Consider the following 288,358-nt stretch of genomic DNA (forward strand, 5'->3'; position numbering starts at 1 on the left):
CCAAAGTAATTTACAGATACAACGCTATCCCCATCAAGCTACCAATGACCTTCCTCACAGAACTGGAAAAAACCACCTTAAACTTCATATGGAACCAAAAGAGACCCCGCATAGCCAAGTCAATTTTAAGCAAAAAGAACAAAGCGGGAGGCATCACACTACCGGACATCAAACTATACTACAAGGCTACAGTAGTCAAAACAGCATGGTACTGGTACCAAAACAGAGATATAGACCAGTGGAACAGAACAGAGGCCTCGGAGACAACACAACATATCTACAACCATCTGATCTTTGACAAACCTGACAAAAACAAGCAATGGGGAAAGGATTCCCTGTTTAATAAATGGTGTTGGGAAAACTGGCTAGCCATATGCAGAAAGCAGAAACTGGACCCCTTCCTGACACCTTACACTAAAATTAACTCCAGATAGATTAAAGACTTAAATATAAGACCTAACAGCATAAAAACCATAGAAGAAAATCTAGGCAAAACCATTCAGGACATAGGCATAGGCAAGGACTTTATGACCAAAACACCAAAAGTTTTGGCAACAAAAGCCAAAATAGACAAATGGGACCTAATCAAACTCCACAGCTTCTTCATGGCAAAAGAAACAGTCATTAGAGTGAATCGGCAACCAACAGAATGGGAAAAAATTTTTGCAGCTTACCCATCTGACAAAGGGCCGATATCCAGAATCTACAAAGAACTAAAACAGATTTACAAGAAAAAAACAAGCCCATTCAAAAGTGGGCGAAGGATATGAACAGATGCTTTACAAAAGAAGACATACATGAGGCCAACAAACATATGAAAAAATGCTCATCATCACTGGTCATTAGAGAAATGCAAATCAAAACTACATTGAGATACCATCTCACGCCAGTTAGAATGGCGATCATTAAAAAATCTGGAAACAACAGATGCTGGAGAGGATGTGGAGAAATAGGAACACTTTTACACTGTTGGTGGGAGTGTAAATTAGTTCAACCATTGTGGAAGACAGTGTGGCGATTCCTCAAGGACCTAGAAATAGAAATTCCATTTGACCCAGCAATCCCATTACTGGGTATATATCCAAAGGATTATAAATTATTCTACTATAAGGACACATGCACATGAATGTTCATTGCAGCCCTGTTTACAATAGCAAAGACCTGGAACCAACCCAAATGCCCATCAATGATAGACTGGACAGGGAAAATGTGGCACATATACACCATGGAATATTATGCAGCCATAAAAAACGATGAGTTCATGTCCTTTGTAGGGATATGGATGAACCTGGAAACCATCATTCTCAGCAAACTGACACAAGAACACAAAATCAAACACTGCATGTTCTCACTCATAGGCGGGTGTTGAACAATGAGAACACATGGACACAGGGAGGGGAGCACTATATACTGGGTTCTGTTGGGGGGAAATAGGGGAGGGACAGCAGGGGGTGGGGAGTTGGGGAGAGATAGCATGGGGAGAAATGCCAGATATAGGTGAAGGGGAGGAAGGCAGCAAATCACACTGCCACGTATGCACCTATGCAACAACAATCTTGCATGTTCCTCACATGTACCCCAAAATCTAAAATGCAATTAAAAAAAAAAAAAAGAAAATCCCATTACCTTCTGGTTCTCTGTCTATGCAATTTGCACCTGCCCGTATATACACATTTTAAAACTTTGTGAGACTGGTGTTAATTATTGTTCTGCCTCCTTTTTTACACTTAACAAATACAAGTATTTCTGTAAAAAGTCTGACAGATTGTACTCCCCAGAAATGTCCACAACAATATCTCCTACTTCACATGCTCTTTGGAACTAGTAACTGCTTCAAATAATGGACTATGGGAGACGTCATGCTAGGTCATAAAATGTCATGCAACTTCCATCTGGTCTTCACAGAACACCTGCTCTCTGGCAGCTCCCTCTTGGAGGGCTACCTTTTGGAATCCAGTCCTCAGCTATGAGAAACCTGTCACATAGAAAGACTACATGTAAGTAGCCTTTGGACAGCCCTGGTCTTCAAGTCATCCCAAGCCAGGGCTAATGACTGCAAGCCTCTGTCATGTGAGTTACTTCCCTTCCCAAGTGTTTGGATTTTCTCAGATTAGGGCCCAGGCATGTGGGACAGAGGCAATCAATCTCCACTGTGCTCTACCTGAATTACTGAACCACAGAATCTGTGAGCATACTAACATGGTTTTTTTTTATGCCGCTGAACTTTAGCATATAGCAACCTATAACTGAAATAAGTTTTTGGAATTGCTGAATTAAAAAATATGTTCATTTTAGACAGGTGCGGTGGCTCATGCCTATAATCCTAGCACTTTGAGGCCAAGGCAGGCAGAATGCCTGAGCTCGGGCGTTCAAGACCAGACTGGGCAACACAGTGAAACTCTATTAGCTGGGCATGGTGGCGGGTGCCTGTAGTTCCAGCTACTTAGGAGGCTGAGGCACAAGAATCACTTGAACCCGGAGGTGGAGGCTGCAGTGAGCCAAGATCGTGCCACTGGACTCCAGCCTGGGCAACAGAGCTAGACTCTGTCTCCAAAAAAAAAAAAAATTTTTCATTTACAATTCTGACTCAATGCCAATTGCTTCTCATCAGTCATTGATTAAAAAATAAATACGAAATCTGGGTGGGCATGGTGGCTTATATCTATAATCCCAGCACTTTGAGAGGCTGAGGCAGGCTGATCATCTAAGGTCAGGAATTTGAGACCAGCCTGGCCAACATGGCAAAACCACATCTGTAAAATACAAACAATTACTCAGGCATGGTGGCACACACCTGTAATCCCAGCTACTCAGGAGGCTGAAGCAGGGAAAATTGCTTGAACTGGGAGGCAGAGGTTGCAGTGGGCCGAGATCGTGCCATTGCACTCTAGCCTGGGCAACAGAGTGAGACTCCACCTCAAAAAAAAATAATAAATAAAAATAAAAAATAGTCTGAACTGACCTAAAACAAGAAATTGATTTTTTTTTTTTTTTTCTTTTTTTTGAGACGGAGTTTCGCTCTTGTTACCCAGGCTGGAGTGCGATGGCGCGATCTCGGCTCACCGCAACCTCCGCCTCCTGGGTTCAGGCAATTCTCCTGCCTCAGCCTTCTGAGTAGCTGGGATTACAGGCGCTTGCCACCATGCCCAGCTAATTTTTTTGTATTTTTAGTAGAGACGGGGTTTCACCGTGTTGACCAATATGGTCTCGATCTCTTGACCTCGTGATCCACCAGCCTCGGCCTCCCAAAGTGCTGGGATTATAGGCGTGAGCCACCGCGCCGGGCCAAGAAATTGAATTTGTAATACAAAAAGTTTGCACAAAGAAAAGCTCAGGCCTAGATGCCTTCTCTGGTGAATTCTCTGGTCAAAGCCCTCATCTCCGCAGGCTAGAGCGACATGCTACAGTGCACACAGCTCTGCCTCGTGCTGACACCAGACCAACACAGCGGGAGCTCGGGCAGGCAGCAACCAGCCCCTAAGCATAGACCATGGCATCTGAGACTGTCTCTGCATGAGGAATTAAGGAAGCAAATATAGTATCAAAATATCAAAAGTGCACAGGTTGATCAGAAAAAAATGAACATTGTAACAAAGAGCCCTACGGTGGGCATTTCTAGTTGGCGCTCGGCAGGCCTGGCAGCCAGGGAAGGATCTTTGGCCTGACCAGAGGCCTTTCCACGCAGCAGCTCACAACATGCTCAACATTAAAGCTTTTTTTTTTTTTAACTCTATCACCCAGGCTGAGTGCAGTGGCGTGATGATGGCTCACTGCAGTCTTGATTTGCAGGGCACAAGTGATCCTCCCACCTCAGCCTCCCAAGAAGCTGGGACCACAGGTGCATGCCATTATGGCCAGCTAATTTTTTTCTAGAGACACAGTCTCGGTCTTGCTATGTTGCCCAGGCTGTTCCCAACTCCTGAGCTCAAGCCATCCTCCTCCTCGGCCTCACAAAGTGTTGGGATTACAGGCATGAGTCATCATTCTGGCCAACATTAAAGCTTTTTTTTCCCCTCCCATTAAAAACTCAGAGAATAGGCCAGGCACAGTGGCTTATGCCTGTAATGTGGAACACTTGATGGCTACCCCAGTGCCCTTGGCCCTGTCACTGGCACAGATATGACTTAAGCTTGGGGTGGCCGACTTGGCCTTAGGGGCAGCTTTGGTGGGGTCATACCAGGTCTGTATGGTCCGGCTTGAGCAGCTCCAGCCACTGGGTCCGTGCCGGCTTCCGCGGGATGGCCATGCGCAGCAGCGAGTTCAGTGCCTTCTCACCCTCTGCGGCTGACAGCTGCTGCTGTATCTCATCTGGCTGTGATGTACTCGTTTCACCTGGTGGCAAACATGGCCATCCTCCTCAGGGGCGAACACCTGGAGCTCATTGCGCAGCTTCATCCTGGTCTGGGTAACCCTGGTCTTCTCATACTTGCCCTTTAGCTTGGCGAGGGCCACCTTAGCAGCCTGCTCGCTGACCTGCAGCACAGTGCGCGGCGTGGGGAGCTGCTCCCACTTGGTGCTCAGCGCGACTTCAACTTGAGGCTCTTCCATGAGAGCCTCCTTGAACTTGTCTGTGGTTGGGCCCAGCTCTTGCGAGGTGGTGCGCCTCCACGACCGCTCCGTTGTGTGGTTCACAGCTGCCTGTAGGTGCTTGATCTGGTGGCAGATGATGCGAATCAGGCGGCAGATATTCATGAGCTCCCAGGATGGGTCACCCAGGGGTTATGGCAGCAAGGAGCTACATGAGGGGCTGGTGTCCCTGGTCCCACTGTGTGCTTGGCCTGCCTCTGCAGCCAGCAGTCCTTTGGGTAGGAGGAGGGAGGAGTACCCCTCTGGGGCTGGTGCAGCTGGCCCAGCCCCAGCCCTCCGGTAGTTAGTCCCCCATGACAGAGCTGGGCCTCCAGTTGTTGCACAGGCGCACGTGATAGTAGAGGCTGGCCTTTGCTGTGCAGAAGTCTTTTAACTTGGCGTAATCCCATATTATCCATGTTTGCATCAGTTGCCTGTGCTTGTAGGGTATTGCTTGAGAAATTTTTGCCCAACCAATGTCCTGGAGAGTTTCCCCAGTGTTTTCTTGTAGTAGTTTCATAGTTTGAGTTCTTAGAGTTAAGTCTTTATTTTTTATTTTTTTTAGAGATGGGTTTCACCATGTTGGCCAGGCTGGTCTCGAACTCCTGACCTCAAGTGATCCTCTCACCTCGGCCTCCCAAAGTGCTGGGATTACAGGTGTGAGCCACCGCACCCGGCTTTTTTTTTTTTTGAGACAGAGTTTTGCTCTAGTGCCCAGGCTAGAATGCAATGGCTTGATCTCGGCTCACTGCAACCTTCGCCTCCCGGGTTCAAGTGATTCTCCTGCCCCAGCCTGCTAAGTAGCTGAGATTACAGGCATTCGTCACCACGCCCGACAAATTTTGTATTTTTAGTAGAGATGGGGTTTCACCATGTTGGTCAGGCTGGTCTCGAACTCCAGACCTAGGGGATCCTCCCACCTTGGCCTCCTAAAGCGCTGGGATTACAGGAGTGAGTCACCATGCCTGGCCCTAGATTTAGTTTTTAATCCATTTTGATTTGATTTTTGTATATGGCAAGAGACGGGGTCTAGTTTTATTCTTCTGCATACGAATATCCAGTTTTCCTCATTTACTGAAGAGACTGTACTTTCTCCATTGTATGTTCTTGGCACCTTTGTCAAAAATGAGTGTACTCTGGATGATATGGATTTATTTCTGGGTTCTTTATTCTGTTTTGTTGGTCTGTGTGCCTGTTTCTTTTCTTTCTTTTTTCTTTTTGTGAGACGGAGTTCTGCTCTTGTTGCCCAGGCTGGAGAGCAATGGCGAAATCTTGGCTCACCGCAACCTCCACCTCCCAGGTTCAAGTGATTCTCCTGGCTCAGCCTCCGAGTAGCTAGGACTACAGGTGCCTAATACCATGCTCAACTAATTTTTGTATTTTTAGTAGAGACAGGGTTTCTCCATGTTGGTCAGGTTGGTCTCAAACTCTCTACCTCAGGTGATCCGCCCACCTTGGCCTCCCAACATGCTGAGATTATAGGTGTGAACCACCATGCCTGGCATCTGTGCCTGTTTCTAAACCAGTACCATGCTGTTTCAGTTACCCGAGCTCTGTAGTATAATTCGTAGTATAATTTGAAGATTCCTCCTGTTTTTTCTTTCTCAGGATATCTTTGTCTATTCTGGGTCTATTATGGTTCCATATAAAGTTTAGGAGTATTTTATTTTAGGACTATTTTTAAATTTTTTTAATTTTAATTTTTTAACCACAACCTTGCTTTGAAGGACGATTTTTTTTCTATTTCTGTGAAGAATGTCTTTGGTATTTTGATAGGGATTACACTGAATTTGTAGATTGCTTTGGGTAATATGGACATTTTAACAATATTGATTCTTTCAATCCATGAACATGGAATATATTTCCATTTTTTGGTATCCTCTTTAATTTCTTTCATCAATATTTTATAGTTTTTATTGTAGCATTTTTTTGTTTGTTTGTTTTGAGATAGAGTTTTGCTGCAAGCTCTGCCTCCCTAGGTCAAGCCCATCCTCCGACCTCAGCTGAGACTACAGGTCAGGTCACCATGCCTGGCTAATTTTCGTACTTTTTGTAGAGATGGGGTACCATCTTTCCCAGGCTGGTCTCAAACTCTCGAGTTCAAACATCTGCCCACCTCAGCTCCCAAAGTGCTGGGATTACAAGCATGAGCCACTGTGCCTGATCTGTTGTAGATATCTTTGACTTCTTTGTTCATTCCTAGGTATTTGATTTTATTTGTAGATATTACAAATAGGATTCCACGACCAGCAGGATGCAGAAAATGCTTCCTAAGAATTTGTCAAATCCAAAGCATGGCTTTTTACACTACAGAAATAAACAAACATTTCTCATTGGCAAAATGTGTTGATTGCCATGGTTCCTATTTTGATTAGTAAAGCTGTGTTTGAGGCTGGGCATGGTGGCTCATGCATGTAATCCCAGCACTTTGGGAGGCTGAGGCAGTCAATCACCTGAGGTCAGGAGTTTGAGACCAGCCTGACCAACATGGAGAAACCCCGTGAAGATGTTGGGTCACATCTGAAGTCAGCATGTCTCAGCATCTCACCCAAGGCTCACGGCAGGTATTACCTGATTACCACTGCTGACTGTTCAGGGCCTAAGGGTTCTTTAGTCAGCAGGTGATAGATAATTCCTGCTACAACTGGGTTCTTCCTTTCAAGGCAATAGGTTTTTCAGGCCCAGGGGTCTAGTAATGTCATCCAGGGGCTAGGGTCTGGTATGAGGTCTTCATGGCTCTACCTGTGCCCTTACTGGCTGAGCTGGTCTCCAAGCTGCAAAACAAAGTCCTCTTTACTCTTCCCTCTCCTCTCCTCAAGTGGAAGGAAGGAGTCTTTTCTAAAGCTGTGAGCTGCACTACCTGGTATTAGGGGAGGGATGAAGCAAGCACTCTTTTGGCTTCCCTGGCTGTTATCCCACTGGGTTGCATGCCCTCCAAGTCTACTGGCCCTGAGGCCAGCATAGCACTAGACCTTGCCTAGGAGTTGCAGTCCTTGTAGCCAAATAGGCTTTCAAGTTTATTCCAGACCCCGGAGTACTTTAGCCACAAGTGGTGAGCCTTGTTGAAACTCAAGTTCTGACTGTTGGGATGGGCAATTCCCCTCTGGCTAGGGCTGTTCTATTTTTTGTTTTGTTTTGTTTTTTGAGACTGAGTTTTGCTCTTGTCACCCAGGCTGGAGTGCAATGGCACAATCTTGGCTCACTGCAACCTCCGCCTCCTGGGTTCAAGTGATTCTCCTGCCTCAGCCTCCGGAGCAGCTGGGACTAAGGGTGCCCGCCACCACACCCAGCTAATTTTTGTATTTTTAGTAGAGATGGGGTTTCACCATGTTAGCCAGGCTGGTCTCAAACTCCTGACCTCAGATGATCCACCTGCCTCAGCCTCCTAAAGTGATGGGATTATAGGTGTAGCCACCACACCCAGCTGGCTAAGGGTGTTCTAAATGCTCCCTCTATGGGTATTGGCTGAGTTTTGCCCAGTGTTGGCATCACTGAGTTCCAATGTAAAGTCCTACAAACTCTGCACCCTCTCTCCCCCAAGCTCACAGATTCTCTCTCCATACCCCGGGCCAGTGGCATGTGACCACTGCTGGGAGATGGGGGTGGGGTAGTGTCAGCAATTCAAGACTGTCCTTCCTCTCTCTTCAGTGCCTCTTCCAGCAATAATTTGAAGTTAAAACCAGATACTATAATCACTCACCTGATTTTTGGTTCTTAGGAAGGTGCTTTTTTGTGTAGATAGTTGTCAAATTTGGTGTTCCTGCAGGGAGGATGATCAGTGGAGCCTTCTACGTGGCCATATTGCTGTCTCCTTCCTCTGTTTAACACATTTTTGCAATTTGTTTTTTATACATTGTTCCTGTTCCATTATTGTCTTCTTTTATGTTAGATATTTTTAGGGTACCATTTTAGTTCTGTACTTTTTTGAATGATTTTCTTAGTGGTTCTGATAGTATTACCTTTAGCACCTTAATTTATGACAATCTAGTATATATGAAATAATGCTAGCCTAATCTCAATAGTATGCAAAAACTACTTCTCATATAGCTCTGCTCCGCCCCCCCACTTCTTTGTGCCATTGTTGTCACACAAATTACATCTTTACACATTATAAGCCCATCAAAACTGTTTTATAATTTAATTGGCTTATGAATTATCTTTTTTTGTTTTGTTTTTTTTTTTTGAGACGGAGTTTCGCTCTTGTTACCCAGGCTGGAGTGCAATGGCGCGATCTCGGCTCACCGCAACCTCCGCCTTCTGTGTTCAGGCAATTCTCCTGCCTCAGCCTCCTGAGTAGCTGGGATTACAGGCACGCGCCACCATGCCCAGCTAATTTTTTTTTTTTTTTTTTTTTTGGTATTTTTTTAGTAGAGACGGGGTTTCATCATTTTGACCAGGATGGTCTCGATCTCTTGACCTCGTGATCCACCCGCCTCGGCCTCCCAAAGTGCTGGGATTACAGGCGTGAGCCACCGCGCCTGGCCATGTATTATCTTTTTAATCAGATAAAAGAAATACAAACAAAGAATAATTCCTCATGTAAATTTGAGTTACTGTCTTTTGGATTTGAGTTGTGTCCTTTTGTTTCAATCTGAAAGACTCCCTTTTGTATTTGCTATAGTCTGAATGTGTTCACCCCAAGTTCATATGTTATAATCTTGACTCCTGGGGTGATGGTATTAAGAATTGGGACCTTTTGTGAATTGACTAAGTCGTGAAGGTTCCACCTTCATATGAGGGATTAGTGTCTTTATAAAAGAGGCCGAAAGGAGTGTGTTTGCTTGTTCTGCCATTTGAGGATACATAGAAGGTGACTTCCACGAGGAATAGGCCCTCACCAAACATCAAATCTGTTGGTGCTTTGATATTGGACTTTCCAGCCTCCAGAACTGTGAACAATAAATTTCTGTTGCTTATATATTTCTTGGTCTAAGGTATTTTGTTATAGCATCATGAATGCCTGAAGACAAAAGTTGGTACCAGAAGTGGGGTGTTTCTATAACAAATATCTTAAAATGTGGGCCAGGCATAGTGGCTCATGCCTGTAATCTCAGCACTTTGGGAGGCTGAGGCAAGTGGATTGCTTGAGGTCGGGAGTTCAAGACTAGCCTGACCAACATGGGGAAACCCCATCTCTATTAAAAACACAAAAATTAGCCAGGCTTGGTGGCGCGTGCCTGTGATCCCAGCTATTCAGAAGGCTGAGGCAGGAGAATCGCTTGAACCCGGGAGGTGGAGGTTGAAGTGAGTCACGATTGCCCCACTGCATTCCAGCCTGGGCAACAAAGTGAGACTCTATTTCAAAAACAAAACACAAATGCAAACAAACAAAAATGTGGAAATGGCTTTAGGACTGGGGTAATAGGTAGAGGTTCTAAGAGTTTGAAAGTGGATGCTACAAAAAGCCTACCTTGCTGTGAATGGAGTGCTAAGGACAATTCTAGTGAGGGCTCAGAAGAAAAGAAGTGCCATGAAAAAATCCTCAATCTTCCTAGAGATTACCTAAGTGGTACAAACATGGACAATAGAGGCTATTCTGATGAGGTATCATACAGAAATGAGGAACATGCTTTTGGAAACTGGAGGAAAGGCCATCCTTTTTATAAAGTGGCAAAGGGCTTGGCTGAATTGTGTTTATGTCCTAGTGTTTTGTGAAAGATAGAATTTTTTTTTCTTTTTTTTTGAGACAGAGTCTCACTCTGTCACCCAGACTGAAGTACATGGCATGCCCAGCTAATTTTTATTTTTTGTAGAGATGAGGTTTTACCATGTTGCTCAGGCTGGTCTAAAACTCCTGGGCTGAAGAGATCGTTAGCCTGTCTCAGCCTCTCAAAGTGCTGGGATTACAGGTGTATGCCATTGCCCCTGGCCCAGAAGACTGAACTTATAAGTAATTTTTTTTTTTAAGACGAAGTCTTGCTCTGTCACCCAGGCTGGAGTGCAGTGGCGCAATCTTGGCTCACTGTAACCTCCGCCTCCTGGGTTGCAGCGATTCTCCTGCCTCAGCCTCCCGAGTAGCTGGGACTACAGGCGTGCGCAACCACGCCTGGCTAATTTTTGTACTTTTTTAGTAGAGATGGAGTTTCACCATATTGGCCAGGTTGGTCTTGAACTCCTGACCTCATGATCTGCCCGCCTCAGCCTCCCAGTGTTGGGATTACAGGCATGAGCTACTGTGTCCAGCCTTATAACTAATTGAATAGGATATTTGGCAGACAAAATATGTAAGCAAAGTGTTGAGGGTACAGTATGGCTTCTCTTCACTGCTTACAGTAAAATGTGAGAAGAGAGAAATAAATTAAAGATAAATTTTTGGCTACTCTGTCCATAGGGTAGCCCTGCTCTGCAGAAGCAGTCACCAAAAAAAAAAAAAAAAAAAAAACACCAAAAAAAAAAAACAAACCCAAAAACATAGATTTTTTTAAAAAGTTATATAAATTCCCTTAAGAGACAGAATCTTGCTGTTACCCAGGCTAGAGTGCAGTGGCACAACCATAATTGACTGTAGCCTCAAACTCCTGGGATCAGACAATCTTCCAGCCTCATCCTCCTCCTGAGTAGCCAGGACTACAGGTGCATACCACCATGCCTGGCTATTTTTTAAAGAAATGTGGTCTTGCTATGTTGTCCAGGCTGGTCTTGAACTCCTGAACTCAAGCAATCTTCTTGCCTTAGCTTCTCAAGTACCCGGGATTACAGGAGTGCACCATGTGTCCTAAAGATGGAATTTGTAATCAAAAAGGAAGCCAGAAGTTAAAAGATTTGGGAAATTCTCAGCCTGGCCAAGTTGTAAAAATGAAAAAGTATGTTTAGGAGAGAACATCAAGGATACGGTCAAAGGTTTGAGTAGGAATGTCTTAATTATTTTCATGTTTGAAATACAGGTTTGCAGGATGTAGAATTCTTCTTTGGCATTCCATTTCTTTCAGCATTTTGAATACATCATCCTATTCATTGCTTTCTGGCCTCCATGGTTTCCTATGAGAAACCAGCTTTAAATAGTATTGAGGATCCCTTGTACATGAGTCACTTCTCTATAGCTGCTCTCATGATTTTCTCTTTGTATCTGCTCTTTGACTTTTTGATTATAATGATATAGGTGTGGACCTGTTTGAGTTTATCCTGCTTGAGTTTGCTTATCTTCTTAGGTGTCTAACATTAATGTTTTCTATCAAATTTGGGAAGTTTTAACTATTATTTATTTTAGTATTCTTTCTGCCCATTTCTCTCTCCTTCAAATGTGCATGTTTGTATGCTTAATGGTGTTCCACAGGTCTCTGAAACTCTTATCTTTCTTCATTCTTTTTATCTTTCCATTCATCAGACTGGATAATCTCAATTGATAAAGCTTCATATTCACTAATTCTTTCTTCTGCCAGCTTAAAATCTGATGTTGAGCCCCTCTAGTGAATTATTTATTACAGTTTTCAACCTGGAAATTTCTTATGGAGTCTCACTCTTGTCACCTAGGTGGGAGTGCAGTGGTGTCATCTCGGCTCACTGCAACCTCTGCCTCCTGGGTTTGATTCTCTTGCCTCAGTCTCCTGAGTAGCTGGGATTACAGGTGACTGCCACCACAACCGGCTATTTTTTGTATTTTTAGTAGAGATGAGGTTTCACCATGTTGTCCAGGCTGGTCTCAAACTCCTGATCTCAGGTGATCTGCCCGCCTCGGCCTCCCAAAGTGCTAGGATTACAGGCGTGAGCCACCACGCCTGGCCTCAACCTGGAAATTTCTATTTGGTTCTTTTCTGCAATTTCTATCTTTTCAATACTTATTCTATATTTAGTGAAACATTATTATCTTATTTTCTTTCAGTTCTTTTGACTGTTTTAGTTATTGGAACATATTTGGGATAGCTGATTAAAAATTTTGTCTGGCTGAGCATGGTGAAATTTTTTATCTATCAATTGGTCCTAAGGCTAAACAAAATAAGATTCTTTAAGGGCAATCAGAGAAGCTCTCTGGTCTAATGAGCATGTCTTGAGTTGAGAGTTTAGGTAGAGACCTGAGCTTACTTTCTTTCTGTAGGTGCTCTTGTGTACTAGGATGCAACCATTCCAAGTCTTTGTAGTCATCATTACTGCAATAATTGCCAAATGCAGCAGACACTTGATCCCCCAAAACACTTACTTCATTCATTAAGTGCTTCATTGATAATTTTTGATTAATTATGTGGTATTCCACACCATGAATTCCTAACATACTACTTCCAACTGGCAAAAAACTCAGCAGTGCATTCAAGTTCAAATCAAACCCTAAATGCCCTCTTTGAGAGTCTTTTTATAGGACCAGTCCTGGTACCAATTCTTCCCAATCAGAAGACAGGAGAAACCTAATTATAACAAAGAGATCTAATCAAAAGTATTTAAAACCACATACTGGATAACTGAAAAAGCAAAGAGGGGATACTAACATATTACAAAGGTAGTAACTGCAAGATGCAGCAACTATCTCTATGGCTGGTGGTAAAAAAGGGAAGGTGTTAGGATTATTCAAATTTTAAGCCCGGAAGAGAGTCCAAAGATGTGGAATTTAACTTAGGGAGGGGCCCTTTCTTGGCTGGTACGAGAGCCTTGAACTCAAAATGAACCTCACAGAGCTGGGAATAGACGTCTTTTTTGAGGCGGAGTCTCACTCTTGTTGCCCAGACACTGCAACCTCCGCCTCCCGGGTTCAAGCGATTCTCCTGCCTCAGCCTCCTGAGTAGCTGGGGTTACAGGTACCCACCACCAAGCCCACCTAACTTTTGTATTTTTAGTAGAGACGAGGTTTAGCCATCTTGGCCAGGATGGTCTCACATTCTAGTCTTCTTCTAGAATCCCCTGTAGGAAGTCTAACTGGAAACAAGATGGCATAAGAAATGCAGTCTGCAGAGTTCCAGCCTCAGCATCGCAGAGGACAAAAAGGTATGTTTGAAGCTGAGAGATCATAGCTTAATAAAAAATGGCTTGGCGGAGCATGGTGGCTCACATCTGTAATCCCAGCACTTTGGGAGACCAAGGCAGGCAGATCACCTGAGGTCAGGAGTTTGAGACCAGCCTGACCAACATGGAGAAACCCCATCTCTACTAAAAATACAAAATTAGCCAGGCGTGGTAGCACATGCCTGTAATCCCAATTACTCGGGAGGCTGAGGCAGGAGAATCACTTGAACCTGGGAGGCGGAGGTTGTGGTAAGCCAAGATCATGCTGTTGCACTCCAGCCTGGGCAACAAGAGCAAAACTCTGTCTTAAAAAAAAAAAATCGATGGTTTAATAATACTTGCTTTTATTCTCCCTATGATAATTGATATATTCAGGTTTTTTCCCTTCTTAAGTCTATTGTGGCTGTTTCTTTTGCTGTTTCCATATTTCTAAATGACCATTCAGGATTAAACCTGGCAATCAATAAAATAAACAAGATTTTTTTTTTTTATTACCTGAAAAAAGTCTTGGGATGTAGGTTGTCCAGGGATGGAATGTTGAACTTGAATGTCAGGAACGTAGGCTCTATTTTGTTGCACTGCAATTCTCGGCAAATGATTCTTCATCTTCATGAGTCAAGACTTCAGTTTGAACTCCAGCCATCATGTCTACTTCCCAGCTAGCAGGAAGAGGGAAGGGAAAAGACATCACCTCTCCCTTTAAGGGCACTAGAAGTAGCCTGTCCCAGTCTAGTGCTTAATCATATGGCCATGGAGGCTAGGAAATGTGTGCTTTTTTGGGGGAGTGGGGATGGAGTCTCGCTCTGTCACCCAGGCTCAAGTGCAATGGCACGATCTTGGCTCACTGCAACCTCCACCTCCTGGGTTCAAGGGATTCTCCTGTCTCAGCCTCTTGAGTAGCTGGGATTACAGGTGCCCGCCACCATGCCCGGCTAACTTTTGTAGTTTTAGTATAAGAGACAGGGTTTCGCTATATTGGCCAGGCTGGTCTAGAACTCCTGACCTTAAGTGATCTGCCCACCTGGGCCTCCCAAAGTGCTGAGATAACAGGCATGGGCCACCATGCCTGGCGTTTTTTAAAGAGACAAGGTCTTGCTCTGTCACTCAGGCTAGAGTTCAGTAGTGCGATCATAGCTCACTGCAGTCTCAAACTCCTGGGCTAAGCAATCCTCCCACCTCAGCCTCCCAAATAGCTCATTTGGCTTTGTTTTTTTGGGTTTTTTAGAGATAGTGGGTCTCTGTTGCCCAAGTTGGTCCTGAACTCCTGGTTTCAGGCAATTCTCGCCTTGGCCTCCCAGAGCGCTGGGGTTATACGTGTGAGACACTGTACCTGCCTTTATTTTTATTCTTAATATGGTGCTTTTTAACTTTTATCTGTTTGGTATCCCCTCACTTTTTTCCAATTTTTGCAGATCATGAAACTTGTTTTCTGCTGAATTTGTGCAGGGGCACTCACCTGACAGCATAAAGGGAAGGAATGACCTAAGACATTCAATAAACTTGTTTTCAGCTTCACTCTACTCACACCCACTCTTAGAAGAGACTAGTATCCCTGACTCTCAAGACCTTGCTGAGTTCTGCAGTCTCAATCAACTTTCTGGGTTGTTGTTAGCAACCTGCTGCATCACAGGGGCTTGGCAGAACAGAGAAAGCTAAAACCAAGCTGGTTGTTGGTTATATCTGCTTTCCTTCTTCCAATAGTTGGGTATTTTCATCTACCATTAACTCTTCTCTTGTTCTTAGAAGTTCATAACATTTATACTGTTATTACAAAGGATTTTGTGAGATTGAATACTTGACCAGTCACACAAAGCATGATTATCACTCACTACTGGGCCATGAGGATTTCAGCTCCCATCTTGCTTCTCCGTTTTCATAGTTGCTAAAGCAGGCATCATAATGATGGCAGCTGGGACTTAAATTACCTTCCACTGATTTCTACCAAACAAACAAAAAAGAAACCTGTATTTAGGAGTTGGCACAGTGCCCAGAGCTCTTTGCTCTTCCATGAACCCATCCTTGGTGAACAAAAAAATAGTCATCATTCACTAAGTGAGCATGTGCCAGGTGCTGTGTTAAGCACCTTTAAGTAGGACTTCTCAACTGCCCCAGGAGGTAGTTGAGGCTGTCATTTTTATTTTATCACTGAGTAAAATGACACCATTTTTTTTCCCCAGAGATGGAGCCTTGCTGTGTTGCTCAGGCTGGAGAACAGTGGCTATTCTCAAACATAATCATAGCTCACTATATCCTCAAACTCCTGGACTCAAGCAATCCTTCTACCTCAGCCTCCCCAGTAGCTAAGATTACAGGTGTATGCCACTCTCCCCAGCAATGATATCATTTAATTAAAATTGGATTGCAGTTCTCATTTTACAAGTACAGGAAACAAGATTCAGAGGCTAAATTATTTGCCCAAATAGATGGAGACAGATCTTTCTCCATTAGACTGTACTTTCCAGGTAGGCATTTACTGTTTTGTTCAGTTATTAGGGGCTTGCAAACCATATTTTATCCGCAAGTACAATTTATCTTTCATGGTATACCAATAATTTACAGATTATATCCTTGAGACTGGACTCTCCAATTTGCCAGTCTCTATCACATCCATTTGTTTTGCCTTCAGCCCACTCTTCATTTCCTATCTCCTCCTGTGGGCTTGAATCTTGGGGCCCAGTGTTGTTCATTACCAAAGTCTTAAAGCTCAGCAGAGGGTCTGATAGTATGTATTACATTCACATTTGCTGAATGCCTGCTTCTCATCCTGTCTTGGTCACATCCGTCATAGCAATACTAATCACGGGACAGAAATAGCTTGGATCTAATCTTGTCTAAGAAAAGTTGCTTCCTAATAAAAACACTTAACACATAACAGCTTTAATTCTACAAATGTTCTTCCTACCTGCCTTTTTAATATAGTATTAAGCATGACACCTGCAGTCCTAGCTACTGAGGTGCGAGGATTGCTTGAGCCCAGGAATTTGAGGCTGCACTGAGATGTGATCATGCCAGCCTGGGTGACAGGGCAAGACCATCTCAGAAAACAAAACACAAATGGTATGAAATTGATGGGTTTTATAATCTCGTTATTCCCTGGATATGAATCCAGTTAGTAATCAGCTTGTTCATTTCAATTACCTGGGAGTTTGCATGTGACAAGCTCTGCCAACTACAGAGCACATAGTGATGAAGAGGAAAAGGCAGATGAGGCTGAATAGTTCATGAAAGACCTAAGCAAAGACAAAGCTTTTAAACTGGTAAACTACATCCAAAGACCACTTTTGCTGTTAAAAGATGAGATGCACAAAAATGGATGCAAAGATCACTTAGTAACTAGGTGAAATGCTGGTGGCCTGAATTGTGGTGGCATTCTAGATTATTTTGGAGTTAAAGTGGACAGGATTTGAAGCATTCTGTAGATAGCACTCATGTCTTTTGAATTCAACACTGGCATTTTTGGGAACACGTACAAACAATTTTAAGTACATGTGAGCCATACAAATGCAAAAATGAGTCTGAGAAAAAATTGGAAGCACAGGTCTTTCTTTACATCATATTTAAAACACTGAGGCAAAATGGGAAAGGTCAAGGACTGAGGCCTTAGTGTACAACCAACTGAATAGTCATTGCTTTTCTCTACATTAACAAGGAGTCTCATGAAATTTTATTCAATTTCAAGGGTACAGACATGAAGCAAGTTTCACAGTTAAACACAGAAATAATGCAGCAATAGAATTACTGGCCTGGATGGCTGTACTTGAGGTTGTTCAGAGTGCCAAGAGCTATCTGGGTTACCTGCTATCCAGTTTTCTCCATTCTTCAACTGTGTGCTGTGCTGGGTGCCATTACTCCTAACTAGAATGGAAATGAGGTGTATTTACAGAGAAAATACTTTGTTCTTCAAATGCCAGAGACTGTAGATTATCTTTTTGAGTCATAGAGGCTTCAGTCTATAAACGAAATCACTTATTTCCAACAGGTTTACCTCTAAGTTAACTCTTAAGCACAGCCTTCAGGATTTCAGCTTAAAAAACTTTATTTTTATCCTTTTAAGTATATTAGTATGATCTTAGCTTGTTTTGCTTAGGTATTTTTAAATGGTTATACTGACTGAAAATTCTCTACAACAGAACAGCTCAATTATATCTGATTAACGTTGCAGCACCCCAAATGCACTACACAACCACTAAAATTCTAATCATATCCCAGTTTAACAAGTTAACAGTCCTTCTGGATAAAGACTACAAAACAAGGGATTCTGCAGATTTTAACCACTGTCCCCTCCAGGGCACAATAACCACAAGCAGTTACGCCTTTAATTGAGGCTCTGATTCAGGGTTACTAAAATGACAGTGATTAAGCACATATAAAATACCTTCACCCCATCCACTCATTTAGAACTAAAACTATACTCCTAGCATAAAGATAAAAGGGCAATAAATATACTGGAAAATAAAAATAATTAGATTCGATATGACTCTTAATTGCCTATAGTTAAGTTGGGAGAAAAAAGTGAAGAGAAAGGAGTCAGGAAGCTTTCTGATCCTCAGTTTCATATAATTATGCCTAAGATTGTTCAGGTACTAATCCACTTAAAGTTCTTGGACAAAAGCCACTTATAAACTCATTACTTAAAGACAGAAGTACTTTACCACATCATCCAGATTCCACTTAAATTAAGCCCACTGAAAACCTTTTTACTCTTAATATTTTAACCTTGAGGCCTTAGTAGGCTAGGGAATAGAAAAACTTCATATTGATACTAGAGCACTAATACTGAACATGAAAAATCATAGCAAGGCAATTTACCAGAATTTGCAAATACCTATTAACCTACTTTATATGGCACCCATAGACAGAATCTGAAGAATATTTTTACAAAAGTAGTTTGGTAGTTTAACAGTGGACACTAAAACTTTGGCATCTATGTTACATTTAAAGCCAACCAGTAGTTAGTTCCTGCAAGCAGCCTGCTTGAGTATGAGAGCAGAGGTTTATCAGTAAAATTTCAGTACCGTTGATCAGTGTTATGCCTACAACTTGCATTCAGTCATCTGGAGGATTTTCATTGATTTCTATAGAAGAAACCCAAATGATTCTACTTAGTGATACATTTACGATCAAGAATCCGTTAAGACCTCGAAAGACAGCGGGAAATGCTTTGCCTGTTGTGTGTGGTGGGGTAAGATACAAAGCTCAACTGGTGAAAGACTGGCTGAAAATGAATTTTATCTATTTTCTATTGACCCTGACAGAAAAAAATACTGCTTCACAGTATAAACATAAAGACAATGCAAACATCTATCACTAGGTCTTCTTCCCTTTAAAAAAAGATTAGAAGGCCGGGTGCGGTGGCTCACGCCTATAATCCCAGCACTTTGGGAGGCCCAGGCGGGTGGATCACGAGGTCAAGAGATCGAGACCATCCTGGTCAACAAGGTGAAACCCCGTCTCTACTAAAAAATACAAAAAATTAGCTGGGCATGGTGGCGCAGGCCTGTAGTCCCAGCTACTCGGGAGGCTGAGGCAGGAGAACTGCTTGAACCCAGGAGGCGGAGGTTGTGGTGAGCCGAGATCGCACCATTGCACTCCAGCCTGGGTAACAAGAGCGAAACTCCGTCTCAAAAAAAAAAAAAAAAAAAAAAGATTAGAGTGTGCATTCTCAATGGGGGTGAATCACTAAGAAGGATCCTCCTCAAAAAAAAAGTAGCTGGACGTGGCGGCTCACACAGCCTGACCAACATGGTGAAATCCCGTCTCTACTAAAAATACAAAAGTTAGATGGGCGTGGTGGCGCATACCTGTAATCCCAGCTACTCAGGAGGCTGAGGCAAGAGAATCGCTTGAACTTGGGTTGGGGAGGTGGAGGTTGCAGTGAGCCTAGATAGGGCCACTGCATTCCAGCCTGTGTGACAGAGCAAGACTCAGTCTCAAAAAAAAAAAAAAATTTACTCTTTTCATGTATAAAGCAGATACAGTATATATACAGCATATCTATGATATTAAAATTTATGGGGGACTATATTAAAAAAAGTCTAAAAAGGCTGGGGGTATAATGGGAAAAAAACTTTTGAAAAACTGAATTAGAAGTCCAACCTCTTGCATTACAAGTCCAACTTCACATGCATTTCCCCTAAATCATTATGCTATTTCAAAATATCCTGTAGTATTTTTGGTATATGGAGTTCTCTTTTTTAAAATAATAAACATTGATGTGCAGAATGAAGTAATAAACATCTATAACTCCCAGAGTAAGAATAGTTTCCAAGAGGAGACATCATTCGAAACTGACACTATTATGCTTCTCTGGCAGTAATAAAAAAATAAAAAATGAAAAGAAACTGACACTGTTAGAAAAATCAATATTTATCCAATCATAATTAAATTAAAAGTACAATTTAACATCTATATTAAGAATCACACATTTGAGGCCATAGGCTGGCAGTGGCACCTGAATTCTAAAATTACCACTTAAGATTCAGAATGGAATCTTTTTATATGGAATGAAATCTGCAGTCTTTTTACAAAGCATTCCCTTTCTTTATACCGTCACAAGTAATATCCATTTACTATAGTGTTGTACTAAGTAAACACTACTGTGTTATTATGAAGAAACAAACTACGATCAAAGATCATAATGTAGTTCTGGAAGATGACACACTTTTTCACTACACACAGTATAAAACGGCACACTTTGTATGGCAGAAACATGCAATGAATTGGTTGTAGAAATATTAATTTAGTTTTGGCTACAACAGAATTCTGTGTAGGTGGTTTACAGTTTGGGAGTATAACTACTACTTACTGTTTTAAAGACATCTGAACATACAACATACAATACTACTAGGTATTAACATGGAATTTACAAAAAAAAAAAAAAAGACTGATGTATAAAGCCTAAGTGTTAAGTATGGACTTTTATTTTTTTAAAAAAAAGTCTTTTGAGAACTACAAATTACAAAGTAAAAGCAGATCACTATGTAGAAATCTAGTGAATACATTTTGCCTGTGCATGAAAACTTTATCAAAGTTATTCATTTAACAAATTCACCCCATTCACAATATTCAGTTACAATGTTCTTTTTAAGGTTACTATACCTTTATTTCAAATTATATTACACATTATTCCCTCAAAATGAACTTTTAAACAACAAACTTTTGGCTCATAAGAATGGCACCTTCAAAAGGGGAGATTTCCACTCAGTCTCTGGTGGTATTATTCCAGACTAATTTCTTTCACCAGTTAAAAACTTTCAAAATGTTCACTTTTAACACAAAATCTTTCCATAAAAAAGGTAGCTACATCCCACCCCCCCACCCCCCGCCGCCAATGACTACATACATAGATGGGTAGCAGCAAGAAAAGATGAAAATAAAAAGGCAGCCATTAAAATAAATGATCAATTGTATACAAGAAATATTTGGCTCATGGCAATTAAAAAATTGGCAACTAGGGTATGTTAATAGCCAGAGGCTTGAGTCATTACTGAATATTAAGAGAATGAAGCCAGTCCAGTATGACCAAGTAGCAATATATAATTGTCATTGCACTTCATTTGTTATAGAAAATACTCTAAGCCAATAGGCAATCTAAGCTGTATCTAGATTCCCAATTAGAACATGCTGACCTTTTAACATTTTAAACAATTTTTACTGGGTTAAGTAAGTACATCAGTCATTTTCTTTACTCAAACTCCTTTACGACTTCTTTCCTATCAATCTAAGTGTATTCTGTGCATAAAATACCTTAAATAAGACTTTTCTAAGGTTTATTTGAAAATGGCTGTATGAAAAGAATACCCATTTGTTTTGCCTGGAAAAATACAAATAAATGCAGAAGTTTCTCAAGGGGAAAAAGCTCAACTTTCTTCTTCCCACCACCTCTGCCACATTATGATTTCCTAAACTTTTCAAGTCTGTTCTCCATGGCTTCTCTAAGGATGAAAACCAGAGAGCAAACAATTGAGCTTTAGGACATCCGGAGTTAAAAATGCAAACAAACAAACAAAACAAAACAAAACAAAACAAAAACCATGCAAGCAATGGTCCTCATATTCAAGATTCATGTTAAATGAATTCAATTATTACATATGGATTTTTAACTGATGAGTAGGGCTCCGGGCATGCCATATTATCACACAAATCATCGCCTTTTGAGACTCTGGATACTTTTACAGTTTAATTCGCAAACAGAATTTTTATAACAAATTATTTTTTTAACCAAATCATATTTTGAAAACTGTTTATAGAAAACCCAGGAATAAAGTGAACTGTTCATTGTGGAAGGCCTTAAATTACATTACAGTAGAAAATACAGGAGGTAGAAGATAACTGAAAAGACTAATGCAACATTAGATTCAAATCTATAGCTCCTGTAGCTACTTAAAACATGGTTTTAGAAACTAAACCCAACATTTCCAGCAACCATAGAAACAGTTAAAATAAAATTTGCCATGAAAGCCCTTATATCATGCTTGATACAGGGAGGTAGGAAGATGTAAGAACCAGGACACATGAGACATGACATTTTATCTACAACTCCTGTTTGCTTTACTGAGGGTGTAGTTTCAAAATTCAGTCACCTTCTTCAGCTTCAGACTCAGATTCTAGAAAAGGGGAAACATGCAGTTAAGCATTATATATCAGAAGGCGAAAGTTCCCATTTATTACTTTGAAGCTTTTTGTTTTTGTTTTTGTTTTTGAGACAGAGTCTCCCTCTGTCACACAGGCTGGAGTGCAGTGGCACCACCTCGGCTCACTGCAACCTCTGCCTCCTGAGTTCAAGTGATCTTCCCACCTCAGCTTCCTAAGTAGCTGGGACTACAGGTGCCCACCACCAAGCCTAGCTACTTTTTGTATTTTTAGTAGACAGGGTTTCCCATGTTGGCCAGGCCGGTCTCAAACTCTTGGCCTCAAGTGACCCACCTGCCTCAGCCTCTCAAGGTGCTGGGATTACAGGCGTGAGCCACCATACCTGGCCTCCATATAACTTTGAAGCTGTTTATCATGAGGAATTTTATTAATAACCTACTTAGATGAGGGGGATAGTCAAAAGTATTCACTTGGAAATCCCAACATTTGGCTAGGTGCAGTCATGCCTGCAATCCCTGCACTTTGAGAGGCTGAGGCAGGAGGGTTGCTTGAGCCCAGAAGTTCAAGACTAGCTTCAGCAACATAGTGAGACCCTGTCTCTATATTTTTTAAATTAAAATAAAAAGTTAAAAAAAAGAAATCCACAAATTTATAAACATTAAATAGTCTCAAAAATTTCCACTTCATCAAGAACATTTACTATATGGCTGAGCCATAAATATACTATAATAATTAAACTCTAGCTTTCTCTACCTGCTGCCTTGTAAGATAATAAATATCTCTACCCTAGGTACAAAGTGGCATCAGAAAGAAGGAAGCATGTGTGAACATTTATTATGGCCACATTAAAATTAGTTTTCAAGCTTTACCAAACAAACCACACAAAAGAAAATTCTTACCTTCTTCAGCATTTTTGAGCCACTCCACAAACTTTTTCATTTGCTCGAGGAAAACACTCTTCCCCTTCGCAACATGTGCATCTTTATACCACTTCAAAATGGGCTCTTCGCTCAGGACTTCAGCTGGAAAGAAAATTCATCACATTAGGGGAGTTTAATACACTCTACTTGGACAGAGTTAGAACCACCACCTAATGCGCAAATGCCTTCTTAGCAAACAAACTGCTCAAAAGTTAATCATGAAAACTGGAATAATGCATGTGCACACCAGCTATACTCCGGAGGATCAAGACTGGTCTGATGAGTGCAGAATTTCAAAGTGTGACGACCAACCACAGCAAATTAACCGCAATGGATTTTCTCCCAACAGAGGGTCTTGTCTTTACTAATCACTTTATACCAGGTTTCTACGATTGGGATCAAGAGAAAGGGAACAGTAACTGAAATTAGGGTTTCTATAGAAGCACTCTGAAATGGTGTTGAAGGACAACAAAGTCAACACTGGGTGAGGGAGTAAGATGAAAAGAAGCAGGATTCACACAGGCTTAATTAAGACTCCAAAGCTACGACTACATAGCTAAGATTGCAGTGTGTCTGGAAAAGGGACCTGGGTGTTTTTTTTTTTTTTTTTGAGACAAGGTCTCACTTGTTGCCCAGACTGCTGGAGTGCAGTGGCACAATCATGGGTTACTGAAGTCTTGACCACCTGGGCTTAAGTCCCAACTCAGCCTTCTGAGTTGCTGGGACCACAGGCCTGTGCCACTGTTCCCTAGCTAATTTTTAATTTTTTTGTAAAGGAGAAGTCTCCTTATGTAGCCCAGGCTGGTTTTGAAATCTTGGGCTCAAGCAATCCTCCTGCCTCAGTCTCCTCCCAAAGTGCTGGAATGACAAGTGTGAGCCACCATGCCTAGCTGGACTTTGGGAATGTATATACCTTGTTAGAGTATAGGAGGCAAAGTTTGAGGATGCATAATGATGGCTTTAGATTTCATACTTTAACTTGTAAATATGGTTTAGAGATGTTTTTTAAAAATACCAATGCACTAAAAAGCACCCAATGGAATCAGAAGTGACTCATAACTAGAAGTAAAATATTTCAGGAAGCTGATGTCCAGATAGCTACTTATTTGGATCATTTTGTGTTGAAGAATTTTTACTAAACATATTTACAAAATTTAAAATGTACATTACCTTTATAAAAAAGCACCACTATTTTCTGGAAGGCTTTCATGAAATGAATGTTGTCATAGCAATACTCCTGAATCTTCAGTAACAGAGTCAGCTCAGACTGACCTTGAGTAGTAAAGGCAGCAAGTAGAGGGCTGTATTGCTTTTAAAGGGAATGGAGAAAAAATTTAGTCATTCATTACAGTTAGCATCCACTACAAAACTCCTACAGTATAGAACTTAACTCATCTTTTATAATCACTGTGAACTATAACTGATTTACCAGAAATAAATTTAAAAAATAGGCTGGGAGCAGTGGCTCACGTCGTAAGCCCAGCACTTTGGGAAGTCAGAGCGGGCAGATCACATGATGTCAGGAGTCCGAGACCACCCTGGCCAACATGCTAAAACCCCATCTCTACTAAAAACACAAAAATTAGCCAGGCATGGCAGTGTGCACCTATAGTCCCAGCTACCTGGGAGGCCAAGGAGGCAGGAGAATTGTGCTTGAACCCAGGAGATGGAGGCTGCAGTGAGCTGAGATCACATCACTGTATTCCACCCTGGCTGACAGAGTAGACTGTCTCAAAAAAAAAAAAAAAAAAGAAATTAAAAAAATAGCAAAGCAGAAAAATCTTCTAAGCAGCTAAGTAAATTAAATAATACTGTACCATGTAGTCCAGGTAAATGTCAAACAATATTAGTATTTTAGAGGGGGAAAAGAGATCACTCCTATATTCCAATAACCCCTTCAAAAACAAACATTTAATTACAAGCTTCAGTTCCTTTCCATTGTTTTTGTTTTTTTTTTTTGAGACAGGATCTCATCCTTTCACCAAGGCTCTGTCTGACAAAACCATCAGCCATCATAAGCTCACTGCAGTCTCGATCTCCAGGGCTCAAGTGATCCTCTGCCTCAGCATGACTCGCTAATTCTTGTGATTTTTAGTAGAGATGAGGTCTCACTGTGTTGCCCAGGCTGGTATCAAACTGAGCTCAAACAATCCTCCCGCCTTGGCCTCCCGAAGTGCTGGGTTTACAGGCGTGGGCCATTGTGCTTGGCCATGTTCTTGTTTTTAACCTGTGAACTATGGCCCAATGCAGAGCATTATCATCAATAGTTAATGTTACTATTTGTCTATTTACTGGTGAGCCATCCCCAGGAACCACAGGATGTGGTAATTCCTCTTAGAAAAGTATAGTTGGTCACAGTTCACTTATCCCCACATAAAAGTAAAATAGTTTGTTTTGTCAAGGCATAGTTCTAATACCTTCAAATGCTTGATGGCTTGCTCTGCTACAAGCTCCTCTTTTTTGTTCCATTCCACAGTGCTCATTACACTTGACCAGACTATTCCGATGACAACTGGTTCTGGGATGTTGTTTTTTTTCATCTCCTCCTTGACATATAAAATTATCTGCAAAAGAATCCAAATTTAGTAACAGAAGTCAGTTTTGATATGCACATACTTCACACATCAAGTTTAGACCTTTAACAAAAACGTAATGACTCCCATGCACCTGGCAACAACCACATCTGTACCACATATGAAAAGAGACCTTTACAACTGAAAGGTGCATTGAGCTCCAGTCTCTTACATTTCTGGGCCCCGGTCAGGCACAGAAAAAGCATATGCAAGACCGAGGCAAAGTTCAAGTAAAACACTGTTACTATTAACTCAATCTCATCCTGGTGAAATAAGTTTCTCAGATTAGCGAAAATATGCCAGAAGCTTAGCCGTAAAAAGACGGTTTAAACAAAAAACTTACATCCTTAAATGGATCACCACGGGACATCTGTTCTTGAAGTTCTTTCTGGAGCTCCTTACGAGCTCCGATGGTTTGCTGATTCCGAACATATTCTGAAAGCTCTTTCAAGCCTGCCTCAGTAAAATACTTTGTGAAGTGTTCAACGCTTTGCTTATTGGCAGGAAAAAGTTCCTAAAAGGAGAATTTAATCTAGTTAAAGTTTCTTTAAATCAGATTAAGAAAAACACTTTCATTTCAGTCTTAAAAATGGAGAAATTTCTCTCATTTACATCTTTTGGTAAGAATGGGAAGAAAGAAAAAAGTTACAAACCATCAGTCTGTTATCCATGCTGACTTTCCGAAGACTTGCAGCTACTGCATTGATATCTTTTTCATTTATCCATGATTTAAAGAGCTTTACAGCAAAAGCTGCTGAAACCCCTGCAAAAGAAAATAGCTTACTTAACAAAAGTACCTTCCTGGTTTCAATCGCTGTATCCCCTATATCCTTCCCTTCATAGTTCAATCACATGGAATTACCGACTTTCCCCACAAACTTAACCCTGAACTTTCCTGGGCCACGGTTTATCACTTCTCCAACTTCCGTAGTCTACCACTTGCAAGTTGTATATTCTTGGCCAAATTACTTAGAAGTGTTTTCTAAAATGTAAATTGAGGGCAACAGTCTCTACACTTGACAAAGCTGTTGTGAGAATTACAGTAAGGCAACTTAGATACTCAGTATTCTAAGCAGTTTTTAAAAAAAAGTTAGCTTCAAAAAAATTACTGTACAGAACAATCTGACAATTGAAGCCAAATAGGGAACTGATTTTCCTTTCTAGCTTGACATTTTCCCCAATATCATTTTCTTCATTAAAGATCGTCTCAAGTCTCCCAATTGGTATTAATCTCTTTTGGGGTTCCCACAGCATTTCTCATTTTATTTTTATTGCATATAACATTTTGTCTAAACCTGGGGATTTGTTGCATGCCTAAAGAAAGCCATTAAACCTGGATGCCGAAGGTACTCATTAAATGTCTAGTGAGTTAGAATGAACTTACTAAATTTAAAGCTGGTTAGTAAACGAAGACTACCACACAAGTCACATCTATGAACAGTAAACCATGCTCTTATCCACCCCACTGAGTCAACTAAAGACCATCCTTTAAGGTCGATTACCTTCTTTAACCAAATTCTCATTATAAAGGCTATTAAGAATGGATGCATTAAGTGTTCCATTAGCCAGAAGAACACCAGTCAACATAGCCAGCTTGTTCCTCTCCGACTCTGAAAAACCCTTTAAGAACAGCAGCAGCTGTAAAAAGTAAAACAGTTGAGGGTTAAAACAGCAATTGCACTACATTAACAGAGCAGTAAAGCATGTTATACTGGTTACTGATTCAATACGTGGGTTCTGAAATCTAACCATCCAAGTTTACATCTCAGTTATAATACTTATTAGCTGAATGATCTTGGGCAAGTTACTCAACCTCTGCACCTCACATGTAAAATGTGGATAATAAAACTTGCCTCACAGGGTTTTTATAAATATTAAGTGAATTAATATTATTAGAACAGTGCCTGGTGCTTGATAAAAATATCAGGTTTTCCATCTATCTATAGGCAATATTGGGCCAGGCGTGTTGGCTCACACCTGTAATCCCAACACTTTGGGAGGCCAAGGGCAGATCACTTGAGGCCAGGAGTTCAAGAACAGCCTGGCCAACGTGGTCAAACCCTGTATCTACTAAAAATACAAAATTCAGTCAGGCATGGTGGCACATGCCTGTAATCCCAACTACTCAGTAGGCTGAGGCACAAGAATCTCTTGAATCCAGGAGGCGAAGGCTGCAGCGAGTTGAGACTGAGCCACTGCACTCCAGCCTGGGACACAGACCGAGGCTCCATCTCAAAAAACCAACCAAACAGGCCGGGCGCGGTGGCTCAAGCCTGTAATCCCAGCACTTTGGGAGGCCGAGGCGGGTGGATCACGAGGTCAAGAGATCGAGACCATCCTGGTCAACATGGTGAAACCCCGTCTCTACTAATACAAAAAAAAAAAAATTAGCTGGGCACGGTGGTGCGTGCCTGTAATCCCAGCTACTCAGGAGGCTGAGGCAGGAGAATTGCCTGAACCCAGGAGGCGGAGATTGCGGTGAGCCGAGATCGCGCCATTGCGCTCAGCCGAGATCGCACCATTGCGCTCCAGCCTGGGTATCAAGAGCGAAACTCCGTCTCAAAAAAAAAAAAAAAAAAAAACCAACCAACCAAACAAAATCACCCCAAATCCGTGACAGAATTAGGATTTAACATTCCTCTTTCTAATCCTAATTTTTTCTTTTCCACAAAGTACATTATTCCTCATACCTTTTTTACTTCATCTTCAAAACCTTTCTCCAGGTATTTGTAGCGCCTGATTAACTTGTTAAAAACCTATCAAAAACATTAAATGAATTCAGTAACTTCATATATTTCTAGAACAGCAAAGTAGTAAACCTTTCACTGGATATAAGTTTATGAGCTGTTTAAACCAGCTTGAGAAGAGTTTGTCAATTTTTAAATTTCACCAATACTATTGGCAACCACCTCCCAACAGATCTTTATTGCTGTGTATGAAGCAAGGACTAATTATTGCTCAAATATAAGCCATTTACCCATTTGTAGGACATGAACAGAACACATTATAAATACAATTCTACATTTCCTAGTGATACATAAAAATGTCCAGGTTAGATGTACTTTCTTTGCTTACGGTAATACAAACATAACTACATATGAAACTTTCCTATGAGATCTTTTTTTTCTTTCTTTCATTCTTTTTTGTCTTCACTCTTACACAGAAGAGATCTTAATTAACAAGCTAATAAGCCCACAACTCAAATCTTTAAAAATAAATATACACAGATAAACTAGGGAAATCACAATACAAAACTTTCATTTTCAGCTTCACATTTTTTTAAAAAATTGAGCAATTTCCAGGACAAGTAGGAAAAGGAGAGTTAATTTAACTTTTCCCTATTTTGTTTGCCTTAATACACTTTAAGTTTCTAATTTATCCTGCTGCACCAAGAACAGTATTTCTAAAATTTAAAATCAAATTTCTTCAACTTTCTACCTGCAACTCTTAAAAGTAGAATATTCTTCAAACATATCATATGGATAGAAGCTAACTGAAAACAGTTATGTAAAGTTTCATTTACCTGAGCAAATGCTTGCATGGTCTCTAGGTCTTCTTGGGCTGCAAACACACAGACATCTGTGCGCATCATGTCATCTGCCAGTGTACCACCGGGGGCTAAAGTTGGATAAAACCAAAATACAACACAACCAAATAAATCATCCCATTTTAACAAGTTTGCCAAATAGTTCATATTCCAGAGTCTCCATAGTCTCCATACATCATATTTCTCTAAATTATTAAGCCCACAAACCCCAGACACTTACCCAGCATTCCACCAGCCACCAGAATGTCAAAGAGTGTTTCTGCATATCGACGGTAATCAAGTTTTGCTCCAGAAGCATCAAGAAACTTAGCTACTGCTTCCAAATCAGTACCGGTTTCAGTTAAGCCTTGAATAATACAGTCTTGAAACTGAGTAGGATCAAACCTCTCTTTTTCATCTGGAGGGACAAGAGACCCAAAACAATAGTTTTAAAAGATTTACCAAAATGCCACAAAACTATCACCTTATGAAGCTGTAACTGCTAAATAAGTTAAGATTAAATTCACATCCTTTGAATGTTTCCCCTCTGAAAGTACAAGATAGGATGGATGGCCCACTCACAAGAATTGTGCAACTTTCAAACAATTTCACAAGTGAGCTAAATGTGCTAGTGTCTTGTGCTCCTACAGCTATGAGGCAATTTCTACTGGGAACACCCTTCGCCTCTTGGCTTTTCCAAAATTTAGGCCATCCTCTAACAGGTAAATTTTATTCCTTTGAGTTTTGCCCACACACTGGAGCTCTTGATCCTTTTCTTTAAATGTCCATAATACTCAAAAGAAAAAAAAAATTTGAACCATTAATTTGGCATTTATGAAGGCGAGCTTTAGAAAGAATATTTAATGAGCACCCAATATGACAGAAACTGTATTAATCCTGTAAACCTTATGAGGCAGACTTTTCCCCCTAAGGAAAAAAACTGAGAGAGAAATTACGGAGACTATATTGTATAGTAATTCAGAGCATGGGGTCTGGAGTTAAACTGTCTAATTCAAATCCTGATCTCCATTTAACCATCTGAATTTGAGCAAACAGCCTCATTCTCCATGCCAGAATTCCCATACTATAAAATGTGGGTAAGAATAGTACCTATCCAAGGCCGGGTGTGGTGGCTCACGCCTGTAATCCCAGCACTTTGGAAGGCCGAAGTGGGCAGATAATGAGGTCAGGAGTTCGAGACCAGCCTGATCAACATGGTGAAACTCTGTCTCTACTAAAAATACAAAAGTTAGCTGGTGGTGGTGGCTCACACCTGTAATCCCAGCTACTCAGGAGGCTGAGGCAGGAGAATTACTTGAACCAGGGAGGCAGAGGTTGCAGTGAGCCGAGATCGCACCACTGCACTCCAGCCTGGGCAACAGATCTCGGGGGGGGAAAAAAAAAAAGAATAGTACTTATCCCATAAAGTTGTTGCAAACATTAAATGACATTAATAATATAAAAAGCACCCAGGCCACAGGCTTGTGCACATCGCCAACCTGTACTGAGTTGCTTTCACAAACTCCATAATAGGGTTTTGCTTTCCCAATCTAGAGTAGATGGTATCTTAATTTTCACACAGTACTAGGGTAACAAATACCTCTGTTTGCCCAGCGCTTTTCCGGTTTTAGCACTCAAAGTCTTGTGTCTGGAAACTCCCTCAGTCCCAGACAAACAGGGATTGTTGTATGCCCTACCCAGAACCCTAATCATCAACAGCCAGGCCACGATTGATCTTTATACGGAACTGGGGAAGTGATATCTCTCCCTGATGCTAATAATAATGATAAAGCTACTTGCTATTATTTATATCAGGATAACATCAGTAAACCACATATTCAAGAGATATAGACTTTCCCCTTTTACTGACAAATTGCTCTAGTTTACAACTCCAGCTCCTTAAGAAAATTTACCAGCTAAATCTAAATGAATCTGCAAAGATTAGAATCAAATCACACTTTGGTCTCCCCACCATCACTACAAGGGGACAGACAGCCTATGATTAGTGATTATAAAATTCTACTATATCTCAAAACATCTGCCACTTAAGGTAGAAAAAGAAAAACACGACTTCTAACCAACAGCTGACCCAGTTCATTTCCTCAAAACCTCCTGTAAAATAAGGTTAAAGTGCATTTGAGCAAAAACGTTAAAAATATGTGAGACCGGCCGGGCGCGGTGGCTCAAGCCTGTAATCCCAGCACTTTGGGAGGCCGAGGCGGGTGGATCACGAGGTCAAGAGATCGAGACCATCCTGGTCAACATGGTGAAACCCCGTCTCTACTAATACAAAAAATTAGCTGGGCATGGTGGCGCGTGCCTGTAATCCCAGCTACTCAGGAGGCTGAGGCAGGAGAATTGCCTGAACCCAGGAGGCGGAGATTGCGGTGAGCCGAGATCGCGCCATTGCGCTCCAGCCTGGGTATCAAGAGCGAAACTCCGTCTCAAAAAAAAAAAAAAAAAAAAAAAAAATATGTGAGACCACATCTTATTTAGCTTTATATCATTAGCACAGCACTTTGCTACAGAATTCAATATTCACCTAAGTACACACTAATGCAAAAAAGTAGTAATATAATTCTAATATTTTCCCTACTAAGTCTGTATTTCAAAAGACATTACAATGTGAATCCTGTTCCATAATTAACGTCCATGGGTGAAGTCCGGAGTTTTCTCACAAATTTTCACAAAATCTGGGTGACTACATTAGGAGCTTTCCTTTTAAAATTAACATTTTTGCTCATTTAAGTTTGCTGAAATGAGACTGCTTGCTAGTGAAAACAGAGCCCTTATTTTTGTTTTAAAAAAGTACTTTACCTTCACACTAAAAAGATTCACTAACCGGCTTAGAGATATATTCATACTAAAAATTAAGGCTTAAGAAAGCAGTAGAAATATTAAAGGTGTACCTGAAATGGCAGTCAACGAGAAATTTAAGTTACTTTCTGCTATCTTCTATTGAGGCTTTAGTACTATGCAAGTGCCTATAACAGGAGGCAAGAAACAAGACATTCTGGAGGTTTGGAGAGAGACATTAAAACATAAATGTTTACCTCTTTTTCTTGTTTTAAAACGCTGGCCTGATAGCGTTGGCTTTTGCTGCTTTTGATTATTCATAAAAGACACCCTAGGAAAGAAGAAATAAAGCCTTAATATCAGTGCCATAATACTCATTTTTAAAACAAAGCATCAAACCTTAGTCTAGTCACACATGAATCGAAAGGAACACGCACTCTCAGCTTCCAATTATACCCGGTGCAGGCACAAAGAATTACCTTCATTTTAAAACGGAACGTCAAAATCTGCATTTCTCTATACAAGAAACTCTTTAAATTAGTGCTGTGAACTACACTTTTAAGCGACATTACAGTGCTACACTGATCACCCATCATAAACCTAATTGCTCAGTTTCCTCCACATTCCTCTTTACATTCACTTACATCTTCCACGACCACTAAGCAGCGCAGAACGCAGATTACCACCATAGTCAAGAAGCTTCCAAAACATGTATGCCAATCCTAAAACACTGTCAAAAGGTGAACCTCTTCTTCTGACAGGCCTGGTTATGAGCAGCACCATCCTACCCTAGGTCATGCCTGTGACAGCAGCTGCTGCCGCCTTGCACCATTCAAGCCTGCAAAACTAACAGAGAGCAGCCAGTCTAGCCTCCTTCGCCCATATCCCACAGTACCAGCCTCCTCCCTGGGCACGTGTCTCCCACTCCACACCCTTCCTAGCCTCCCGCCCAGGAACCCCTTGGCCACAGCGGGGCGCCGTAGGGTGTCGCGGCTCCTTCTCTACTAACCCTGTCGCCTGCGGTGGCAGCCGCCGCAACGAACGGACCACAGCCGCTGAGGCGCTTCGCGCCGGGGCCCCAGCCGCCCCGTATATCCGCCGGCCCTCCGGCGAAAGCAGCGGCCGCAGTGGTGATGGTGGCCCCTCCGCCCCGCGCGGCGGAAGCCTCCACGCGTATACCACCCAACAGAGGCCGCGGTGGCTTTGTTACCCAGGCCAGGAAGGGCCCGGAGGGGGCCGCCTCGGCCACTGCCTTCGCCGCCGGCGCCGCGGCGCGCATCCTGACCCCACTTCCCGACCCGAGCCACTGCCGCCCCTCGGCCTCCCTGCCGAAGCGGCAGCCTTTCAGGCCCAGGATCCGACTGGGCCTCGAGAGGCGTCCTCCGCTCGGGCCCATCCAGCTCGTTGCCTCCCTCGCCCTCTGCCCAGTGCCGATAACCAGCAACGTCGGCTCGGAGTGAGCCGGGCGCCCCGCCTCACCGAATTTTAGGCGAAGAGGAAAGAGCCAGAAATCCCAGGTGTAGCGGCAACTGCGGCGGTGTCTCCTCTACGACCGGAACTAACGCCAGGAGGAGGAGGAGGGAGAGGTGCCACCCCCGCCCGGACAGCTCTCCTATCGCGAGATTTCTTCCCCCGGCCCCACCCCGGCGGCTCGCCTACCTCTTGGCCGAGCGCCTCCGCCTTTTCCAATCCGCGCGGGTTAAGGTGAAGGACCGAAATAGGGGAGGAGAGAGAAGTTTCAAGGCTTCTTTCTTCCCTTACTGGGTTCCACGTCGCCTGGATACCTGTCCTAGACTAGCTTATTTTTCTTCCGCCGCTGCGTCTTCCGCCCTGTTAACACACGGAGGGGTTGGAAGAGCAGAGCCGCCCCCCGCCGGTCTCAAAGTTGGACGCGTCCGCCTGGAGTCCCTCCCTGCCGGCCCCCTCCTCCAGCGCCGGAAGTAGAAACCGGAGGGCGGGGGCGGAGGCTGGGGGCGGGTCCGGAGGCGTGGCTTGGGGAAAGAAACCACACCTCGCCTCCGCCCCGGCCGGGGTGGGCGGAGCTCGCTCCGGCTGAGTCCCTAGCGGGACGACTTTGCTCTGAGGGGCTGTCTCGTTGTTCATTGCCTCCCTTAGGAGCGAGGAGGACACAAGCCGAGGGTTCAGAGGGGATAATTCTGTCCTCCAACCGCGGCCCCCGCGCTCTGCAGCGGTCGTCTTCCGAGTGTGATGGCAGTGGGGACTTGGAGAGCATCAAATCCCTTAGAGGACTTGTTAGAACAGATTGCTGGGCCCCACCCGCAGTTTCTGATTCTGTAGGCCTGGTGTGGAGCCCATGAATGTTCCTTTCCAACAAGTTCTCTGTGATGCTGCAGCTGGTCTACGGACCACACCTTGGGAACCCCTCAGTTAGAGGGTGTATCATCAGGGAGCTGGGGTACGATCAGATAAGATAGTGCGTGTGAAAAGCACTGGGGACCTGTCAAAACTCTGCTGATAGAGATGCACAGCGCCTTTAGGATGTAGCCCCATGTTTTGATTCACTGTGCCACAGTTTGCTTCTCTCTGGTTGTTTCCCTATTCTCTGGTAGAAGGAGAATGGCTTCTCTTCCCTAAACCTTTTGATAAAATAGTTTGTATTAGTTGACTTCTTTTGCTTAATTATCTGACCTCTATCACCCCACCCCTGCGCAACCTCATGGAAAATTACTTCCTCAACGTTCTTTTCCTGAAATTATTGCCAAACCCAGTGATTCTTTCATTCTCCACCCTGTTTACCTGCCTCCTTGAATCGTGTCTGCAATTATCCTGGTTACGCTCTGAATGTGCCCTTGCACAGTTATTTGCTGACTCTTCTGTACTGACACCTTTTCTTTCTGCATACTTTCTTTTGTGGCAGTCTCATACATTCTCAAGGATTTAACGTTTACTCCGCTTAAAAGAGTTCCAAGATCATCTACTGAATCATTAAGCAAATATTTGTTAAATCCAGGCTCTATGCCCTTCCAAGTTGAGGCAACAGCAGTGGGAAGGAGGCAGGAAAGAAACGGATCTGTTGGAGGAACTGCAGGAAGCTATTGTGACTGGGAAGGCTGTGGGGAGCAGAAGGAAGTGGCCGGACTCAGATCTCTGTCTCTCACCCGGTCCTTTCTCCCAAGCCCCTACTCCACACTATCCGGTATCTTCACTGCCCGGTCAATTTAACACTGTCAGTGCTGTCGATTGCTCTTCCCCCAGAACTATACTTTTCACATCTGAAGTTCTGTTAAAGGTACAACGTTTCACAAATAAAAATAACTAATACACACCTATATGTATCAGGCACTTTTCTAAGCACTTTGTATAGTGACCCCATTTGATCCTCAAAACTACCCTATAATGTAGACTCTATTATTAGCCCCATTTAACAGATGGAAAAACTGAGGCATCGAGATCAAGTAACTTGTCTAAGATCATAGAGCTAGTAAGTGCAAGAACCCAAGCAGTCTGGCTTCATCATTATAATATACCACCTCACCACCAAGATCTTATTTATTCATTCAACAAATATGTGTTAAGCTAGAGACCAGTAGAGATAGTGACATGTCATGCCTATGGCCTCACAAAGCTTATCTTCTATTTTTGCCATATTTTAAATTCTATCATCTTTCCCCAGTACCATCTTGATTTAGGCATCTATTACCCCTAACTAAATGGGACTTTTGCAATAACTTCCTAACTGTACTATCCCCTTTCTCAACACTTCCAGAGCAGTCTTCTCAACTGCAGCCTGTATCATTTCTCTTTACTGTTTAAATGCCTCTGTTTGTACTCAGGGATGGTTCTGACCAATGTTTTTCACCTTTACTTCCCATCACGTTTGTGGTTCTCTTTTTTTAAAATTTATTTCTATATGATTTTAATAATGTTCCCTAAGTAATTACTAATCAAGCTTTTCTTCAAATTCAAATTAACAAATACATATTATGGGAGTCTTGCTCTGTTACCCAGGCTGGAGTGCAGTGGTGCGATTTCGGCTCACTGCAACCTCCGCCTCTCGGGTTCAAGCAATTCTCTGCCTGGCTAATTTTTTTTTTTATATTTTTAGTAGAGATGGGGTTTTACCATGTTGGCCAGGCTGCTCTTGAACTCCTGACCTTGTGATCCACCCACCTTGTCTTCCCAAAGTGCTGGAATTACAGGCATGAACCACTGTGCCTGGCCTACATTTGTGGTTCTTAATCTGTTATTACCATTCATTGTGGGGTATGTAGCAAACAATTTTTAACTAAAAATGATATTAAAGTAAGTAGATTATTAAAGTGGATTAAAGGTTTCCCTGAACTCCTGGCCTTAAATGATCCTCCTGCTTTGGCTTCCCAAAGTGTTGTAATTACAGACAAGAGCCGCCACGTCAAGCTACTTAGCTTTTCTCTGCTTTTGGGTGGTCCCACAGGACTAGGCACTGTAGGCTGGCATGGGAAATGTTTGTAAATTGTATTATGGCAGAAAAAGTTTCCAAACAATTGAATTCTATGCTTTTGTCAGACAGGACACACCTCATCTTGACCTTTCTTGAGATGTCCTTCCTTCATTTTCCACTGTCAAAATCCCACTTACTGTCTCAAGCGTTGTTTCAACTACTGCTTTTTTCTCTTAAGCCTTTCTTAGTCACAGATGTGAACACGTTCCTTCTTTGTAATTGGGACTACAGGCATGAGCCATTGTGCCTACTAGTTTTGTTTGTTTGTTTGTTTTTTGATGGTGATGGGTCTTGCTTTGTTGCCCAGGCTGGTCTCAAACTCCTCACCTTACTAGGTAGCCTCCCACCTCAGCCTCCCAAAGTGCAGAGACTGTAGTTGTGAATCATCATGCCTAGCCTTGCCCAATTTTATGGTTGTTTTGGGAAAAGGATATGCTGACTTCTTCACTCTGCCATTGCTGTGAATCCCCCTCAGTACTTTTGGATTTTAAAATTTTGAACTACTTAAAAAGAAAGGTGCTAAGTGCAACATGTGAATGTGATACTGCTTTTAACTTCATTCATGGAAATGGGTGTTTCTTTTTCAAAAGTAAGTAACAATAGGTTTTTATTTCTAACAATTAGAAGAATGTCAAGGGCCTGTTTTGAAAAGCACATTGTTAACCTTGAAAAATGACCTGGGGAAAGTATTTATTCCTATGCTTTGAGTCTTCTAGAAGCTTATACAACATTCTATGAACCTGGCTTAAATACTGTAGCATATGTATATGAAATACTTCTAGATACGCACACGTATATATGTATGCATATATTTATGTATGTATGTGTGGCTAGAAGTATTTTCATAGGCGCCACAACATTTTTACAATGAAAAAGCTTTGAGGTACAATGAGCTGTTAAATAATTTCATTTTAGATAAAAAAATGTGTTAAGTATCATTCACTTGCTACATATCTCACATATACCATTTCTTTTACTTGCTGCATAGAATGATTTTAATAGTTATTATTATCAATATTATTTGACATAAGATAAAAATAAAAATAAGCACTGCTTAATTACATTAACATTTTAGTAATATTTGATAAATAAGTACCCTCTTTTAGCAAACACGCTCTATTATTTAGATTTTAATTTTTTTTTTTTAATAGAAACAAGATCTGGTTATGTTGCCCAGACTGACCTCAAACTCATGGGTTTAAGCAATCCTCCCACCTTTGCCTCCCAAAATGTTGGGATTATAGGTGTGAGCCACCACACCTTGCCTTGATTTTTGAATAAGGCAAAATAATTGGGAGGTTTACGGATTCAAGAAATTTGGCATACACACATTTTCTGTTTCTCTCTTTCTGCTCTTAACATCAGAATAATGACAGGTTAAAGTGAAAACTCTTTGCTCCTGTAAAGTGCTTATTCTGAATATAGTTTGAGGTGAGTTGCCATTAGTAGTATTTGGAGTGATTTTAATATGTGCATTCTAAGTTACATAGCATTCAAGGCATTCATTAAAACAAAATAAAGACCAACAAAGGAACAGTATGATGGCATGTGGTATGTTAGCTATAGGATTGTTTAGAAAAAAACTTTATTGCTTATTATTAATAGTTCATATCTCATAGAATATTACTGCGGAACTGAAGATTAAGAAATGTTACTGAGGATGCCAGATCCAAACATCTCAGTGTTGAAAAATTATCTCCAATGCATAACTGTTTCCCTGGCATATTTAGATGGCCATCCTTCTTTGATGTCTCTTTTTAAATCTACATTTCATTTTTTGGGAGCCTCTGTGTGATGGAAAGGTTTTTTTTTTTGTTTGTTTGTTTGTTTTTTTGAGATAGAGTCTTGCTCTGTTGCCCAGGCTGGAGTGCAGTGGTGTGATCTCAGCGCACTGCAACCTCTGCCTCCCTGGTTCAAACGATTCTCCTGCCTCAGCCTCCCAAGTAGCTGGGATTACAGGCGTGTGCCACCACGCCCGGCTATTTTTTTGTATTTTTAGTAGAGACGGGGTTTCACCATGTTGGCCAGGCTGGTTTCAAACTCCTAACCTCGAGTGATCCACCCGCCTCGGCCTCCCAAAGTGCTGGGGATCACAGGTGTGAACCACCGTGCCCAGACAATGGAAAGTTTTTATCCAAGATGAAAAAGCAGCTAAACTAAATAGGACTTAGTAACTGCCTTATTGCCATTATTAGTAGTACTACTGCTATTACTTGGTATGTACTACTATTAGTAGTAATAGAGTGGTTACGGTAGACCTTAAATTTATAGAGGATGTTACTGTATACAAAAGATTTTCACATACATTTTATAATTCTTCACAAAAACTTTGTGAGAAAGTAAGGCTACCTTGCTTTCAAAGTAAGCTAAGTATAATATAATTGATGATTATTAGTCTTCCAGAAGAAGGGCATGAACTACCATTAAGTAAACTTAATGTCAATTTATCTGATAAGAAAAAGTGGAACTTTTTTCTAATGATGGATTTCAGGCCCTACTCTTAAAAGGGAGTCTTGGAGGATTTCCCAGATCTTTCTGGGATAAAATTAGTTTTCTTTAAAAAAATAGTTTCATTTTCCAGAACTTAACCAGTACAGAAGGCTGTAGCAACAGAAAATATTATACAATAAGGCTTGCCCAGCACAGAGATTTTTTACAGTAGGTGACTAGTTATATTAAGTGCTAAAGTGAAATTCTCTGTTAGTTCTCTATACCTGTTCTTTGAATTCAACTCACGTTTTTTCAATGCCTAAATTCCATGAAGAACTTTTAGAACCTAAGCATGTTCATAGGCCATTCTTGTGTTTCTATAAACAAATACCTGAGGCTGGGTAATTTATAAAGAAAAGAGGTTTAATTAGCTCGTGGTTCTGCAGGCTGTACCAGTGTGGCACCAGCATTTGCTTCTGGGTGAGTACTTTAGGAAATTTATATTCAGGGCAGAAAGTGAAGTAGGAACAGGGACATCACATGGCGAGAGTGGGAGCAAGTGAGAGCGAGGCAGGAGGTGCCACACACAGACTTAAACAACCAGATCTCACGTGAACTCAGAGTGAGAACTTATTTATCACCAAGGAGATGGTGCTAAACCACTCATGAGGGATCTGCCCCCATGATCCAATCACCTCCCACCAGGCCTTACCTCCAACATTGGGAAACACATTCAACATGAGATCTAGGAGTGGACAAACATCCGAACCACATCACCAGGTAAAAAGGGCTATACAATAACACTAAGAACATTGGGGTTTCATGACTTCAGAAATTTTAAGAATTTCTTGCCTAGGAAGAACAATGTATAAGCAACAGATTTAATTGCCTTTGAGACATGCTTTTGGTGAGAACTCTTAGGAAGGTCTCTGCCTTTCCTTATGTGCCTGATGTGCTGTAATGGAGGTCCAAAGACAGCAAGTCATGGTGCTTGTGACATGCACTGTCCAGTGAGGGACATGGCACAATGCCATCACGAGTGTATTACACAAGATGCCGTTACAATGTGGAAAAGGGAGTGACCAACTCCACAGGGTTGAGAAGGAAGGGGTTCCCTAAGGATCCTGAATAGGAAACATTTCAGGTAGGTCTTGGCAGAAGAGGTTGGTCAGATGGGGAAGAGGGAGGTAAGAGCAGCATGTGGAGCAGCCTGAAACATAGCCGTCACATTTGAGAGCAGGGAGCGGCTTGCTGTGTTTGGTGTAGGGTATATGTGAATCTGTATATGTGAATATTGGGGAAGGGATGGCAAAGATGAAGCAGGGGATACCTGAAGAGAGCTAAGAGCCCATCCTAAGGAGTTTGGTCTTCATCTATGTTCTGCTTTGTATGTGGTAATTTACCTGAAAACGCTTGAGAAATTTAGTGTAAACCATATGATGTATTTAAATGTAAGTTAACTTTTTTCTATACTCTAGGTAGCATCAACTTGCACTCTAGGTGTGGTTCATTAGCATTTGAAGAATCCAAATCATGAATCCACACTTCAAATTTGGTTACCTACACATTTCAAATAATTTTGCAAGAGTCTATTTTAAGGTTTGTTCATTGGCATAGTGGATGTTAGAAATAAGGTATGTGGTTGACTAGAAAGGTTACACTTGCTCTATGAACCTCATCCAAGGAAGGTGGAGGAATCCAGCAAGCGATGCTGGCAGTAGCCTCCCAGGTGTGGAGCGCTATTGGTTCTGAGTACTCTCCTCCGTGAGGTTGCTATCACTGGCCCAACTATTATAGAAGGGTAGATGGTTCTGCCATCAGGTTGTTGGGTCCACTCAGAGTGAATCTGTCATGTGAGATGTTTGACTTACCTCTAACTTTTAGTGGGGGCTATGGCTATTTATGAAGAGAACCTGCCAATTGCTGTGTTCATCAATTGCCTAATTGCCTTAAATCACTGTGTAACTGGTCAGTAGTGGAGACCACTAGAGATTATCTATATGATACCAGCAGACTGTCAATATTATATAAAGTTACTCTGGGGAAGGGGAGCATTGGTGAGCTGGAGAATAAGATCCTGTTGAATTATATTTCAACTAAGTCAATGTAACCCTTCAACAACCTGCTTTTTGTCTACTTGCTTTTCTTCCTCTTCCCTCTATGGATTCTTAAGCTACCCAGGTTAGGCCAGGTGCAGTGACTCACACCTGTAATCCCAGAGCTTTGGGAGACCAAGGCAGGAGGATCACTTGAGGTCAAGAGTTTGAGACCAGAATGAGCAATATGTTGAGACTCCATCTCTACTAAAAATAAATAAATCAACTGGGTATGGTGGTGTGCACTTGTAATCCTAGTTACACAGGAGGCTGAGGCAGAAGGATTGCTTGAGCCCAGGAGTTTGAGGCTGCAGTAAGCTATGATGGTGCCAGTGCACTCCAGCCTGGGTGACAGAGTGAGACCCTGTTCCAAAAAACTCCCGCAAACAAAAAGTACCCAGATTCTGGCATTGCCAGAATATTTGGGTAGTATATCAAGATAGGGTAGGGGTGGGCAGCAGTATATGGGAATTTTGGAAAAGCTCCTTAAATATTTCTCATAGGTCTACTCTTGCTTCTTCCAGGGTTAGATAATTTAGGAGTGGGAAGAAGATTAGGGCTAGGGAGAAGAGGATTGGATTTGTGCGTGTGTGTGTGTGTGTGTGTGTGTGTGTGTGTGTATGTGTGTCTGTGTGTGTATCTCCTCAATTTTTATGGACTATAAGCAACTTGTGGAGATTGAAAAATCAGCTCCCAAACTTTGTTTTATTTACTTTTTGGATAAAAACATGAATAAACTATTGGTAACAATGGTGTTTGAGAGGCCTTGGGAAGAGTATATTTTCATGATACTGATCTGGATAAGCTTGGAGGACATTTTCATTCCAACAATTTCTTGAGCACAAGGAACAAATAAACCAAAGAAATGGAAAAAGGTCTTAGCTAAATTGGTACAGGCTCTGTTCTTGTTATATTTACTAAAAGGAAAGAAAAAGGAAAAGAAAGAAGTTTATTCTTTATTTTTTTCAATTTTTTTATCATGGTAAAACATACATAACCTAAATTTTACCATCTTAACCATTTTTAAATATACAGTTGTGTGTTATTAAATAATGTGCACCTATCACCACCATTCATCTCTGTAGCTCTTTTCATCTTGCAAAACAGACCTTATACCTATTAAACAATAACTCTCCTTCTACTTTCCCCACGTGCTTAGCAACCACTATTTCATTTTCTGTCTCTCTGATTTTACTACTTTAAAGTTTTCATATAAATGGAATCATACAGTATTTGTCTTTTTGTGACTGGCTTATTTTATTTAGCAAGGTTCATCAAGGTTCCTCTATGTTGTAGCTTGTGTCAGAATTTCATTCCTTTAGAAGGCTATTATTTGTATAATATATACCACATTTTCCAATAACAGTTTCTCCATTGATGGACACTTGGGCTGCTTCCACGTTTTAGCTGTTGTGAATAATGCTGCTGTGAACATGGGTGTATAAATATCTTATTGAGACCTTGCTTTCCATTCTTTTGCTGTAAACATAAAAGAAATGGAATTGCTGGCTGGGCGTGGTGGCTCACGCCTATAATCCCAGCACTTCGGCAGGTGGGGCTGAGGTGCAGGGATCATGAGGTTAGGAGTTGGAGACCAGCCTAGCCAAAATGGGGAAACCCAGTTTTTACTAAAAATACAATAATTAGCTGAGTGTGGTGGTGTGTGCCTGTAATTCCAGCTACTCGGGAGGCTGAGGCAGGAGAGCTACTTGAACCTGGGAGGCGGAGGTTGCAGTGAGCTGAGATCATGCCACTGCACTCTAGCCTGGGCCACAGAACAAGGCTTCATCTCGGAAAAAAAAAAAAAGGAATGGAATTGTCGCATCCTGTGGCAATCCAATTTTTAATTTTTTGAGGAACTACCATACTGTTTTCCACTGCAGCTGTACCAGTTTACATTCCTACCAGCAGTGCACAAGGGTTCCAACTTCTCCATGTCCTGGCCAACACTTTTTATTTTGCGGTCGAATTTGTGTGTTTTTAAACTTTTATTTTAGGTTGAGGAGTCCATGTGCAGGTTTGTTATATAGGTAAACTCATATCATAGAGCTTTGTTGTATAGATTATCTTGTCATCTAGGTGCTAAGGCTAGTACCCAATAGTTATTTTTTCTGATCCTCTCCCTCTTCTCACCCTCCACCCTCAAGTAGGCCCCGGTGTCTATTGTTCCCCTCTTTGTGTCCAAGAGTTCTCATCACTTAGTTCCCACTTATAAGAACATGCAGTATTTGGTTTTCTCTTCCTGCATTAGTTTGCTAAGGATAATGTCCTCCAGCTTCCTTCATGTTCCCGCAAAAGACATGATCTTGTTCTTTTTTTTTTTTTTTTTTTTGAGATGGAGTCTCACTCTGTGGCCCAGGTTGGAGTGCAGTGGCATGGTCTTGGCTCACTGCAACCTCCACTTCCCAGGTTCAAGCGATTCTCCTGCCTCAGCCTCCTGCATAGTTGGGACTATAGGTGCCCACCACCATACCCAGCTAATTTTTGTATTTTTAGTAGAGACAGGGTTTCACTGTGTTAGCCAGGATGGTCTTGATCTCCTGACCTCGTGATCTGCCCTCCTTGGTCTCCCAAAGTACTGGGATTACAGGTGTGAGCCACTGCTCCCAGCTGATGTGGTTCTTTTTTTTAATGGCTGCATAGTATTCCATGGTGTGTACGTACCACAGTTTCTTTATTCAATCTCTCATTGACTGGCATTGTATTAGTCTGTTCTCACACTACTCTAAAGAACTACCCGAGACTGGGTAATTTATGAAGAAAAGAGGTTTAATTGACTCACAGTTCTGCAGTCTGTTCGGGAAGCATGGCTAAGAGGCCTCAGGAAACTTACAATCCTGGCAGAAGGCAAGGGGGAAGCAAAGCACAACTTACATGGTAGCAAGAGAGAGACAGCGCAAAGAGGGAGGTGCTACACACTTTCAAACAACCAGATCTCATGAAAATTCACTATTATGAGAACAGGAAGGGGGAAATCTGCCCTCATGATCCAGTCACCTCCCACCAGTCCCCTCTTCCAACACTTGGGGATTACAATTTGAGATGAGATCTGGGTGGGGACACAGCGCCAGACCATATCAAGTATTAGGTTGATTCCATGTCTTTGCTATTGTGAATAGTGCTGCAATGAACATTTGTGTGCATGTCTTTAGGGTACAATGATTTATATTCCCTTGGGTATATACCCAGTAATGGGATTGCTGGGTATAATGGTAGTTCTGTTTTTAGCTCTTTGAGGAATCGCCACACTGCTTTCCACCATGGTTGAACTAATTTACACTCCCAACAGTGTGTAAGCATTCTCTTTTTTTCTGCAACCTCACCAGCATCTGTTATTTTCTGAGTTTTTAATAATAGCCATTCTGACTGGCGTGAGATGGTATCTAATTGTGGTTTTGATTTGCATTTCTCTAATCAGTGATATTGAGCTGTTTTTCATATGCTTGTTGGCCACTTGTATGTCTTTTTAAAAGTGTCTGTTTATGTCCTTTGCCCACTTTTTAATGGGGTTATATGTATGGCGGTTCATCATTAGTTACATTTAGTCAATAGATTATATTTGTTGTAGAATATGAAATGTATTCATTTAAATTATAAACTATGTTCATCAGATTAATTGCTGTAAAAATTATGTAGGCTCTTCTTACATATGGAAGAACCTCAGAGTCCTGCGTTTATTTTTTTTTTCCTTTGCTGACTGCATGTCAGCATCTAACTTTAAGTGTATAAACCAAGGAGGGAGAGTGGGAGAGGTATGAGGGATGAAAAACTCCCTATTAGGTACAATGTACACTGTTTGGGTGATGGGTACACTAAAGTCCCAGACTTCACCACTATACAATTCATCCATGGAACCAAAAACCACTTGTGATCTTAAAGCTGTGCAATATATAGTGACTTCTATACAATATATAGTGAATAGATGTCAAATATATAGCCAATGGGTTTATTAGACAATGTTGGAGGATAACATTAAAAAGTTACCCGCAGGGGGAGGTTTACTTGAGGCCAGGGCTTTGAGACCAGCCTGGGCAATATTGGGAGATCCCATCTCTACAAAAAACATGTAGTTAAAAAATTAGCCAGGCCTGGTGGCACACTCCCGTAGTCCTAGCTACGCTGGAGGTCAAGGTGGGAGGATTGCCTGAGCCCAGACATTTGAGGCTGCAGTGAGTCATGATTGTACTAGTGCACTCCAGCCTGGGTGACGGAGTGACACCCTGTTTCTAAAATAAACGAAAATAAACGTCTCATAGTATTTTTTTTTTCTTTTAGCCTTATTTCCAAGTTTTGGAAAACTTTGCTTAATATGTGCAAGTAAAATAAACAGTGACTCCAGCAGACTTATATCCAATAAAAATGTGAAGCCTAGTTTCTTTGTCAAATAACTGTAGGTTTTTTCTTTTTACCTTCCTTAGATCTCCTGGCTCATGGATATCTGAGTTGCACAGTGTAGGTTCATCTGTACTTTTGTTGTCATAGAGCACATTCATTGGCTCTTCCTTAAACAAACATATGTAAGTATCAGCTTGAGATAGACCCTATGGTAAGAGATGAGTCCCTGTCATCAGTCAGTGGTTTGTCTAGAAAGAAAGGATACCCATGCAGACAAATAGTGTATGTGACAGAAGAACCAGGTACAATAGGGGCATAAAGGAGAGAGGGTCACTTCTACTCCAAAACTATCCATTAGTCTCAGCAAGGTTTATTGGTAGAGTGGGTTGAATAGCGTCCTCCCAAATTAATGTCTACCTGGAACCTCAGAAGTGGCCTTATTTGGAAATAAAGTCTTTGCAGATTAATTAAGATAAGGTCTTACTAGATTAAGGTGGGCCCTAAATCCAATGACTGGTGTTTTTATGAGAAAGGAGAGGATTTGGATACAGACATACTGGGAAGAAGGCCACGAGATGACTGAAGCAGAGGTTGGGGTGATACAGCCACAAGGAACGCCAGGAGCCACCCAAAGAGGCAAGGAAGGATTCTACCTGAGAACCCACGGCCCTGCCAGCACCTTGACTTTGGACTTCTAGCCTCCAGAACTGTGAGAGAATACACACCGAAGCCACCCAGCTTGTGAAAATTTGTTGCGGCAACCCTAGGAAACTGACCACTGGAAAGGTGCTGGGTAGGTCACAGAATTGAGGGCAGAGCTGAAGAACCAGGCACAGGAAGGAGGGCATTTCTGAGGAGCTCAGCAGCGAGAGCTTGTGGACTGTCTGCGGCCATCCAGGCGACCTGCTACAGTGGCCTTTTCACCTTGTGTACCTTGCGCAAGAGCCTATCTCTCAGGAAAGACTCTAACCCAGCTTATCCCATTCATTTCCCAGCAGCTCATTTGGAACATGGAGTGGAGGATGGATGATTTCCCAAAGGAAGAGACAGCAGTCAGATAAAAACAACAGGTGACCACTTCATAGATGACAGTAAAGTCCCTTTTGGAAGAAGAAACTGTCCTGTTGAATGCTACTCTTTTACTCAGTGACAGTGGGTGGTTACAGATGTTGAGAAATACTGTCTTGGCGGTTATGTGCAGAATGGTTTGGAGCAAGAATGGTTGGAGCAGAATGGTTTGGAGCAAGAGTAAATGTGAAGTTTACTAAAGTTTACTAAATTTCACATTTAGTAAAATTATCTAAATGTGAAGTTACAGGAGCACAGGGGAGCCTGTCCTACTGTCCCTCGGCAAAGGAAGGAACGCTATTGCTTTGTACTCAGTGGTATCTTAACATTAACTTTCAGGGGTGTGTGGGGGGACTGAGAAAATTCCTTTATTTTCTGTCTCCAACTATTTCTGCCTAATTTTTTAACTTTCTTTTGACATCTTAAACATTAGAAAGCATATCTTTTTGCTATTTGTCTGCTCAATTATATGAAACAGATACAATGTTAATTTTCACTGTTCTAGGGTGGAACTGGGAGCAGGCTTTTTCTTTACAAAAAAGAAAACTGACTCAGAGAACCCAGGCCCAGAAGGCAAAAGTACAAATGTCTCCTGTGCTCCAAGTCCCAGAGAGTAAGAAATAGGAGGCTCCAGGAAGCCCACGATGAGCATACAGTTCCTCACCCTTATAGGTACCACCAGGCTGCCATGGATGCTGGGAAGTGGGTAGGGTGGAATTGTCTAGACAGAGAGAAGGCGCACAGCAGGTGTGAAAACAGGGGCAGGAGCCAGGTACTTGTCCTGTTGCCCTAGCCTTCTTCAAACATTCTGACATTTGGCTATTGTGTCCTGTCCGTTTGTAGGGCCAGCTGAGTAGCTCTGATTTTGCCAAGCGTGGCTGGGCATTCTGGGACAGGCTACATACTGGGGCTTCTGGGAAAGCAGAAGTTACACTCTGTATATGTGTGAGAATTGGATGGATGGGGGTGGTTTGTGTCTTAGTTGGTTTGGGCTGCTATAACAAAAATACCATAAATTAAGTGGCTTATAAACAAAAATGTTTTACTCACAGTTCTGGAGGCTGGGAAGTCCAAGTTTCAGGTGCTAACAGATTCAGTATTTGATGAGGGGCCCCTCTCTGGTTCATAGACGGTGTCTTCTTGCAGTGTTCTCACATGGTGAAGGAGGTTGCCTCGCTCTTGGAGGTCTCTTTCATAAGGGCACTAATCTCATTCATGAAGGTGGAGCCCTCATGACCTAATCACTTCCCAGTGGCCCCACCTCTTAATACCACAACCTTTTCTAGGACCTAGTATCTTATAACAACAACAACAAAAGAGCAAACAAACAAACAAAAAATACCAGCACTTTGGGGTTTAGGTTTGAATGTATGAATTCTGGGGGGACATAAACATTCAGGCCATAGCAGTATGAGAGTAAGCCTTTGCTTTATCTTTTTTTAAACATCCAAGCCATGTTAATGTATTACTTATTTAAAAATTTTAGTCAGTTTCATATTTTAATGATGTTTATTGAGCCCAAAGAACTGGTTACAAATATATGGCTTCAACTGTATCTTTTTTAAAAAGCATTTTATTAACATCCATGCCGTCCAGATTTTACTGCATCAATTCACAGAAATAATTTTTATTCAGGCCCCTCTATTTTTAGTGCTTTATAGTTTTCAAGTATGACAAATGGAAAATAAATACCCAGTAATCATCCTTATCTCCAACTGACCAAATTCTAAGAAAAAAAAAAATACAATTGTATTTACCGTCATTTAAAATAATGCATATGGTAAGGCAAACTTTTTATATTGCTTTACCCCCTTCTCCCAATCCAAAAGAATGTTAATCAATTGAATAGTAGATCTACATGAGGGAAATACCACTCCTTTGCTGTCAAATGCACGTACATAGACCTATGGCTGATCCATGGCAAAACAAAACTTGCAGAACTCTCTTGTGGTTACTGCATCAAATACACTGGGAAAATCATCATATATTTATCTACCAAGAAGTGTCATTCATTCGATGATCACAACCTGTATTACCAGTCCAGTTAGATTGGATGGACACAAAAAGGAAAAATTTGCATTTACATCAATGTTTATATGATCTTTTCAGAAACAAATCAGCATTAAACTTGCTTGCTGTGGATATAGCAGTGCTTTGCTGGTGGCTTCTAGGCTGGAAAGTCTAAGTAAAATACTTTGTAAATAATGATTCATTGGGTTAATATAATCAGAGTTGGATAATGTTTCTAAATTTTGTGTCTATTTTTTTTCTACAACAGTGTAAGAGTATCAGTTTGGAACCCATTTAGGATTAACAAGCCATCTTTTTACTTGTGAAAAACTGAAACATCTGGAAAGAAGAAGAAAAGACAATAATTATGAAACAAAGTGTACAAATCTCTCAACTTCATATTTAGGGAGAAGAACAATAAATAATTGACAATTGGGTTGGTAAGATTTACAGTTATGAATAAGTGCATTTGGGTAGTTACTTACTCTCCTATGGCTTCCATGCCTTCATTTATAAAATAAGAAACTGGATGACATCAGAGGTTTTTGAATATTTTTAGCAAGAGGTTTAAAATGTTATGGGGAACACACTCACATGTATATGTTTTTAGTGTGGTATAAATTTAATTTATAAGATCAATGTTGTACACTTCCTTATAAAGCAAATATGTAAGAGCAATTATGTTACTTTGAAGAATGTAAGAATTTGGAATTGCAGGTAAAGGATGACAGTTACAGACTCAGAATGCAATTTATATGTGCATCTTGTTTTGACTACAAGGCATGGATAACATTCTGACACACAGAAATAATTATAAGTGGTAAAGTGACAAGAGGTTTTTTGTTTTTTAAATTTGTCTTGCAATTTGAGGATGGTCTTTTAAAAAATTCTTAAATTTAAAATTTTAATTAAAAAAGAGAGACGGGGTCTTGCTTTGTCACCCAGGTTGGTCTTGAACTCCTGGGCTCAAGTGATCCTCCCATTTTGGCCTCCCAAAGTACTGCGATTACAGGCATGAGCAATCATGCATAGCAGAGGATGGTCTTTATTTTAAAGTCTGTCAGGCTGGGCACAGTGACTCATGCCTGTAATCTCAGCACTTTGGGAGGCCAGAATGGGAGGATCACTTGAGCCCAGGAGTTCAAGACCAACCTGGGTGACATAGCAAGACCCCGATTACATTGAAAAATTAGATTTTAATGAAAAAATTTTATTTTTTTTCTGAGTGTATGCCATAGAGTTCTTTCTCTTCCACAGTGTTTTCAGTTGTTGCCCTGTTAGTGTGCAGAACATAGAAGTTTAATTTTCTAACAAAAAAACAATGTTTCTTCTTATCAGCATGTATTTCCCAAGGAGTTTCTGTGGCCACTCTCCAAAGCGTTCGGTGCTCTGTGTGTTGTGTTAAGCAGCAGCACAAAATTGCAGCAGTTGAATTCAATGAATACAGATAGGTAACTCTTCCAAACAGTGCTAGTTAATTATAAATGGAGTAATCAGTAGATTCCAATTTGGTGTTTTGCATTCTGGTTGTGATTCTTAGAAGAATCAGGGAGTAGGATCTTTAAATATTTTAATCCAGTGTATTCTCATATTTTATTTTAAAATAAAAAGAAAAACTACCATGTTGGTTAAAACACCCTGGCCTTCCTTTGTCAGTTCCCCAAATCATGCATATTTAGTGTTAAAGGTCTTAAATATTGGATAAGATATATTGACTTTAAAATGAAGCATGATTTAAGCACTTGTGCAATCCTTGATTTCTGTAGAACACAGTGTGAAAGCTACTGGATTGTCTGATTCTCCCCCACTCTTTGAATAATACTCTTTTAGTTTATTGATCTTACCTTTTAGGAAATACCAGTGTTATGCTATAGGGATAGACCAAGGTTTAAATGTCTTAGGGTCATCTCTTGGGATCTAAGAAAGAAAGAAAATTAAATACTTAATATACTATAACACCACTGCAATATTTCAACAGGGCATTACATCAGATCTTGGGTTTTAAAAATTTTTTGGATGAGAGGAGACTGGATGTTCCTGGCTCCTGGGGCATGGGACTGTGTTATTCCTTTCAAATGACAACTGTGAAAAGAAGGTGAGTTTGTGTTGTCGTCTCTGCTATACCTAATGTTGCTACTAAGTAAGAGGGCACTACAGACTTTTTTTTTTTTTTGAGGCAGAGTCTTGCTCTGTCACCCAGGCTTGCTCTGTCACCCAGGCTGGAGTGCAGTGGTACGATCTCAACTCACAGCAACCTCCTCTTCCCAGGTTCAAGTGATTCCATGCTTCAGTCTCCTGAGTAGCTGGGATTACAGGTGTTCACCACCACGCCTGGCTCATTTTTGTATTTAGTAGATATGGGGTTTCACCATGTTGGCCAGGTTGGTCTGGAACTCCTGGCCTCAAGTGATCCACGTGCCTCGGCCTTCCATACTGCTGGGATTACAGGCGTGAGCCACCGTGCTCAGTTTAGTAAGAGGGCACTTCAATTAGTTACCTATCTTCTTTGCTTTCCAGATAAGAATCCAAAAAGAATTATACCTCCTATGAATTCATCTGGGAGTGGGGATGTGACTAGGCTGGGCAGTGTACACACTGAACCCACACACCTAGACTCCTCCACAGTGATAAGATAACAGCCCTGTTGGCACCTTTAGCCAAAGGGGTTGTGTGACATTGTGTTCTTGCTGGTTAAACCCCAGCCTCATTTCACTCTACTGGACTACAAGTCCCAAGAATTGTTCATCCTTTCTCATGGTCCTCAATGCTTGTCTCCTCTTCAGGGAATTCTCCCCTTTAGGTTCAACCCCAAAGCAGAACACACATCCCTCCTCTCCCCTGTTATGTTTTGGTTTGAAGCGTTGACTTTTAGTTACAAATATGTTACAAAGCAAAGCAAACTTTTCCCTGATCATGGAAAGCTATGAGGGTTCCAAAGAGCTTTCTCCCCTTTCCTAATAGATATTTATTTCACAGAAATACAAAAAGCCAAGTAATCCATCCAACTTCTACCACTCAGGACATTTTCCTAAATTCGTTCTTACTTTTTGCCCTCTATATTGAAATGTAAATGAAGGGCTAGGTTTGCCTTCCCAAAGGGCCTTCCCTATTCTCTTCTTAGCTGCTCCTGTGAGAGCTGCTTGGCTCTCTTCTTTAGAATGAGGCTGTTCTGCAAAGTCTGGGCTGGACACAGGGCAAAACTCCTCAGTTTAGCCTATGGGAGATTTAAGTCTACTCTTCTGCTAAAGTTATGGAATTTTTAGTCTCTCTCTCTCTCTCTTTTTTTTTTAAGACAGAGTCCTGCCCTGTCACCCAGGCTTGAGTGCAGTGGCAAAATCATAGCTCACTGCAGCCTCAAAGTCCTGGGCTCAAGCAATCCTCTCACCTTAGCCTCCTGAGTAGCTGAGACTATAGGCATGGCCCACCATGCCTAGCTAATTTTTTTGTTTGTTAGTGAAGACACCATCTTGCTTTGTTGCCCAGGCTGGTCTCGAACTCCTGATCTCAAGTGATCCTCCTGCCTCAGCCTTCCAAGTGCTGGAATTACAGGCGAGAGCCACTGTGCCTGGGCACTTCTAGCGAATCGTTAAATCTAAGGGTGGTTTTAGGGATCCCTGACTCAATTGTCTTCACTATCATCATCAGTATGTATTGACCATTTACTATGTGCAACAACTGCTAACTGCTTTATATATTATCTTATTCAATTCTTACAACAACCCTGTAAAGTAACTAGAGTTATTCTCTCCATACCCCACCTGTCTCTCATTTTATAGATAAGAAAACTGAGTGATCAGAGAAGTTAAATAAAGCATCAAAGGTAGAGCTGGGGCCGGGTGCAGTGCCTCATGCCTGTAATCCCAGCACTTTGGGAGGCTGAGGTGGGCAGATCGCTTGAGCTCAGGAGTTTGAGACCAGCCTGGGCAACATGGTGAAACCTTGTCTCTACCAAAAATACAAAAACTAGCTGGGTATGGTGGTGTGCACCTGTAGTCCCAGCTACTCGGGAGGCTGAGGTGGGAGGATCACTTGAACCTGGGAGGCGGGGGTTGCAGTGAGCTGAGATTGTGCCACCGAACTTCAGCCTGGGTGACAGAGCAAGACTCCATCTTAAAAAAAAAAAAAAAGAAAAGAAAAAGATCGAGCTGGAATTGAAACCCAGATACACTCTGACTTGGGGCCTGTCTCATGCACTAAGCTAAAACAGTTCATTGTAACTCTTCTCCCTGGCAGGATGAGATGGGCTGTCTTTTCTCCTGTTTTATATTCTGCATCTCTTATTTCCTCTCTTAAACTGAGGAATGCCTCCAGCTTTTGCCTCTTCCCTTTTAGGTGTTCTCCCTATCTCTCCCTTTCCTCTGCCCCTACAAACCTAAGGAGGAAGAGATCACATAGGAGAGTTTTTAGATACAAAAATATACATTCAATAACAGTATCAGAGAATCTCCCTTCAGAAGTGAGAATAGCTACTCTGTGAAATGTCACCAAACACTGCAGGGAAAAGATTCAGTTCCTGCATCCTGGGACAAACGTATTCAATGTGGAACCAGTTTCACAGCCAATAAAACCTCTTTCAAGACAGCATGAGAGGCTAGAAGAATGTGGTTAAGAATGAGTACATACCTGAGTATGTGCGTGCATGTGTCTGTGTGCGTGTTTATGGGAACAGGACAATAGGTTGAGCATTCTGAGGAAGACACCATGGGAGACTCTCAGTCTGTCTGAGCTGTGCAGTCCACTCTGTGTTCCATCTCAAGGAATCCAGGTGACCGAAGCATGTCTGTGCTGGTCTAAGGCCCTGCCAATTATCTGTAGCTTAGATTTTAGCTGAACAGGCTGGAGATTTCATGTTTTCACATGTTGTGGTCTATGAGCCCTAAGAAATAGAAAGGCAGTCTTGTAGGGCTGGTAGTACATCTCCCCCAGCTCAGAGAAATCCAGGGCTGTGTATGGAGTATGGGGTTGAACAGGCTTCATCTTGAATGACTAGTGTTCGGGAGTGAACCGCCTGAGAGGAGTGGGTAAACCAGGCTGCCGGCAGTATGTGAAATGTTCACGTGCCTCTCCTCCATCAGGGAGGAAGGGCTCCAGTTACTGAACTAAACAGGTGGCGCTTTTAATGCTGCCAACTCTCACTGAGTCTGGGCATCTAGAAATGCAAAAGAAGCAGGGAGGGAAAATGAGAGGTGGGGATGTGAGAGACGCTGTGCTGTAAAGGGAGGGGAGTCCATAGATGGAGATGGCATTAGGGTTTGCGGCGTGGGAAGAAGGTGAAGGACTTTGGAAACCAGCCATTGGTCAATCTCAGAATAGCAGATTCTGTGAAGGACAGGCATGGCCATTTGGAATTGAGGACTGAGCTAAGAATGAAGGACTTTTCCCCACTAGGTTATGATAAAATCATGCGTCAGTGTAATGCAGGACATTAGCCATTTGTTATGGTTGCAAGGAGTTCTTGTGAGTCAGCATGTTCCAGGCTGCCCCTTCAGAAGTGGGGTAAGCTGAAACCTGTTTATAAACTTGTTTCCAAGCTGAGTTGTCTGATTTTAACTTCCGGGAGATGGAAACTGAAGCTGCTAATTGACTTTACATGGCCTCCCACTGTGGCAGCCCACATACACCACATTTTGTGATTACTCAATAAATACGTTTTGCTGCTGGTGATATTAAGATAACATGATTTTTTTTTTTTTAAAAAAGTCTGACCTATTCCACATTCTCCAGGGCAGTATTTTTCTAATTTTTGAGAGTGTGGAACCCTTCATGTCTCTGAATCCTAAAGATTTTTTTAAAAAAATGAAATCACTGTTTCTAAGGAGAAGACCTAATTTGAAAGTGTTAAATATGTATTTATGTATATCTTTAAGGGAAGTTTCCTTTTTTTTCCCCTTGTGGAATTTAAGATGACTGTACAAAACACATTTTCCAAGAAATATATATTTTTCTTTCTCCCATCACCGAAAAGGAAATTACATAAAGACTATGTTTCTGGCCATGCCTAGCTGAGCCAGGCTGCCCTGCTGGGCTCAGAGTAGAAACCATCACCAGCAACACTGTCCTCACCAGAAATTAACCACCTGAGAAAGAGCCCATGTAAAAATGCAGCCAGCAATGCTGTGATTAAGGTTAAACAAACCCAAACATGTTAAAAAAAAAAAAAGAAAAAAAAAAAAAAACCTTTTGACATAGTAAATTGCTCATACATACACTATAATTATTATTATTTTTTTGGTAACGAACATGCCTTAGGCTTCTTACCAATGCCTGCCTTTCTTGAAGCTAATTTACCCATGAACATGAGGCTGCTAGTTAGAAGAGTTGTTGTTTATTCTGGCCTTAGCAGGTCAACTTGATTTAATGTGGAAACACTTTTCAAGCTCTTTGGGAGAGGCATATTTTGAAGAAGGTCATTAACAGTTTATGGGTTTTTGGTGATGACCTTAATGCTAATATTTAGAGTGACTCATATTTACACAGTATTTTTACATGCATTATTTTATTTAATTCCAAGGGAAAAGTACTGAGCATTTTTCCATCATTTCTGTTTAAGAAACAGATCTAGTTAGGCTGTTATTTACCTTATGGGTCTAAGACGGTTATTAAAATAGGAGGTCTTGAACTTCTCAATACTTACGCTCTAGTACACAGATATTCCGACTCCCCGACCTTCTTATTCATTAGAACAAACTGTGTTTTGACAACAGCATTCAAAGGCCCAATACAAAGACTGTTAATATCTGTTTCTCATTCTTTCTCTGTATTTGCATAGTACAGCATTGTGTACCAGTGTGAATCATTATATATTTCAATTAAAAGCCATGTTGTAGTTTTGATCAAGTGTATTAAAAATGTAAATTCTGATTTTTTTTTGTTCCAAGATGCTTTAGAGATTAGTCTGTGTGAGCAACCAGGCTATAAGAACTTCAGGAGGCCTGCTGTGCCTCCTACGGGGATGAATGAATTACAGTCACTAAAAGTCTAAAGAAGTAGACCTGAAGTGTGATAAAGACTAGTAGGAAAGCTGCTGATTGGAAGGACTATCCAGGTTTCACTCTGCTGTTGTGAAAATGAATGGTGTGACCACAAATTCTATTTTCTCTCTCTGCCAGGAAGAACAACAATTCTAAGATTTTTCTACCAGAGAGGCAAATCATACACTTAAGAAGAGGGCCACTTTTGAGGGCTACTTAGTCCCAAGCGAATTTGATTCTTTTGAAGCTGCCGCAGGGCCTTTGCACGAGCTGGTCTCAGCCTGGACTGTACCATTGCCAGCTTTATACTTGCTCTCTTGCTTCATTCAGACTTTGGCTCAAATGTGAAAACTCCCAGAGGGAACTTCCCTAACAAACTACAATCAAATAATCTCTGCTTCACATTCTAGCTCCCTTCTCTTCAATTTTGCTTCACAGTATTCATCACCACCTGCAATTATATTGTGCATTTGTTTACTTGTTTACTGTCTGGCTTTCCTCACAGAATGTAAGGTTCATGTCATATGGAGAATGATCTTGCTCGCCACTAGTTTTTTAGTTTCCTAGCAGTGCCTGGCACATGGAAGGTGCTCAATAAATATGTTAGATGAATGAATAATTGCATGATGAGTAACCAAAGTGGGATCCCATCTATGACCCCCCAACTTCAAGAAAAGCATAAGGCTAAGTTGGAAAGGCTTTGTTCTATGGGATGTATTAGGATACCCCAGGGTCAGTCAAACACTTATAATTCACAGTCATTGTTTGTCGTCCTTCCTTGCTAGGCTATAAATGCCTTGAGAGCAGGGACCTGTGAGTCTGGTTCACCATGTATCACATGGTGGTACACGCCTGTAATCCTAGCTACTCAGGAGGGCTATATTCCTGGGACCTCAAACTATGCAGGAAGGAAGGGATCAAATGAAATTGTTGAATTTGATTAAGGCCAAGTAGGAGTTAACAAGTTGAACAGAAGAAGATGGTTCCAAGGAGAAGGAAGAGCACAGCAGAGGCCCTAAAGCAGGAGTGAGTGTCTCTGTCCTTGACATGAGGAATGACAGAAGAAGGCAGGTGTGGCTGGGTGGGGTCACGTGTGGCTGGAGAGGTGGGTGGGGTTGGCCATACTGGACTCTGAAGGTTTGTAGGCTTGGGAGGGCAAGTTAAGAAGTTTTCTATCTCCTACAAGCAAAGGGAAGCTTTTGCCAATGTGTGTGCTGGTGCGGCATGGTCTGCTTTGCCACACCACAAGCTCTGGCTGCAGCGGATGTAGGGAGACCAGCCAGGAGGCAGCTTTGATCCAGGATGGAGAGATGGTAGGTAGCTTTAGGGTCACCAGAAAGTAAACTCCACCAAGATGGGGGTCTCTATTTCATTCACTACTGTAGCCCCAGAATTGTTCTGTAGAACAATGCCTGGCACACTTTTGATGCTCAACACCTGTCTGCAGGATGAATGAATAATATAGTGGTTAAGGGTGGAGGAAATGGACTGGGTCAAGAAATTGTTGGGGGGTAAAAACGAACAGGACATGGTGAAGGACTAGCGACTGAGTATGAGGGAGAGAAATGGCAGGATGGCTTCTTGGTTTCTTGTTTATATTTCTATATGGATGGAGAAATATTGCCATTTCTTGCAACAGGTAATAGTAGAATAATCTAAATTTTGTGTGTTTCTTGGCCTCTTTGTTAAACTAAAACTTAGGACATCCTCCTTTCTGTGCTCCTTGGGAGGTTCCAATCAAGGCTGGCTTCTAACCAGCCCCCTCCCTTTGTTCGTGAACAGCTGAGGAGAAGGGGTCTGGAGGCTTGAACAAAGTAACTTAAGTCTTCTCAAGTATTTGGAGAGGGCTTTCTTCTCACTGTTTCAAATATATGTGAATTCAGTGCAATGGCTAGAAATATTGTAGGTTGTGAGAAATATGAAGGATAAATAATCATGGCTGGGTGCGGTGGCTCACACCTGTAATCCCAGCACTGTGGAAGGCTGAGGCAGGCATATCACCTGAGGCCAGGAGTTCGAGACCAGGCTGACCAACATGGTGAAACCCCATCTCTACTAAAAATGCAAAAATTAGCCGGGCATGATGGTACATGCCTGTAATCCCAGCTACTCAGGAGGCTGAGGCAGGAGAATTGCTTGAACCTGAGAGGTGGAGGTTGCAGTGAGCTGAGATTGCACCACTGCACTCTAGCCTGGGCAACAGAGCAAGACCCTGTCTCAAAAAAAAAAAAAAAGAAAAGAAAAAAAAAAGAAAAAAGGATAAATGATCATTCTCCATTTAGTCTAAGTAGCCTTAATAACAAGGTGTTTGTTACTGAAAAGTTAAAAACATTCTGTCCTGCCCTCACCCCTCAAATTTATTCCAATGGCTACAGATAAAGATTCAGAGTTTGTAGGATAAACGAGTTTGGCCAGGTATTTTCTTTTTGTGTTTAAGCAACTATTTTTTGAGTGATGTTTCATGGGATACTTTTCCCATGAAATTCCCAATCCAGATTTTCTGTGACTGAGGCTCAGCAGAGTCATTCCCAATGATACTGTTCAAATCTTTTTAAAGACTTATTTTAGGGACATTTTGATTTTAATTAAATGAGTTTACAAATAAGATACATTGTAAATGTAAACATATATAAATTGAAAGATGGTTAAAAGTGTACACACGTGCACACTCATACTCCAGAACATGGTTATAGTTAGTTCTAGTTGGTGGGAATATGGCTGATTTTAACTTCACCTTATTCTTTTCAGCATTTTAAAATTTTTCCATAAGGGATATGTTACTTTTACAAAGACAAAAGGCAATGTATGTTATTAAAAGGAGGTCTAAAATACCAAACATAGATTATAACCTGAAGGGATATTTAGAAACTATGTCTCTATGAGTATTTTAGAAAATGCTAGGTTATTCTAACATTGAGCATTTGATTTATGTGCACAAATTAGTAGATGATTTATATCTGTAAAGATATATCAGTCTTATCAAGGAACCATCAGACTTGAGAGAAAATATGGTGTCATCACATGGACCAGGTAGCTAAGAGGCTAAGTCCCAAATGGTAAATGAAATCGAAGTGTTTCATTTCTTACCATTGAATATGACAGAGCTACTTTGCCAGACAACTGGACTATTCAAAACAGCCTGAAATCTTAGAAATGAAGGAATTCATTTTCTAGGAGCCAGGCCAATGGAAGACTGAAAACATTAACCTCAGGCAAGAAAGGAAGATTAGAAGTATCTTTTTGTTGTGTTTCTTAGTTTTCTTAATCTGCCTCATTCCAGAAAAGGGTATTTATTATTGCAAAATGTGAATGAGAATATTTTTTAAAGGTCAGAAGTGCTTATGCTTTTGGGGTATGAGATGACACCATTCCACAGTGACCGCAGAGTGAGGAATGGGCAGATGACTAACCTCTAGGCCACAATGGGCACGGAGGAGTTCCTAGAGTGGGTAGAAGGTGCTAGTTCCCTAGCTCTGCCCATCTGAAGAGGGACTGGCCAGAGGCAGGTGATTGTAATCATTGCTGTAGACAATGGAATCAGATGGGGGTCAGAACCATAGACTTGGAGGGAAATTACAGGGTGACCGTGTTGAGTTAGATTTGAAGATGGAAAGATAAATAGGCCATGTAGGGGAAGGAAATTAATAATTATGACACTTCCTTTTAAGCAATATTTCTGTAAAATCTTTTTACTCTATGGTTTGCTATTTTGGAGAAGTCAGTTAAGTATTTTGGCTTCTTTTAATATAGATTTGAAAACACAAATTTCTTTTTACAAAGTAGAGAATCAACTGTTTTCTCTCTGAGAGGCCATATATTATGGTGAAGCCAGACAGCCTGGGTTTGAATCTTAACCCTTAAATGCTAGGTGTGTGATCTTGGGCAAGTTATTGCACCTATTTCACCAATAGTAAAATGAAGAAAATACCAGTAGTTACTTATAGAATTGCAGTAATGACTAATATGCCTAAAATGTTTAGTGTGGTGTTCAGTCAATGCTAGCTATTACTTAAATTAGGATGCTTAGGAAATTGGCAACGGCTAGGCTCAATGACCTCTGGAAAGTTACTTGTCTGTAACCTTCAGCAGGTGGGATTTGCCATGGGTGTATCCACGCTGATAACTGCCTAGCCCTCTCCCTCCTGGGCTGGGAGGCGTTGGTATGAAACAGAATGAAGTAGAAAGGTAGTAGCTGGCAATGGGATCACCCTACTTCTAAATGACAGGCAGTCTGTGTATACTCTGTATAGGGAGCACAGAAAGTGACATTATCAAATATGGCTATATGACACATGGATTTCTGCATGTGTGTGTTTGTTTTTCTTAAGGGGCAGGATGGAGTTGGTAGGCTAGAGGGAGGGAGGGAATACTTAACCACTGTTTGGAGAAATCAGTCAGTTGCTTTCCATTTAGCTATTAGTTTTTGCAGCATGACAGTAATAAATTATCCTACTTCAGGGTTGGTAAGATTATCAAATTAAAATGTAGGAAATGCTTTTTTAAAAGTTAAAATTACTACCTGTACACAAGGTGTATTTGTGTGATTTGCTTTTTTCATTTCATAATTTGATTAGCTAGACACAGATTAGGTTATAAATTTACCCAAGAGGTCTAAGAAGCAGGAAATAGACAAATCATCCTTTAGGAAAATAAACAATTCCATACCATTTCTGTGAATCGATCTGCACAGGCCATTCGGACCCATTCTGGCGTTGCTGGGCTCTGCACCGTGAAGTCCTCAGCTATGCCTCTTTCTCTTCGTACTGTGGCCACGGCGTCAGCAATGGCAAAGAACACAGATGACCCCAGGAACATCCCAGACTCCCCAAGGCCCTGTAAGAAGGTACATTGGTTTAAGAACATCTATACTACACTACAAGTTTCTAGAGGGTAGGGGCCAGGTCTTGTTCACCATTGTATCCCCAACCCCTGCGTAGTGTTTCGTACACAAAATCTTCTCAATAAATGTTTGTTGGCTGACTTACTGACTGAATGAAGCTTGAGTAGTCTTAAAAATCCCAGTATAATCTGAGTTTCCCAGATCTTGAATCCTGTCTGGGTTAAATTTTGTTCTATAGGAAAAGTATGTATGTGTGTACGTGTGTGTGTGTGTGTGTGTGTGTGTCTGTCTGTCTGTCTGTATATGAGTGTCTTTGTGTGGTAAGGGGAAAGTATCCTATTTAGTAAAACACATTCAATGGATTGAACTAGCCAGCTATATCAGCAGAGAGAAAAATGCCTTTTTTAACTCCAGGGTCAGAAGAGGCAGGGTACTCTAGAAAAAAGAGTACAGACTTTGATACCAGATGAAAGGTTATAAACCCATCATCTGCAAGGAACAGGCAGGTACTGTAAATGAGTGACGCAGGCAGATAAGGAGTAGTGGAAGCTAAGGTGAGGAAGAGCACCTCCATGTCCTATCTACAAGGGGCAGCTGTTCTTTGGTTGTAGCTAGTTGTTGCCTTTCCAAGAATGCAGCCAAAATTACCAGATCACCCATTTTCTCAAGAGAATTTAGGTATCTGTATTTTAATATAAAATTCCCTGACTTGTAAAAATACTGTGTTGGCCAAAGAAAAGTACATCTTCAGGCTAGCTTTAGCCAGTAGACCACCAATTTGCAACTTGTGAGTTAGTGAGACTGAGTCTGAATCCTGGCCCTTACTCTAGCTAAGTGACATAATCTCCTCTGTTCCTTTGTCAGTGAAGTGTGGGCAGTGATGCCTACTTTATAGGGTGTTGCAAGGATCAGGAAGTGTGAAAGCACCTAACACAGCTCCGGGTACCTGGTAGCCCTCTGTTGTTTATACATAGTATCCTCCGTGCAAACCCATGATTTTCTTGAGTGTCTGCTTGTGAATGGCTGTCTGTAACCACAAGGATTCAAGGGTCCTGTCTGCCCTGTTACTCTTGATGACTTAAAAGCTGCTCTCTGTGGGCTCTTAGCTGCCTTTTGCCTTTGCCCCTTAGAGTGATTTCCAGTCCAAAGAGAATCCAAAGGCCTCACTGATTGTCCTTCCTTTCAAGTTTGCCCTGACCTCATCATTTTAGGTCTCAAGGAAATCCCTGGCGTTCCTGGGCTGACAGTGGGATCCAGCTTGGAAATGATGAAATTTCTACAGATGTAGTTGGAATCTTTTGTTTTGGAGGGAGGGGTACTAGCAAAAAGTCTCCCAAGAATCTTATTTATTTATTACCCAGGTTGGTCTTGAATTCCTGGGCTCAAGTGATCCCCTGCTTCAGCCTCCTGAGTGGCTGGGGCCACAGGTGTGCACCACCATGACTGGGAAAGATTTTAAAATCTTAAGAGGAGTCAAAAAACTTTAACAATACATCTCAAACCTAGATGAAGTTTTTTGTTGTTGTTGTTGTTTTGTTTTTGCTTTTGTTTTCTACCTCTAATAAAATTCCTCTTGGAACTAGATGAAGTTTTTACTCTGAGGGTGGTTTTCACATAATCTGCATACAGCAAGGCAAACAAATAATGATCTTTATTTTAATTTGCAGTTTCATTACTTTAGCAATTACTAAGGGTTGCTATCTCTGCTTTCTGATGCTATTAAAATTTTGTGCCAGATAATTCTTTGTACAGAACCACCTCTTCTACTCCCCACAACCCCAGTTGAGACCCACTGTTCTAGATGCATTTCTGGGTATGGTCAGGACCCTGAGCCCCTCAGAGGTAAGTGATTTCCCTAAGATCATGGGGAGAGGGGGACAGGGCTGTGGCAGGAACCCAGGTCTTCTGCGGCCTCAGTCTGCAGTTCTGTCCATGGTGCCGCTGCTAGGATTTCAGTCGCATTGTGCCTCCGATCTCATTTAATATCGTAGTCTTCAGGATCTTAAGTAAAAGTGTTATTCTATTAAGATGTCAGAGCTTTTTGTCACGTTTTAGAGTTTTCAGTGAAAGAGGAAATTATTAAAATCCTTGGCCCATGATTGCCATTCTCCAAATTCTAACAGTCTGTAGTGATTTGTTCCTGATAACAGTTAACATTGACTTACTATTTCGTCTGCCTACTTTCATTTACCATGTGCTACCTGATAGGTTTGGGTGCTTACCTTAGATGAATAGATGGTTAGTGGGGTGCGTGACGATGGCAACAAGGAGACATTGAACTCCTCTGGGACATCAGTGATGGTTGGAATTTTGTACTCATCTGGGCTCCGAGAGTACAGGACACCTTCTGGGGAATATTTCAGTTCTTCAGTGGTATAAAGCCCCATTCCTTGAATAAACGAACCTTCAATCTGGAGGTGGACAATTTCAAGCTTTGTGACATTATGTCATTTTTAGAAGAACTTTACCTACCCTGAAATGACTCCCAGGAAGAAGTGTCCGCCCAGGTGGGCCAGCACCTACCTGCCCAATATCAATGGCTGGATTGAGGCTGCAACATGCATCCATGACGATGTCCGTTCTGATTTTCTGCCCAAAATAAAACCTCACCATAAAAACTTGAATTAAAAATATCATTTTCAGGTGTACTCAAATGGCCTCCAGTTATTCCAGAACTCCTGCTGGTTAGTTAACACTGCATTGAACCCTGTCAACATTAGCACTGTTAAGATGTCTGCTGAATTCTTCAAGTTGAGGACTAGGACTGTCCATGACCCTGGAAGTTCTTGTGCATTCATGGTTTTGACTCCCCTTAAGTGACTCCAAAGTCCATGACATGTTAGTATGTCTGAGTGAGTCACTTGGTAAATAATTGTTGTGTCTGGTTGTTCATCTGATTCTCAACCTGGATTTGTTGTTGGAATATAATTTATGAGCTCATGTAGTCCTCATGATAATTTGTGGGAGGTGGTACTGTTCCCATTTTACTGAGAAAATCCTAGAGCCATACTGACATATGTGAGTTTGTGGATTTGCAAGATCTTGGAAGGTATTAATGGCAAATGTCAAGACCACCTTTGACTTGCTAATCTACTTCCTTCTCTGAGAAGCATCACATGAATCTGGCCCTTGTTTTGGCACCGGGCATGGGCATGCAGGTTGTTAAGGAGCTACTAAAAGCCCCTAAGTGCCTGTGGTCTATCTCCGGAGTATCTCAGGGCTTCCTTTGTGTCCCTATTTCTCAGTGCTTGTTTTGACAAGATTGTCATTCTCTGTTTGGGCTCAATGCCTGGGCTCCTACTTTCTATCTAGCCCTTTGGACTTGGCAATTCTCTTTTGACTCAAACCTTGGCCTCTCAGACAACCCACTCTGGGCATTGGGACCGGCCTTCATCTATTCTCAACCTGGATAGGGAGGGAGATTGGACACACCTCAGAGTGAGCCATCAGTTTACTTCTACTTTGAAACCTGGTGTGTTTTGCACTGCAAGTACTGGACAGTGGAAAGAGATGGCTGTGCATTAACACTGAGCTGACGGATGACTTAGTTCACCAACCACAAATGGCCAGCTGCAATAGGCCTGTTATTGACCTGTTATTGAATTTCTCTAATTTCTCTTTAGTCAAAAGAAGTTTTGCCTCTTTAAGAAATAAACTACTTTAAGGGACCAAAGTAATATTGAAATTATTGAACCTTAAACTGTAAATGTAAACTGAAAGGCACAGAAAAGACCAAATGTTAACTTTTCTAGCATCATAAATTCTGGAAGATCCCCATAAGTTTCATTTCTTTAGGGATTTATATCAAGGCCCTTGAGTAAAATTGCATCCTTTATAATGCAAGTTGTTAATTTTGGGTTAAGTATGATTCCCTGTCTCCAATGGATGGTTTCTTGGATGTCCAATTAAATAGAAAATATAAAAATTATTTTCACACCTCTCTTCCCCCAAAATCTGTTTCAGTAATACTTTTTGGATAATTCACTTTGGAGAAACATATACATTACTATATGCTTTCAAAATGTTTGCTCAAGATTATTTACTAAGTTAGTTATTCCTTCAGATGAAGAAATATGTCCTTTCTTTACAAACAGAAGTTTTTTTTGGGAGAAACCTTGGAAAGTGATTTTGTTGTCTAAATGAAATAAAAAATTTAATACACTTTAGGCTGTCATCAGCAATTCCTTTTTGACTACTATATTGTCTTTTTAAGTGGAAATTCAGAATAAGGCTAGATCTCTGGACCCTCCCATGGAACTGAAAGAATCTTGTTTTTGTTGTAAGAGAATTACATAATGGAATTGGGCTATTTACTATACAATACACTTTTGTTGTTTTGACTTACCAGGAGGAAAGTTAGACTTGACTTACCTTGTAAGCACCTGTCAGGCAGTCAATTTCAACCTCAGAACAGGCAGCTCCATAGACATAGTAAGGAAATGGATCCCCCACCCCTTTCTCCCAGTCCATGAAGGCCTTATAGCCCCTGAGGGAAAAAATAAAGCATTTTAGCTTGAGTTGATTTATTTTAAAAGTTACTAAAGTTTTACGGTAGCATTTCATTTTTTTTCCTCAGGGAGGGCACAAATGCAGTCTTTCACTACCACAAATTATGCAGTTGTTTCCTACATTTGAAGAAATCACAGGGGCAGCATTTCTAGAGTAAAATAGATAAGCCTCATCCTGGAAAAACCACCTTCGGTCCAGAGGGACCCCATGGATAGTGCTAACCAAACTCACAGGGAGCTGATGGTAATTCAGGGTTGGTAAAAAAGGACTGGTAATTCAATGCATTAATTTATAATAAAAGATGTATTCAGATAGAGGGCTGATTTGCTCTCTTCTTGGGTAACTGAACTTAGGAACTGATTGATTGACTGATTGATTGATTGATGGAGTTTTGCCCTTGTCACCCAGGCTGGAGTGCAGTGGTGTGATCTGGGCTCACTGAAACCTCCACCTCACCTCCCGGGTTCAAGTGATTCTCCTGCCTCAGGCACCCAAGTAGCTGGGATGACAGGAATGCCACCACGCCCAGCTAATTTTGTATTTTTAGTAGAGATGGGGTTTCTCCATGTTGGTCAGACTGGTCTCGAACTCCTGACCTCAGGTGATCCACCTGCCTCGGCCTCCCGAAGTGCTGGGATTATAGACATGAGCCACTGAGCCAGGCCAGGAATTTAGAACTCATTATGTACAAGGCTCTGGGCTGGGCTGTTATCTCCTTCTTTCCTCATTCTTCATGAGGATTTGCTTTACTATTCTCTCTCTCTCTCTCTCTCTCTCTCTCTCTCTCTCTCTCTGTGTGTGTGTGTGTGTGTGTGTGTGTGTTGTTTGGTAGTTTGTTTCATCAGATTATAAAACTAACGTCATATGCTTCTTGAATTTGAGAGTGACTGGTGATTATCATTCCACTCATTCTCTCCTTGCTAGTAAGGAGCTTCAAAATAGACAGGTTTTATGGTAAGGGGAGGGAGATTTGTAAAACTGAGATGCAAGTCATTTCTAATGATACCGTATTTTTACTACTCACAATAAAGAATAGAAAATAATGATTAGATGTTGTAAATAATGATTAAATAAATAGTAAATAATGATTAGATGTTTTAAGTCAAGCATCTAATTTTTTTTAATCCAATAAGGGTGTTTTATTATTTAATAATCTTTTGGACATAACTGAAAGGCTTATGTGAAATCATAGAATTTTGGGCCTAGAAGGGACCTCAGCAATCACATAATAAAAATGTATTTTACAAATGAGGGATCTGTGGCTCAGAGTTGAGACAGGATAGGTAGTCAAGAAAGTGACCATGTTCTCTGGATGTAGCACCAGCACTGTGGTGATGGTACATTCAAAATGAAGCCTCAGCATTTCCATTGTAATCACACTCATTCAAGGAAAGCTATCTTCAGTAGGCAATTTGCCCTTTAGAGTGCATGCACCCTTTGATTTTACCTGTTCTCAAACTGACACTTTGCTAATTTTAATAGTAAAAACACACCCCTGGGTACAGATTTAAGATGCTAATGAGACATGTGATTTATAAACAAGCATGTACAGCTGCACATGTGCACCCAGAGGACCACCCAGAATGTGCTTACTAGTAACAACTCTTCCTACCTCCTTATGAATAATCATATAAGACCTCCATAAAGGAAGCCTCCTCAGTGCCAGTCTTTGCTGTTTCATCCTTATGAATAGCCCACCCTGAATTCTCTCTCAGGGTGTGTGTCTTTGCTGTGTGTCTCTTGTTTAAATTCTTTTAAACTAAAAAGACAAGAACTGAGGTATCACAATAGCTATCAACAGAGTGACTGAGTTACCTCATATTTTCTTGGCTACATCAAGATATTATTGTGATGTTTACCTGAAGTATCCAGTGGCTGAGAGACTGATTCTTTGTTCAAATGCAGCTTCTATCTGCAGAATGGGCATATTTAATTAAAGTGAAATAAATATACCGTCTGCTAGGTGAAAACAAAAATATCCAATCTAAAATTGACATCTCATAATTGTTGCTGGTGCTTTGCTACCAATAATAGAACTCATCATCATATTATTTTTCCTTAACTGGCACATTGACAATTTCCTTCTGATTGAGTTTAGAAGTCTGGGTTGAGCAAACATAAAATAGAATCCTGCTGCACATCCATGAGATAGGGGCTCAGTGCACAAGGTATTTGGACTTCATTTCTGAATGTTAGGACTTTATAGTAAGTGTGTGGGTAAATGTGAAATAATTGTTCTAATGAAAAAAGTAATAGGATATTGTAATGTTGGATTAAGTAAGTCATCTCCTTTGAGGCATATTCAACAGCAACTAGGCTTTTAATTTTCCTCCTAACCTACCCAAAACATTGTGTGTGTGTGTGTGTGTGTGTGTGTGTGTGTGTGTGTGTGTGTGTGGCTTAGGAAGGCTTATTCTTTTTCTTTTCTTTCTTACTTAAGCAAAGTGTATTCTTCATGTACTTCTATTTCTCCTTCCAGTGATTGCTGTTTCCTGTGTGCTTTCTCCATACACACCTGGCATACATCCTGGAGTAGCCTTCTCAACCTTTAGAGATCCTGCCTGTTTGCAGAAATCCACTCAGCTGGGGAAGAAGCAGGGAGCATGCTCCATCACTGTGACACTTAGAGGAACTGTCTCTCTGTGTGGTGGCTGTGCACTGCTGTGGTGCTCTCTCAGCACTGGTTTAGATTGTTTCCTCATTTGTAGTAACAAAGGGAGTGGAATACTCACCCAGTTTTCCCATGTACCTTCTGGATGTTTCTTAATGATGGGCTCAAGGCGTTTCAGAAGGATCTGACAAGCATTCTTGAAGTAGTAAAGAATGGAATCCACATTAGAGAAGAGCCCAGTGGTTCTAGTGGTTACAATTTGTGTGAACAAATATTCATTGATTAGGTCAGCAAGTGCTATGGAGTGCATGATCCTGATGCATTGGGAACACAACTCCTGCCCTTGAGAACAGTATTGGTTACTGGAGGTTGTTTTGGTTTTTTTCCCCACTTCTGGCTCACTTCTTGTGAAAATACGGGTTCGGCTGAATTTCTACTCTCAGATCCTCTTTCTTAGAATATTCAGGTTCTTAACTTCTCTCTCTCTCTCGCTTTTTTTTTTTGAGACAGGGTCTCACTCTGTCAACCAGGCTAGAGTGCAGGGGCATCATCTTAGCTCACTGCAACTTTGACATCCCAGGCTCAAGTGAACCTCCCACCTCAGCCTCCTGAGTAACTGGGACTCCAGGAACTCATCACCAAGCCTGGCTGATTTTTGTCTTTTTTGTAGAGATGGGGTTCTACCATGTTGCCCAGGCTGGTCTTGAACTCCTGAGCTCAAGCTATCTGTCCGCTTCAGTCTCCCAAAGTGCTGGGATTACAGGCATGAGCCACTGTGCCTGGCACTTAGTTTTTTCTTTTACTACATGTTTTGTATTTTTGTATACTTCTTTTGTATTTTCTGGCTATTAAATGGAATACACCTCCTATTTTCATTCAAATTTGTGCTTTCCAGTCTGTAACAATGACATGCCAGGATCCCCCAGCATCTGAACTCTCCCTTCATCTGTTCATTCACCCACCATCTAACTACAATAAAGGCCCTGGCTTTGGGTATGAAATGAGAAAACAATTAAATGTACTTTATAATGCCCTCGAGGCACAAAGTTTCTGATCTTTAGCAGAAACCTAAAACTTAATACTCTAGAAGATGGATTGACTGTTACCCTGGGCTGACAACTCCCATATACTCTGAGCTGTTCCTCTCTTGTGTTTGACCCTACTCCAAATTAGATCTCATGCATTTGAGGTTTCTTACACATTTGTTTCAAGCAAAAGAGAGTCTCTGCTTTGTGGTTCCCTAAGACGTATCGCCACAAAATTAGGTCTGATTTGAAAGGTGTTCCAGTTGGTGGTATCATTGCAGTGTTCTGGAAAAATATGACTTACCACAGTATCCAGTGGAAAAGTGAACAGTTTGCAACAGAAACATGACAAATAGACATATTCCAAAAGTACATGCAATCAGATATTTGAATTAAGGAATATGAAGTCATGATTCTATTCTGAGACAGTGAAAATTTAGCACTTTTAAAAAACATCAATTAAAAAAATAATTACAAAGAAAGCTTTAAGTACTCAGTAGAATACCACTGAAGACAATGATTCAATTGCACCCTGTCTCCTTGGCTGGGGTCTGCCTGCCTATCTGCCTGTAAGAACTTGTTTATGCTGGAGGAAACTTGCATAGCTCTGCATTACTTGGTACCCAAATTTCTTCTTGCTGTGTCTCCCAGGAACAGAGACTGCCTATTCACCAAAATCCATTCTTCCCTTCTTCCATAGCAGCTGGACACATGGTTTCCCACTACTCTACATTTCCCATCCTCCCTTGCAGTTAGACATAGCCTGAAACTGGTTCTGTTGCTAATAGACTATGAGTGGAAGTGAGTTGCATCACTTCCAGATCTGGCTCAGAGTCTTCCACACCAGTTCCTCCACGTTCATGGGAATGATGACACCCAGGGCAACTTGGAAAGCTACATGTTGAAGATGGTGGAGACTTCATCAATTTGGGTGTTTGAATGACCAAATAATGCTCAGGACTGATATGTGTACAAGAAAGGACTTTTACTGTGTTTGAGCCTTTACATTTTGTGTCTGTCATCTCAGTTTAGCCTACTCCAAATACATTCTCCCAACATTTTAGTTATCCCAGACTATGTTTAGTAATACAGATGACTTCTCTGAAGTTAAGTATCGTACCTGTACCTAGCCATAAAAACCAGAGATGTGGGAGAGGCAAACACCAAGGAGAGACATGAGGACTCACCTGCACAGCTCTGCCGTTGACATCTGCTCCAATGGATGCTGCTGTAGCAATTGTATTGGGCACTGTTGCTGTGCTCGTTTCACAGATGTGTATATATGACATAGGTATTTTTAACTCCCGGCTAGCCACCTATGAGAAACATCAATATTTTCAAGTTCAGCAAGGACTTCTATGAAGATGAATCATTATTTTTCTTAATAAAAAATTATTTGTTATTACATCCATGCTATCCTTTTAAGACTAAAATAATGTACTTTATAAGCATCAAAACTACTTTTTCTTTGGAAGGCCTCATGATGATTTTTACAGTGTTTTCTTGGTAATATTCCACAGTGGTTCTTTTCAGATTTAGTCCATTTAGAATGTTAAGAATTTCCTTTTTTCTAAGTTTTAGATGTGTAGGAAGTAGGCCAAACTGAGATTTTCAGGCACTTATTTGGTTCAGTGACAGGAAGAAAAAGAGAGACGGAGGGAGAGAGAGAAAGAAAAACAGAGAGAGAAAGAGGGGGAGACTGAGATAAGATTGATTGACTGACTCAGAATTTAGTCTGAAATCTGTCAATGTCAGTATCAGATGAACTTGGAATGACCCTGAGGATCCTTTTCTTGCTCTTATCCTCCCCTCTTTTTTCTATTTGTTCTACCTTGCTTATGCTACTCCAGTATTTGCTATTCATTTTTTCTGTTTTTTAAATTTCTTAACAAAGTTATTATTATTACTACTTTAGAGATGGGATCTCACTGTTGTTGCCCAGGCTGACCTTGAACTCCTGTGCTCAGGTGATCCTCCTGCTTCAGCCTCCTGAATAGCTGGGGCTACAGGCACATGCCACTGAACCTAACTTCTTTTCCTTCCAGTTCCTCTAGCAAACGCATGTGGAGATTAAGATATTTAATCAAGAAATGAAAAGGAAAGAAATGAAAGAGAAGAAAGGAAAAAGCAAAAGCATTATTTTGGCTTATCTTGTCTTTTTGTTTTTACAAAAAACACCTTCTCAAGAGATCCTCTTCCCAAATGCCAATCTTCTGACTAATGTCATTCAATATGAAGTTTCTCCAGAAAGATGCAAAATGAAAAAAAAGGGATGTCTTTGTTGTTTCTTGGTGGTGAAAATTGAAAGGGAATGTATTGGTTCATATAACTGGGCAGGACGGATGGAGCTAGTGTGAAGTACATATGTATCTAGGGGCTTTGTGGTCTCATCAGGGTCTTCTATCAGCCTCTCACATTTGCTTTTCTTTCTACGATGGCCACATCATTGATGCCAGTAGACAGGTTCCAACCATGGCACAGAAGTGCCTGTGATAGCCCCTGGCTTACAGCATAGTACCTAAACAGCCACAGGGGAAAGATGGCTCCTTTCTCCCAGCATCTACATGTCAATATCCCAGGAAAGGCTCTGATTGGCCTTGCTTGAATCATGTGCCCTTTCCCAGAGTCAGTGGGATTCTGGAACCATGGTTGACCAGAAGTGGGTCTTGTGCATATATCTGTAGCAGGTGTGGGAGCAAGGATGGGGATGGAGCTGAAAGGTACAAGAATTGAGGAGTCTTTCAGAAATACATGGCATGTGAGAGGTACAGTACTCCAAATGAGCTAAGGGGCTGGATGGTCAAAAGCTACAGATGTGCACTGTAACAATCTAATACATTTGTCATTGGGTTAAATTTATTTAATTTAAAGAGTTCTTTTTTTCTCCTGAGATTATATTCTTACTAATTGGCATGTATGTATGTGTGTTAAATATCTTATAAAAATTATAGGATGATGGCAGTTGGTGAAATACTTGTCCTTGTCAAAATAAAACATTAGCAACCTGATATTGTTGTCTAAAATGCGAACATTAAAACTATAAAAGCTGAGAAACTTCTGCTCCTGGTTGCCTGCTTGGAGTTCCCACGAAAGGGCTCCATGGGTTTCTTAGTGGCGTTTTCACTAATGATCACCCCCATCCATGAACCCTGGCCAAGCTCTGGGACTGTTTGCATACACGTTGGATTTCTGCCACCACAGCCATTCTATTTGATATGTAAGAAGCCTTCCAACTAAATAGTCAAAATCTCAGCATTTGAATACAGGGAGTCAACATTTACCCTAAAAGATGAATCCCAACTTTCAACAATGTATAGAGAGAGTAATGGCTTATTTATTTTACCTGTAGCATTTTGGTGTGAATACCTTGTCCCAGTTCACTGCCTCCATGTGTGACCAACACAGACCCATCTGTATAGATATGAACCAGTGCAGCTGCCTAGTAAAAGAATCCGGAAGGCACAGCTCAGTGCAAGTTAGCATTTGGTGAGGTTCAATATAAAACACGAGGTAGTGAAACACCAGTCTCAGGGAGTAGGGGGGTCAGAGAAGCAAGCTTTCTTGGTAGGATTCTGAAGCTTAGTTCTGTTTTGTGCAAAAAGTCGCCTATAAAGAACATCCCTCTTGGTTTTCATTGGAGCCCCTTTGGGTAAGTCAGGAGTTGGGAGTATTGGTTCCAGTTGTTTGAAAGTCACTCTCATGCTTAAAATCACTGGCTGACCGTTAAGCTAATTATTTAAATGTTTTAGGCACTTGCACATACTATGCTCAGCTCTAGATACACAAAGATGAACAAGGTATGGCTCTTCAAGCTGCTCACAATGTGGTGGAAAGACAGGCTGGAGATCAAGTCATTGTAGTATAGGATGATCAGTGAGATAATGAGGGTGGCATGGGGGTCTTGGGAGACCTGGGAGGACAGGTCCAGCTCCTGTGCTGCCCAGGGATGACAGTGACAACGGAACAGAATCACAGACTGAAGAAGGGTTTGCCATGGCAAGGTGGGCAAAACCCCCACGGCCTGTGAGGGAAAGCCCAGCTCCTTTTTCTGCTGGGAGGCCCTGTGGGATTTGGTCTCTTGTGCTGTCCCTGTTGCCTCCTGCCTTGCCTCCGAGTCTGGCCCCACTGCAGCTCCTTGCTGACCTGTGCTCCTTGCTTCTGTCCTATCTCTCGTCCTGGCCACTTCTGTTCCTTACCTGCCTGCCCAGCCTGCAGGCCCATGCCCCATAGTCCCACAGTCTTTGTTCTGTTAAAATTTCCTCACATGCATGTCATCCCCATCTGGGAAGGATCAGCCACCTCCTTCTTTGTGCTTCTCCTTACAGGGAAACTGGGTTGAAAAGTGTCTCTCCCCTGCCCCTTAAAATTCATGTCTGTCTGGAACCTCAACATGGACCTTTATGTAGTTCTTTGCTGATGCAACTAAAGATAAAATCATATTGGATTGAGGGGGCCCTAAACTCAATGATGGGTGTCCTTGTAAGTGGGCCACAGAAGATTAAGGCAGCAGCTATGTTGCCACAAGCCAGGGAATATCAGGAGCCACCAGAAGCTGGAAGAGCAAGGGAAGATTCTTCCCTGGAGCCTTCAGAGGCAGCATGACCCTGCTGATGCCTTGAGTTTGAACTTTGGGCCTCCAGAATTGTGAGGGAATAAATTCATTGTTTTTGAGTCACCCAGTATGTGGTACTTTGTTAGAGCAGCCATAGGTAAGCAATCCTGGAGGTAAGAGGCTCTTCTCTGAGAGTCTTACCATGGAGGGCACCTGGTCTTAACTCATCTTTGTGTCCCATACATACCTCTGAGCAGGTCCTGGCCTGGTGTGGCGGCTCATGCCTTTAATTCCAGCACTTTAAAAGGCTGAGGCAGGTGGATCATCTGAGGTCAGGAGTTCAAGATCAGCCTGACCAACATGAAACCCTGTCTCTACTAAAAATCTAAAAATTAGTTGGTTGTGGTGGCGCATGCCTGTAATCCCAGCTACTTGGGAGGCTGAGGCAGGAGAATCGCTTGAACCTGGGAGGCAGATGTTACAGTGAGCTGAAATCGTGCTATTACACTCCAGCCTGGGTGACAAGAGCAAAACTCCACCTCAAAAAGAAAAAAATCTCTGAGCATGTCTGAATCACAGGGATACTACATCAATGTTTGATAAATTGGACAAAGAGAAGGTGGTATTTTTCCTTCTAGGAGGAGGAGGAATGAAGGCTTCAGCCCATTTGTGTCTTGAGATGTCTGGAGGCCCAGGGTTGGCTCAGAGGGGCTCAAGAGCATTGAGGCTTATAGCTGCTAATAATAGGATTTACTCACTGTGGGCCTTTTGACTCCCTCTGAGGACAGAGCTCTCACTGCCAGTTTAGAGGGTAGGTGTTCCAGCTTTGTGAATCATCACTGACCTGGAATAACACCTTTCTACTCCTAGCCAGGTGATTCTAGGGCGCCTCAATTTAGAACTCTGTGGGGAAGCTGGAGGGTATTCAAATGGAGACTTAAAGTCATTGCTTGATTTGAAGGTTTTTTTTGTGATGAGATGAGATGTTGGTTCCCGTGGATGATGGCAGAGTATAGACTGTGGTTTAGATGTGATGTGGCCATACAGGTGAAGGGAGGTGTGTTATAATAAAAAGTAAATATTTGATCTTTGATCTTTGCCCTTGGTTCTTGGTTCAGAGTGCTTAAAGCCTTGGAATTTACTGTTTTTTTTTTTTCTGCTAATGAGATGACTCATGAGAAGGGCTTAGGTAGCTTCAGGATGGAGGCTCGGAGGTGGTGCACATTGACCTTTCCGTCCTCCTCCCCCATCTTCTGGGGACGGGGGCTAGAGATTGAGTTCAATCATTAATGGCCAATGCTGTACTCAATCATGCTTTTGTAGTGGAACCTCCATAAAACCCCCAAATGATGCAGTCTGGGAGCTTCTGGGCTGGTGAGCACATGGAGGTGCTGGGAGGGTGTGTGCCTGGAGAGGTCAGGCAAGCTCTGCGCCCCTCCCTATCCCTTACCCTATGCAGCTTTTCCATCTGGCTGTTCCTGAGTTGTATCCTTCATAGTAAACTGGTAATGATCATAAGTAAGGTGCTTTCCTGAGTTCCATGAGTCATTCTAGCAAATTATCCAACCTAAATGGGGGTAGTGAAAACCTCCAAATTAGTAGTTGGCCAGGCAGGAGTGGGAGTAGTCAAGGCCCTCCATTTGAAGCTGGTGTCTGAAACAGGGGCGGTCTTGTGGGACTCAGCCCTTGATCTGCAGAGTCTGCAGTAATTCTGGTAGTTGGCATGAGAACAGAATGGTTGGACACCCACTTGGTGTTGGAGTTGGTTTGGAAAAGACAATATTTGGCGTCAGAGAGGAAACCACACAGGAAGCTTTCACGTTTCTCCGATGCTGCAGCCTTTGATTCCACCTAGCTTGCAGACACCACAGTTAACTTTCTTGTGACAGAAATGTGACCCAACGGTCCAGGGGTCTCATCCTACCCACCAGAGGAGGAAGAGCACTGAGAGGTGTGTCTGAGCTCTCCTGGGAGGGGAGACATCCACAGCGTTCCAGGAAGCCAGCCAAGTGCTGCTCTACATTCACTATCTCACTGGGTCCTCATCAATCTTAAGACAGAGTTCTTGTTATTATTATTATTATAGGTATTATAACTGGAAAAGCTGAGGCTCAGAGAGGCTGAATAACTTAATATCGCACAGCTAGTCGATATGGAGCCAAGGATTTCTCAGGTCTTCCTGACTTCAGTTGATTAGGGATGTGGGGCCATTGATTTATTTTCTAAGGAGGATTTCCTTTGGCAAGACAGCTTTTGTGGTGTGTGTCGGGGGTGGGGGGCGGGGAGGGACAGAGACAGAGAATCTATTGGCTGCCGTAGTTGGGTCCAAGTGGAAGGATGCTTTCAGTGGTTGCACACAAAGGACATCTAATGCATGTAAGATTTTCCCAGTTGCTGGTTTTTCTGCTTTTGGCAGACAATACTGGGGAGGCAATAACAATTTTCAGTTTCCCAAACAATATTCCTGTACACGATCCACTGGGACTGCAGAGTCTGTCCCAGGGCTTGCCCCATTTAGTGGACTCATGTGTATGCTGCCCTTCTTCCTCCCTTCTGGACATGGCCTGTGAATGACTTGCCTCTTTGCAAATTTACCTGGGAGGTTTCTGGATCCCACCCCCATTTCCCCATCAGAATTGACCCAGATTCTTGGAAGAAGTGGCTTGAAACTGCCAGCTGGAGAGGCTGGTGTGAAAGGGCTTCTCTGCCCAAGACTTAGCAGGTGCAACAAGGAGCACTGTGGGTGTCTGGGGGCACAGACTGGGAGGACCCCCATTCTTCCCTAAGATGTGAGACCCCTGAGCTCGGAAAGCACAGCACCACAGGCCTTGTGGGGTCCTGTTCTCTTTTGGAATAGTGGGGAGTCAGTGGGAGTCTTTATTCCAACTTGCCAGTTATGCTGCTGCAGGTCTCATGCTGGCAGATGCTGTTTTCTACCATTGAGAACTTTTTCTACTGCATTGTATTAAAAATGCTTGCAGTTGGGGTGCTACTCTGGACAGTTTTGCACATTTCTCTTAGGTATTAGCAGAGAAGGGCTCAGTGCTCTAAGAAAGGAGACATTTTTCAAAGTCCACAGAAGCTGATTGCTAGCCACATTAGGAGTGTGTCTAGCACGAGGGTTATTTATCCTATATACAAGTCTTACCTGATGATAGCTTGTTGCAGCAAAGCCAACTGAAAACTTCATGGGAATAATGGCAATGCCTTTCTTCTTCCAATAATTCTTCTTATTGAACTCTTCTGCATGCATTCTTCTGCTGTGAAAGGAAGACTTGTCCAGACATTCATTCCAGCATCTTATCAGTGTCTCGGGGTTGAATGCTTGATTGTAGATGGTTTTATCAACTGTTTTGTACATATTTTTCTCCCTAATCTGAAACAGGTGGGAAATTCAGTCAATAGTTATGGTAAGACAGAAACTGATAGCCAAGTAGAGACTTGAAAGGCCTCTCCACTAAAGCACAAGCTGTAAAGAAGGGAAGACAGGGTGTTTTTTTTGAATGACACCTACTTTTGCAAAAATAATAGGGGTTATTTTTTACCTCTTTGTCAGTGCACTAGTTAGGGTCTCTCCCCACTTGAAGTGGAGGGTAGCAGGTGGAGACTAGTCCATGAAAGGCAGTGGGATGGAGGGGCCTAAGGAGGTAGATTTTTATTCTCTTTTTTTTTCTGCAGGAGTCAGAGGAAGGAGCAGAGCTGGTAGGCAGTACACTAAAGCAAGGGTTTATTGTCATAACTGAAGATTTGTTCTGCCAGGGAGGAATAGCATTGCAGATAATAGCAGATCCCCTTTAAGTCCTCCAATTGCCTTTAGAATGTATGAGTAAATCTTTCAGTTTCTTTGGGCCTGGTGTGGTGGCTTACACCTGTAATCATAGCACTTGGGAAGAACAAGTGCTAGGATTAGGCAGGAGGATCACTGAAGCTAAGGAGTTCGAGACCAGCCTGGGCAACATAGTGAGACCTTATCTCTAATCTCTTAGAAAGAAAGAAAGAAAGAAGGAAGGAAGACAGTTTATTTGAATAGGAAGGAAGGAAGGAAGGAAGGAAGGAAGGAAAACAGTTTATTTGAAAAGGTGTGTTTTATGTTATATGTCCTGGGAACTTGCAACACTTGACAAAGGAGGAGAGCCTGCTGAGATAAGCAGGCTTTTTTTTTTTTTAATCATCTCCATCTTATTTTAATTACAATAAAAGAATTATTATTATTGGCAACAACATTAGAGTAATACTATCCAGTTTATTAAGCTAATATTTTAATGAATGTTAAATTATTTGATTCTTGCAGGAACTCTGTGAGTCATTTATAGATAAGGAAACTGAACCGCACAGAGATTGACTCTCTTGCTCATGCTGTTCTACTTGCCTAGATCATATTTCCACCATCTGTGCCTATTATTCTTCAAGGCCTATCTCAAGTGCCATCTTCTCCAGAAAGTTCTTCCTGGTTCCCCTCTCCTATGCCAATGTGATGCCTTCCTTCTTTGGTACCCATTAAATATGGTACGTGACTTCTCTTAGGATAACTACTACCTCCTTTTACAAAATAGTAGGTGTTCATTTGTTTGTAGAAAGTACTCTGACAATTGCAAACCCAGAATCCTGTTGAATTTAGGGACAAAGCAGTTCTAGGGACAATACACAGAGAATTCTTGCTGAAGCAGGGGGTCTATATTGGGGAAACAGGAGACAGAAATGGAAAAAGTAGGGTGGGCTCTGATTGGAATGTGTGAGGAGTGGAAGCAATTTATTGACAATGATCTCAGTTCCAGAAGCTGCCTCTCTCTGGTCTAGCATACTGTACATCCTGTGCACCTTATGGTCTATTATGAAAAATAATATTTTCAGAGGGTGTTCTTCTGGTGGTATTTCTCAAAAGTTTTCAAGTGCACCAGTAATTCCACTTCTGTAAATTTGTCCTGCAGATATACTTATACAATAGGGCAAACATATAACTGGGTACATATGTGCCAAGATGTTCATTGCAACATCATTTTAATGGCCAAAAATGATAACAACCATTATGTATATTAATAGTGAGTGGCTAAATAAGTTATGGTACATTTATATTACATAGTACTATTCAGTCATGAAAAAGAACAAAGCAGACCATTCTACTGACATGGAAAGATGGCCATGGCATACTGTCCAGTAGAAGAAAGAAGGGGCAGAGTAATATGTATTCTATAGTCCCATTCTGGTAAATAACCATACCTGTGCACATATATGTTATATGTCAATGTTTAGGTATGTGTGTATGAATACAAATGGGTGGCCAAAGATAGAAAAAGGAATAGACTGATAAACATGGAATTGTTAACAATGATTATCCTTGACCAAGAGGGATGGGCGTGGAAAAAGCGGCATTCCCTTGTTTTGATTACTTCAGTGTGTTTTGAATTTTAAATAATTATTTTGGTACAAATTAAAAAAAGAGACCTTTGCATAAGTAAGTAAGGAGTAAGATAGGGTGAGGTGAGATTTTTTTAGGTAGCTTTTAATTTACTTCAAATTCTGAGCCAGGGCTAATTCACGTGGTTCTTCTAGTGTGTTTCCTCGGGTCAAAGTAGCTGGGTTTCCCACTGGTCTGATTCACCAACAACTTTGGCTATGACCTTGGTTACAACCTTACCTTTTCTGGTGGAAGGCCACATTTGGCTGCCACAGCTGTGATGCAAGATTCTGTTACCAGGGCTCCTTGTGGGAAACCAAATCCACGAAAGGCCGTATTGGATGGTAAATTTGTCATGCATGCACGGCCCTGGAACCTGAGGTTGCGAATTTTATATGCATTTTCCAGCTTTAGTATTAGAAATTCTGTTACCTAAAAAGGGATATTCACATTTATCATCACTTTTTTTTTTCATTTCTCTGAAATTCAAGTACAGAGTCAAACTGCTTGTGGAATTTACATTAGGAAATAAACATGAAGAGTCATGTAGAAATTTGGCATTCTACTCATGATCCAGCATATTGCTGCTTTCTGGTGTACATACCAGCTCAGAGTCATCCAGCGTGCATCCTCCATTAATGAAGCACTTGATGTCTAGAGCTTTGATCCGCCCATTGTTCATGAATCCTACCTGTCACCAAATGATGGATATTTATTGAGAGGTTCAAAATTTGCATGCCAATTGCCAGACCATAGCCCTGTTCCCCCATAGAGCACGACAGAGGCCAGACCAGATCCCTGTTTGCTTTATCGTGTACCATGCCTTGCTTGACTGATGGAGACTTCTTCTGAGCTGAATTTTGCTGAGCTCTTTCCTTTCAACATGTGATTTTCTGGCTTCACAGTCGGCATGGAATTCTAAAGACCATGCTTGTCTCCTGGAATATAATTGCCACCCTCTTCATTCTTATTCTTGGAAGATTCCCCTTCATTTTTTACTGACTTTCTTTCTAATTTAGTCTGTGGTTTCCTCCCTGGTGAAAAAGTCTCTGGAATTCCAGAATGTGCTGAAATAAATCACAGTGTGTCTTGATATGGGAAAGCCTCTGAAGCTGAGGTCCTTGAATGGATGCATGGGACTGCTCTCATTTCACTAGGTGGTGAAGGTGCTTTGTACATGCTTACCAGACCTAACACATGTGAGCTTGTGCTGTTGTTACTGTTTGGGAAGAGCTTAAGGCAGCTTGGATTCTTTCAATGTCTCCACTCTCCTCCATCCACCCAGACCATTTTGTGTATATAGTCCACATTTGAAAGAAAAATCCCCACTCTCTATCTTAGTTCTACCAAAAGAGGATTGGCCCAGGTCCCTCTGCCTTTCTGAAAGCAAGGATAAATAGAAGGATCCATATGACTATATAACTATAGGATTAACATTATCTACTCCACTAGAAAATATTGGATAACAAACCACAGCACAGTTAGGAAAATCCACAGATTCAGAACTTAAGGTAATTGTGACAAATGGCTAAGCTGAAGTTTACCTTTGACTTTCATGAAGAAAGGACTGCTAAACAAAATGGTACTATAAATAAGGTAGCAGAATCCTTAGACTATTTCATATAAACTTTTCAAAAATTTGGAGGAACCTATTTGCACATAAACACATGTTATCCTAATTTACAAATAGCTCTGAATAACCAAGCAAAACTTTGTTAGCTATGTCTGAAGGGTTTATATATATGAATTGAAATTGTTTCTTAAAAAATAAATAAAAAACAAAAAAATTTGTTTTTTTCTTTTTTGAGACGGAGTCTTTCTCTGTCACCCAGGCTGGAATGCAGTGGCGTGATATCTCGGTTTACTGCAACCTCTGCCTCCAAGGTTCAAGCCATTCTCCTGCCTCAGCCTCCCGAGTAGCTGGGACTACAGGTGTGTGCCACCAGGCCCAGCTAATTTTTTATATTTTTAGTAGAGATGGGGTTTCACTATGTTGGCCAGTCTGGTCTCAAACTCCTGACCTCAGGTGGTCCACCTACCTCAGCCTCCCAAAGTGCTGGGATTACAGGTGTGAGCCACCACACCTGACCAAAAAATAAAGTAAAACTTGGATTTTTCAAAAAATCTATTTCCCTCTTTTTAGTTATATTTTATATTACTATAATTACCAAAATATTAACAGTCTAGAATATTCTTAACATATATTAGTACTAAAACCATCTCAAAACTGTGATAAGAACACAACCATCACCACTATAACAGCAACTCCTTCAATCTCAGCAGTGTGTCTCTACATTGCTCTTGGTCCTAGAAGGTAACAATATCTGTGACTTTTAATATCTGTACATTTTAAGACAAATAAAAAGTTTAATCGACTATTAGAGAGGTTCTTCTTCTTTAAGTATAAAAATCTCGAATGCCAATGGAAGAAATAAAATTGTTCTGTGCTATGGAAAACTGTGGCTTTAGTAACACAGGGAAGATAATTGAAGGCACTGACAAAATCGATAGGAAATCTAACTATGTGTATGCTACAAGCAATTCCCACATAAAGCACGTTAGATATGACTTAGATTACATTAGAATGATTCTAACAGAATCAGTCACAAATTTGAAGAGTAGTATTGTAAGCTCAAGGCCAGCAAGTATTTTTAAGAGTGTTTACATTATAGCTACATAAAAATGCAGTGAATGCAGTTTGAAACAATTTTAAATTCACTGCTTACTATATATATTTTTCCTACATGCAAAGAGCTTTTGTGACACTATCATAACCACTTGGTAAAAACACTTGTAAAAAATGATTTTGCAGTTAAAATGGTCAAATTGTTTCCAAACATTTCTACTGAAAAATATTTGTATAGCCAAGAAGGTTTGGCATAACAATGCTTGTACCTTCTATCAGCATTTGTTTGTTTTTGAGGAATCACTAATGTAAATCCTTATTCCTTCGAGTAGTGTTTTGATCATTATTTGAAATTGTATTTTTATCATTAAACTTCTTCACAGTTATTTACTAGATTTATTAAAACTTCCTCATAAAATGTTATGAATATTCAAATACACAGCATTGTCATTTAATATTTCAGATGCTAAGCTTGTTTTTAGAATTTAGCAGAATCAAAGTGATAGGAAAGAACAAAGCCATTCAGATAAAATCAGATTATCTATTTCTGAGACAGGGTCTCACTCTGTCGCCCAGGCTGGATTGCAGTGGCACAATCTTGGCTCACTGTACCCTCCACCTCCTGGGCTCAAGGGACCCACCCACCTCAGCCTTCCAAGTAGCTGGGATTACAGGCATGTGGCACCACACTCAGCTAATTTTTGTATTTTTTTAGAGATAGAGTCTCCCCATGTTGCCCAGGCTGGTCTTGGAACTCCTGTTCTCAAGTGATTTGTCTGCTTTGGCCTCCCAAAGTGGTAGGATTACAGGTGTGAGCCACAGTGTCCAGCCAAAATGAGGTATTTTAATAATTTCATCTTTAATACTCACTTTATATTTTCCAAATAATGGGTGCCTTCCTCCAGTTATTAACATATCATCTTCACGATTAAGGACAAGACGAATAGGATGACCAGTTCTAAAGAAAATAAATCTTAGGTTCTCCATCCATCTACTCATTCACCCATCCACTCATATTTATCCATCCCCTCATTTATCTACCCACCCATCAATGTATCTGCCTATTATCCATCCATCCACCATCCATCCTCCCACTCTTTATTCAACCACCCATCCATTTATCCAGCCATTCATTTATCCCGTATAAATATATTAATATCATACAATATGCTAAACACTAATGTGAATTAATGTATGACTAAATCATCATTGTCTCTGTAGTCTATAACTCAATGATTGGAGATCACTTAATGATGATTGGAGATTGTTAAAAGTATTAATGTCACATGCAGTTACATTGAATTCTATAACTTCAAGTTTGACTTTCACCCAGATCCAGCCATTTGCATTATCTCCACTACTAGTTACAAAAGAGAAAGAATGTGAACAGATAAATGCATACTTAACACTACTGAGAAAACAAGGCCAAACACTCATCCTAGGATGTCTGGATTAGCGTCTTCATTCTCACCTGTGAATGCTACTATGTCGGCCAAGTTGGGCCCTCATGCAGGGAGGAGCCTCAGCTTTTCTGCATCTCCAGAACAGAGGCTTCTAGAGTTTGGAGTGCAGAAGAATACTCTGGAATGCTAGTGAAAATGCATATTCCCGGGTCTTTGTACTAGGATTTGGATCCAGTGGGTCAGGGAGGGGCTTTAGAATGCATTTTTCTCAGTGATGTTGATTCAGCTGTCTTCAGGCAAATGTTGAAAACCACTATTCCAGTGCAGGGTTTCCTGGTCTTCTCTAATTGTGAGGACAATCTGGAGCATCAGAGAAATGCAGTTTCCGGGTCCATCCCCTGCTAATTCTGATTCAATGGTGTTGGGACGGGGAAGCAGAAATTTCTTTTTTTGAGACAAGGTCTTGCTTGCCACTCAAGCTGGAATGCAATAGTGGTATGAACACGGCTCACTGCAGCCTGACCTCGTGGGCTCAAGTGATTTTCCTCCTTAGCCTCCTGAGTAGCTGGGACCACAGGCACATGCTACAATGCTCAGCTGTTTTTTCTTTTTTCAAAAAATCTTTGTAGAGATGGGGATTTCGCCATGTTTCCCAGGCTGGTCTTGAACTCCTGGGCTCAAGTGATTTTCCTGCCTCAGTACCCTCAAAGTGCTGGGATTATAGGCATCAGCCACCATGCCCAGCCGAGGCAGTAATGTCTATGACATCAGGCAACTCTTACTATTAGGTTTGGGAAATTATTCTGGGGATCATTTAATGCATGGCCCTTGTGTACCAAGGTAGAGTTGTATCTTAAGGCACTGGTTGCCACACTTGGCTGCACAGTGGAACCACTGGGGAAGTTTTAAAATATACTGATGCCTGGGTCAGTAAGGGGCAGCCTAGGCATTGGGATTTAAATGCTGTCCAGATGATTCTAACATGCAGTCACATTTGAAAAGTCTTAAAGGCACAACACCTGGGGGGAATTCAATGAACTGATTATCCTGTGCTGAGTCCCCAGTGGGTGTGAGTGGAAAGGAGTTAATTATGGAAAGAAGTGGAGATAGGATTCAGATACTGCTTTTTACCACTTCTCATTGAGGACTGAGACATATTTGGTTCAGGACCTAGCTCTGAACTACAGGAGTTGTCAAATGAAGCAGGACCTGTGAACTTTGCATGCCCTTTGGGGTTCTGACAGAATACTTAGCCACAGAAAATGAACCATTAACAGAAAAAGCAGCACCAACTAAACACAAATCTGAGGCATGAACAGCAAAGGAGTGAGCCTTCCACTGAGGTCAGCCTGGAAGCTGCCTTTGAGGATGAGTCATCTGTCCATTGAGTAGACTCTAAGGATGCAGCCCTTCCCGGGTGCAGGGAGGCAGAGGATGAAGAACCTTTCTTTTCTTACCCCACCCTGTTCTTAGTCTGAGAGCAGAAAAGAAGAGTCAGGGAGCAGCCTCCCCCCAGCACTCCACTTGGGCAGGGTGACTGCCCCACCCCTCTACAGCTCACTTTCCCTGAAGCTCAGGAGGTATTCAGCTAATAGTACCACTGCTCCTTTCAATAGCATATTAGCTATTCAGAGTCCTGTGTACATTTGACTTTTGCAATAACTCTAAAAGGGCGAGAGGGTAGGTATTATTTACATTTTGTAAAGAAACAGGAGGCTGAATTGCCCAAGGACATACACACGGTTATGACGGCAGCCCAGATGACTGTCAGCCACTGATTTGCCCCCAGCTCTGTGCATTTGATGCCATTCTGTATCCCCAAGCATCCCCAAGCATACTTACTTGATAGCACCCACAGCTGCAATCGCCCCGAATACAGCTGGCTTTCCTGCCTTCCCTCCAAAACCTCCACCCACTCGTTTTACATGACAGGTGATCCTGCTGATGGGGATGTTTAAAGTAGAGGACACTGTTTTCTGTAAAAGTGAGATAAGAGTGAAATGGCAAATAAACTTTTTGTTTTTTGAAACAACATCACAGCAGAATTCATTCATGTACCATTGGTTAAAAAAAAAAAGAGTCTGAATCTGTCTGGTGGGGCTCCGTTTAGTTTGTAAACACTGTTGATCTTCACAGAGCAGCCCTTCTAGCAGAAAAATCATATTTTTCCAGAAGGGAAACTATCAGAGTCCTGGATTCCTGTGAGAAGCTGGGTTTCTAGTCAAATGCCTAGTCCTGAAGTCCCAAGGAGGTGAAAGCCGGCAAACTCCGGAAAACCTACCAAGGAGATGATGTATTTGCAGCTAAAACCTAGAGTACTTTGTGACTGGGCAAATTAAAATGTACTAGAAAGTGATGCGTTGACTCCAAAGGTTATCTGTAATGATTATTTTAGAGAAAAATCAAGTACAGAAATAATTTAGTGGTGTCATCCCATCACAGAGTTCATCTAAACGTGATGCAAATGAACATACTCTTGAAACCTAAAGTTACTGTGACTATTTTTTAATTTACTTGAAAAGACAAAAATAAAAACAAAATTCAGAGGTCTCAGCTGCATTGATGTCTGATGTCTAATGCTTGGATTTCAGATTCCTGCAGGTAAAATGGCCAGCAACTATGAGGCTGTAGCATTGACCGCCATCATGGAATCAGGAAGGTGGGGACGTGGGTGTTATCCTGGACCTCACCTGCACGTGGGCTGGGTCCTGTGTGGACACATAAATGTCCAGCTCTTTGTCCTCTGTCTTTGGAATAACAAGCACTCTTTGTGTTTCCATGTAAAAATGTTCCTGTCCTCCAACATGGACCTCTCCTGTTAAGTATAAGCACAGAAAAACTCCTGACGGTGTGTGCTGGTGGGAAGCCACTTTCTTGGAGAATGCAAAAGCAAGTAAGATGTGGACTGGCTGGCCTGGATTTTTTTTTTTTTTTTTCCCCTGAGGTGGAGTCTTGCTCTGTCACCCAGGCTGGAGTGCAGTGGCACAATCTCAGCTCACTTTAATCTCTGCCTCCCGGGTTCAAGCGACTCTCCTGCCTCAGCCTCCTGAGTAGCAGGGATTACAGTGTCTGCCACCACGTCCAGCTAATTTTTGTATTTTTAGTAGAAACGGGGTTTCACCATGCTGGCCAACTTGGTTGGTCTCAAACTCCTGACCTCAGATGATCCACTTGCCTTGGACTCGCAAAGTGTTGGGATTACAGGCGTGAGCCACTGTGCCCCGCCAGGCTGGCCTGGATTTATCCTGATGAAGGAACCAGGCATTTGTCCTGTGGCAATCTGTTTCAGAGACTAGTTCTGAATAACAAATTAAAAGTGCCAAGTTTTATTTCTTTGTTCCTTACTCTGCCCAAACCAAAATCTTAGGGATTTTTCCTCCATTTAGTCTATTGCTCCCTACCCGCTACCACCCCAAAACACACACAGTTTGAAAGGAAGAGATGTAACAGAAGTTTGGCAAAGCACCAAGACTTTAGAGGTTGGACTTTCTGAGGGGAAATCATATGCTTTTGATAGATGCTTCAGAATAGAACCAGGCAGTCTATTAACTATCCCCCGTAGCTTACCTTCAACAATTTGGTCGACTTTTTCAAATGCCTCCTCAACGTTTCCTTGTTCTAGTTTTTTTTCAGGGCACAGGAATGAATTGTGTTTTATGGCATCCTAAATGGCAGGAAAAAAAAGCACAAAAGCCAGTCCTTCTGACTTTTCCTTCCACTGGTAGTTTTTTCCTAAAAGCCAATACACTCTGGAAAATCACTGTCTCCCGGGACAGATGAAAGGTGTCAAACAAGCAAGGGAATATTAGAGCAGTAGGCTTGCTGCAGAGATGAGGAGTCCGAGGAAAGGTCTTCCAGATTTGCAGAAAAAAACAGCAAGAAGGATTAGCAAAACCTTCAGAAGGAAGCTATGTTCAGAAATGAGGGCTGGGGACACTATGATGATCCCCGATGATAAATACTAATATCTTATTTAAATGTGACTCTCCAGGGAACATGAGATAAGTCAAATGCATGATGGGTGAGGTTTGGGAACCTGCCTTTTATTTTTTTTTTTTTAACTTGAAGAAAAACACTGTGTTAGACTACTTAGGTAGCTCAGGTACATGAACCTCTCACTCAGGAATCTGAAAATACTGAGGCTGTCTTGAGGGGGAAGACACAAGTTGTTACACATCTCTGGGGCAGGAAAGCCCAGTACATATTGTATTAGGTTGCTGCAAAAGTAATTGCAGTTTTTGCTGTAAAAGTTTGCAATTACTTTTGCACCAACCTAATAGAGTTTGTTCCTTTCTTTGAGTATTTGGCATCATCTCATAAGGGCTTTTCTAGCTCTTTGTTCTATGTTTGTTTGTTTTTTCTTTTTCCTGACAATAGCATGAACTGACTTACATAAAGACTGGTTCTGTAGACTGACCTACTGACAGCAGGTCCTTGTTTAACCTTTAGAACCAAGGTATTTTTCTATACTTCCGAATGACACCTGTCTCCTGCCTTCTTGACTCTGATGGCCTCAGATGCTATAGCCTTTCTTGCTGATGATTCTCCTGGGAGCAGCTAATGTTGACAGAGAGCTTGCTTTGTGCTAAGCACTGTGCAATAACAGTGTATGTACACGTATGCTTACGTTCATTCTGTTATGATCTCTGTTTCCTAGCTGAGGAAACTGGGCTTAGAGGGTTAAAAGAACTTTCTCAAAGTCACGCTGTAAATAAGTGATAAAGGCAGTGTTCAAGCCCAGGCTAAGTTTTCAGAAACATCTTATCTAATGATAAACTCTTGATTTTTTCAAAGCAGCAGACAATGAACAATATAGCTGAATTTTTTCATTTTCTGTTATACTAAGATCTCAGAAGCCATCCTGGTACATGTGAAAGTATGTTTATTGCCATACTGTAAATGTGTCATAAGACAGTATAACCTTTTTTTTTTTTTGAGATGGAGTCTTGTTTTTTCACTCAGGCTGGAGTGCAGTGGCATGATCTTGGCTCACAGCAATCTCTGCCTCCCAGATTCAAGCGATTCTCGTGCCTCAGCCTCCCGAGTAGCTGAGATTACAGGCATGCATCATCATACCCAACTAATTTTTGTATTTTTAGTAGACACGGGGTTTGACCATGTTGGTCAGGCTGATCTTGAACTCCTGACCTCAAGTGATCTGCCTGCCTTGAACTCCCAAAGTGCTGGGATCACAGGCATGAACCACCACGCCCAGCCAAGATAGTATAATCTTGTTATAACATAGGCTATATTGGGTGAGTGCTAACCATGTGCAAGGTACTGTTCTAAGTGCTTTACACCTATTAACGCATTTAATTTTATGAAAAACTGATGAGATACATATTATTACTACCCTGATTTTACAGATGAGGAACCCATAGCTCAGAGAGGTTAAGTAACTTGCCTAAGGCCATGCAGCTAGTAAGTTGTACAGCCAGTATTCAAATCTGGCAGTTTGGTTCTAGGACCTGTGTCTATAACCGTGACCCTATGCTGCCTCTGATCTATAAAGTCATATAAATAAATGAATAGATGGATGAAGCACTATTGATATCATATATATGACAATTTTATGACATGTGAAGGATGTTTTTGCTGACTCTGGACAGCCCTGTTCTGAGGGAACTCTAAATTCCTACCCATTCTGAATTCTAGAATAGTTCATGGGTGTGTCCTCTGGGTGCCGTTTCCCGCTTGAGGAAAGTGGGGTTAGAAGAGAAATTTCAATTCTTTTTTTTTTTTTTTTTTAAGAGATGGGATTTCACCGTGTTGCCCAGTCTGGTCTTGAACTCCTGAGCTTAGACAATCCGCCCACCTCAGCCTCCCAAAGTGCTAGGATTACAGGTGTGAGCCATCGTGCCCGGCCTTCTCTCTTTTCTCTCTTTCCCCTCCCTCCCTCCCTTCCTTCCTTCCTCTCTTCTTTCTCTCTTTCCTTTTTCTTACTGATTTTATGCAAAGGGCTGGCATTCTGATTGTTCTTTTTTCAGGTTTAATCCTTGTTTTAACATAGTTTTCAAGCAAAAAAAAAATAAAAAAGAAGAGAAATTTCAAAAACTGTTAGGATCCTAGTTCAACCCAGGGAAGGGGAATAAGCCAAGAAAATGGCCTGGATTTCTTGCAAAATTGGCAAATGGGAATTTGGAACACAGTTGATTTGGTTTAGGGAGGTCAAGAAACGTGGTTTTTTTTTTTTAACACTTTAAATATTGAGCAATTTGTACTGTTTAGCTACATTTTAAAATGTCCCAATGGTTCACGAAAGTTTTTGAAGACATTTGATGTTCTGTCAAAGCACACAAACAACTGAGCTTTTCTCAAGTCAATGACTCTGAACCTGTCCCTCACTGAATCAACCTGCAAGCCCCAGTCCACACCTGAATTGTCTGTCCTCACTCCGTTATCTTCCCTGAAATACCATTTGAATATCATTAACTAGACTCAGAAACGAGAGTGAAGTTTCTGTGGAATTCCACCATAAAGTTCCACTGCATTTGGGCTCCACCTTGAAAACATTACTATTCCCAGTATGCATCCTCACCTTCCTCCTCAAGTAATAGTCTCTGACCTGTAGTGGTTATCTGGCCACCTGGAATAAAATCCACATTTCCCAGCTCCCCTTGCAATTAAGTGTGGCATGTGACCAGGTTCCAAACAAAGAGGTGGGGGAAGGCAAGAATCAATGTGCATGCCTCCATGTAAGGACTGGGAAGTCTCCTTAAAGGGAGAGGGCACACCTTTCTTCATTACCTTATTCTCTCAGCTGTCTGGAATGTGGATGTAATGGCTAGAGCTTCTGTAACCATTGGGGACCAAATGTGACCTTCAGGAAGCAATGCATGATGGAGTGACTAGATAGAAGAAGGCTGGATCCCAGCACTTTGGGAGGTCAAGGCGGGTGGATCATGAGGTCAGGAGTTCAAGACCAGCCTGGGCAAGATGGTGAAACCCCGTCTCTACTAAAACTACAAAAATTAGCCAGGCGTGGTGGTGGGTGCCTGTAATCTCAGCAACTTGGGAGGCTGAGACAGAGAACTGCTTGAACCTGGGAGGCAGAGGTTGCAGTGAGCTGAGATTGCACCACTGCACTCCATCTCAAAAATAAAAAAAAGGGCCGGGTGCAGTGGCTCACGCCTGTAATCCCAGCACTTTGGGAGGCCAAAGTGGGCGGATCGTGAGGTCAAGAGATTGAGACCATCCTGGCCAACATGGTGAAACTCTGTCTCTACTAAAAATACAAAAAATTAGCTGGGCATGGTAGCACGAACCTGTAGTCCCAGCTACTCAGGAGGCTGAGGCAGGAAAATTGCTTGAACCCGGGAGACAGAGCTTGCAGTGAGCCGAGGTCGTGCCACTGCACTCCAGCCTGGCGCCTGGTGATGGAGTGAGACTCTGTCTCAAAAAATAAATAAATAAATAAATAAATAATAAACCAAAAACAAAAACCACATGATTATCTCAATTGATGCAGAGAAGGCCTTCGACAAAATTCAACAGCCCTTTATGCTAAAAACTCTCAATAAACTAGGTATCGACGGAACGTATCTCAAAATAATAAAAGCTATTTATGACAAACCGACAGCCAATATCATACTGAATGGGCAAAAACTGGAAGCATTCCCTTTGAAATCTGGCACTAGACAAGGATGCCCTCTCTCACCACTCCTATTCAATATAGTACTGGAAGTTCTAGCCAGAGCAATCAGGCAAGAAAAAGAAATAAAGGGTATTCAATTAGGAAAGGAGGAAGTCAAATTGTCTCTATTTGCAGACGACATGATTGTATATATAGAAGACCCTATCACCTCAGCCCAAAATCTCCTGAAACTGATAAGCAACTTCAGCAAAGTCTCAGGATACAAAATCAATGTGCAAAAATCACAAGCATTCCTATACACCAATAACAGACTTAAAGAGAGCCAAATCAAGAACGAACTGCCATTCACAATTGCTACAAAGAGAATAAAATACCTAGGAATACAACTAACAAGGAATGTAAAGGACCTCTTCAAGGAGAACTACAAATCACTGCTCAACGAAATAAGAGAGGACACAAACAGATGGAGAAACATTCCATGTTCATGGTTAGGAAGAATTAATATCGTGAAAATGGCCATACTGCCCAAAGTAATTTACAAATTCAATGCTATCCCCATCAAGCTACCAATGACCTTCCTCACAGAACTGGAAAAAACCACCTTAAACTTCATATGGAACCAAAAGAGAGCCCGCATAGCCAAGTCAATTCTAAGCAAAAAGAACAAAGCGGGAGGCATCACACTACCAGACATCAAACTCTACTACAAGGCTACAGTAATCAAAACAGCATGGTACTTGTACCAAAACAGAGATATAGACCAATGGAACAGAACAGAGGCATCGGAGGCGACACAACATATCTACAACCACCTGATCTTTGACAAACCTGAAAAAAACAAGCAATGGGGAAAGGATTCCCTGTTCAATAAGTGGTGTTGGGAAAACTGGCTAGCCATATGCAGAAAGCAGAAACTGGACCCCTTCCTGACACCTTACACTAAAATTGACTCCAGATGGATTAAAGACTTAAACATAAGACGTAACACCATAAAAACACTAGAAGGAAACCTAGGCAAAACCATTCAGGACATAGGCGTAGGCAAGGACTTTATGACCAAAACACCAAAAGCATTGGCAACAAAAGCCAAAATAGACAAATGGGACCTAATCAAACTCCACAGCTTTTGCACGGCAAAAGAAACAGTCAATAGAGTGAATCAGCAACCAACAGAATGGGAAAAAATTTTTGCAGCCTACCCATCTGACAAAGGGCCGATATCCAGAATTTACAACGAGCTAAAAAGGATTTACAAGAAAAAAACAAACAAGCCCATTCAAAAATGGGCGAAGGATATGAACAGATACTTTACAAAAGAAGACATACATGAGGCCAACAAACATATGAAAAAATGCTCATCATCACTGGTCATTAGAGAAATGCAAATCAAAACTACATTGAGATACCATCTCACGCCAGTTAGAATGGCGATCATTAAAAATTCTGGAGAAAACAGATGCTGGAGAGGATGTGGAGAAATAGGAACACTTTTACACTGTTGGTGGGAGTGTAAATTAGTTCAACCACTGTGGAAAACAGTGTGGCGATTCCTCAAGGACCTAGAAATAGAAATTCCATTTGACCCAGCAATCCCATTACTGGGCATATATCCAAAGGATTATAAATCGTTCTACTATAAGGACACATGCACACGAATGTTCATTGCAGCACAGTTTACAATAGCAAAGACCTGGAACCAGCCCAAATGCCCATCGATGATAGACTGGACAGGAAAAATGTGGCACATATACACCATGGAATATTATGCAGCCATTAAAAACGAGGAGTTCACATCCTTCGTAGGGACATGGATGAACCTGGAAACCATCATTCTCAGCAAACTGACACAAGAACACAAAATCAAACAACACATGTTCTCACTCATAGGCAGGTGTTGAACAAGGAGAACACATGGACACAGGGAGGGGAGCACTATACATGGGGGTCTGTTGGGGGGGAGGGGGGATAGCGGGGGGGAGGGGAGTTGGGGAGGGATAGCATGGGGAGAAATGCCAGATATAGGTGAAGGGGAGGGAGGCAGCAAATCATACTGCCACGTATGCACCTATGCAACAACCTTGCATGTTTTTCACATGTACCCCAAAACCTAAAATGCAATAAAAAAATAAAATAAATAATAAACAAAAAAAAAAAAAAAAAAAAAAGGCTGGATCCCAAACATATAGAATGCCATATAAGCCCTGGACTGCCCACTTCTAGACTTTTTGAATGTGAGAAACTTCTGTTTTTTCTGTTCCTTGGAGCCAAAGATAATTTCAACTCATACAAGTAATGTCTTCCAGAGAAAGTTGATTTTTCCAGAGCAAACCAATGGCAAGGAAAAAAAGTTAGACCCTTCATTAAGATTTTTACAAAGGTACTTTTAATTCTACAACCTTAGGGAGAGAACTAGCCAGCCCTGTTTACCTTGATGGTGAAGATTACAGGTTTCAAATCTTCATAGGTGATCTTTATCTTTTCAGTTGCTCGTTTTGCCTGTACATCTGTCTCTGCAACCACAGCACAGATGATCTGGCCCACGCAGACTACCTGTGGAAAGTACACACATGAGGCAGATACAAAATTCCGGGTGGAAATAGGCTTGGTTCAACCTTAGCAGTGGCTGGTGTCTTAGATGTCTTGTTTAGCAATAGTAACCACATGGGAGTCACATTCAACTACACCCGCTTGGCTAAAAATTAAACATAAAATATATATTTTGAGACAGAATCTTGTTCTGTTGTCCAGACTGGAGTGCAGTGGTGCCATCTTGGCTCACTGCAGCCTCTGCCTTCTGGGTTCAAACGATTCTCTTGCCTCAGCCTCCTGAGTAGCTGGGATTACAGGTGCGTGTCACCTGCATGGCTAATTTTTGTATTTTTAGTAGAGATGGGGTTTCATCATGTTGGCCAGGCTGGTCTCAAATTCCTGGACTCAAGTGATCCATTTGCCTCAGCCTCCCAAAGTGCTGGGAATAGAGGCATGAGCCACCATGCCTGGCTAAAAAATATTTTTAATAAAAATAATTTAAATAATACAGACAGTTCCATTGGCATGTAACTCAGTGACTGTAAACCTCAGAGTGGATGTGTAGTTGGCCGTAACCTGAATCCACCACGTCTTCCATCCAGCTTGGTTGACACGTCACCTTCATGGTATTTTAGAGTCTAAAGATAAACAAAGTTTTTGTATAATGTGGCTCCTGTTGTGGACTGACTTGTGTCCTGAAAAATTCATATGGACTCAAGATCACACAGTGGCAGAACTAGGACTTGTTGCTTTTCTGTAATATGTTTCCTTTCACTATGTTATTTCCTGACTCCACACTAGTAGGGCTGAATAAAGACAGGGTAGAGAGGTGCCAGGAGGCTCACTCAGCACTTCCACCTCCCAAAGGCAGGAAGAGCCGGGAGCTGGACAGCTCCAGGACGGTTACCTTGCTGATTGTCCACACAGAATCACCTGGGAGAGCATGTCCCAGACATACCTCATCTACAGCCAGCAATTTGTCATCTTCAGTGCCATTGGTGCCTGGAATGTCTTCAGCTGTTATCACATCAACGACCCCAGGTAGTTCAAGGGCCTTGGACACATCAATTGATCTAAACAAAGAGATATTTAAGAAGTAGAAATCATGCTGGATGGAATGGGGCAAGCCTATAATCCCAGGACTTTGGGTGGCCAAGAAGGGAGAGATTGCTTGATGCCAGGAATTTGAGACCAGCCTGGGTAACATGGCAAGACTCTGTCTCAATAAAAATTGTTTTAAAAATTAGCCAGGTGTGGTGGCACATGCCTGAAGTCCCAGCTACTCAGGAGGCTGAGGTGGGAGGATGGCTTGAGCCAAGGAGTTCAAGGCTGTGGTGAGCTACGATGATGCCTCTGCCCTCCAGCCTGGGTGACAGAGCCAGACTCTGTGTCTAAATTAAAAAAAGGGGGAAGTAGAAATCAGCAAGCTTTGAGGGCCCCAAATTTAAGGGAGGGATAAACATGATTGAAAATCGGAATATATGACAACAAATCCAGCTTAGGCCCTTACCAATTGGAAGGGACCTGCCAAAGGGTAGGGTCTAAGAGAACCCCCACTGGGTCAGGAGACAACACTTTAGCTGTCGTGGGGTGGGAGGTGGAGAGGGATAGTTTGGTGATGCCAAGAGGTGTCCTTGAAGGTTGGGACAGAGGCCACTCACCCTTGGGCATGAAGTGGGTATTTTACCTCCACCCGAATACCAGCTCTCTATCAGGATTTTGCCTTTGAGTCATGCCTGAGGCTACAGCAGGGAGCTGAGGTTTTGTGAGATTAGGAGGGAAACAAAGGGCTCGTAACTGTGATTTTTTTTTTTTTTTTTTGAGATAGAGTCTCACTTTGTCACCCATGCTAGAGTGCAGTGGTGAGATGCTGGTTCACTGTAACCCCTGCGTCCAAGCTCAAGCGATTCTCCTGCCTCAGCCTCCTGAGTAGCTGGGATTGCAGGTGCATTCCACTACATCCAGCTAATTTTTGTGTTTTCAGTAGATACGGGGTTTCACCTTGTTTGCCAGGCTGGTCTTGAACTCCTGCCCTCAGGTGATCCACCCACCTTGGCCTCCCAAAGTTCTGGGATCACAGGCTTGAGCCAATGCGGCTGGCCAGTGATTTTTATTCTCTCTCCATGATGCTCATTTCTAGATGCTCTCCCTCCCTCCTGGAGCTGACAACCTTTTCTTTATTCTTTCCATTTTAGGTTCTTTAGGTTCAGGACATGGCAAGAGCATGGGCGCATTCCTCTGAGGGGATCCCCAGGTGTGCTTTTAAAAGGTTCTTGAAAGCTCTTTGTTTACTTACATGATTTTTGCATGAGCCCTGCTACTAGTCACCAAAGCCATGAAAAGTTCTTTATCCACCATAGGAATGTCATCACAAAAAATGGCTTCCCCAGTGGCATGTTTAAGACCTGACAGGTGCATGATGGGGCGTCCAACTGGGTCTTGGAGAGGCTGGTGAGGATCCACACTCTACAGAGGAAGACAAGAGTTGCCCAAGAAGCCTTTAATTTTCAGGAGTGGCCTGGCCTATCACCAACACTCATGAGCTAGGATTGAGAAATTGGACGGTCACCCTCAGGTGACAAACATTGGAGTGGGTCAGATGATGAGTGACACATTAATGATGCCAGTAGAACAGCGAATTGTCATTTCAGTTATGTGGCAATAAATGGCGAAGTAGGTGAAGGGGCACCCCAGCTTCTCCTTCTGGCATCTTCTTTTCGCTAGTGGTACTCTGTACCCCTCTTCAGGGATTCAGGGATCTTGCTGTCCTGCCTCCTCACCTTTCCAATGATCAACCTGTCCACAGCTACTGTCCTCACGAGGATGGGACCTAAAGCGATACAGTTCCCAAGGTGGGATGCCAAAATCCAAGCCAGAAGGCCAAGTGTGGACTTGACTGGGGCCCCTGGCACAAAGTTTTGGGGATGGCAACGGAGTCCCCCCAGATCCAGAATAAGGTGTCCTGGCTGCCCTTGGGAGCGGCACGAAAACATCACTAGGCTATAAGGAGATGGAGAAAGTGTTTGTTCTGGAGCTCCTTCCAGGGAAGTTGTGTGTGTGTGTGTAGGTGGTGTGGGAGAGGGGTCGTGATGTAGCAAGAATCCATAATTTCTAAACTGTCTTCACAGAAGGGTGAGTTCAGTCATTTGCAGGGCTCTTGTTTGCTGACTGGAGATTAAACATTTGCTATCAGGGATGGGGGCTGAACTTTCTGGCTCAGCTGCTTTTCTGAGTAAATATCAAACAAATGCCCAAAGAATATCACTTTGAAGAGACTATAATGATTAGACTGTAGATGAGTCAGTCAGTTCAGCCTTGAGTTCATCTAGCAGCAGCTTGGGCCTGACCTCACATTCCAGTGTCTCCCTGACACGGACTTAGCTGGCAACGACTAGAATGTCAGACCTGAAAACCACAGCTCTGAAAAGCTTGCTGGCTCAGCACAGCTCTGGTTTGCAGGTTTCAGTTTAATCAAACTCACTGACCTGGTACGTTTGGACTCCCTGGGGTATTCTGACTGGGAAATCTTCTAGAGCACTTAGGAATCGTTCTGAAATTTCAGAATAACAGCCGTCCTGAAAGATGATTCAAAACAATAAAGACAAGACGGTTAAGTACAGTTAAACTGGACTTTGGTTTATGTGAAAGTGACTGGGCTAATGTATCTGGCATAGTCTGCATACTACCTGCCCTGGCTACATGTTTTATGAATGTTTCTTGTTCCCCTCCTCCCTCCACATAATGAGGACCTAGACTGACTGCTTGGAATCTGATCCTCAAGCTACTCTGAGGAGGGAGAGGCCTGCCAGCAAGCAGGGGCAGAGGCAGGAGGAGAAGCAAGGAAAATGGGCTAGATAAGCCATCCCAGAATAAGCAGGCATCCATTGCACACAAAAGCACTCAAATCCAGATTGCTTTTCTCAGGAGCTCAACTCTCCTGGGAGAGCGGTAGAGGTGAGGAGGCTGCTATGGGTGTCACTGAAACTTGTCAAGTGTCTTGATTCAGAAATTAAATGGCAGCAAGGATTATCCTGGTGGGTATGGTTGGTGAGGGTCTTCATCTGAGTCCATGAAAATCAGAACCCTTAGAACAGTGGGCTGTTGGTGTGAGGTGTGGTTGGGGAATAAGGAGTACAAGGTAGGGTGAGAGTTGTAATCATGGTTGGGGAGGGGGTGGAGAGAGACAGAGAGAGAGAGAGAAAGAGAGAGAGAGAAATAATATGTTTTGCTTTGCTTAGCTTATTCTAAAAGTTTACAATCAGAAAAATCTAGAAAGTTATTTAAATATTAGCATATACATCAGTTTTTGGTCTTTTTTTTTGATACAGGCTCTTGCTCTGTCGCTTAGGCTAGAGTGCAGTGGTATAAACATGGCTCACTGCAGCCTCAACCTCCCAGGCTCAAGAGATCCTTCCACCTCAGCCTCCAAGTAGCTGAGTCTACAGACATGTGCCACTACATCCAGCTAATTTTTCTATTTCTTGTAAAGATGTGTAAAGATGGGGTTCTCCTATGTTGCCCAGACTGGTCTCTAACTACTGGGCCTAAGCCTGCCTTGGCCTCCCAAAGTGCTGGGATTACAGGTGTGAGCACCATGCCTGGGCAGTTTTGGTTGTTTTGAAAAATAAAATTTTATGTTTCATATTGATCATAAAACTAAAGAATAGGCAAAATGAATCTCTAGTGCCACCAAAGTGATTAGTGGTTGCCTGGGCCAGGGGCAAGATGGTGACACAAAGGGCACATGATAATTTTTGGGATAATGGAAAATTTGACATGGTAGCTACACAGATGTGGGAATTAGAAACATTCCTTTTTAAAGTTTCCTTTTTTGTTAAAGAATAAATCATAAGTGTGCTAATAACTCTTTGGGAAGCCCTATCCTATGTAGCTGTTAGACATGCCATGCTTACAGGCATGTAGTACATTCTATGTCCTTGTACTTTAACCAAGATATCTGTGCCAGACGTGCTCACAGGCGTGTCCCAGCTCTCCATTGCTTTTAACTGTTTTGAAAAGTTTTAAGTTGCTAACCAATCGGATTTTAGTTCAGATCGTGGGGTTGGCTTCAGCCAATGGAGATCAGACACAGCAGAAAGGACGACCCCAAATGCCTAAGGGATAAATGTGTCTGTTTTCTTTTGTTCTTTGTACTCTTGTGGCACAATGGCTAGCAAGAGTACCCTTCCTGCAGTCCAGAAAGTAAAAATTGCATTGCTGAAAAGATCCTTTGTCTCAGTGCTAATTTTTCTTTGTGACACTGAGCATCTATCTCCAACAACAGATATAAACATTTGTCAACATGCACTGAATTAAAATAGGTGCATTTTATGATGTGTAAATTACACTTCAATAAAGTTGATTTTAAAAGAAAAAAATTGCACACTGGCAACAGGGACCCCACAGTGTGTCAATGTTCAGGGCATGCAGTCAACATTTGCAGACTGCAGAGTCTGGCATCATGAGCCTCATGTAGCCCTTCCAGGCTGGATCCCAGGAGGAGGGCCAGCTGGGAACTGACAAGGCCTGAATAGAGCAGGTGACAGGTAATGGAGCAGGCTTTGCACGAGACAGTTTGCCAAAGTGATGGGAAAGCTGTGAGCTTATGGGTGCAAGGAGCACATAAGAGCCAGACGCTATGGGCCAAACTGTGTCTGTTCTAAATGTCTATGTTGAAGTTCCAGTACTCCAGCCCCATTTCTTCAAAATGTGGCCTTATCCAAATAAGGAAGGGCCTTTACTATAGAGGTAATCAAGTTAAAATGAGGTAGTTAGGATGGGCCCTAATCCCATATGACTGATGTCCTTGTGAGAAGGGGAAATTTGGACACAGATGTGCCACAGGAGAACTTCACGTAAAGGCAGAGATCAGGATGATGCTCCTAGAAGCCAAGGAGTGCCCAAGATTGCCAGCAAACCAGCAGGAACTAGGGGAGAGGCAGGGGGCAGAGTCTCCTGCACAGCCCTCAGAGGGAACCAGGCCTGCTGACGCCTTGGTTTAGGACTTCCAGCCTCCAGAGCTGTGAGGGAACGTTTCCACTGTTCAGGTCACCTAGGCTGTGGTACTTTGTTTCAGCAGCCCCAGCCAGTGAATACACAAGAGCACCCGGAGGCAGAGAATAACTTCACCAGCTTCTTCAGTTCCTGCAGAACTTCTAGGTAGAATTTGAAGAGGAAGCTGACGAGTAGGGTCCTCTTGAATTCCACCCGGCCACCCGGGGCTGAGCCTGGGAGTGAGACTTCATCCAGCAGCAGCCTGCAAGCCTCATCCAGCATCAGCTCATTCCAGCGCCTGGGAGGGTCAGAGGCAGGAGGGAATCAGTTAAATGGCAGTCTCAGTCACATGGCATGTGCTAGATATTGGATGATGACCTCTTAGAGATCCCAGAGTTTTTTTCTGGAAACTCAGAAATCACATAAGCAAGCTGCTTAGGGGAACCAAGGCCTGGGGAAGCTGCATTGAGTGGCCCAAGGGTCATGGCAGGGTGAGAATGGGACCTGTTCCATTGCAACTTGACCATGAACACATTCCAGAGCCAGACATGCTAGAACCAGGTATTATATAAGCAGACTAGGCCAGGCACGGTGTAATCCCAGCACTTTGGGAGGCCGAGGTGGCTGGATTGCTTGAGCCCAGGAGTTTGAAACCAGCTTGGGCAACATGGTGGAACACGTCTGTACTAAAAACACAAAAATTAGCTGGGCATGGTGGCGTGTGCCTGTAATTTCAGCTACTCGGGAGGCTGAGCACGAGCATCACTTGAACCCCCAGGAGGCGGAGGTTGCAGTGAAGCCGAGATAGTGCCACTGCACTCCAGCCTGGGCGCCAGAGTGAGATTTCATCTCAAAAACAACAACAGCAGCAAAAAAAAAAACAACAGACCACTAGGGCCGATTCCATTGTGAACTGAACAGGACTCAGACTTGGAGACTGACTTCACTGAGGAAGAAATAGAGTGCACCTAGTCCTGGGAGCGTTTGGTGCCACTTGGACACTGCCCAGTGTGGGTTTGCTAGACTTTTTTTTTTTTTTTTTTTTTTTTACAGTCTTGCTCTGTCACCTAGGTTGGAGTGCAATGGCATGATCACTACTCACTGCAGCCTCCACCTCCAGGGCTCAAGTGATCCTCTTGTCTCAGCCTCCTGAGTAGCTACAGGTGCATGCTACCATGCCCAGCTAAATAATTTTTAATTTTTTTGTAGAGATGGGGGGTCTCATTTTGTTGCCCAGGCTGGTTTTGAACTCCTAAGCTCAAGCAGTCCTCCTACCTTGGCCTCCCACATTGCTGGGATTATAGGCATGACCATGGCACCAGGCTGGCTAGGTTGTTGATCTGTGTAAGAGAACGAGGGCAGATGGGAAAAAATCGCCTGCTGGCTGAACTCAGGCCAGGCCATTTTTGTTGTATACCTCATCCAAAGAGTGGCATCCAATTAATCAAAGTCAAATAAGGTTTAATTCATTCAGCAAAATGACAGAAAGAACAAGCAGTGATTTTCATGTAAGAGTTTCCATCTTCCCAGGGCTTTACTGATGCTTGCCAGAACCAGATCGCCACTCGTTTCATTTAACAGCAAGCTTCCCCCTCGGGGTGCGGGCTCTTGGCTTACCTCCCGAGGAGCTGCTGGCAGGATCTGTGTGCACTGATGGTGGCAGCCCCCACTCCTCCATAGGCGATGCACAGGTCCTCAATGCTGTCTGTGCCTCCTTTGAAAAGGACTCGCATGCCGGCATTCACATGGGGCAAGGCATTCTGCTGGCACTGAGCCTGTCGGAAGGCAGACACAAATTCCCACTGTGGAGACAAAAACCATTTGGGATTATCTAATATGTCAAAACTAAGAACGTGGTTTATGCTTCTTGGTGCCACTAATTAATCACTTAGACTCAATCTAACAAGACACCAAAGATGTTTGGCACAATTAGAGGACACCTTGGCTGCTTTCTCATTCAAAGTGAGAACAGCATCTCCCTAAGGTCCACTCTCAAGGCTTTGGATGCCCTCAAGGAACAGGGACCACTGCACACTCTCCCTCGGAGGCCAGGATGCCTCTGCACAGGATGCTGTGGAAACTTGCCCTGGATACCTGTCCACATGCTCGCATTTCCAGGGCCCATTCCCTCCAGTCTTCAGAACCTTTTCCCCGTGACGGTGGAGGAGCCCTCCTAATACATGGGCTTTTAAAGGTGATTTGCTAAAAGTACAAAGGAGACCCACCACATTGCTTGGCTTGCAGAAACGATCGCTTTTCCACTTGGCAAAGCACAAAAGGGAGCCAAGCAAAGCTTTCCAACAGTGGATAGGGAATCTTGTCTCAGGAGGAAGAGTCAAGAGGTGATGGCTGCCTCAGCTGACCCCTTGGCACCATGACCTTTGGTGAGCCAAGGTGGGGCCCACGAAGACAGCCTGTGTCCCTTTGTGTATTTCCATTTGTGCCACCACCAAGGGTGCACATGTTTGAGTGGGCTTGTTTTTCCGTCTGCTGCCTTTTCATGGATTTAAATGGGAACACATTTCAAAGTTTCCATTCCAAAGGAAAAACTAAGATCACACATGGCTGAAAGCATAATTTATGACTCCCTTCGTAAGCGGGCTGCCCCCGGCTTTTGGTGCCACTAATTAATCACATAGACACAATCTAACAAGACATCTGGCACAGTCAGTGCTGTGCTGGTTGGAATGTAGGTATGGTTGTGGGAGGCAGGGTGCTCCAAAGGAGCCCCCCAACTGTTGATCTCTGCCTGGTCTCCTCCCTGCTGCTGAGCCAGCAAGCTGATCTATTGCCCTTGCTGGAGCTGGGGCCATGCTCCAGGTGGAGATGGCTCTGGCTGAGTTGGGAAAGCAGAGACCTTCAGCCAACGGCAACGACCAACACCCTTGTAGAAGAACAGTACTACTGTAGCAGAAGGCCCGGGATGGGGAGCGGGCCATCCTTATCATTCTGGTGCCCCAGAGTCTTGGCTGCTCCTCTCTGGGACTTCGGGGGCTGAGCTGGGGTGTGTGTGTCTGAGCTGAATGTGTGTGTGTGTGTGTGTGTGTGTGTGTGTGTGTGTGTGTGTGTTGCATTGCCTCTCTCTGGGAAGACTATCCTCTTGGATTCAAGTACTGCTCTGGCAGTGGCACAGGGAGCAGGCAGTGAGGATAGAGGGTCAACTCTATAACTGGCTGGGTAGCCATATCAGCCGCAGGGATTCTGAGTGAGCAAACATCTAGAGGCCCCCATGCTCCCAGGAGCTATTGGCTTAAGTGGGTGTGGGGCAGCTAAGCCCTAGCCCCCATCTCCCTGTAGGTCAGTTAGAGACACTCCATGCCACAGCCAGAGAGCTTGAACTTGTGGACATGAGGGGCGTGGCAGTGTGACCACGGGCCTCAGCAGGCTCCACCCTGCAGCTAAAACAACAGCCCCACATCCACACCCAGAGCTGCCTGCTCTTGGCTGTCGGAGGGCCTTGGTGCCGGCCCAATCCACAGTTGGACAGGAAACAGGTTTGCAGGGCAGAGTTATTTTCTTTCCATCTGTTTTTAGATTTCTAAAGATGACTGGACTCAGTTATGAAAAAGGAAAAACCACCCTCAAAAGCAACCAGCGGAATTCTGACCTTTCGAGAGTGCGGGATATGCACAGATTCCAAAATTTCCTCTGGCTCAATGTCTGCACTTGCCAACCCAGCAAGAAAATGTTCATTTAGAGGAATCTGCCGCGTGCCTTCTGTGGAAGAGAATGATATTTCTGCACAGTCACAACAAGGAGAGCAAGATTATTCTGTTCTTTTAAATGTCAGCAGTGGAAAAGGAAAGGCCAGCTTCCTCTTCACAGAGCAAGGCAGAGGTCTGAGTCCACGGTAAAGTCACAGGGTCCCCTTATGGGGTCCCAGGCAGTGGCACCTTCATGACATTACTATTCTCTTATCGGCATATAGGCCACGTGAACTGGGGTCTCCTCTGCTTCGAAGACTTGCTGGGCTTGTGGTTAACTAAATAGAACCTGTTCAGCGTGTATGATCACTTAAGAACACTTGTTAAGTCAACAACTTTAAGCCAACACACGTTTTGTTTGTACTTTTAATTATTCAATTCAGTTCAAACCACTGACTTGGCCTTTTGTTCTTCCTGCTGTTTTCAGCTCTCCTGAGACAGACACTTACACCTTTAAAACGAAGTGAAAAATTCCAAAACCTCCTTCTAGCCCAGTTGTCCCCGCTTAGTGACCACAGCTGTGCCCTCTGGCCCACAGGAGTGCAGTCAGGAGATCAAACTACGGGCTGGGGACTATGACATGGGTTTGATCCCTGGCAAGTGAGTGCTGTGCTGGTTGGAATGTAGGTATGCTCCTGAGGAGGCAGGGATGCCCCAAAGGAGACTCCCATGGCGGATCTCTGCCTGGCCCCTCCCTGCTGCTGGGCCTGCGAGCTGATCTACTGCCTTTGCTGGAGCCGAGGCTGTGCTCTGGGTGGAGATGGCTCTAGCTGAGCTGGGAAAGCAGAGACCTTTAGCCAACAGTAATGACCAACACCCCAGCACAGCCTGGCACATAGTTGCATCCAGTCAAGGGGGTGTTAATATCCGGGTAGCAGGTGAGGGCAGTGTGAGTGTGCTGGGCACTTGGGGAGATGAAAGGGAGATTTAGTGGGCAGCCACCCTAAGGGACCGTTACTGTTCCTCTCAGCTAGCAATTAAAATCAATCACTGCCTACCCCTTCCCCAAGGGACCCACAACGACCTGTGTGGATGTCCACTGTGTGTCCTCACCAGCTTGTGGCTTCTTACATAGCAACTGGGGGGCGAGGAGGCAACTTCGAGAGCACTGTGGAGAGGCCTCGGACTGTGTGATGGTGGAGGGAGCCCAAGATGAGGAGGAGGGAGCCCAAGATGAGGAGGAGGGAGCCCAAGATGAGGAGGAGGGAGCCCAAGATGAGGAGGAGGGAGCAGGGAGCAGTCCCTCGGCCCACAGGGAGGGTACGCACTACAACCTCACCCTCAGCTTAGCCTCTGCACGTCACCTCTGGTGTTTACTGGTCAAGCAAGACACGTGGACGAACATGTGAGCTCACTGTGTGGTCCCAGGTTGTGTGTGTGCGTGTGTGTGGTGTCAGAAGGGAACACCAGCTGCCCTTTGCCTCAGTGCACCTTCCCTCATGAGCTGGGCTCTCCATGGTGAAGTGAGAGCTAGAGACTTGGGCCCTGACTTAAAGCAATTCCTTAAAAGAATAAACGAAAAAGGCAACAGATCTCTAGGTGCTGCTCAGAGTGTCTGGAGGCAACTTACCTGCTGAAATCAGATTGAGGGTAGAATTGCCCACAGCAAGAATTGGATTCAGGTCCGAATAGCAATGCCGGCTCATCACATGCCCTCCTAAGGACTAAGGAGAGAGAGTTACAGCTCAGTCATTCTCTCTCTCAGCTTCTCTACCCTGATGGTACCTGCTGATGGTCCTCTTAGTGGCCATGAAAGGGTCAAGAGGAATCTTACTCAGTTCAGTCTCTCTTTTGTGGAGGGCATGGGTTCAGCTTGTTGGGGCAGGCCCCTCCCACGGGCTCCTTTGGATGGGAAGAGGTCTCGAGGGTGCCTAGCACTTATCTAACTCCAGTGTGTTCCACATGCTGTCTAACCCCTGACACCACAACCCAGTGAGGTGGTTGTTATCTCTATTTTACAGATGAAGACACTGAAGCACAGAGAAATTATGAAACCTGACCAATGTCCCCAGCTAGGAAGGGACAGGCCTGGGATTCAGATCCAAGCAGGGAGGCTCAGCAGCCTATTCTGAGCCACCCCACTCAGCCCTGGCCACAGTGAAGATGGCCATGGTGTCGGCTACAAAGGTGCCATCTTGCCTTGGTGCACGGGGTCTCAACCTCATCTCTGTGGGCTTCTGAAATGGCCAGACTTCACGTGGGCTGTGTCAGTGTTCTGAGGCATCCACACTGTTGGACAGATAATTGAATTGCCATTTCACTCTTTTTTTGGGAGACCTCACTCAGATCTGAGGGGGCCTGTAGTATTTCAGAACTTGGGAGGGAAATGACTGGCCATTTGATTGGAGATTTTCCTCCCAGCATAGGGAGGGAATCTACGGTGGCCTCCCAGTTGCTGTGGTCTGGGCTGGAACACAGGTGGGAACAGGGAACCCCCATTCCTCTATGAGCAGCTCCAATTTACAGTTCTTTTGTTTCCCCCGAGCTGACATCTGCCTCCCTGGACCCTCATTTGTCAGTTATTCTTTACTCTCTGTGATCATATGTAATAACATATTGGACCTCAGGAGTCTAGACAGAGTCCAAGGCAGCTCTCATGTTCCCTTTGTCTGTTCTCCCACCCTTAGTCCTCTTTTTGGGGTGGTTTCCAACCCCTCATTCTCCTACCACCTTCTCCTCACTAGGCCCCAGTGTACCTCGTGAGAGTTTCTGACTGGAGAAAGAACATTTTGGAATCACTTGAGCTGTTTCAAAGGAAACATTCCCTTCCCGATTTTCCATAACCCAAAGGATTTCTGCTATACAATTTAGGGTATGTAGGGGAAGGAGTATATGTGTTTCAAAAACCTACCTGTGTCTCTTTTCCTTTCTTTTGAGGTCAAAATCAACCAGACCTTCAAGTATGCCTCCCAGATCTGAGCATCTTTCTCCAGATGTGGTTTGAACAGTCCAGAGTAGAAAAGGCTGCCCTCCTTGTTTTAGATGCTCTACTTTTGTTAATGCAGCCTAAGACTAAATTAGGTTCTTGGACAAGCTTGTCATGAAATTAGCAAAACTATGACATTCTTTTCTCACCTGTGATGCTGCTTAGCCACTCTATTGAGCTTGACTTAGAGTTCTTCTATTTTTTTTTTTTTTGAGATGAAGTCTTGCTCTGTTGCCCAGGCTGGAGTGCGGCACCATGATCTCTGCTCACTGCAACCTCTACCTCCTGGGTTCAAGCAATCCTCCCACATCAGCCTCCCGAGTAGCTGGAATTACAGTCATGTGCCACCATGCTCGGTTTAGCCATATTGGCCAGGCTGGTCTTGAATTCCTAACCTTAAGTGATCCACCTGCCTTGGCCTCCCAAAGTGCTGAGATTATAGGCGTTAGCCACTGAACCCAGCCTATGGTTCTTTCTTAAATACTTTTATTAAATGCTGTTTATTAATTTTAAACATTACTGTGCCCTTTGCTTCAATCTGCTGAGACCTTTTTGCATACTGATTCTACCAATGCATATTCCAACATTTCAGTGAGGTTCAGAAATAGGTGCGGTGTGCCCAGTGATTGACACCAGGGAACTTACTGCCATATTCCGGATCTGCTGGCCTGCCAGACTCCTCAGGTGCTTCAGGAGGGCTCGGTACGTCTGTGTTTTCTCCTCTGGGAGCTCAGATATCCTCTCAGCCAAGATGACCTGCATCTGGGCCAGGCTGCAGCCAGCACCTATTGTCAGTCCTGGAAAGCAACTTGTTTTTACTGGTGACATAGGAGGAGCAGCTGAATTGTAATCATGGCAGCAGGGCCTCAGTGTTTGGCCAGTGCAGTGAGTATTCACACTGGCTCACAGAGAATCACTGGGAACTGAAAATCAGCACAGATGCCCCACTCCCAGATCAATTAAATTAGAATCTCTGCTGCTTTTTTCTTTTTAAAACAGAGTCTCACTCTGTTGCCCAGGGTGGAGTGCAGTGGTGCAATCTCGGCTCACTGCAACCTCTACCTCCAGAGTTCAAGTGATTCTCATGCCTCAGCTTCCCAAGTAGCTGGAATTACAGGCACCTGCAACCATGCCTGGCTAATTTTGTATATTTTTTGAGATGGAGTTTTGCTCTTGTTGCACAGGCTGGAGTGCAATGGCTTGATCTCGGCTCACCACAACCTCTGCCTCCTGGGTTCAAGCGATTCTCCTGCCTCAGCCTCCCGAGTAGCTGGGATTACAGGCATGTGCCACCATGCCCCGCTAATTTTGTATTTTTAGTAGAGAGTGGATTTCACCATATTGGTCAGGTTGGTCTTGAATTCCTGACCTCAGGTGATCTGCCAGCCTCAACTTCCTAAAGTGCTGGGATTACAGGTGTGAGCCACCGCATTTGGCCTAATTTTGCATTTTTAATAGAGACAATGTTTCACCATGTTGGTCAGGCTGGTGTTGAACTCCTGACCTCAAGTGATCTGCTCACCTTGGTCTCCCAAAGTGCTGAGATTACAGGCATGTGCCACCATGCCCAGGCTGAATCTCTGCAGCGTTTAAAAAGGCTTCCAGGTGTTTCTACACAGCCAGGGTGAGATCCCCTGGGCTGGTCCACACTCTTCTTTGGATAGGCACAAGGAAATAGAGACTAGAGCGAAGGAATGACAGTAAAAACTTGCAGGTGGCAGACGTTACTAGAATTTTCCATGACCCCCTCCTGACTGATCATGGTGAAGCTATGCAAAGTTGTTTTGTGATTAAGGGGGATAAATCGAATGGCATTAAAATAAGGCAAAGGTCATTCAATTCCCCAGGTCATTATCTAAAATCAGAAATGTCTGGATTTCAGGTTTTGCACCTGATACTCAAAATCTTCAACAATTAGTTTTGTGAGGGGCACTGGTCAATTGGCCCATGCAAAAAGCTGCCCCAGCCATTTATGTTGATTAATACCGGGTGTGAGGAAGTTGGGGGCTCCTGGGAAGGGTCCAGTGAAGTAATGGGAGAGCATCTAGCAGGATTGAAGTAGTGTTATTTGCTAACTGGCAAGGAAATAATTCAAAATTTCAACCACCTTTGGAGCCATACTTGTGAGGATTGGCAGGATATTAGCATGTGCTTCTGGGTTTTTCTTCAGTCGGGAATAAAGAGTTCAAATCAGTCTTCAAAAGTGAAGGAGTCACCCAAACCACCAGGAGATGAGTTAGGCAGCTTTTCAGAATGAATCCTTTACACCCTGGGGTTTGCAGAATGAAACGCTAACGTAGAGTGATTTGACATTACTAGCTCGGCTGGTTCTAATTGCAGTTAGTCTGTTTTTATCAGGTTGGGCTTTGATTTATCTCTTGTTGACTAAGCTATGAGACTATTTCACCCTCCCACACAGCTGCATTTTATCAATATTAAGACTGTACTTGGCATGACACCTCCCCCACCTTGCCAGCATACTCATGCAATACCCCGCTGCCTCAGTAATTTCAGCTAATTTAGCTGATGAGGGAACCATGAGGTGCTGCTTGTTACCCTTATGCTAAACACATCTAAACTATCCCTCCCCATTGGACTGTCTCAGCCTAGAGTTCTCACCCTGCTTCTGTTTTAGCGTCTCCTAAAATGCACTCTGTAACAAGGAATCTAATTTCATCCCAGACGCATCAGTGATGGTCTGTTGCTTCCTTATCACAGGTTTCACTGGAGCCTGGTCTTTAACTTCTGCGAAGTCCTGGCTTGCCTTATTTTTGCAGGAGTGGTAGGAAATCCAAGCTTGGTTTTTTTTTTTTTTTTCATATAATTCCTTCTCTCTAAGGAGAAGATCTGGAGTCTTATTAGTAGAGGAAAAACCAGAAACAAAGAGATATAATTACTATTAAGGTCAGAAGCATCACATAGACCAGTATCACTACCTCTGATACGACATAGATGGAAAAGGGCAGTTCAACCCCAGTAGGGAGTGAAGTGTCCCTGTCGGCTCTATTGCCTGAATCCTCATAAGAATTCAAACACAGTTTGAAGCCAAATAATCCCATTTCCATTGTTCACATCACCACCTCACCTTGTGCTAGGCATGACAGACCTTCTGCCAGGCTATAGTGAAAACATTCTACTTACTGTGGTTCTATTCATATTTTGTTCCATCTCTGGTCACAAAATCTAGCTTTCTTCCAGTGCAATTGGAAAGAGCTTCAACTTTGATTCTCAGAAAGGGCATTTCACTTGAACTCCATGCTTTTCAGAGTTCATGGGTCTATGGGATAAACATGCAATGACCTTCTAAAGCACCTGCTGAAGGTTTTGAGAAAACAAATGTATACTGGGCCAAACATGTACGTCATATGGATGAGCATGCAAACTTTAAACAAATGTTTAAGTCAAAATTACAGCTGTGCAAAAATGTATTTCCTGGGTGTGCTGGTGGAGAACACATCTGGCTCCAGGGCACCCCACCCCCGCCAGTGTCCTTCACTCATCTGGGACTTAGAAAAAGTTTGAGAATTGTGGAAACTTTCCTGGAAGCCACTAGAGGGTACTCATGCTTTATTTATAAGAGCCCTAAAGGAAGGTGCATTGTTTGTTTCAGTTTCTGCTTTGGCTGCAGAGACCAAACTGAGCAGTCAACTCACATAGCTAATTGGACAGGCTGTGGAGTGGACCTGAGGTATGTAATGGCAGTTAACAAAAAAAGTGTTGGCTGGCGCAGTGGCTCATGCCTGTAATCACGCCTACCTCAGCCTCCCAAAATGCTGGGATTACAGGATCACCTGAGATCAGGAGTTTGAGAACAGCCTGGCCAACATGGCAAAACTCTGTCTCTACTAAAAATACAAAAATTAGCTGGGCATGGTGGCAGGTGCCTGCCATCCCAGCTACTCAGGAGGCTGAGGCAGGAGAATCACGAACCCCAGAGACGGAGGTTGCAGTGAGCCAAGATCGCACCACTGCACTCTAGCCTGGGCGACAGAGTGAGACTCCATCTCAAAAACAAAAAACAAAACAAAACAAAACAAAACAAAAGAGTGCTGAATTGGGAGTGGGAGACGTTGTAACCTCACCTCCAGCCAGACTAGGGACCTCAGGCTAGTCTACTTTCGTCTTGCATCTTGGCTTCCTCATTTGTAAGATGAGGGGCTTGGGTTATATTGGGAATTAAATTGGGCTCTGAAGGGTCCTCTCAGGGACTGATACTGGGGGCTCAGAGACAGGGAGGGATGGTGAAAAGTCTTTCTCCTCCTTCAAATGGATCAGTTTATTTTCATCTTCTTATTTAATATTTGTTTGAGGATAGGGCTGTGGCACTAAAGAGAAGTTTGCAAAAGGGGCTAAACGATGCCTGGGGTAGGGTCGGATCAGGGCCTCCTGCCATCACCTCTGCTTAGACAGGTGGTCTATGTGTCCAGCTGCACATTCTGCTATTCCCTCTTCCTCTCCTTTCCCTTCTGCCCATATCGAGATTCCAGGTAAATCTAAGCACATTCCTGTTTTTCTAAGTGGCATTAAGGTATGCCACCTGAATTGTCCCGAGGCTGAAGCTGTGAAACCTTGGTGCTGGACAAAACAAGGAAGGGTCCCCCTTCCCTTGCAAACAGGTGGGGTCAAGCCAGGGAAGATCCAGCCTGCCAATCGGCCATGCAATCTAGTTTGGCTGGTGATGATTAGCGGCCAGGAAGGTAGGACTCCTGGATAGCAGTGATGCCACCATGGCGAATCCCCTCCCCTGCCCACCACTGGCCCTCACTGACCCACCACAAACACATGGTGACCTACAGCTCAATCTTGACTAAAGCTTTCAGTTCAGTCACTCACCCCGTTTCCTACATTAAGGAGGTCATCATTACCACTCCATTCCATTACATTCAAGTTCCTGTCCTGCTCATCCATTTTTTTTTTCTGTTAATTCATTTATCAGTCACTGACTGAGTGCTTATATTACATGCACAGGACTAGGAGCTCAGGGGATCAAGAAAGGGGCAAAAGAAGGTTCCTTTTGTTAAAGAGTTTGCCATGCATCTGGAATGCCAAGTCTTGTGTGTTTACTTCCTCCTTTGTGAGTTCCGCCTTGCCTGATATAGCACCTTGCACTAGTGAGCTCTTCAGGGTGTGGTATGGGATGAGGGGTGCTTGCCTGAGTAAGCCTTTGTTTCACTTGGCCCCTTGCCATTGTCCCCACCAGACAAGTAGCTTGTGAGTGCCAGACCATATTTCACCTACTTTCCCCTGCAAGGCATCTCCTCTCCATGGAATTGATCATCTAACTGATGGACAGCGTCTGCTCTCTTTTGCTATCTTCCCATCAAAGTCTCATTGCAAATTTATTGTCTGGGGCATCATGGCATTTTATAGGCAGGTAATTGCAAGGTCTTGAAGAATATTATTTGGATACTCCTATTTCCCAGAAAGATTTTGACAGTAAGGTTTCATGGTAAAGTTCATTAAAAAAAAAAAATGAAGAATAACTGGAAATATACAAGAGAAGACAAACAGATGAGGAGGTTCTGAGTTATTTGGCAAGTGTTAGTTTAGGGCGGGGATTGCCTCATTGACATCCTACTTACAACACCAGGAACTCACCATCACTTGTTTTTCTCACCATACTCAGCTCAGAGATCCTTGCAGGAGAGAGGAGAACTGGATGAAAATGTCCTTGAGATTTCATTCCAGGTCCTGAAGAGTAGAGACAATTAGGAAAGGGACAGTTATTTTAGAGACAATTAGGAAAGAGAAAATGCCTTTTTCTTCTGCATTGAAATTTTCTTTTCTTTTTTTTTTTTTGAGACAGAGTGTCTCATTCTGTCACCAGGCTCCAGGCTGGAGTGCAGTGGCGTGATCTTGATTCACTGCAATCTCTGCCTCCTGGGCTCAAGCAATTCTCCTGCCTCAGCCTCCTGAGTAGATGGGACTACAGGTGCGTGCCATCATGCCCAGCTAATTTTTGTATTTTAGTGGAGATGGGGTTTCACTATGTTGGCCAGGATGGTCTCGATCTCTTGACCTCGTGATTCGCCCGCCTCGGCCTCCCAAAGTGCTGGGATTACAGGCGTGAGCCACCTTGGCCGGCCGAAATTTTCTTTACATGGAGACGGAGTTTCTCCATGTTGGCCAGGGTGGTCTCAAACTCCTCTGCCCGCCTTGGCCTCCCAAAGTGTTGGGATTATAGGCACGAGCTACTGTGCCCAGCCTTGAAATTTTCTTATAAAAGATTCAGATAGGCCGGGCGCGGTGGCTCACGCCTGTAATCCCAGCACTTTGGGAGGCCGAGGCGGGTGGATCACGAGGTCAAGAGATCAAGACCATCCTGGTCAACAAGGTGAAACCCCGTCTCTACTAAAAATACAAAAAATTAGCTGGGCATGGTGGCGTGTGCCTGTAATCCCAGCTACTTAGGAGGCTGAGGCAGGAGAATTGCCTGAACCCGGGAGGCGGAGGTTGCGGTGAGCCGAGATCGCGCCATTGCAGTCCAGCCTGGGTAACAAGAGCAAAACTCCGTCTCAAAAAAAAAAAAAAAAAAAAAAAAAAAGATTCAGATACATTAAAGATTGACAACAAATGTGTACAGATGTGTGAAAGCAGTGGTTATATACCCCTGCCAAGTAAATTTATATACATATGTATCTATTTATGCATGTACTATGTCTATATAAAAATAGGAAATAGAAAGGATAAGATGCTCTTGAAACACTGTTGCACGTAGTCACCAGGAGACACATAGAAGAATATTTGTAATGCCAAAACAAGCTGTTCTCTAGCAACAGAATGGATGTCAAGTTGTTCCATGTTCAAATGATGGAATACAGCACAACTACATGCAACGACATGGATACCTCTGAGGTCAAGTATGTTGAACAAAAAGCAAATTGCAGAATAATAATACCCTGAGATTCTTCTTCTTATTGGGAGTGGGAGAACTTGTAACCTGACTTCCAGCCAGAGGTCAGGACTCTCCCTCCAGTCCATTTATGTGAAGTTCAAAAATATGCAAAGCTAAACAACATATTGTTTAAGGATTCAATTATATGTGGTAAAATTATAAAAATAAGGAAGAGAATGACCAACACAACATTCAGGCTAATAAGTACCTTCAAGGAGGAAGGGAAGGAAAGGGGATGTGGCTTGGGAGGGCCTACAGGGGTCTTCAAAGTTCTTGGTAAAGTCTGTGTTCTTCTAGTGGATATGGGTGGTTACTGAGTGTGCACCGTATTGTTAATATCTCTATATTTTATAAAATTCTATATTTATTCAATATTTAACAAAAACAAGAATGAGACAAAGTAAATGATTAAAAAAAACCCTGTAGGCAGGACGTGGTGGCTCATGCTTGTAATCCCAGCACTTTGGGAGGCCAAGGTGGGTGGATCCCCTGAGGTCAGAAGTTTGAGATCAGCTTGGCCAACATGGTGAAACCCCATCTCTACTAAAAATACAAAAAAGGCCAGGCATAGTGGCTCACACCTGTAATCCTAGCACTTTGGGAGTCCGAGGTGGGTGGATCAAGAGGTCAAGAGATCCAGACCATTCTGGCCAACATGGTGACCTGCCTCTACTAAAAATACAAAAATTAGATGGGCATGGTGGTGTGCGCCTGTAGTCTCAGCAACTCGGGAGGCTGAGGCAGGAGAATCACAGGGGGTGGAGGTTGCAGTGAGCCAAGATTGTGTCACTGCACTCCAGCCTGGGTGACAAGAGCAAAACTCCATCTCAAAAAAACAAGAAACAAAACAAAACAAAAAACCCAAAACAAAACCCTCTAATACTTTCCTCCCACGCCTCTGGGGTCCAGGGTATACGCACATCCAACTTTGGAGCCACTGGCTTTATTATAAAGGAAGAAGTTTTCATCCCTAAAAAGTAGTTTCTGTAGACTGAGACCAGAGTAAGGGACAGAAAGTTCAGCCCAGCATTAAGATTTGAATGAGAACCAGATAATCACTTACCCAGTGAGGTGTTACCCAGAACGAGAGGGGCTTCGGGGTGTTTCGCTTTCAGCTCCAGGAGATCCTTGAGGGTCCCAGGGGAGATCCAGGTAACTCTCTCTCCATAGAAGGTCAGCGTTTGTTTTTCTGGATTCTCTGCCATCCTCTAAGGGTAAATGACAAGTATGTGGCTCGTGTGCATGCCTGTCCTCCTGGCTTATGCAAGGTCCCCAGTGGAGATGTGTGCCTTTACAGAGATGTCAGGGATGCTGGGGTGCACTTGCCCAAAAAGATACTCACTATACCCATTGGCTAATGCCTAAATTTTCATAATTGGATGACTTTTTGGGGACAAGTGACAATATAAGCTGGCATCTGTTATTGACCATTTAGTGTGGATTAATTTAGCATAGTCTTATGGCTTTAAAAATCATAATTACACTAATGCTCCTAAATTAATATCTTCAGCCTGGCTTTTTCCTCTGAAATCCAAGCTCATATCTGAGTAAGTACTTGGCATTGCCTCTTAGATGTGTAATAGGCATCTCAAATTTAACATGTCTCTTGGACTGGCTTAGAGCAATGAAGACAAAAATGATTAATATGTCAAAAACTGAGCTCCTCATATCCAGTTCCTTTCCAAGCCCGCAAAGAGAAATCCCTAAAAGGAAAAATCCCCTGTTCCTCCAGAGGTCTTCCCCATCTCTGTAAATGGCCATTCCACGCTCCCAGCTGTCCAAAGCCCTGGAGTCAGCCTTGACGCCTCTCTCTCTTCCACCCTCACAGCCTATCCACCAGCAAATCTTATTGGCTTTTCTTCCAAAATACATGCTGAATCTACTTGCTTCTCACCCCTTCCACCCAAGCAGACTGGTGCAGCCACCACCATCTTTTAGGATGGCATTAGCCCCCTGACGGGGTTCATGCTCCTTCCCTTCTCCTCTGCAGTCCATTCTCAATACAGCAGCCAGAACAATCCTGTGACCACTTAAATTGGAGCACAGCCCTCCTCTGTCCAGCTGCCTGCTAGCTTCTCCTCTCACAGAGAGTAAAAGCCCAGCAGCCTGTAATCCAGCATGGTCTGCCCCCGGCAGCTCCCTGGCCTTCCCCTCGCTCACTCTGCCCAGCCAGGCTGGACCCTGCTCTGCCTCTGATCAGGCCTGGTGTTCTCCTGCTGTTGGGCCTTTGCACTTGCTGTTCCAACAGCCTGGATTGCTCATCTCCCTTTTCAGCTGGGAGGACTGGCTCCTTCACTTCCCTCCAGTCTCTTCAAATGTTATCCTCTCAAAAAAGGTTTCCTTGGGCAGGATATCTAAAATTGCAACTCCATGCATCCTATCCTTCTCTGCTTTATTTTTTCCTCCTTAATACTTCTCAACCGCTAACACAGTATATCTTTTTAAAAATTATTTATTATTTTTTTGGGAGGACAGAGCGTCAGTTTGATGCCCAGGCTGGAGTACAGTGGTACGATCTCAGCTCACTGCAGCCTTGACCTCCCAGCCTCAAGCAATCCTCCCACCTCAGCCTCCCAAGTAGCTGGGATGACAGGTGAGTGCCACCACAGATGGCTATTTTCTTCTATTTTTTGTAGAGACTGGGTTTCGCTATGCCTGGCTTTTTTCTAACTCTTGGGCCCAGGCCATCCATCTGCCTCAGCCTCCCAAAGTGCTGGGATTATAGGCATGAGCCACCGCACCTGGCCACACTAGATCTTTTATCTATTATTTTGCTTATTGTCTGCCTCTCTCACCAGGTTACAAGCTCCTTGAGGGCAAGTGTTTTGCTAGTTTTGTTCCCTGCTGTATATTTAGTACCTAGAACAGTATCTGGCATGTTTCTGGATGGATAAATACTGGTTTAATGAATAAACAAAGACATTAGGACCCCTTCAGAAATAGGTGTTTGATAGAATAGGACTGCTGCATTTCTGCAAAGAAAGATGCTGATGGGAGGAAGGCTGAAAGATAAGGGCCTCTCCTGGAAGTGTTCCTTGGGGTCAATGTGCTGGAGTGGGCCAGAAAGCCAAGGAGAAGCTTAGCAATGCTGTGTCTCCTGGACAGCCACTAGTGACACATTGCAGATGACAATGATGAGAGCAATGAGGCTGAACGGAGGCTTCAGGGAATGTGCCAGGGATCAGGCAAGGTGTGGCATGGAGGGAAGCAGGCATCTTCATCTGATCAAACATTTCCACAATTTGACAATTTCACAGGAAGGAAAACGGAGGTTTTATAAAACCGAGTTTATACCCAATGATATTTAAACGAGTACATAAAATATCCAGCTAGTCTTACCAAGAGTTCTGGGGGAAATATGAGCTCCTGGGTTGGGTCCAAGGGCTGAAACTCCTCTTTTGCAAATAACTTCGTGCAAATCTTTATAAAAGGAAGAAATAGATGGTTCTGTCAGCCCAGCTCAACTGGAAACAGCATGGTAATTCTTTATATGAATGAGGCAACACGAACGTAGTGATAACTCTCGTAATCTCCCTGGACAGGGAAATAGTTCAAACCAAATAATTTAAAATAGGAATCTTGTTTTAAGAGAAATACTGATTTGCTACTAATGTAACACTAAAGAAAAGAGTATTCTATGAAATACTACAGTGAGTGTTCTGGAAAACACAAAGACAGTCTATGAAAAACTATGAGAGGTTAAAAACATTAGGGAAATCCCCTCCATTGTGCCCCAACCACTATCTTCTCCCCTGTGAAGTCAGGATTTGAAATGCTGAAAGCTCTGAAAGTCCTGTAGTTCAAGTGAAAATGACTCTAAACATACATGCCCATGCATAAACACACACACACACACACACACACACACACACATTTGACTTTAATAACAATAGTTAACACTTAGTAAGTGCTTACATTCCAAATGCTTTTACATGTACTAGCAATTTATTTAATCTTCACACTCACGGAATAGAGAAAGTAAATTATCTCCATTTTACCTGCAGGAAACCAAAGCACAGTGAAAAGTTATGCAAACTGTAATCCTGTCTGAATCAGATCTGTTTTAGCTTTGGAAAACACTTATTGCCAGCAAAACATTCCTGAAGATGTAAGGAAAACTGGGAGAGATGGGGAGCACAGAGGTGGATGTGGGTGTGATGGAGAAGAGGACATGTAGGCATCAAAGGTAGACAGATCAGGGTTCACTCACTCTGAGGTCACTCTCTAACCTTTCCAATGGAAAAGTCCTTAATCTCTCTAAGGATTTAATAAAAATAACCCATATTTTGAAAGGTAATTGTGATAATGGGTAAAATGACCTGACATTTGTCCAACACTTCCCTCTTTTTCTATCTCTCTGAGGTTTTCCCAGGCTCCAGAAAAACAAACAAACAAACAAACAAAAAAAAACACTTGCAATTGTTCCTTGATAAGGTTCTTAGTAGGGACACACAGGTTGGGCATTTCAGGACCACATCTGAACGATCTGTTTTTGTGCTAGTTGGCATTAGAAGTATAGGCAGTGCCTCAGGGCAAGAATGTGGTGTATCTTTAAAACCTAGAAATAAGTTTGTGCCAGGGAATTCAAACAAAAAACAAACATAATAAATGAACGTTGAGAAATGAAAAATTTTCCTAAATATATCCCAGGCCGAGACATCATGGTTACCCAAGTGGGAGATCTTAACTCTGCTTAAAGAGAAGAGGGAGCGACTCAGGCAGACACCTGGCCTCACGCAGGTCCAGTCTGGTGGAAGGGAAGTGTCTTCTGTGACGCTGCCCATTGAGGCGATGCAATTGCACTGTGTCCATGCTCACCAAGCAAACTTTTCATTGTAATTTAGCTTCCTAGTGTGTTTTCCTACAGGGAAAGGATGAGTGGCTCAGTGATGGCAAGATCCACTTTATAACTGTGTGTCTCTTCATAAATGAAAATGGGGCACATTCCAGTTTAAATGTCACGGTCTTTGAGTTTGGTTAAAGTGAGTCAAGTGGTCCCTAGAGCCCAGTCATTGCCCAAACAGAATTCCTGAGACCACAAAACCACAAAGACCTAAAGAATTGGCTTTAGGATGTATTGACCCCAGCAAGGCGCTGATCCTCTGTAGTGGTTGTGAGGGGTGCAGCCTCCTCCCTTGGGCAGCACCCCTCTTTGTCACAGCACACTTTCTTCAGACCCAATTAAGTGACAGTGGGAGCAAGAATGGGAAAAGATAGGTGTGAAGCATAGAAATGCATGGGTTTGGGCTGGGCGCGGTGGCTCACGCCTGTAATTCCAGCACTTTGGGAGGCCGAGGCGTGCAGATCATGAGGTCAGGAGATCGAGACCACCCTGGCCAACATGGTGAAACCCCGTCTCTACTAAAAATACAAAAATTAGCTGGGTGTGGTGGCGCGCACCTGTAGTCCCAGCTACTCAGGAGGCTGAGGCAGGAGAATTGCTTGAACCCAGGAGGCGGAGGTTGCAGTGAGCTGAGATCGTGTCACTGCACTCCAGCCTGGGCAACAGAGTGAAACTCCATCTCAAAAAGGAAGGAAGGAAGGAAGGAAGGAAGGGAGGGAGGGAGGGAGGGAGGGAGGGAGGGGGGGAAGGAAGGAAGGAAGGAGGGAAGGAAATGCACAGGTTTGTCTACAGCCAGCTGTGTGCTCTCAGATTTCCTCACATACTGGGAGCTGATTGTGTATTTTATCCTGCATTTCAACTTCTCTAAGTAATATCTTTAAGAATTTGGCAGTGCCCTTTTTTTCCTGGAAACCAGCATCTCTCAGGGAGCAAAGCCAGGGACTGGAATGTTTACGGCTGACTTCCCGGCTGTGGGGGCCACTGACTTGCCTGTCGCTGTGGATGGCTTCTCAGCCCTCTGGGGCTGCAGCGCCCTCTGTCTACAAAGGAGGAGACAGTGACAGAAGACGGCTCTGCAGGGGCAAGTACAGAATCCACCTCCACCTGAGAATTGACCCATCCAGAGCTGGGGGAGTTGCTTTGTTTCTGGTCCCAGTGTTTTTGTCTTCCTGTTGTTCCAGCATTTCTGACTATGAAGGGGAAAATCAGAGTGTGGGCTGTCATCACCACTTTCCGCAGCTCCCAGATGAAAAGAGCTTTATTTGCACATGCACTTTGGACAGTTGTAAGCAGAGAATGACCATTAAAACAAGCAGGCACAGTTTCAACACTGGGTCAGCATTAAGCAACACTCACAGTGAGAGCACAAAACAAACAAAGGGGCTCACCTCATTTTTCTTGCCAAGTGGGGAAGAGTCATTTTCTCCCCAATCCAAGCAGCATTTTCCTGTTCCTTTCTGTTGACAGCTATTTGCCTCCTAAGAAGGTGAAATGCCTTAGATTAAAAACTTTTCTGAGTAGGTAAATGAAAATGTGCCCCAAAAGGTTGGCAATTTAAATGAGACTTCAGACTTTTTTTTTTTTTTTTGAGATGGAATCTTGCTCTGTCGCCCAGGCTGGAGTGCAGTGGCGAGATCTTGGTTCACTGCAATCTTTCCCTCTCCAGTTCAGGTGATTCTCCTGCCTCAGCCTCCCAAGTAGCTGGGACTACCGGCATACACCTCCACGCCTGGCTAATTTTTTTTTTGTATTTTAATAGTGACAGGGTTTTATTGTTTTGCCCAGGCTGATCTTGAACTCCTGAGCTCAGGCCATCTGCCCACCTTAGCCTCTCAAAGTGCTGGGATTCCAGGTGTGAGCCACCACGCCCAGCCTGAGACTTCAGACTTTTTAAGCCACTGTTGGTGGTTTCTATTGGAACACAGATAATCACAAGATCTTTCTTCTTTTGCTTATTTTTAAGAATAATACATGTAGAGTATATAAGATACATCATTTGGTAGATATTATATACAAGTATATAATATAAAATGATTATATAGAAGTGTAAAGGAAATAAACTATCATTACTCTATTCCACTGATGATGTTTTCACATTTGGGATTGTATTATAGTACATAGTATATGAACATTTTTGTTCATTACATGTACAGCTTTGTGTACATATATAAATTTTTAGGTTAATTTCTAGTGGAAAATTAATTACTAGATGCTTTACAGGGCAATAATAATTTATAGGAAGAAAAAAGAAAACATTTTAGAAACCAGATATCGCAGACGTTTGGGATGCTCATGGAGCTGTCTGGGGATGAGCTGACGATGAGTTTTAAGGCAGGTTTCCATTTGCTGGCTCTTTCACTTCCCATTTCTTCCAAACTTACCTCTTATATCTTCTTACACAAGTAAGTTCTCCTAAGTTCCTAGCATAATACTTTCTTCCAGACACTTCAGTTCTCTGTCTCTACCCAAATGTCTTGAGCCGCTATCTTTCTAATTTTATCCAAGAAGCAAAAACAGCTGGGCCAAGCAAGCAGCACTTCTATTACTCAAAGCTCTGAGAGCTCCCACGATGTACCATGAACCAATAACGGAAAAGCCAGGCATCTCTTGGCCCACTTGATATTAGCCTTGTGTATTCCCTCTGAGACTGGGTTGCTTCACCCACTAAAAGCCCCGTGAGACATGCTGGCTACCAGGTGGGGTGGGTGACCACAGTTTTGCCTTTATCCCCCGAGTCTGTGTGTCTGGAAAGGTGGATAATAACATCTGTATCCACAGGGAAAGATGCTTCCTTTAACTTTTTTCGTTTGTATTTCACAAGTGCTTTTCACTCTATACCAGCCATTTGCTGGGCTTACAAGCTATTTTATGTATTTCAGCATGTCACCTTTGGCTCCCTCATGTGGCAGCAGACGTCTGGGAGATGCATGCACAGGTCACCTGCCTGGTTCTAGGTCCTGGGACACACCTCCCGGTCTACTTCTGGGCCCACCTCTACTATTTGTGGAGCGGCAGCAAAGAGCGCAAACAAAGGCCCCCAGCCTGATACCTGCTGCCCTTCTCTTCTACCCTGGCTCTGTTCTGTGCTGTGAGGGGCCTGAGCACTGCAGCCTGAACAGCCAAGCTCAGTCTACTTCCTCCACAAACAGCTGCTCCTTGGCCACCCTCTGACCTAAGGGTGCAGACACTGCTGTTATGAGCTGCCCTAGACAGACTCATATAAGAGGCTTATGTCTGGTCTAACAGTGGGATCAAGAACATCCACGGAGAATGATCTAGAAAAGGGGTGAGGTCCCAGGTGAACAAAGTCACCTTGGTGCTATGAACTCCCAAAAATTGTTGGAGAAAGACCAGAGAAGGGTACTTTAAAGTATGGGGTCTTCCCTGCTTGGGCCTAAGGGCTGTACTCCACACATTCATCCTGCCCTCAGCAGAGAACCACCAGCTGTGCCTGTCCTGTCAAACACTATTCACATGTCAATGACATCCTCAATGACACTAGTAACTATTTGTGGAACTCTCACTAAGTGCCAAGCAAGACTTATGTGATTTTCCCAAAAGCCCAATGAAGTGTCCCCACTTTGTAAAGGAAACTCCCTGTGCTCTTGTACTTGGAATGAATTTTGGGTTCCACTCTACATATTTAGCTTCTTGTCTGCTCACACCTTCTCAACTGGTTGGATTCTGGAACTGACCTTGCCTCACCAAAGCAAACTCCACCCACTCACATCCTTTGTCCCCTTGGGTTTGCCAATGCCCTCTGACTTGCCTGTCCAGATGCCTTCCTGAACTAGTTACAGAAAATGTCTGGACAGCTGGTTAGATGACCTGACTTCCCTCTGTGGTTTTGATTGGACAACCTCAAAGGTGGCACAATGTTCCCCCAATCTTCAACAAAAAACTAAAACTCCAGTGAGTCCAATAGACCCAGCTAACACACTGGGTCTCCCTAATGGTCTGTTGAGATGGCCTAAAAAATTTTAATTCCTCTGTTCCTGGCCTTGATCAGCTGTCATTGTCATTCTTGTTGCATAGGGTGTCCCCACAGTCACCTACTCACCATGCAGAAGGTCCTCCCACTCTCAAATATTGGCCGATAACCAGTGCAGCGGCATAGGTTACCTAATCAATCAGAGAAGAAGTGTACTTGTTAGTAGACTTTGCATTTACTGGCTCCTTTTGTCTTTTGAAAGTTAAATCAATCTAGCTTTTTTTTTTTTTTTTTTTTTTAAGGGTCTCATGACATTGTCCAGGCTGTATTCAAACTCCTGGTCTCCTCCTACCTCAGCCTCCTGAGTAGCTTGGGTTACAGGTGTGCAGTACTGAGCCTGGTTCCCAACTTTTTTAGAAGGGTGTTTTAACATCCTCCAAGTGGTTTAATGCTTTATTCCTCTCCTTGGAGTATTATCCTGCTCTCTACCTCAATTCCAGTTTTATTCTCTGTCTTAAAGATGATAGCCTAGTTGGCAAGCTCATCATCTTCACCAGATGGGAATTTGGGAATTAGTTCTTCATCTATTAATTTACTAATTCGATGTAGATCTATTGACAACTATATTTCAGACACTAGGTAAGATAGCGGGGATCCTCAAACGGAAAACCTAGGCAGTTTCTAAGGCCTTGGATGACATACCATCATGCCTTGGATGGTTTGTCAGTGATGCGCCTCGGTTGCTTTTAGATAATTACATCAAACTCTCCTGGGGGTATTTTAAAAAAATACAGATTCCTAACCCTGCTCCTATTCTCCTGAAATGCCATCTGGGGCGTAGACCCAGATATCTGCATTCCAGAGGTCTGCAGGAAATTCTACTGCATGGACTTCCCATTTTATTGCTGTTCCATGTAATAACATTTGAGAACCTCAGGTTTCCAAAGAGGAAGGCCTAGGGGCTGGGAGTGAAAGAGTCAGTGTGGAATAGAGTTCATCTGGGAAAGTTTCACAGGGAAGCCTGGGCTTAAGGAAAAATGAGCAAGCTATGGATTTGTAGAGAGCCAGGGAGAGGCATTCTGGGTTCTCAGAGCAGCAGGCACAGGTGTAGAGGAGATGGGGTTGTTGGGGGACTGGCTGGCAGGGAGCCATGGAGAGTAGGAGGAAGCACGACTTAGGGAGGTCAAGTGGTTGGACTTCTCTGAATGCCTGGTGAAGGAGGCTTCAGGCATAAGGAGCTGCTGAAGGACTTCAAATAGGAGAGGGATCTAAGGAAGGTGGGGAAGTCCACCAGCAGCTGGCAGGTTAGGGGAGTGTGCCTGATCAGCCCTCAGTCTCAGAATTTGTGTATTTAACAGACAACTTGTTTGGGATTATTAACACCCAAAATGGGTGTTTATTGATTCTTCAAAAGGGATATGAGTATGAACTCCTCTTCAGTAACTTAAACCCATTGCAAATTTTAAAGGATTCTTTTTTTGTTTGTTTGTTTTTTTGAGATGGAGTCTTGCTCTGTTGCCCAGGCTTGAGTGTGGAGTGCAGTGGCACGATCTTGGTTTATTGCAACCTCTACCTCCCAGGTTCAAGCGATACGCCTGCCTCAGCCCCTCAAGAAGCTGGGATTACAGGCGCGCGCTGCCACGTCCGGCTAATTTTTGTATTTTTAGTAGAGACAGGGTTTCACCAGACAGGGTTTCGCCATATTGGCCAGGCTGGACTTGTACTCCTGACCTCAAGTGATCCGCCTGCCTCAGCCTCCCAAAGTGCTGGGGTTACAGGTGGGAACCACTGTGCCCACCTAAAGGATTCTTTTGGTATGTGAAGGGCCATGTTAGGGGTTATGTCTCCCAAAAGACACGTTCAAGTGCTAAACCTTAGAACATCTGAATATGAACTTATTTGGTAATAGGGGCTCTACAGATGTAATCAAGTTAAAATGAAGTGACACTGGGTTAAGACCGGCCCAATTTGATGACGGGCGTCCTATAAGAACAGGGAAATTTGGACACAGACACATGGGGGAGAAGATCATATGAAATGGAAATAGGTTGGAGTGACACATCTACAAGCCAAGAAATGCCAGGGAAGGAAATGCCATTGTCAACCAGCAGCAGCTAGGAAGGGGCCAGGAAGGATGAGCCCCAAGAACCTTCAGAGAGGACATGGCCCTGCAGTTGGCTTGCTGTCAGACTTAAAGCTCCAGCACTGTGGGAGAATATATTTCTGCTATCTTAAGCCCACTAGTTTGTGGTACTTAGTTAGGGCAGCCCTGAGAAACTAATACAGGCCCTTAACAAAGGAAGCCAAAGAAGTCACTGGATAGAAAACGGGGTGTGGAGTGGGTGCACTGTGCTAGCTCTGAGCAGGCTGTTCCAAGCACATGCTCTGATAAGCAGGGAGCAGCTTGGCATTCTCTGCTCCTGGGTGCTGTAGCTACTTTAGAACCAACAGAAGCAGAGGCCTGAGTGGGGTTAGGATGACACTGGGGGTGGTATGATCTATCCAGAAACACATTCCCCACCTGGCCTTGGGTGGGTGGTGGGTTTTCTCTGTTTAGACTTACCCCCTAGGGCTTCCATGAGCTGCTCCTCTGAGGGCTGTGGGTGGTTCCTGAGCAGAGTGTACATGGACATCACCATCCCAGGGGTGCAGAATCCACACTGGGTGCCATGGCTCTTGGCGATCCGCTCCTGGAAAGACACATGTTTATGGCTGTGCCTTCTTGCTGCCACCGACTCTCACCACACTCCACAGCCTGCAGTTCCCTGGCAATGGTAGAACCCACTCCCTGAGGAACCCACTTCCTTCCCTTTGATTAGACTCTGCCCGTGTTCCTTTCCCTAGGCTGCTCCTGGAGGAAGTGGCCCAGAAGCCACGTCCTATGATAATCACTTTCCAAGGTCAAGTGCTCAAATCCTTCTAATTGGGAATTAGCAGCATGCATCCTCCACTCTCAGAGAGCAAAGAATCCTCTGGAAATCAATAAGTATAAACAGAGTGTGTGGGAGTTTCAAAAATAGTTTTCTTGAACACCTCCACATCTTGCACAGCGTCGTTCTATGAGGCTACCTTTTTCTGATTAACTTGGAGACTGTCTACTGTTGATTTCACTTTGCCTTCGTCCTTAAATTTTTCTGTGTTGGCACAAAGGGAGCTCTCCTTTCAAAGATCTGGGATTTTGGTCCCCGCCATTTAAAGTGTTGTCAATGGACTAGCAGTATTGACTCCAACTGGGCACTTACAGGAAATGCAGAACCTGGCGCTCCTGCTTCAAATCTCTTTACTCAGAATCTGCATCTTTAACAAGCCCCTGGGCGAGTCTTAGGCACATTAAAGTTTGTGTCTAGATCTGGAAGCCCTGTTCTAGATTGCAGAAAGTAATATAATGCTAGGATTTGGGTTTATCAACCTTTCTGTGAGCATCCTCTCTGCCCTCCTACTAGACTCTGGTACACTCTGCTGGATCCTTTGTCTTTGCTCATCTCCTTGGAGTTCATTCTCCAAGGAGATCATGTAGTTAAACCCAGAGGCTCTCTGGGCTCCCCATCTAGAAAGACTCAGTGTTGGTCAATCTGGTCCTGTGACTCTCAAGCTCCTGTAACAATGTCAGAGGAATCGTTGTGCTCTCTCAACACATGTCATATTGCTATTAAATCCAACCTCTTTGTTCCAGCTTCAGGTTAAGATTCAGAGAAACAACTGTTCTCATGTTCTGGTGAAGTTTTAGATTCCTCTTACTCCCAATTCTGATTTTACTCCTAAGACCTCTACACTGCAGGGAATAATCCTAAATTTTATTCTGTTAGCCTCACAGACATTTTATTCTATGTGTAATATTCTTTGTATGATACCTACTCCAGACCACTAATCAATACTTCAATAATTCTGCTTCTCATTCAAGCAGAAAAAATGGAAAAAACAAAAAAGGAGATTAATCAAATGTGGATAGAGTTCCAGTTTTCTTTTAAATCACTTAACAAATGTTATTACTCTGGTTGATAGGCATCCAAAGCTTCTACTTACCTGATCACAATCTAGAAGCCTCAGGCTGTATAGACAACACAACATTTGGCAAAAAGATAAAGCTAAGAAGTGAGAAAATTAGGATGTGCTCTTACCTGTACAGGGTGAAGCCTAGTTTTGATGCTTCCAACACCTTCCACGGTGGTGACAGCAGCTCCATACAGAGAGCAGATGGGCATCAGGCATGCGGTGACAGAGAAGTGTCTTTGTATAAGAAACACATGTGCTCTTACCTGTACAGGGTGAAGCCTAGTTTTGATGCTTCCAACACCTTCCACGGTGGTGACAGCAGCTCCATACAGAGAGCAGATGGGCATCAGGCATGCGGTGACAGAGAAGTGTCTTTGTATAAGAAACACAAGGAAAATCAAGGGGAGTAACACAGTCCTGCCTCATGGGCAAGCCTGACACCAGGAAGAACAGCGGAAGACCTCCAGGACCCATCACTGAGCTGAGGGCATGGGGAACTGGAGAGGAGGAATTTACAGTTCTCCCTGCTGACTCTGCTGTCTGTAGGAATAGGGATCCTTAAGGTGAATCTGGACATTCTGAACTTCAGAAACACTTTCCAAGCATAGACCCACGTGGGAGTAACAGGAATAAACTTGTGTCACTAGGAGTGTGGTTGGACTTCAATAGTATTCATTGGAACATTGACTTCACAACAAGCAAAATGCATACCTATGTCTTTTATCCATATGTACACATTTGGGAATTTTTTTGCTTCCTAATTTAAAACTCCTTGGGTAAAGTCATTCAACAGTACAGGATGACTTGTGTTCTGAAGCCATCTCTTGATTTGTTGGGCCAATGGACTTGGGGGAACCCCAACTTTTAGAATCTGGTCCTTAATAAAAGGGTGAAATCTTAGCCCAGGTCCTTGCTCTGTAGGGCTGGTCTAGCCCAATTGTAGAAAGAGTGTTAGCGGCTGGTGGCGATGGCTCAAAGCCTGTAATCCCAATACTTTGGGAAGATGAAGCAGTTGGATTGCTTGAGATCAGGAGTTCGAGACCAGCCTGGGCAACATGGTGAAACCCTAGCTCTACCAAAAATACAAAAAATTAGCTGGATATGGTGGCAGGCACTTGTGGTCCCAGCTACTGGGAGGCCGAGGTGGGCGGATCACTTGAGCCTGGGAGGCAGAGGTTGCAGTGAGCCGAGATAGCAACACTGCACTCCAGCCTGGATGACAGAGTGAGACTCTGCCTCAAAGAAAGGGAAAGGAAAAGCATTAGCTTCAGAGCCAGAAAATGTAGGGTTCCAGTCCTTGTTCTATAGCTTACTAGTTGTATGACTTTGAACAAGTCACTTCATCTCTTTGAGCCTCAGTTTCTTCATCTGTAAAATCAATGGCTGACCTACACTGGGGTTTCTTAACCCGGGGTGCATAGATGGGCCTTGAAGGACATTCATGAAATGGTGTAAAATGTAGTTAATGTGTTACTTGAGTAGATGACTCACAGCTTTCATTGAATTTTTCAGAGCCGTCTAAGATCTGGACACAGCAAGAATCTAAGGACCTTTCTTCAAGTTGTGAGCTAAGAACATGAGCAAGAAACAAAGTCCTGCCCTGGCTTCTGGGCTGGGATACCTTATCTTCTTGGACACGGAGTCATGCTTGGACACCATCACGGTGCAGGCGCCGCAGCCTCCTCTTCCGCAGGCGTATTTGGTTCCTGTGAGACGTACTGGAAGGGACACAGTCAAGGAAAAGGTGCCAAGGCGAACATTTGTTTTCAGTATAGCTGGCTCCCTAGGGGGTCACTTCTGAGGAAAGTCTTTTTGACGGGTGAGTGTAGGTATGAGAAGCCATTCACTTGCCTTCAGGTCTTAGTGTGACACTGGGCATATTAACCTCTCCCTGCCTGTTTTCTCACAAAGAGGGAGAAGCAATACCTATTTTATCTTCACAGGCTTATAGTAAGCATCTTATAGGATAATGGGTGTAAAGCCCTTTGAAAAATCCTGTTTTAGGTAGGGTGTGGTGGCTCACACCTATAATCCCAGTACTTTGGGAGGCCAAGGCGGGCGTATCACCTGAGGTCAGGAGTTTGAGACCAGCCTGACGAACATGCAGAAACCCCATCTCTACTAAAAATACTAAAAATTAGCCAGGTGTGGTGGTGCATGCCTGTAATCCCAGCTACTCGGGAGGCTGAGGCAGGAGAATCACTTGAATCTGGGAGGCAGAGGTTGCAGTGAGCTGAGATCAAGCCATTGGACTCCAGCCTGGGCAACAAGAGCGAAACTCCATCTCAGAACAAAACAAAACTAAACCAAAACCAAAAACAAAGGAAAAAAGAAAAATCCTATTTTATTATAGGGTATTCTTATATATCTTCTTCTGGGTTTCAATCATGTAATTGTAAGAGAGGAAGGTTATTTTTAGCAACTCAATTTGTGTTGCATTTGAAAGCAAATTGGTAATTTTTGGAGGAATCTCCTATCCTTATTTACAGCTCCCACCAAGTGTCCCTCTGCTGTGGCTTGGCCTGGGTCCAATCCCAAACCTAGGCTTAGCCCCAGTCCCTTCTCTTTATTCATCCTTCTCCCTAACTGTGGTTTATTTCCAAGCAATTTATAGAATTGGAGGTAATTAACTAAACTGGCTAAAAAGATTTCAGAATGCCCAACTCTGTACTGCTAGTGCCTGTTTTTTTTTTTTTTAAAACCCTAAGCTTATTCATCAAAATTAAGTCAAAACCTAAAATGCTTATCAGAGTGGTAATGTAAATGAAGAGGGGGCTGCACATGACTGGCGAGCTCGGGCCCTTTAGGAAAGGGCTGGAACAGTCCCTGCTCAGTTCTCAGCAAGACTGTTGCCACGCAGGGATGGCTATCTCCCCATTTTTCAAGGGAAGCTGAAAAATCTTGATTTTTTAAAAATATGAAATTTTCTAATTTTTAAATATCAACAACCAGTTAAAAACCATGGGCTTTTAAACAAAACTTGTCCAGAAGCTGATTTCATCAATTAGTAATTTCTGTCATTTATTTATTTTTGGTTCTCAGAGAACTGAGAGATCCATCAGATTTACCAATTAAAATATGTTTGCTATTATGAGGATCTATATTCCAGAATATGAAATGGCAGGGAAAACCGAGGGTAAGAAAACAGATGTAGGGAAAGGACATCTTTCCCTGTGACACAGGTTCTCACTGAATCTGGACGATTTGGTTTCGAAAAAGGGCAGGACACAAGCAACACAAGCCTCTATTACATAACAGCCCTGGTGGGGCTCCGGAAAGCCCATGTGGGAATTATTAGTGCTGAAGTAAAGAGCTTAGCTTCCATTTCACTGCTATTATCAGATACAGGGAACTCTGGGGAAACTTCATCCTCTCCAAAATAGCCCGATTAACCTAATATCCTTAAAACCACGGCCAAAAGCAAATAGAGAGGCAGAGCCAAGGGGGCTGACTATTTGAATGGGGAGATCTGATTCATTCTCATAATTCTCAGCTGCCCTAAGTGTTAAGACAAACATAGACACAGCCAGGACTTTGACAAAAGGGTCCAGTTCTTCCGTAGGAAGGTCAGCAGGGTCCCTTCTGGGTCCACATTCCTCTCTATCACCTATGTTGGGAACAGAAGAGAGATGATTATGGCTTTTGAATCTGTGACCCCATGGAACATCTGTGGAAGCCTGTTTGATTTAGGGATTGGGGTATAATAGGGCTGATTTCATCTGCACCTCTTTTTTTGGTGCTCTGAGGGCAAACGTCGTTCACACATGTTAACAGGACAGAAGACTCACAGGACAAGTGAGGCAACAATACCATGATATATGAGTAGAGCTGGGAACCACTGCTGTGTAAAGATGCCTCTGGGGGGTACTATTCATATTTGCTCCAATACCTATTTTTGTGGAATCTTCCAATTCAGCCTTGAAATATTTCAGATCTGGGAGGGACTTGGATTGTGTGCATGTCTGTGCGTGTATGCATGTGTGTGTGCCTGTGTGTAGTGTGTGCCTGTGTGTACATGTGTGCAATGAAGGATCCTGCAGGGAGGCAAGCCGGGTAGGCAGAGATTGTGGCCCCTCTGAGATCCCTCTGGTTGGGAATGTATTTGCCACAGTAGGAGTCCAAAGAGTGGCAGGAAGGGGAGGTGGAGAGTTGCTGCTGTCCTGAGGAGGCCCTGAAGCCTGCCACTCCCCTCAATAGCAGTTGGCTCAGGACGCAGGTGGCCCTGGTGGACACTAGCATTTCCCCTTTGAAAAGTGGAGGTTTGGCCAGGTGCAGTGACTCATGCCTGTAATCACAGCACTTTGGGAGACTGAGGCAGATGGATCACTTGAGGCCAGGAGTTCAAGACCAGCCTAACCAACACGGCAAAACCTTGTCTTATTAAAAATACAAAAAAAAAAAAAAAAAGAAAGAAAGAAAGAAAAGAAAAAGCCAGGCATGGTGGTGCATGTCTGTTATCCCAGCTACTCAGGAGACTGAGGCTTGAGAATCACTTGAACCAGGAGGCGGAAGTTGCAGTGAGCTGAGATTGTGCCACTGCACTCCAGCCTGGGAGACAGAGCAAGACTCTGTCTCAAAAAAAAAAAAAAAAAAAAAAAGAAAAAAGAAAAGTGGAGGCTTTAGCTCTCAAAAGCCACGAGGAACCTTCTTTGGTGCCTCTTTCCCATTTCCTTATTTTGGGATAGTTCCTTGGACTTTGTCTCAGAGTGTCCTGCAAACACATACAGCCATTCTGTTGCATTGGAGGAAAGGAAGATACAGTGAACTATCCATGTTAGAGTCTTCCTTTCTCCCCAGAAGGGAGACATAAACTTTTGTAGACCTCAAAGAATAAAAAAACTAAAGGAAGATGCATCCAAGCTGGGATGTTAACATTCAACTGCGTTCTGGATCTCTAGGGGATCTGAATCAATGCAATAAGAGGCTGTTCTCTGCCTGCCCCTACCCGCACCGCCGGTCCTTTAAACACATAGATTGAGAGGGTGGTTGGATGATTTTTTTCTTGTGTGACTGACACCCACCCCTACAACATCCTCCTTGCATTTCTTCTAAGCCTTGACTTATTCTCTGCTCTGACTACAGCTACTTCACTCTAGGCTCTTGATACAGAGGGGATGTGGTGTGGAAAGCAGAGGAAAGAGCCTCCTCTGGCTTTTGAGTCTCCAAAACCTAGGCCAGTGGGTCAGGCAAGTAACGACTCAGATCCTCGAAGGACAGTTTTGGAAGAATATACGGTGGTTGCTGGTTATGGAGTCTGCATACAGGAGAGTGACCAAGCCCTGGGGCTGAGGATCCCTGGGGGAGAGGTGACAAGACCCCAGAAAAACCATATGCCTTGGGAGCTACAGAATGGTTCATTTGAGAGACAGACAGAGACTCAGGAAGGGAAGGGCCTGCAGAGGGAACTTGGGTTAACTAGGGGCCTGCATGGGTGGATGGTGAGGACCAGAGGGAGGTGCTGGGACAACGGGCAATGGAGAGTCCCTGCCCTTTTTAGACAGGCTCCAAACGGAGCTTAGCTACCACCCAGGGAAAGCAGGGGACCCTGATGGACTGTGAGGACGTTTTAACCAATTCTGTATGATGAGGACTCAACAGAAAAATTAAGTAGATAAACAAAAATTAAAAAGGTCCCATTTCTTGTCCTCCTAATTTTGAGGATCAAGATGTGTTGCCAGATAAAGTGTGTCTGTGGATCAGGGCTGGCACCAAATGCTTTACAAGGGGGTTCCTAATCAAGGAAAGAGGCAGCTTTCTTTTCATCTCTACAACGGCAGAGAACAGGAACACAGCAGCAAGTGGCTGAAGGTACACTCACAGAGGCGGGCGGCACTGCTCCCTTGAGGCCTCTGTGGCAGGCCTGTGGGGTTTACTCAGTCCACCGGGAGGCCATTGGAGGGTTGTAAGTTGAGAAATGCCAGGTTTAAGCAGAAGAAAGACCTGAGAAGAACAGTTCCTCTTTTACAGCTTTTCTTTTCATCTAAACACACCTAGAAGTGGATTCCAAAGGTGAGGACTCCAAGACTCAGGGAGGGGAAGTGGCGTGCACAATGTTATACAGTAAATGGCGAAGCTGGATTCATCCGACACCAAGGCTTTACTGAGTCCCCCCCACATTTCCAGGAGCTGAGCTCTGGCTGAGTGGGGAACAGGTCACATTAGGATGGCTTTCTAGTCCCTGGCTTCTTACCTCTGACTAGAGGGGCTCAGCCCAAATGGGCCACAAGAGCTCCCCTCCAGCTCGTGGTCTCCTGCTGCCTCGCAAGCCACGGTACGAGTGCCCATCACTTACCTTCCTCCCGTTCACGAAGAAAACCAGCTCGTCTGATTGCGATGCGCAAGGCATTGCACCTGTAAATAGGTTCTGCTTTTCAAGTCCAGGTGGGAATGCTCTTTGCACCAGCCACAGAATTGAGTGGTAAGGATTTAGGTCTAAGCAACTAGACTCTCTCCTTATGTAGATGCAGGTGGCCTGGAGCCTCACAGCACAGGAGGTGGAGACCTTGTTTCACGGCTTAAGTCTAGGGCGCCCGTCTAGTCCAGCCTCTTAACTGGAGCCTCACTCTGCCTCCCACCAATCCTGACTTTGAAGCTGACTCAGCACACAGCCCACACCTCTTCTTGCTTGTTCTGAAGTTTGAGGGCATCAGCATGAAAACCAAACAACAATCTAAGCTTACGCTCACTCTGCACACTGCCTCAGCCCTGGGAACAGACCATGATTGGATTTCACTTTTCTCAAAGACAAGTGGGCTTTCTGAGACCTCCCACTTTCCCTAACTTTGTTTCTTTTTCTAATTTTAGCTGCGGAAATGTCTCCTCATAGGAGATTATGTGATCAAGTCCAATCTGTGCCACAGTCAAAGTGGAGTTGTGGGGTGCCTTCCAACTTCTTCCCTACCCCCAGAATTGTTCCGCTGGAAAACAGTGATCTAGTTAAGACAACTACTGTACAGATAAATAAACTGAGGCCCAGAGAGGTGAGATTGGTAGTTCAGAGTCACTCAGAAGTAAGTGGCAAAGCAGGTACTAAAACGAAGATAGTTTGCTTGTAACACCTGTAAAGTGTATAGACAGAATCCTTGATTAAAAAAAAACCAGCCAGGTGTGGTGGCTCACACCTGTAATCCCAGCACTTTGGGAGGATTGCTTGATTCCAGGAGTTTGAGACCACCCTGGGCAACGTGGCAAAACCCTATCTCTACTAAAAATACAAAAATTAGCCAGGTGTGGTGCCACATGCCTGTAGTCCCAACTACTCAGGAGGCTGAGGCGGGAGGATGACTTGAGCTTGGGAGATTGAGGCTGCAGTGAGCTGTGAACATGCCACTGTATTGCAGCCTGGGTAAAAGAGCGAGACCCTGTCTCAAAAACTTAAAAAGAAAAATATCATGTTCTTTATGAACATCTCCAATTAAATATTTGTAGATGAGATCAAGCAGCTCTTATTCTTTCAGCTGAAGTAATGCCTAGAACTTGGCCTCATGTATGGGTGAAGCAAGTAGCTGCTTACGTGCCTGGCTTCAGGAGAGCTGGCAAGACCTCTCTGCTCCCCGACACTTCTTCGATCAGAACGTGGAGCCCTGGCACCGTCATTAGAGTCAACCCTTGTCTTCAGATGAGCATTCACTGTGCGGCAGTGTATCTGTCAGGCCGGAATGGCAAACACCTGGTATCCTCTTGCTCTGGCTAATTGAGGAAGGTCCTCTCTCTCTCCTGGTCCTGATGTAGCTTCAAAATCCTTCCTAGAGCTACTCCTCAACGAATGGAGTTGTCAGCTTCCAAATTTCTTGACAATTCTAATGCCTAGGTTCTCAGGCATTCCGGTTTTCATGCACTCGTGGAGACAAGTGTTTACACACATGCCTGTATGTTGGTTTGAGTTTGTATATGGGTGTGTTACATGTATTAAACAGTTGCCAAATATATCTGCAATGGTGCGGTGACAGAAGCTAGAGATCGTGCTGTGAATTAGGAAGGACCTTCAGGTCACACTTTGATCATATAGCTCCTGGTGCTATCAGGACCTTTTTGATCATGATCATGTGACTCCTGTTCAAAACCCCTGAATAGCTCTTTGCTTGCAACATAGGTTTAAACTCCTCGGCCCAGTGTGCAAGCTTTCCATGAACTGTTCCTGTCTCTGGCCTCTGACTCTTTTGCTCTTAAAAAAATCTGCTCCAGCCAAACTACTCTTCTCACATCCTTCTACTTAAACCTGGCATTTCTTAACTTACAACCCTCCAATGGCCTCCCAGTGGACTGAGTAAACCCCACAGGCCTGCCACAGGGGCCTCATGGGAGCAGTGCCGCCCACCTCTGTGAGTGTACCTTCAGCCACTTGCTGCTGTGTTCCTGTTCTCTGCCACACTGGCCTTTTCCCTGCTTCTCCAATACACTAACTTCTTTCTTGTCTCAGGCCTTGGGCCATGTTGTTCACTCACGGCTGGTGTCTTGTTATTTGGGTCTGAGTTCTTCCCTGATCACATAGTCTAAAGTAGCACTCCCATCACTATTTTCTCTCTTTTTTGAGATAGGATCTTGCTCTGTTGCCCCAGTTGGAGTGCAGTGGTGCAAGCACAGCTCACTGCAGTGTCAATCTCCCAGGCTCAAGTGATCCTCCCGCCCTCAAGCGATCCTCCCACCTCAGTCTCCCAAGTTGCTGGGACTCCAGGCATGCGCCACCATGCCTGGTTAATCCTTTATTTTTTGTAGAGATGGGGCCATCCCTCTATTTTCTATCGCCCTGTTTCATTTTCTCCATAGCATTCATTACTACCTGACATGGACAATTGGTATCTTTTTATCTGTTTTCTCCACTAGAATATGAGCTCTGTGAGAGCACAGATGTTACTTTGTTTGCCCCTGTATCCCAGGGCCTAGAATGGTGCCTACCAGAGAGCACTGTTAGTTCAATGACTGGAGAAGCTTCTCCTGGCTCTGCAATGGTGAGGACTCTGTCTCTGGTCCATGGTGATTTCGCTCCCTCTCTCTTTAGCTACCATCAGAAAGCAGCTCCGAACCTCCTTTCTTGCCTTTTTCTGGAATCCAAAAGCACCTGCAGATCCAACCCACTGCTCCTTTACTTTTATTAAACCAGGATCCAAGAAACCTGTCTCGAATTTGCCACTGATTAGTTGATTAGTTGATAGTGTTTGTGTGTTATGTTCCCAACTAGGCAATTAGCTCCTGGAATTTCCAATAGCTGGTTGTATCTGCTGCCACGGGCACCATAAATGGCAACTTATTCATGGCAGGGTCTGGTAGATGCTTGACTGATTACCCAAGGTCCTTTAAATGGAGGAAACATTAGCGATTTGTTCATTCTTCATTCATTCAACAGTAGTAACTGAGCCTCTGCCTTGCACCAGCCACCATGCTAAGGAGTAGAGTACGGTGGAGAACAAGAGCTACATGTTTTCATCCTCTGAGGCCCTTAAGTTTTAGTGAAACAGTAATATGCAATTAAAGATTGATGCTTGTGACATGCACAGACAAATCAGCTGTTTTTTTTAGGGACAGGGATCAGAAAAGGTCTCCCAAAAATATTTAACAGAATAAATCCTTCAATGTCAACATAAAATTCAAGCATGCCAAGTGGAAGTTTTAGAGCACTAAAGCTGGATTATGGCATTAGATTTGTAAGATATAAAAGTACTTTGGATTAGAGAACATAATACTTTAATTGCTGGGAAACTGAAAACTGTGAATGGTTTTAGAGAAGGGTTTTCAAACTCCTTAGAGCCAGGAAAACCTTTGTTTGAATGACATCTTGTGAAGTGTAAACAAATTAAACAAAAAGTTTACTTCCCTAGCTGAGGGGCCTGGGGTAAAGACCTGAAGTCTTCTGGCTTTCTTTCCTTCAAGAAACCCTCAGAACTCCGGGGAGCTGAGTGTGAAAACCACCCACTTCAGAGTGAATGAAAGGTTGCCCTCAGTCAGCGGGGGTGGGTGCAGTCTCTGCCAAGTTTTTCTGACCCTCAATTCTTATTCAAGACCATGGAAGAAGGCAGCCACTACATTTTTTTGTTTCTTCTTCCTCTTCTCTTTTTTTTTTTTGAGACAGAGTATCACTCTGTCATCCAAGCTGGAGTGCAGTGGTGTGATCTTGCCTCACTGCAACCTCTACTTCCTGGGTTCAAGTGATTCTCATGCCTCAGCCTCCTGAGTAGCTGGGATTACAGCCATGCACCACCACACCCGGCTAATTTTTGTATTTTTGGTAGAGATGAAATTTCACCATGTTGGCCAGGGTGGTCTCAAACTCCTGGCCTCAAGTGATCCACCCACTTTGGCCTCCCAAAGTGCTGGGGATTACAGGCGTGAGCCACCACACCTGGCCTTTTCTTTAATGAAAAGGGAAAACTAAATTTATTCACTTTTAAATGGATTTTTTTTTTCCAGTAGGTGAGAGAAATTCCACATATATTGACCCAGGTGCTTGTATGTTTGTTATAAAAAAAAAGGTCTTATGATTTACATAAAAGAATTCCTGGCACCCAGTGAAAGAATTAATACTGGAAATAACACTGCCCTCTCCCAAAAGCCAAACTTTATTTCTGTGAAAAAAAAACAAACGAACAAACAAACAAAAAACTCTGTAACACAACCTCTTGCTGGTGGAAATGGAAAAGTACCAGCCACTGCTGTGGTGTCTCTGGGGCACTAGCTTCTGTCGTGAGCTTTCAAAACCCAAAGATGGAACACAGGCAGTGGGGTGCTTTATAGTACCGTGAGAGTTCGGGCTGATCATTAACTATCTGTGTTCCAGATCTTTTGATCTCAGCCTTTTTGACTTCAAGGCTCCTTTCCTTTCCCTCCCAGCTCCCATCTTCCTGCCTTTGCCGAGCCACGCACAGCTGGACCTAGGGAAAGCTGAGTGCCAGCGAGGCCTTGGGCTTGCAGGAGAGGGATTCTTTCCCTCTCAGGCTGGGGGTGGTGGTGCTTAGAGATCAGAACTCCTAAAATTGTGAATCTGGAGGAGAGCTTGGTCATGGGGGTGGGGGTGGGAGTGGGGCACATGGAGAGAAAGCCTGTCTCCTATTGGTGTGAATAGGAGGTCAAGACTGCCAAATGGGTGGGAAGTCTTGCCCACCTATTAATCCTTCCTGTTCCAGATTCTCAGCAAGGATTAATATGAGGAGCAGGAGGGCTGTGAGGCTGAGGAGATTCAACCACTTGTCTCAACAGGGCCCTGGCAGCCTTCCTGCTTCTACCCTACCAAGCTCCTCAAGTTTCATGGCTGGATTGAAGAGAAAGGACACCCACCTGATACCACATTTAAACTCCAAGGATAATAGACGATCTTACAAGGTACTGGGCTGAAAGACGAAGTTTTCTATGAAGGAGAATCACTTGGCATGGAGCTCTCATCTGCCACGGACACTAGAGGGCAGCACACTAGAGGAAAGAGAATTAGGGTCATTTCTATAGCCTGTGGCTGGTGCCACTTAGGGTACTCTATTAACTAAGCTGGAGTCCATTGAGCTGACAAAAAAAAACTGAAGGGGGCCCGTTGTGGGTTGAACTTTGTTTCCAAAGTTTGGACCTGTTTGGGTTGAACTTTGTTGAACTTATTTGGAAGCTGGGTCTTTGTAAATGTAATGAAATCAAGAGGAGGTCGTACTGGATTAGGGTAGACCTTAAATCTGATGACTGGTGTCCTTACAAGGAGAGGGAGGTTTGGAGACACACGTGGAGGAGACGACCCTGTGAAGATGCAGGCAGAGGTTGGAGCGATGTGTCTATAAGCCAAGGGAAACCAAGGATGGCTGGTAAGTACCGCACACTAGGAGAAGGGGAGGAAGTATTCTTTCCTAGAGAATCCAGAAGAGCATGACCCCATGAATGCTTTATTTCAGCCATTTAGTCTCCAGAACTGTGAGATAACTTTCTGTCATTTTAAGCCAGCCAGTGTGTGGAAGGTGCAAGGGCAGCCCTGGGGAACTAATACCAGCCCAGGAGCCTGAGGGAAGAAAATTATTCAAAATAGAACACACCCCTAGCAAAAGAGAGCTGTTGGAGGGGACAACTGTCAATTTGAATACTAATAAGAACATTAAACTGCATCCCCCAAAAAGACTTTGAAGAAAACATAAACTAGCTAATAAAGTCTGGTAGATGAGGATGCTCATGGTTGAAACCCAAATTAGTGATCTGGAAAACAAAGTGCAGTGAATATGTCTCAGCACAGAGCAAAGACATACAGCGGTAGAATTATGAAGAGCAGGATAAGAGGTCTTTAAATACAAGAGGCTTCATGCATGAATAGGATAGCTGAAGTAGAAAGAGGGATAAAGGAGAAATGATTATTAAACATGAACCATTTTCTCTGAGCAGAAGAGTGATCTGAGTCTAGAGATTGGAATGCTTCTCAAGTCCATGACTGGACTGAAGAGAAAGGAGACACACCTGTATCATCTGATACCACATTTAAACTCCGAGGATAATAGACTATCTTACAAGGTACTAGGCTGAAAGATGAAGTTTTCTGTGAAGGAGAGTCACTTGGCGTGGAGCGCTCATCTGCCACAGTGGACACTAGAGGGCAGTAGACCAGCACCTGCTGGTTGCAGAGAGGCAACAAGGGCATTGGAGACCCAGTAAGTGGAGCAAACTTCCCGCCTAGAGGAAGACCACCCCATCTCAGGAAATAAGCAAATAAATAAATAAATAACCCGGCTCAGATAAGAAAGGTGAAGGGGACAGAAAGTCCAAGTGGATACAGGCAGGCTATTTGGGAATGTGTCATATACATGCTTAAAAAGAGTCGTATGGCAAGGGAAATTCAATGAACAGTCTAGAACGAACGCACACATAACTGCAGCAACTTAAGGCTTGGGGACAGCTGCGGGGAGGAGGAAAAGTAAGAGTTACCAAAGTATTATCTTACTGGGGCAAGGGGTGGAAATATGGGGACAGATGGAGCAGGAGGCCTGGAAAGAGTAACTTTTTGCAGGGGAAATATTTGATATCTTGTTTTCAAATAGAGGTAGAGAAATACGTGTCTGTCAGAGTAGGCAAATGGAAGTGAACAACTTGTGGTTCAGTTGAACTTTCAAAGTAACAAGAGAAGAAATGGAATTGCTCATAGCTTGAATACACCAGCAAACAAATGAAAAGGAGAAAGTGGAAACGACAGTGTAAAACATGATATACACTATATGTAACAAAATTATAAATAATATATGTAAAACAAATATAATGAGTATGAAGTAAATAATTAAAAATTTTAATCATCCTAAGAAATATAAATAAAATTGATCCTACCACTTAAAAATAATGATTAGTAGATTTAATTATAAGAAATACTCAAATCTAGATATCCTGTATACTATTTATAAGAAAAACATCTAAAGCAATAAAAGGGAGAATAAAAATATAGACTGGTCAAAGAGACAACATGCTGATGTAAATGATAAGACAACTTGTTATGGAAGAAAATGGAAAATATTAAAAATGTCCTTGAACACGGAACCAGAAACAAATGGACTTACAGATGAATTTCATGTAATCATTAAGATAATGGCAATATTATTTAAATGCTCCCTGGCATATATAAATGGAAATTCTCCTCAATTTGTCTTATACACATAGCAAAATTTAAATACCATAACCCAACACAGATAGTGAAAAAGTTGTAGAAGAACCTTATTTATGAATATAGATAGAAAAATTCTAAGTAAAATATTAGTGAATAAAATCCATCAGTATATCAAAGGATAATATGCCAAGTAAGGATTATTTCTGGGATACAAGTGTGGTTAGTCAGAAATCTATCAACTAACTTAATCCATTACATCAAGAAAAGGTGGAAAACTGTGATTAAATCAATAGATACTGTTAAATTACTTTATAAATTCAGCAGTCATTCCTAAGAAAAACTCTAAAGAAAAGAAATCAGGAAGAAACTAATGTAACAAGGCTGTTTACAAAAACTAATAACCAATATTATTCTTAAAGGCAAAGTACAAAAAAATTCAATTAAAATCAGAAATTAGATATGGATTCTCTTTCTTGCCATTATTGTATAACATTGCCTTGGAGGTTGTAATAGATGTAGTAAAATAATGAAAAAGTGGAATAACTGGTAAGCATTGATATAAACATTGGCAGAGAAGGAAACTTGATCTGGTGATTGGATATATTATAAATATTTAAAAATTAATAGCTTTTGCTACTGTATAAAAAAGCACTTAAGAATGAAAGCAGAAAAAAATTCCATTCACAGTAGCTCCAAAACATAGAATATGTAAGAATAAAATTAACCTCCTCCCTCCAGAAGTATAGGATCTGCTCATGACACAAAATCTACACAAATGGCAAGACATATAATGTTCTTAGATGCAAAGTTAATAAAAAAGTAAGTTCAATTAAAATTAATATGTTTAATTTATATATTATACTTTATAAATATATTTATGAAATAAAAATATACATGTAATAAAATAAATATATATGTAATAAAAATATAAATATATTTACAATTTGAATTAGAATCCCACCTAAGCTTTTAGGGGAAATTGGATAAAATGACTTTTTTTTTGTATGAAACCAGATAGCTAACAAGAATGTAAAAAAATAAGAACAGTGAGGGAGAACTTTCCATGGAGCCCATATTAATATGGTATTAGTATAAGGATAGACAACTAGATAGTTGGAACTAATGAAAGACTCTAAAAGTAGACCTGTATATATATATATATATATACATATATATAAATTTAGTAAATGACAAAGAGGTAGTGTCTCATTGTATATTCCCTAGCAGGTGAATTAAATGCCTGACTTGGTGACCAGAGTTCTTTGACTGTAAGTTTTGGGAAACATTAGATATTACATAGCTATTAGCACTACAATTAACACCTAGGCATTCCTATGACATTTTGGGATAAACTTATATTTTCTCCTACTGTTGCTTACAGATAGATCCAGCTTCTGTCAACTCAGGTCTCAGGGCTTTAGAACTCTGCAAAAGTCATCTTCTTGAATTTTCTACATGATCACTTATTTACATGCAGCAAGTCAATTTTTTTTGACTAGTGTCAATTCCAGATAATGAAACTTAGGTTTTGTTTGCGATTAATAGCAGCATCTGCACACAGTATGCTGATAACTGAATTTAATCATGTGTATTTGAATAAGTTAAAAAAAAACCCTGAAAATATAACATGGAATTTCTAAGAGAAGGGCTGACTTAAAATATAGAAATGTTACATATATGTAAGTCGTGTATTTCTTTGAATGTAAAATTCTTTTTTTTTTTTTTTTTTTTAAATAGAGATGGGGTTTCACCATATTGGCCAGGCTGGTCTTGAACTCCTGACCTTGTGATCTGCCCACCTTAGCCTCCCAAAGTGCTGGGATTATAGGCGTGAGCCACTACACCTGGCCAAATTATTCTTTTCTACAAAGGTAATCCATCCAATGTATAGCTAAATGTGACCTGTTACTTATACCTATGTAAGATTTGCATATTAATAAACTCACAAATTGGAAAGAATAACTCTGATAGATCTGTGTGGTAGGCCAGGAAGTGAGTCACTCAGATGCCCCATGAGGAAGGACTTGTACCTACTTGGGAGTGTGGTCAGCACATGACCTCAGCTGCCAGATCCTTCACGGGCTACCTCAGGGCACAGAGCTGCTTCCTAAAGGTCACGCCCTTCCCAGGGCAGTCCCATCGCGGGCACATTTCATCCTAAGCAGGGCAACTCTGTGGGGCAGTGTTTGCTCCCAGAAGTCCTTGCTGGGTTATTGATGCCTCTCGGGCTGCATTGCAGTTCAACTTCCTCCTTTGCCCAGCTTTGCTTCTTCAACCTTCCTTTCCCAGGTGTTGATCCCTAAGAAATATCCTACTCCCCAAACTCTGTCTCAGCCTCTGGAGAACTCTACCTATGGTACTATGTGTTCTAAGAGTGTGAAAAATATGGCTAGTTTATATCACTGAAAGTATCAAGTGCAGATAAATAATTTTTCCTTAAAAGAAACAACATATTCAGTCTACCATTGATGGGCATTTAGGCTGATTCTATGTCTTTGCTATTAAGCATAGTGCTGTAATGAACATATGCGTACATGTAAATGTGGTCCATATACACAATGGAATACTATACAGCCATAAAAAAGAACGAGTTCATGTTCTTTGTAGGAACATCGATGGAGCTGAAGGCCATTATCCTCAGCAAACTAAGGAAGAATAACTACCAGGAAGAATAACTCTGATCGATCTGTGTGGTATCTGATAGATCTGTGTGGTAGGTCAGGAAGTGATCCACTGATCCGTGTGATCCACTTCTACTCAGATCCTCATGAGGGAGGACTTGTGCCCTGCCTGGGAGTGGGAATCAGCACATACCCTCAGCTGCCAGTTCCTTCAGGGAAGAGAGCCTCTTCCTTAAGGCCACGCCCTTCCCAGGGCAGTCTCACTGGGGCACATTTCAGAAAGTCTGAGATAGAGTTTGGGGAGTAGGATGTTTCTTAGGGATCAACATCTGGGAGAGGAAGATGGGAGAAGCAGAGCTGGGCAAAGGCAGAAACTGAACTGCAATGCAGCCCCGAGAGGAACAGAAAACCAATACTGCATGTTCTCACTTATACGTGGGAGCTAAATGATGAGAACACATGGACACATAGAGGGAAACAACATACACTGGGGTTACTGGAGGGTAGAGTGTGGGAGGAGGGAGAGGATCAGAAAAAATAACTATTAGGTACTAAGCTTAGTACCTGGGTGACAAAATAATCTGTGCAATAAACCTCTATGATACAAGTTTTCCTATGTAACAAACCTGCACATGGACTCTGAACTTAAAAATTAAAAAAAAAAAAAAAAAAAGAGAGAAGCAACAGAGACCTCTAAGCCCCTGTCCCAGTCCTGTTCTTGAACTTTTCCAAAACCTGAGTGCATGTGATATCAGCAGTTTCAAGATACTAAAAGGAAATCAAGTCCATCTCCACTCCTATTCATTCAGCTTCATTTCCCCAGTTTTTGTAAGGTGACGCAAAACAGTTCCATCATAAACTTTTGGCTCAGAAGAATTAGGACATCTTGGCCCCACAGGCACTTTAACCTGAAAGGAGAAGCACAGCAAGTGTAGCAACTGCCACACATCATTTCCCTTCCGATAAACTTTTATTAAATTCACAATTAAGCATCAGTAATGATAAGTTTCTACCAATAAGAGGCACTAGCAGTTTTGCCCAGAGTTAATGATCAAAGGCTTTTATCGTTGAAAGGTGCTTGATCATTTAGAGTCCGCTGGTTAATAAGATGGCATCTTATACTTTTAGCCCAACTATCGCTGTAATAATGTTTTAGAATTGGACACACAATGACAAGTATTTATCTAAATTAGTGATATGAATTAAGTGTGTAATATAATAGACACTACAAATTGTCACTCTAATTTTTAAAGGCATTAGGATATTAATTTTATGATTGAAACCTGCTATTCTTTAACACGTACTATTTTTGTGAATACTTGCCCATCCTAATTCTTCAAGTTAATAAAATACCGCTGAAATGATTAGACTTATTTTGTAAAAATGCAATTTCTGTGATATCAGAGGCCTTGCCCTTACAGTCTATGAAGTATAACAGTTTTTTAATTAATTAATGTTTGTGGTAAATGTGTCTTCCTATTTTATTGTTAGAAAAATATGCCAGTGACCCTACTTTTGCTGTTCTGTCTGGCACAATGAGTTTTTGTGGGTTAAAGACTCTCTCTCTCTCTCCTCTCAGAATAAGAGACATTGAAAAAAAACATAGAATAAGAGACATTGACCGGTGAGCCAGCCAATGAGCCAAAGAAGTAAGTCTTTCCTTTCTACTACCCACCTTCTCTTTTTAACCTGGTCTGACACACATCTAAACTTATCTTTCTATCACAAAATTACTATTAATAGATGCAGAGCTTTAATATCTAGCACACAGGTCCCTGACAATAAATGTTTATTTATTGTTTAAATGAACAATTATTTAATTATTGCTTAAATGAACAATAAATAAATGTTTATTTGTGTTTTCAACACGAAAGTTTCTTTTCTTATTTGTGTTTCCAAACCTCACATGGGACTGAACATTGTCTCTGGTATAAGACTTCATTTCTGCAGGAAAACACAATATAAAATAGCTAAGAAATAACCAAAAAATAACTCTGAGGATTTTGTGCCCCTTTGATGGCAAAAGGAAGATGGTGATGGTTTCAGCTTTTGGACACTAAGCCAAGGGACTCAAAAGTGATTTGAGATCATTGTTTTACTCGTCATAAACAATGATCCCCTGGCCTCCCAGGTGAGAAAGAAGTTGTATCACGGACGTGACTCACGGCAGATGAGGACCAGTTGGAGGCTTTGGATGGTGATTTCCCAAAGGCTCTTCTAAATGAACACGTGGGAGTGGCAGGAACCCGAGTTTGTGGTGAGTTTGTGGTGCTGGAGACAGCTCTTACCCACCCCCAAGAGCTGACAGCGAGCCTTCAACTTCACATTCAGAGACCTCACCTCAGTGGCTTAGAATTGGCTAAGGTAGGGGTATTTACACCATGGAAATTGTCAAACATTATAAATCAGGGATTTTTCCATTACTAAAACACCATTGGCTTTGAGGGAATCTAACCCTCAGAGTTTTGCGGGCAGACAATTTTACCAAACTTTGGGTAGATTTCTGAAGAACAAAGCATGAGCAGTCTCTCTTAAGTTGCTCCAGATTAATAAAAACGTTATCATGCTTTAAAATCATGCTGAGGTAGATTTTCAGGATAATGCAAACTAAAATGAGAATTTTTGAGTTTTGGTTCTAAGCTTCATTATATCTTTTGGTGAAAATTTGCATCCTAAAATATAATCATGTAGTGATCTAAACCACAGAGAATAATTAAAAGATGCTAAAATCATCATTGACAATTGGGAGCTAACCTATATATTGCTCTAATTTGAGACTTTTAAGGTCAATCATGTATTCTTTTTTTTTTTTTTTTTTTGAGACGGAGTCTCGCTCTTGTTACCCAGGCTGGAGTGCAATGGCGCGATCTCGGCTCACCGCAACCTCCGCCTCCTGGGTTCAGGCAATTCTCCTGCCTCAGCCTCCTGAGTAGCTGGGATTACAGGCACGCACCACCGTGCCCAGCTAATTTTTTTGTATTAATAGAGACGGGGTTTCACAATGTTGACCAGGATGGTCTCGATCTCTCGACCTCGTGATCCACCCGCCTCGGCCTCCCAAAGTGCTGGGATTACAGGCTTGAGCCACCGCGCCCGGCCATGTATTCTTTAATTTTCTAGAAAACATAAGCTTAAGAAACACAGATGGACCAAGGTGTAAATGTTGAAGGGTCATCTCTGGGGATATAAAAGAGATTAAAAGAAGAAAGGTAGTTAGTAAAACATTATTATATTAAAAGTGCTGTAATTCAGAAGATAAATTATGATTGTTGTTGTTGCTTTTTGATACAGAATCGCTCTGTTGCCCAGGCTGGAGTGCAGTGGCACGATCTCGGCTCACTGCAACCTCCACCTCCTGTGTTTAAGTGATTCCTGTGCCTCAGCAACCCAAGAACCTGGGATTACAGGCATGCATTACCATGCCTGGCTAATGTTTGCATTTTTAGTAGAGACGGAGTTTCACCATGTTGGCCAGGCTGGTCTCAAACTCCTAGCCTCAAGTAATTCTCCTGCCTTAGCCTACCAAAGTGCTGGGATTACAGGCATGAGCCATCATGCCTTGCCAGAAGACAAATTATGTTTTTTAAAAATGAACAAGTCAATGTCTATTTTATTCATATCAAAATTATATAATTCTCATATTTGTTTCAGTCCTTGGGTCATAAACCTCCTTATCCTTATAAACTTCTGTTTGGGATAAGATGCAACTTATTCAGAAGCCCTGTAATTTCCAAGTCATAAAGTGTAATCTAATTTTTTTGCCAAAGGCTCACTTAGGGCTACAGTAAGCAGTTCAGTAGAAGACTAGGCTCTGATGCTAGTTCCGGGTACATTTTTAGCAGCTGGAAAATGGAGGTGTGTTCTGTTAGTGTGTGATTACAAGCATATCAAGGTGTGCCCAGTGACTTGATATTTTCATTTAAGTTATTTTTATTAGTTTGCTTAATAAATACTTTCTGCATGATTTACCAGGTCAGATATCTAGTTAATGCAATTTGGTTATTGAGGTAATCAAAATACCACATCAGCTACATTTTGATAAAATGTTTAAAGAAGCAACCTTCCATGCCTATTTGCTATTATCACTGGCTCAACTGAGTGTTTCTCTTTTGGGTCTGAAATGATCAAATCATAGTTTGAAGAGTTTCACTCACTACACCGTTGTTAAGAAGTGCACGTGGAGGCCAGGCGTAGTGGCTCATGCTTGTAATCCCAGGACTTTGGGAGGCTGAGGCAGGTGGATCATGAGGTCAGGAGTTTGAGACCAGCCTGGTGAAACCCCGCCTCTACTAAAACTACAAAAATTAGCTGGGTGTGGTGGTACATGCTTGTAATCACAGCTACTCGGGAGGCTGAGGCAGGAGAATAGCTTGAACCCAGGAGACAGAGGTTGCAGTGAGCCGAGATCATGCCCCAGCCTGGGTGACAGAGCAAGACTCTGTCTCAGAAAAAAAAAAAGAAAAAGAAAAAGTGCATATGAAATGGCAGGTGAAGGCAAAATGAGAATTTTCATTGAAAAAGATGAACATGCCCTGTAATATTGTCATAGTTATCAGATCCATACCAACAGCCTGAAAGTCCATAACTACAACGGGGACCTCCCTTACCATGTCAGTGAACTGATCCACACAAGTCATCCAAATCAATTCAGGGGTTGCTGGGCTACTCAGGACGAAGGTCTTGGTCAGCCCCCTCTCTCTGCAGGCAGCAGCCACTGCATCATATATGGCAAACAACATGGAGGACCCCAAGAACATTCCAGCCTCACCCAATCCCTGAGAGAAGAACAAAAGGCTATCAGGAATGCATGGTTCTTTTAGGACTAATTTGTGTAAACACACACCATACACACACACACACACACACTCACTCACACAGTCTCCTTTGGATTTATAATCCTGAGTGGATTATAAAGTGTGGAGTGCTTCCAAATTGCCAGAATCAAATTCCCCCGCATGGTAATTTGGGTGTCCACCTCGGAGTAGCTGGTGAAAATGCAATTTGGTTATTGAGGTAATCAAAATACCACATTAGCTGATGTGGGGAGAGAAGAGGGGCTACAAACTCCTGTTGCCTTTGGTGCCCTGTAGGATGCTCCAACTCCAGCTCAAGAGAATTTGTGTCTAACTCAAGACCAAAATGAAACAACCACAATCTTTGCAGTTGAACTTGAAAGACAGTGAGGTGGTTGCCTGTTTTCGTGTGTGCTAACTTCCCCGGCATAGGTTGGATGCTTTCAAGTTAACACTATGATGACATTATATTTCAAATGATTCACCAGTGCTTTTTTTGTACTGATTTTTCTTCTTGCTTTCTTCCAGGTAGTCTGGTCTGTGATCTGTGACCAGGGCCCTGGTGGAGGGATGAGACAAAGGCTGGAAACACAGAAAGGCTTACCCAGGCTTTGGTTGTCAAAATTCCAGGTTCCTCTGAGGCAAACATGGAGGGAGAAATGGGGCCAGTAGGCAGAGGGGTTCCTCTGAGGCCAGGAGAAGGGGTGAGAATCGAGGGATCTGGTTCCCTAGTTGGAGCAGAACTGGCAGGGAGGCAGCTAGACTCCAAATGGCAGGATTGTGTGCTGTGTTGGGCCAGCCTTAGAATTGCCCATGGCCAAAGTCTGGTGAAATGGAGATAGAGACCATTTAGACAGGAAGTCTCACCTTCCTAGCAATTTTGACCTACTCCTAGGAAACAGGGAATCCTCTGGAAACCTGAGGTTAAAGTTGCCACCTCTCTGTCCAGATGTGGGCTCAGAGCAGAACATAAGGTGGGGAAGTTGTGTTTTTTCTCACACTTGTATTTGAGAACACTTTCTTGCCAAGGTCTTTATGGGTCAGTTGCAGGCCTCCTGCTCTGGGGAGCACGGCACCTCAGGTATCAATGGCTATGAACACCAGAGCAAAAAGTCAGGGAGAAAGTTGGTTAAAAGCCCATTTTGACTTGGAGAGGGTGTAGAAGAGGCAGTGTCAACAAGAACTGTCTCTGGAGGACAGGAGGGAAGGGTGCAGAAAAGCTCTGGGTGGATGGAATTGCCTACGATGTCAGTTTATCTCATGATGGTACTTAGCCTCGTGAGCCAAGTTGTTCATTGCGTTCTTGACCCTTGTTTGATTTAGATGTGTTTCATGGTCTCTAGCAAAACATGAAGACTCGGGTTGGGCTTCTGGAGTCAGTTTCACTCTGTCACAAGCGTGCTTTGCTTTTCTCTTTCTCCTTTCGGGATTTGCAGTTCAAAGGAAAGAGCAAATTCAGGGGATGGTTTCATAATTTCTTGAAAGAGGAGATTGTTATGGGGTGAGCTGTGTCCCCCTCAAATTCATCTGGTAAAGTCCCAATCCCCAGCACTGCAGAATGGGACTATATTTGGAGATGAGAGCTTTACAAAGATGATTAAGTTAAAATGAGGCCATTCAGGCGGCTCCAATCCAACATGACTGGTGTCCTTATAGGAAGAGGAAATCTGGACACAGACACACACAGAAGGAGGATCACGTGAAGTGGGAAGATGGCTGACTAGAAGCCAAGAAAACAGGCTGCGGAGAAAACCAGCCTGCCAACACCTTGATGGCAGACTTCCAGCCTCCAGAACTGAGAAAATAAATCTTTGTTGTTTAAACCACTAGGTCTGTGGCATTTTGTTATGGTAGCCACAGCCGACTAACATGAAGGTCTAAGTTCTTACCTTGGATGAGTAGACAGCTATGGGATTTCGGGAACGCACCAAAGTCACATAGAACTCTTCTGGTATCTCAGTGACAGTGGGGATTTTGTAGTCATCTGGACTCCGAGAATAAAGCACACCTTCTGGGGAGTATTTCAGTTCTTCTGTGGTATAGAATCCCATGCCTTGAATAAATGCTCCCTCAATCTACAGCCAAAAATTTCACAGGTTATAAGAATTTGACATTGGTTGAATAAATATTCCACTGGGAATGAATGTGGAACTCTGGATCATCATAAGCCATTCTTGAAAGCACTACAGTGGACGTTGCAATGGGTCTTTCGGAACTGGTGTCCACCACCTTGCCTGACCTCATCCTCAGGTACCCCACACTCTAGGTGCCTGACATTGGCCACGTTCTTGCAAATTCTCCAAACACACCAGCTTTTTTCTCATCTCTGAGTCTTGGTAAATGCAGTTTCTCCTGACTGTCTTCACCCCTTCCCACCTCAGCTTGTCCACCTGGCACACTCCTGTTCCTCCTCCACATTTCAGCTAAAGGATTAGGGCCCCTCTGGCACCTTAAGGTCCTCTCAGCCCTCCCTGGCTGGATTTAGGAATTACTTCCTCCAGACTCACTGCACCTGGAACCCACTCCCGCCTGTGGTGGCACTTGGAGGGCATTTCATTGTTCCCCTCTCACTCCCGCTCTCCTCGTCTTCCCTCCCACTAGCTTATGAGCATCTCAGGCCTGGCTTTCTTATATTCTTCTGTTCCTAGCATGGTGCCTGGCACATAGGTTCTCCATAAATGTCTGTTGAAGTAGATGAAAAAGAAGTTAACACTGAAGGAACATGAACTAGATCTCTCTTTCTCTCTCTTTCTCTCTTTCTGATGCAGTCTTGCTCTGTCACCCAGGTTGGAGTGCAGTGGTGCGACCTTGGCTTATTGCAACCCCTGTTTTCTAGGTTCAAGCTAGTCTCCTGCCTCAGCTTCCCAAGTAGCTGGGACTACAGGTGTACCCCACTGTGCCTAGCTAATTTTTGTATTTTTAGTAGAGACAGGGTTTCACTATGTGTTGGCCAGGCTGGTCTAGAACTCCTGACCTCAGGTGATCCACCTACCTCAACCTCCCAAAGTGCTGGGATTACAGGTGTGAGCCACCGTGCCCAGCTGACTTTTCTTTCTGTTACTAGGGAGAGTAGATCAATGCTAAACAGGGTCGATTAGAAGAAATAACTATATTTATTAAAAGCCATGATGAGCTCTATTTACATACTTTTATGCTCCAAAAGAGAGGCTGCTTTTAAAGTGACCTTTAAAAAAAACCGGAGAGTTCGCAAATTGGAGAGTTATAGTTTGCATTTTATTAAAACACAAAATGTAGGAATAAGGTAAGTAAATTTAAATGCTCAAATTGGAAATAACTGCATGTCTCTAAAGGACAAGATCAAAGCCCAAGAGGTTCAGCCTAACACACTTCTGGGTTTCTTTCCTTTTCTGATGGAGCAAATGTAGGGTTTTCCTGATCATCTTCCTTTTTGCCTTTGCTTAAGCAATAACCAGACAGGAATTAGCTGGAAGGAGGGGAGAAGAAAGGCGGAGAGGAGGCAGGGTCTGGAGCTAGCAGTAGTTGTCAAACTTACAGGCTTAAGAGCAACTTTGGCCTAACAACCTAGCACAGTTCTGATGGAGTACGTCTGCTCCTGGGGTGGGCCCAGGAATCCGTGCTTCCAGTAAGCACTATAGGTGCTCTGTTGCAGCGTCTAAGGGCTATATTTTGAGAAACACTGGGGGACCAATCAAATTGTTCCTTAAAAAACCCATCAGCCCAGCTAGCAAGGTATACCAGTCTCTTAGGACTTAGGATGGTGAGAAGCTGCTGGCAGACGGAAGTACCATCTGTCAGGGTTTGGTGCCAGGCTACTCAAGCGCTCCCAGTTGCTAATCAGGTGCAGACTATGGACCAGCTGTCTTGGCCTCACCTGGGAGCTGGTTAGCAGGTCTAGGGCAAGCCAATGCGGCTGGTGCATTGGCCCCACTTTGAGTAACAGGGCTAGAAAAAAGCAAGGCTGTGCCAACAGCTGGGAAGGTTTCAACGCCAAGTTTAAAAAGACTTTGGGTGAGTTAGTTTTATTTACTTGCAAGATAAAAATCAGAGCTCAATTCAGCAAGTGGGGAAATTGTGTTTAAACATTTCTTTTTTTCTTAAATTTCTGTAAATTGTGCAGTCTGTTTAAACTCAATATTCATATGAACATTAATGTAACTTTATTATATCAATATAATGTTCTAATTATGACCATATCAATGCTCATTGAAGAAAAATTAGAAAACACAGAGAATCATAAAACAGAATAAATCATATATGTTCCTGCCATGTAGATAAACCATTGTTAACTTTTTCTTGAATTTACTTTCAGTATTTTATCTACATGTGTGTATGTACGTGCATAATATATAATATGTATTACAGAATACTTGCAGTAGGTATGAACAAGGTTTGGAACATGGCCAGGCGTGATGGCTCATGCCTATAATCGCAGCACTTTGGGAGGCTGAGGTGGTAGGACTGCTGGAGGCCAGGAGTTCAAGTACAGCCTGCCTAACATGGTGAGACCCTCCCCGCACCGTCTCTACTAAAAATACAAAAATTAGCCAGATGTGGTGGTGGGCACCTGCAATCCCAGCTACTCAGGAAGCTGAGACAGGAGAATCGCTTGAACCCAGGAGGCCGAGGTTTCCAAGAGCTGAAATTTTGCTACTGCACTCTAGCCTGGGTGACAGAGTGAAATTCCATCTCAAAAAAAAAAAAAAAAAGGTCTAGAGCACGTTGGAAAATAGTATTCTGAATGAATAGCTACTAAAGGGGATTGAGCAAAAGTCCCTGTGGGGTGGATCTGGAATCACACACCTGTCCAATATCCAGGGCTGGGTTTATGCTGAAAGCAGCATCCATGATCATGTTGGTCTTAAAAAGCTGTGCCAGAGAAAATAGATAATGGAAATGGAAAATATTATTTATTTAAAATAAATCTTTACTAAAATTATATACCTGGTCCCTAGTTTTTCACTGGATCAAGTTTATTGTTATTTACAACATTGATTATTCTTTTTTTTTTGAGATGGAGTCTCACTCTGTTGCCCAGGCTGGAATGCAATGATGCGATCTCAGCTCACTGCAATCTCCGGCTCCCAGGTTTAAGTGATTCTCCTGGCTCAGCCTCCTGAGTAGCTGGGATTACAGGCACTTACCACCACACCCAGCTAATTTTGTATTTTTAGTAGAGATGGGGTTTCTTCATGTTGGTCAGGCTGGTCTCGATCTCCTGACCTCAGGTGGTCTGCCCGCCTCAGCCTCCCAAAGTGCTGGGATTACAGGTGTGAGCCACTGCCCCCGGCCAATGTTGATTAATCTTTACAGTGCTGGTGTCTACACTCTGAAGATGGTGAATAGAAACATCACTCTTTACTTTATGAGCCCCCATGAGATAGTCAACTTCAACTTCAGAACAGGCTGCTCCATAAACATAATACAGGAAAGCATTACCCTCCTCCTTCTCTCAGTCCATATTTGTCTGGTAGCCTCTGAGAAGAGAAATCAGGAGTGAGGAGAAGAGAAATCAGGAGTGAGGAGAAGAGAAATCAGGAGTGAGGAGAAGAGGCACTTTCCCCACTCGCAGTCGGATCACGCCACTGTGTGGAATCTCAAAGAGCAGAGCAGAAGGGCTGCCCTGCAGGGGCTCCAGGGAGCGTCTGCACCCAGTGGCTGGAGGCCTCCCCACTTTCTCCTGCAAAGACCATGAGGTCAGGGCCGCGAGGCTCCACCAAAGACACGGGGAGAAGATCAGCTGGTGTTGGACCCCTGCCCTCCAGTGCACAGTTCCTGGGATGGGCTGGAGCATGTGTAGACAGCTGTGGTGTCCCTCCTGGTGTCCCTCCTGGCTGCTGAACAGCTGCTGCCTCTGGATTGTCCCCAGCCCCTGGCCCTCCCCCAGATCTCCTTCCCCACCCTCCACCACCTCATGACTACAGGGTCAACACTGGGCACAGCAGAGCTCCGGCATTATCGGACATCTGTCCAGACTGATTGATGAGTGCACATCACCCCTGCCAAAGTGTAGTTTAAACCAAAGTAAAAATGCCCTTTACTTGGAATATCCAGTAGCTGAGAGACTGATGGATTCTTCAAAGGCTTTTGCAATCTGAAAGAGATGATTAGTTACAAAAAAATATATAAATTTGGGGAAAGTAATGAAAATGCCTTCCATGCTGGGCTTGCCTTCTCTTGTTCGTACCAAGTTCTGCACCCACACTTCCCTGCAGTGAGACTTAGGCCTGGGTACAAGCTACAGGTCATGCTTTTTAAGGGAGGTTCCTAAGGGCAGCTGCTAGCTGTGCTCTGGGACTCTGTTGGTAGGGCTGCTGCACAGTGTAAAGTTTATTGTATTTCCCACTTTTTGGCTTTTTTTTTTTTTTTTTTTCCTGAGACTCCCAGACTGGAGTGCAGCTGACCGATCTCAGCTCACCACAACCTCCACCTCTCAGGCTCAAGGGATTCTCCTGCCTTAGCCTCCAGAGTAGCTGGGATTACAGGTGCACACCACTACCACCCGGCTAATTTTTGTATTTTTAGTAGAGACTGGGTTTCACCATGTTGGCCCGGCTGGTCTTGAACTCCTGACCTCAAATGATCCACCTGCCTTGGCCTCCCAAGGGGTTACAGGTGTGAGCCACTGTGCCTGGCCACTTTTTGGCTTTTTAAATTATGGGGAGGACTAGGCTATATTTAGGTACTTCTATGTAGGTATGTATATAGATATTTTTACCCTCCTTTGTTTCCAAATAATTTGGCTGTCTCAATATATGATATGTCAGCTTTTCTGCTGGAGTAAACTGAATAGAAGTGGGGAATAATAATCAAGATGTAGTAATAACTATTAGTATTAGAAATTCAATAATCCTTTGGTCACAGGGCTACGATTATCTCCACTGTACAGGTAAGAAAACTGCACGATCCTGCGGCATGTGTTCACTTAAAATTCTTATGTTGAAATCTCAATCTCCCAGGGCGACGGTATTAAGAAGTGGGGGTCTCTGAGAGGTGATTAGGTCAGGGGGCAGAGCCCTAATTAATGAGATTAGTTAGTGACTTCATAAAAGAGGACCTAGAGAGCTACCTTGCCCATTCCATCCTGTGAAAACACAGTGAGAAAGGTTCATCTGTGGACCAGGAAAGGGACCCTCACCAGACACCAAATTTGCAGAGGCCTTGATCTTGAACTTCCCAGCCTCCAGAACCGTGAGAAATGAATTTCTGTTGTTTGTAAGCCACCTAGCCTATGGAATTTTCTATTTATTTAAAATTTTTTTTACAGCAGCCAAACAGACTCAGATGGGGTGACTTGCCCCATAGGCAAGTGGTGATGAAACAGGGACAGCAACCCTAGGTGTGCCTTACTTTAGAACCTTACGCTCCTGCTCTTACGCTCAGTGAGAAATGAGGCTCTGAAATAAAGCCAGGTTTCAATGGATACAGTCATCTCTTTTACTCTTGTGAAAAAACAGAAGTAAATGCCACACCGTGCTTTGTTTCTTGAAGGGGCACCACCCATCAGCCCACGCATCTAGGATTGTTTCCCATCTGGATGTAGCTGCCTTTCTGGAAAGGGATAATATAGAGAACACTCACCCAATCCTCCCATTTTCCTTTAGGGTTTTTCCTGATGATGGGATGAAGACGAGCCATAAGAGTTTGGCAGACATTCTAAAAATGAATATTTGAAATCAGAAATAAAAGGTAGAGGGAATAGCAAAATGTTAATTCTTGAAATCGATTCAAAGGCAGACCATTAGTTTGGTGCACCTGTTTCCTAGTCTTCTAGGCAGGGTTTCCTAAATTTGAGTAATGCATGGCATCTCTTCAAAGGAAAACATTCTGTGAGTCCTGCGTGTTGACTTAAAATTATGTTTATTATAATGTTTTAATATATGCTAACGTGAAGTTAGGTAGAGTCTCCTTAGAGTTATAGCTCTTTAATAACTAGAAATCAAAAACATAATCACAGGGTATGCATACCTATCTATAAGCGAATGAAACTCAAAATCACAACATTAATTTAGTTGATCAATGAGGTTGTTTTCTGGAGCTAAACTGCTCTTGGAATGTGGAAAAAGTGTTGACTGCAGTGGCACAGGTACTTTGGAGTTTGACATGCCTATTATGTGCTAATGGATGGATCGATTTTCTCCCCACCCTTCTTACTGACATTGCCATTGTATTCATTTGCATTTTATATCTTGCCATCGTCCACTCTTCACTGGGCAAGAAAACATCATTTATATATGAAGCTCATCTCTGCCCTGTTGCTTTAGCATAAAGTATACTCTTTGTACCAGATGTGGACAGAGATCTCATGGCAATATTCCAGTTACAAAGCAGTCATTCGGATGATAAGAAATATACCTGTATTTAATTTTTAAAGTTTATCATTAAAACAAAATAAAAATTATTAAAGTAAAATCTTGGATTCCAGAGATTACACCTGCTGACTCCTGAGTGTCTGTGGACCCCAGCCTGGCTTCCACTTGGAATTCAAATACAGATGCATTCAGATCTTTGCCCTCACTCATTCATCTCAGCCTCAGAATGAGACCCCATCTCAGAAAAAGAACCTCAGTTTTTGCTATATGTTTCTTTTGAAAATGATGTGAGTTACCTACCCAGCATCAAATGATGAAACAAATTTTATATTGTAATATTGTTCTAGGAAAACTCATCTAGGAAGTTAAATCTGTTCTGTTGAATGAGTTCTAAATGCTAATTGTAATGGGGTTTTCGTAATAACTTTAATTTTGCATTATCCTATGGTAACTTTTTTTTTTGTTTAATGTTACTCATTAAATAAAAAAAAATAATAGTTAGCATAGGATAGCAACTCTCAGGAAAGCCCACATATACTCGTTAATTGCTTCCCCTAAGGACTAAAAATATATAGAAACTAAAAATGTGCATATTGAAGAACATCATTCAATATATTTAAGCAGCTATACATTTCAGGTTCAGCTGTAACATTTTGGTGTGAAGGTTAATGGCTATTTTAGTAAAATAAAATTTTTTATTTCAAAAAAAAAAAAAAGAAAATCTGATGTGATTGTTGGCTGAAAAAGAATCTAGAGCCTTGGGCAGCTGTGGGTCTTGGTGAGCCTTTAAAGCATAATCGACCCACTATGCAAGCCCACTGAGGAGCTGCAGACTGTCTGAAGCACACGCAGATGATCAGTCGTGACCCTTTTCATTCCAAGGAGCACTCTCTCAACCTGCTGGCTGCGTTTCTGCCCAAGCCAGACGGAAGCCAGTGTACGGAAAGGCTTCTGTTCCCTTTAGTGTTTTCCTACATTTTTGGACTACAGATGAAGAATTTTACTTTGTTTCAAAGGTGACTTGGCAATATTCACACAGTCCTAAAAGAAGTTTTTGTGTCGTAATTTGAACTGTGTCCATTATAAAAACAATCTCATTCTTACATGCATTTTTGTGTGTGTGTGTGCAACCATCACCACTATCTGTTTCTAATACTTTCTCCTAATCCCAACAGAAACTCTACAACCATTAAGCAATAACTCCCCCTGGCCCCTACAACCTGGTCCCTCCTTCCAGCTCCTGTAACCTCTAATCTGTAGGTTTGAAAGGGAACCCATCTATAAGGGCTTCCTGCAAGGGAGGAAGTGCCTCAATAGAAAGAGACTGGAGGGGACTTGGCACTCAGGCTGGGGCTGGGGCAAGGCACAAGAGGCTAAAGCCAGAGGAGAGGCCCTGCCCATGCCCAAGGTGCCCAGGAGGGACTCTCAGAAGGCCTCAGATGTAACATGGCCAGATCACACTGATGCCAGCCAGGTAAAGTATTTTCTGCTTTTTACATCTATGCTTTTCACATCTATGCTTTTCTCTCCTCTGACTCTACAGGGGTCTGAAATGTAGGTTAGGAAGCTAAAGGGGAGCAGAAAAAGCACAGGGAGGGAGACCGGGAGAAGCTGCCCCCACCCCCTTCCTACCTGCAGGCCCAGATGGGAGGCAGCAGAGACACTGCGATTTGAAATACATTTTGGAATTTTGGACTAGACGTTTTAATTATTGAAATGAGGTTATTTCTGTGAAAGAAAGTGATCCATGGAGTTTTAATTATCTTAGAGTAAGTAGAAAGTTCTAGGTAGAGTTTATTCAGGGGGAAGGAAGAGGAAACTCGCAGAGGGAATTTGAACCACCCTTGGGAGGAGAAAGCATAAAGCTGCTTCCTGCGGCATGCCTTGGCGTGTCACATGACATCCTTTCACAGTACAGTTTCACGTATTTATTTATCGTCTGCCAGATTGTGAGCCCAGGCTCTTTGAATTTTGTCCTTTTTCATTTATTGCTACACCCCTAGTGCTTAGAACAGGATCTGGCACCTGGAAAGCCTCAGTCAATGTTTGTTAAACTCATGTTGAATCAGTAAAATAATTGTGAAATCACACAAATTTATGACTTTTCATATGATGACTCATTAAAATTCATCATAAAATATGGAAATTTTTCAAAAAATATTTTTGTTTCCTCATTTTTTTGGGTGTCCTTGTCTTATCATACCTGAGACCATAGCTAGTTGTTTACTGGGTGTCTCTTTGCACTGTGTGCTTGCAATGCAATTAACATCTGGATGAAAGGTAAAGAAATGGACTCAGTTATTTACATGGCTTTATTAAAATTTGAGTTATCCAGAGCATTTTTCTTGGGCAGGCTTCTTTACTGCAGGACTTGTCAGAGCCTTTAATATGCAATATGCCTTAGCAGTGGCTCACACCTGTAATCCTAGCACTTTGGGAGGCTGAGGCGACTGGATCATTTGAGGTCAGGAGTTTGAGACCAGTCTGGCCAACATGGTGAAATCCCATCTCTACTAAAAATACAAAAATTAGCCAGGTGTGGTGGCATATGCCTGTACTCCCAGCTACTTGGGAGGTTGAGGCAGGAGAATCACTTGAACCCGGGAGGCAAAGGCTGCAGTGAGCCGAGATTGCACCACTGCACTCCAGCCTGGGCAACAGAACAAGACCCTGTCAAAAAATTATAAAAAAAAAGCAATATAATATGCCTTATAAGCCTTAATGAGTGGGATGTAGTAAGCATGTGGCATTTTCCAAATTTGCTGACTATAGAATCCTTTGTTTTTTCCACCGAGCATTTCATGGGACTGCTATCGCAAGGAGCATACTTTGGGAAGCCATGGTTCATATGATATATGAATATATTTCATAGGCTCAAAGTTTCTCTTTTCATCCAGGTACTTGTCATTTTGTGGAGATGGTCTCTATGAGTGACTAGTGGCCAATCAACAGTTTTCTAGTGGGGAGGAAGGTAGTGGTGGTGGCTTTACTGTACAATCCTTGTAATTTACTCAGCAGTTCTTTGAGGTGGGTGGTGTTCATAGCTCCAGTTTTGCAAAAGAGGAAACAGATACCTTGAGAGGTTAATGACTGGCCTGAGCCCTCTGTGGAACCAGGATGGGATAACCCTGCATTGTTCTGGTATGCTGGGGTGAGAGAAGAGTCTCAGATAAGACGAAAGGAGGTTGCTGAAGGTGCAGATTTTCACATGCAGCAGAACAGTAATTATAAAAACAGCCCAGCACAGCAGGAGGAGCACTAAATGGGAGCCTCAGAAAACTGACGTGGAGCCTTGGTTCTGTCCGTCATTAGCCAAATGTCTTAGGATTTGACCTCTCTTGGCTTCCGTTTCATATTCCACAAAAGAAAGGATGGGACAGTGTTCTTTCCAGCCTGTCTTTGAGTGACTGGGAAATGAAAGAAAAGTCACCTGCACAGCCTTTCCATTGATGTCTGTCCCCACTGATCCTGCTGTTAAGACGGCATTGGGCACCGTGACGGTGCTTGTTTTGGACAGGTGTATGTATGACTGGGGGATGTTGAGTTCGTGACTAGCCATCTGCCAGAAGCAGAAAAAAGCATTTGTTGCATGGACTTTAAGCCCCTCCCCCAAATTAAAAGTTACAATCTTTTTAGAACTGAGTTTAAACCTGGCTATTCTTCTATAGAGATAAACATTTTAGCTGGTATCTTGTGCTTATATGTAGATTAATGCTCTTGAAGACTTTAAATGGCACTGTTAAAGATACATTTCTTTTCAGAGACGTACTCAACCAAAGAGCTTTTTTATGCTTTCTCTTTATACCGCTGTCATGGAAGCCATGTGGCAGGATGCTCACTCTGGGACAGCTAGTGTAGTAGGACAGGTGCAGGCAAGCTCGAGGTCCTGGTCTTACGGTTTCACCTTCACCTTCTCCTTGTGGTTTACAGACAATTTAACAGATTATGTTTCCTTCATGGAACATTTTTGAGGCATAAAGGTTTTGTTGTGAAGAAGCAAGATATATTCATAGAAGGCCCTGTGGATTTGTATGATTTCCTAATTCCAAGTATACTATTACATAATATTCTTTCCTTAAAGAAAATGTCTTCTCCTTATCTCTCATTGGGAGTGAAACTTTGTTTCCCATGTGTTTCTGAATCAACTGTCTTATTTCACATTTAAAAAAAGGGAAAATTTCTTATTTCACATTTTAAAAAAGGGCAAATTTCTGAATGAAGTAAACTCTTGCTTGTTCAACAATATTTGAAACACTTTCTTGAATTGGCACACATAAGGGTCAGTTATGTGATGCTCCTAAGTAGATTGTTAATTCTAAGAGCATAATTTTGTATCCTACTAAATGCACTCACTTCTAATTGAGGATTTGGATGAACACAGTATTGCTCTGAGCAGATGCCAGAAAGCTTACAAATATCTTATCTTTGAAATATGGAATCACATTTTTCAGAAGACCTGTGGACTTGGTTCTCTTGTATGCAGGAGGAACAATAGAAAATATAAATTCTAGGCCAAGTGTGGTGGCCCATGCCTGTATTCCCAGCACTTTGGAAGGCTGAGGCGGGTGGATTTCTTGAGCTCAGGAGTTCAAAACCAGCCTGGGTAATATGGTAAGACCCTTGTCTCTATAAAAAAAACATAAAAATTATCTGGGTGTGGTGGCACACACCTATAGTCCCAGCCACTCAGGAAGATGAGATGGGAGAATTGCTTGAGCCCAGGAGGTTGAGGCTGCAGTGAGCTGTGATTGTGCTAATGCACTCCAGCCTGGGTGACAGTGAGACCCTGTCTTAAAAAAAATTTCCTTCAGCCTAACACTCATCTTCCTCACTCCCCTGCATTTTTGCATTTCTAAAGTCAGAAGTCTTACAATTAACTTGTGCATTTAGTATTTCTCAAGAAAAAGCTGTTAAGTTGAATGTAACATGCTGTATTCTTCTACATTGGAGAAGACAGACACTAATCTCACCTGAATCATTTTGGTGTACAGGCCTTGTCCCAGTTCACAGCCACCATGAGTCACCAAGACAGAGCCATCGAGATAGATGTAAACAAGAGCGGCCACCTGGAGGGAAATAATTATATCAGTTTGGAAATTGATACAGCCAAATGTGATGAGTGTAGCCTAGGTTGCTAGATGAACAGTCTTCTTTCATTAAGCCAATCTTTCATTTTTTTCTTTTACAATTTAAATATCTTTATTTCATTAAAAAAATTCTGGAGAATATCATATTATTCTGGAGAAGAAAGCTATTATTTGTGGCTAGAGACAACCTCTTGCAAGAAACCCTAGACTTCAAAACCACCAATGTAGAGAGATGAATGTGTTTATTGTCCACCACATCAGACTCCTGCCTACTGGAGGTCTTGTATGGTTCCCTTGGAAGCTGTCTCTCCAAAGCCCCAACTTGTAAAAATTTTATTATTCTTCCCTCCCTGGGCATAAAAATTAATTTTAAAGTAAATGGAACTCAAATGAGTCAATTTCCAGGCATAGCCTTTTCTGGATACTAGAGGAACTGGAAGAACCTTGAGATGTTTTAATGGTTCCCAAACACTGATCTTTTAGAATCATGGTTGGGGAGGGGTATGGGCCCCATTCTGGAAATTCCAATTTGGTAGGAAGAATGGCAGGTTGGAGGTGAATTCCAAATATCCATTTTTTTTTAAGCTCCCAGGTGATTTTGATCATTGGCCAGGTTTGGGATCCACTGATTTGGTCCAAATTCTTTACTTTGCACAAGCGGAATAGAAGCCTAGAGAGGAGGAGACTTGGTCAAACTCAGCTGCCTGATTTGTGGTAAAATCAGGACTGGAGCCCACAGCTCCTGACTTGAGCCCAGTGCTCTTGGCAACCATGCCATGCTGCCTTTTCAAACTAATTGCTGTTGTCCATCTCTGAGGCTGGTGGTTCTAACTGAAGCATCTATAGAATATGCATGTGGCTCCAGGGATAAGACTGCAGGAAGAAGGAGGCTGGCTACGTAGGGTGGTTCTGCAAGTGGCTTGAACCTTTCTTTAGAGCAATCCCATCATATGCTCATGCATGTGGCCAGGATCCTGCATCTAACCCTCAGCCTCCTACTTCTTGCTGATGCCTGTACCCCTGCCACTGAGCATTCAAATATCAGCTAACTCATCTCTTCTAGTCTCCAGAATAGGATGCTATATTTGCAGAATCATTAAGTCCTCTATAGGAACTTTCAAACTTTGTGTTTTCACCTCCATGACAATCTAACAAGAGTAGTGGATGACTCTGTATAAATGAGTATTGCCATGTGCTTTCAGATACCATGCTAGATTTTATATTGATAATTACATAAGCACCAAGTACAATTACTTTAACTGATGGAGCATATTAGAGCCAAGAGGTGAGACAGTGAGTTTTCACACGGCCCATAGACTTTTAGAATTAAAAACTTCACAATGACCTGTGAAGCAGCAGCCAGAGCAATCATCATTTTGTGACTGAGGATTTGGGTTTGGAAAAGCAGCATCATTCACCACGTTAAATTAATGTTATTATTTTGAATGCTACTGGCATTTATAGATTATTTTTACTTATGTTGCAAATTTGCTTGTGTTTTACAAGGCATGAGCTATAAGAAGCTTATTCTTTGGCTTTTGGTTATATATAGTTGACTAACATTAACACAAATAATTTAAGCAACTATTGAAAATCCACAAAAATCTTCTTAAAGTGGGTCTCTGTGTCACTCTGGCTGGAGAAGTACTACCTGGGGGAAAGATGAACACCTGCTCCAGGGAGTGCAGTGCTCGTGGGCTTCCTCCCACTCCTTGTTTGGCTTCCTAACTTGTTAGTGGACTCTGGGGAAGGGTGTGTACAGGAGGCAATTTGGTAAGAGACAACTTCTGCATACCTCATTTGCACCGTGGAGGGGGCCTGTGTCCTTTCCTTTACATGGGTTTGGTTATAGGGACATTTCAGAGATTAGTAGGAGTAGAAAAAAAAAATAAAAGAATCAGACACTGAACACCACACACACACAAAACCAAACTAGTTATGATGAAACTAAAAAGGAGGCCAGGTAGTCACTGAGCCTCCTTATAGTAGCTCCAGGTTTCTGTGTGAGTCATGTAGCTCTGTCTGGGCTCATGTGGTTTTAAAAACTATCTTCGGATGACCCTACTGCTCTCACTAAGGAAGTAGGAAAGAGAGACAGGGATTCCTCTTGTGACTCCCAGTTTTCTCACGGATTTGAAATTTGACCCCATACCCCAATACCCATGTTTGGGGCCCTGCTATACCAGTCCAGAACCCCCAGGCTGGACTTCACTGTTGATTGCTTTCAGTGTGACTGCCAGGTCTGCCCTGGCACCTGTGGTCTCCAATGCTTGCCTAAACCCACTATTTCCTGCTAAAGAAAACTGCCCCAGTTTTTTTTCTCTGTCCCCAGAGGGGACCATCCCTTGTTGCACATGACTGATCTTTTCAGGCAGCAGGTCATTTGGAAAAAAGCTTTTGATGAGAAGGCATCTCTCCCAATCTCACCTGAGTTTTGTGAGCTATGGAGATCCCAATGAATATTTCACAGGGACTATGGCAAGCCCCTTCTTCTTCCAGTAATTCTTTTTGTTAAATTCCTCTGCAGCCAGTCTCCTAGCATAGAACGAAGGTTTCTCCAGACATTCTTTCCAGCGTCTTCGCAAGGGCTTTGGATTAAGTGTCTGCTTCAAGGCTGTTTTGCCAATTCTCTTATACATGCTTATTTCTCTAACCTGAAAGATGAGAAAATAAAATGGGTATTAGGGATAGATGCTTGTTTCACAGTGTAGTACGTGTTTTTGTTATATGCCTGATATGCAGGAAGTCTTCTATTTAAATGACTGTAAATAAGCAAGTTCAAGTGTACTTGTATAAACATAAGAGTAATGATAACAGTAGAAGCTACTCTTGAACATTCCATGTGCACCAGGCTCTAGTCTAAGTGTATTATCTAGTTAACATCACAATCACCCTGAGAGATAGTAGGCTCCAACTGTTGTGAACTCTCTCACAAGTGGTGAGACAAAATTCTCCTGATCCAAAATCCTTTTACTCCCACACAATGGTGCTTTATTCTTAATGGTTCTCAAATTAGCTCCTCAAAGTCTTGAATTTTGATAAAATATTTGCACAAATGGCCATAACCATTCTGTGCTCTCTATCCCCTGGGTGGCTTCACACTGATTCTAGAGCATGGCTTGCTCTAGCCAATGGGACAATAAGTATGTGAGATGGACAGAGACTTGAAAAGTGCTGGTACACTGGGGTTTGCCACGTTCTTGCTGTTCTTGGCAGCTCTGTGACCACCACAAGAACAAATCTGGGCTTGCATACTGGAGGGCGAGAGACTCTGTGGAGTGGAGATGTGCCTTCTTGGCTGAGGCATCCTAGACAAACCAGCGTGTGACCACCAGACATGTCAGTGATGCTACCTTAGACCATGAAGCTCCAGTTGTGTTGGCCCAGACCAGAAGAGCTACCCAGCTGGCCCACAGAATCATACAAAATACTGTTGTTTTTAGACACTAAGTTTTGTGGTTGACCTACCACATAGCAAAAGCTAACTGATACATAGATGATGTGCTTTATTTTTTTTTGAATCCACATAGAGGCTGATATAATGCATATGTAGGCATTTAAAATATATTGAAACCAATGATCTCAGCATTTTATTAGGGGGTTATGACTTACTACCTCTTCAGAGGGTAAGTTGCATTGAGATGCCACAGTAGTTATGTAAGCTTCGACTACCGCCATACCCTTAGGAAAGCCAAATCCTCAAAAGGCTGTGTTGGATGGCAAATTTGTTTTGCAAGCCCTACCATGGCACTGGAAATTAGAAATATGGTATGCATTTTCAGATTTCAGCACAATGAACTCCACCACCTGAGTTGAAGCAAAACAAAGTGAAATGTCACATCTGGCAAATATTCAAAATCACTTATCTGAATTTTATCTCTAACTTGAACCCATCACAGAAGTTATCTGATTTGTAAGACAAATCTTTATGCAAATAAAGGGTAGCACATACAGCTCAACTGGTAACCTATGGGAAAGGCATGTTTCTCACCCTCTCAGACTCATCAGAATTGCACCCGCCATTGACATAATATTCGACAACAGCAGCTTTCATTACACCATTGTTCATGAATCAAATCTGCAAAGTGATAGCAAGTAAAGCAATTTTCTCAATAGTCCTTCTTTCCAATGAAATCATGCTGTACAGAAACACATCTTGTCACAGTTGTCAATGCATACTTAGCTTATATTGGATGTGACAGTAACCAGAGGAATATCAGTGATGGTGCCCAAGTTGAACATGATACCAACAGAAAGTTCTGAGTAGTTTTAGGCAGCGTCTAAATATCCCTTTCAAGTGGTGTGGGATGTAGTAATTGTCTTTACTATTGGCTGGTTCACACTGAACAATGTCTTAGGCAGTTTGCTAAACTTTTTGCTTTTACCCACTTTGTGTTTTCTGAGGAGTGGGTGGTGACTAGCAGTTATCAACATGTCATCACCACGCTCTAGGATAAACCGGATTGGATGGCCAGTTCTATAGGAAATGACTGTTAATATGCTGAATGCTTCATAAAGTTGTGGGAACATAGAAATGGGGAAGGAAGATTTGAGATAATCTAGCTTATTGGTTTTCAGTGAGGGTAGTAACATTCCTTTCTTTCTCCTTAGACAAACTCCCTGGAAATGTGTGGGGAATTAATATTCTTTAAAAAAGATCATAATTATTCTGGTTCAGTCATGTCTGAGAACTTATATATTGCAATGATACATTATTTCTTTTCTATATTACATTAAGGAATTGTATTATTATTTTGCAGTTATGTATATAAGTAGGTTTTATTGTTGTGAATTTCACTTTGAGATAGTTAAGAGAACATTAAAATATATAGTTGGTGCAAAAGTAATTGCGATTTTAAATATTTGCCTTAAAGGGGATATTGAGGCTGAAAGGGTTGAGCTCCCATGCTCCATTGAGCATAACCTTCCTTGCATTCAAACTCCCTTTTCCTAAAATGTCCATCAAGGACGTCTCTGGTGTCTGTTGGAATGTTCCCAGTGCCTGCAAACCTGCAGTTTACGGGACAGTCTTTTCTATTGTTGGAAAGTGCCAATGAGCTAAGATGCTCATGGTTTTTCTTTTTGTAGAAGTAGCTTGGGATAAGTTAGTTTGAATAAGTGAGATTTGGTAGTTACCAAGTTCACAAAAGTCATGGCTATTCCAGTGTTTGGGTATTCCAACTGGATGGCACACAGAAGCTAAGTGAACATTCCCAGGTGATAGCAGAGCTCCTGCTTTGTTTCATGACAAAATGTGTCTCTTTTGGGGATGGGGTTTATCCTCCCTTCCACATGGCCAATCTCAGCTGTGTTGAAAGGTGAGATGAAAACTGGGGTGCTGGGCTGAAAGAACGCAGGTCACTACTTGGACTGCTAATGATGCCACTGTGACTCTTACTTGTTGGCGGCCACATCACTGACAGCTCCTAGCAGAGCTGGCTTGGTCACTTTCCCTCCAAACGCTCCTCCAGCTCTTTTCATGTGGAAGGCGATTCTACTCCTTGGGATGTTCAGTGCTGCAGCCACATATTCCTGCAAGATGTAAGTTCCCAAAGCTATGTAATTGCAATTTAATAGTTTACTTTCTCATCCATATACTTCCCCTCTGTCCAGTAAAAGAAAACTAGTAATTCAACAAATGCTTATATTTACAGAATTGTGTAACCATCACCATAATCTAATTTTAGAACATTTTCAGCATCTGCAAAGAAACTTTGTATCCATTAAGCACTTGCTCCTCATCTTCCCAAACTCCCCGCACTGGGCAACCATTAATCTACTTTCTGTCTGTATAGATTTGCCCATCATGGACATTTCATGTCAGTGGAATCATACACTACGTGGTCTTTTGTGACTGGTTTCTTTCCCTTAGCATAATGTTTTCAAGGTTCATCTATGCTGTAGCATGTGTTGGTACTCCATTTTTTTTTTTTTTTTTTAGTTCAGAGTCATTAACTTTTTTAGAAGAATAATAATACTAAAACTTGGCAATGACAGAGACAATCAACTTTGTGACAGAAAGTCAGAGACACTTTATTTTTACTTCTAAATCCAAGGCCAAGTATAATAGAGTAGTAAAAATGAAATCCCACTTAGTCTGATTCACACAATTACTAACGTTTAATCCTGTTTTCAAAGTCCAAGAATAAAAACTTGCAATTAAACACTAAGCAAGCCACATGTTTAAGTAAAATTTCTTAAAAAGTCTTTAAAATATATGATACAGGACCTAAGTTTTCAGGGCATATATATTATTAACATATGTTCTGAAATCTTGTGCGTTACATCAGTTCTGAATTAATTTTTAATAATAATTACAAATAACTAACTGAGCTTTATACTTTTTCTATGCCACTATAGCTTTCTTTCACCTCATTTTTAAAATGTCAATCTTCACTTTATGCTATTTTCAGTATTCTTCCAAAAATCTTTGAACAGTAGTCCTCTGTCTGATCTGAGATCTTATCAGATCTGTTTTAACTGAACTGAGTATCATCTTCAGATTTAATGTCTTCACTGGTCCCAATGACCTCATTCTTAGTGTCACTTTCCTTTGATTCAGTGTTTGTGTCATCACTCTGTTTTTCTCGACTACCAGACTTCACATTACTTTTTATTAATCACCAGATCCTCTTTCTCCTTTGATTTTCTATCTTGTTCTCTGTCCCAACTTTTGCTCCTATGCTTATACGACTTTCAATTTTGGCTTTTTGATCTTCTTTGATCCTTAATTAGAGATCTACATTTTCTTTCTGATCAATCATGGCTTCTGCTTCTTCATTGATCTCTACTTCTGCTTCATCTTCTTTCTCTACTTCGTGATCTTTTGTGGTCCTGAGACCTGCTGCATCTTCGATCTGAAGTTTGGCTTGAGTGCTGTATTATTTTGTTCTCACACTGCTAATAAAGACATACCCTAGACAGGGTAATTTATAAAGGAGAGAGGTTTAATTGACTCACAGTTCCATATGACTAGGGAGGCCTCACAATCACGGTGGAAGGAAAAGGTGAAACGAGGTCATGTCTTACATGGAGGCAGGCAAGAGAGCTTGTACAAGGGAACTCCCATTTATAAGACCAACAGACCTTGAGAGACTTATTCACTACCACGGGGACAGTATGGGTAAACTGCCCCATGATTCAGTTATCTCCACCTGGCCCTGCCCTTGACACATGAAGATTATTACAATTCAATGTGAGATTCAGGTGGGGACATAGCCAAACCATATTAAGTGCCTATTTCATGAACAACTTCTCTTTATTCTTCTCTGTTATGAGCCCTTTCTTTTTCTCTTTCTTTCTCTTCCCTTAATCTCTTCCTTTCTCCTTCACTTCCTCTTTCATGTTCTTTTTCTCTTTTCTTTCTCGCTTCTCCCTTTTTAGACAGTCATCATGATCAGGTTCTTGAGTTCTTTTTCTTAATGTTTCTTTTAATTCTTCTATAGTAGTTTTAATGTTGGCATATCCCATGTGTTGTTTTCCCAACAAATGGTCATCTACCCAGGACTGGGCATCTCCTACTATCAAAAAGGCTCCACACTTCACCAACTTCCATTTTTTTTGGTATGTGTTCAGCAAAACTTTCAATTTTCAAGGTTGTGGATCTAGGAAATTCTCTCTCTTCTTTTAATTGTTCAACTAATTTCATCATCCACTGGGCTTCTTCTACTTTTCCTTCCACCCCTAAATCTTCAATCTGTTGCAAAAGCACATCAATGTTGTCTGTTAGAACCTGAATTTTTGCTTCATTTTTGCCTGTTGGGCCAGCAACCGAAGAAGACTGCTGGCTTTGAGATGCCAAACAAGCACAGCCTCATCTGATTCTACGTTCTACTTTTGCAAGTAAGCTCTGTAATTATGGAAAAAAAACCTCTCTCATAGCCAACTTTCACAAAACAAGAGCTCTTCTTATACTACTTTTGTAGGTTTTCAGTATGAGTTTTTTTCACATGGACCAAGATCAGAATGTGTATTTGCGAACAATTCTGCAGACAAAAACCACAGAGAAAATATTTATAAATGCTCTTGTGGTCCTACCACATGTTGCTGTGCTTCTTGTCTGGGGAGAGGTTATGGTCCCAGCCCATTAACTCATCCAACAATTGTGTGACCGAAATCACAGTGCTTCCTTTGGGCAGTTTCTCCCACCAGCCCAGGCACCTGCCAACGAAAATGCTGGCAACACTGTTGACAACCTCCTCAGCCTGTTCTCAGGTTGAATAGCCTCCTTTATATAGGAGCCAACAAGACAAAATCTCCATTCTTTTTTATGGCTAAATAATATTCCACTGTATGGGTATACCACATTTTGTTTCTCCATTCATCAGCTGGACATTGGGTTGTTTCTACTTTTGGTTTTTATGAGTAATGCTGCTAAGAACATTTGTTCAGAAGTTTTTTTGTAGACATATGTTTTTATTTATCTTGGGTAGATATTTAGTTGCAGAATTGCCGAGTTATATGTTCAGTTTATGTTTAACATCCTGAGAAACCACGAAACTATTTTTCAAAGTGGCTATGCCATTTTTCGAGCCTGTGGCCTTGGGCAGTTGAGCACAAAGTGCTCACCAACTGAGCTAACCGGCCGCCCTGCTATGCCATTTTTCATGCCCATCCACAATGTATGAATGTTCCAGTTTCTCTACATCCTTGTCAACACTTGTTACTGTATGTCTTTTTTTTTTTTTTTTGAGACGGAGTTTCGCTCTTGATACTCAGGCTGGAGCGCAATGGCGCGATCTCGGCTCACCGCAATCTCCGCCTCCTGGGTTCAGGCAATTCTCCTGCCTCAGCCTCCTGAGTAGCTGGGATTACAGGCACGCGCCACCATGCCCAGCTAATTTTTTTTTTTTGTATTAGTAGAGACGGGGTTTCACCATGTTGACCAAGATGGTCTCGATCTCTTGACCTCGTGATCCACCCGCCTCGGCCTCCCAAAGTGCTGGGATTACAGGCTTGAGCCACCGCGCCCGGCCCTGTATGTCTTTTTGATTATAGACATTCTAGTGGGTGGGAAATGTTATTTAGTTGTGATTTTGACTGACGTTTCCCTAATGACCAATGATGCTGAGCATTTTTTCATGTGCTTATTGTTCATTCACATATTTTCTTTGGAGAAATGTCTACTCAAATACTTTACTGGGACTGCTTTTGATGCCACCTTAGCTTCTGGGCTATGGCAGGCTGTGGGTATCCAATGCCCTAGTTACTCCCAAGGAAATGTCTGCTGTTGTGGTGCTGACTGTGACCCAGGATATGTTAATAGGAGGTGGCAATGATGACTTTAGTACATACATGTTGTTCATTGGAACTCAGAGTCACATACCCCCTGCCAAAAGGGACCTCAGGGGTGATCTTTGTCATCTTCCACAATTTACAGAAAAGGATATAGATGCCCAGTGACTTGCAGGAGATCACACAGCTGCTTTGGGGTAAAGCCTGTATCTCCTCCAGTTACCTGCACATGGGTGTAGACACCAGTGACTTGCAGGAGATCACACAGCTGCTTTGGGGTGAAGCCTGTATCTCCTGCAGTTACCTGCACGTGGTTTGGATACTGTGTTCCAAGGTGTAACACCATTTCTTTATCTTCTTCTTTTGGGAGAGCCAGGATAGATAATATTTCCATGTAAAAATGTTCCTGTCCTTCCACATGGACCTCACCTGTAAAGCACAAACACAAGGCAATGTTTAATCACAAGTTCCGATGTGGGAGCTCTTGGTGGTGTTTTGCTTATAAAGAGTGAGTTGCTTTAGCTTATGGAGAGCTGGACTTTAAAAAAAAAAAAAAAAAGTTTTTCATATGCATATGGGAGGAACTCAGAAATGAATGGAAAATCCCAAAGAGGTGATTAGATTGTTAGACCCAGAAGCGTGTATACTATTTTTTCAAAGGACAATACATTTGTGGAGAAGTGAGAAGACAAAGGAAATGAGTTTTGAGTTTCTGGGGGTGGTAAATTATGGAGAGATAAATATATAGGGGAAATAATGGGAGGATAAGGGTTATTTTAGTAAGGTTTGTGATGCGGATTTCTCTCAGTGCCATTTGATAAGACTCTGGAGTTGTCGCTCATTCTGCCCATCCTGGTACAAGAGAAGGGCCAGGAAACACCTTCACAAAGGGACATTGATGCCCTACTTTTAGGTCAATAGGAGGAGGGTAGATAATTTTTTTCTGTGTCTGCTGCTTTTCAATTGCCTTCAGCTCAAAATAATCCTTATGTTAAAGTGGCATATTTTAAACTCAAATTTCTTTACATAACAATTAGATGGTGTTGACAATATAGTAGGTATTCTTCTTAGGCTTAGCACTTTATAGACAATTAATTCACTTAATCCTTATATCAATCCTATGAGGCATATATCATTACCTCCATCTTGCCAGATGGGGAAGTTGAGACATGGAAAGGTGAAGCAAGCTGCCTAAAGTGACACACATAGTAAGTGGCGGAGCTGGGATGCAAACCTAGGCAGCCTGACTGACTCATGTTCCGAACCACGACTTCACACTTCTCCATGTTGGCATGCTGTGTGACTCTCAGTCATTCCTGTAAAAATTCCTTTCATGTTTCAAATTTCCTACTTGTGCCTAAATTCTGAGCTCCCACAATTTCCAAAATCCCAAATGGCAAAGGTTCCAAATGGTACTCTGTCAATCTGCTGCCCTCTGGGTGAGAATAATAATTTAAAAAACATATACCATGGTGCTTAAGGCCTTAAGAGCTAGGGCCTTGGGATCAGCCAGTCCTGGTTCTACTGATAACTGAACATGGGACCTCAGCCAATTATCTAACTTTTATAAGCCTCAGTTTCCTCATTTTGAAAAATGAAGCTACTGATATATTCCTTCTCAGAGTTGTTCTGCTTGCATGTTAAATAGTAAGCAGTAAATAGTAGCTTAAAATAAGTTTAATAATAATACTATTATTATTGGGATTGTTATTAAGATTGTTATTGGGATTAAATAATATAATACATGTAAAATGCTTAGCATGGCATCTGGCACAGTAAGCACTTGATAGGTGTTAGCTGATATTATTATTATTAAATAATCTTTGACCCAAATTTATAGTTTTTATAAAATCTCATTTAATTTTTAAAATAAAGTCCTGTGGAATAATGAATGTTTGGTATAAGCAGTAGTTACTGTCAAACATCTGGACGTGTCTCATGAGTTTACTGGTTGTGTCCAGCTATTCTTCCAAGATAGCGCATTGTTTCTATAATCGGGAGGCAGTCTACATTTTCTGCTTAAACAGAATGATGTTAGGAAATATGTATTCTAAGGGTCTCTCTCAGGTTATAATAAAAGACAAACGCTTACACCACTTGCCATTCTAGCCACTTAGAAGAATGTAACAGATCCTGTGAAAATTACTCTTTTTTTCTTACCAAAGACCAGGAGTGATTCTCTTAGTAAAGACAGCTGTGGTTATCTGGCCACACATTAGAATCACCTGGGGGAGCTTTTAAAAAAATATTAATGCCCTTTTTCCATTTTTCAAAAATCTAATTTGACTGGTCTGAGGTGGGACCTAGGTAGTGTGTGTGTGTGTTTATGTTTTGAGATGGAATTTCGCTCTTGTCACCCAGGCTGGAGTGCTGTGGTGTGATCTCAGCTCACTGCAACCTCCACCTCTTGGGTTCAAGTGATTCTCCTGCCTCAGCCTCCAAAGCAGCTGGGATTACAGGTGCTTGCCACAGGCCCTGGCTATTTTTTGTATTTTTAGTAGAGATGAGGTTTCACCATGGTGGCCAGACTGGTCTTGAACTACTGACCTCAGGTGATTCAACTGCCTTGGCTTCCCAAAGTGCTGGGATTACAGGTGTGAGCCACCATGCCTGGCCAATATTGGTATTTTTAAAAATATTCAAAAATCTTTTTATGGCTGTATAGTATTCCATGGTGTATATGTACTACATTTTCTTTATCCAGTCCATTATTGATGGACATTTGGGTTGATTCCATGTCTTTGCTATTGTGAATAGTGCTGCAATGAACATGCATGTGCATGTATCTTTATAACAGAGTGATCTGTATTCCTTTGGGTATATACCCAGCAATGGGATTGCTGGGTCAAATGGCATTTCTGGTTCTAGATCTTTGAGGAATCACCACACTGTCTTCTACAATGGTAGAACGAATTTACATTCCCACCAACAGTGTAAAAGTGTTCCTGTTTCTCTGCAGCCTTGCCAGCATCTGTTGTTTCTTGAATTTTTAATAAAGGGCATTCTGACTGGCATGAGATAGTATCTCATTGTGGTTCTGATTTGGACTTCTCTAATGATCAGTGATGTTGAGCTTTTTTAAATCTGGTTGTTGGCTTCATAAATGTCTTCTTTTTAGAAGTGTCTGTTTATGTCCTTTGCCCACTTTTTAATGAGGCATGTCCTTTGCAGGGACATGGATGAAGCTGGAAGCCATTATTCTCTGCTAACACTAACGCAGGAACAGAAAACCAAACACCGCCTGTTCTCACTTATAAGTGGGAGCTGAACAATGAGAACACATGGACACAGGGAGGTGAATAACACACACTGGGGTCTGTCAGCAAGGGGGTAGCGGGGCTGAGGGAGCGGGAAGGGAGAAAATCAGAAAAAATAGCTAATGCATGTTGGGCTTAATACTTAAGTGATGGGTTGATAGGAGCAGCAAACTACCATGGCACATGTTTACCTATGTAACAGACTTGCATATCCAGTATGTGTACCCTAGAACATAAATAAAATTAAAATACACACACATGTGCACACACATACAAACCTTAGAACTTAAAAAAATCTTAGCCAGGGCATTAAGTCTAAGCATATCAACAAACAAATACTAATGTCAGGATTGGAAAAGATAAATAAAACTGTCATATGACTGTGTACATTGAAAATTCAAGAGAATCTCTAAATCTATTAAAACAGTAAATGAATTTAGCAAACTTGCTGGATATAAGATCAATATACAAAAATTAACTGTATTCTTATATACTAGATACACAAGCAGAAAGTTAAATAAAAGAACCATAGTATCAAAAAGCATAATATATGAGGAATAAATATTAAAAAGGATGTGCAAGATCTCTATAGTGAAACCCAAAAATTACTGAGAGAAGTTAAAGAAAACCTAGATAAAAGGCAATGTCTACCATGCTTATGGATTAGAAGACAAAATATTGTTAAGATTTCAGTTCTCTCAAATTGATATATTGTTTCAATGCAATCCCAATCAAAATCCCAACAAAGTACTTTCGGCGGAATTTATCAACTAATGATAAGTTTATCTGGAAATGCAAAGGACCTATAATAGTTAAGGGCATATCGAAGCAGCAGCAGCAAAGATACCTTAAATTACCAGGTTTTAAGACTCACTACAAAGTTACAGCAAGTAAGACACTGGTATTAGCACAAAGATAGGTAAACAGACAAACAATATGATAGAGAACTCAGAAATAGAACAACACATATGTAGACATCTGGAAAACAACAAAAGCTGCACAGCAATTCAGTAAGGGAAAGGACAGTCTTTAACAAATGATGCTGGGTCAATTGAATATCCACATGAAAAAAATGGAATATTGACTCCTATCTCACATCATATAGAAAAATTAATTTTAGATGAATCACAGACCTAAGTGCAAAAGCTAAAACAATCAAGGTCCTAGGAGAAAACATAAGAGAATATTTTCATGACCTTTGGACAGGCAAAAATTTCTTCTACGAGCACAAAATCATTAACTATAAATAAAAGACTGATAAATTAATCTTTATTAAAATGAAGAAATTGGGCCGGGAGCAGTGGTTTACGCCTGTAATCCCAGCACTTTGGTAGACTGAGGTGGGCAGATCACCTGAGGTCAGGAGTTCGAGACCAGCTTGGCCAAATGGTGAAACCCCGTCTCTACTAAAACTATAAAAATTAGCTGGGCATTGTGGCGCATGCTTGTAAACCCAGCTACTAGGGAGGCTGAGGCAGGAGAATTGCTTGAACCTGGGAGGTAGAGGTTGCAGTGAGTTGAGACCACTCCATTGCACTTCAGCCTGGGCAACAAGAGCGAAACTCCAACTCAAGAATAAAGAAAGAAAAGGAAGAAATTGGCTGGGCATGGTGGCTCACTGTAATCCCAGCACTTTGGGAGGCTAAGGCAGGTGGATTGTTTGAGCCCAGGAGTTTGAGACCAGCCTAGGCAACATGGCAAAACCCCATCTCTACAAAAAATACAAAGATTGGCTGGGCATTGTGGTGCATGCCTGTAGTCCCAGCTACTCAGGAGGCTGAGGTGAGAGGACTGATTGGGCCCAAGAGGTTGAGGCTTCAGTGGGCTGAGAATGCACCACTGGATTTCAGCCTGGGCAACAGAGTAAGACCCTGTCTCAAAAACAAAAAGAAAAAAACAGAAAAAAAATTTGTTTATGAAAAGGCACCACGAAGAAAGTGAAAAGGCACAGCTGAGAGAATGTATTTGCAATAATCATAACCAATCAAAAATATATTAAAAACCTCCTCTAAATCAATTATATCATTAATTGTATTAAAATTAATTATATATAATTATAATGCCATAAACCACAAGGAGAGATCACGCCACACTCATCAGATCAGATAACACTCAAAAGGCTGATGATAACAATGGAACTCTTTTGGTTGCTAATAGGAGTATAATTAGTATAAGCTTTATTATTTTTTTAACGCTTGAAAAACTACTAAGGGTGAACATAAAAATATGCTATTATTCAGCAATTTCATTCCTGAATATATTCCATTAGAAATAAGTGCTATGTTCACCAAAATATAAACATAATAGTATTTATAGAAATTTTATTCATAATGGCTCCAAATTAAAAACAACTCCAATATCCTCAATGATAGAATTAATAAATAAATTGGCAAAATATTTTCATAACAGAATACTACCAATGGAAAAAAAACTAATGTATGCAACAACATAGATGAATCTTTCATACATAATGTTAAATAAAAGCAGAAGGCATTAAAGAGGTTATACTATAAGATTCCATTTATATGAAGTTCGAATGAGGTAAAACTCATTTACAGTGATAAATATTAGAATAATATCTTGGGGTTTACTAAGAGAGACATATGGGAGCATGCTGGGGGTACAGAAATTTTCTATGTTTTAAAAAATTTTTAACTTTTTATTTTTATTTTTGAAGAAAGAGTCTCATTCTGTCATTCAGGCTGGAGTGCAGTGGTATAATCTTGGCTCACTGCAACCTCTACCTCCCAGGTTCAAGTGATTACTATGCCTCAGCCTCCCTAGTAGCTGGGACTAGAGGCTTGTGCCACCATACCTGGCTAATTTTTGTTTTTTAGTAGAGATGAGGTTTCACCATGTTGGCCAGGCTGGTCTTGAACTCCTGACCTCAAGGGATCTTCCTGCTTTGGCCTCTCAAAGTGCTGGGATTACACCGCACCTGGCCACGTTCTATGTCTTGATGTGGGTAGTATTTACATACGTTTATATGTATATAAAAATTTACCAAGCTGCAAATTTCTTGTGCACTTTATTTATTTATTTAGAGACAGAGTCTCGCTCTGTCACCTAGGCTGGAGTGCAGTGATATGATCTCGGCTCACTGCAACCTCTGCCTCCCGGGTTCAAGCAATTCTCCTGCCCTCAGCCTCCTGAGTAGTGGGACTACAGTTGCACACTACCACGCCCAACTGATTTTTGTATTTTTAGTAGAGATGGGGTTTCACCATGTTGGCCAGGATGGTCTCAATCTCTTGACCTCATGATCTGCCCACCTCAGCTTCCCAAAGTGCTGGGATTACAGGCGTAAGCCACTGCACCCGGCCTCTTGTGCACTTTAAATAATTGTTTAAAAATCACAGTTGAATAGAGAAATACTGCTTTAGAGTTTCAGTAGTTTTCAATCCAGATGATTGAAATGAGAGACTTCAACTTCAGAAGCTTCCCTTTTTTGGCTAAGTCTACTTACCTTCAATGATTTGGGTGACATATTTAAAGGCTTGCTCTACATTTCCTTGCTCAATTTTTTTCTCAGCAACAAGAAATGAATTGTGCTCTAGGGCTTGCTGTAGTGGAAAAACAAACCAAAACAACAGGAGAAGATTTTTTTTTTTTTTTTTTTTTTGCATTCTAGTAAACCATTTGTTTCCCATCAAAATTCCATGCTGCATGTTCCTACGGTATCAGATCTTCATCACACCAAGAAAATCAGAGCCAGGGCAGCATGAAGAGTCCGCAGAAAGTGGATTCAAATGGATTTTAGGCATTGGTGCCTCATTTTGTTCAGTGCTCTGGGGAAGGGCTGACGGGGACACAAGGGTATATAAACATGTTTCCCACCTCTCCATTGCTGAGTGATGATCTGAGGCAGTTTGGCAGTTAGGTGTTGACTCTGGGGCGAGGGGGTTACTCAGGAGTAAAGAGAGGTCGCGAAGGAGGAGGCTGATGGGGCCTGGAATGCTCAGGAACGGCCTTGAATGGGTGACTTGAGTTGGATCCTGAATCATTTGAAGTCAAAGGCACATCATAAAACAATAGTTTGAGGTTGAAACAAGCTGAGGGGCCAAAATGAGCACAAGGCCAGACTGGGTATAGGTTTTCTATAAAGAAACAGTGGAAGATGGGTTTTGAAAGGTTGATTGTGGCTGGACTATTAATTACCTTGATTTGGTGCTAAAGAGTTTGGACCTTATCTAAGGGCACAGTGTTAAATAGGAAGAGTGACCTGATGAACTTAGTGACTTAGGAAAGTTAATATGTTAGGTAGATAGGCTGAAATGGAAGACAAGAGCCTCTTTTAGTGGTTTTTGTGGTAAATCTGAAAAGAAGATGGTGAAGACTAGGCTGGAGGGTGGAGTGAAAATGAGAATGAAAAGAAAGGGGCAGGCTTAAGGGACATTTAAAGGAAAACTGGAAAAGAACTTGGCAACTGCTGGGAAGAACAGGGGAGAATTGAAGTGGTTGCTCAAGACTGAATCTACTTGGTGAGGGGGCGGGGTGTCCATATTACTTATGCATTCATCTATCCATCTATTCCTCCCTCCCTTAGTCATCCAACATGTTTATTGAGCATCTACCATGGGTTTAGAGCTTTGCTAGGCCCTGGGGATATAAAGTACAAGAACATACAACATGCCCTTGCCCTCATTAATAACAACTAAAACAAAAATGATAGGTAATGTTTATTGAATGCATTCCCTGTGCCAGATGCTATTCTAAACATTTTACTTGGATTCTCTCATTTAAACCTACCATGACCTTTTGGTGTAGGTACTTTTAGAGTTCCCATTTTACAGATGGAAAAGCTGAGGTATGAGGAGTTTAAAGCTTTCGCTGCTATTAAGAGGCTACTAATGGCAGAATCAGATGATGAATCCAAGTAGTCTGTCTCCAGAGCCTGTGCTTAAGCAATAAGTGGGCAGGTAGACAGAGGACCTAAGAGTTATAATAAATAAATGTTACAATTTTTCCCAGTTCTACAGTGCTCTAGATATTCCCGCTGACTTCTTTTGTATATGAGGTTATAAGGATATTTCTTGGGTGTTGCTTACTGCATTCTTAACCTATGCCTTGGCAAGAGGCCACAGGAGAAGTAGGCGCAGAATGCTTCATTTCCACAGATCCCTGTAGAAGCAATGGTGGGAAGGAGAAGTCTAAGCAGAAAAGGGGTCAGTTTCTGTCTTGAAGGGCAAATTGCTGGAGCTTTTAATCTAAAACTACAGGTAACACTAAGCAAAGTATAGATAGAACCCAACTTATAGTATTTTATGATTCCATGGGTGGAACTGTGCCCCAAGTCCACCACTCTAGGCATTCTAGAAGACACAAAGTGGTCTGACTACCTCTATTGTGATAATCCTTGGCTCTATGTCTTCATAAGCGATCTTCACTTTCTTAGCAGCCTCTCTTGCATGAGCATAGGTATCAGTGGCCACAGTGCCGACGATCTGGCCCACGCAAATTACCTGTGGAAAAGCCACATGTTGTAATTAGCAAAAACACAGACTCATTAAAAAGGAATTACTGTTCCCACATTCTTACCTACTGGGTTTTTATGACCAAAAGCAAGATTATTTTCTACCTACGAGAATAAATTTACAACAGTGGTTTGAGTGAGATTTAGGGGGCACAAAAATTGAAAGTAGAACTTAATTATCTGGCTTTAATTATCTGCCTTCTGGTTGTCCTTGGCCACACGACTCATCATTCCCACCGCATACACAGTGATCCAATTAACCTAATATTCTGCTGGCTCTTTCAAGGTCCTAAGATCTGTATTGCTTTTATGGCTTTCATGACTTTAGAGAAGTATTTTTTGAGGACTTATGGCTTTTATCAGAATTTCAAAGGGTCCATAGTTTAAGAGAGAAGTTGAGAATCACTGAGGCAGAGTCATTGGTTTCCAGCAAGTCTTTGTGATGTGAACATGGATCTATGGATGGCTACGGGCATTACCAATAATCATTTTGGTGTCTCCAGCAAGGTATTTGAATAATAAGCCACATGTAAATCACCCACCTCATTCTGTGCATAGAAAACCTCTCCTTGATAGTTATTATCTCCTGGAACATCCTCTGCTGTTATCACATCAATGACACCTGGAAGTGCCAGGGCTTCTGAGATATCAATTGATCTAGGGGAGAAAATGTGAAGGTAGATATTAAAGTTGCAGGGGCAAGTTCCTAGTGATTACTCAAACACAGGGAAAATGATAATGGACCTCATAACTAAATCGTGGAGCAATATTCTATGTTGAAAAATGCCAGTATTTAGCAGATGTTCTAACTCTTTCATAACCTTGGATTCTTTCACAACTGTGATTAAAAAATGATTAATTCTCAACCAGAAAAATAAATGCGTATTCTTTTTTTTTTTTGAGACAGGGTCTCATTCTGTTGCCCAGGCTAGAGTGCAGTGGCACGATCACAGTTCACTGCAGCCTTGACCTCCTGGACTCAGGTAATTCTCCCACTGAAGCCTCCCCAGTAGCTAGGACTATAGGCACTCACCACCATGCCTGGCTAATTATTTTGCATTTTTTGTAGAGATGGAGTTTTGCTATGTTGACCATGCTGATCTCCAACTACTGAGCTCCAGGGATCTGCCTGCCTCGGCCTGGGATTACAAGTGTAAGCCACCATGTCAGAAATTAATATTCTTGTTTGATTTAAATATATAATAAGCTCTTTATTAGAATATAAAACTGTGAATACATTTCAGTAACATTAGGAATCTCTTTTATTTCCTTACATGATCTTTGCATGAGCTCTGGTGCTGGTGATTGCAGCCAGGAAGAGTTCTTGGTCAATGCACGGCATGTCATCAACATATATAGCTTCCCCTGTGGTGTGTTTAATGGCCGACTGGTGCATGACTGGGTGTCCAACTGGATCTTGTGGGGGTTGGTAGTGATCCACACACTGTTAACGGACAGAGTAAATTATTTTGCCATGAGGAATTCTCAGGCCCTGAAAATTAGGTCTGATATATTTGGCTTACTCACAAGTTAGGAAAAAAAACAAAAATCAAAAAACTATTGGCAAGGGCCTGTAGTCCCAGCTACTGGAGAGGCTTCAGTGGAAGAATTACCTGAGTTCAGGAGGCAATTGGGTATCCACATCCATGAGTCCAGGTTAATAAATGTCCATTAAGTATTAAGTACGATGGTAAGGGATTATATTCTGGTTACAATTCCCCTCTTACCCACCAAAAGAAGACATCCTAGATTCAGAGTGGTTGTAATAAAGCAGAGAAGGCTTTCTAGAAGCAGTAAAAGTTCACTTAGGTTTTAAAGGAAGAACAGGTATTGGCCAAGCAAAGGAGGTAATTTTAGGTAACTAAGCTGAAAATAATAGAGAACAATGATTCAGAATCTAATTCCCGTGTAGCCTTGAGTAAAAGCATAGAAGCTAAACTAAGCCAGTTGTGTGTGTATAGCAATAGGTAACATCAGCTGGCTTCAGTAGACATTATCTTAAATACAGTTATTGAAAAGAAGGGGAAGTATGCATAATGCACACATCTGAATGCAGAAACATTAAAAAACAAGAAACCCAGTCCTGAAACAAGAAACCAACCTGAAACATCTGAATTCCTTGGGTTGATTCTATGGGGAAGTCTTCTAGAGCACTCATGAACTTTTCTGGGATGTTGGGAAACTTACGGGGATCCTGAAAAGAAGATTATTTCATGTTTAATTTTTACAATCCAAGTGAGTATCTTGGAAAAATACATATGGAAATAAAGTTATTCAATCTATTCTTTTAGATCTTAGATGCCAGTTCTGCTGGGAGAGAGCTCTGAGCTTCAAGTTCCCTAAGCTAGTAGCAGTTGCTTGAATAAGAACTATATCTATTTATGTGCACAGAAAAGTGAATGTTGTTTCCAGGAAGTAAAGATTTCTTTTCATGACAAGGTGACCTTTTGAATGAATGGAAATATAGATACTTCTAAATGGAGGCTGTGCTTCTGAACCTGGGCCAGTCTTGTGGGCATGTATCTCAAAGGAACAATTGAGGAGTTGAGAAAAATTAATATATAAGGATGTTCAATTGCAGATTATTTGTGATAGTAATGAAACTAGAATTAAACCAAATATCCAACAATAGGGAAATTTTGGTACCTCCAAGTACAATATTGTACAGTCATAAAAAATAATTTTGCAGAAATGTCTTTAATGACATTGAAAAATTCATGAAATATAGTAAAGTAAAAAAAAGTTACAAAAATTTATGTACAGTATGATCCCATGTTTTGTAAAGAAAAGAATATAAAAATATAAAAGTATGTATTCCAAAACATTAATAGTGGTTATGGTAGGATTATGAGATTACAGTTCATTTAAAAAATTTTGCTTCTCCATATTTTGAATTCTTTTATGATGATAGAATATATAATAAATAGAAGGCAATATGTAAGATAATATATGCTAATCTATTAAAGATGCTAATCTATTAAACATAATCTATTAAATATATGATAGCATATTGAATATGTTTTTCTCTATCTTTTATATGTTATCATATATTTATAATGTTTAATTATCAATGCCATTAATACGGATTTTATATGTGATATAATCTATTAATATATACTTATATATTTTTAGACTAAATATGTATAAACTTATATACTGATTATGTATTTTTCTACTGAATATGTTATATAATACATAGATTGTATAATATATAATAGAATATAATAAAGTAATAATAATAAATAAAGTTAACAAAATAATAAAAAGGACTGGCTGAACTAAGAGAGCAAAGCTCTCAGTCATAAAAGGGATGTGGGTGTAATCATCTGTCTGCCATTTTGGGATCACCTCATGGCTCATAAGGGGGCACTCATGGTCATGGGTCATATTCTGAGAAACACTGCTGTGGGGGTTATTTTAAACTAGGCTAGGTTAAAAAAATAGTTAACAGAAAAGTAAAAGTAATCTAAATGTCAAAAATAAGGAATGGATCAAATAATGAATGGTGCATCTATCTCTAAACATGCCATGCAACCATTATGCCATGATGCCACTGAAAAATATTTAATGTCATTGAAAGATGGTTATGTTACTAAGTGAAATAAGCAAGCTATACTACACAGTTATACATATATATACACATATACATATACATCCTTAATGAAGGGTTTCAAAGGATGCACACCAAAATAGTAATAGTGTTTATGGGTGATGGGATTACAAAAGACTTTCTCCTCCTTTTTAACTTATCACATTTTCTAAATATTAAAGTATTATTTTAATTTTACTTATTTTAATAAGAAAATTTTCTTTCAAAAAGGAAAAGATACGAATTTACTTACTGAAGACTTTTCACCACTGTAAGTCAATCTGACCTTGCACGTTAGTGTTTGTCACACAGATAAGGCAAATGGTGTAATGAAGTTGTCCCTTTCTCAGCCCAGGAGTGAAGGAAGGGAGAGGGAAGGAGAGGAGAAAAGTGGCCCAGGAAGAGACATTGGAGTCTGGGAAGTACCACACTAAGGGCCCCAGCCCAGGAAGCTTCCACGTGTTATCAAAGGCAGGTGGGGGAAGTCCTTCATGTACAGATCTATGCTGAGAATGTGAAGGCACCCTGAAACCCAGAGAAGCCATTTACCATTAGATTCAGTCCTCACCTCACTTTCAGGTAGAACTTGAAGAGGTTGCTGATGATGAGGGTTCGCCTGTACTCCATGCCACCCTCAGCTGTTGGTGGGATGTAGATCTCATCCAGGACCCATCGGCAGGCATCACTCAGCATTTGGTCATCCTGTTGCCTAGTAGGAAAGCATGTTAACGTTTCACAGAAGAGGCAAAGACAGAATATCGTTATTTGGATGTACCATAATTTGTCTCGCAATTTCCCTGTTGTCGGATTTTAGTTTAATTTTAGATTCTTTACTATTATAAATAATCTGCAATTGAGCATCCTTGTAGGCAAAGACAGACACTAAACTGACATGGCAAGGAAAGATGGAGAGCAAGCTGTATCCACCTTTGAAGTCTAGACAAAATGTCTTCCAGAGAGTTCATTAGCTCTTTTTAGTATACAATGCAGTGCTTTCCAAATAAGTCCTCCTATATTATTACTTTTCATTTCAAGGGTTGGGAATGTTTATTTACCTTAAATAGCTGGGCAAAAGAACCCACTAAAACCATAGCTTCCTGAGATCTGGGCCTTTGTCGATCTTGTCCACTGCTGTATCTCCAGCAACCAGATGGGTGCCTGGAATACACACTATACCAGGTAAATATTTGGTAAATTACCAAATTATTGGAGATAGCTGTAAAATATTTCACAAGTCAATGTTTCTATATACATTTTTTGGAAGCATGAAGTTATTTTTGTATCTGAGAAAAAACTCACATTAAGTTCTAACGTTGACACTGAGTGGATAAAAAGTATTGCAGAAGCACTAGTTGGAAACATTTTTAAAAATTACTTTTCAAATGTTAGTGATAATGAGAGTGACAGGAGGGAGGCCATTTAACCTTTTAAACATTTCATCTTTTTTAATGTGGTTTAAGGGCATTTTCAGGTGTCTTAGGACACAGCATTGGAGACTTACTATACAGGCTAATTAAAAGTGAAAAATTAAAGATAACATTTGCTCAGACTAAGTAATTTGTGCATTAATCTCATTGTAGAAACCTGTAATAAAAGAATCATTGTACCTTAAAGATGGCAGCTTTTGGGTGGCTTGTATTTATACTTTTCTTCAGTGCTTAAATTTTCTAAAGGATTGTATGTATTTTTATAATCAGAAAAAAAATTCCCAAAGTGCTAGTTTCATTAAAAAAATCTAAAGTAGAAAGGCCTGCGTTTCATGCCCCAGATGCACTATGTCATACCTCCCGATGAGCTGCTTGCAGGTTTGGCTTGCAGAGACAATGGCGGGGCCCAAGCTTCCAAAGAACATTTGAAGTTCCTTGATTGTGTTTGTGCCATCTTCAAACTGCACGCTCATCCCAGCATTGACAATGGCAAATGTATTCTCCTGACTCTGGGCCAAGCAGAGTCCAAACACCAAGTGCCACTGGAGATAGAAAAACACTCAGAACATTTAGTGCTTACTCCACTGTCTGCCATACAGCAACACCGTTGATGACTGGGTCTCTGGGAGCTGTGATTGACTATAGTTGACATATATACCATATATGGGTACTGTCCTATGTGGTTCATATGTATTAATTCTTAGTCCTTACAAGTCTTCTCATTTTCAATTTGTGATGAGGAAACTGAGAGGTTAAGTAACTTGCACAAGGTCACACAGTAAGTGGCAGAACTGGGGTTCAAAGCCAAGCAGTCTTGCTCCAGAGTCTATGCTTATCCGCTAAGCTTTATTTCTTTCAACTCTGAATGGTTGCATGTGGCCTCAGGCAAGTGACTTAAAAAACTGGGTCTTAATTTTCTTTAAAGTGAGAAGGCTGGGTTAGATCAGGTGGTGCCTCAGGGGCTGCTGAATGGAATGAGGGGAGGATCGGCAGATAGGATGCCTCTTAGATGGAACTACCACAGCTTCACTTTCATCTGTTGTAGTTTGCTGTTCTATGTAAATTTCATTAGAACAAAGAGTTGTACTATTAAAAAAAAAAGAGAGAAAAGGCTTGAAAAACCACTGGACTACTGGTTTCTCCAGTTCTTTCTAGGTGTAAGCCTGTCATTCTTGGTTGAATCTCATGACTAGCATGGAACATTGGAGCCATGAAGTGGGAAAGCCTCTTTGTGTGGCCAGCTTCTTGGTGGGCATGGGGGAGAGATTAAATCCTACCATCATGGACCTTGTCAAGGGTCAAGGATAAAACATTTCTATCAGAGAAGTGTTTGAGACACACTGATCATAATTACTCTGCTGTACTGATGGCTGGGGACTTTCTTCTCCATTTCTGCTGCCACTGCCCTCATCACCATCTCCCGATTTATTGCCCAAAGTACTGCATTAGCCTCCTAACTGGTCATTCAGTCTTTAGTCTCTCCCCGTCTGCTTTATCCTTTATCTTTCTACTCCATTTATTTTCTTAAGATATCACTTTCATTTAATTTTTACTTTACTTTAAAGCCTTCAAAGGCGGCCATCTGTTAGGACACATACAAACTCCTTGACGGAGCAATGCATGTGTTTAGTGATGGAGCCCAGCTTCCCTCTCAGCCTCACTCATGGGCTGCCCCAGCCCCCAGCCCTACTCACTAGCCTACCAACCTGCCATCCCCAACCCCCATGTTATCCTCCCTCCTCTCCACTGATGCAAAGGCTACCATCTTCTATGCTTCACTTCTAACAGCCTTCCTCCCCTTTCCTCCCTCTAGGGAAGGGCTCTTCCTATCACCAGAGCTACTCTGAGTGGCTCGTTGCCCACTCATTTCCTGTCTGAGGTTATTAGTTATTTCCTACTTCAAGCTCTTCCTGTTAGATTTAGAGATCTTCAACGACAGGACCCCTTCTGTGTCATAAACCATTGTAGTGTCTTCTGGGTTTACCACACTGTGCCTGGGATATAGATTGGTAGGTGGTTAGTAAGTAAATAATTTTATTTAAACTATCCGGTTAATAAATGTTGATTGACTTGGAGGTAATTTTGTGATAATTAACTTTCAGTTTGCCAGACACTTGCTGTAGATGACGTTGACTAGATTTACTCAATCTTGGCTAAGATGCATATTTATCCGAGACCAAAAATTCAACTCACATCAAAGGTTCTCCTTTTGCAAGGCCAGCGTGCCGGTAATATAATCTTATGGGACCAGGTTCAGTGTGCCTTTTAGGTAATATAATCTTATGAGACCACTGTCAGTGTGCCCTTTAGGTAGACTAGCCTTGCAAAAGGAGAACTTTTCATGTGAGATAAAGCCTAGATACTTTTAGGGGCCCAGGGAAATGTTTAACTTTTAATTCACTGCATGTTACTAGATGGGAAGAGAGGGAGGTGGGCATGGGTTGAAAAACTTCCTATTGGGTACTATGTTCACTACCTGGGTGATGGAGTCTGTATTTCAAACCTCAGCATCTCGCAATATACATATGTAACAAACCTGCACCTGCAGCCCCTGTATCTAAAATAAAAGTAGAAATTTAAAAAATCTTTAAAAATAAAAAAATGTATATAAAACACTGAATGCAGCTTGGATTTATGCTGTTATAATCACATTTTTATATGTAGATATTGCTATATAGGCATACAGTTTATTTTTTATATGGAGGAAGAGCTTCACAAAGGCAAAAGTGCCTAGGGCCTATAAAGGTTATAATGTGACCCTGAGATGAAAGCAAATCAAACGGTCATTTGGAAATTTGCCCCTTCCTGTGTGGCAGCCCAGAAAGTCTCCCTAGAGCATTGCCCCGGAAGCCTGTCTGCAGGCTCACTGCATAGGCCAATGGGGCTTCCCTAGGGCTGGACAGTGAGTCAGGGAACCCTCACCTGAGTAGAATAGGGAATATAAACAGACATCTCTTCTGATTTCAAGTTGGCCTCAGGTGATCTCTCAAGAAAAGGGCCATTTAAAGGAATCTGCTGTTGTTCTTCTGTTTGAGAAAATCACCCTTGGTTAGGATGAGCTTATCAAATTGGAGAATATGTTGCCAGTGGCAGATAAATATATGGTGGAAAGAGGATGCAGGCTGGGAGCCACGTCTGGTTCTAGCTGCAGCTCCCAAGCTAGGCCTCCTTTGGCAAGTCGTGGAAACTTCGGGGTCCTCAGCTGCAGCGTGACAGGGTTGGTCAGATAAGCTGCAAAGTCCTTTCTGGTTCTTCTGGACCATTATATGCTACTTACAAAATTTGGACTCGAAGAACTTTAAAACTATTTGGAAACAACCTACTATAATGTGTACATTTCACAAACGAGAACACTAAGCTCCAGAGAGGTTAAGTGACCTTTGCAAAGTTCCAAGGCAGGACTGGTGGCCGAGATGGGATCCCTGACAGTCATGTGACACTTACTGAGGATACATTCTGAGAAGTGGTGTAGTTAGGTGATTCTGTTGTGTGAATATCATAGAATATACTTACACAAACTTAGATGGTGCAGCCTACTGCCTACCATACCATCTAGGTTTGTGTAGCAATAGCCACACCTAGGCTACAGAGTATAGCTAATGCTCCTAGGCTACAAGCCTGCACAGCATGTTACAGTAGTAAATATTGTAGGCAATCATAACATAATGGTATTTGTGTATCTAAACATATCTAAACACAGAAAAGGTACTGTAAAAATACGGTATTATTAATGTAATCTTATGGAACCACTGTCATGTATGTGGTTTGTTTTTTGCCCCCAAATTTTTATACATGATTGTATATATGTATGTGTGTATATATGCATATGTGTGTATGTGTATGTATTTTAAACAGTTCGCCATACTGTTATTTGACCCATAATTTTTAAATGTAATTTTAGTCAAGGAGAAGATATCTTACATTAATAGCCCTATGAATAATATGCATTTATTTTTATTTCTCTAAGTTTAAATCATTTTATTTCCATAAAGCTCATGATGTCTTTCAATAAAGAGAGGAGGAATAAGTAATATGCCCCACAAACTTAATTTTGTTTAAAATGAAAAGTACTATAAGAAAAATTGCCATCTTTATGAATCTCTGTAATAAAATATTCCATAAACCTTTAAAACCACAGAGATACTTCTCATTAATTTTTCTTCACCTGCTTTGATACTGCAATTTAGACTACTCATAAATATGGCCAAATATTTAAGGAAAATTGCCAGATGCAATTTTCCTGCTACACACAGAACAGCTGGAGGGCAGGATAATTGGTCAGTTTCATCCTTAGGTTTGAGGTAATGTAAACATAGCTTATGAATCTAAATGAGAAGTACTTGGGTCCCTAGTTCATGGTTTACAGCAGGAGCTATATAATTGATAGTGATAAGTACAAAATGAAATGCTTAAATCTTGGTCTCTTACCTTTAGATATCAGATTGTTGGTAGCATTTCCTGCTGCTAAAATGAGGTTTAGGTCAGAAAAATTAGGCCGGCTCACCATATGTTCTCCTAAAGTCTAAATAAAAATACAGATGACATTTTAAAAGCTATACTTAGCTATTTGACAAATAAGGAGTTATTTGTGACATTTCTAACAGCGTTCTTGTGTAAGTTTTTAATTCTCTCTCTCTCTTTTTTTTTTGCTTCACTGAAAGGTCTGGCAGGGTTTGGGGGCAGTTACGTAGATTAGATAACATATTGTGCAAGATTCCCACTCCTGACACCATCCAAACTTATAGCTTGAGAAAATATTCCTCTTCCATGTGCGATGAAGAGGGAAATTTCTTTGAGAACTGACCTGAGTATGCATGTGTCTTTGTTTAGAAGCCTTCCTTGATAGGCATGTTTACTTATGAGGACAGACAAAAGGAAAATGAATGGGAATGTAGGGGCTAGTGCCAGCAGGTTAGGGAGAAGAGGGGTTAAAGCTAAAGGGAATCTTAACACCAATCTTAACACTGCTGTTTTGGCCGGCGCAGTGGATTGCTCAGATTTTGGTGCTGGGAATCAACAAGTTGGATGGCCACTCAGAGACCTAATTAGAAAGTCAGTAATTACAAAGATGACAGATGGATAAATTTATAATGAAGAGAAGAAACCAGCCTAAAAAGGTAGAGAATACTCAAAATTAGAATGCCTCTCCCTCTACAGGGGATCACAGTTCCTCATCAGTAACGGAACAAGGCCTGATGGAGAACGAGTGTGTTCCATTAACAGTAGTAGGCTTCAGAAGGTGGATGACAAGAAACTTCTGTGAATTTAAAGAACTTGTTCTAACCCAATGCAAAGAAACTAAGAACTTTGAAAAAAGGTTTGACGAAATGCTAACAAGAATAGACAATTTAGAGAGGAATATAAGTGAATTAATGGAGCTGAAAAACACACACGAGAACTTCGCGAAGTAAGCACAAGTTTTAACAGTCGAATTGATCAAGCAGAAGAAAGGATATCAGAGGTCGAAGACCAACTTAATGAAATAAAATGAGAAGACAAGATTAGAAAAAAAAGGATAAAAAGGAATGAGCAAAGTCTCCAAGAAATATGGGACTATGTGAAAAGACCTAATCTACATTTGATAGGTGTACTTGAATGTGATGGACAGAATGAATCCAAGTTGGAAAATACTCTTCAGGACATTATTCAGGAAAGCTTTCCCAACCTAGTAAGGCAGGACAATATTCAACTCCAGGTAATACAGAGAACACCACAAAGATATTCCTCAAGAAGACCAACCCCAAGGCACATAATCGTCAGATTCAGTAGGATTGAAATGAAGGAGAAAATACTAAGGGCAGCCAGAGAGAAAGGTCAGGTTACCCACAAATGGAAGCCTATCAGACTTACAGATCTCTCAGCAGAAACCCTACAAGCCAGAAAAGAGTGGGGGCCAATATTCAACATCCTTAAAGAAAAGAACTTTCAACCCAGAATTTCATATCCAGCCAAATTAAGCTTCACAAGTGAAGAAAAAACAAAATCTTTCGCGAACAAGCAAGTACTTAGAGATTTCACCACCACCAGGCCTGCTTTACAAGAGCTTCTGAAAGAAGCACTACACATATAAAGGAACAACCAGTATCAGTCTTTCCAAAAATTTATCAAAAAGTAAAGAGCATTAACATAATGAAGAATTTACATCAACTAATGGGCAAAACAGCCAGCTAGCATCAAATGGCAGTATTAAACTCACAAATATTATTATTAATCTTAAATTTAAATTGACTACATCCCCCAGTTAAAAGATACAGACAGGAAAAAGCCAAAACCCATCGATATGCTGCATCCAGACCCATCCCACATGCAACGATACACAGACTCAAAACAAAGGGATGGAGGAAGATTTACCAACCAAATGGAGAGCATAAATAAATAAATAAATAAATAAAAGGCAGGAGTTGCAATTCTCGCCTCTGATAAAATAGACTTTAAAGCAACAAAGATTAAAAGAGGCAAAGAAGGACATTACATAATGGTAAAAGGATCAATGCAACAAGAAGAGCTAGCGATCCTAAATATATATGCACCCAATACAGGAGCACCCAGATACATAAGACAAGTTCTTAATGACTTATAAAGAGACTTAGACTCCCACACAATAATAGTGGGAGACTGTAACATCACATTGTCAATACTAGACAGATCAACGAGACAGAAAATTAACAAGGATATCCAGAACTTGAACTCAGACCTGGAACAAGTAAACTTAATAAACATTTATAGAACTCTCCACTTCAAATACATAAAACATTCTTATCAGTATCATATCACACCTATTCTAAAAGTGACTGTATAATTGGAAGTAAATCACTCCTCAGTAATCGCATAGTATTTCATAGGTTTAAATGAAATATTGGTTGGCTGCTTGTTTGTTATTTTCTTCCCTTATTCCTTCCTGTCTCCATTGTTAAGCACAATTATTGGCATAAAAGAGGTTTTCAATTCCCATTTTTAGACTGCATTCTAGCCTGGGCAATAAAGCAATACTCCCATTCTCTCTCCCTCTTTCTCTTCCTTTTTCTTCCTCTCCTTCGTTCTTTTTTTTTCTTTCTCTCTTTCTAAAAAAAAAAGGGAAGAAAGAGTGTGGACCAATATGTGGCAGGTGGAGCGACTAGAGCCTGGGGAAACCTAAAGAACTGAGATAGGAGCATCACATTCAAAATGCATGCGGTGCTGCTGGGAGGTAGAGGCTGCTTTGCTGCCCAAAGCCTCAGTGAAGGCTGCTTCACACACAGCCTTGAACAGTGGGCCTTTGAAAGACTTAAGGGGACAAGTCGATGTTGAGAGGAGCAACATGCTTCAGAAAAGGGACAGAAGATGCAGAAGGTGAAAACACAGAGTGGGTTTTGAGAATCAGCCACAGGGCCAGAGAAAATCAGGAAACAGGAAGTATCTGCTGGCCCCTACTAAATCCTGCTGAACTGCCCATCATGTGTGAAATGAGGAATGATTCAAACTAATCATTTTTAAATCTTTAATAATAAGAAAGCCCCATAAAGCTAAACAACTGGAGGTATCCAAGAATAGACACGTCATGTATATGATTAGAAATTCACTTTGGTGCAAAGGCCTAAGAGGAGAACTAGTCGTACAAGAGCATTTTGGAAATTCAGGCTTGTGTTTACACAGGTCTTGGATGAGACATATTTCATGGAATTTTAGAGCTGGACATAGAGATAGTCTATTTGGTCAAATCTTAGTGATAGCCTATTTGGTTGAATAGAGACCTTAGAGATTGCCTATTTGGATCTTAGAAATAGTCTATTTGGTTGAATCTTAATTTTTGGTGTGACATTTTTAATCTTAAATTTTGGTGTTTTTTTTTGTCTATAGTTTTTATTTTAAAAATTTTAGATTGACAATAATACATATTTATGGGGTACAATGTGCTGTTATGATGTATGTATACCATAGTGGAATGATTACATCAAGCTAATTAACGTATCTATCACCTCATGTATTTATCATTTCTTTGTGGTGAGAACACTTAAAATCTACTCTTGTAGCAATTTTGAAATATACATTACTATTAATTATAGTCACCATGTTGGGCAACAGATCATGAAAGCTTATTTCTCCTGTCTAACTAAAACTCTGTGCCCCTTGACTGATATCTCCCTTACACTGGACCTTAATTTTTAAAATGAAGAAACAGTGGCTTACAGAGGTCAAGCAGCTTCTCTAGAATCTTGTGACTCCAGCACCATAATTTCGCTCTACCATGTGCTACTCTGTAATCCCAGCACTTTGGGAGGCCAAGGCAGGCAGATCATGAGGTCAAGAGATCACGACCATCCTGGCCAACACAGTGAAACCCTGTCTCTACTAAAAATACCAAAACTTAACTAAAAATACCAGTACTTAACTTTCTCTAGTACTGCAATGTAATGCTATTATATTTTTATGGGATGAAACAATATAAATTTAATAACCATGGCTCCTGAACCAGTTATGTCAACAATCACTATGTAACTTTTTTCCTGTAAGATGTTTGCATATTTTCACAAAGTGAGAACAAATACTATACGTAAATCCCCTGCTTTAGGTTCTATAAGCATGCACTGGAATTCTCTTGAAACCTTCTCTGGGTGAAGTTTAAAAAGGATTTTATGGGTGGAGGTTATAATTGGCTTGGGTAGAGGTTGAGATTAATTTTCATCTTGGAAATCACTGCCCATGAAGAAACAATACAGGGTCAGGAAACTCCTGGTAACTGTGACAAAGAGCTGAGAAATTTTCTGCAGCATCCTAGAGGGGCTGCACATCTCTTTCCTCTGTTCTTTTATCCCCAGTTTGAGCCGGCGATGCCACCCCTGGGCGCTAGACTGCTCTGGCAAGTCCTGCTTTCTACCTGCGATCAGAAGCCTAAAAATAATGTGGGTCACAGCTTAGTTAAAAAGCCTATTGAATAGGGTGTGAAACGCAAGGAAATCCTTTATTTCTCCTTTTGGTGTCCCAAAATTTCCAAAGAACCCAGGTGCTATCTGGCTTAAAGATGGAGGTCACTTCTCGCTTGGTCAGACCTTCAAACAGCTCTGTGATGCTGTTTTCTCCCTGCGCCCCCAACAGCTAGTTTGATGCCCCCTCCCTCCACCCTCAATAGAAATGTCTGACTCAGTTACTTCCATCTTCTGTTGACTCATCCTACGTAGGGTTGCTAGATAACATATAGGATGCTCAGTGACATTTTAATTTCCGATAAACAACAAATAATATTTAAATATCAGCATGTCCCCTGCATTCAAATTCAAATCTAACTGGGTGTACTGTATTTTTATATGCTGACTCTGGCAACTCTACTTAGGTCAAATACAACTCATACATCAGAAATTCCTTCCTTCCCTTCCTTCCTTCATTCCATTCCTTCCCTTCCCTCCCTTCCTTCCTTCCTTCCCTCCCTCCCTCCTCTCTCTCCTTCTCTCTCTCTCTCTCTCTCTCACTCCTTCTTTTCTTTCAACAGAGTCTTGCTCTGTCACCCAGGCTGGAGTGTAGTGGCATGATCTTGGCTCACTGCAACCTCTACCTCCAGGGTTCAAGCAATTCTCCTGCCTCAGCCTCCTGAGTAGCTGAGACTACAGGTATGCTTCACCATGCCTGGCTAAGTTTTTGTATTTTTAGTAGAGAAGGGGTTTCGTCATGTTTGCCAGGCCAGTCTTGAACTCCCTTGGGAAGGGAGCAGGTGGAATGGTGAGGGGGGATGGGGATGCTTCCAAACACACTTTGCTCTCTGTGTGGCTATGCTCCACTCTGGGAATCATGCCTGAGCCAGGGCCCTAAGTCAGCAGGAAATTAGGGTTTTATGGGAGCCTGAAGTTTTTGCAATATGGAGGATCTGCTTTAAGAAAAAAAAACCCAAAATTATGAATATACGTTTAGGTACTGGGCTTTGGAGGGGGACATGGGAGTCCTGTGAAAGTGAAATTGGCGGGTACTGACTCTGTCAGAAAATCTGTGTTTATCTACCAATATTCATTTCTCATATACTGGCCGTTTGTCAGAACCACCCACCGGAGAAACAAGTTAAAAATAATATCCCTGACCCCAGCCCAAAACTATTGACTCTAATCAAAAGTTGGGGGCTGGAAGTGCCAGGTGAGTCTTGTTGCCCAGAACTACTTATTTATATTAGGCACCAGAAAGAAAGGTAGAGAGCGGGTGCTGGAAAGATGGGGAAATGGGAGGCTGAGGGTTGGTTTTGCCTGAAGCTGGTTCTGGCCACGTTTACCTGGGAGTTTGTGAAATTTCAGCTCGCTCCCAATATAGATGAACGTCTTCATTTTAGAATGTCTAGAGAAAGCATGGTGAAGAATGCAGTGGATTTAGAAATGATATAAAAGGGGAGTGGCAGAGTTTGCTGACTATTGGTGAGCTGCTGAAGCCGGGTATATGGGAGACAGCTGGACCAGGGGGATTTGGCCTGTCTGGAATGGGAGTGGAATTGGGACCCTAGGAGGCAGTCCCTGTCAGAGTAGTAACATGATGGGGTAGGAAATGGGACTGCAAGGAGTTGAGTCTTGAGAGATGGAGTCTGGAAATAAAATGAAGCATCAGGTACATACCACGTCTTAGATAAGTTTGGCAAGGAAAGAACAGGGAGTAAGGAAGTAGTGTTTTTAGATGTTTGTGTTGGGAGGCAGAAGGACAGACAGAGGGGATAATGCTGTCTTGTTCATCACTGGATCCCTACAGCCTAACACAGAGCATGGCACTTTGTAGGTCCTCAATAAGTATATATTATTAACTTATTTTGAAGTAACTTTAGTCTCATAGGAAGTTGCAAAAATAGTACCAGCTGTCCTATATGCCCATCCTCCAGCTTCCCCCAGCTGATAATATCCCACAGGGCTATAGCACAACATTAAAACTGGTACATTCCTGATAACTAGATTATGGAACTTGAAATTGACACTGGTACAATTCTGATAACTAGATTACGGAACTTATTCAGATTTCACCTCTCATACAGGACTCGCATGTGTATGTGTGTAGTTCTACCTGGTGCTGTCTCATAGAGAGATTTTTATAACCATAATCACTCCCTCCTACTCCTGTATAGCTGTACCCAAATTCAAGAAATTCTTCAGGAAGAAGCATTTACTGAAGGTCTATTGAAGGTCTTGGAGGAGTGCGGAGTGAAGACCAGTGGTGGAGAGCTGGGAGTATATTAGCTACACTTTGGAATTTTGAAATATGTTTATAAAACTTTGTTTTCTCTGATGAGGATTATGAAAGGGTATAGGACCACTCGGTGAAATGTCTTTGTGGGACACTATTGTCAGTGACATGCACCCCTGAACATTTGGCTGGACAAAAGCTTGGCTAGACATTTTTTATATTAACACTTCTGAATATGAAACTGTCATCAGGGTGACCTCCGGGCTCAAAGGCCGTAATGCTCTTTCCAAAGTGAGCACCCTCATAGTTCACTGGATGTTTTTTTGGTTTTGTACAAGTAAAAAATACAGCAAATAACACATGAATCTATCATGTTTAGATGCATTCTCTGTACTCCAACTAGACTGTACAAATGGAACACGCGGCTGTTTATCTAGACCAAACACAGGTGACTTCCTAGATAAGTCTCAGCATGTTCCCTCTTACTGCCCAGTCCAGAAAGATTATAGCAAAATAAAAGGATATGTCTTTTCCTCAAGTAGAACAGTAGATTGACTCCAGGATCAGCATTCCTCTCTGTCACCTACATTGTGAAATGAGAGAAGAGATTTTAGGAAGATAATATCAACATGTTACGGCAGTTTGGTCCATTGTTTTGGAGGCATGTTTTTGATAGGTGGTGGCTTTACAGGAAAAAACAACAAAGAAAACCTTTTGTTGACACATGGAAGTAGAATTTTGAAGAAATAGTGGAATACTATTCCAATGCCTCTGAATTTTCTGATATAGATGACACTTGCAAATTCCAGATAGTTTTTCTTCAAACAATCCATTGTTGGATTTGGATCCATTTGTATCTGGAAATGGGAACAGATACACAGAGACACTGAGTTCCTAAAAGGACTCAGATAACTCATGGCCACAGAAATTCATCAAAAAGGTGAGCAGATTTCCAAAATATAGGGTTTGCTTCCCTGCCTCTGCCACTAATTCAGCATGTCCCAGGGAGCCACTCCTCTTCCCCCAGTGAGGCAGGAATGGCAGTGCAGGGGGGCATGAACTGTGGCTCTGCCCCTCACGTCTTGCTCCAGGCTGCTCCTGCCAGTGGATCACAGTGGGCACATCTGCCCTCCCTGCCCTGGAGGAGTGCAGGCAGTTCTTGTGCTGGGCATAATAAGCACAAGAACTTAGGGAGGAGATTACAGAAACTTACCTGGAAGGGTAGCAACACTGAGATTTTCTGAGATGGTAAAAATCAAAAGAGTTTTGATTGTCCTCTGGAAAAAGGACATCATTCTTTTGATTTTTACCATCTCAGAAAAAGGCAACAAACCATCTTATTTCTTCATACAATACCTCCCATTTCCAAGTTTCCTTTCAAGTCCTCAGAAGATTTACTTAGCCAGAGATGAGCTCAGCAACCTTCCTCTCTAAATCTTGTGTGTGCAGGGGACTAAGTATAGCGGCACCGCAGAAGCAAAACAAAGCATTATGGTTGTATTTTCTTTAACACCACAATTGTGTGGCAGTGGAAATTATTTCAAGGTGGGAACAAGAGAGAGGGTAGAGGTTTATGATAAGCATGCCAGCTCTACTATGCCTTCATCCTGTCCCCCCACAATGGGGGAGCCTGGCCTGATGACGCTAAGCTGTGCTATAAAGACATCTGTTTATCTGATACAACATTTCAGGTAAATAGCTATCATTCTCCAATAACTTTAGCAATCCAAACAGTTGGACTTAGTGTGGTTAATAGCATTACATTTAATACTTGATTTATTGTTGTTTCTTTCAATTATGATAATTTCTTTGGCCCAAAGAGCACAAAATGGCAAGGTTCCACATGAAGAAGGAGAAAGGCAGGATTAGACTTTGGGAAATTAATCAAGGGCTGCAACTGCAATTTTGACATATCAGATACATAATATTTCCAACCAACCACTTAAAACAAATGTTTCAGTAATCATATGAAAGATGCTGCACTTAGGAAATATACTTTGGTAAGCATATGGAAAGAGGAGCAAGCTCATTAGTAATCAGAAAGATGCAAATACAGTAAAAAATGAGACAACAGTTTATACCCATCAGATTAGCAAAAGTTGCAAAGTCTGATGTATTAAGCACTGGCACATCATATACTGGCAAGGAGGAAGCACCTGTCCTGCAATGGATTGTGAGAAATATGGCTTGGGCAGTATCCTGGGAAGCTGCCTGGCAGGCCCTATGAAATCACTTTGCTGCAATTTCACTCAGAAATTTTCATGCCAGTGTCAGTGAGGAGACACATGGTAGTATGTATCTGGACATATACATAGTATATGCCCGGCCAAAACAAAAGATTTTAAAAATCACAGCACCATTTGCATTAAGAACACATACTCATGCACACACAAACATCATATATATTTCAAAGTTACATCTGTATTTCTAAATAGCCATACAGAAAATGGGAAGATTATAGATTTAAAATGCAGAAGAAAGATGCATATGGGGGAGGAAAATAAAGGTAGAACAAAAAGAAAAAATAACATAACATAAAACGAGAGGAGCCTTGTCCAGATTGTGGTGATGCTGTACCATTGATGGAGGGGTGAGCTTTACTCAGCCTGTGGCTGCGGTCTAAAGGAAAGAACAACAACAATAACAATGACGATTTCGTCAAAGAGTTGTGTATATTTTCTCATCTTTTGCCTCTGTAATTTGCCTTGGAAATGTATAAAACAGAAGGGTACGTAAACACCAAAATACTGGTTTTAAATTCAAGAGATGGGGAAACTGTACAGGAAATGGTCATTCTAATACAATATTAAAGGATAAATGGTTTTCTCATCAACAAAGGCAAAGCAGTAAAAGCCATTTTCTTTACACTCAGAAAAGTTCTTAGCTTTTGAATTATTGCAAATTGTCACTCAGCAATTATTTTTCTGATGTTCCAGTTGGCTTCAGGTCACTCAGGATCACTAACCCCTTTCTTTGTTCTGTCCTTTCTCTCGTTTCCTAAAAATGACAATTTCTTGCTATTTGACAGGCAAAATTCCCAATGGTATAATCTTGGCTCACTGCAACCTCTGCCTCCTGGGTTCAAGCAGTTCTCCTGCCTCAGCCTCCTGAGTAGCTGGGATGGCTGGCTAATTTTTTTTTTTTTTGTATTTTTAGTAGAGACGGGGTTTCACCATATTGGCCAGGTTGGCCTCAAACTCCTGACCTCAAGTGATCCACCCGCCTCAGCCTCCCAAAGTGCTAGGATTACAGGCATGAGCCACAATGCCTGACCCATTACAACAAATTACTTTCTAAAATAACTTTCGACTTTATTATTTCTGTAGTTTTTTTTCTGTCTCAAACAATTAGATAGGCATCCTGACTTTAAAGCACCTGAAACTTTTCATTTACTCATTTCGCTTATTACAGCAACTGAATTGAGAACATATGGCACAAGTTAAGGATCCACGTTGCTACCTCTTATTGGTGGGGAAATTGCTGACTTATGGCATTGCCCAGGCAGGGAGAGCATTGACTTCTAGGGGACTCGATCAGCCTGCGGGAATTTATTAAGACAAAACAAAATCATCTGAGAGTTATTTGCTATTATCAGTCTTAACGTCAAATATGCCTTCTATGAAAACAGGTGAACTCACGTAGAGCTAATATCCAAGTAAAGGGGTATAACAGTTGTTCACAAGTGTGCCCTGAAGTTCAGCTGTCAGAAATCACTCCCATTATAACATAACAATTTTTTTTTACTGATTTGAAAGAAAAATTAAAAGCAAACACAAGCCCCCACACTTTAATAATTTTGCACCAAAACTTGAACAGCCCATGTTCAAATTCATACCACTTTATATGACTGGGAAATGACAGAAGAGAAAGATTAAGGAAATAAGTGGCATCACAGTGAAAAAGGCTTGGCTTTCAACACTGGTACATGACAATTCATAATAATCATGTCGAAAACTTACCTTTCTTCCATTCACAAAATAAATCAGCTCATCAGAATTGGGAAGCGAAGGCATCAGGCCACACACCCGCACAAGCCTTCACTGGGATAGAGTGTGTTTGTTTGCTGTCCTTTAAAGAGCAGATATGTTAGAGTAATTACTTGGACGCCTATCAGCCCCAAGGAAGACCAAACTGACAGCGGCAGCCTAATGGGGGTGGTTTATAGCTGCACTGCCAGACCGGGAATGCCAACCAGGTCTTTCCCCCACCCAGCCCACGAGCACTTTCAGCAGCTCTGAGCAGCGCTGTTTCTTTCTCTTTCATGAATGAGTCAAGCCAGCATCTTCACGTGTTTCCTTTGGAGTCTAAGACCGGTTTTCCCAGGAGAATGTGTATAAAGCCAGGGACTAATAAATAAAAGTGACTTTTTTTAATTAAAAAAAAGTTTTTGGAGACAGGGTGAGCTAGTGCTGAGGGAACGTGTTCTCTTTCCGGGTTCACAAGGGGGCGTAGTTTTAAGGGCAAGAATTTCCCAGTGCCACGCCCCTCCTCCCATCTCTCTCCATCCGGGATATTTAATGGTTTACTTTTAAATTTCGGGGGTGTGGGAAGAAACTAAGAGCCACTCCAGCGGAAGTTCTAAGGAACTCCTTTCATTGGTCAGGGGTCTTAGAGAAGGTGGGGGTTCCTCCCAGGTTAAAAGTCCCCTTCTTCCACACCCCTTGAGGCTCCATGTTTGGGTCCCCTTCCACAAATACTCCCTTTGTGGAAGCCTGCCTTCCCCTCCTAAACTCCATCTCTATTCCCTTCCACTCAGTGTGGAAGCTGCTTTCCTCTCCTGGATTCCATCTTTCTGGATTCTCTCACTCAGTGTGAGAGTTAGCTGTTTCTCTCTCCTTCTCCTGTTTCTCTCTCTAAGTAAATAAATCACTTTCTACAAACACTTTTGAGTCCGGCATTTATTGCGCACTATGCCGTGGTCCCCTCTCTCATTCTTGAGAGGGCAGGAGACCAAGAACCTGGAGAAATGTTCTCTCAGGGGAGCTAAGGGCACCCTGAATCCCTGAACCCCAACATTACAGTGCAAGGTGACTTGAAAGAGACTAGTTTAATTTTAGGTAGTCAGTACGGGCATGCACCTGGGCTGAGTCCTAAAGGACAAGCTCACCAAGAGAAGGCATGGGAAAAGAGCAGATAGTACAGTAGCCTCCAGGAAGAAACGAGCCTGCTGTGTCAAGATAGCAGAAAGGAGGTCAGCGCGGCTGAGTATGGGGAGTTGGGGAAGATGTGTGGTGGCAGAAGGTCAGAGAGACTTGGGTGGCCAGGACAAGGGGCTTGGAGGGATCTAGTGGGAAGGGAAGCTATCAGAGAGTTTTGAGCTAGGATGCAACATGTTATTTATAGTAGAGCATTCCATTGTACAGAGAATGTACTATTGCTGGTAGGAGGGCAGTTGCAGGCTAGATCTGAAGCCATTTTTGTGTATCCTGGGCTACGGGTGATGGTGGCTTGGACTAGGGCATAGGGTGGTGGCATCAGAGATAGAGAAAAGGGGATCATCTTGGCATAAATTTTGGAGGTAGATCCAACTGGACCAGTTGATAGATTAGATGGGAGGGGGTAAAGAAAAGAGGACTCAGGATGAAAACTAGGTTTGTGGCTTGAACAATTGGGTGAATGTTGGTGCCGTTTGCTGGGATAGGAAGACTTGGAGAATTGAAAGTTCTCTCTTGGACCTTTTTGACTTCCAAGTACACGTCAGTTAGATATAGGAATCTGGAGGTCAGGGGAGGGGTCCAGACTGGAGATGCCAATTTAAGGGTCACCAACTTACACGTGATGTAAGCAAACACTCCATGGAATTGTAAAGTACTAGAAAAAAGTCATGTTCCTGTTGTGGCAGGATAGTTTGAGCTATGAGCTGATGTGCTTTCCTCATGCAATTTCTTTTCTTGCTCTTCACACATTGGTGAGGGCAGCCCACAGTCCCTGCCTTCAGAGTTGAGTTCTTATTGCAGGAATGCAAAAAAAAAAAAAAAAAAAAAAAAAAAAATGAACAAACAAAAAACCTGGGTAATGCTCAGGTGGAATATTTCAAAACAGGCCTTTGAAACTCTGGCAACTCTAGAGATGCCAGGAACAAAGACAGGTAATAGGGTAGACAGGGGTGCCTAAGGTGAGTGTCCGTCCCAGCACCATTGTTAGATGCTACAAGAACTTTGGGTTTCCCCTCAGTTGAGTAGGACTGAGTTTCTGCTGCCAGGTGGAACGGGCTTGAGATAGAATCTAAATATATACGTGTGTGTGCACATGCGTGTGTGCACATGTGTGTACCTGTGGGTAATAGCTAACCTTTATTCAGTACTTAAGTATATGCCAGGCAAAATGTCTCCCTGCATTAGTTCATTTAATCTTCATCATAATCTTTGAGATAGGAATACAATCCCCAGTTTGCAAATAAGGGATCAGAGGCACCCAGAGATTCAGTCACATGTTCTGCACACCTGAGTCTGTGCCCTATGAAAGTCCTATTTGTAATATCACACAGCTTGTTTCCTCAACCACCTGGTAAGATATACTGCATAATTCTGTTTCTCTGTAATGTTGGAATAGTCTACCCTAACAGTAATAGTTTCCACTGCATGTGAAACTATTGCAGCTTTTAAATGTCAGGGCAATTTATCCATCAAGTTTTCAAAAATTGCACAGCCTGACCCTAGATGCCTTCATCATTAGCTGGGTTGGCTTTGTTTTGCCGCTAATGGGACATGCTTCACAGGAAGACCCAGCACGACCCTCCAGAGATGTGTTGACAGTTCTGAGTCCAGGCTATTTTGACGCCTTTTTCAAGCAGATGGAGCTACAGTGTCTCCCTGGTGAACAGAAATATGTATATATGGAACACCAACTGTTCTGAAAGATTGAATAGCACAGAGACCCTGCTGGAACCCTACGGCTCTTTGTTCAAGCTTGTAATGATACAGTAATGACCTGTCACTCCTAGCATGTGAGAATCAGCAATTACACCTTTGAATTAGATATTTCTTGAGCTCTTGCATTATCGGCAGGCTTGGATCTTGTTTCCCCAAAGATATAAAACTACAGACTTCCCATTTTCTGAGTGGGGAAGCCTCATCCTCCCTGGAAATGCAGGTCGTGTTGGGAGTTCCATGGCCTTGCAGGGCTGGAGACCTGATCCTGAGATCATGCTGTTGTCTAAAAACACCAGCTGTTTAAACACACACTTAGCACTTGTCCCTGCATCACAAATAGAACGTCCTCCAGATGGAAATAAGGTTCCATGAGACAGATTGTCTAAAAGGTACTGCTTTCCTCAAATATTTCCATGCCTTTTGCATATACTTTGCAATCTGTACTTAATTTTGGTGTTTCTGAATTCTGGTTCATCTGTAAGAAAGGAACCCTCTGTTCTGCCACCAAGTGGCTGGAGAATTCCATGCTCCAGGAGCTGAAAGAAACTTCTACATGGAGGGCTGGATGACATTGCCCTTCAACCTCCTTCTACTTAGGGACGAGTGTCGGACTGAGAAACAGCACCAGCCTCTCTAGCACTGCACTCACTTGCTTGTGTTCACTGCCTCTCCTGCAGCCTCCTGACAAGCTGGTCTCAGCAAAGGGCCTTTCTAGCAGTACATTCTGTGTCAGCATTCTAACAAAATGACTTATTTTTTAAAGGGCTTTTAGCTTTTGCAGCTGTGACAGGGCAAAGACTGACAAGGTAGGCGTGTTCTCAGCCTTCCTTCTTCCCCTCTCTTTACCCCTCCCAGAGGGTATATTTTCCTCTCTAGACTGTTCTTTGTGTCTTGTTGAGAGCAAGTGGGGAACGGGTGGAGAGGAAACAAAAGGAAGACAGACATTCTGGGGAAGAGAGACAGAGAAGCCAGACTGGGGTCAGAGTTTGGTAGGTTTTGGAGAAACAGCCATCGTGGGTTAGAGGGAAGCAGGAGGAATCAGCCTTTTCTAGAACTGTTGTGACAAGTTATACATTAGATTTCAATTAACATTCTTCCAGAGAGACAAAGGTTGTGTTAAAGCATGGCCTGAGAAGGACTCCTTACTTCTACATTTCAGTCCTTCTGGATTAACTGTAACCTAGCTTAAGAGTCAGACAAAATTGAAATCCTAAATAGTATGCACCTGTAACAATGCTGAGTGCTGGCCAATCCCAGCGGCCATACATCAACCACTCATAGACGGCTGAAAGTTCAAATCGTGTTCAAATAAGGCAAACGCTGAGCTGTAACCAATCTCACTGTTTCTGTCCCTCACTTCCAATTCCTGTACATCATTTTATGTCTTTTGTCTATAGATTTGTTGTGACCACAAGCCACCCCTGGAGGCTCTGTGAATCTGCTGTGATTCTGGGGGCTTCCTAATTCACCCCCAATTATTCATTGCTCAATTAAACTCCTTTAAATTTAATTCAGCTGAAGTTTTTATCAGTTGGAAAACATTCACATTATTTTTGGTTACCAGTGATTATCTTAGTGCACCTTGGTACACAGATCTGTGGGAACACGAATCTGCTGGTACAGGAATCTGGCCACCTACAGCCAGATCATTTATTGGGATACTAGAGGGATAACCAGTCATAGTTCCATGGGCAGAGACCCTGTAAGGGTAACGGCATATTCAAATCCCCCCTCCTCCCCGGGGACTCACCTGCCTGTGATTCCTGGAGTCTGCCCTCCGCAGGGCTAACAAATTCACTTTTAGGGCCCATAAAAACATTATCCTTCTTAAAATCAGAAGAAAACAATGAATATAAACTAGCCTGGGTGTCACGTCTGCCGGGGTCTCTTGACCTGCAAGAGGGCCCCAATACCTGGAAGAGAGAGTGGTCTGAGTTCAACACCGCTTGTCCTTGACCGGAAGGAAGGATTTAAAGAGGAAGGATTTGATCTAGTTTTCCAAGGTCATTTTCTGCTGCAATTGGAAGAGGGTAAGTGTAATCTGAATACTGATTCTTCAAGGTAGTAAGCATATAAATCTGCCAAATAGCTCATTTAATGTCTTGTGCTAGAAAAATACTTCTCACAATGTGTCAAATTCACTCTACCAGTCCACACCAGTGTACTCATCCTGGGTCGCCTTTCTGCACTTCAGGCTATTCATTCCAGATTCTTTTTACTGATTTCCTTGCTCCGGCCCCCTTGCTTTGTTCTCTCCAGAGCATAGCAAACCAATGCTCTGAAAATGAGGACAGCCCTTCTGCAACAGTGAAATTGTTTGTTTAGTATTCTCAGGGAGGCCAGACCACTGGTTATATAATCTTCAAATGAACACTGGCACGTATTTGTCCTTGCTCAGTTTCCAGGAAGGCAACACCTTATCTTTTCCTACACTTGGAAAGCCAGGTATCCACTTCAGTTAAACTCTTTTATCTGCATAGAGCAGGAACTGGGTGAGGAAACTGCTTTCCTGAAAGCAGAGTATATGTCCGTTTGTACTTGCATTATGTTAAAACGTAGATGAACTAGATAATGAGATTACTGTGAGTTTTCTTTTAAAAAGTTTGACATACAGGTGAAAGAAATATCAAGTTATTTGAAGCCATTTAGGGTACTTCTCCTTACAGTATGGATTCCTTAAAACATTTCCAACTTTCTTGGAAAACATCCATTTCCTACTCAGATGCTTTCCAAGAAATTATGCATCAACTGGAAGAAACAATCAGAATGGCTTACTCATACTTTGCTTAAATTCTCCTCTTTGCCTCCACCTCTCGCCCCCCATGACTCATGCCACCACTCATGCTTTGCGTCATCAAGACGTCTTGTGTGTTCTTTACAAAGATTTCCCGGAGGGAGAAGTGGAGTCGCTGCTGCGGGGCCTTTTCGTCGTCGCCCTGGTGCCCTGCGTCCCCGGAGACTGCGAGGTGGCGGCGCTGGAGGAGGAGGGATCAACGTGGCGGCCGCGCCCAACTGCCGCGCCGTCCGTGCGCCTCCCAGGGGCGCACGTTGGCGCAGCAGAGCCTCCGCGTGCCGGGCCGCGCAGACCTGCCCAGGAGCCCCGCCCGACCCAGCCACCCCGCCGCTGCCGCGGGGGTCCCTCCCCACCTGGGTCTGGGGCGGGCTGCGTAGCTCGGGTGGCTGCGCTTTCCGACTTGATCTGAAAACGCGAATCATTCGCGTCCCACGTGGAAGCGGAGGATGTCGGTTGAGCCGAGCGTAACGTCCGGGGCAAACCGGAATCCTGCGTGGGTCTCGAGGCGCTTAGCGTTCAACGCTTTTGCAGCCTCGGATTTCTTGGCGGGATGCGGAAGCTGGGAACGGGAAGAACCTGGGTCAAAATGATCTGGAGCTTTGGACTCGTTCAGGGTCAGCTGCGGTTCACCAGGCTCCGGAGCAGTGGCCTTCCAGGCAGGCGTTTGAGTCTGCACCTTTTTCCCTAAAGGTCACCCAGATGTCCATCACTCATTTCTTGTGCCGTTCGTTCCCTTCCTCCGGTTCAAGAAAGGCCTCCTCCTCCCATCCCGGACATACTGCCTGCGCTCCCTCCGCCCGAGGCCCGGCTTGGGCGACCTCCTCCCGGCACAGTGACCCGCCCGTCTGCGTGTTTAGGACGGTGTCATCCATGCCACTGTCCAGCGGCAGACAGGAGTCCATGAGTCTTGCAGCTGTGGTAACCAGCCAGGGAGGGCCGGGAGCCAGAGGAGGGGGCTTCCAGTCTTCCCCCCAGCCCCTGAGAACTTCCGGATTCGGGGGGCATATAAACAGAGGCTTCCTGGAGTCTGGGGTGACTTCATCCATGTCAGAGTTAGTTAGGATGGTGCGGTTTTCAGGCCAGTAGAGGAGAGTTTGTTTTCAGTAGGTGTGTACAGGGGCAGGGGTGGGGCATAAATTGGGGGAACTTTCAGGGCCTTGAAAATCTGGCTGTCTGAGGGTAATCCCCTTCCCCTTGCAGGGTTTTGGCTCTGTCTGAAGGTGTGTCCGTGTTCAGAGTGTGCCGGGAGCCTCAGGACCCCATCCTGTTGCAAGGTGTTCAGTGCTTCCTGCATCCTACTCCTTTCTCTCAGATCTGCCTTCTTGGTTGGTGTTCCCCCTGGAGGCCGCCTTGCTTGGCACACTTCTTCCTCTTTTTTTTTTTTTTTTTTCCTGTTTCTTTTTGCATTTCTCTCCTCCCCTTCTGCATTTGCTTTTCTTCCTTCTCTGCAGTTTCACCCTCTGGTGAGTTTGATCCAATCTCATGGCTCTGATTACTATTTTACACTCACAACTCATAAATCTGTCTGCACCAGACCTCTTGCCAACCTGGATTAACTGCCTGTTGGATACATCCCTTGGCTGGCTGCCAGGCTACAAATCTAAACTCTGGGTCACCATGTTACCTTTGAACCAGCTCCTCCTCCTCTGGTGCCTGCTTCTGTTAAAGGCATCACTGTTCTCCCACTCTCCTGAGCACAACCTTAGACTTATCTTTGATCCCTTCTCTGGCCACCCCATCCAGCTGGGGGGCAGGTCCTGTCCCTTGAATCTTCCCATTACCACCAGTGTGTCCTCCCTCAAGTCTTTGTTACCTCTTGACTATTCCAGCACTTTCCCAACTTTCTCTCTCATGTTACACAGTTTGCAAGATTAATTTTCCTGATTGTATTGTTTCCTTGATCAAATAATAATTTAAGCCCTGTGCAGTTGATAGGGTAAAACCTGTCTTTAACTTATGTAAAGTTAAACTTTAAGTTTAATTTATGTAAAGAAGGCTTTAACTTATGTTTAAGACCATCTGATATGATTTGGCTGTGTCCCCCACCCAAATCGCATCTTGTAGTTCCCATAATCCCCACCTGTCTTGAGAGGGACCCAGTGGGAGGTAGTAGAATCATGGGAGCGGTTACCCTCATGCTGTTCTTGTGACAGTGAGTTCTCACGAGATTTGATGGTCTCCAGATTTTCCCCTTCACAGCCTACCCTCCAGCCGAGCCACATTGTCTGTATTCTGAGACATACATGATTCCTTCCTGACCGCCACACCTTTGCTTCTGTGTTTTCCTCCACCTGGAGTTCCTTTTTCTTTATGTCTACTTGTCTAGATCCTATCCATTAGCTGGATGTCATCTCATCACCATCCATTGGACTGCATTTGGGCTATGTCTGGTACAACAATTTCAAATTGTATTGCTTTAATTATAAGGCCATATATAATTAAACTAAGTTATAGCTCTGTCATGTACAATCCCTAATTTATTTTTACCATTTCTTAAGTGCCTGGTCACAACTTTTTAGATGTTCCATTAAAACGTGTTGAATAAATGTATAAATGATTTTGCATCTCAGTCCGCTCTGTTTTAACCTCTTTTGTCTTTGTTCTTGAAAAGGAGTGAGTCAGAGTTTCAATCACAAAAAAGGCACCATCATACAATTATCAATTCGTTGCCATGTATCTTATGTACCTTAGTACAGAACTGTACCAAGTCTTTTCAAATGCATTAAAAATGTATTAATATTTAATCAGGTGAGGCTGGCACAGGTCTTGTGGCTAAGGGAAGTTTCAGCCGACATTAATTTGGACTAATGGAATACTATTTGTAATATTCTTGCCGGACCCCAGACACCTATCCCCTTCTGCCCCTGTGACCCCATCAGAAGTCTTCCTTTGCTCATATCTCCAGATGGTGTTGCAGGCTAAGAAAAACAGGAAACAAAAATAATGCTGGGAACACAAAGGACTGGTTGGGGAATAATGACAATAGGCATTACAATAATTATTGTTAACATTTAGCTGCTAGTATGTGCTGGCACTGTGGTAAACACTTATAGAACTAAGCTCATTAAATACAAAGACATGACTAGGTAGTTCTCTTTGCTATTTTACAGATGTGGAAGCTAAGGCACAGGTGAAAATCTTGCCTAAGGTCACACAGCTATTAAGAGGCAGAGCTGGGACTTGAAGCCTGCCATCTGATTTCAAAGCCACATAACTGCAGCCTTTTCAACTGGTCAGTATCAACTGGTCAGTATTTTCTAAGTGCAGAAGTTCAGTGACAGACGCAGACAAAATAGAACATGCTGCCTGCTCTAGAGAAACTTTCAACCCAGCTGGGGCAGAGTCAGGGAATGCTTTGGGCGAGTAAACAGTTCTAGGAGCTTTCTGGAGGAGTCCTTAGGGTTTTCTAGGTAAACAATCATATCATCAGCAAACAGCAACAGTTTGACTTCCTCTTTACCAATTTGGATGCCCATTATTTCTTTCTCTTGTCTGATTGCTCTAGCTAGGCCTTCCAGTACTACATTGAAGACAAGTGGTGAGAATGGGCATCCTTGTCTTGTTCCAGTTCTCGAGGGAATGCTTTCAACTTCTCCCCATTCGGTATTATGTTTGCTGTGGGTTCGTCATAGATGGCTTTTATTACCTTGAGGTATGTCCCTTGTATGCTAATTTTGTAAGAATTTTAAACATAAAGCATTGCTGGATTTTGTCAAATGCTTTTTGTGTATCTATTGAGATAATCATGTGATTTTTGTTTTTAATTCTGTTTATGTGGTGTATCACATTTATTGACTTGGGTATGTTAAACCATTCCTGCATCTCTGGCATGAAACCCACTTGATCATGGTGGATTGTCTTTTTGATATGTTTTTGGATTCAGTTAGCTAGTATTTTGCTAAGGATTTTAACATCTGTGTTCATCAGGGATATTGGTCTGTAGTTTTCATTTTTGGTTATATCTTTCCTGGTTTTGGTATTAGGGTGATTGTGGCTTCATAGAATGATTCAGGGAGGAGTTTTTCTTTCTCTATCTTGTGAAATAGTGTCATAGGATTGGCATCAATTCTTCTTTGAATGTCTGGTATAATTCTGCTGTGAATCCACTTTTTTTTGTTGGTAATTTTTTGAATTATCATTTCAGTCTTGCTGCTTGTTATTGATCCAGTCAGGGTATCTAATTCTTCCTGATTTAAGCTAGGAGGGTTGTATCTATCTTTTCAGGAATTTATCCATCTCCTCTAAGTTTTCTAGTTTATGCACGTAAAAGTGTTCACAGTAGCCTTGAATGATCTTTTGTATTTCTGTGGTGTCAGTTTTCATATCTCCTGTTTCGTTTCTAGATGAGCTTATTTGGATTTTCTTTCTTTATTTCTTGGTTAATCTTGCTAATGGCCTATCAGTTTTATTTATCTTTTCACAGAACCAGCTTTTTACTTTATTTATCTTTTGTATTTTTTTTTTGTTTCAATTTCATTTACTTCTGCTCTGATCTTGGTTATTTCCTTTGTAATGCTGGGTTTGGGTTTGGTTTTTGTTTCTCTAGTTCCTTGAGGTGTAGCCTTAGATAGTATGTTTGTGCTCTTTCTTATGTTTGATGTAGGTGTTTAGGGCTATGAACTTTCCTTTTAGTACAGCCTTTGCTGTATCCCCGAGGTTTTGATAGGTTGTATCACTATTGTCCTTCAGTTGGAAGAATTTTTAAATTTCCATCTTGATTTCATTTTTGAGCCAATGATCATTCAGAAGCAGGTTATTTAATTTCCATGTATTTGCATGGTTTTGAAGATTCCTTTTGGAGTTGATTTCCAGTTTTATTCCACTGTGGTCTGAGAGAATGCTTGATGCAATTTCAATTTTTAAAAGTGTATTGAGGCTTGTTTTGTGGCCTGTCATATGGTCTATCTTGGAGAAAGTTCCATGTGCTGAAGAATAGAATGTATATTCTGTGGTTGTTGGGTAAAATGTTCAGTAAATATCTGTTAAGTCCATTTGTTCCAAGATATAGATTAAATCCGTTGTTTCTTTCTGTCTTGATGACCTGTCTAGTGCTGTCAGTGGAGTACTGAAGTCCCCCACTATTATTGTGTTGCTGCCTATCTCATTTCTTAGGTCTATTAGTAATTGTTTTATAAATTTGGAAGTCCCAGTTTAGGTGCATATATATTTATGATTGTGATATTTTCCTGTTGGACAAGGCCTTTTACCATTATATAGTGGCCCTCTTTGTCTTTTTTAACTGCTGTTGCTTTAACATGTGTTTTGACTGATAGAAGAATAGCTACCCCTGCTCATTTTTTGTGTCCATTTGCATGGAATGTCTTTTTCCACCCCTTTACCTTAAGTTTATGTGAGTCCTTATGTATTAGGTGAGTTTCTTGAAGGCAGCAGATGTTTGGCAAATTCTTATCAATTCTGCAATTCTGTATCTTTTAAGTGGAGCATTGAGGCCATTTACATTTAATTTTATTATTGAGATGTGAGGTACCATTCCATTCATTGTGCTATTTGTTGCCTGTATACCTTGATTTTTTTAATTGTATTTTTGTTTTATAGGTCCTGTGAGATTTATGCTTTAATAAGGTTCTGTTTTGATGTGTTTTCAGGATTTGTTTCAAGAGTTAGAGCTCCTTTTAGCAGTCCTTGTAGTGCTGGCTTGGTAGTGGTGAATTCTCTTAGCATTTGTTTGAAAAAGACTGTATCTTTCTTTTATTTATGATGCTTAGTTTTGCTGAATACAAAATTCTTGGCTGACAATTGTTTTGTTTGAGGAGGCTGAAGATAGGACCCCAATACCTTCTAGCTTGTAGGGTTTCTGCTGAGAAATCTACTGTTCATCTGACAAATTTTCCTTTATAGCTTACCTGGTGCTTTTGCCTCACAATTCTTAAGATTCTTTCCTTTGTCTTAACTTTAGATAACATGATGACAGTGTGCCTAAGTGATGATCTTTCCGTGATGAATTTCACAGGTGTTCTTTGAGCTTCTTGTACTTGGATGTCTGGGTCTCTAGCAAGGCTGGGGAAGTTTTCCTTGCTTATGCCCCCAAATCTGCTTTCCAAACTTTCTTTTCAGGAACACTGATTATTCTTAGGTTTGGTCGTTTAATATAATCCCTGACTTCTTGGATATTTTGTTCATATTTTCATGTTCATTTTTCTTTGTCTTTGTTGGATTGAGTTAATTTGAAACTTTGTCTTCAAGCTCTTAGGTTCTTTCCCCTGCTTCTTTGATTCTGTTGCTGAGACTTTCCAGAGCATTTTGCATTTCTGTAAGTGCATCTATTGTTTCCTGAAGTTTTTATTATTTTTAATTTATGCTATTTTTTTCATTGAAAATTTCTCCCCTCATTTCTTGTATCATTTTTTTGATTTCCTTAAATTGGGCTTTGCCTTTCTCTGGTGCCTCCCTGATTAGCTTAATAACTAACCTTCTGAGTTCTTTTTGCAGGGAAATCAGGGATTTTTTTCTTGGTTTGGATCCATTGCTGGTGAGCTAGTATAATTTTTGGGGGGTGTTAAAGAACCTTGTTTTGTCATATTACCAGATTTAGTTTTCTGGTTCCTTCTCATTTGGGGTAGGTTCTGTCAGAGGGAAGGTCTAGGGCTTGAGGCTGTTGTTCAGATTCTTTTGTCCCATGGGGTGTTTCCTTGATGTAGTATTCTCCCCCTTTTCCTAGGGATATGGCTTCCTGAGAGCCAGGCTGTAGTGATTGTTGTCTCTCTTCTGGATCTAGCCACCCAGCAAGTCTACCAGGTTCCAGGCTGGTACTGAGGGTTGTCGACACAGAGTCCTGTGATGTGAACTGTGTGTGGGTCTCTCAGCCGTAGATACCAGCTCCTGGTTTGGTGGAAGTGGCAGGGGGGTTAAATGGACTCTGTGAGGGTCCTTAGCTTTGGTTGTTTAATGCACTATTTTTGTGCTGGTTGGCCTCCTGCCGGGAGGTGGCATTTTCAAGAGAGCATCAGCTGTAGTAGTATGGGGAGGAACAGGTGGTGAGCAGAGCCCTAGAATTCCCAAGAGTATGCCCTTCATCTTCCGCTACCAGCATGGATAGGGAAGTACCATCAAGTGGGGGCAGGGCTAGGCGTGTCTGAGCTTAGACACTCCTTGGGTGGGTCTTGCTGCAACTACTGTGGGAGATGGGGGTGTGGTTCCAAGGTCAATGGAGTTATGTTCCCAGAAGAATTATGGCTGCCTCTACCATGTTGTGCAGGCTGTTAAGGAAGTAGGGGAAAGCCAGCAGTCACAGGCCTCATCTAGCTCACACGCAACCCAAAGTGCCAGTCTCACTCCCGCTGTGCCCCCTCAATGTCACCGAGTCTGTTTCCTGGCAGCGGGTGAGCAGGGCTGAGAACTTGTCCCATGCTACCCGCCTCCCAGCTGTGAAAGCAAGAAGGGCTTTTGTGCTTTGCCTGCCTGTGGAGTCTGCACACCAGATTCACACCCTCCCTCAAGTTATGGCCAGGAGACTTCTGGATCAGTTCAAATTGTTAGGAAGTTCAGCTGGAGGTTTCCTTCTCCCTGTGGCCTTTTCCCAGTGCCTCTGACTGTCTTTCCTAAGGACCCCTGTGAGGCAGGGCAGAAATGGCTTGCTAGGGAACCCGGCAAACCCACAGGGCTTTTCCCGCTGTTTCCTCTACTCCTGTATTTTGCTTGGCTCTCTAAATTGACTCAGCTCCAGGTAAATTCAGAATCTTCTCCTGTGATATAGATTTTCAGGTTCTCTAGTGAGGGTATGTGTTTGGGGGTGGACAATCCTCTTTTCCCACTTCCACAGTTTGGGCACTCATAGTATTTAGGGTGTCTCCTGGGTCCTGCAGGAGCAATCCACTTCCTTTAGAGGGTCTGTGGGTTCTCTCGGCTTTCCTGATTTATTCCTGCAGTAGTTCTGGAGCAAAAGTTACGATGCAAGCCTCCACATACTGCTCTGTCCATCCAAGTGGGAGCTGCAATAGTACTGCCTCCCCTTCACCATGATCTTCAAGACTCCAAAACAGCATTTTAAATAAGCCTACTCCAGGACACCCAGCCTGTGGGGAGTTGGGGAGGCAGTGGGCACAATGACCCCTTGCCTGAACTGATTTAGAAAACCATCTGAAGCAGTTCCCTCCCTTCCATCCCAGGAGCATCTGGCTGGTAGACCTTTAGGGAAGCCAGAGTAGGACCTCTATCCTGTTCACTGCTTTCCAGATGATGCCACCTATATCTTTCCACATGTGTCACACTACTGAACCCTGTCAATGACCCTGGGAAATGATGTCCTTGTGCTCCCAACTGTCCTGCCCAGGGTCAGGTGGCTACATGTGATAGAGGTGGGTTCAGGGAGAAGTCTGCAGGACTCAGCCCATTGCTCTTGTCCCTATACCTCAGCTGCCTGCAGATGAGAGCAAGCAGACGCCAGCCCACTGAGTAGGGATTCCAGGCCTGGAGAAACGGTACAAGATGAAGAGACCTGTGGTCAAACAGGCCTTTGCAAGTCAATTTCTTCACCCAGCCAACTCCTGACTGTATCAGGGCTCTAGATTGGATTGGCCCCAGAAGACTCCTCAAACTCCCTAGAGACTGCTGTGGAAACCAGACCCATCGCATTAATTTATGAGGAGAAAGCAGACTGTACAGCCAGTACTGTGCACTCTTCCTGCAGGCACATCTACAGGAGTGTCAAACTGCGACCAAAAGTCCCTTTGGTGGGGTTAGATTTGAGCAGAAATATACAAATGATATTTTACTTTAGCCATAGAGAAGTTTGATGAAAAATGCTACCACCTTGGCCAAAATTGGGATGTGTCTGTCATGTTTGAGGCTGAACGCTCATTTAACAGGTACTTGATGTAAATGTTGAATGAATGAATAAGTGAATGAGTAAAAACCTGTCTAGAGTGAGCTTGCTTATTAGTGATAACAAAAGCATAAGTGAAGTTAGCAGCTAACACTGTCAGTTGGCCACACGCAGGTACGTGGGTTGCATCCTTCAATCTTCACAATTTCCACAAGGCAGGCACTGCCATTGTCCCCATTTTAGGTAAGGAAACTGGGACTCAGAGCAGTTAGGCCCCTGCCCAAAGCCCCACAACCAGCGGTAGAGCTGCGATTGGACCTCATTCAGTGACGCTCCTGAACCTTAAGCCCTGTGCTATTGTGACTGTGTGTCACCTTGCCCTGCAGGGTGGTTGTGTTTGCTGATACATCTGATTTTTTCTGATATCCAGGTTACAGAATTGTTTCTTCAGTCTCATTTTCTGCCACTCTGCATCGAGCAGTATTACAGGTGTCTACCTGTCCCTATTACTTAGAGCTCCCATATTATTGAATCCTTGAAGGCTTTTCCCCTTTCCCCTGGTTGGCATGCACCAATTATACAATTCAGGTATTTATTTTGAGTGCTGGGCTAGGGGAGAAGCACGAAAGGTAGATAACGAAGCTCAGTCTATCTGCATATAAGGATGAAGAGTCCAGAGGTGCCGAGAACTCTTAGAAAGAAGAACAAATGCCTCCCAGGATGCAGGGCAATGGCTGCATGACGGATGGACAATCCCAGTTCTCCAGTGAGGTCTCAGACAGTGGTGTATGTTTTGCTGGGTCAAGAGGCTTCCTGTAACCTATACATGTCTTGGTTGAAAAATGAATACATTAAAAAAGCAAGCCATTGGCCAGGTGTGTGGCTCATGTCTGTAATCCCAGCACTTTGGGAGGCTGAGGTGGGTGGATTGTTTGAGTCCAGGAGTTTGAGACCAGCCTGGCCAACATGGTGAAACCCCATCTCTACAAAAAATACAAAAATCTTGGTGGCACACCCTGTAGTCCCAGCTACTCAGGAAGCTGAGGTGGGAGGATTGCTTGAACCTGGGAGGCAGAGGCCGCAGTGAGCCATAATTATGCCAGTGCACTCCAGCCTGGGTGACAGAGTGAGAACTTGTCTCAAAAAAAAGAAAAGAGAGAAAAAAGCAAGCCATTCAGAGAGAACTGTGGCCTCTTCCTTCTGGGGTTCTGGAACTACACAAGTAACACTCTCCCAAGTTTCTATCAGCCAGATATATGACCCCAGGATTTCAAAAGGCCACAACGATTGGAAAGGAGATTGTACTACCACAAATACCCTTATTTCTAGGATCTGGAGTAGGTGCCTAGCTGTCACCTTTGCAAATCCTCTGGAGGAGATAGAGTGCAAGTATTGTGGCCTAAATAGTATCTGCGGTGGTCCAACCTTGTCACCTGTTTGTAGAATTGCATAGGATGTTATCTAGTTATTTTGATGCTATAAAAATATATTTTGGAAAAATATACTATGACCTATTCATATTTATTTTGATGAAATTAGTTTAAAAGGAGAAAAAACTGAAGTGACAACGCAAGCTTCAAATTTTTGCATAGCCCATCCTTTCATGAAACTATGGAAATGAAAAGCCTTATTTTGGACTTTCTCTGGAGTGAATTTAAGTTCACAATGTTTGTTAGGGCTGAAAAAGAGGACCTATATCACTGTATGTTGTTGGGGTGGAGGTTGGGGTAGAATTGGAGGGAGAAATGATAACTGCAGTTATATTTGACCGGATATAGGGGATGGACACTTCGGAGCAGCATTTCTCCAACTTTTTTCAACCATATTCCCTTGTGAGACATACGTGGTACATTTTTACCAGTCCATTCATGTGTATATACAAACAGCCAGACCCTTAAGAAATAAATCCCTACTATGTGTAAAATATTTTGGCATTTTCTATGTCATTATGTCCTATTTGACCTAATTAAAAATGGTGTTTGTTGGCCAGGCATGGTGGCTCATGCCTGTAATCCCAGCACTTTGGGAGGCCGAGGCTGTGGATCACCTGAGGTCAGGAGTTCGAGACCAGCCTGGCCAACATGGTGAAACCCCGTCTCTACTAAAAATACAAAAACTAGCTGGGCGTAGTGACACATGACTGTAATCCCAGCTACTTGGGAGGCTGAGGCAGGAGAATCCCTTGAACCTGGGAGGTGGAGGTTGCAGCGAGCTGAGATCACGCCATTGCACTCCAGCCTGGGCAACAAAAGTGAAACTCCATCTCAAAAAAAAAAATGGTGTTTGTAACATAACAGATTAACTTTATGACCCTTTAACGGGCAGTGAACCACAGGTTGAAAAACTCTACTCAGGAGCTTAATCTCAGAAATTTTACCCAACAGACAGGAGAAAGGTACAGGGAAGAATGTGAATGTTACACTTTTTGTAGGGAAATATAGGGGCTGATGGAGTGGTTCTGGGGGTCAGCCATAGATTTGATTTGGTTACAGAGAAAAAAAATCAATTCAACCTATCCAGTATTTATTAGGTGTATCCTACGTGTAAGCACTGCTTTAGGGCTGAGGATACAGGGTGAGTGGCATAAGCCTTGTCCTCAAAGTGCTTATAGTTATTTACTAGCAGATAAGATTATCTAGGGAATGCCTATAGAATGAAACCCAAGAGGTCCAGAATGGAGTCCCAAGAACATCAAAATTTGAGATGGGCAGAAAAATGGGAATCTGCAGTAACAACAGCAACAAAAATCCAAAAAGCAAACAGAGAAGAAGGAAGCAGGAGGGTGAAGCATCACAGAAACCAAGGAAAGCGAGTGGTTTAAGAAGAGGGAGTGGGGTCAACTGTGACGAATCTCACATTTTCAAAAAAAAGAAAAGAGAGAAAAAAGCAAGCCATTCAGAGAGAACTGTGGCCTCTTCCTTCTGGGGTTGGAAGGTCAACTGTGACCATTTTTAATTTAATTTGGAGACAATGATTTTAGTGGTGAGGTGAGAACAAAACATAGCAGAATTGAGATATAAGCCAGTTTAAGTTGGAATGCTATCTAGAGGCAGTAGTTTTTAAAACTGTTGAAACTGACCATTCCCTTGACCTTATTGACATTTCCTATTTCAACATCTCATCTCTGTGTGTGGGTCACTGTGTTGCAACATCATGAATGGTGACCAGTTCTTTAGGGCAATAGGGTGTTATTATTGAATGGTGTTGTCATTCAAAGGGCATCGTTAAGTCCAACCTTCTGGTGCCAGCATATTGGAAGCATAATTGAGACTGAGATAAGGATATCCATCTGGCCATGTCAATCATTAAAACTTAAAGATTAAAAATCAAATGGACTCCAGGGACTATAAGCCTCTAAACTCCACTTATATTAAAATAGACCTCAGGTCTCTTCATGTGACATTTAGGTGACGGTATAAAACTCTCAGCTGCCTTTAACAGGGAAAACAAACACTACAAAAGTGCCTGGGAAATGGGAATAGAGTTGGCCTTAGACAGGAGGAAGTGGTGTGGGGTCCTGGAAAGTCAGATGAGGTGACAAACCAAATCATTCTCCCACAGAAAGGGTGGATCATATTAGAGAACAGGCGAAATGCATGTACAGTGACATATCTGAGTTTGGCTTGAGAGGGGGATCTGGGGCTGCACATTGGAAGGGCTGAGAAAGGGGCAGGCTTCCCTTGTGCACCATGTGGAGGTTGGGGTAGAATTGGAGGAAGAAATAACAGAGAGAGGACCAGATTTCTGCTTCAGCATCCTGAGCTTGGCTGGCAGGGCTGCCCTGGCTTTGCCCACTCCAGGTGTCAGTTTCACTTTTTGGCACATTGGGGTGACCGTCTCACTGATGGGGTGGCTTCATGAGGGAAAGCCCTTGGGAGCAGCTGCGGTGTTGTGAGTGGAGCTTAGCCTGTTTCTTGGTTGAGGGGTAGTGCAGGAGAGGTGGTGGTGTAGAAAGTTCCTCCCTGTTAACAGTGGGAGCAGGTTTTACAGGGTGCAGCCTCTGTATGAGGGGTAGAAGATGCTTCTGCCGTGAGGCCTTCTCCTTGCTGCTGGTCTAGAGGCTGAATAAGGTTAAAGGAATTCATAGAACATCATCTGCTAGTTCACTTATCCTTCCAGAGAAGATAAGCAGCCCCCACTGGCTTGTTGTGTACACATTCTGAGAGCTGTAGAATGCATCAGGATATAACTGACTACCAGACAAGTTCTTAGAGTCTCGTTTTGAGATTTTTACCAGTTTAGGTGAGCTACTATACCATGTAATCCAAGAGGAGGGCAAGATTCTTTGGGCTCTGAAGTTTTTGTGGAGGTATTATATAACCAGGGGCAGAGCTAAGCCAGCCCCAGAAAGCTGTGGTAAATCATGGCCAAAGGTTCAAAAAGAGGAAATACGTGTTTAACAAGCTAAGGGAAATTCACCGTCCCTCTTGTCCCTACTCCCCTTCAGAAGGAAAGAATACTGTTACCAAAATAGGTCAAGGGCTAAAGATATTCAATTGGTTACTGATTTCACTGTGAGGACATTTCAGTGAGGAGAGCTTGCATAATGACGAGCAGATGGACCCAAGCTCACATTGAGATGTTCTCTTGTCTTCATCTTGGGTGATTTTCTGTCCACAGATGGAGGCTTGAGAAGGCTGGGGCTGCTCTGAACAGGAGGTAGGAGAGAGGAGAGGCAGGGCCGTGTCTCCCCTCTTGGGAGGAGTTTGGTGCTCTCTTTCTCTTTGGTTCCCCATTGTCCTCCTCTGACTTTTCTTCCCATTTAGCTAAGGAAAGAGGGCTTGGGGCATTGCTCACAAGGGCGCTGTGCTCACCTGGAAGGCAGGGGTAGGGATTAAGCTCTAACTTTTGTGGAGAAACTCTTCTTTCCCCCAGCCTGTGCAGAGGAGTCTCCATGTCGTTGCAACATAGCTCCCAACCTTCCACATGAGAGCTTGGCGCTGAAACTCTAAGGGAAGTGACCTGATTTGTAGGTCAATGCCTGAGACTTTGAGGGCAGGAAGTCAGGGAGCTTAGGGAAGATTAGCATACCACGTCACGGCTATCTAGAATTATCTTTCCACCTTTTGCTTATGAAACAAAGAGTTCTTGAGAATTGTAAACAGAAAAGTTCTGTGTGTGTGTATAAGTTAAAATTTTTCTAGAGAAGAACCTTGTTCTTGAGTAAAGAGACTGCAAAAAATAAAAAAAAAAAGGATAATACTCACTTAAAACCAATGTCCATATTGTTTATTACTTCAAGGACTTAGTAGTTTGTTTAACTGAGAAGACATTGAGAAGTTGTAAATGTGTATGTATGTGTCTGTATCATTGTTGGGATTTACTTTTGAATGTGTATAAGGAGTATTTTTTGTTTTTGACATTTTTCTTTTTAGACAGATACTGATTACGTGAAGGAGTTGCTTGGTTTCTAGACAGGTCAAAACACCGTTTCAGGAAAGGGCATGAATGTCTGTCTTCTCAGGCTGGATGGTGTCCAGGTCAAGGCCAGGGAGAATACCACAGGCTCAACTCTCGTGCCCGTGCTGCACCCTTGTTCTTCACACCCTATGCTCTAGTTACATAATCTTTCCCAGCTTCAAAATGCAGTTGACCTTCCAAAGCTCAGGGGAGGCTGTTGAAATAACTGAGTTTGAGCAATTTTGAGGGATGCATCATAAGGGGTTTTTGATATCATGCAAGGAGAAAAGGGGACTTGTGCTGTGAGATGGTACGTGGGAATGTTAAGAAGTCTTTGATTAGCATCTAGGGCTACTTTCCACCTCAGCAGCATTCCAGAGGCACATCTGCCTTGGTTGATGTTTTCCCCTGTTGCCAGGATTAGGCACAGTTAGCCTTTGCTCTCCCAGTATTTCCTTGTCTATTAGGCTGAGCCATATAAAATTACAATTTTTATAGGTAAAAAATGGTCGAATATGGTCAGGTGCAGTGGCGCATGCCTGTAATCCAACACTTTGGGAGGCTAAGGCGGGTGGATCACTTGAAGTCAGGAGTTCGAGACCAATATGATGAAACACTGTCTCTACTAAAAATACAGAAATCAGCTGGGTATTGTGGCAGGCACCTGTAATCCCAGCTACTTGGGAGGCTAAGGCGGGAGAATCACTTGAACCTGGGAGGTAGAGGTTGCAATGAGCCAAGATAGCACCACTGCACTCTAGCCTGGGTGACAAAGTTGGATTTCATCTCAAAAAAAAAAAAAAAAAAAAAGATCGAATATGTGAGGAATTTTATAGGGCTCAATCTAATATAAAACAAGGACATCTAGTGACAAAGTGTGACCCCCTTGTCTTGAAATACTTTGCCCTATTGCACTAGTGAACACAAGACTTTATTTCATTTTGGTACTGTGTCTTAGTGGACACATGAATTTATTTCATTTTGGTACTGTGTCCTAGTGAAAACAAGAATCTATTTCATTTTGGTGCTTGTTAATACCAATTTGGTAATTTTGGTATTTGTCTGAAACCCTTGAAGAAGAACTCATTTGATATTCTTAGGACCAAGAGATTGAATAAAGCTGGAATCCATTTGGAAACCTTTCATGTCTTATGGGTGGGCTGTTGTTAGCCATAAGAAGAGAGAAAATGAGATGCAGCCTGCACTGGCAGGCCCTCTCCGCTGGCCTCTGGTCATCTGTTGTCACAGGAGGAACAGGGAGATGGAACTGTGAGGGGCTGGGAAATGAATCTGATTTCACTTTTTGTATTATTTAAGCCTTGGCTCAAATGCAGCCCTCTGAGCCAGGCTTGGGAAAGGCATGGCTGAGTCCTCTGGTGTGGGCAAGCATCACAAAGACAACAAAACCCCCCAAGATTCTGCAAAGGGTATCAATAGAACTTCTGAATTTTATCAGAAGACCCCCAGGGCTTCTGGACACCAAAATGGGTGCTAGAAAACCTCTGAGGACTAATGATACAGAAAGCAGCTGTGGGTCACCTTTTTCATGTCCTGGTATAATCGTAAAACAGTTTCCCCTTCTGTGTTCTCTCTCCTGTTTTTCGTGTCTGTATCTCTCTGGGTTTATTCTTAGTGAATTCTTAGTGAATTACTTAATACGATTTTTTTTTTTGTCCTATTAGAGAGATTGGTTCATTCATTCATCTATCCACTCATTCATTCATTAAACAAACATATATTGACCATCGATGCTTACCTTAGGGGAGTAGATTGCTGCTGGATTTTGTGATGGTGTCAGCAAAAACACATGGAGCTCCTCTGGGATATCAGTAACCTAAGGAATTTTGTACTGCTTTGGATAACAAGTTTATAGGACCCCTTCAGGAGAATATTTCAGTTTCTCCAGGGTTAGGACTTCTACAACCTTGTGTAAATGCCCCTTCGATCTGAGACATAGAAAGAAGTGAACCTTACTTTTCCATGCTGTATCAAGAATTCCCAAGTATCATCAGATGTTGCTCTTTTAAATGACTGATTCCTCCTAAAGTCCAGGTTTCTCTAGCTTTTTATATTCTGCTTGCAGATGACTTTCTGATATTCCTGGGTAGATTTTAGAAAACTGCTTGGACCTGCTTATAAAAACAAATAATGTTAACTTTCAATGGTCCAATAAATCAGTTGCATGGTAGTACTTTTAGAAACAGATGCCTGATTTTCCTGTGGTCCGACTTCTGGAACAAGGTTTATTCATCCCAAAGTCATTTGACCCATGGAAGGACAACTCTTCATTCTCTTTTCCAGTTATCAGGGTGTCTTAGAAAGTCTGAGGATGATGGCTAAGATCTTGGATTTGTTCTCTCTCAAGGAAGAATTTCCAAGCCAAATTCTTTAGCAGTGGGCTCATATCCCAGCATCACTCCCCTTCTTTCCCTCATTCCATGGGCTAAATTCTGACATAATCTGATTGTATTTTTAATTCAATAGCTGTTTAAATAGAATTTATACCTACAAAAATGAGATTAAAGAAAATTTAATATTAAAAACTGTGGCTGGGCGCAGTGGCTCACGCCTATAATCCTAGCACTTTGGGAGGCTGAGGCGGGTGGATCACAAGGTCAAGAGATCGAGACCATCCTGGTCAACAAGGTGAAACCCCGTCTCTACTAAAAATACAAAAATTAGCTGGACATGGTGGCGCAGGCCTGTAGTCCCAGCTACTCAGGAGGCTGAGGCAGGAGAATTGCTTGAACTCAGGAGGCAGAGGTTGCGGTGAGCTGAGATCGTGCCATTGCACTCCAGCCTGGGTAACAAGAGTGAAACTCTGTCTCAAAAACAAAACAAAACAAAACAAAAAACTGTGAATGCTATGCTGAAAGAAACTTTCAAATATTTTCTTTATTAGTATTTGCGATGTGCTAAAACATTTGGGTTACATTAAAAATGCCAACAAATACAATTGTGTGATATCCACTGTGGAGTTACGGGCCCCACATTTTTAACTTTGGCCCATATAGTCTCTCTCTCTTACCCACCCTCTCTCTCTATCTCTCTCCTCCCCTCTCTGTGTGTCATGATCCTGGATTCTCATGGTTTCAGCTATTAGTTCTCCATGGATCACTGCCAAATGTACATATCCAGCGCGGGCCCTGAACTTTGGACTCGGATATCCAGCTGCCTTCTTGATACTTCCCCCTGGATCTCCCAGGGGCACCTTGAAGTTAACAGAGACAAGCTGAACTCACACTTCTCTCTTTAATGTGTATACCTCTTTACTTGAATTTTCAGTCCCTGGGACTACCACCAACTTTGAAAATCCATGATGGAAATGTGGGATCTATTCTTTCTTTATTTTTTCGTACTATCTCTCTCTGCCCACCCTGGCCAATTGCTGATTTTACCTCTTAAGCATTCTGAACAACTGTTTCTTCTTCCCTCTTCCCACTGCCCCAGTTTGTGCCTCTCACATCTCTTGCCTATCTGTAACGAGGTCCTAATTGATCCTTAGTCATCAATCAGTGGTTTTCATTATCTGTCAGTGAGTACCACACATTCCTGGAAAATTCATTGAAAACACAGATGCCTGGGCCCCACTTGATTCTGTGTGTCTGTCATAGTTTACATCTCTGCAGTCCATAAGTGTTTGTCAGATGAGCAAATGGAATTCAAGAATTTTCCTTCCACATTGTGATGCATAAAAAAGAAGAAAGACGAGAAAATAATTTTAGCTAATAGAACAAACTCTTTAACATCACTCAGAAAACAGAAGGAAGAGTTGTTTCTATCAACCTGCAGCAACAACAGGTAAAGTATTATGTGACATGCAGATTCATAAAACATTCAGATACTAACTTCTGATACAGTAGAATAAGGTGTATACATATCTGTCCTATGTCCATAGCAGGATTTATACTGAGAGAAGCATCCATGACAATGTCAGTTCTAATGTTCTATAGTGAATTAAAAATAAACTGAAAGTCACAGTGTGTACTCCATTTTATAAACAATTAGAATATCTTCTTTTACTGTGGTTTAAAAGGTGATTAGAAAATGCCATTAAAGCCTGGGTGCAGTGGTTCCTGTCTATAATTTCAGCACTTTGGGAGGCTGAGGCAGGTGGAATACCTGATGTCAGGAGTTTGAGACCAGCCTGGCCAACATGGTGAAACCCTGTCTCTACTAAAAATACAAAACTTAGCCTGGCATGGTGGCACATGCCTATAATTCTAGCTACTTGGGAGGCTGAGGCAGAAGAATTGCTTGAACCTGGTAGGTGGAGGTTGCAGTGAGCTGAGATCATACCACTGCACTCCAGCCTGGTCAACAAGAGCAAAACTGTCTCAAAAAAACAAAAGAAAAAAATACCATTAAAAAGTTTTACATCTAGTAGAATCTTTAAAAACATCAAATATTGTCAGTTATAGTATGTTTCTTAAACAAAAAATTAGAGGTTTTTGTCTAAGTAATTATTGCAGAATTATTGATATGGAATTTACCAGAATTTTTTAAGCTTATAAATATTGAATACTAGCCTATCTCCCCATAAAGTTTAAGTTGCAAATTTTTTCTTAATCAGCCTTAATATTCTATAGCCATTAAAAATAATGGTTGTGAAGATGAAGTATGATAGCAGTATATCAAGTGAAAAAAAGGTTATAAAATTATATTTATAGATGACAATGTATATGTAAGACTATGTAGAAAAAATACTAGAGTGAATATACCACAATTCTCAGTATGGGTATTTTAAAGAAAGAGTTTTAGACGACCTAACTTTTATAATAAATATATGTGGCAGGGTTGTCTTTATCCTCAGGATTAATGAATAGGCACCATTTATTGCATATTTACTTTGTGTAAGACACGTTGCTAACACTATATGTAGTATCTCATTGAATCTACATAAACATCCACTTAAGATAAGTTTTTCGCATTAGTGCTTTGCTTCTTATATCTCATTGTTTCTTTCCAGTTTATTTGTTGTTTCTTTCCATGAAGATTTGTGGTTGAGAAGCCCTTTCATTCCTGTCAGAAAAGTCCATTCTCATACTGCTAATAAAGACGTACTCGAGACTGTGCAATTGTAAAGGAAAAAGGCTTAATTAATTCACAGGTCAACATGGCTAGGGAGGCCTGAGGAAATTACAATTATGGCAGAAGAGGAAGCAAACACGTTCTTCTTCACCTGGTGGCAGCAAGGAGAGGTGCAGAGTGAAGAGGGGTAAGGAATGCCCCTCACAAAACCATCAGATCTTGTGAGAACTCATTATCGTGAGGAAAGAATGGAGGTAACCACCCCTAGATTCAATTACCTCTCATTGGGTCTCTCCATGACATGTGGGGATTACGGGAACTATAATTCAAAAGGAGTTTTGGGTGGGGACACAACCAAATTATATCAAAAGGTTGTGAAGATCTAGATGGACAATTATTTTATTTTAGGCTTTCGGAGATATTACTACATTGTTTTCTGGCATCTGAATTGTTAAAATGGTCTAGTATCATTCTTTTGTTAGTAATCTGTCTTTTGACACTGGTGGCTTTTTAATATTTTGTCTTTTACCTGTCACCTTAATGTGTCCATATGTTGATTTATTTTTGTATGTCCTGTTCAGTACTTGTTATACACTTTAAATTTTGTATTTCTTTCAGTTCTAGAAAATTCTCAGCTAACATCTTTCTGCTCTTCCCTGTATTTTCTACTTCTGAAACTCTCATTAGACATATGCCAGGGCATTTTGGTTTGTCCTTCATGTCTTTTATTTCTATTTCATATTTTTAATCTCTATATCTCTCTGGGCTATATCCTCAGTGAACTCCTCCACATAATTTTTAAATTCACAAATTCTGGTTTTGTCTAGGTCTTCTCAAGTTTTTTTTGAGTTTAATGACAATGTTTTTCATTATCACAGTATTTGATTGGTTCTTTTCACATGTACCTATTCTTGATTCATAGTCACCAACTTTTTTCATAGTCCCCCATTAAAAAAAAATAGGTACATTTCTTTGAGGGTCTTATACATATTTATCTTAAAATCATTTCAGTTTGCTCTATTCATCCCTTGATAATAAATTATCTTATTTGTTGTATTTCATGGCATTAGTTTTTTTTTTTTTTTTTTTTTTTTTTTGCATGCCTTTAAAATTTCATTCTACTAGCTCATCCTGAGGAGAGTTCCTTTTATTTTTTCTCCTCTACCACTAGCAATTTTGTGGTTGCTCTCATCTGGTTTCGTGGTTTAGAATCAGATCTTCTGTCAGCAGCTCTGGGCTCTTTTCCCATGGGGAGATTGCTCCTGGTTGGACCATTTCCTAGTTTCCTGGCAGCCACTGTAGCTTTCCTCAGAGTCAGGAATGAACAGTGATGGTCTGGCTCTGTGTCCCCACCCAAATCTCGTGTCGAATTGTAATCTCCACATGCTGAAGGATGGTCCCGGTGGGAGGTGATTGGATCATGGGGGTGGAATTCTCCCTTGCTGTTTTGTGATACTGAGGGAGTTCTCATGAGATCTGGTTGTTTAAAGTGTGTGGCATTTTCCTCTTTGCTCTCTCTCTTCTGCCTCCCTGTGAAGATATTCTTGCTTCCTCTTTGTCTTCAGTCATGATTGTAAGTTTCCTGAGGCCTCCCCAGCAATGCTTCCTGTACAGCCTGCAGAAGTGTCAGCTACTTAAACCTCTTTTCTTTATGAATTACTCAATCTCAGGTAGCTCTGTAGAGCAATGTGAGAATGGACTAATACAAGCAGGAAAGCCCAGCCTCAGTCCCTGTTTCTCACGGAGAACAAAGCTCTGTTCTCCATTGTGGTGAGCGTGGATTTCAGTCCCCATTTCCCTGGAAGAGTTGAATTCTTGGCTGCTTTTGCCTGCCCTATCTTGGAGTCTGGTGCACCTAAAGCTTCAGCTCCCAATATCTATGAATTCCCAGCCTACAGTTGAGGAAATGAAGGCTTAGAATGTTTATGTCATTATCCCAAGGTTGCCCAGCTAAGGCGTGGCTGATTGACATATGTAGGCCTGTCTGATGCATGCAAAGTGTACATTTCTAACTGCTCAGGTGTGGCAGGCTGTCACCAAGAGTACCTCAGGAGCAAGGGCCATGTCATGCTGGACTTCACAGCCTGGGAAAAGGTGTCACCACTACTCAGTATATAGATGCTGCAATGATTTGAACCATGAGGACTTTGGGTCAAGTTTCAAGTTTCCATTACAACATTTTCTTGCCAGTAGGCTTTATTTTCTAAGGTTCAGACTTATATGTCCCTGTTTTGAGGCACAGCTGTCATGTGTTTTCCAGGAGGTTCTAAAGTAGCTGAGTCTGTTGCCAGAAGAAATAAGAATAAAAGATGTGTGGCTTTTTCTCTGGCTAGGACAGAATAATGAGGATAATTCACCACACACGGACTAGTGTGTCGTAACTTATCCTTATCGTGCATTAGAATATATGAATGAACCAATGCTGATTTGTCATTTGAGGTGGCTTATTTCAAAACCTGGAAGTACTGTGGCATAGTTAAGAGAGTATATAATTTAGAGTCTGTTTTTTGAGTCTTTGCTACACCATTTACTAACTGTAACTTGATTGGGGAATTTAACCTCTCTGAGCCTCAGTCTTCTCATCTGTAAAATGGGCATATCAATATTAATACCTAGCTCATGGAGTTGTTGTGGAGCTTAATGAGGCAATATACTGGAAAGGGCTTTGCTAATTGCAAAGGGGTATACAAATGCTAGGGATATGCAAAAGCAAATATGTGGCATACAATTATGATAACATAATATTGACAGCACTACAAATTAAGCTAAAATTTTACTAATTCAACAACTGTTTATTGAGCATCTATTATGTGCCAGGCACTGGGCTAGGCTCTGGAAAAATAAAATAGTGAAATGCAGTTCCAATCACCCAAGGCAGAAATGACCATTGCTCTTTCCTTTCTACTTCCTCATGATTCCATCAGCAAGTGCCATCAATTTTCCATCTGAAACAAGTCTAGAACCTGTCCCTTCCTTTCCAGCCCTACTAGTACTCCCTTGGTTCAGGCCCTCATCCTCTCTGGCTTAGATCATTGCAGCACCCTCCCAAAGGGTTTCTCCACCTCCTAGTTCTGCATTAGTCCTGCCTTTTCCTCCAATCCATCCTCTACACAACCACTAGACTGACCTATCTAAATCCCAGACTCAACCATAACTTTCTTCTGCTGAAAACCCTCCATAGGATCCTCACCCCTAAAAGACAGTACCAAATGTGTCAGTGGGTGGGAATATGGTCTCTGTGGTCTCTGACTAACTCCCAGCCTTTTCTCCCAGAATTCCTTGCTTTGTGCTTTCTACATGGTGGCCCCATGTTCCCCAGACACAGTGAGCAAGTGTTGCTGTTTCTCTGTATAATAATCCCCCGTCTGCCACCTTACCTGCCTTTTTCTGTTAGCATGACTCATCTTCTAGATTGTTAGTCCAGGAGCTTTCCCTAACCACCTTTCTACCTCTTCCCCCTGCTCATGTTGCATTAGGGAAAATGCCTGATAGTAGCATTACTGACTCAAATGGTATGCACAATGTGAAGAAGTGTAATACATATTTCGAGGAAGGTTAAACCACTGAATAAATAATGGCTAACACTGTATCAGACTACTCATGCTTGCTGACACCAGAATGATTATTTATTATTTGCCTATGTGATAGGCAAAAAAAAAGCTATGTCTCAGCATTTTTACTAAAAATTTACCATACTAGGGATATGGTATTTGCTGCTTACCTTGTGAGTGCCTGTCATATCATCAATTTCAACTTCAGAACAGGCGGCTCTAAAACCAAAATAAGGATAGATGTCACCTTCTTGCTTCTCTCAGTCTACGTGAACTTTAGAGTCCTTGATAAGAGAAAATAGTCTGTGGTAAGATTGTAAGACTGGAAATGGAGCTTCATCTAAGAATATGGAAATCAGATAAATTAGCTTCAAAGAGTTAAAATTTGCCACAAGCATAGAATGCTTTGCTCCTTAATGTTTCACCAAGTACTTAGAGCAGAGGAGACATGAGCCCACTATGAGGAGAATACTTCATTTTAACAAAGGAAGCTATACTTTTAACTTTAAAAAGCCTAAAATTTTGAAAAATCTACTCCACATATATCTGCATTTTCAAAAATATTGAGCAGCATTTAAAATGACTACAACTGAGAAAAGAAAGAAAACCCAAAATATTTTCTTTTTAAACCATCTCGTTGGTTGGTGGGCTAATTCCTGTGGCAATGAGAATGTGTTTTTCAGGAAGTGAGGCTAAAATGAATTCAAATGACACAGCTTATGAGACCAAGCACACAGATGGTGGCCATTCCTCCTCTTTGACTTATTACTGAGACTTTTTGAAAGCCCAGACTCACGTACACCTGTGATGCAACAGCAGCTGGGCAGTCATGGAGTTGAAAGGTCCAGATCCTGCCAAAGAAGTGTAATATTTCAAAATATCCAGGAGGATTTTGTTGGAAATGTAAATAAAATGTTTTTCAGCTGAGGAGAAAAAGTCTTCTTCAGCGAAGGACTTTTATTCATGACGCTGTTCTTTATTTCAACAATAAACAGACATGGAGGTCCCGTGAGCAACTCTCTCCACGAAGCTTTGAAGTATCGTTTTCTTTGTAGTAGTGGCCTTTTCATCTGAGATCAACGCATTTACAACTGTGCCTTGCAAGAAAACACCTGCTAAAGAAGACATCTTTTAAAAAGTGGTGATTGATAATATATAACATAAAATTACTACTTTAACCATTTTTAAGCGTAGCACTTTGTGGCATTGCGTGTATTTACTCCGTTGTGCAACCATCACCGCCCTCCACCTCGAGAAGTTTTTCATCTTCCCCAGCTGAAATGCCATCCCCACTAAACATTAACTTCTCGTTCCCCTCTCGTAGCCCCGAGAAACCACCATTCTACTTTGTGTCTCTATGAATTTGGTGACTCAGATAAGTGGAATCATCCGATATTTGTCCTTTTGTGACTGGCTTTAATAAGCCTGCTTTTAAAAGCCACTCTGAAATTTGAAATTATTTACTTTATCTGGGTTTTGTATCTTTGTGTGTCTGTTCCAATATGCAGGCTTGTGTTCTCTCTCTCTCTCTCTCTCTCTCTCATTTCTCTCCACCTCTGCTTCCTCCTCCGTGAAAAAAAAAAAAAAAAATTCGAGTCTGAAACACTTTTTGTCAAGCAAACATTAATGTAATCAACAAATTCTCAGTCCTTTTTCCATTTTATAACAAATTGTTCTAAAACAGGCAGATATCCAAAACATTGTTTTTGCAGCTTAGAGAAATGTTGTGTCATTCAACACAGAATTGTATGTGGGACTAAGTATCTCCTGGGGCTAAGTATCTCTTGGTGAATAGTGCAGCCGCGGCTGGTGCATTTGTGAGGTGGAGTGTCCTAATGAAGGCCACTGCTTAGGCAGTTCTGTGCCTGGCGCTTGGCTCCAGCCATGCCTGTGAACTGCACATATTTACTACATCGACACCAGGCTCAACACAAAGCTCACAAATCATGAAATGTGACATTCTCTTTACTCTCAAGCCCTTTGCCAATTAGAACATCTTCACAGACATCATCACCACATGGTAGTTAGTGGCCAGATCTGTCAAATGTGTGCTTTTAATTAGCTGCAGTATAAACAACCAGGTTAACTGCTGTTTTGAGCTGCTCTTCAAGGATATCTTTGGTGCGTCTACTAGTGTATGAAAGGTATCACTCGATGCTATCATGTGATAAGATCGACTCTCTTTTTAATCTCTTGTCCTATTTGGGGGCACATTTTTACAGTAGTACATCACCCAAAATTTCCCTTTTATGTGATTTTTTTCACCCTCTTACATGATTTTGAAATTAATCCTCACCTTTGAGTAACTTTCTTTTATCTTGCTACTCCTAGCCAAGGTTTTTTATTAGTTGCAAAAAATCTCAGCAATTTTTTTCCTCAAAATTGTATAACTTGATCCATCTGGACAGAGTTGCTCATATTAAATAATTGCTGTTGACATTGGGGAAATGACCCAACGTGGTCATCTAATGAATGAGACTTTTTCCTATAAACGCTCCACTCTTCTCTTTCTTTCACAGATACACCAACTTCTCGTCTCCCTACACTGCCATTCATCCTATGATGTTAGTGTTTTACACATGCATGCATGTATATATATTCTATGAAGTTAGTGTTATGTATGGATAATACAGGTTATAATATTTTCTGAGTACGACAACTCCTCTTTTACCATTTTTCTTGTAGTGAAATTGGTTTTGACATATATGTGTTAAAAGTTGCACAGTATTTTTCAGAAGTATCTGTCAGAAAGTGGCTATGTTAACACATTAAGAGAAGAAGAGTTTGTGAAGTCTTGTGAGCTTGGGAGAAAAACAGAAAGAGAGGTAAATGCTGGCAGTAGGCTGGGAACCCCTGCCAAATTTTTGGGTATTTGGGTATTTCCCAGCTCAGCTGACAGTATGATGAGTATGTGAGCTTGGTTTGGAACAGCCGCAAGGAGCCAGTTTATCGATGCCCCCTTTTGAATTCTGTGCTTGTTAGGGAAACTTCTGGTTCTGGTCTGGCTCCTGTGTAGAACTCCCTGTGGGGAGAATGTGACTGCCATGTAGACTCTGAACATTCTGTTCCTCTACAGTTGTTATGATTCTGCAACTAAGGAGAGTGAAGAAGTGGGGAGGGCTCTGGTGATATTTTGGCTTCAAAATGGGTCACAGGTCAACAGTAGACTGAATTCCAGAAATATACAGAATGCTGTGAGGACTTTAAAGAGCAAAGAACAGGAAGCAGTCTCCTACTGATGCTATCTCAGGATGCTTTCTAGGGGCCTTTTAGAAATGTTTAAGTTTGGAGAAAAACAGCAAAATAAAATAGTGTCCAAAGAAGAATCATAAAAATGATTACATGATGGAAAAACTATTCTTAGAAACAAAGAGCAAAAATCTGTGGCCAGATTTGGCCAGTGGGAGACCCTTCCATGACCTCGGTATCCTTTTGGCATGTCCCCATTATTCTTTGGATACTTCCTTGAGTTCTGGCACAACTGGATATTCCAGGTTCATTTTTTACTTTCCCTGTGCTAGTCCTGGCATCAGCTATTAGGATTGGAGCATAAAATAAATAATTGTAGTAAATAAATATTAATAGTAACAAATTATCACCCGTTGAATAAAATAGGAAACCATAAGTCCATACTTTTATAAAAAATAAACAGAAAGTTTAATGAGGACAATGTATTTATGTAGTTTCAAAGTATCTCCCCACAGAATATTTATTAACTACAGAAGGAGAAAAACTACCTCACTGTGGAGAGGCCTGGTAGACGCCAATATTTATTAACCAAGTGGGACACATTGAAGTCGCGTCACCTGGTAGAATGACAAGAGGAACACTGAGTTGCATTTGTAATATTCTGACAAAGACAGATACATTACCTTGATCTAACCACGGTGAAACCATAGACGAATTCAAAATGGGAGACATTGGATGAGGTAACTGGCCATAACCTTCCGAAGTGTCAAAGTCATGGATGTCAAAGAGAGATGGAAGACCTGATCTCTGCTCAGAGACAGGACAACTAAATGAAAAGTGAGATTCTCTACTGAATACTTTTGCTATAAAATACTTGGTTGGGACAACTGGTGAATCTTGAATGGAGTCTGATAATTAGATAGTAGTAGTGGACCGGTGTTAATTTCTGGATTCTGATGGGTATGTTGTATAGTGTGTAGGACTAAACTCAAGTGTTCAGGGGTGGTGGGGCATTAGGTCAGCCATTTACTCTCAAATGGTTCAGGGGAAATAAAATTATTTGTACTGTACATGCAACTTTTCTGTAAACTTGTCATTGTTTCAAAAGCTAAAAATGAGTTAAAATTTTTGTGATGAATTCTGGTAAAGAGGAGATTAAGAACTGGCTAAATAATGTTCTTCTTTAGGAATGACAAGTGTTGCTATAAGGAAGGTCTTTTTCATCAGCTGAGAAAGAAGAGATTCATGTTAGACATACATATTTAATTCAGTTTCACTTACCTCCTAAACAACGCTTATATGAGTCTACTTATAGAAAGCATTCATATTAGACACAAATACAATAATCAAGTCATTAAAATAAGCGTAAAAGATGAGAGCCAAGAAATGAGATGAAATGAATAATAAGAGAATAGGAACTTATATATGATAAAAACTAAATTAACTATAAAATTTAACTTTGAGTTTGCTGGTTGCCAAGGCAAAGATATAAAAAGTTACCCAATGCTTATTTTACAGTAAGCCCTGGCTGGGTCCCAAGTCTAGCCACTGAGCCTCTGTTGCATCTGAGTCTCTCTTTCTCCCCCACTATCCATCCTTCGCTATCTGCCATAGCCTCTTAAGCTCACAGTTCTTTGTCTCTGTTGCTGGTGGTCTGGCCTCTTCTGCCAGCTGCTTGTCTCTGGTGGCATTCTACACTTGTGTGCCAGGGTAGCTTTCCACTTCCTGCCTAGTGCTATGAAGAAATTTCACTTTTCTTCGTAAAAATAAAGTTCAGAACTCCAGGGTTGGCACTGGATGGTCCATATGGCCTTGGCTTTCACCTAAGACTCACTTCCTTTGGGGTCTATGTCTGATCCTACCATTGACACATTGGCATAAGGGGGCACTGTTTCCCCTTTTTTTCTTACACTGGACAGAGGACTCTTGGACTGGTTCTTGATAGCCCAACTGACCAAAGTTAGAATGTTCATATATGACTTGGATAAATGATAGGAGGCAACAAAAGGATAAGAAAAAGAGAAAATTTCATTGAACTTTACAACTCAGCTTACTTCTCTTCAACTTTTGAACCAATACATGGGTTCTTCCAAGCTCCTGGTCTACCTCCTCATGATGGTTACTATTATTTGTACTCACTGGCCAGGGGTACCTGCGACTTCCATGGTTGACCTGTGAGGCCAACAGCATCTGAGCTCCTTCAGTTCTAGTTCCCTAAATTCACACCCTTCCTCTGGGTGACTGACACTAGGCATGGCCTCCCCATTCAAGAAGATCCAACCTACCTTTAGATAGGAGCTTTGTATTTACAGATGTCACCAGGATACCAGACCACCCTCCCAATAAGCCTAGGAGATGTGCCCATGTATGCTCAATATGGCAAAAGCATGGTTAGTTTCTTGTTGCTTCCAGTGAGATCTCCCAGTTGCTTGTTTGGACAAATTCTCCTGTCTGTTGGGGTACCTTGAGCAACTTCCCATGCTATTTATAGGGCTGTTTTGGTCACCTCTGGTTTGACTCACAGCTTTTATAACTGAGCCCCCATTAGACAAGAGAAGAGGGTCATAAGACGCAGGATATAAGGCAAGATTTCTGGAGAGCAAGAAATATTAGAAAGCCCAAAGTGCTGCATCCTATTAAACACTAAGACTGAAAGGCATACACACTAAATCCATGCTGGAAAGCATTAAAAGCTTTGCAAAAATCCCTCTATCTTGAGCTGTCCTCACTATTCACAGGATCATTTAATATCAAACCTATAAACCTGTGACAGGTTTATGTGTACTAAGGCATTGCAAGAAGGAAATTATGGGACTCATCTCAAAATTGTCTGCCTTCCTGTTCTGATAATATATCATTTCTCTTTCTAATGAAAACCTTTTAATAAAAAAGAAATAAAATAAATAATAGACAATATTAAAAATATAAACAACTGATCACACCTTTTCAAAGTTCCTTTTCCATTCTAAAAGGGAATCATTTTAGGACAGTATTAGATACCCCTTACCTAAAATATCCAGTGGCAGAGAGACCAATGCTTTGAGCAAAAGCTTCATTTACCTACAAAAAAGAATATGATAAAAGGAGAATTACACGGCTGGACAAAAGAAGCAATACATGGGAAAATAACCATTTTCTGGATGTCATCATTTTCCTTATCGTTGGGAATATTATTTTCCTGAGTGAACAAACAGAACACCCAAATGGGTCTGAGACATGCCCAGGATGATTGATTGCTAAGTTACTTCTTTGGTGGATCTATTTAAAGAACAAGGGAAAAAGTGATGAAGGTACACATCTGTGGTGGAAATTTAAATTTAGGGTCCTCAGACAAAGCCTAACCAAGGATCTCCATCCTTTTGTCTCCATATATGGGGAATCAGTCTAGGTGGAGCTGCAGATTGGTTGGAATATGTATATATACTTTTAAGTTTCAGAGGAACTAAGAGAAAAAGGTGGTAAATTCAGTAATCCCTCAAGTTCCTGCTACCACATCCCATCCATCACTGCTCCCTAAGGGCTTCCCACGAAACTTCAAAATCACCTGGAGACTTTCTAACAGCACGAATTATGTAGTCAGGGCCCTTACAGAACCTCTGCTCCCTCGATTTTTAAAAATCTGGGTCAGGTTTTAAAATAAAGTCTTTATTCTGAAAGAAGAACAAGAACTACCACCCAAAGACTATTCAGTTTTCCCCATGAATATCTGAAATGCAGGTGTGAAAAATAGCAAGCATTTGTAGCCTTAACTGAAGATGTTTTTCAAAATGTAATCCAATATCACAGCCTCTCCGGCAAGAACTTCCTTCAAATGTATTTCTTTTTTCCCTGCAAATTTCCAAAAGTGAACTTTAGATAATGTAGGCTGTATCTTCCTTATTGAATAACCAGACACACACTAAGTGGCATTTAAATATGAATGGCTTTAACACTGTTACCAGGCTATTTCTCCAGGTGTGAGTAAATAGCCAGATGATCCAGAGATTTCTGTTTCATAAAATCTGGTTGCAAGGCGAATGATTGATTTATATCTGTTGCTTATGAACTAAGCTTACTAATCTTTAATTGCTGGACCAATATATGACTGCCTTTCTTCCTAGCTCCTTGTCTACCTCCTTATGATGGTTACTATCATTTATATCCACCAACTAGGAGTGCTACTTAAAGCATGGTTCAGCAGCACAGGCATTACCTGGGAGGTTGACAAAAATGCAGACTCTGAAGCCCCACCTAGACCTGCAGAATCAGAATCTGCATTTTAATTATATCCACATGATCTGCCTGCTCACTGATGACCGGGAAGGGGATGCCCTAGGTTGTACAGAGCAGGAGGAGGGAGTGGCAGGGATGCAGCACACCTGGGTACAGGTGTTTCCACTCAGTGGCCCCACGGGAGCTCTTCGGGCTTCAGCCACACCTGGTACTCACTCACTTCTCCCAGGTGCCACTAGCACTCCATCTAATGATCGGTTCAAGGCACTCCACTAGGGTCTGGCAGATATTCTGCAGGTGGAAAAGGACAGAGGCATGGTGGAGAATCAAATGCGGAAACCTTTAAACTCGACTGTGTTTCTCACCCTGCAACAATCACCATCCTCCCTGCCTCCTGCAGATGCCTTCCATGTGGCTTGTCTCCAGCTCTGGACAAGAGGCTGACCCCGGTGTTCCCTGTGGAACTAGTGCCAAGGTGGGGCTTTTTCGCCGAGGGAGTAAAAGTGGAGGCTAGAGGGAGGACAGATAGAATGCAAGATCCATTTGCGCAGTTCAACCAAAATGGCTGTTTCTATGTGTTTTGTGTGTTGAGGTTCCATTTAGGATTTGCTGCATACTTAGCAGGGGCATGAAAACCCCTGCCCAGGCAGCGAACACAAGAACACAGGCATAGGGAAAGGCAGCGTGGTGTGTAGGGAAATATGGGTTTTGGAGTCAGATGTCCCTGTGATTGAATAGCTCTGCTTCTTCTCAGTATGTGGATGACATACTCTCTATGCCGTGGGGATCTTGTCCATGACCTGGAGATACCAGAACTAGGTGACCACACACCCTGCTTTGCCTAGGACAATCCCTGTTTACACTGGTTGTCTTTGTGTTAATATCAATGGCTCCCTTTGCTCTCCAAAGTATTTTTGTTTGAATTACACGGGCACTAATACCTACTTTGAAGTGTTGTTTTAAATACAGTCATGTGTGGCATAATGATATTTTAGTCAACAATGGACCACATATGACAGTGGTCCCACAGATTATAATGGAGCTGAAAGATTCCTATTGCCTAGTGACATCATAGCTGTCACAGTGTTGTGGTATAATTACTTTATTTTTTAATTTAGCTTTATTTTTTTGAGACAGAGTCTGGGTCTGTTGCACAGGCTAGAGGTCAGTGGCATGATCTTGGCTTACTGAAACCTTCACTTCCCGGGCTCAGGTTATCTTCCTACCTCAGCCTCCCAAGTAGCTGGAACTACAGGTGTATGCCACCATGCCTGGCTAATTTTTGTATTTTTTTGTAGAGACAAGGTTTTGCCATGTGGCTGAGACTGGTCTTGAACTCCTGGACTCAAGTGATCAGACTGCATCAGCCTCCCAGAGTGCTGGGATTATAGGTGTGAGCCACAGCACCTGGCCTAATTATTTTTAAAATAAATTTAGTGTAGCCTAAGTGTGCAGTGCTGATAAAGTCTACGCTAGTGTACTAGGCCTTCACATCCACTCACTACTTACTCACTGACCCAAACAGAGCAACTTTTAGTCCTACAAGCTCCATTCATGGTAAGTATCTTACACAGGTATACCATTTTTTTAATCTTTTATACCAGATTTTTACTGTACCTATGTTTAGATGTATTTGGATACACAAATACTTAGCATTATGTTACCATTGCCTACAGTATTCAGCATAGTAATAGGTGTGCAGGTTTGCAGCCTAGGAACAATAAACTAGACCGTATAGCCTAGGTGTGTAGTAGGCCATACCATCTAGGTTTGTGTAAATACACTTTATGATGTTCGCACAATGGCAAAATCACCTAAAGATGTGTCTCTCAGATCATATTCCTGTTGTTAAGTGAGGCATGATTGTACAGCACTCAGTATTGTCTTCATTATTTTACTCTAGGGGCAGGCACTCATTAAAGCTTGGTGAAAGACTTGCTTGGAATCTGGGTCACTGAGTGACCAGCATTGAATGAATTACTCTTGGTATTGGTCTTCAAGTTCAGCTGACCAAACCAGGGATATTTCCACCTGTCCCCTCTCGAAATGGGATGTTGTACTTGCCCATCTCCAGATACCAGGACCTTTGGCTCCAAAAGGCTTCTGCCCTCTGTCTTTCCAAGAGGGCAGCCTGGGGAGATCTCTGTTCTCAAGTAAGGAGGTCTTGAGTCCTAGCATGGGTCTGCATTCTAGAGGGGGTACCCTGACCCTATAATGGGTGCCCTTTTCATAGAGTAAGCATGAGGAAGTGGACTTAATTTGGGAATGAACAAATTGTCTGGCACCAGGAAGTCTGGATTTAGGGTGTAACTGGCACTCAAATATTGTATAATTAATACACAGGAGTTGTCTGGGAAATGCTGCTGCCCCTCACTGAACATTGGAGCCCATGAAAAGTTACAGCTGCTCCAGCCAAGGGTGAGGAGTCACTGTTTCCCCAGGAAGCTGAGTTTTGGTGAAGCCCCTCCTGCTAGAGAAGGGAGGTGAAGCCCTCTTCCCATGTTCCAGTTGGCTTATTTCCAGGTAACTCAGAATGAGCTCTTAGGGACACTGTGGATAATTCTGGCCATTGTATCACAAAGCCCAAAGGTGATATTAATTATAGTGTATTAATTACAGTGCATTAACTACAGTACAGTCTGGGAATATTTTATAAAGTCCAATTTTGGCTGATGGCAAAACTGAAACAACCTCTCTCACCTGTGTCATTTTGGTGTTAATACCTTGTCCCAATTCAGCTGTGCCACAAGCAACTAATACAGATCCATTTGTGTGGATATGAACTAGAGCAGCCTGGAAATAAAATTAGAAATCTGGTTTTTTTTTTTTTTTTTCTTTTTTGAGACGGAGTCTTGCTCTGTCACCCAGGCTGGAGTGCAATGGTGCGATCTCAGCTCATTGCAACCTCCGCCTCCTGGTTTCAAGTGATTCTCCTGCCTCTGCCTCCTGAGTAGCTGGGATTACAGGTGCATGCCACCATGGCCAGCTAATTTTTGTATTTTTAGAAGAGATAGGGTTTCACCATGTTGGTCAGGCTGGTCTTGAACTCCTGACCTCGTGATCCACCCGCCTCTAACTCCCAAAGTATTGGGATTACAGGAGTGAGCCACTGCACCTGGCCTGTATGTGAATTTTTGACAGTGAGGCAGTCACAAATGAAATAGCAAAAGCCATGAAATAAAGCTACAGTTTCACTGGTACAGGACCAGTGGTTTCATCCAAAAGTGTGTGCCACCTAAGAATAGCAAAGGTGCTGTTCCATGAAGTCTGTGAAACAAAGAAAAGTCTAAATGAGTCTCTTACCGTTGAAAAGTGGTAATTAGCTGTTGCAGGGTCCTCCCACCATTTTCAGTGGCATTAACTGGCTAGACTTTGAATGCCTGCTAGCGTTGTCCTCCTTCGTGAGTCTCTCCTAGCGTAAGGTTAAATTCAATAAGGAGAGTACCTCACTCTGCTGTTCCAACTCTGCAAAGCAACAGCAAATTGACCTAAATTGTTAACAACTGGTAGAATCTAGATCTCGTTTTTGTTGGATAACAGACCCTCTTTGCCCTTAGTTGTCATTTGGGGAGGAACACTCTGTCCTTGTGAATTCTTTCTCCTTTTTTCTCTGAGCATATTATTCTCAATTGCTTCTGGGGAGTAAAAAACTTGCAAAGAATTGTAGAATAAAATACAGCAAAGTCTAAAAATAAAATCTCATGCCATGGAATACTATGCAGCCATAAAAAGGATGAATTCATGTCCTTTGTAGGGACATAGATGAATCTGGAAACCATCATTCTCAGCAAACTGACACAAGAACAGAAAATGAAACACTGCATGTTCTCAGTCATAGGTGGGTGTTGAACAATGAGAACACATGGACACAGGGAGGGGAATATCCCACGCTGGGGTCTGTTGGGGGGTGGGGAGGTTGGGGAGGGCCAATATTGAGAGAAATGCCTGATGTAGGTGACGGGGGGATGGAGGCAGCAAACCACCATGGCATGTGTGTACCTATGCAACGATCCTGCAAGATCTGCACATGTACTACAGAACTTAAAGTATAATAATAATAATTTAAAAATCTCATTTATCCATAATCTCATTGCTCTCACACACTGGGTTATTATAAGAAAAGTTGAATAGTGGTAATATAAGTCCCCAATCTGTTACCTGAAATTCTGAATTTTGAAAACCCTGAACACCTATTTGGTAGAGAAACTTGTCCTGATCTCATCCAATGAGAGATTCCTTAGTCTTTAAAAAAATCTTACTTGATGTAAGTAATAGTACACTTCACTGCAGAAATATTATTATGCTTGAATGTGGCATGTTGCCCAGACTCTGCTGAGGGCTTTAATAAATAGTATAGGTCATACGATCTTTTAAAATCAGAAAAATTTAGAATCCCAAAATATAGCTGGCCTTGAGGATTTCATAGAGGGAAAAATGAACATGGTGTGTACTTAAAAAAAAATCAAACATTTTAGAAAGGTACCAGATGGAGAATGAAAGCACCCCTGCCCACTTGTCTGCCCTGTCCCATCCTAAAAGTAACTGGCCATGAGTTCCTTGTCATTATTTATGAATATGGCATAATTTTGTGATAGAAGTTTTTTAAAAGATATGAGAGTAGTAAAAACACCATTCTGCTGTTTTTTTTTTTTAAACTTAATCAATATTGGGTACTTTTTTCTATATCGACATATAGGTCCACCTCATTTGCTTTAATATCTGCACAATATTCCATCATATATGTAACATAACTTATTTAAGAAGTTTCCAAATAAAGAACACTCTGTGCATCACCCCCTCCCCCGACTCCTATAAGAATAACTTCCAAAATGAACATTTTTGCATATATATCTTGGCAAAAAAATTTCTTGAAAATGAACATTGGATAAATTTCTAGCGGTGATTAAATGTTCTAAAATTAGGTTTTGATGATGGTTGCACAACTCTATGAATGGTACACATTAAATGGGTGAATTTTATGGTATGTGGATAGATTAGATTAGAGCTCAATAAAGTGGATTAGATCTCAAGAAAGTTGTTTCAAAATTCCTTATAGTGAAAATGGTAGGTCTGAGGGCATGTGTATTAGGATGTTTATAGTCATTTTTAAAAAGAATTTATTTATTATACTTTAAGTTCTGGGGTACATGTGCAAAACATGCAGGTTTGTTACATAGGTATACACATGCCTTGGTGGTTTGCTGCATCCATCACCCCATCATCTATATTAGGTATTTCTCCTTATGCTATCCCCTACCCTCACCCCTTGCTATCCCTCCCCTAGCCCCCCGTGTGTGATGTTCCCCTCCCTGTGTACATGTGTTCTCATTGTTCAACACCCACTTATGAGTGAGAACATTCGGTGTTTGGTTTTCTGTTCTTGTGTCAGTTTGCTGATAATTATCATTAGAATGGTGCACACTCAGCCATGTTCTTACCAGCAGTCTGCCTGCCTTCTTGCTTCTATGTCATAGTGGTCCTTGTGTGCTTATAGGAATCCCCCTGAGCCTTATAAGCTGGAGCAGCTCTCCTGGAGGTGTCTCACCTTTGACATATAGCATTTTGAGTCTGCACTGCTCCTGTTGGCCCAGCCATGAGTATTTGGTGGGTGTGACCCAGAGCAAGGGCCGTCTGTTAGCATGTTTTGTATATCAAGGGATGCAGGGTGTTATTCTACTAATAGAATGAGGCTGGTGCACTCTATGTGGGCACATCTCTTATCCACAGGAGTTACTGCCCTTGGACATGAAGGTATATGGCCCTGCCTGCAGCAGCTAACTGCTCCAGGACTGAAATGATTCCATCTGTGTTCATCTCACCTCTTTGGATAACATTTAGTTCCTTAATTAGGTTCTGCGTCACACTTCCTTTTTATCTCCCACATTGTCTAACACACTTCACAACTTAAAAATACTTTCACGTGTATTATTGTATCAATTCTTATAATTCTGTGAGATTTATACCATTCCCATTTTGCAGATGAAGAGATTGGGATGAGAACTAGATACTTGTGAGGGTCACACAGCCATTGAGTGCACAGAAGTGGGGTGCAAACTCTAATCTTCCAATAACAAATACTTTTTGCAGCCCCACTGCCTCAATGATGTCATCAGTCACATAGTAGGTATCTGGTGACAGAGCGCTGAGTTGACCAGGATCTGGGTTTTATTTTGATTTGTAAAGGACGACTGAGGTGACTGGAGAGGGAAGGTGTTAAGCGGAATTTCCAGGGAGGCAGAGAGGTTTTGCACAACAGCCTCACCCTCTACCTCATTACAACTTCCTCAAAACTATTGCTTTTTCACTGAGCTTAATACTTGGTTGCAATGTACTTATTTATTTATTCACTAGGTGAGGAAGAAAGATAATTGGAGATGAGAGGAACATACTCACACAAAGACATTACATCATTGTATACCAAACCTCTGTATAAGTGATGAATGTTAACTTATGATTACATGTATGTGGAGAACGATATGAAAGGACGTACACCAGACCGTTAACACTGGCTGCCTGGTGGCTGGAGGTGGGGAGAATCGGGGAGGAAGAGGCAACATTCTCCTTCCCCACCAAACGAAACAGAACGAGAAAGAAAACTTAAAAAATGTGTCAACAAATAAATGCAGCACGTACAAAATGATCCCAATTTACGCCAAATCATATAGACATATGTAAGCTGTGGAAAAGGATGTTGACAAAATATAAATAGCAGTTATCTCTGCATGGTGGACTTCCAGGTGATTTTAATTTTTTTCTTTGAACTTTTTGTATTGTTTAAAATTTCTTTGCAGTCACAGTAAGCATATGTTATTTGCATAATCACAAAACAATAAAGCTATTTTTATTGAGAAAAAATGTTGGCCACTAGTAGTATATTTTAACAATGTTCTTTGAAAGGAGGTGTGCTGAGCAGCCATCTACGTGCTCAGCTATAAACAAGGCTTGGTGTCCCCTTATCCAATCCTGGGTCCTGTGGGGCTGCCAGGGTGTTGCAGGTTGCTAAACTGGGAAAACATGGAGATTTAGGCACCACCTCTAGAAATCCCTCATTAAAATACAGATTTTACCAGGTGGGTACGATTTATGAATTTGTGATCTCAGATTCTTTTCCTTGAAGAGCAGAGCAGAGAATGTCTTGAGCAAGTAGAAGCCTTGTCAGATCTCTACCTTTTGAGAAAGGTAGATGAAAATGTTCTGGGAGCCAGGTGTGATGAAAGAGCGTGTTAGAGTTGGGCAACACACAAGGACAGAGTGTTCCTCCCCAAATGACAACTAAGGGCAAAGAGGGTCTGTTATCCAACAAAAACGAGATCTAAATTCTACCAGTTGTTAACAGTTTAGGTCAATTTGCCAGCCCTTCTAAGATTTGTTTCTGTATTCAATTCTCAGCACCACCACAGAGAGGAATCTTACACCTACTCAGGTGACCATCTAGTTTTAAATTATATAGATTTTAGTTTATATATATATATATACACACACACACTTATATGTAAGTACACATATACACACTTAATTTAACATTAAATGCATTTTAGACATATCTCTTAGGCAAGAAGCCCATGGATGTTCAGTGTAGGAATGTTTAGATATTTTTGCCTTTTTGTTCCAATAATCTTTTCATACAATTCTACAAAACTCAATTCTTGCAAAAAAAGAAAAAGTTCTAAAATTCCACTAACCTTACCTTTTTGGGGACCTGTCTCTGATTTTGATGGTACTGATTTAAAAAGATTCATTTTTTAGTGTCTGGCTGTTTCTCCAATACCAAGTGATGTGTGTGTATGTTTGGGAGCCAGGTGTGATGAAAGGGTGTATTAGAGTTGGGCAACTTTGGGTGTGTTAAAAAGTATACATATATTTTAATTTAAAAAAATTAAAAAATTTTTAGAATTTAATTTAATTAAAAATTAAATGCATCTTGCATTTAATTTTGAATTAAGTATATATATAAAACTCTCCAGAATCACTGAATCTGACTCCGGGTGGAAAAAAGAGTGGAAAGAACAGCTCTGCCAGATGGATGCAGTCCTTCCCAACTTTTTGTGCAGTTGAGACAAACAGCTGCTTGCTGGCTCTCAGGACAGCATTGTGCATTTAATTTCAAATTAAGTGTATATATAATTTATAAATTAAGTATATATGTCTTTATATAAATGGACAAATAAAATATTTTTCTACAATTTAAACCAATTAATATTCTATATTTGGTTGAAATAGAAACAACTTAATTTTGCTTTTTAGAAAAGTTATTCAACACTCCCAAAATGTTATCAGTATTATGAACACTCAGACCTTTTTTCTTTTTCTTTAGACTGGAGACATCAGTTTCTATAATATTTCCTGGAATCTTTTCCATTTTTTTTCCTGCATATTTAAACCATGCAAGCTCAAAGCCCCAAGTTTCTGATCATGACTCAACCAAAGTATTTCAGTGTTGATGGCACAGAGTGACTCTCCAGAATCACTGAATCTGACTCCAGGTAGAAGAAACAGTAGAAAGGACAACTCTGCCAGATGGGTGCAGTCCTTCCCAGCTTTTTGTGCAGTTGAGACAAGCAGCTGCTTGCTGGCTCTCAGGAAAGCATCTCCTCCTCTGAAGCATTATAGTACATATTTGTTATTAAATTAGACTATATCTATTTTGAGAATTTTTGAGAATACATCTCATAAAACCATGCATGGGTGGGTCATGAAAATTCCATCTGTAAATGGAGTGGGCTGTAGATTTCTGTCCTAGGGATCATTAGAAAGCAAAAGAACAGGTGGAGCTTCCCTCTAATGAGATGAGTGGGCAGAGAAAAGACAAGTTCTGAAGCTTCTAGAATAGAAAGAAACCTTGCAGGAAAAGCCAAATAGGCCAGTGATGTCTTTCTACTTATTGTCACGGGATTAGACTGTGGGTAAAGGGGCAGTGGAAGGACTCAATGTGATTTTGGACATAAGACACCTGGGCCTGGATAAAGGCCTAGGATAGAGCCCAGGCTCTGGGCAGGAGAGGAGATTCTGGAATGTGTAGGAAAGAGGTTCCCTGGACATAAGCAGAGGAGAGATTTGCCAGGCCAGGCCCAAACCTCGGCCCTCCTTTCAAATGCCAACCGTGTCCTTCCCTGATCCCCATGGAGTGAAATCCAACATCTAGAGAGCGCCAACCTAGACATGCAGGGAGGGGACAGGAGTGAGATGGGAGAGATGGGGGATTCCATCCTTGCCTAGGGTGAAGGTGTTGGGAGGGAAGAGAGAAAGTGATGATTGAGAGTTGCTTTATGAATGTTTTCTGGGGACAATGGGAGGTATTCATCCAGGGAATTCTCTGTGACTAGAGTGTGACAAATGGAAAGTGAGCCTTGGACACTCTGCCACCAAGTGCCTCAAAGCTAAGAGGCAGCAGCTCCCTGGCTACCTCCCACACAGAGAGGGTAGAGATTGGGAGCTATGCGAGTCATCCTGGCTCACAACTTACACGCCATTCGAAGTGAGCATAGGTTGGTGGACACAACCTTCTAAAGCTATACTCTAAGAAACCAAGCTTACACTTAATTTATCACCACAAATAACTGGAACCCCAGAAGTTTTTGTAAGTCAAGTACCATTTCAGAATCATCTGATAGGCAGTCTCCATGGATGTGATATTCAACGTCTGCTGCCTTGATTTTCCCATTGTTCATAAAGCCAGTCTGTGAGTGGTAAACAACACTTCTGTGAGTGCGTGAGGTTCAAGTTCAACATCCAGGGCCCTGGAAGAGTGAGAGTGGGAGTCCTTTCCACTCCTCATAGGTGTGTGGGCTGGGGAGCCAGACTGCTGGGGTTCAAACCCTGGCTCTCCCATTTACTAGCTGAGCGACCCTGGGAAGCCCACTCCACTTTTCTATGTGTTGGTGTCACATAGAATGTGTAACAAGGGGGACGAAACTATAACCTGACTCACAGGTTCACAGAGGTCAAGTGGAGGGCTTGTTAAAACCCAGATTGCTGGGCCCCACCTCAGAATCTCTGATCCAGTAGGTCTGAGATCAGTGCCTGAGAATGTGCAATTCTAAAAAATTCCCAGGTGCTGCTGCTGTTGCTGGTCCAGGAATCACCCCTGAGGACCGCCGATCTAGCCTAGAGGATTGCTGTCAGCCTCAAAAGAGGATTAACAGAAAGCCACATGTTGTAAGCAATGAAATAGCCCTATTCATGCTAACTACATATTATGGTTATTAGTGTGGACAGCATGATACATTAGAAATTTGCTCTTCCTAATTAATGGGTCAAGGGGTTTTCTCACTCCTGAGGGTTCCCTGACTACCACATGCACAGGTTCCCATCTTCTGGACTCAGGGCATCATGGGCCTGGACCCCTCTTTGTGTTAATCATGAGCTACCTGTTCACAATGAAGTTGTTATTTAACTTCCTCCACATGCATGTGCTGTCTTTCCAGCAGGATAGGTGCCATGTGATAGATCTCTGTCTCCCATAACTCTTAGTATAATGCCCTGTACATTAGGGGCTCAAAAAATCTCAGTCTTTGGGGTTGGAAGGAATCTAGAGGCCACCTGCTCCAAACTCTTCCAGTCCAGGGGTTCATTTTGGAGCTTATATGTGGGTCCCAAACAACCCCTAGAAATTCAGATTCAGGAGGTCTTGGTTAGGCTCAGGAGTCTGCATTTTAACCAAGCATCTCCAAGGCTCTGATGCAGGTGTTATCTGGCCACCCCTACAGAAATACCATCTTGCTCAGTACTTTTCAAACTGTCCCTTGTGATTCACTAGTAAGGTGTGACAATTCAGTTAGGACAAGCATATTTAAAAGAATAGATAGAAGAGAAGAGAGAAGGAGGGGAGGGGAGAGGAGAGCAGTGCAGAGGAAGTGTTAAGTGCATGATGTGTAGCCAAAGTAAGTGTTGTCCCGTATAAGTTCGTTCCCCCCCATCCTGTGTGTGTGTGTTCATGCACGTGCGCTGGGTCCCATCATATGGTGCATTTTATGGGCCACAGTAAAACAGTTTGAAAGCTGCTAAAGCATCCCTTCCTGTTGGCAGGAATAGCATCCAGCAGACAGGCATTTCAGTGTTGGCCAGCTCTTACACGATGTGGAATCCTGCCTTCCTATGGTAGCCTCTTTTCTAGCTGTGCCCCTATCAGAGCAGTGAATGGCTCTCTCCCTCTTTCCACAGCTTTTCAGAAATTTGAGGAAGGGCAGCATCCTGGGTGGGGGTGGGGGTCTGGGCTGCCTAATCAAGCATCAGAAAGGATAAGATGGGGCTGCCACCAAGGCTCGGTGTCAGGGAGCTCTGGGGTGGTAGCAGGAGCTGTCAAGGGGTGAGGGGAGGGAGTGAAATCCAACACCTGAGAGCCCCAGCCTAGACATGCAGGAAGGGGACAGGAGTGAGATGGGAGGGATGGGGGCTTCCATCCTGAGTTGACTAGTCGCTGTGTCTTGCATGTTTAGGTGTCCGTGTGTGCAGCCCTTCCACCCTGTTAGCTGAGAGTGGCCCACACTGCACATGAGCTCTTTTCTTCTTCAGACCAAGCACACTGAGTTTTAATGACATGATTCTCAATCCCCTCACTGCTCTTGCTGGCTCAATTGATAATCTCTGGTAGATTTTGTTAAAGGTCCCAGCACAGATGTCTTATCTGTTGAGTGAAAGACCATTCCAAGGAAAGCAGGCTTATTTGACCCTCTTCCTGCCTGATTCCTTTAGAGTGTGTTGGTTGTTGCACACTTCATTTCAGCATAGATTTTTATTAGCGTTTTTTTATGTACAAGATACTAGGAAAATAGAAATGCAAAGACAGGAACCTTCCCACATAGGAAACCAGTCATCTGGCAGAGCAGAATGAGATGTTCAAAGCTAGAAGGCTGCACCAGGTACCTGGGAGGCAGAGGTGGCTAGCACCTGGCACTCAGGAAGTACTCTGTAATTATGGTGCTGACTGAACAAACTCAATTCCTGCTTCATTGGGAAAAGTCTGGCCTACCAGCACAGAATGCTCCTGCCAACTCACTCCTTGGATAAAGAGGTAGGAAGCAGAGCAAGTGGGTGGCTGGATGAGATACATGGGTTGGAATACCAGGAGGCATCTAATGCAGGGATGTCCAGGAAGCACCTCTCTGGAAATATGACGGTAAAGAGACTTGTTGTCTGTGAACACTAAGAATAATCTGTGTAGTGGGAGAAGGGCCTGGAATCGAAGACATGATGGCCACAGAGCTGTGTGGGGGTAAGAAAAATACTAGAAACATGGAAATGTTGTAGAATTGGGGCAGAGAAAGAAGATAAGGAGAGTTTTTAGCTACAACTTGCCAAGGCCAGTTCTTGGACTGCAAAAGGAATGGATTGAAAATTAATACCAAGGCAACACTGAATGTAATTTCTATTTTATTCTTCATAATTATATTTAAGTGACATAAAATTTTAAAAGACTTTCAAAAGTTCATTAATCTATAACTAATTCTTGGTATATTTCTGAGAAGAAAAGAGTCCATCCCTAGAGTGTTGTCAATAGATACCTGGCTTAGGTGCATGCTGGAAATCTCATGCCCAGGATTTGCAAACCTGTCAGTGGCTCCCTCGAAAGCAACCTGACTGGGTCCCACCCCCAGGGACTTTGATCTCACTGGCCTGGGAAGGAGACACAAGCATGAGTATTCAAAGCACTTTCTAGGTGATTGTAGTGTGCACAGGAATGAGGTCCGCTGCCAGGAAGAATGGTGTTAGCTGGGTCACTTTGCCTGGAGGTGAGTCCCGGGAGCACCCTAAACATAATGGCTGGACAAGAGGATAGAGATGAGGATGAACACCATGAGTCCCGGCATGTCACCTATTTCAGGGATCCACACCTAGATAATCCGTGGCAGGTAGGTTGGCAGGAGATAGTGTATCACATGCTCAGGTGTACAAGGACACTAAGGAAGAGCAAATTATTAGTTGTAATTTGTGAAAACTCTGGGTCCCATGAAGACATCCTGTAAAGTCTGAAGGTGAACCCAACCACTTTGCTAGTAAAATATAACAACTGAAGTGTTACATCCTGCCATTCATATTTATAAAGATGTTCTATGTAGTAAAAATTAAGCTACAATAGAAAAAATTCTCTAAAATTGAATATAAACAGAAACAAGTGAACCTAGCTGTATGTAACATTAATATTAGCATAAAACATTAATCCAAGTGAACCTTGAACTCAGTACTCTGGCTGTACACTAGGATAGATTATAAGAATAAAAAGAAAGCCTAAACTTAGTACGTTTGTTGTGGGTAGTGTTGAATGTAGTGATTATGAAACTAGTTTGTGTTTTACAGGATCAAGCAAATGAATATACACGCTTGCATATTGTTGGGGGCCAGGGTTCTCACTGTAGTTGAGGACAGATGCACATACAGAATGGAGGAAAGGGAGGAAAACCCCTGTGCTTTGGATTAAAAGTATTGGCATCAGTATAGTCATATATATTTATATATATTTCCTAGTTCTGTCCTTCAAAGAGCCTAAGAGCAATGATGCTCCAGTAGCAATGAACACTCTTAGCAACAGATCTGGTCTGTAAATACCACTTCCCATTAAAAGTAACCAGGGCTCCTTGGAGTAAAGGCCAAATCCAGGTCTGTGGCAAGGAAAGGACAAAGTAAGTCTGAAACATCTCGTTGAGCCAGAAAGTACGAGAGTGTCCCAAAGCTGATGGATCTGTGTTGAAAGGTTGCAGAAACCAGCTTCAGGATGGCCAAATTTGGGACAGTTTGAGCATCCAAAAATCAGGATGGCTGGAATGGACTTTCATACATGAATTTTTTTAAAAAAGAATCTTTGAATCTATATTATAGGAAAAAATTAAGCTTTTTACTGAAGAGTGCCAAGTAATAAACGTATAATATATAATTGAGGCAGAAGAGGTCACCAGGCAAGAATCATCAGTGATCCTAAAACCACTGGGTGAAAGATTGTTGGGGAACATGATATACACTTGATGGTCTCAAACTAGCACTCCACAGGCAGCTTATTCACTATAAAGGGGGAAAAGGTAACTACACAAGATAAACCTGGTGTACCACTTTCACCAAACGGCCAAACCTAACATCACCAATAATGGGCCACACCATCGCATGCCTCCTGCTGTGATAAGCTCAAAATATGTTCCTATAAAGTTCCTGCTTGTATTAGTCCATTTTCACATTGCTAATAAAGATATACATAAGACTGGGTAATTTATAAATGAAAGAGGTTTAACTGACTCACAGCTCAGCATGACTGGGAGGCCTCAGGAAAATTATAATAATGGTGGAAGGGGAACATGTCCTTCTTTGTATGGCGGCAAGACAGAGAAAAGTGCCAAGTGAAGGGGGAGGCCCCTTATAAAACCATCAAATCTCATGAGAACTCACTTAGTATCACGAGAACAGTATGGGGGAAACCACTCCCATGATTCAATTACCTCCCACTGGGGCCCTCCTATGACATGTGGGGATTATGGGATTGCAATTCAAGATGAGATTTGGGCGGGGACACAGAGCCAAACCACAGCACTGCCAAAAATGTTCATCCTGAATTAAATCAGGAGGTAATAACTCTCAACCCAAACTAAGGATGTTCTGCTAAACAACTATCCTGGCTCTTCAAAAATGGTTATTCCATGAAAGAAAAAAATATTGGAAATTGTTTTAGATTAAAACAAATTAAAGAGACATGCAATACATGATCCTGAATTTGATCCTGGACCAGAAAAATCAAAGAACAAAAGCCAGGACATTAGTGAACCAATTGGGGAAATCTGAATACAACCCACATATGCGAGAAATAGTTTTAATCAATGTTAAATTTCCCAGAGATGATAATTGTGTTGTGACTATGAAGGAAAATACTATATGAATAGATGCATGTGTATATTTATATCTATATACATACACACGTATTGAACATATTTTCTTTCTTATGTTTTACTGTTAAAATTTTTTCTTTGAAAATTTCAATCATCAGAAGGATGATTGAATTCTTCATGGAAACTTGTTAGTATTTTGCCGCATTTTCATGCTCTCTCTCTTTCTCCTACCCTTCTCTCTCTCAGTGTTCATTCTTCCGAATGGTTGAAAGTTTTCAAAAGATTTTATAAAATAGTAAAACAAAAGAAAGAAATGTGTTAAACAGCTTTTGTTTAAAAAAAAAAACACTAAGGAGGCAATTGGGAAGATTTTCTGCAGGAAAAGTAAAGGAGATATTTAGAATGTCACTTGGTTTCCTGCCTTAGATGAGAAGCCCAATTATTTCAAGGTCAAAAACACAGAATAAGAAATTGGTTTAAGGAAAAAAATGATTAGTTGAGTTTTGGCTTGTTGATTTTGAAGTGTCCACGGCCCAATCAAATGAAATATCTTAGACTAAGAGTCAGATACTCAGTGGATAAATCAAGGCTAGAGCCATAGAGTGGATAATTATCAATACACACAGGAAAAGGGAAGATGAGAAGCAATGAGAACACCAAGAGCTTAAAGTCAGAGAGGATGGGCTGTGGGGATTCAAGGGAACTCAGGGAAGGCAGGAGTTCCTAATCCAGGCTTCCAGCAGTCTGGGAGTCTCCCAGTGTTCACCAATATCTAATTTTCTTCCTTCCTGAGCAGCAGCTGGAGCACATTTATCAGTGTCCCGTGCAGCTAGGTGGGATCCTGTGGCAGAGCTCTGGCCAGTGGAAGAAGGGGAAAAGTGATGCACCTTTCATGCTGTTTGTCTTCCCATATGTGCAGCTGGAAGCCAAAAACTCCAGACAGCTGAACTATGCAAGGGTGGAAGTCAGATCCCTGAATCACACTTGGAGGAGAGCTGCCTAGGAGCTAGAAGAAGATCCACGTTGGGCTTTGTCAAATCAGGAGATCAACCACAGGTGTGCTAATCCAGTAAGAGTTGGAGGTTGTTTATTGCAGCTGGTTGTGTTACTTATAAAGGACATAGGACCTTTTTATCTGGGGAGAAAGACACTTCCTTTTGTTAGATTTTCAAAGGGGTCTGGGTTCCCAAAAGGATAATAGGACCAGGCAGAGATGGAGGAACACACAGAGAAATTTTAAAAGGAGCAAAGAGGCATAAGAAAACACTGGAAAGAGTAGCGTGAGACTGGCCATAAGAGTAAAAAGTTTCAAGGACCAAATGGTCTTCAGTGTGGAAGGCAGCAGGGACACCCAGAGACAGAAAATGAAGTTTTAGATTTGAGAACTCGTAGGCAGTCGGTGGCCTTGGCAGGAACAGTGAGTTGAGGCACAAATGGAATGTAAGGAAGTAGAGAGTGCAGGCAACTGTAATAAAAACTTGGCTCAGAAGGAGAGGAGAGAGAGAAGCAGTAGCTACAGGGAGCAGCTGAATAAAGGAAGGGGCACTCATAAGGAGGGACAGACCTGAGTCGATAAACTGATCAGAATGGGGCAGTGCAGAAGTGGAAGTTAAAGAATGGAACATGGACGGGATAATTGAGGGGCATGCGTGGGACCACAGGTGCAGGTGCAAAGACTGGCCCTGGAGAGGCAGGAGGCCCTTCGCCGTGAAACTGCGTGTGGTGGGAATAGGGAGGGGCGGGGACTGGGGCCATTCATACCTCATGGCCTCAATTTCTTTTTTAAAATAAGTAGGAGGCAGTCATCCTCTGAGAGGAAGGAGGTGGGCTTTGGTAGGTCAGAGGAAACTAGTCAAAACTGAGGCTAAGCTTTGCCTCTATCTTGATGTTCAACATTTGGTTAAATATGGCCTTGTTACCTGGGTTCCATAGCTATAAATTAGGAAAATGACAGCACCTCACTTGGAAATGCCTCTCTGTGACACAAGAAACCATGACTGGAAAGGAACCCATCTGTGTAAGTGCCACATTGTGGCTTGACACATATGTAGCCGTTTCTTTATCTTCTGCCTTTGGTGCCACATGCACGCTTTGAGTTCCCACACAAAAATGTTCCTGTCCTCCAAAGTGCACTTCCCCTTTTAAACACAGCAACCAGATGAAAGCCTTATTTGTAGATGTAATTAAATTTTAATTTAATAAATTTAGCCTGGGCGCTGTGGCTCATGCCTGTAATGCCAGCTCTCTGAGAGGCTGAGGTGGGCAGACCACCTGAGGTCAGGAGTTCAAGACCAGCCTAGCCAACATGGTGAAACCCTGCCTCTACAAAAATACAAAAATTAGCCGGGCATGATGGTGGGTTCTTGTAATCCCAGCTACTTGGGAGGCTGAGGCACGAGAATCCCTTGAACCTGGGAGGCAGAGGTTGCAGTGAGCTGAGATCACACCATTGCACTCTAGCCTGGGTAACAGAGCAATACTCTGTTTAAAAAATAATAAATAAATTTAGTAAATTTAAATATATTCAAAACAGAATGTTATATATTTTACTACTTTCTTTCAGATCATAGGAATATTTGCTTTCCTGTCTTGATTTCAAAGAATCATAATTTGGCCAAGTTTCCATAGGCAGTTATTGTTAAACACATGATAATTGAGTAATTATATGCAATTAAAAATCTTTCACATCTTTACTCTGTTTCCTGCCCACATCAGTGTGTCCTCAAGACCTAGAAGCTAATTATTATTGACTTGAGCAAGGACTCCATCATCAGATAAGGATAAATAATGAGATCTTCTTATCTATGGGTGAACCTGTTTCTGTAATGAAACTGCCTGGGGGCAGAGTTGACTTTACAAAACGTATAGAAACTTGTTCCCCAACAGTGACACCCAAACAGCTGTACATCTTTTCATCTATTTACTAGAGATATTAAACCCCAAGCCACAACTCAGCACCCACTAAGTTGAAACAGTCTTCATTAAAACCCACAGGGACTTCAGCTATGAAGAATAAATGGGTGAATGTGAGGGGAGCAGTGAGGGGAAGAGTGGAGAATAGAAATCTTAAAAAACAATTTTTTAACCTAACTATGAAGGAAAAACTTCAGAAATCTATGATTAACCAAAGATATTGATAATACAGTTTGCCAGCATTCAAGAAGCTGGAGGCAGTGCAGAAAAGTTTCAGGGCAATTGGAAAGATTTGGTGAAGCATTTAGTAAATGACTCATAAATATAAATTTTAAATTGACCTGGTATCAAAAAAACTATATATGAGAAGCCCTTGAATCCATACCCCATGAGTGTCCAGGATGGACATCTGGGAATTGTCAGGTTTGAAACTGCCTTTGCAAAAATATGACTGAGACAGTGAAAGAGATCTAACCTAACTGGTTCCATTTTGCTTCTAACCTTTAAGCTGTCCTTGTTCCTTTCTGGGCATAGGTTGAACTAACTTTAGGAGGAACTTAATTTATAGTTTAAAATAAAGATGATAACAGCCCTTTCCCAAAACAAACCTCCTTCTTGCCTGCGGACTAGACTGCCTTTGTAGGACTAACAAATTAGCCACAATATTAGAAATTATGGTTTAGGAGTCGTGCAGCTAGAGGCTACAAGATTCTGACCCTCCCTAAACTGCTCCTAAAATCAGTGCTTGAGATATTTGGCAGACCCTGCACTTGATGAATCAGCTGGACCACCCAGATTGATGAATTGGCTCATCTGATTTTGTGGACCCCACCAAGGAACTGACTCAGCACAAGAGGAGAGCTTCAACTTCTCATGATTTCAGCTCTGACCCAACCAATCAGCACTTTTAACTCACTGGCCTTCCCTCATCCCAAATTATCCTTAAAAACTCTAATCCTTGAATGCTCGAGGAGACTGAGCTAAGTGATAATAAAACTTCAGTCTCCAGCACGGCCAACTCTGTGTGAATTATTCTTTCTCTATTGCAGTTCCCTGTCTTGATAAATTGGCTCTGTCTAGGAAGGGGGCAAGGTGAACCCATTGGGTGGTTACAGGTTCAATTCTCTAGGTGATAGAAGTGAGAATTTAATAATAACTTCAACTGAAAGAATCACTAAAGATTCCATCCTCAGGCTTTCTTTCTATCTCTGTATCTCTTTCCCCACCCCCCTACTTCTGCCATGTGTTTGGTGGCTATAATTTTCATTATATTAGTATTTCACTATAGAACACTAAAAGTGTTGTGCAATTCAAGATTTCCAACACTTGTCACTCTACATCGCTCACACTGAAATCCACAGGAGAGCACAGATTTCAAACATGATGTCCAAGTGCTTCCATGGGTACAGCTGCACTTGTCAGACCACATCTGACCTGGCACAGTTCAGAAAATATGATCACCCTATAGAGAAGCCCCACATATGCATATTTAACTTACCTATGAACTTCAGCCTTCACTGACATTGGGACTCCTCTATTTCCTTTAATACTCACAATCTGTTATGGAGGCTTAATATTAGGTTAGTCTAAACTCTGCAAGCAGACTTTAGAATTCTCCACCCATCCCCCTTTCTTAGCTAGGAATTTGATGGGTATGTTACTGGAGAATGCTTTCAATATCCAGACCTGCATAGAAACTGAACCTTTGTTGCTTATTTTAGTCAAGCCGTTCTCAAGATTTAGTGTTCTCATATTCTGTACTTTATGAACAACTTAAGGAATTTTTCAAGGTTGTTTCTTAGATTTTTTGTTTTCAAAATTAGATAACACATTCAAATGGTTTAAAAATGGAACGGAATCAGAATATAGTCAGTGGAGTCTTGCCCACACCCATTTCCCTCTGTCTAATTTCCACTCATTCTCTCCAAAGGTGACCACCATTATTAGCTTCTTGTGTGTTCTCCCAGAGTTTCTCTATGCAAATACAAGTAAATACGGATCCATATTATTACTCTCTTCACTTTGTACATTTTTTTTCATTTTGCCTTTCACCTATCAGTATTACTTGGTGGTCTTTCTATATCTGTGTATAGAGAAGCCTCATTTTTTTTTTTTTTTTTGAGACAGGGTTTCACTCTGTCACCCAGGCTGGAGTGTAGTGGTGCAATCTTGTCTCACTGCAACCTCTGCCTTCTGGGTTCAAGCAATTCTCGTGCCTCAGCCTCCCAAGTAGCTGGGAATACAGGCATGCACCATCATGCCTGGCTAATTTTTGTATTTTTAGTAGAGACAGTTTCACCATGTTGGACAGTCTGGTCTTGAACTACTAACCTTAAGTGGTCTGCCCGCCTTGACCTCCCAAAATGCTGGGATTACAGGTATGAGCCACCATGCCCAACTCTCATTCTTTATATGTATTTTATAATATATAAAGCTATATTCTATGTAGCTGTATTTATGTCATATATACAGCTACATAGAATTCCATTTTAAGGATGGATGGATGGATGCCTGAGTTGTTTCCAGTATTTTACTATTGCAAACAATACTGCAAAGAATAACTTTGGAAACATATTATTTCACAGACAAGCTAAGCTACAGGATAAATTCCCAGAGTGGGGTTGCTGGTTAAACGCTACATACATTTGGAATTTTAATAGATACTGCTAAATTTCCTTTCATATAGGTTGTTCCAATTTATACTCCTATCAGCAAGACAAGAGATGGCCTGTTTTCTTGCAGCTTGGCAACTGAATACATTGTCAAACTTTTGTATTTTTGCCAACCTGATAGATTGAAAATGGCATTTCATTATAGCTTTTAAATTAAATTTCTTCTATTATTAGTAAGACCAAGCAGTCTTCGATATTAGTCTGTTCTTACATTGTTAATAAAGACATAACCAAGACTGGGTAATTTATATAGGAAAGAGGTGTAATTGACTCATGGTTCAGCATGGCTGGGGAGGCATGAGGAAACTTACAATCATGGTAGAAGGGGAAGCAAACACGTCCTTCTTCACATGGCAGAATGAAGGAGAAGTGTAGAGGAAAGCGGGGGAAGAGCCCATTATAAAACCATCAGATTTCATGAGTACTCACTATCATGAGAGCAGCATGGAGGTGACTGCCCCCATAATTCAATTACCTCCCTCTGGGTCCCTTCCACAACACCTCGGGATTATGGGAACTATAATTCATGATGAAATTTGAGTGGGGACACAGCCAAACCATATCATCTTCCTATATATAAGGGCTGTTTATATTTTTTCCCATGAGCTGTTTGCTTGCATTCTTTAATTATTTTTCTATTGGCTTTTTCATCTTGATTTCCAGGAAATCTTTATATACTTAGGAATTAGCCTGATGGTTGTAATGTGCCTTGCAAATATTTTTCTCAGTTGTTGCTTGTGTTTTGACTGCTTATTATATTTTTTCTTTATGTGGAAGTATGCTATTTTGTGTAATTTAATTTATTAACTTTTTCTGTTAAGGAATTTTGAGTTTGACTCATAGCAATACTATTGAGTTCTCCATGTTTTTTTCCTATGCTTTTTGGATTTTGCTTTTGACCTTTTCATTTTTAATCCTTTTTACCTGGTTTATCTTGGTGTAGTGGGGTAGTATGTTAAGGTCAAGTTTGATCATTCTTTATGGTTAAAAGCTACATACATTTGGAATTGTGATAGATACTGCTAAATTTCCTTTCATACAGGTTGTTCCAATTTGTACTCCTATCAGTGAGACAAGAGATGTTTGCTTAGAAACTGGCCCCATATGAGATTCAATTCCACTGTATTTACTTGTGGACAAATCTTTAGTTTCTTTCCTTAGGTGACAGAAGCGTGTCCAGCCTGCCGATGTAATGCAAGTAATTCCTATCACCGTTCTTCCTCTAGGTAATAATGCTATTTCTCTCTTTAGTGGCTGCATAAGGAATGCACAAAAAGAATCACTGCACCTAGGAAGCTGGCAAAAAGTGCAGAAAATACCAGAAAAAGAGCACATGCTCCACATTTGTTGGAGAGTGAGCAGTTTTTTCCATGTTGAGCAAGAAGACTTGAGGGCCGTAATGGACAAGGGAAGTTGGAACCTGGGACAGAAGCTAAGGGAAATACATTTCAAACTTGCAAATGTTAAAATTCACCTAAGAGGCCAGGATTTAAACTTCGTAAGATTCGAATGTCAAGTTTGGAATTTAGGACTTTACTGTTGGGAAAACCAGAAGCATTTCAGGTGTATTTAGGGGCAGTGAGCACTAAATTGGGAATCTGTTATGGGCTAAGAGGACACATTTCTAGCTAGAAGTATCTGGTGGTAAGAGAAAGGCAGACTGAAACTTACAAGAGAAGATACACCATCTCCACAGTATCTGGGAAATACAACAAGATAAAGAGTTTCACAAGTACCATGGTACCACATGCTCTGGAAGTTTTTGGAAAGATCCATTGCCTAATGACCAAAAGACTGAGCAGATGTTGACATTACCTGAATGTTCACAAATATAGGCTCCACATCGTGGCACACAATCTTCACCATTTTTGTGGCCCGCTTGGCATAAGCATGTTTATCAGCAGCCACAGCACAGACAACCTGACCCACACAAATCACCTGCAGAAAACACAGACCAAGTAACATGCCAGAAGGGAACAAAAATGTGCACCGGTGAAGCCCTTTCAACCCAGTGGGGACACGCTCTGGGATGGTGTGTATGCAGTTGACCTAAAGCCTGGAGAGTGGGGCTGGGTTTGAATATGGCTGTGCCACTGTGGGCTATGTGGCCTCAGGAAATCGATTAAAACTATCTAAGCCTCAATGTCTTCATCATAAAATTTAGATAACTGTGCCAACTTAATAGGGTTCTTAGCTCTCTTAAGTTTGTTCTGAAATAAGGTTTAGTGCAAGTAAATAATCTAAGGTTGTTAGAAGGACTGCATATGGTCATGTGTATAAAGGTGCCTGGAAAATAGTACCAGAGAATAGCAGCAACCATTGTTATTAATATGATGTGAGAATTTTAGGTGCTATTATCATAATACCTCACTATTTGCATATAGTCTTTTTCTTTCCTTTTTTTTTAACTTTAATTTTAGGTTTGAGAGTACATGTGAAAGTTTGTTACATAGGTAAACATGTATCATGGAAGTTTGTCATACAGACTATTTCATCATCCAGGTATTAAACCTAGTACCCAATAGTTATCTTTTCTGCTCCTCTCCCTCCTTCCACCCACCACCCTCAAGTAGACCCTAGGTCTGTTCTTTCCTCCTTTGTGTTCACAAGTTCTTATTATTTAGCTCCCATTTGTAAGTGAGAACATGCGGTATTTGGTTTTCTGTTCCTGTGTTAGTTTTCTAAGGATAATGGCCTCCAGCTCCATCTGTGTTCTCACGAAAGACAAGATCTCATTCTTTTTAAGACTTGCTTAGTATTCCATGGTGTATATGTACTACATTTTATTTATCTAATCTGTCATTGATGGGCATTTAGGTTGATTCCATGTCTTTCCTATTGTGGATAATGCTGCAGTGAACATTTGCATGCACGTGTCTTTATGGTAGAATGATTTATATCCCTTTGGATATATACCCAGCAATGGGATTGCTGGGTCGAATGGTAGTACTGCTTTTAGCTCTTTGAGAAATCATCATACTGCTTTCCACAATGGTTGAACTACTTTACACTCCCACCAATAGTGTATACATGTTCCCTTTTCTCTGCAACCTTGCCAGCATGTTATTTTTTGACTTTTTAATAATAGCCATTCGAACTGGTATGAGATGATATCTCATTGTGGTTTTGATTTGCATTTCTCTAATGATCAGTGATATTGAGCTTTTTTCATAAGCTTGTTGGCCACATGTGTGTCTTCTTTTAAAAAGTATTCATGTCCTTTGCCCATTTTTTTTAATGGGGTTGTTTATTTTACTCTTGTAAATTTGTTTAAGTTCTTTACAGATGCTGGATATTAGACCTTTGTCAGATGCATAGTTTGCAAATATCTTCTCCCATTTTGTAAGTTGTCTGTTTACTCTGTTGATAGTTTCTTTTGCTGTGCAGAAGCTCTTACATTTAATTATATCCCACTTGTCAATTTTTGCTTTTGTTGTGATTCCTCTCAGTGTCTTTGTCATGAAATCTTTGCCTGTTCCTATGTTCAGGATGGTATTGCCTACGTTGTCTTCCAGGGTTTTTATGGTTTTGGGTTTTACATTTAAGTCTTTAATCCATCTTGAGTTGATTTTTGTATATGGTGTGAGGAAGGAGTCTAGTTTTAATCTGCATATGGCTAGCCAGTTATTCCAGCACCATTTATCGAACAGGGAGTCTTGTCCCCATTGCCTGTTTTTGTCAGTTTTTGTTGAAGATCAGATGTTCATAGGTGTGTGGCCTATTTCTGGGTTCTCTGTTCTGTTCCATTGGTTTATGTGCCTGTTTTTGTACCAGTACCATGCTTGTTGGTTACTGTAGCCCTGTAATACAGTGTTTTGGCTTAGGATTGCCTTGGCTGTCAGGCTCTTTTTTGGCTCTGTATTAATTTTAAAATGTTTTTTTTTTCTAGTTCTGTGAAGAATGTCATTGGTAGTTCGATAGGAACAGCATTGAATCTGTTAATTGCTTTGGTCAGTATAGCCACTTTAATGATATTGATTCTTCCCATCCATGAGCATGAGATGTTTTCTTATTTGTTTGTGTCTTCTCTAATTTGTTTTTGTAATTCTCATTGTAAAGATCTTTCACCTCCCTGGTTAGCTGTATTCCTAGACATTTTATTCTTTTTGTGGTAATTGTAAATCGGATTGCCTTTCTGGCTCTGGCTCTTGGTTTTGCTGTTGTTGGTTTATAGGAATACTGTTGATTTTTGCATATTAATTTTCTATCTTGAAACCTGCTGAAGTTGTTTATTAGCTGATGGAGCTTTTGGACCATGACTATGGGGTTTTCTGGATATACAGTTATGTCACCTGCAAACAGAGATAGTCTGACTTCTTCTCTTCCTATTTGGTTGCCCTTTATTTCTTTCTCTTGCCTGATTGCTCTGACTAGGACTTCCAATAGCATGTTGAATAGTAGTGGTGAGAGAGCACATCCTTGTCTTGTGCCAGTTTTCAAGGAGAGAATGCTTCCAGCTTTGGCCTATTTAGTTAGTATAATGTTGGCTGTAGGTTTGTCATAGATGGCTCCTATTATTTTGAAGTATGTTCCTTCAATACCTAGTTTACTGAGAGTTTTTAACATGAAGTCATGTTGAATTTTATCAAAAGCCTTTTCTGAGTCTGTTGAGATAATCATGTGATTTTTGTCTTTAGTTCTGTTTCTGTGATGACTTACATTTATTGATTTGCATATGTTGAACCTACCTCGCATCCTGGAGATGAAGCCTACTTGATCATGGTGGATTCGCCTTTTGGTGTGCTGCTGGACTCAGTTTGTAAGTATTTGTTTGCTTGCAAGGATTTTGCATCAATGTTCATCAAGGTTATTGGCCTTTCTTTTGTTTGTTATGTCTCTGTCAGGTTTTGGTATTAAGATAATGCTGGCCTCATAGAATGAGTTGGTGGGGAGGCCTTCCCCTTCAATTTTTTGGAATAGTTTCTGTAGGAATGATACCAGTTCTTCTTTGTACATCTGGTAGAATTCAGCTGTGAATCCATCAGGTCCTGTGCTTTGTTTTGGTTGATAGGCTATTTATTATTGATTCAGTCTTGGAGTTCATTATTGGTCTGTTCAGGGAATCAATTTCTTCCTGGTTCAGTCTTGGGAGGGTGTATGTGTTCTGGAACTTATGCATCTCTTCTAGGTTTTCCAGTTCAAGTGCATAGAGGTGTTCACAGTAGTTTCTGATGTTTGTTTTTATTTCTGTGGGGTCAGTGGTAATATTCCCTCCATCTTTTCTAATTGCATTTATTTGGATCTTTTCTCTTTTTTTCTTTATTAGTCTAGCTAGTGTCCTATCTTATTAATTTCCTCAAAAAGCCAACTCCTGGATTCATTGATCTTTTCAATTTTTTTGTGTCTTGATTTCCTTTAGTTCAGCTCTGATTTTGGTGATTTCTTGTCTTCTGCTAGCTTTGGGCTTTTTCTGATTTATTCTTGCTTCTCTAATTCTTTCAGTTGTGATGTTAGGTTGTTAATTTGAGATCTTTCTAACTTCTTGATGTGGACATTTAGTGCTATGAATCTCCCTCTTAACACTCTCTTAGTTGTCTCCTAGAGATTTCTGGTATGCTGGATGTTTGTTCTCATTATTTTCAAAGAACTTTTTGATTTCTGCCTTAATTTCACTATTTACCTAAAAGTCATTCAGGAACATATTGTTGACTTTCCATATAATTGCATGATTTTGAGTGATTTTCATAGTCTTGACTTCTACTTTTATTGTGCTGTGGTCCAAGAGTGTTTTTGGTTGATTTTGGCTTTTTAACATTTGTTGAGGATTGTTTTATGTACAATTATGTGGTTGATTTTAGAGTATGTGCCATGTGGCAATGAGAAGAACATATATTGTTTTTTGGGCAGTAGAGAATTCTGAAAGGTCTATCAGATCCATTTGGTCCAATGTTTAGTTCAGCTCCTGAATATCTTTGTTAATTTTCTGCCTCAGTCATCTGTCTAATACGGTAAGTGGAGTGTTAGTCTCCCACTATTATTGTATGGGTGTCTATGTCTCTTTGTAGGTGTCTAAGAACTTGCTTTATGAATCTGGGTGCTCCCGTGTTAGGTGCATATATATTTAGGATAGTTAGGTCTTGTTGTTGAATTGAAACCTTTACCATTATGCAGTGCCCTTCTTTATCCTTTTTAATCTTTATTTGTTTGAAATCTGTTTTGTCTGAACTTAGTATTGCAACCCTTGCTTTTTTCTGTTTTCCATTTGCTTGGTAGATTTTCCTCCATCTCTTTATTTTGAGCCTGAGTGTCATTAGGTGTGAGATGGGCTCTTGAAGACAGCATACCATTGGGTTTTGCTTTTTTATTCAGCTCTTATGTATATGGTTTTTCTTCTTCACTGCTATTGTCACCAAGAACATCCTGAACTGTTATGGCAACAACTACAGCAGGCAATGCCAGGACCTCAGAGGCATCAGTGGAATGGGGGAGAGAAAAACCCTACAGAGATGCCAAGTGTTGCACAGGACAATGTGACCCTCTTCCATGTGAATACACAAACCTCAAGAACCCTGCATATTTCACATGAGTGGCACCAGGAGTGCATGAAACCATGCTAACACTGTGAGAAGTGGAGAATTTTGGTTTTACTGGATGCAGATCAAAAAGAGGGGATTCTTGGGAGGACATTTTGTAATTCTTGCCATCCAGGGAAGGTGTACCCTTGGGTTGTTTAATAAACCAAAGCTCAAATGTGGCACTTTTAGGAGCTCAGGCTCCTCTGAAGTTGAACACTCAGAAAAAAAGGTAGAGAGAATCATAGCTCTTTGGGATGTCACCAGCTGAGGAAGTTGTTCTTACCCCTTTACATTCTGAGATAATAGTGTTCAGCTCCTCAGACACCAGCTCCCTCTCTTGATAGGGGTTTATTTATCCTTTTATCCACTCTCAAACCTGCAGTTGCTCTTCTTTTTATTTTGTTTTATCAGGATATATGTTGAGATTGCTTTTTGTGAAATATTTCAATGTATTGAGTTGGGTTAATTGCTAATAGATAATTCATCCCTTGAGTAGACACTCAATAAAGTCTGCTTTATTATTATTGTTGTTATTATTAATGAGACAGAGTCTCACTCTGTTACCCATGTTGGAGTGCAGTGGCATGATCTCGGCTCACTGCAGCCTTGACACTCAGGCTTAAATGATCCTTCCACCTCAGCCTCCCACAGACGCAAACCACCATATCTATGTAATCTTTTTGTATTTTTTGTAGAGACAGGGTTTCACCAGTTTCCCAGGCTGGTCTAAAACTCCCCAGTCTCAAGTGATCTGCCCACCCTGGCCTCCCAGAGTGCTTGGATTATAGATGAGCCACTGTGCCTGGCTAGGAGGTATTACTGACCCTCAATTCTGTCCATATTTACTTACATAATTTTAGTGTGTGGCCTGGTGCTGGTGACCACAGTCAGGAAGAGCTCTTCTGCTAGGGCAGGCATGTCATCACAAAATGCAGCCTCTCCCATGGCATGTTTAATATCCAACTGATGCATGATGGGGCATTCCACTGGGGTCTTGGGGAGGAGGCTTTTGGGAATCTACATACTATTTTCAGAAAAAAAAGTTAAACACAAAGCAAATTGATCAAGCAGGAGTGTTTGTGAGTCAGAAGCATCCACTAAGAAATGGGTGCACCTTTTCCTACTCTACATGGGGCAGGCCTTTCCAAACCAGTCTGTGTTCAGCCTAAACTGGAATTTTCTTCCTTGTGGTTGATCTACCTGAAGCTAAGGAGGGTAGGCGTGATGAAGTTGAGACAGGGCAGGGACTGGAGCATGAGTGAAGATGGGTTTTGTGGCAGTTAGCATATAGGGAGCTCTGCTTCTCTGAGAAAAGCTAAATGTTTTATGAAACAGATCTTAGTGAGAGGCCACTTGAGGTAAAATTTTCCCCTATTGGCAAGAGGAAGTCCATGTGCTCTGATTAACACCATCATAAAACTTAGGGGGCTGTGTAGCCAGCTGTGTGAGGTCTCCCTTCAGGCAGGAAGACAGTGCTGGCCAAATGTCAGATGGAAACTGGGAGATATGAGTTATAGTCCTAGTTCTGCCAGAAGTAACTTGGGGCAGGAGGTTTTGTTTGCTCGTTTTAAGCACTTTGGGCTTCAGTTTCTGAACCTACAAAATGAAGGTACAAAATTAAATTCATGCTTTTCAACACTTTGAACTCGTAAACTAAGATAAGAGAATTTTCTACTGATCTGGGACTCTATGACTTTGGAGGTCTGGTGAGGATAATCTTTCTCTCCCTCCATTCTGGCAAATGGCATAACACATGAGTGAAGCTCTTTAAGGGGTGTCAATTCTTGTATTCTGTGATGTCATGTAACCACAGTTATGGTGAATACTCCTGTCCCTTGAAGATGTCTCTCAGTAATCCTGGGGATGAACATCAGGCAACTTTCTAAATAACAGGCTTTTTTCTGCCATCTTGTAAACCTTCTTGGACCAATAACCAACCTAGCTACAGCAGAATGGTGGGAGAACCAGGCTGTCTGATTTGGAAAACAAATTTTGGCACTGCTCTGTCCTCCCTATCCTGGTGTTCCTGGATGTACAGTGGCGGATTGGCCTGGGGTCCCAAGGGTCGTGTGAATATGGCTATATGTCAAATTTTCATGTGACTGTAAGTCCTTCTCCTTCCAGCCACCGTGTCAGCTGCAAAGTCCCATCCCTCACATCTCCCTCAGGCTTCTTGCTTCCCTTTTGTTATATTTTTGTTTTTCAAGTCTATCTTTAGTTTTCCATTTTATGATATTTTATCAGCATAAAAACATAATAGAGTTATCAATAGACAATAAACATCTGAAAAAAGGTCCAACTTTACTAATTAAAGTAATGCAATTAAAATAATGAGATATAATTTTTCTTTCATTTAGATAATTTTTTCAAAGATGAGAGGATATAATACCCAACGTTGGTAAAGCTGTGATGAAAGGGCTGCATTAAAAGGCTGAGCGTGTGGATTAAAACCATCTTTCTAAAGGCCACAGTTTTAAGAATCTAAAAAATAGAAATTCCACTTCTAGGTATGTGTTCTAAGGAAATCATTGGAAATGTGTGCAGATTTATGTTCTAGAATATTCACTAAAATATTATTTGTTCCCCCAAATGGGAATTGGTTAAATAAATTATAGCACATCCATTTGAATGAAGAACAAGCACATATCCATTAAAAATCCTGTCTTGAAAAAATCCTTAGTGACATGGGAAAATGTTTTTGATACACTATCATGTGAAAAAAACAAGAATGTAGGATTATACATATAAATAATGTGATCTTTATAAAAATGTGTTTTATGTATTCACATATTTATATATACCCTGATAACTCTTAAAATTAGAAGGAAGTCTAAGAAATTATAATAGCATGTTAAGAAATATTATCTAAAATTTGAAAAAAAAAGACAAGAATCACTGAATGGCCTTTTAATGCATTTTGGAACACAGTCTAGCAAGTCCATTCCATGGTGATCTCATTCTCTAAGGGAATGTTCCTTTGTTGAAATTATTTACTATTGATTAGGGCCTAGACTCTGTGAAACTACATAAGAACATGTATATATATATTTTTTCCAGTAAAGAATCAAATTATTTCTGTCCTGTAGCACAGGCAACCTCAGAGGTTACAGTTTTATTACCAGTAAGTAAGATATTAACCAGTTTTTTTTAACCCAAACTAGCATCCTTCATTGTGCTTGGTGTGCCTATATGCTCAGTATTTCAAATTCATTTTCGTTCAGTTTTATCATTTTGCTGGTTCCCTCACTGTCGAGTTAAATAAAACTTTGACATTTGCTTACTTAAGATTTGTATGAGAATCAAGTTTTTAATACAGTACTTAAAAAATACTTCAGCAGTGGACATATATAGGTGGTTAGGTTTACAGGAGATTTTGATTTTCTTTTTATACACTTCTGTATTTGTCGAATGTCCATGGAAAGACATGTTTTACTTTTATAAAAAAATGCAAAAATGTCTGTGTGTATATACACATGCATTCTGTATTGATTTCTCAGGCTGTACTTTCCCTAACTCTATACCCAGTGAAGGGCCAATCTCCCAAGGATGCACAAAGACACCTTTGCCGTTGACCGGGCAGACCCTGAATCCAGAGGACATGGAGAGAAAGGTGCTGCTACGCTCCCTGAACACTGATCTGGATAAGCCTTGCTGGGTCAGGGCAGAGGGGTCCATTTCCCCAGTCAGCTGAACTGGCCTAAAGCTGAGGACCTCTTAGTGGGAGCTGAGGACATGTGCTTGAAGAGACACCCCTTGACTGATGGAAACTGGAGTCTGAGTTCCGTGTGGAGGATTGGGAAGCACAGCAAGGTCTGAAATGGGAGACCCAGGGGAAGGCAGAGAGGACCAAAGGAGGAAAGGGGTCTACAGTCTGGGAAAGAGCCTGACTCTTAAAAGTGTTAGTGTGATGAACAACAAAAAAGGCTGGAGAGCTTTTCTAGAGTAAAGGAGTCAAGAGAGCTAAGGAGAAGACATCTTCACAGCTCCCATGGGGGAGACCGTAAACACAGTATTTGTGTAATTGGAGAAATTTGAATACGAACTGTATGCTAAACAACACTATTTTTTCAGACTCATTAATAAGTCTCATTATCCTGACAATGATGGTGAGGTTACATAGAAGAAAGCCCTTGTATTTAGGAGTTACGTGAGGCAGTATTTAAGGATGAAGTGTCATGATGTCAATAATTAACTCTCAAATGATTCCGCTAAAACCGTGTGGTGGGGGTAGCTGGGGGCTAGCTAGAGCAAGAGTGAGCGTATGTGGCATAATGTTAACCACTGGTGATCGGTGAATCTAGGTGAAGAGTATATATTACTTATCGTACTATCCTTGAGACTTTTCTGTAGGTTTGAAATTTATTAAAACAAAAAGTCGTTCTTGTTGTATTCCTGCGGGAGTTTGCATCAGCTTTCCGACAGGCCCCACATCAGTAAAACGTCCTTGTGATTATGAATGCTGGAATGAGAGACAGACTCTCTCAAAGAGCAACAGCTTGGGGAGGGGCCTGCTCTGGCCCCGGTGGCCCCTTGTAGGCAGGAAAGGCAGCTGGCTAGACCTCCTGTTTGCCATTCACTCTGATTTTATCTTTTATCTGCTCCTCCCAGCCTCACCTCCTTCCATGCCGCTAATATGACTAACGTTTCTGGGCATTTGCTCGGAAATGCAAACGAGAGTTACTGGTAGTTTCCTAGTTTCCTTGCTCTCCTTTGCCAAGTTTATTCAGGGGAAAGGACTCTCAGTTAAAAAAAAAAATCAAAATTTTGAGCACCAGCTCTTTAATGCCAGCTTCCTGAGGAACTGGAACTGCCCAGCTCTGTAATAATCTGGAACAGAGGTACCATCACAGACTTGGCTCTGACAGGCGGAACAGCAAGAAGCCTCGCTCTCACATGGGATGCGCCCCTTCTGGCCTGGAGAGGGGGTCCTGAGAAACCACCTAGCCACCACCACCTGATTACTCACGGCACTCTACCTCAGAGTGCAGCAAAAGGGAGATGCATGATCAGTTTTTGTCATCTCATTGGTGACACAGCATCTCATTGGAGACCACAGCAGAGAAAAGGCTACTTTTGTAAAACTAGAACATGAACTACGAGGAGGCCCCACAGGAGGTCTCTGCTGCCCTCTGTTGCTGGGTTCTTAGTAACCCTAACAATTTTTAAGAATACAGCATTTGATTTCAGTAACTTTATTATACGAAAAGTATGCTTGGAGGAAAAAATGTTTCAAATTTAGTCAGTCCTGGGTACTATCAACATTTTAAATTGTTGCCAATCTAATAGGGGAAAATGGTATCGCATTGCTGTTTTAATTTGCATTTTAAAAATTCTAAGTGAGGCCCAAAATAGTTTAATGTTTTATTTTTTCCAGTTTTCTGCCAGTGGGTATAGTTGGCTTGTTTTTTTTTTTTTTTCTAATCTTTTTCTTCTTGATTTAGAGAAGTTTTTGCTGTAAATGTGTTTCTTTTTATACTAATATTTTTCTCTGTTATATAATCAAATTTATCAGGCTTTTCTTTATGACTTCTGGCTTTCATGTCACTTAGATTATGGATTTTTTAAAAAATGTGTGCATATATTTGGTATAGTTTTTAATATTTAAAACTTTAATCAATCTGGAATTTATTTTTATTGTAAAGTGGGAAATAGAAGTAGAGTTTTATGTTTCTTTGTTTTTAAAATGGCTTGCAAGTTGTACCAATATTCTTTCTTAAATACTCCAGTTTACGGCATACTTAAAATGCATTTTTGCTTCTGATCAATACCTCATTTTCTGGCCTGTTTCAGGACTTTACATTGTTCTGTTGGTCTGTTTGTCTCTGTCTGTATCAGTACCTATAATGTGTAACTACTAGACATGTATTAATATTATAGAATACATTTCAATATTATATAGGGCTAGTTTCCCCTCATTACTCTTCTTATTTTTCTTAAGTATTTATTTTTTATCTTTCTAGGTAAACTTTAAAGTCAAATTTTCAAAAGACCCTGTTGATGTTTTGATTGGGAATGTGTTACATTTAATTTGTAAATTAATATTGTTAGTTTGTGTCCTTGTAGCTAAGGCTTATGTCTTTCCCTTTTTAAATTTATCTCTTTTTAAAAGTTCACCAGTAGATTTTAAAAGTTATCTTAATGTATTCCCTGCACATATATTTGTTGATTTTCCTAGAGATTTATTTTTTGGTTGCTATTATAAATGGGAACTCTTATTCCATTGTATTTTCTGATTATTGCTTGAATACAGCATTTCCACAGCTGATTCTTTCCTAAAAGCTGACACTATGACAGCAATTGGAAATTAAAGAGCAAAACCATGGCAAAAGACAATCACAGCTCCACTTGGCTGTTCTGTTCTTTCAGAAAACGTAGTGACCTCGTATGACTACATCCCCTAAGGTAATGTCAAAGGAAAGTCTTTTAGGACACTTACGAGTTTCTTGGAGATGACAGGATATCTACCTGGGTTAGAAGGTAGATATCCTGGGGTTCTGAAGTAAAGATGCTGTCCTTATTTTAATGGAAATGATCAATTATCAAGATATAGTTGATTGGTATAAAAGCATTTTTAAAATCTACATTACTGCATAGTCTTCAGACTTTTATTTTCATTGCAGTGGGAAAATCTGTATGAATTAGAGGCGCTCCATGGTTTTCATCCTACAGGGGGCTTCAAAAAAATGACATGGGCCAGGTGTGGTGGCTCATGCCTATAATCCCAGCACTTTGGGAGGCCGAGGCATATGTATCACCTGAGGTGGGAGTTCGAGACCAGCCTAACCAACATGGAGAAACCCCATCTCTACTAAAAATACAAAATTAGCTGAGCATGGTGGCACATACCTGTAATCCCAGCTACTCAGGAGTCTGAGGCAGGAGAATCGCTTGAACCCAGGAGGTGGAGGTTGTGGTGAGCTGAGATTACACCATCGCACCCCAGCCTGGGCAACAAGAGGGAAACTTCAAAAAAAGAAAAGAAAAAAAGAAAAAGAAAGGAAGGAAGGAAGGAATTAAAAGAAAATAAAAGAGAAAAATAGCATGAAAATAGAACTGTGGTAGGGTCAACCCGTGGTGCTGCTTTGAGTGTCCCAGCCTGAGAGAGGCTAGAAGCATCTGCAACAAACTCTCCTCCCCAGGGCATCCCAAAGACAAACACATCTTTATCTTCCTCTTTAACGCTGCAGAGCATCTGAGTAGAATCTGAAGAGGAAACTGATCATGAGAGTTCTTCAATGTTCCACCATCCCTCCAGGGGTGACTCCGGCAGGGTGGTTTCATCTAGAACAGCCTTCAAGCTTCACTTCACATTCCTTCATCCCAACATCTAGATTTTTAAAAATCCAACCAACTTAGTACAGTAAGGGATAAACAGGTGTATAATATTTATCAGAAAGTTAATTTTAAAAGTATAAACAAAGGTTGAAAAAATCTGTCTTCTCACATGGGAACTTTATAGCACATAATTGGGCCTGTGTGCACACTGTTTTATTTAAGATCTTGCTTTTAATAAATACACTTACTCTAAAATGCTATGATTCTATAGAGAAGAGACACAGGCCTCACCCTTTGATAACTATGTCAATTGTCATAGTTCACTATTCAAGGGGTTGTTATTTTATGCTGTTATTTTAATAGAAATGATTAATTATGAAGATATAGTTGATTGGTATAAACCCATTTTTAAAATCTACACTGCTGCATAGTCTTCAGACTTTTATTTTCATTGCCATGGGGAAGTTTTTGTGAAATAGAGGGGCTCCAGGGTTTCCATCCTATAAGGGTCTTCAGAAAAATAACATGAAAACAGAACTGTGGTAGAGTCAATACATGGTGCTCCTTTATTTGGTTTGAGGTGTAAGTTAATAAATCGCCTTCTGATAAGCTGCTGACAGAATTATTTGCACCAACTGTAGTAGGGCCACTTCCTCCATACAGACACTAAAGTCCACAATGGTGCTTGTGCCATCTTTGAAAAGGACTCTCATTCCAGCATTCATAATCACAAGAGCATTTTGCTGATGTGGGGCCTGTCAGAAAGCTGATGCAAACTCCTGCAGGAATACAAGATCGACTTTTTGTTTTAATAAATTTCAAACCTACAGAAAAGTCTCAAGGATAGTACGATAAGTAATATATACTCTTCACCTAGATTCACCGATCACCAGTGGTTAACATTATGCCACATACGCTCACTCTTGCTCTAGCTAGCCCCCAGCTACCCCCACCACACGGTTTTAGCGGAATCATTTGAGAGTTAATTATTGACATCATGACACTTCATCCTTAAATACTGCCTCACGTAACTCCTAAATACAAGGGCTTTCTTCTATGTAACCTCACCATCATTGTCAGGATAATGAGACTTATTAATGAGCATTGAAACAATAGTGTTGTTCAACATTCAGTTCATATTTGAATTTCTCTGATTACACACATACTGCATTTACGGTCTCCCCGGTGGGAGCAATGAAGATGTCACCGTCTTAGCTCTCTTGACTCCTTTACTCTAGAAAAGCTCTCCAGCCTTTGTTGTTGTTCATGACACTGACATTTTAGAAAGCCAGACTAGTTGCTTTGCAGCCTGCCCCTCAATTTGGGTTTATCTGATTCTTTCTTCATAAACTGATTTAGGTTAAGCCTGGGGGGTGGCAAGAATGCCCCATGGGTGATAAGGGACAGGACCTGCTGCTTTGTTTACTTCAAATCCCCCCACTCGTGGCTGTAGACACACTCCTGGAAAACCCCGAATGTAGCATAGGCACCATTCTCACATCATCTGCCTTCTCATTTGGCAAATGATTCTGAAGTCCTAGCATTCCTAAAATTAACCAGCACAGACTCTGCATATTGGGTTCTGTTGATCAAGAGCAAGTTATCAATAGTAAATCTTCGTTTAATTTTATTCTTTTAATTTATTCAACCAAACGTCTCTAAATTATAGCTGGGGCAGGGGGACACCTAGCAATATTTTTGGTTAATAGTGGTGATTATTTATCTGTCCTTGGTGCTCATGTGCCACTCAGTAGAGTGTCAATCAATATCGAATGAGTGAATGATAATGGGGGGAGGTGTCAGCAAAATGAATGTGCTGCTTTTCTGTGTTCTGGCAACAGCCACCAGTTTTCATTTAGCGGTTGAACTGATCTGGAGCTGAAGAACTGAGATTCAACAGTAACATCCACATTTGTGCAAGTTTTCAGTTGGCAAACAGATATCGCCATTAAACAAAGAGCAAGTCAAAGCCATATTTTACCCATCAATGAATACATGAACTGCTCATATTGGAACAGTGTCTTAGTATGATCAGAACTCACTTGGTTCCCTGTGCATTTCTGTGAAGTTCTTGTTAGTTTGAAGAAAACATTAATCTTGGGCAGTAAAGCCAAAATGAAAGATTTTATAAATTATTCTTTATTCTACTTAACTTCTCTGAGGCTGACGGTGGGTTTTGGTCATGGTTCTGCCACCCATTCACTGTACAACTTTGTTGAAATAATTAAACATATTTGGGCCTCAGTCTCCTTACATATCCAATAAGGTTATTGATCTCTTTCAAGTATATAGTTTGTCATTCCAGGGATCCTAGGTTTTTAGAGCTTTCGAAGAAGAAGGATAAGTGAACAATGCAATGTCCTGAAATTCTCTAATGAAGAAGATTGACATCTAATCTGTTATTGTTTGCACGTAGGCGTGAAATATTTGCTACAAATTCTACTTTTTATTATTCTGTATTTAATCCAAGATAAAAATAAAGCAACAAAAGCAAACAGATGAAAGTGAACATTTTAAACTTTATAATCTCATATCTTTCTAGAGACAGGAATAAAAAACAAAGTAGGACTTGTTCTGGTTTAAGGCTTGCATTTGTTGCTCTGGCAAGAAAATGGTCATTTAAAGGAATTTGCTGTATTTCTTCTGCTAGGAAGGAAAAAATCATTTCATTTAAAGATATTATATAGTATTGAAACTACTATTATTAAACTTAGGATTTCTTATTCTAAAAATACATGTTAAAATTAAAATTATGTTGAAAAGCCATACATAATATCGAGGCTACCCAGGGTTCTGGTTGTACCCAGATGTCTCTGGGAGCCCTGTCTTGGGTAAACAGTCTTCTACCTGTGCTAAGAGAGCAGAACTCCTCCCGTTTATGGGGAACATTCTGTCAAGGTTACAGTGAGCAACTTACAGGGCAGAATGGTGGGAATCAGTGGGTAAATGTGGAGACGGTGACAGACAGAGGGGTGTGTTGTGGGCAGAGAGATTGTGAGTGATTTTGAAGAGTTGAAATGTCTGGAGAGTGATGGTGATAAAAACTGATATATTATTACTCATGAGAACAGTGACATTGGCCAATGAAATACAAATGACAGCAGTAACATCAATAAATGAAACAACCTTGAAGTCCAGTAATCACTGGACTTTACACCCAAATCCTAAAACATAGCCACACAAATAAACGTTACTCTCTTTGAAATGGCCAGCTTGGGGGAGATTACACATGTGTCTCCATAGTGCTGTCATGACATCGTGGGAACTCTAGGGGATATGCTTTCAGTCTGTAATCGTGGGTGTGATAAATCTTTATCCGTTGAAGATGGGTTTGATTTTTGGTAACAGGTCAAAGACATTCAGAAACCAGTTTGATATGTAAGGCAGTGGGTCAAATTGGCCATCACACTTTTTGATTAAATGTCTAGTGAAAAAGAGACTGATTTTTTTCTCACATAATTTGTAAACTAAGAAGTGTTCTGTCTTTTGTTTCACTATGTAGAGTCACTTCTTTAGGCTGGTCCTACTGGAACTCTCCTTTCAAATAAATGTATCTGACAAGGTTCATATACAATAGATATTTTATCTTCAATGAGCCCTTGGCACTGTAAAGGGTAAATTGTGATTCTCATGAATCCCCTTCAGCTGATTTTACTGTAGTTACACATTTCCCTATAAAAGCTACTTATGAAATCACGAGATAATAAAAAATGCATATAGTGGTCTCTGACCTCAGTTCCTTAGACAGAGTTCCTAAAACTCTTGTAGGTAGGGGCTCTAGGAGAATCTTTGATTTTAATATTTGGTCTTTGACCTCCAGGCCTGACACAGAGCTCTTAAGACCTTTGTAATTTCCTGAGTGATAGGAATATCTGACACATAGCTCCTAAATCCCTTGGAATTTTGCTGGGTGAGAGCAGCATCTTCTGTCCTAGTGAGGTGATGATTGGTGGGCTCCTGGTTAGCTTGAGGATGGGGCTGGTTTGTCAAGGGAACCAACCTTGCAGTTAGAGAGTTGGAATTTTCAGCCCACCCCTGACGGAGAGAGGACAGAGGCTGAAAGTTGAGTGGCTCACCAAAGGCCAATGATATAATCAATCATGCCTATGAAATGAAGCTTCCCTAAAATCCCAAAAGGTCAAGGTTCAGATGAATGTCTGGATAGCTGAATGCATGGAGATTCCTGCCCAGCGGCGTGCCCAGGGAGGGCATGGAAGCTCCGCACCCCTTCCTACATCTCTTCCCCTATACACCTTTTCCATCTGGCTGTTTATCTGTATCCTTTGTAATATCCTTCATAATAAATGGATAACTGTAATAAAGTGTTTCCCTGAGTCCTGTGAGTCACTCTAGAAAATTAATCAAACCCGAGGAAGGGGTCATGGGAACCCCCAATTTATATCCTGTTGGTCAGAAGTTCCAGAGGCCAGGACTTGTGATTGGCATCTGAAAAGGAGGGCGGCCTGGTAGGACTGAGTCCTGAACCTGAGGGGCCTGACACTGTCTCCAGGTAGGGAGTAGGACTGAGCCCTGAACCTGAGGGCCTGACACTGTCTCCGGGTAGGGAGTGTCGGAATTGAGTTAAATTTAGTTTGTGCTCCCTGGAGAACTGCTGTGTGTGAGGAAAACCCCTACACACTTCTGACATCAGAAATGTTCTGGGTTGAGTGGTGTGTAAGAGTAGAAAAAAGTGTGCTTTTTCCTTCAGAGTACCAAAGTACAAATTTTAGAAAATGTAAATGATATCTTTAGAACCTAAACAAGTTTGAGACAAAAGGAAGTCATAAAGCTGTCAAAAAAAACCTGCCTGTAAAATAAAACTCTATGCTTCATTACATTATAGTCTTGCTATATAACATTAATCAATTATAAGTGCTTTGTCTCTTGATAGTGACTAGAGAAGAAAAAAGACAGATTGAGATGCTTTCGCTGGTGCTTCCTGATCACTTAAAGTGTATCATGTTCACCCACTGTCCTGACGATGTCTGTGCTTCCAGTTATATCCACAGCAAAATGAAAAGTTAGCATGCTTTCCAATGATTTAAATGCCAGGTTCATATCATTCCATAATTCTGTGTTCAATACACTTATAAAACTGACATCAGCACTTCTGAGGGAATTCAGCAGCTCACCTTTTGAAGCAAGGTTGAAATACGCAATTGCCTACACCCAAAACAGGAATGAGATCAAGTTGGAAGTCTGCTAACAATTGACCGCCTAAGGACTAAAAAAATTAATCAGCAATGTCAGGGCTTTTATTATGAATGCTGAATTAAACAGAGAATGACATTTCTTTTCAATCTCAGTATTAGAATAAAAAGTATCAGCATAAATGAGAGATTGTCTTGCAAATCTTAAAATGTTTTAGAAGAATCACTAATCCCTTTATTTATTGACAAAACAGAACTGTGAAGACAAATCGTGAAAATAACTTCCATGCCACTCAATTTTAATTTCTGATTAGGAGAGGACTGCGATGATTTACGTATGCAGAATTTATTTTGAAACTCTACATGTGTAGCTTGCTTGATAACAGGAAATAGTTAAGCAGAGTAACCCCAGGTGCTTGCAGCTGGTGGTAGGGATAGTAGAGTATATCTTGGAAGAAAGGGGGCAAGAGCTGTTTGGGGTGAGATGTGGGGAGGAGGCAGGAGCTGAGCCAAAGAGGGTTTGAAAGAGGGGAGCAGGGAGCGTCCCTGAGACAGTGACATCTGAGGGTGAGAAAAGTTGATCTCCCAGCCAAGAGATCACCACTAAAACCTACCCATGGCTGCAGTGCAGATTCAAGGAGGGCAGAGGTGACAATATAATGAGAGATTTAAGTGTAAGATGGGGCAGAGGAGATATGGCTTGTGGGCAACACACTCTGGCAACCTTCGGTCTAGGGAAGCTGCCTCCTGGGAAAGGCCATTGATGGGGATTTCATCGTTGAAGAATTTACTTTGAGCAACAAATTGCAGCTAGAATGACTGAGACGAACCTTGCTGGTTAAAGGCCCTCCTATAAAGATAGAACTGTTCTAATCAGGCAGCCTAGAATGTGCGTGTCACAGGATCCAGAAGAGGCCAACAGAAACACCAAGCCACAGTAATCAAAGAGAAAGATGCAGACTGGACCACAGAAACAATCCGACAATTCTTTCATACAGAGGCATTGAGGGTTAGCAAGGAAGCTGCTGTGTGTTATTTATAGTTGATATTTATATGTATATTTGTGGTTAATATTTTACAGCTCTGTATTACATGTTATAGTTGTTATAATATAGAATTACACTGAAAGGTTGAGTTAATTGTGTGGTTCTCGTTCATGTTTGTTATCAGGTCAATTGTTCTCAATGAACTCATGGGTTATCTCTGTAAGTAACAAGTTAAAGAACCCCTTTGGGAGCTGTTAAAGATAGACATTTCTGGACTGGATAGAGCCTCGACAGACTATTGCAGATACAAACCAGGTCACGGGTGTGTGGACCAGGAAAGCAGCGCCTCCCTTCTGGCTCCCTATCCTTAAAGCTTGGACATTTAAGTGGCTTATCCACAAGGGTCTGAAATTAGGCAATCTAATGTTTCAATTATGTGAAAAACACCAATGGATATAGCAGAAAATGGTAGAAATCATGAATGATACAACCTTTCCTTACTAAACTACCCACACACAGATGGTGGGTGCAGAAAACCTACTGCCACGTTCCTGATCTGTTGTCCAGCCAGGGGGTTCTCAGATGCTTCAAGAAAGCATGACATGTCTGTGTGTTCTCTGGGAGCTTGGGACCACACCGGCTAGGAGGTCCATCACCTAGGCCAGGCTGAGGCCAGCACCCAGGGCCAGCTCTGAAAGTGAGACACGTTCATTAATATTCTGTAAACCTGGGAAAGCAGAGGGCAATTCAAAAAGGCCAGAGTAGGCAACTAATGCCACCATTCTCTTTTATAAAGGATCCCTTTTTCATTATTAAAGTAACACATACTCATTGCAGACTACCTTGTAAATACAGAAAAGTAGGGGCAAGAGAATAAACATGATTCAGAACCCCTGAAAAGCAATCAGAACCATTACAGCCATGCCTTGCTCTCTGCCCTAAGGATCAAGAGAGATGTCCCTCATAGGTGCTGGGTAGCTCCTCTCCCACCATCTCCCCCATGCTCTGCTCCAGCAACAGGTCCTGCCTGCAGTCTCCCACGCTCTGTGCATGCTGTTCCACTCTCTTTACTTGGTTACTCCCCCAATAAGTTTGGGTCACCCTATTACCTGCTCCTCTAACATCCTGTTCCACTCTTTCATAGCACTTGTCACAACTGCAATTTTGTGTTTTATTTGTTTGACTATTTCTTTGATACTTGTCTTCACCGTCAGATTATAAGCTTCATGAGGACAAAGTCCAGGCCTTTTTCTTTAAGCCATTGTATTTCCAGTGGCTAGCACCGTGCTTGTTTCCTTGTCTAACTTCACCAAGCCCTTCCCATCTATATGGCTGAGCTTGAATTCCATCCCTCTTTCACCATACCTTCATTGGTTCTCTTATCTCTATCATTTCCTACTAAATTTGTATCCAGTTCCATGTGATTGGCACTGAGTCATTCTCTAGTTGAACCGTAATCCTACAGGACACTATATGTATATGCTGACCTGCCTGCCTGCTTTTTTGCCTCCCTCAATTCATTAAACAAATCTGAGCACCTACTGTGTATCAGGCATGGCCTAGGGGCTGAGAGCACAGACCTGTTATCCTCTGTCAGGAATCAACATTCTCCTCGGGGAAGACAGTCATAAGCAGACAAATGAATAAGTCACTTATAATTTCAGATATGATAAGTGCTATGAAGAACCAAAGCTGGGTAATAGGGTGGTTGTGAGAACAGGGGCTTGCAAACACCTTCTGGTAACTCATCATGGTGATTACAAAGCATTGCTGTATCAGCAGCTGTTGCTCAGGACGCTGATTGCAAAATTGAAAAGCCTCAACTAATGAATCTCTACCTTGTGGATTACTTTTCTTTACCTTTCCATTCCATTCTGTATTATGATTTTGAAAAAAAGAAAATATAAATATGTTTTATATTTATTATGTGTCTAAGAACATAATGGTTCAATAGGTAATACACAAATGTTTTTGGATTCTGTTTCATCAACAAATATTAATTCTCTCAGCAGAGGGAGCTCATGCTTTAATTTTGGGACGTTGGACAGAAAAGGCTCTTGTAAAAAGAACTTGAAGCAGGCTTTGTGGCTCTTGTTTTAAGTAAAATTTGTTTGCAGTACTTCTTGAAGCCAAGACTATTTGCATAAGGATGGTTTGATTTTTATTTGCATAAATAGATGCGACATTTTGTGGTAGAATCGTCAATAAGGTTCTGTTTTGCTTACCAAATAGACCAATTTAGACCAGGCATCCCAGCTCAGTAATCTAAGGATTCATCTAGAAAGAAGATAACTGTCCTTAAGTCTACCTCTCTATGGCTTTTCCTATTACACTGTGAACTCAGAATATACTCTTATTTGACCTGTTTTAACATGGCTGTAATTTGGTGTTGAAAACTTACAAATAAAGGTCTTTGCCCTTTGAGATTATAAAACAAATATTTATTGAGACTTCAAAGAATGTTCAAAGGATATTCACTACAAGGTGATTTAGGTTCAAAGGCAAAATAAAGACTGAGAGAATGAACCAATTTCTCAGATAAAGAGCCAGAACCATGAAGTTGACTCAGCAGTGTTGAAACCACAGGTGAAATCTGCAACACAAACCGATGGGGTGTTGTGTGTGTGTGTGTGTGTGTGTGTGTGTGTGTAAACAATAATTTTCCAGTTATTCAGAGGACTACAAAATGATGGAAAAAGGGTGTTTTAGGTCGAAGTTTTCCTAGCAACATGCATGCTTTTATTGTGCATTTCTACAAGAGAGAAAGCAACATTTTTTTAAAAAAACTACTTTTTATTATCCAAGGGATTTGTTTGTAGAAAATACAGGGAGAAATGTTAAGAGGAGCATAACAAACACACGTTATTTCACTAGTGCTTCCAACTTTATATATAACTTTAAAATTAATGTATGTAGCACTTTAAGTGGGTTTTTGTTTTTGTCTTTTCCTTTCTTAAAAATCCCGGATTTTCCTCAATCAAAATTTAAAAGTCACCAAAACTGAGCTAATTCAAAAAAAGTCAATTTTGAAGGCATTCTATAGATTGTGGAGGAAGAGTCCACTGATGATAAAGGAAAATATTTATGTCAAATACACTTATTGCATCGCTCTGTAATTGTTCCTTTATATAACAACATTTCCCACAATACTATTAGTTCCTAGGGAAGAATTCGTGGTTTTTTTTAAATTTTTTTTCCCCAGGAGGATTGATTTACCAGCAGGTAGCCCAGTGCCTGGTGCCTGGTAAAAGCCTAATTAACTATAAAATTAATAAACAAATAAGTGTTTAAAAATAGTTTTATTCCACCTGTACTTTTCACCAAAAAGGATTGATCTAAAGAATTGAGTCCTAAATTGTGGGGTAAAATATCCATGCCTCTACTTGTTGGGTAGCTTTGAGACAATTGTTCAAATTGGTTCTCTGAGAGAAGGGAAAACCGAAGGAATACTTGGGGAAGTACTCTGGCCTGTGAAAATGATGCTTGCCATTTACTAGGGAATGTGGTAGTTGTTCTCATCTGGTACTGGAGGGAAGAAAAGGGCTAAGTACTCCCTGAATCATGGAGGTAGTTAGAGACAGCTGAAAGACTTCTGGGTGAACAACAAACATTTGTTGAGCAGCTCTGTGTAGAAAATTGAGTCTCAACAGAGATGTACAACCTTTACCAGGATTTCCTGAATCTAACATTCTAAAGATCCTATGTGGTTCAGCATTACAATGTCAAATATGATTTCCTCCAGCCACAGGATCTCATGATTTGCTTAGTGTCAAATGGGCTGAGCTTGCTTTAGCAGCACCATCTGCAACATCAGAATCTTGTTAAAATAAATGAGAACACATACTCAAATTTTATGTTAATCACTATAAACAATTTCAAAATCCTTATAAGATGGGCAATAATTGGATAGAAAACTTCTTTGAATTTCATATCAGACCCTAAAAGATAGAAGAATTATCATTGGTGGGAAAGAAGTCAGTTAGATTTCATTTTGCAAATCAAACTACGACTCAGAAGTGATAATTACAGAGCCTAATAAGTAAAGTGAAACAAAACTATTGTAATTCTGGCTTGTTTTCCTCCCCGGTAATTTCCCCTATATTTGAACTGAGTTTGATTCAAGTAGTAAATCATCTGTGGACTTTTTCACTCTAGAACCCAATAAAAGAAATATCCATTTTATTATTTACTGATGTTTAAAAAGAAAGGAAATTTTAACCTCAGAAAATTTAATTGCATTCTAGAATTGGAATGAGAGGCCAGATTGCTCTTTGTGAGCCAGATATGTTAATTACATAACAAGTTGGGCACAGGGGGTGAGTTTTAATCACCCAGGAATGTATTTTGATTTCTGAGTAGATGCTGTGACTTACGCCTCCTTTCACTAATCTAGGTTTTCAGTATATGAAGTGGGAACTGGGGCCTCCTGCTACCCCATGAGCTAAATGTTCCCCATCATAAGAGAGTGATGGGCTACTTAAGTTTCAGTCTCAGAAGATCTTTCAGGTCTCCTGGAGTGATCCAGGTAGTTCTCTACCCATGGAAAGTCAGAGACCCCCAAAAGAAAATGGGTTCTCATAAGTATCAGGCGCTAACCGATTGCGCCATTGGAGCCTAGGCAAAACCATTCAGGACATAGGCATAGGCAAGGACTTCATTACTAAAACACCAAAAGCACTGGCAACAAGAGCCAAAATAGACAAATGGGACCTAATTAAACTCCAGAGCTTCTGCACAGCAAAAGAAACAATCATTAGAGTGCACCGGCAACCAACAGAATGGGAAAAAATTTTTGCAATCTACCCATCTGATAAAGGGCTAATATCCAGAATCTACAAAGAACTAAAACAGTTTTACAAGAAAAAAACAAACCCATCCAAAAGTTGGCAAAGGATATGAAAGATACTTTTCAAAAGAAGACATATATGAAGCCAACAAACATATGAAAAAATGCTCATCATCACTGATTATTAGAGAAATGCAAATGAAAACCACATTGAGATACCATCTCACACTAGTTAGAATGGCGATCATTAAAAAATCTGGAGACAACAGATGCTGGAGAGGATGTGGAGAAATAGGAACACTTTTACACTGTGTGGGAGTGTAAACTAGTTCAACCATTGTGGAAGACAGTGTGATACTTCCTCAAGGACCTAGAAAGAGAAATTCCATTTGACCCAGCAATCCCATTGCTGGGTATATACCCAAAGGATTATAAATCATTCGATTATAAGGACACGTGCACACAAATGTTCTATGCAGCATTGTTTACAATAGCAAAGACCTGGAACCAACCCAAATGCCCATCAATGATAGACTGGACAAGGAAAATGTGGCACATATACACCATGTAATACTATGCAGCCATAAAAAACCATGAGTTTGTGTCCTTTATAGGGACATGGATGAATCTGGAAACCATAATTCTCAGCAAACTGACACAAGAACAGAAAATCAAACACTGCATGTTCTCACTCATAGGCGAATGTTGAACAATGGGAACACATGGACACAGGGAGCGGAGCATCACACACTGGGGTCTGTTGGGGGGTGCCAAGGGAGGGACAGCGGGGGGTGGGTGGGGAGGTTGGGGAGGGATAACATGGGGAGAAATGCCAGATGTAGGTGATGGGGGGATGGAGGCAGCAAACCACATTGCCATGTATGTGTACCTATGCAACAATCTTGCATGATCTGTACATGTACCCCAGAACCTAAAGTACAATTTAAAAAAATCAAAAAAGAAATTGGTTCTCAGGTTGAGACCCCCAAAAGAAAATTCTCTGCCATTCTCTTCAGTAGACAAATGCAGACTTAATGCTGATGTCAACAACAAAACACACAGACTTCATTACAGCTCACAAACTGAACAAGAATTACTAAAACCCACCGTGGATAGCAAAACACAAAGAATAGTGGCTTAACTGATTCATAATTAAGTCCACTGCTTTGCATATTTATTTTTCCATCTCTTATAGCTTAAAAAGAACAAAATAGATTTTAATTAAATCTTGACTTATAAGAATCCTATGTATCAGTGATGTCTAATGTCAAATTTCCAACTAAAGAAATAATTATTGACTAAGTTGTGAATGAATGTGAAGCATTACTAGAGAATTAACTATGTGTGCATTTATTGTCAGGCAAGCAGGTAGAATTGAAAAACACAGAGTACACAAGGAGACAGGAGACCCAGATTCTAACCCTTGTCTGGCCACTAAGTAGCTAGGTGAATTCAAGAGAATCTGGAACCTCTCTAGGCCTGACTTGCTTTATCTGAAAATTAGGTATTTGACTAGATGACAGAGAAAGTGCTTATGGCTCTCAGAGGCCATTGAAGTATGGGCCACTGTGGCTCTTCAACCCCACTGAAGTGTGGAGTATGGCTAACTTTTGTTGATCAACAGAAATATAGCAAAAGCATAGAACATCAGATTAATTAACGCCAGTGGGGACCTTCCTCTCACAGGCCATTATTTTTTCCCAAGCAAGATTGAGGAGTCTCATAGCTACAGTTGAAAACTGGACTTTTTTCAATTAGCAGAAGTAGTTAATGGGCAGAATCTCTTCAAAGTTTTCCGCTTCTGTGTTTCTCTAAAACCAATGGCTGTGATAGCTGACAATAAGATGAAATGAACAAGTATAAAATACATATTTATGAGCGTAATTTGCAAATTGTTGACCATGCTTAATTGGATAGCCTTTTCCTTTTTTTTTTTCTTTTCTCTTCTTTTTTAATGAGCTTCTGTGCTCCCAGTTTTGATTCACAACCTAGGGAGTAAATAGGCAGTCAACTGGAAATGGAGATAGCCTACAGGGGAAGGAGAGTTCTGTGGGAGCACAGGGGGATCCTCTTGAATTGGAAGAACTGTTTCAGTGAAAGGATCCTGAAGGAAATGAAGATGCCATTCCTTAATCATTGCTTTAGACTTCATCTCTTGCATCTCTTAAATATTCAGCCCCTGCCTTTTAATTGTATTCTCCCCCATCAACATTTATTTATTTATTTAAACTTAATTTTATTTTGTGAGACAAGGTCTGGTTCTATTGCCCAGGCTGGAGTGCGGTGGCACTATCTTGGTTCACTGCAACTTTGAGCATTCCAAGCTCAAGAAATCTTCCCATCGCAGCCTCCTCAGTAGCTGGCACTACAGGTGTGTGCCACCAAGTCCAGATAGTTTTTATACTTTTTGTAGAGATGGGATTTTACCATGTTGCCCAGGCTGGTCTCAAACTCCTGAGCTCAAGTGATCTGCCTTCTCTACCTCCCAAAGTGCTGGGATTACAGGTATGAGCCACCGTGCCTGGCCTAACAACAACATTTAAAAGTACACAAGCTCCCTTCACTAATAAAGAAAACCAAAACCCCAAAATTCATCCCCAGTCCCTCCTATGTATTGCCCTTTCCATTGCCTCTCCTTCAGCAAAATTTGCAAAGATTTTGCAAAATTCTCTTTGCATGACTTTCTCCATTTCTTTTCTTTTCTATCTTCAACACACTCCTACTGCTTTTGTGAAGATTAACAGTGAAATTGACATCACTATTTTCAGTTCTCATCCCACGTGGTCTCTCAACAACACTTGCTGTATTTGACCAATCTCCTTCTTTCCTTCTTCTTCTTCTTCTTCTTCTTTTTTTTTTTTGAGATGGAGTCTTATTCTGTTGCCCAGGCTGGAGTGCAGTGGTGCGATCTTGACTCACTGCAACCTCCGCCTCCCGGGTTCAAGTGATTCTCCTGCCTCCACCTCCCGAGTACCTAGGACTATGGGACCACAGGCATGTGCCACCATGCCTAGCTAATTTTTTGCATTTTTAGTTGAGACGGGGTTTCACCATGTTGGCCAGGCTAGTCTTGAACTCCTGACCTCAGGTGATACACTCACCTTGGCCTCCCAAAGTGCTGGGATTATAGGCATGAGCCACGGTGCCTGGCCTTGACCAATCTCCTTCTTAAACACACTCTTCCACTGCTTCTGGAATACCCCCTCGCCAGCCTCTTATTCTCAGTCCCTTGGGTCTGCTCATTCTAATACCCATTCACAAGCCTTTGAAATTCCACTAGCTTAGACCCAGGGTCTCTTCTCAGCTACACTCTCATTAGTACCCTTGGCTTTGATCTCAATGATCAAATGTAAATTTATACAAGTCCCCTTGACCTCTCCTCTGAGCATTCAACTGCCTACTTGATATTCCCCTTTGGATTTCTTAAAAGAATCTCCAACTAGTATGTGAAAATCCAGATTCCTGATCTTTCCCCTGGAAGGTGGTTCTACTCCAGTGGAACCAGAGTTTAGTCAGCCTCTTACTTTGTAAACGCTAAGTCTAGGAGTCACTCCTGACCCTCCTTCTTGTCACCCTTCTCTAACCAATGCACCACCAAGCCCTATTGGTTTTGCCTTTTAAACGTCTCTCCCATCTGTCCCCTTCTCTCCATCTCCACCTGCAGCATCGTGATTCTAGATACCACTGTCCCTTTCCTGGGCCACTGTGGTAACCATCTGTTACCCTGCATTCACTTGTGTTCCTCCTAATCTTTTCTCCATACAACAGCCAGAGGGATCTTTCACAGTAGTAAATATAATACGACTTTCCTCCATTCAAAGTCCTTTAATGGTGCCCCATTACCTGTGCAAAAAATTTCTGCCCATCCAATCTGTATTAAAGTCCCACCTCCTGGCCTCCACCTCCCTTTCCAGCCTCCTACTATGGGGTGAAGGTGGGTGTCACAGTGAACTTTCTAACATGCCATGCCCTTATCATTTGTAATCACCCATTTTTAAAAAAATTCCCACATTCTGCAAAGCCACAGACCAATGTACATGATTTTTACTTTGGCTCGAATTTTCTCTCCATGTCACATTTATTCTCTTTCCCCACATCCTGACAACATCTATTTATAATTAAAGTTTAGTTCCAGCTTAACTCTTTGCAAAGTCTCTCTCTGAATGCTCACCCTACCCTATCCCTTGCTCTCTGCTATACTCCCAGAGCCTAGTTCACAAGTCTCATGTAAAACCCTCTTCATGTTCTGCTGCTGGTGGTTACTGACATGTGTGTCTGTCTCCTCACTGGCCTGTGAGCTCCTTAGGGGCAACTGGTTTGTCGTTCCTGTATCCCAAGTGGCCAGCTCAGTGCCTGGCGTTTGGAAGTCTTCTAACAGAAGTTTGTGAAACAAATACAGGTGAGTCTAAGGAATGTCTAAAGGAAATATTAACATAATAAAAGAAAAGGGGGCAGCTAAGTGCTGTCAATCTGTATGGAGCTGCTCTGGGAGACAGGAAGGCTGTCACCGCCCTTGCCTGCTCATCACGCACATCCTGGTTTTTCCTTCCGGCTTCAAAAAGATGCTTGTGTGGCAGAACGGACTCTGCAAAGGTCTTGCCCTGGACCAGAGCAAGAGGAGTTCCATGAGATGAAAGATAGGGAAAAGGGGAATCCACCCGGGGCCATGTCTGGGATGAAAAATGCTTTTCATAGGTTCCTAAGGGTGACGGTTGTACAAAGGCCCCCTCAGGGGCAGACGGTGGTGAAGGCACAGCTGCAGTTGGGCTGATGGGACTGTTTATTTCCTCGAAGTTGGCATAAAAGCAGAAATAAATCAAAAGAAAGAGAACATACCATTAGTTCAGCTGGAAATAGTACGTTCCTGGGTTGGATCTAGAGGCGGAATTCTTTTATACAATTTGGTACAAATATTAAGGGAAAAAAATTTATTGTCTCAGTTTTTCCGTAAAAACAAAGTCAGAGTTTGATGAGTGTCATGATTCTTAACAGCCTAGTGTTGAGTTTCTCCTGTCTGGTGGGCCTGAACTGGGTACTGGAGACACCGGGTGCTGACAGACAGCCCAGCCCTGCAATTGCATTCTGACTGGAGAAGGCTGGGGGTGGGAGGAGCAGAAGGCAACTGGCAGCTGTTAAGTAGCTGCTGTGTACCGGCAACTGGAGAAAGATGAACTGCAAGGCGGGGAGGCAGGAGCTGAGCGTCAAGGAGTGGTACAAACACAAGCTCCCCAGGAGACCAGGGAGCAAAGGGCTGTACAGCCTCCTCCTGGGGAGCTTGTTCTTATTTACATTTCTACTGGTGTCAGAAACATCCCGTGTTGCTTCAAGGGGCCCATTCCCAGTATTGCCTTTAGGCCCTGGGTCACTGGGTCCTCTGGCCCCCTCTCACCATGCCCATCCCCCAGAAGCAAGGGAGGGAGGAGGGAAGGGACAGGGAATGGCACCAGCACGGAATCAGATGGGAATGCTGTTCCCTGGGTGTAGAAAGAAGTCAAGCAGATCCTCTTGGCAACATTGGGGAGGTTCGTAGGAGACTGAAGAGAGGCAGGTCAGACAGGTCTGTGGAGAGTCTTCAAAGCAGGCCTCAGACTGGAAACAGAATTCTGGAGCCTGGGAGAGCCACTCTGAATTTCTGAACCAATATTTCTAGAAGATGAATTTCACTGTGGTATGTAGTCGTTCCCCATTCTAGGCCTGCAGACTGGCTGCATCCATCACCTAGGGAGGTTTGTAAAAGTTCACAACTAGTCCTTGGCCATATTACAGGTGGTTCTAATCCAGTAAAATGGAGGGGAATCTCAGGTGAAAACATTTTGAAGAAGTTTCCTACGCAATTCTGGGAAATTTGAGACCCTGCTGTGAGTTAGGTTGCATGAGAAGCGTTGGAAGGCAGGCGACCAGATAGAGAATCTGTTGCAATAATTGCAGTGTAAATGAAGATGGTCTGGACTCAGGGAGTGTAAGTGCAGAGGACAAGGGACAGATGAGCCTGCGGACTGATGCATGAGCCCATCGTCAAGCCTTGGCTGTAGGGGAGAAAAATCAAAAGTGATAGTAGCAAGAGCATTAATACGGAAGTTAGGAGAGAGTGGTTTAGCGGAGTAAGGTGAGCGTTATGATGAACTCAGGACCAGGTATGTGAGGGAAGGGTCAAGAAAGAGAGCAGAAGCAGAAATGGTTTAGGAAACATGAAGATGTCACTTGGAGTCTCAGGAACGGACGAGGCATTAGGTGAAGAAAGTGCATGAAGATAACAGCTAGAAAGGAGGCAGGGAGGATGAATGCAGCAGGTAAGTGGGAATGAACGCAGCTGCATCTATGGGAAAGGCTGTCTCATAGATGAGGGACAGGTTTACCCAGGGTTAGTCTACATGTGGAAGTGGCAGGACAGCAGATCTCAGCTCAATATAAGAAATGCTTTGAGATCTGCCCAGAACCTCCCAAGCCAGCTCTGACTGTCAGCTGGGACAGTTTCAGGAGGTTCACCAATGAGAAGTTTACCAGTTCTCTTGGGACTTCAGCACAATTAGTTGATAGGTTGCAGGGAGGTGAAGTAGGGAAAATAATAGCTGAAGAGTAATGTTTAAATTAAATACCTTACTAGATTTTTTTTGTAATGTTATTTTTTATGCCTCTGAGAGATGAGGCCCTCATCCTGGAGTTTGTTCTTATTTATATTTCTATTGGTGTCAGAAGCATCAAAGGAGTTGATGTTGCTTCAAGGAGCCCATTCCCAGTATTGCCCTTAGGTTCTAGGTCTCTGGGCCCCTGTTGTAGCCCCCTCTCACCGTGCTCATCCCCAAGGAGCAAGGAGACCCCAGGATCAAGGGACATTCCACCCACAGCCTGTACTCCATCTCTGAGCCACAGGCTGTGGGCACTCATGGCTTTGGACTTTCCTTCCCCAAAGGCCCAAAATCCACTTCCACAGCCCACATGGGCCTCTGCTACAGTTTCTCCTCCCAGAGAGGACAGATATCCATCTAGCAGCTCACCCCTAGGCCTGAGCTGTGGCCAAGGGGCAGTTGTTTGGGGAATGGATGGAGCTTGGACAGGTGAACTGGGTGTCCAATCTGTGATGCCAGCAATGTAGGACAGAGCTGGGGTGGGAAGAGAAGAGAATGAGATGTCTTCCCCTTGTATTCTTGCTTTGGGCCTGCAAATGCTACAGGGAAGTCTGACCCTCCTGTAACTCCAGGCAGTGATATTTGATGTCCACTGGGTTAACAGTCTACACCAGACTTTAAAGTTTTCCCCTCCCCTTTCAAATATAACTAAGAATCAAGCAAATTTGGATTCTAGAGGGAATTGTATTTCTGCTCTAATTTCTGTACCATCCATAGGGATTTCTTTTTGTTTAAACACTTTTTTGCATATGATTATAAAATTAATGCATGTTCATGTAAAAACAGTCATGTAGAATTGCTGAAAAATCTACAGAAGGGAATAAAATTACCTCATAATACAACTCTGTAGAGATGATCACTATCAATGTTATGTGTATTTCCATTCACTCTTTATGATCGCTCTGTATATATGTGCTTATATTTTGTTGATACATTTTTCTATAAATCTGGTATTAGAGTGCTTAATTTTTAATTTTTTCACTTCAACTCATTTTTATTTTCAGATTCTTTAAATATTGCACAAAAAAGATTTTCCAAGATAGTGTAAATTCCAATCATATGGTTATGCCATGAAATACTTAAGCAATTCCCTATTGTTGGACAGTTTATCTCTAAATTTTTTGTAATTGTAAATAACATTGTGAAAAATATCTATTTATATAATAAATATTTGCTTTGCCTTCAATTATTCCCCTAGAGTAGATTCCTGGTGGTGAAATTGCTGGGTTGAAGAATGTATACACAGAAATTTTTAATTCCTTGGACATTTTCTAATTTCTACAGCCTTGTGAGCCATCTTTTGCCAAGATTGGCTCTAAGGGCAATTCTGAAGTTTAGTTATCAGGAAAAACTGGCATTCAATAAGCAATTACTATGTGCAGTCACTGTACTTGGGACTTTATGCAGCTCATTTATGTCTATCATTTAGCCTTCCCAACAACTCCTTTGAAATATTATCCCAGTTATACTGAGGAGGAAATTAAACTTGAGCTGGAAAGTTACAAAGCTAGGATTCAAGCTAGGTCCTCTCTTGCCAAGGCTGGTGTCACCATGCTGGTGCCATGTTTGAATAATTACTATATCCTGCAGGCCCTGTATAGGGGTTCTTTTCTCCCAGGTAGACTTGGTTTTGCAATGATTGAGGGACAACGGAAGGAAAGGAACAGAAGAACTGAGAGAAAGAATTGTTTTTAGAACTCCCAAAGCCTCTTCCACCAATACACCAAGCCCTAATAGTCAGGGGTTCATCATCATAGATCAAAGGACTGCACTGAAGCCAGACAGTATGTGCTCAGCATGATATTTTGTGTTTTACAGACAAGATATAATTTACTCTTTATAGTCATAATCCCATTTTACAGACAAAGAAACAAAGGTTTAAAATGGTTACATGATAGTGGAATCAGAATTAAGCTATGCATTCCGATAATGGAATTCATGGTCATAAAACAGGTAAAAGAGGACAGAAAAAGAAAGACTTTTATACTTGATTTGTTCTCAGAGTTTGCTTATTTCTTGATCCAAGTAAAATTTATCTTCTCCATTCATTTGGCAGTCAAATGAACTCTATAGAAGAAAACAAGAATGGAAAAATCAGAGAATCTTGGAGTTGTGAAATACCACTAGAGGTAATGGTGGTGATGGTGGTGGTGGTGGTGGCGGCGGTGGTGGTGGTGGTGGTGGTGGTCGTGTGCTATGGTTCAGGGAGTAGGGAGGAGGAGCAGGGAGCAGGTTGCCTCAAGGAGGACTGAAAAACCTGGTGCCTCCTAAATTAGAGCAATATCCACTGAGTTGCCACCAAGACACAGGGATTGGGCTCTACTGAAGAATTCTTCATTCTGCTGAAGCTATGGCCCCTCCCTTTATTTCAGTCTGGGAATCTGGCATCAGTCTTTTCTCCATGCTTATCTGACCCAGCAGTATAGCCAATTAAATAGATTCAAGTAGTCTTTAAATCCACAGGGAAATTGGAAATGAAATATAGTCATCCCTCAGTATCTGTGGGGGATTGGTTCCAGGACTACCGACAATACCAAAATCTGCAGATGTTCAAGTCTCCTATATAAAATGGAATAGTATTTTCATGTAACCGACACACATCCTCCTGAATACTTTAACTCATCTCTAGATTCCTTTTACTACCTAATACAATGGAAATGCTATGTAAGTAGTTGTTGTACTGTATTATTTTACTGTTTTTTTTTTCTTTTTGACAAAATCTTACTCTGTTGCCCAGGCTGGAGTGCAGTGGCATGATCACAGCTCACTGCAACCTCCATCTCTTTGGCTGAAGTGATCCTCCCATCTCAGCCTCACAAGTAAGCAGGACTACAGGTGCATGCCACCATGCCTGGCTAATTTTATGTATATTTTGTAGAGATGGGGTTTTGCCATGTTGCCCAGGCTAGTCTTGAACTCTTGAGCTCAAGCAAACCACCTGCCAAGACCTCCCCAAATGCTGGAATTATGGGCATGAACCACTGTGCCTGGCCTTGTATTGTTATTGTTATTTTTTTCTTAATTATATTTTATCTGTGACTGGTTGAATCCAAGGATGTGGAACCCACAGATAAGGAGGGCTGACTGTATAGGTGATGATGGAAGGTTCCAAATAATTTCAAATAATGAATGAAAGAATTGAATTGAATTGAAAAATGATCAAATAAACAAATAGATCTCATTGTAATTTGTCTTACTTCTCCAGCTCAGGTAGATAGTAATCATAATATTTATAACTGCTATGCAGAATAAAAAATGTTTGACATCAATTATTCATGTCAGTTTTGTTTACATAGCTCTGTAGTCTCCATTCTTTAACATTTATTTTAGATATACAGTTATGTGTTGCTTCAGGATAGGGATATGTCCAGAGAAATGTGTTAGGTGACTTTGTCATTGTGCGATCATGGAGCGTACTTATGCAAACCTAGATGTAGAGCCTACTACATAGTGAAGCTGGATGATACAGCCTATTGTTCCTAGGCTGCAAACTTGTACAGCATGTTACTATCCTAAATACTGTAGGTAATTATAATGTGATGGTAAGTATTTGTGTATTTAAACATAGAAAAGGCACAGTAAAAGTATAGTATTATAATCTTATGGGACCACCATCATCTATGCTGCCTGTCATTGACTGAAATGTCTTATGGAGCACATATCTGTATTATTTGCATGTCCCCTTTGTCATCATTATTCTTCTCACTTTCCATAGTCTTTTAACAATATAGTAAGCTAAACATCT

The 288,358-nt window shown here is 41.8% G+C and overlaps 4 protein-coding genes, 1 long non-coding RNA gene and 1 pseudogene across 7 annotated transcripts; 1 reads left to right on the top strand and 5 right to left on the bottom strand.

Annotated features, from left to right (window-relative positions):
• Positions 1–3,183: 3,183 nt before the first annotated feature.
• LOC135273652 (protein bicaudal D homolog 2-like) lies at positions 3,184–15,643 on the bottom strand. Its single transcript, XM_064373203.1, has 3 exons — positions 15,324–15,643; positions 13,990–14,153; positions 3,184–8,383 (listed from the first exon to the last, which is right to left on the bottom strand). Exon 3 carries the CDS (start codon positions 4,690–4,692, stop codon positions 4,261–4,263), a length of 432 nt encoding a protein of 143 aa, XP_064229273.1. The 5' UTR covers positions 4,693–8,383; positions 13,990–14,153; positions 15,324–15,643; the 3' UTR covers positions 3,184–4,260.
• A 4,749-nt stretch (positions 15,644–20,392) lies between these two features.
• BZW1 (basic leucine zipper and W2 domains 1) lies at positions 20,393–33,732 on the bottom strand. 3 transcript variants are annotated; one of them, XM_021670705.2, is made up of 12 exons: positions 33,561–33,732; positions 32,159–32,232; positions 29,347–29,523; positions 29,103–29,197; positions 28,270–28,335; positions 27,082–27,217; positions 26,233–26,342; positions 25,923–26,093; positions 25,424–25,570; positions 24,177–24,315; positions 22,986–23,108; positions 20,393–22,100 (listed from the first exon to the last, which is right to left on the bottom strand). In XM_021670705.2, exons 2-12 carry the CDS (start codon positions 32,220–32,222, stop codon positions 22,069–22,071), a joined length of 1,260 nt encoding a protein of 419 aa, XP_021526380.1. In that variant the 5' UTR covers positions 32,223–32,232; positions 33,561–33,732; the 3' UTR covers positions 20,393–22,068. The 3 variants fall into 3 exon arrangements, with proteins under 3 accessions (XP_021526380.1, XP_021526379.1, XP_064229274.1); XM_021670704.2 differs by lacking the exon at positions 33,561–33,732 and adding an exon at positions 33,381–33,484; XM_064373204.1 differs by lacking the exons at positions 29,103–29,197; positions 32,159–32,232; positions 33,561–33,732 and having other exon boundaries at positions 29,341–29,517.
• Positions 33,217–60,236, top strand: LOC110568250 (uncharacterized). The gene is made up of 4 exons (XR_002478550.2): positions 33,217–33,605; positions 46,199–46,273; positions 50,260–50,376; positions 59,943–60,236. It is a non-coding gene; the product is annotated as an uncharacterized LOC110568250 (long non-coding RNA).
• Positions 47,827–136,017, bottom strand: LOC105731455 (aldehyde oxidase 2). The gene is made up of 36 exons (XM_064373205.1): positions 135,891–136,017; positions 128,145–128,229; positions 126,244–126,340; positions 124,886–124,994; positions 123,193–123,319; positions 120,759–120,820; positions 118,087–118,176; positions 115,195–115,275; positions 112,919–113,063; positions 110,559–110,651; positions 105,606–105,757; positions 103,605–103,698; positions 101,938–102,047; positions 99,948–100,132; positions 98,466–98,628; positions 95,822–95,911; positions 94,633–94,802; positions 93,291–93,409; positions 92,235–92,353; positions 85,781–85,877; positions 84,904–85,028; positions 84,056–84,189; positions 81,681–81,768; positions 78,789–78,875; positions 78,425–78,616; positions 75,938–76,165; positions 71,581–71,676; positions 69,425–69,553; positions 67,334–67,408; positions 66,461–66,513; positions 64,464–64,578; positions 62,616–62,681; positions 62,315–62,503; positions 59,918–60,085; positions 50,126–50,198; positions 47,827–48,620 (listed from the first exon to the last, which is right to left on the bottom strand). Exons 1-35 carry the CDS (start codon positions 135,900–135,902, stop codon positions 50,145–50,147), a joined length of 3,999 nt encoding a protein of 1,332 aa, XP_064229275.1. The 5' UTR covers positions 135,903–136,017; the 3' UTR covers positions 47,827–48,620; positions 50,126–50,144.
• Positions 136,018–141,061: 5,044 nt separating this feature from the next.
• Positions 141,062–183,354, bottom strand: LOC135273577 (aldehyde oxidase 4-like). Its single transcript, XM_064372759.1, is given in 23 exon segments — positions 141,062–141,694; positions 145,394–145,561; positions 147,469–147,654; positions 150,362–150,427; positions 150,921–151,035; positions 151,600–151,652; positions 153,140–153,214; positions 157,301–157,429; positions 158,841–158,953; positions 161,401–161,611; positions 162,573–162,764; positions 162,949–163,035; positions 163,347–163,434; positions 164,356–164,489; positions 168,496–168,620; positions 174,915–175,011; positions 176,788–176,910; positions 177,464–177,578; positions 178,196–178,365; positions 179,023–179,115; positions 181,060–181,219; positions 182,295–182,479; positions 183,292–183,354. Coding segments are annotated over 23 exon segments (2,859 nt in total). The 3' UTR covers positions 141,062–141,583.
• LOC135273681 (luc7-like protein 3) lies at positions 164,397–168,320 on the bottom strand (annotated as a pseudogene).
• Positions 183,355–288,358: the final 105,004 nt, after the last annotated feature.

This window comes from Aotus nancymaae, unplaced genomic scaffold, assembly GCF_030222135.1.
Source record: "Aotus nancymaae isolate 86718 unplaced genomic scaffold, 86718_ANA_hifiasm-v0.15.2.pri h1tg000008l, whole genome shotgun sequence".
NCBI lineage: Eukaryota > Metazoa > Chordata > Mammalia > Primates > Aotidae > Aotus > Aotus nancymaae.

Coding starts and splice junctions, on each gene's coding strand:
- LOC105731455 (XM_064373205.1), bottom strand. Junction 98,629..99,947: donor TGCCAGCAGCTCCTCGGGAG/GTAAGCCAAGAG, acceptor TGACCCTCCCAG/GCGCTGGAATGAGCTGATGC. Junction 60,086..62,314: donor TAACCATCTATTCATCTAAG/GTAAGCACCCAA, acceptor ACCTTCTTACAG/GGCCTTGGGGAGTCTGGGAT.
- LOC135273652 (XM_064373203.1), bottom strand. CDS start 4,692: ATGAATATCTGCCGCCTGATTCGCATCATCTGCCACCAGATCAAGCAC.
- BZW1 (XM_021670705.2), bottom strand. CDS start 32,222: ATGAATAATCAAAAGCAGCAAAAGCCAACGCTATCAGGCCAGCGTTTT. Junction 28,336..29,102: donor CCATGCAAGCATTTGCTCAG/GTAAATGAAACT, acceptor TGTTTTTGATAG/GTTTTTAACAAGTTAATCAG. Junction 22,101..22,985: donor GCTCAAAAATGCTGAAGAAG/GTAAGAATTTTC, acceptor CCCCTTTTCTAG/AATCTGAGTCTGAAGCTGAA.